The 288,358-nt window shown below is 44.8% G+C and overlaps 1 protein-coding gene across 1 annotated transcript; it reads right to left on the bottom strand.

Moving 5' to 3' along the window:
- Positions 1-56,444: 56,444 nt before the first annotated feature.
- LOC138580592 (protein-glutamine gamma-glutamyltransferase 6-like) lies at positions 56,445-286,509 on the bottom strand. The gene is made up of 12 exons (XM_069651255.1): positions 286,230-286,509; positions 186,101-186,280; positions 185,018-185,269; positions 152,713-152,831; positions 124,477-124,605; positions 123,759-123,936; positions 122,533-122,668; positions 120,060-120,163; positions 104,826-105,068; positions 66,774-67,097; positions 65,411-65,571; positions 56,445-57,059 (listed from the first exon to the last, which is right to left on the bottom strand). The coding sequence occupies exons 1-12, from the start codon at positions 286,234-286,236 to the stop codon at positions 57,036-57,038; spliced, it is 1,857 nt and encodes a 618-aa protein (XP_069507356.1). The 5' UTR covers positions 286,237-286,509; the 3' UTR covers positions 56,445-57,035.
- Positions 286,510-288,358: the final 1,849 nt, after the last annotated feature.

The following is a 288,358-nucleotide window of genomic DNA, read 5'->3' as shown; positions in this document are numbered from 1 at the left end:
GCACCCCAGCTGGTGGAGGATGTGCAGGCAGCAGGAGCCAGGGCACGGGCAGAGGCACAGCAGCAGCAGCAACGAGGTGGGAGCCATGATGGCTCGGGGCCTTCGACATCGGAGGGGCAGGCATTGGCCAGAGGGCAGGAGGACCCAGGACGGGAAGTGTCTTCCGTGTGGCAGCGGTTGGGCCACGCCATAGATGCGGAGCGGCAGCAGGCGGAAGAGGCACGGCTCACAATGGTCAGGGCGGAGAACTCCATGCGGAGGGCCCTGAGGCGGGCCGAGTGCCGCGAGGCAATCTGCAGGAAGTTGGAGGGGAACATGTCGACGGCCCTGCGGACCCTCGGGGCCATGGAGGAGGACCGCCTCCGGGACATTGAGCAGGAGTTCGATGATGCCCTGGCCCGGAACATCCCGAAGTGAGCCGTCAGAATGGCCCACTGCCCTTGTAAATAGTTCTGTAGTTAGTGTTAGGTTTCCTTTGATTTTGCATTTTTTTTGGACCTTTTGGACAATGGGCCACATTTTTGTATATAGTTTTTTTTTTATTAGGTAGTGTTATTAGATAGGTTTCATTTCTTCTGTTGGGATCATGGACCCTGGATTGTTTATCTGTATATAGTTGACTGTTGGATTTCTATTTTTTTTTTTTATGATTTACCCATGGAGCAATGGTTTTCGATTTTAATTTTCCATTGGATTTACTTTTGTGAACTGTGACTTTGGACACCTTTCCTTTGGATTATGATTTGTGGTTTTACATTATTTTACGGACATGCTGCTTTCTTTTTTTGAATTCCCATTTTCGTTTGTTTATTTTTGATTCAATTTATGTTGCTTTTAATAAATATTTTTTCTTCTAACTTCAATGTTTAGTATCATCTCATTGGTTTCATGCATATCATGATATGGGTTTTGACATTCACTGACACCCATTGTGTGTATGTGAGGGACATGTGTTCATTTACAAACGTGCCATTGGGGTTGTATCATGCAATTGCCATTTCTAAGTGGGTGGATGCAATACTCGGGTGGGTGTTTGGCATTTGGAGGCTGCCCATAAGGCCCAGGGATCTAGATTGTGATGACATGTTGGCTGGGGGACATGTGTGGGGGCCTGCTGGCAAGTGCCCCTGACTGGTGGGGGGTGGGGGTGCAGGGGGACATGAGTGGGGGCCTGGTGGAGGGTGGCCCACAGTGCTGGGGGGTGGGGGTGTTGGGAGACATGAGTGGGGGCCTGGTGGAGGGTGGCCCACAGTGCTGGGGGGTGGGGGTGCTGGGAGACATGAGTGGGGGCCTGGTGGAGGGTGCCCCACAGTGCTGGGGGGTGGGGGTGCTGGGAGACATGAGTTGAACATGAGTGGGGGCCTGGTGGAGGGTGCCCCACAGTGCTGGGAGACATGAGTGGGGGCCTGGTGGAGGGTGGCCCACAGTGCTGGGGGGTGGGGGTGCTGGGAGACATGAGTTGGACATGAGTGGGGGCCTGGTGGAGGGTGCCCCACAGTGCTGTGGGGTAGGGGTTCAGGGGGACATGAGTTGGACATGAGTGGGGGCCTGGTGGAGGGTGGCCCGCAGTGCGGGGGGGTGGGGGTGCAGTGGGACATGAATTGGACATGAGTGGGGGCCTGGTGGAGGGTGCCCCACAGTGCTGGAGGGTTGGGGTGCTGGGTGACATGAGTGGGGGCCTGGTGGAGGGTGGCCCACAGTGCTGGGGGGTGGGGATGCTGGGAGACATGAGTGGGGGCCTGGTGGAGGGTGGCCCACAGTGCTGGGGGCTGGGGGTGCTGGGAGACATGAGTGGGACATGAGTGGGGGCCTGGTGGAGGGAGCCCCACAGTGCTGGGGGTGGGGGTGCTGGGAGACATGAGTGGGGGCCTGGTGGAGGGTGGCCCACAGTGCTGGGGGGCGGGGGGCTGGGAGACATGAGTGGGGGCCTGGTGGAGGGTGGCCCACAGTCCTGGGGGTGGGGGTGCTGGGAGACATGAGTGGGGGCCTGGTGGAGGGTGGCCCACAGTGCTGGGGGTGTGGGGGCTGGGGGACATGAGTGGGGGCCTGGTGGAGGGTGGCCCACAGTGCTGGGGGGTGGGGGTGCTGGGAGACATGAGTGGGGGCCTGGTGGAGGGTGGCCCACAGTGCTGGGGGTGGGGGTGCTGGGAGACATGAGTTGGACATGAGTGGGGGCCTGGTGGAGGGTGCCCCACAGTGCTGGGGGGGTGAGGGTGCGGGGGGACATGAGTAGGGGCCTGGTGGAGGGTGGCCCACAGTGCTGGGGGGTGGGGTTGCAGGGGGACATGAGTGGGGGCCTGGTGGAGGGTGCCCCACAGTGCTGGGGGGTGAGGGTGCTGGGAGACATGCGTTGTTGATCAGTAGTGCAAGGTGACATGTGGCTTGGCTGGGGGGCATGGCCATGGTGGATGGGCTGCCTGCAGGACATGAGCAGGGGTGCAGGGTAGTCCCCTGTGGTGTGGGCTGGCTGCAGGGGCCATGGAGGGTGTAGAGGGAACACCTGGGAGGACCCACACGGCCAATTCACGTGTAGTGCTCCCCGCGCACCCCTGAAATACACGTGCCCTGATGGAATCACGTGTGATACTTCCCGCGCACCCCTGAAATACACGTACCCTGATGGAATCGCGTGTGATACTTCCCGGGCACCCCTGAAATACACGTACCCTGTTGATTTTGCGTGTGATACTTCCCGCGCACCCCTGGAATACACGTGCCCTGATGGAATCGCGTGTGTTACTTCACGCGCACCCCTGATGTACACGTTGCTAATTCACTTTCATAGAGTAGGTGGAATATGTATTCCACATTTTGTCTAAATCTGGGATCTTGCGAATACATTCGTAATGAGCGGTATTCTGATGCTCCAATCTGAGTGGGTCTATCATCGTATCTTCCACCTTTGCCAGTAGGAATTAGCGGTGGAAAAGCATGTGCTTCTATACTTTTTTCCCATATACTTATTGGTGAACCTTTGGTTTGTCGCATTTGGTAAGTTTCTAGTGCATCATCTATGCTTTCTTTGGAATGCAATGGATGAATTGTGTACTGGTCCAAAAGAGTGGATACTGTAGCAGGATCCAGAAGTTCGAACTGTCCAGTTTCTGATGGCTCTTGAATTATTTCAGTTGTTTCCCTTAAGCTTTCTTCAATATTTATTTGCTTGTAGTACTCGTTATTGTCTTTCAGATATTGCAATGCTTGTCTAACTTTATGTAAATCCACCAGTTGTTGCCAAATGTTTTTGTCTTTTGTTGGTACACCATTTACCAAGACTATTAAAGAATGCTGTATTGAACGTTGCACTCCTAGAGTATGTACATTTTCGGTTAGATCTAATGGCAAATAAACTACTTTGCCACGAATGCCTTTCACCAATTCAGAGGGAGGTAATTTAGCTGTTTTTGGATGAAGGCGTATAATTGCTTGAAATGGGTGAACTGTTTGAATTATGATGTTCACATACAAATTGAGTTGTTCTAGGATTTTTGGTAGTGGGAACAATTTCAAATTATTTGTAATAGCACGCGAAGGAGTGTGGTTGTTGTATAATTTTGTAGTACAGTAACTGCAACATATTAGGTGTTCAGTTAGTTCTTATTTGTTTTCTGCTAAAAGGTAGAGAGCTAATTCAAACCATTTGGAATCTTCATTGTCTTCTATTTTGTATGCTATGCCCACATTTTTTGTGTTCCTTTTGTAAAACGTTCTGTGGCAACACACACACACATGGTTTGGTACTTCAGCCGATACCCTTTTAAATTTTAGTATTTCTTTTCTGTATGTGTGTAATAGAAGGTTGCTATGTGCAGATTTGTTGCTACTATGCTCTAAAACTATTGCATTTTGTAAGTGGCTTTCACTTCCAAAATACTTTCTCTGAATACGGTCCATTTCTTCTTGTAAGTATTTGGGTGTACCATGCAGAAGAGTGTTATTTAAATTGCCTAATTCTGAAGCTGGACTTTTTGCATAGTATATTTTATACACTAGATTTCTTACATTTGAATGATGTACTGATATCCTTTTGATATCATGGAAGGTACTTTTGCAAATAGGCCCAGAAATGCAGGCTAATTAATGTCCTTGTAGTCCTGTGTATTTGCGCACTGGACAAATATCCATATTTTGCAGCACTTTCATTTTACTTTTGTCTTTCCCTTTTAGATACAGATTGAGAACTGAGGTAAAGATTTGAAAGCTTTGTTAGGAATGGCATACATTGATGTGCACGGCCATTTGTATACTGGACGGTGTGGTTCTGTCGAATTGAGATGTACATCTGAGTTTTCAGGGGATACTTTTGTAAGAAGTGTTTCTTGTCCCATGATGGTACTATTGAATTTCTCATACCCTCGTCCACTGCTATGGATGGCAATTGTGTTTGTTTGATTTTGTTTGTATGCTTCCTCATTAAAATATGGTTCTGTGGTTGTCGTGTGACTCCATTCAGCTAAACAAACATTTTTGTTCACATTTCGTTTATTGCTGAGTTTCTTTTGTAGTATGGTACTTAGTTTTGTTAGTGCTTTCATCCTATTTAACACTAATATAAACAACTTCCTTTTGAGAAGGACTGCACTGTCCACGAGAGCTTGTAAGATTAACTTTCTACGGTACGTTTTAAGGGGTGAGGATGATTTCAGACCTCTTCTTAGTAGATTCTTGCGCACTCTGTGACAAAACATTTTTGCTAAAATACTTTTTTTACTATGGGTTCTTGTTACTATATCAGGATTATTAGGAGCATTGTTAGCTGTACTGGTAGCCGATTTTTTGTCACGCTTTTTGTAGTTTGTCACACATTTTGATGGAGGAGGTAAAGTTTCGGTAGTTGAAGCTTCCTTTGTTTTGCTAAACAACTGCATTAGCTGGTTTGTTCTAACATTCTCTACAAGCTCTACTACAGATGGATGCTTACATTGAACACTTATTTTTATTTGCTCTACTTCTGCATTCCCTTCTACGAAGTTGCTTTTTGGTAGGCATTCTTTGGTGTCTGTTAAAAAAAAGAAGGCATGCTTTGGTCTGTTGTTCAATGCATGTGTGTTGTGTGCATGCGTGCATGCGTCTGATGGGGAAGCTCTTTGTCATGGTGTGTGAATGCACTTTGGACACTTACAATGATTTGGTAAGGCTATTTTACTGTTTGTATACTATTACAATGAGCTTCAGATGAGAGTACAAAGTGGCCTTGTGGTGACTAGAAGCATTATTAGTGAACGAAATGCCCTAAACTTTAAACAGCAACTTTTTTCCAAGAACTAACCTTCTAATGATTCTGTATGTTATTTGAGTTTCAAACACACAGCGATTTGTGATCCATTCTGCCTGTTATTCTCTGTTTAATAAATGGGTATGTGTAGGTAGAATGGTTCAGAAATCAATGTTTCCTTTGGTGTACAAATTAAATAAATAACCCACGCAGCCTCTTTGAGGAATAGTTACAATATAAAGTTAGTACTGTGCTTACTTTTTTTTGCGAAATGACCAGGTTTCTTTGGATATGTCGTTTGCAGTGTAGATGCTGTTGATTCTAAGGAGAGTAGTCTTCTCTGCGATTGAAAAAAAAACATTAATTACTTTGTGTGCTTACAGCAGTGATGATACTGCACACATTAATTGTGCATCTTTCGTCAGAGCATTCTCCTTTCATATTTGAACCCAGTGCACGTGTGCACTTCACTTCACTCTGTGCTGCTTTTGTATGCAACTTGCAATATGTCACTTGCAAGTCCTTCTGAATTGAGAACAATTTTAAGGTTATGGTAATGCCTTGTTTTTTAAAAGGTATACTATCTATAGGAGAGAGGTTTGTAAGCAACAGGGCATAATAGTAGATGTGAAAAATGTTTCTACTTACAAATTATAAGCACAATGCCGACACATCGGAAGACCCTCAGAGGGAGATGTCACCACAGCAATCGGGAGCGCTTATTTCTCTCATGCCCTCACATTGCAAGTACCATTACTGTAGGCCGTACACAGTACACAACTCCGACATTTTCTAATACAAAATCGAGTTTCGCCCTAAATAGGCATGCTTGTAACGTATGTATAGGTTATGCGGAAGACAGTAAGAAGTCGTGCGGTTTGTCAATGATAAATTAGACATCTTGCACTTAAAAGGGGGAGCGTTGGTATGTATTGCCTATGCACATTTAGCGGCATTAGATTATTTAAATTACTTCATAAGGGTTGCACATGTTCTCTGATTAAAATATGCATACCTGTACTTTATATTCTTGCACAGTAGTTTGTGAAGTAGGTGCTTTGCAATGATATGCGACTTCCAGTCAGAGTCATCGACAGTACATTTGAAGTGCGCAATGTTGATGACGGAGTTAGATTTAGAGATGTTCAATGTGATTGGTGGATGGTTGTGTGACTGCTTAGTGGTGTCCAATGAGGGACTCGATTTGCTACCGATGTGGAAAGGGTGGAAGGACTGGGTAAGAGCTAGGTGCTGAACGTAGGCAACGCTTGTCTGCGGGTAGGGCATGTCACATATGGGTTTCTACAGCAAATCCTGCATGGAAAGGATACTGTAGGCATCAGCCAATCACATGTTCACATTACTCTTTTGTGTCGAAAGACGGTGCGTATACTGAAGATGGCAGAGGTGGAGAGGGTCAGGGTTTTGGTGCTTGGAGACATTTTTGTCCACGGCTTACAACACTATGCTGAGAGTATGCATGTGGCACACCAATTCGATGTGAGCAGAGTGGAGGTGGTGTGGAGCGCTGACACTGATGCCAATGCTGCAGCAATTCCGCAAGTTTGCAGAGACATGCATATGATGACCACTCCTCAACACTCCTCATGTGGTAATTTTGCACTACGGTGCTTGCCATTTGGGCTATGTGAGTTCATGTACTTTGTTGGCAGATTTGGGACATTTGGTTGAAGCACTCATGAACATCTTCCCAACAACGAAAGTCATTTTTTCTGGTTTACTCCCTAGAGTAAAATGGGACAACAATTCTGTTTTCTGTCCAGATCAAAGTATTGGGAGGTGTATCATCAATCGCAGCATGCGTGCTTTCATGTTACAAGCTGGTATGTTTTTCTGCAGCCATGATAACATTGTTACAAGTAATGCAGATTATTTTGAAGCAGATGGTGTTGTGCAATCTTCTTTGGGAAATGCCATATTCTTTTGGAATGTAAGGCTTGCTACAGAGAAGGTTCAGTAAAGGTTGTAGGAGTACAGTAAGCACAAAAAATACAAAAAAATAAACAATAAAAAAATGGCTCTTTTCAGAGCCCGCCTTAAAGGGGAAAAAGGGGAATAATACTTTAATGTACCATCGTCATGCTTTGATCCCATACATGTCCACAGATATGGCGGTAGTTTGCAGGCTGCACTTATCACCAACGGGGATTCTGGGGTGGAGACGCATGCAAATGAGAATGAGCGGGGCTAGGGATTGGTCATTAAAGTTTAGTAGGTGTGTTCTGAACGGTGAGATTTAGTTAAACCGTCTTCTCCCTGACAGGAGACAACACAGCCATGGATCTGCATGCTGGGAAACAGATTATCTGGATTTTGGGAGACTCATGGATACATTGGTTGAATGTGCATGCAGAAAGCTGCCGTCTATCTGCAGATCTCGGGTTTCCTCATGTGGAAGTGCACTGGCATGGCGTTCGTGGAATGAGGTGGCTGGACTTGATACCTCTCTGTGTTACTTTACTGACAGAGCGTCCTCCAGATATACTTATCATTCATTGCGGAGGCAACAGTTTAGGCCATTCTCTGGAATTTCTTTGCAATTTGCAATGAAGGAAGGACTTGCGAAGGTAATGGCCATGTTTCCAAATTGTCAAATACTTTTTTCCTGTATTGCACATAGACAAATATGGCTGTGTTCTTCTGCATTTGGTCCACAAATGGAGAAAGCGAGACGCAATGTGAATAAGGCTGTTTGTGCCTTTCTAAGAGAAGTTGGCATGTCCTCATTCCACAATGAAAACATTTTGTTTCGCAGCTCTTTCGTTTTCCGCAGAGATGGAGTCCATCTCACATATGCTGGAAATCAGATTTTTCTTCGCAATGTACAAAATGCATTGCAACCTCTTTTGCATTCACAATAACCTATGTGACAATCCGTTTTCTCAAATCCACAGTTTTTGACCCACACAACACACCACAGAAAGGCAATTTTCAGAGCCACCACTTACTCCCAGCGTCCACTTCAATGGGTTTGCTCCGCTTGCACCCTCCTTTTTTGTGTGTCCTATGACTGTCCGCGACCTTATTCATGAATGCGCAGAGACCTACATCAGTCACTTGATAGTTCTATTGTTAAACTGAGAAAGGTGGGTCTGAAAAGAGCTATATTTTTTTAACTTTTGCTGTTTTGTTGTTTAGGAGAGGAGGACAAAGGAGGTTAAGGAAGGGACACCAACCACTGGGATAATAAATTGCAAGTGCACAGAGAAAGATATAGGGTGAGCTTCACTTGGGTAAGGAGCAGATCTTCTGGTGCTCCAAAACCGTAGCCTCAAAAGCACTTCGAAAACTCTCCCCCCTGCAGAGTACTGCATCACAATACATACACACTATTGTCACCTTTGCAAGGTAAGGGTCAACAGCATCGCGAATGGCTTGTGAGGCAGCTGGAGGGAGCCGCTCCCCCACAGGAGTGTTTCTTGTGGTGAGAGGATCGGACACGAAGGAGGCTGTGGAGGAACTCAATCGACTACGCTCTTCACATGGCACCACCTTGCGAATGTCCGCACTGTGGAACGAAGTGAGGTGTCGCTTCATGGTTGTCGTACCAAAGCTGTACGCACCAGGTCTCCCGCGACTCAGCACCACCTGGCACTGGTTACAGCTCACTAGTTTTGCACGTGCTTTTGGTACGTTCCCATAAACGGAAAACAAAACGCCACACCCACAACTCCCGGCGAGTGCTTGTAGTGCGGAGTTCCTCCACCTCATTCTCTTCCTCCTCTTCTTCCTCGATCTCTACATCCTCACCCGTACATCTCTCTGCAGGCCCTTGTGGAGGTGGTGGTGGCGGGTTTGGGGGTGATGCAGAGGCTAATGAAGGAACAGCAGCCACGAATGCCATGCCGATTACTTTCCTTTTGATCACTACAGCAGTAAAGACAGTACACCTCATTCTGCTATAGCTAGAAGGACAATAAAGATGTGCTCGGGGTGTGGCCATTTATAGGGGTGGAGGGGTGGGCCTCGTGATCTTCTTCATCATTGAATAGCGTTCCGAAAATGTTACCCAACATGTCCACAGGTAAGCTATTGTCTGCGATATGTGCAATGATATTTTTAGACTGTACGATAATTTGCTTTGTGTGCATTAGTTCCTTTTGTACTGTTGCGGAAGCAAACAAACTGCGCAAATTAGTCCACATGCTCAGCGTGGGTGCCGTCACATGATGATGTCCTGAACACATCCACAACAGAAATGGGTGTCCGCCCGACAGCAAATGCAGACTAACAAACGTGCGCATACGCGCAAGTGTCCTAAGGACAGTGTTCGGGTTCTCAAACTAATTCAAAGTGCGACACAAGTGAGACGGACAGTTAAGGTCAGGCGCAATGTTCGCTGTACTTATGGTTGTACTGCGCATGTGCGTACATGATATTCTCACTGTATGGACAGGTCCATTGTCCTTAGGACACCTTCATTTTGTTTGACTACAAACTTGCCGGCCACCGCGCCTGTTCTACGGACGCCACCATCTTGCCTGCAGACCATACGGACAGGTATACTGTCATTAAAACACTCCCATTTTGCTCATTCACTTCCGTCCCAGACACCTGGTGTGTTCTATGAACATGTTTTATCTCGTTTGTCAGCGGTACGGGAAGGTATAACATCCTTTGGACGCCCCTTTCTGTTTATGTACACGCAACTTGCACAGATGGTACCGTCAAACATCAACTCCATCGCACTTGACATTAGTAAGGGTAGGTGTACTGCCTTCACAACATTCACATTCCATTCCTTACGGATAGGTCGAACAGGCGTGCTGTTAGCAAACATTTTAAGTCTTTTTAAAAAACAATTTGATTCCTCAACCTCTTTACCCACAACTACTATACAAAAACATTCAAAACACACACACACCTTTCATTCCAAAGAAATACCGGGGGAAGCAGACACTGACACACATATAGGGGAATTAGGATTCAACATGGACTGGTTATGAAGTGGAGATTTGTGAGGGGAAGAAGGGATGGATAATTCGTCGAAACATCTTTTTTCTTCTTGTAGGTTTGGGGATGGTTCACTAGGGAATGGGGAAGGGAGGCAGGTACTTGTGGGACAGTGGTAACGTACTTTCCCTCTCACACAGTCCTCCACAAACTCCCTTAAACTTTTAAAATTCTCATTCAACGTGTCCATTTTCAGCTCAATCCTTTTCATCCTGTCTTCTTCTGTCTCGTTTGTTGGCCTGTTCCTGGTCTGTAAAAAATAAATATATATCTATTAAATGCCCATAAAATACTGCCCATTACTTTGCATACGCAGAGTGCTGTGTACCATTGCTATCACTCTCTTCCGACATTTCCCCATGCAGAATTTCTGTGTCAAAACAACAGAAAGGCATTAAATATCTGCACCACATACCAAAAAAATACACCCACTTACAAAAAAAATGCCCTTCAGTTACTATTTTGATGCTATTTCCCTTCGTCCTACTGCGTCCGTCCACTGTCGGTCCAGGCTGCAGAGTTTCTGTGAAGTAATTACGATGGAGGCATCTTTTTATTTTATGGTACCATCCATTTCATTCTACATGGCTATTAAATGCATCTTTTACATTTCACACATTCAGGTTTCCTTATTTATTTACTTATACTTATAATGTCTTCCAGTCCTTTTTCTAAGTTCAACATTTTTTTGTGTAAGAAAATAGTACATTTTCAGATACTCCCTGCCTGTTTGGGTACTGTTGACCTCGTCCGCCCCGTCCGCAAACAGGCGCTCAGTCCGTCCCTTTCTAATCTCAATAGGGAGGGGGTTCTGTATGTTCTATGATACATGTAGATCAAGTATGTTCATTATACTACATTTCTCCCAAAATCACATAACAGTGTATATTCAGCACACCAACTTCATTATCACAATCTTACCATCATGTTCCCCTTCCAAAAACCTGTAAAATTCACTACAAAAAAAACTTTGTTAAGGGGACGTTATGGTTAAGTTGCCCTGCCAAAAACCTGTATAATTCACTACAAAAAAAACTTTCTTAAGGGGACGTTATGGTTAAGTTGCCCTACCAAAAACCTGTGCACTTCAATACAAAAAAACTTTTCAACCTCCCCATTATGCTTCAAGGTAAAACCGAAAAACCCCAGAAATTCGCCAGTTATGGTAGAGTAAGCCACCGTACCTGCCATCACCACTATGCACTGCTAACACTAACACCCAGAACATGAAAGATGGCATCTCAAATGTCATTGCTGACCTCACTGACGACATCACATGTTTAGGCCCTTTGTTTACATTCACTGCCATTTACATATATGTACATTCAGTAAAATAACTTTGTTAAAGGGATGTTACACATCACAGTGAAACCAAAAAACACTGCACATTCCCTAATTATGGTAAGCTAAGCAACCATAACTCACACCACCTACGTGCATTGCTAACACTAACACCTAGGACATCAAAGATGACATCACAAATGTCATTGATGACATCACTTATGCTTTCGATTTTCAAATCACTGTGAACTCACTGATTGACGATAACTGCATATATTGTGCAATATGCACGAGTTGGATATTTCAATTGGTTAATTGATATGTATACCACCATAGCCAATGTACTTTTACATGCTTGAAAGAAACCTTTCAATGAAAAGAAATGTAGTTGTGTCTCATTAACATTAGGATAATGCATACTATGTATTAAAAATGTCATGACAGCCATTGAAACATCTTTTGTTGCTTTTACGTTAAAGTTGCACTTGCATATCTTTCTGCACTAAAAACAAAACTATCAAATGGGCTGAAAACACTTAAGTTGAAGTGAAGTTAAGGTTGGAGTGACATCAAGGCTGTACTTACAATAATGAGTGCCAATTGTTGAAGTTCATTTAAACCAAACATTAGTTGTATTTGAAAGAACTTCAAACAAAACTACTCATCAACTTCTAAAACCCAGAATTAAGCTGTGAGGTTTGGGGATTTTGAGCCACAGTCACTCCATCTGAGCTGTGCTTGCCATGAGAGATTTGCGACTATGATTGTTTTTCTGGTCCTCTGTTCTTCAACACACCCAATGGCAATATGGTCGCACAGGGTTGTAACAGAACTCAGACCATGTTTTCTTGGTCTGAAAATGTACAGTGTCATGAAACTGAGAAGGATACACATAAGGATGACACATACGTTTAGATTTCAAACATATACATGTATTAGCAATTGTTATAAATGTGGGCTTACTAAATAAAATAGAACTCAGCAATTGGATGTGTTCACATTAGTGTCAAAACAACACAGTCTTTGGGTTTCCTACTTCTGAGCTTAGGGATAGCTTAAATGGAATAAATCCTCACTTAACAGTCACTCACAGATTTGGAGGTGTTCACACACTTGTTTCTTGGATCTTCTTCCAATTGGTTCTTCTTTCTGTAGATTATTGTTCTTTGCTTCTTGTGCTCAACACCTGGAGAAAACATTCACCTGAGTCTCAGAGCCTCATGTTTGCTTGGGTGTTGGTTGTTGGGTAGCATTAGAATTTGAGGCTGATTGATATCAGGACAAGCCCCAATGCTTCCACCAGGTGTCTGGCCAATTTAGCTTCTATATAGGTTGGGACAAGGTTCTTTCTCCAGCTCTCAGAATACTGACTGTAGGCCCAAGCGCTCCAACCCATACTACTTCCTTGATGAGTCACAATGGTCTTATGCCCGAGGGGTCCTCTACGGTACCTCTGATATTCTACTTTCCACTGTCTCTATCCAACATATCCTCAGATTCCCCAATGCCTCACCACAAGCTCCTTCCACCACATTTCCATTCAGGCTTGTGGTGTGTCTCCTCATCTCCACCAACCTCCTCTCCTCTATTTCTCCTCTTTTCCACCCATTATCTCCACTTGTCTTTTCTCCAACCCACTGCTTAGTGTCCTCTTGAAGCATCTTCCGAGTACCCTTCACCTCCTTACTCCTGATATCTCCTCCAGGCCCACCTCTGTACTCTCCACCTCCTCTCCTATGATATCACCTTCAACTAACTTCTCAGTACTTCTTCTGTCTGATGTTATTTTCAACTTCCTCGTGCTTCTCCCTTTTTATCTCATTCCCTCTCACCACCTCCTCCCTGTTCTCCACCTCACTCCTCCTCTACTTCCTTATAGCAACCTCTCTCTCACCACCACCTTAGTGCTCTCCTTGACCTCAAACTCTTTCCACCACAAACTCTTTCCAAAATGCCTTCATCATCTTAAAACACCAACACAACTCTCTGAAAGGTCAAACTTTATGAAGCAGTTTGTCCCACACCACCAGGGACCACCCACTCTTAACTGCACTCAGCTGTGGGTCATAATTAAGCTCTCGATCCGATTGGTTCAAAGGTGATAATTCATAGGTGTTCTACTGCTCTAGTGGCCCTTCCCCTCTGTTCACAGAGATGTTGCTTGAACCTTGATGAAGGCTGGCTGCTGTCTTGGGTTTCCACTTGTCTAGAGCCAAGCTGTGACCAATAGGCTCTGCGATTCATATCCATTTAAGTCATTGGTCTATGGTGACTGTAAGTTATACAAGTCTCTTGAGGCATGATTGTCTGCTGGTAGATAGAGGTGTACACTAATATTAAAAAGAAACATGTATTTTCCCAGTTATGTTGTTCCATTAGTTTCTTTGTGGTGAGAACTTGGCAAATCCTTTATCCCTCGAAGATCTAGTACTGATTGCTTTGTGTTAAGAAATGCCATGTAGGAATAACTTGAAGCATGTGGTGGTCTGGTGACTACTTTATGAGAGGAAGTTTGGGAGAAGTTGTACCTCAGGCGTACTTGTAGGTTGCCTACATTACTGATGCTGAGTTCCTCTTTAAAGGGGACACTATGACAAGCTCCTGCCAGAATATTCAAGGCATAGTGTAGAATTCCAGGGGATCCTACCCACACCACACCCATGCCAAGTATCACATACCAGTCAGCAGCACACAGCCCCTGTGGCCAACCCACCTTGTCCAACAAGAGTTAAGTATGGAGCTTTGTTACAATGTGTGTGATGCAGTATTTTCTATGTAACACATGCTGTAAACATCTGAACTATTTTGAAGCTTCATCATGGCAATGCAATTATCTCCAAAGTGTTTGGAGCAGCAAACATGATATCTAGTGCAGAACGGAGATTACAGAATTGATTTCCGTGCCAGATATACAGACCAGCTTTATTTACATCACATTGATTGTAGCATGTGAAAAGATAACGTCTCCTTCTTTGTGGTATAATTATAATTAGACAGTACTATGCAAAAATATATTATTTATTTTAGGCCGAATAACAACATAAATGAATCATGACATGCAATAGTAAGACACCACACAAGCAACACACTATGTAATATATATACAGTGAGTAGAGTAAGTGCGAGAAAGTTAATAACTCCACCAATACCTGCAAATGAAAAGGATGAATAACTTTAGTAGCTCTGGCAGTCTTCAGATATGGCAATCCTAACTTTATAAATCCAGTCCTAAAATGAATGTAGCCTTTTGCTCAATGATCAATGCATGCGTAAAAGTGCACAGTTGTACATAAAGTTCACAAAGTACTTCTTAGAGAGCAGGAAAAAGTTAGGGCTGGGGGGATTCTGAAGGGATGAAATGGGTTCCAAGAGTCATGAGAGGATCTGCTACAATGAACAAAACTATTCCTGACTTTCAGATGGCTTTAGGAAGTGAATACTACCCAAGCCAACAGGAAGGCTTAAAAGAACCTTCAATGCGTGAATGCGTTTGGGTGAACAAAGGGCCACTGGTAAGGGGCTTCACTACTCACCACCCTTAGCTCAGTTTTGTTCCAGACTTGGCAGGTCTAGAGGTGGTCATCAGAGATATGATTTTCCACCTTTGGTTTGGTTTCCAGGTCCACAGGCGCTGTGACTGTAGACACAGGACCGGTTTGAAACAGAAGATGCTCCTCTTGATTCTGATGGAGAAAGAAGAAAACACTGATGCCAGAGGGTGCAGAGTACTGGAGGGAACACTCACTGGAGGGAACACAGGAACAGTACCTTCAGCGGCCGTCACTGTTGCATAGTGATTCAGGGGAACCCAACTCTTGTGGTATGATGGAGCCTCATAGCTCAAGGCCCAACAATGCTGTGATGATGGCAGATGACCTGAGATTTCCCAGAGTCTTGGGTCAAAACTAAAAATGGTGATGCTCCTGCAGAGCAACCAAGGATTGAGCTGGTCAGCCCACTGGATTTCCCAGTGATATTTCCGAACAAGCTCACTTCCAGGGTTAGCAAGTGTAAAAGAGGCATGGTATCAAACAATGAAGACAGGCACAAGCGATCACAGTTCAAGGGTCTTTATTGAACTTCAAATGGGTTGGTTGAATGCCTATCTAAACCTAAATCTAAGGATTGGAGCCACCTACGACCATTAAATAATAAACAACAGAGTCCTAGTGGAGTATGTCAAAGTAAAAAAAGCCTATACTATTAAACTTATTGCCAGTCCTTACTTCTAAATACAAATGCTGTGAGATAACAATGTATGCAAAGAAAGTTTTCAAGAAAGAATATGTCAGGATGGTTGAGAAGTTGGCTCCCTGCCCCACGTTTTCAGTACGGGCAAGTAGGCATTTGTGAGCTTCGCACACACACTTCTTGGCTGTAAGGTAACAGTTCAAAGCATAGGCATCAGGGCCTACTGGCAACATCTCTCTCCCAAGGACTATCTCTTATTGCAGAGGGCCTGATATAACAAACAAAACACAAAAGTTCCTTTCCTTTGTCAGGAATTGCACATTCATAAGTTCACAACTGGTCCCCCTCGTTCAGGCTCAGACCCCTTTTCCACAATTTGCCCAATTGATCTCCCTTGTTTGGACTCAGACCAAGGATCCCCCTCGTTCGTGCTCAGATCCCTTTTTACACAATGTTCCCAATTGGTCTCCCTCGTTCCTGCTTGGACCATGGATCCCCTCGTTCAGGCTCAGATCTTCTTGATATCAGAATCAAAGACTTTCAAATGTACGACAGGTTTCGCTTCAAAACGTCACAGGACCACTTCAATTCACTTCACACAATTGTTCTCATCAATCGTCTACTTTTGTTTCTTTTGGCGGGATACCTTAAGAGTCTTTCGATTGAGCGCCCACGTGGTGCCGGAATACTCATCAAAGGTATCGTATGAATCCTTCTCAAGTTTAAACATTCATCAATAGTTTAGCTTTACTCGCGTCTTTTATCAAACGCCTTTGGCAATGATTGTTCCAGCACCAGTTATACAATGTTTCCACTTGCAACCTTGGCCTCAACACAGACCAGTCTTGCATCGGTGTCCACAACTCACCAGCTTTGTTGATCTCTTTGTTGCTTCTTTGTTCGTGGCGCCAAGGATGATACCACAGCGTCTGCTGCTCCTCCCAGCATTGGTCAGTTATGCAGGAGGGCCCTCGGTACCTCTAACACACAATGCAGGAAGGCTCTCTCATGCAAATATAATCACATACACAAACATGGGCAGGCATTGAAGGAGGCAGTTTTTGTTTTAATATAAAGCACAATTAACTATTAGCTGGATAGATTTGTAATGTCAAATCCTATGCATTCTAAAATCTTAGTATTGTAGATGCAAACTCCCCATCCCCCCCTTCCTGGGACAATGTGGCTTGTGCTAAAAATGAACTACAGTTTTCTGTGGTGTTCGCTAGCACTGACAGCACACAGTGACTTGCCAGCTGTCTACTGTCCTTCAAGGGCCCATGCAGGCTAAAATGGGATTTACATGCTTGGTGCACAAAATGCAGAAATGGGACATATCATGAGTATTAAGGGTGGGGGGAACCTACAGTGCTCAGATTGCATGAGTAGAATGAGTGGAATATGGATAGAATTGATTAAAATTGGTTATAAATGTTTAGGTTTTCCTGGGGCGAGGCCTCAAGGTTTGTAAAAGGCTGCAGAGCAGCAATGCATTTCTATGTAATGTAGCAAAATGTAGAGCAGCATGTTCTGACAGAAACCACAGACACTGGATAAAGGAAGGCTTTGGAGCATCCCTTATATGGAAGAAGGATGGATTGGGAGGGAGCTATGGCCTGCATCCAGTGACGCCACAACAGCAAGACTGGACTATATAAACTCCTGCCTGGCACCAGTTTGGCAGGGAAGGAACGGTAAAGGGACAGGAAAAGACCGTTCAGGCAGCAGAGTCCTTTGCTACCCTCTGCATTTTTGCAAGATTAAACTTGTTATCCTTACAAGATATACTCTGGGCCTTATTGCCATAAAGGGGTGTATTTATTCTGGTGTGAGCATAATCAGGGCACCCTTTCAAGTTGTGACGTTCCCGACGTAATCTCAGTTTGCCCGCACTCAAAAAACATTTGTTTTCCTGAGCGGTTTTAGTAGGAGCTCTCTGCTCATTGAAGCAGGATGTGGCTCCAGAAAGAAAGACAGGCCAGTAGTGGGACTTCTTAACTGAGGATACTCGAGTGAACACGCACATGTGAGTATATTCTTGTAAGAGATAACAACAAATTGACATTTATGTACGACTATGTTGGTATGAATGGATGAAGTACGAGGTCAATAGATTGAATAAGACTTTTGGTGATGTGTTAAGGAATAGATTGAATAGGATTTCAGGTGATGTGTTAAGGTATAGATTGAATAGGAGGTGGGTTATGCATTGAAATGTTCACATATTTCTGTTTTTCTACTTTTTATAATGGAAAAAGGAGCCTCAATGTATAACAACTGAGAGGAAAGGGAGCTTAAGCGAATAAATACTGAGAGGAAAGGGATCCTCGGTGTATAAAGACAGAGAAGTAAGGGATCCTCCGCCATCATAGTTTGAGAAGGTAGTGGCGCACATTCTTTCATGACGATAAAAGCAATGGGATCCTCAGCATAGAAACAAAAGCTGGGAAGGTGGTACTACAAGGACGAAAGGAAAATAAGTAGTGGCTCGGTATAAGGAATGGGCCTGGATTTTAGTCAATCTTTTTTTATATTTTCTCTTGCTGTCTTTTGTGGTAAAAAAGGAAGGAAGGGATGAGTCACTCTGTGTGTGTGTGTGTGGTGGAGGAAAAGTGGGTTGGTCTGTATTTATGAGTAACAAGCAGCACCGTGTGCAGCAATGCAGTAAGGTGTAAGAGAAGCATTAGGGACGTGAGCAACATATGGGGGAACAAACCCCAATAAAATGCATGCATAGGGTCCTGCAACTTTATTGTGACAGGATAGATAAATATCATACACAATGGGTATTGGAAACAAAGGAAGGGGGGATATCCTACTCCTGGTCAGAGCAGGGCACACATAACAGAAACATGCTAGGAAAAATGTCCATCTTTTTAGCAACAAAATATAAGGGGAAACAATTCCCAAAAAGAAAAGAGATTCTAGATCTTTGGCGATTATTTGAAACCTGCAGTACAGTATACAAATCAGTCTATATTCCTCCATTGGTAGAGAGAGTTTCAACAACAGGATTATCAGGATTAGCACCTAGGGGGGAAATAATCAAAGGTTTTTGCACCTCCACCTCCATATAACCCTTCCACAAGCGCTGACATGCCTATAGCATCAGTGTACTCAGGGGGTACACAGGCAGATACAAATAACGAGTTAGGAGCATTGCAGGAAAGGTTAGTCAGGTTACAAGAACCTGAAGAAGTGCCACCAGAAATAAGGGTACCAGTGCAGAAAATAGGGGATTGCAAGTCAGGAGATTTTTTGGTTAGACTCAACCCTGGGGCAATAAGAAATGTTTGTGTCGACAAAGATGATGGGGAGAGTGTATGGACGGTCCTGGGATGAGAAGTAGAACAAGCAAGGGAAAATGAATGGGAAGATCAAAATGGCAGAAATAATGAAGAGGCAGGGCAAGAAGGGATCAAGGAGGAGAGTCATTGAGAAACCAATCCCTGCAACCAGAGGCAGTGCGAAGGGATAGACCAAGAAATAGACCAGATTTAATAGTGGCAGTACAAGATCAGAAGAATACTAAAAAAGAGGTAGAAAACAAAATAGACATACAGATGCTTCTTATACATAAAGGAGTAGGGATAATGCAGAATGTGCCATGGCCTCAAATGGACAAAAATAATTTGATTAAAGCTCTCCCCCAGCTTAAAAAGCTGGAGCCAGTAAATGGATCTATGAATTTGCAAAACAAACAGCAGGGGTAGCTTTGGCACTAGGAGACCGTAAGAGTTTACTGGTCGCCATAGTTGGAGACCAGGCTGGGGACATAGAGGCAAGGGCTGGGTACCTTGGGGTAAGTCTTGCAGATAGTGAACATTATGGAGCAGCCTTTAATGAAGTAAGGGCAAGGTATGCCCTACGAAAGATGTACCCAGATACCCCTGACTTACATTCTTTAATGCAGTGCATGATGGGTGATGATGAGGTCCCAGTTAGGTTTATTCTTAAGTTATATGAAATCTTTAGAGTTGAGACAGGAGGGCAATGAGACCACTCAGTACCATTTTTCTATTTTATCATAAAGAGGGTATTACCAAAAACAAAAAAGGTCCAGAAGGCACTAGGTAAATGGGCAGAGATGCAAAGTATAATAGTCCACCATTGTAAGAGAATCAAGCGAGCGGGACAGGGAGACAGCCCAGAAGCGAAAAACGGTTGAGGCAAAACTAGTGGAAAAGATATTAAATAAGGTTGGTGTCCAATCACCGGTGACGGCACCGGCTCAGGGGGAAAGGACAGGAGACACTCAACAAATTGTGAATGCCACAATTGCGGCACTATGGGGCGAAGAAGGACATGGACAATGGGGTGGGGGTTGACAGTACCCACCCCACAGTGACAGTATGAAGGAGCACCAAGGGGAAGAGGAGGTTATTGAGGAGCAAGATAGGAGGCGTTTGGGGGATAGGGCCCCGGGGAGGAGGATTGGGAACATCACAGTGCTAGTATTGCGGGAGATGGGGGCATTTCGCAAGGGAATGCAGGAACAGGCCAGGGATGGGATTTAATAACGGGCCATCACCTCCAGGGCAAGGATTCCAAGGGCCTCAAGGAATAAGACACCAGCAATTTGGGCGAGGGGGTCAAAATCAGTTCCCTTATGGAGCTGACAGGCAAGGGCAACGTGGGCAACAACCACAGCAGGGTGAGGGAACACACTTCAATAGGACGGCAGGGGGAACAGGTGCCCCGTTCCAAGGAGTTACAATGGCAGGGGGCAGCATTTTTTCATTCCCCGGGACAAATACATATTATGATTAGGACAGCCCACAGAGAGGACTCACGTGTCCAATCCTATTGACAACCGCACACCCTGAAGAGGAGCCCTTGGTGGAGGCAGAAATACGAAACAAGCAATTTATATGTATGGTAGATTCAGTTATAACTAAATCATGCATTATGGAGGGGAACTTTCCATTATCATCAGGTAAAACTCTTGACACTCAGGGATTCTCTGGGGCTATTTATATGGTTCAATACACTGATGAGCTGGATATAAAAGTAGGAGGGAAGGTAGTATGAGCCCCCTTGTTATATTCAGAGAGTTCCCCTGTTAACTTGTTGGGTAGGAATCTGCTCAGTAAAATAAATGTAACTATACCATTCACAGATCACAGGGTAGTGTATTGCACTCCAGAGATGTGTGTAGCTCGAGAAGCAATGGTAATAATCAATGCAATGGCCAGGGAGTCAGTAGTCTGTGTGGTTCCTGTGTTCCAGACATATTTGCCTATGGTGTCAAGGTAATAGAAAAAGCAGTGCCTGAAATTGCGACAAATTGTTGGCAAGTGCCCACAGATTTTATTTTCTGACCCATGGTGCCACCCAGTTGGTGGCATGGACATTATTGTCATTAGATTTCCAAGGACTAGTAGGGTCAGACAAAATAGTAGTCCTGATTGGAACAGACCAGGATGGGTGCGAGTGGCACACGATACTATGTGTAGACCTGACAGTACAATTGAAGGAAATGGCTGATGAGGAGTTATTTGAGGACAGTGAGCAAAATGAGGAGATTATTTTTTAAATCTGCATCCCCTGTGGTATCATGGTGCAGTATAGGAAGGTACAGTGCCCCCTGACAGAGGTGGTGACCCCATCTTTATTTTTTGAGGATGTGCCAGTACAATTATGGACTGTTAATCAACATGATGTTGGGTTACTGAAAGATGTGACCCCAGGACAGATTACATTGAAGTCAGGACTAGTACTCCCAAGGGTGAGGCAGTACCCGTTGTCAAGGGAAGCAGAAGAAGGGATAAAAGGCACTATTCATGCTCTATTAGAGCAAGGGATCATTGGGCCATCCATGTTCCTGTGTAATACGGCCATATACAAAGTCAAGAAAGCAACAGGGGGTAGTTGGGAGGATGATTCAGGATCTACATCCTCTTAATGACGTGGTGCAGAAGGAGTTCCTGGTAGTTCTACATCCAGCAACAATCCTAGGTAGCATTGCCAAGACAGCGACGTACTTCACAGTGGTGGATTTGAAGAATGCTTTCTTCTCAATCACACCTCACCCTGATTCATGGTATCTCACTGCATTTACGTATGATCAATGGCAATTTGAGCACAGGGGATTGCCTCAAGGGTACTGTGAAAGTCCAAGTATTTTCAATAGAGTACTGCATGCCGACTTGGGAAATATTCAGGGGCCTAGCACATCATCCTGTATGTGGATGATCTGCTGGTATGTAGCGAAAATAAACATCAGTGCAGGAGGGATTCTATTGCAATTGCTGGCTCACAAAGGGTACAAGGCAGATAAAAAGAAGCTACAATACTGCCAACAGGAGGTAATATACTTGGGGCTACTTATTGTAGGGCATGGATATTAGACTACACAGCCTAAACAAGGCCGCTGTTACAAAGTCTCAGAGAAGGACAGAAGACAAAAAATGGTAAATTGGAAAGGACTGAAGAAATTAATAGACAATTTGAGGACTTCAAAGAAGCTATTTACATGGCCCCTGTTTTAACAACTCTGGATTATACATAGAAGTTTATTTTTATTTTTCCACTCTGATGAATGGCTAAAGACAGCTGTATTGACCCAAAACAACACAATGGGCCACATTATAGTGGGGCGCTCGACTCAGTCATGCAGTTTGCATGCAAACAAGCACTCGAAGCGGCTGCTTTTGCAATAGAGAAAAGATCCATGATTGTCATAGGGTGCTTTGTTACCTTGCTTGTAGAACATTCACTATTTGCCATTTTGGAAAGATCTAAATCGACCTTCACAACTTAGAGATCTTCTGGATATGGGATTATAATATCCAAACCTCATATTCATATAGTAAGGTGTAGGATGGTTAATCCCACCACATTTTTGACAGAGGCATCCACTGATGATGACAAGAAAACGCATGACTGTGCTACATACGAGGGTGAAGTGGAGGTTAAATCTAAAGCTAGAGACAGTGCATTGACAGAAGGAGAGATACTATATGTTGATGGGTCATCCTGGAGATGGGAAGGAGGCATACAGGGGCGGCAGTGGTGCACAGTAAAGGGGAGGCATGAAGTTATGATCATGAAACCATTATTTATGCACTATTCAGCTCAGGCAGTGGAAATTGTCACTCTCATCAAGGCATTGAGAGGATGCAAATCTCAATTGATAGATTAAAGACCTAATTGAGGAAGAAGACTTTAGTAAAGGATCCATGCCAGAGTGGTGTGCAGTGGCACACACCTAATTTTCCTTTTTCTTTCTTTTCTTTTTTCATTTTTTCATTTTCTTTTTTTTTATCTTTTTTGAATTTGTTTTGAATTTTCACATTTCGAAGGTCCAGAACCCAGTCGGCCCTGGTGGGAAAAGGGTCTCTCCCTCTCTCCCTCTATCCCCCTCCTTCTCTTTCTCTCCCCCTCTAACTCCCTTTCTCTCCCTCTCTCCCTCTTTCGCTCTCTCGCTTTCTCTCTCTTTTCTCTATCTCTCTTTCTCTCTCTCTTTCTTGGTAACCTTTTTTCTCCTCTCCAGGGATAAGCATGCATGCTTGACCGACGTGTTCAAATCTCTCTCTTATGTAGAGATAATGTCAAATCAGGTCTCATCAAGTCCATAAGGAGACATGAGGAAATCATAAGGGAAACCCACTGGCTCCCACCGCCCAGGCTATCAATCTTAAACTGCCTGGATTGGAATATAATCATACACAAACGCTCCAAGCTTACCTCATACGTTCCACAAATGACATCACCATATACACACAGCATTCACAGGTGAAACCAGAGGAAGGAGGGCTAATCCTAACAGAAGACTACTCCTAACACCTCCTTCCCTTGCAATCACAAACACACACACACACTCTGACCTACAAACAGCATCACACCTATATCAAAGGAAGGCTACACCTAACACCTCTTCCCCTTGCAATCACAAACTCACCCTATGACACACACTTCACATCTAGACAAGACATACAATAAACCTAGCACAACTCCACTGCCACATCACTCTAAGTAGCCAGGAAGACAAACAGCTGGACAAACGGGTGTAACTAACAATCCGGTAATGGCACTCTACCAAAAAAACAGCAAAATGACTGTCCTCCAAAAAATGCATGCATCACATCACCTTCCACCCGCTGCCACCACCAACGGGTAACCAGCCTGCCATGCTGGAGCACAAATCTGCCCCTCTGGGCTACCAACCAGCACTCCATACACAACCTGTGGAAAACAAGACACCTCCCGCCCACCACTGCCACTGGTAGACCTCAGGGCTGCCACACCTGAGCACAAACAGCCACCTATATGGGCTGCACGAAGTACGCTACAAACCTACAACGCACATCTCTAACATACTATTCCAGACCATAATGCCAAAGCAACTGAAGAGACAGGTGCCTACAATCAACCGGAAAACACACTCACCTGACTCATCCTCAAGCACACAACATTCATTGCAACACTCAGAACAAGGCAACCAATGGGGCACCGGTCAAACATACCACCATACTTTCTCAAGATGTTGGCCAGACTCCTGAGCCCTCATAGCTTCTAAACAAAACCAGGAAACCCTACTGCCAAGATGTTCTGTTGCCATGCTCCCAGAACCCTCCAAGAACCTAATCCAGGGCGACCCCAGAAGCAACATTCACGTGAATAAACAGTGATGATTACCACTCACCATAAAGCTCCTCTGAGCCACACAAAATACCATTTTGACTCTGCAGAGCCACACAAATTACTATACTGACTCCTCTGAGCCACCACAAATTACTATACTGACTCAACTGAGCCACAAACACCACTATTAAGACTCCTCAGAGCTGCACAAATTACTATCTTGACTCCTCTGAGCCGCACACATAACTATTAAGGCTCCTGTGAGCCATCAAATCACCACAAAGACTCCTGTGAGTCGCATAGGTTACCATAAAGACTCCTCTGAGCCACACAAATCACTATTACTAGTCACATCCAACATGACTCAGCCTAGTCCCTTAACTAGCGACAACCAAACATCACATACACACGACACAGTGGTTACATGCCCTTCATGCAACCCCACAAACTCTACATCAGAGCCACTCATCATTCACAAGACGTTACCATGGTTACAACATAAACAAACCTTTGCAGGGCCCTACCCACACCTCAAACTAGTGCCTGCTACATCAGAACCAACATTGAGGCATTTCAATATAAGGCAATTCAACACATAACCGATTAGTCCACACCTCAAAGTCCTTGTTGCCATCCGCAATGTGCAACTACACTTCCTGCAATTCCTCAAAGTGGTTAAACTTAAACTTGACAGATAGCATACCAAAAAAATCACACCTTCAAATGCAGTATACATCACGTCACAAATGTAAGCCTCTAAAAGTCCATGTTGCTCTTTATATGACAACGCTACAAACTGCAAATCCTCAAAGTGGTTAAAGCTAACAAGTCATCTCGGTTCTCATCAATTGCTCAATGAAAACGCTCACCAGGTGCACAACTATGGTTCAACTATACCGCTGACAAAAGACAATTTTATAGTGTCATCCTGCAATGCCTCAAAGGTTAAAGCTAGAACTTTAACATACATCTCAAAACACACCAATAAGATGTTGTTCCATCACTGAACTGAACATTGAATTGAGTAAACAGTTAATAACAGACTCTCATCCTGCTGCCAGCATATAGGTAATACATCACCTAAAACTGCACGGTCTTGTGACAGGAACATCAACAGTTTGGGAACAACTTCCTCTAGAAGACTAAATAACTGCCAAGCTATGAAAATATAGGCCTGCCGGTATCAAACCTGAGACAGCGTTCATACACAGGGGATTCCATAAACACTGCTGCTCCTTGTTAATAATCCGGCTAGGCTCCAAAGCTGACAAACATGTATTCTCAATGTCTTCACCAATAAACAGCATAGTGTCCGTAATATGCATTGCTCTTTTAGCTCATAAAACGTCTTACCAAGTGGATGAAGAAACTTCAATACGAGAGACGGTTCGCATCTTGCAATCAAAAACTTGGCAAACATATATCATGCCAAGCATTCGGCATGAAGTGCAACTACGCCACTGACCCTTTCATCCAATCATCTGCGACCACCTCGGCTCTGGCACACTGCGTTACTGAACGCTTGCTGTTCCCCCTCTTCGTGTGCCGACTCCAATAAGAATCCGCTGACGTCAAGGCGCAATAGGGAACGTAATAAGGTGCTTTACTTTAATCTCGCCATCATAACACGTAGAAGACCCTACGCTGGTAAGAGTTAGAACGAAGGCTAATGTTCCAAGTGATCGCCAACACCCTCAGCTAGGATGCTGATGTCACCACTCTCCGTGGAGCACAGAAGTGCTCAGAGCTCTGCTCTCCAACCGTCAGTGGAGCTATTGGTACACAATGTTACACAGTGTCAATTGACTGACTCAAAGATCTGCTCTAACTGTCCCTTCCAACGATTTTTGAGTTACACTTGACACAAATTACGTTCTTTGCAACTCTCGTAATGCATCCCAGACAGTCTCTCTTCAACCCTGCCCACGGGGAACACTTCTCAAGACTTTACACAGAGAGCTCTAATGGCACCTTGTTAACAACTGACGCTACTATAATTACAGGGGGTCCTCAAATACTGCATGGCGCCTTTTTCTTCTGCCAGAGTGTCTACTGGGAAAGGCTGTCTGCTCTGCCTAATGGCACCTTGTGAACAGCTTGCTCTACTATTATTGCAGGGAGTCATCAAGTACTTCTTGGCTCCCTTTTCTTCTCCCAGAGTGTCTGCTGGGAAAGACTACCTGCTCCACCCTGGATGGTGGGACGCTTCTTGGACCATGGGGGGCACTGGGTTCCCTCTCCTTGTACCAGTCTCTCACATAAATTTCCTCCTGCTCTGCCCCTCCCCCCCCCCCGCAGCAGTATCTCCTTTCTCCTTTTCCTGAACCACTCACACACGGGTACCTGTTGCCTTGTTGCCTTCAGGGTCCATCCAACCAGTCCTCTTGAAGACCAGACCTTGTTGCCAATTGTAATGAACCAGTCTGGGGCATAGTGATATAAGAAAGGATACAGTTGCAGGTACACTTCATTAGATGCTTTATTCAGGTTCTTCAGTTACATTTACAATTCAGGCCTCATCAAGTCCATAAGGAGATAGGAGGAAATCATAAGGGAAAACCACTGGCTCCCACCACCCAGGCTATCAATCTTCAACTGCCTGGATTGGAACACAATCATACATAAACACTCCAAGCTTACCTCATACATTCCACAAATGACAACACCACATACATAGAGCATTAACAGGTGAAACCAGAGGAAGAAGGGCTAATCCTAAAGGAAGGCTACTCCTAACATAGAGGCACAATGCCTGGTAAATATTGCACTATGTCAGATAAATGACACATTCCAGGCACACAGCCTGCAGTTGAGGAGCAGTGATCTAGGCCCAGCATTATGCAATGGCATTATGAAATACAGCAAGTGTCTACAAGCACCATATTTTTCTTTGGGATGTCACTCACATGCCAGCGACAAAGGGCAGGGCACCACAGTGAAATGCCGGGCAGATGGACTGATCAAGTACAGCAAAGAAAGAATAGCCCAAGCAGAGACTATGTGTGCGCAAATATGGTCCCAATACATCACAAGGCTGACATGGATTGCAACAATGGAGAAGCCAGTGCGGATACATAGATACATAGACTATGAACTTTGTTTTAGCAATAAAGGAACTGTTCCTGTTGGTGCAAACACACAGTGCAACCACACTCTTGTGATCCCTGATATGACAAAAGGTACGGCAGCGGTGATAGATTGTCACTGGGTTTGTGGCCGACAAGCCTACTTCACCTCCCACCATCCTTGAGGGGCAAGTGTTCACTGGCCACCCTGCACTCAGTACTACTAGTAATCCCAGAAGAACAATTGAAGGGAAAAGAAATGCATGTCAAGGTGCCAACAGCCACTCCAGCACCTAAAGAAGCAGAGGAAAACATGCATATAACGCAAGCATTTGGTATGCTGCCAGAAAAAGAACGATTTCAACAGCTGGGAAGAAAGCAGAGATCAAACTATGTCTTGAAAGACTCTTCTGAACTGCTCAGCGGAAAACCTGATGGGTATCGACTTTTTAGATCAGCAGAGACTTTCTTTTCATCTTTTTTGGTGCCAGGGGTACAAGCAGCTGCTAACACCGAGTGGATTCAGATCATCTGATGGGAGCTATTCCAGCTGGAAAATTACACAGAGAATGGGTTCAACGCCATCAAAGTAGAGCTCCGTGCATTGACACTCATGACGATGCAAAACCGCTACATGCTGGCTTTGCTAACAGCCATAAAAGGAGTAGTGTGTACAAAGTTGGGCACTTTTTTACCCCCGGAGGATGCTGAGAATGGGTCACTATCCCACTTCATCGAGGCAGTGCACAATCTAAGTGTCCAAATGGAGAAAGAAGGTGGAGTTCAGAACACGGATTGGCTATTGCTTGCCTTTGATTGGGTCTTGTCATGGCTAGGGAGAGCAGTAAAAAAACTGGTGCGTGTTATCGTATTCTTCTTGGTCCTATTCTGCACATACCAATTGGGTCTCTGATGTTGTTAATAGTGCAAAGATGATGGCATCAATTTGGGGTCTAAAACACCTTGCCATACAATAAACAGTGAAACGCAAACTGATATTTTTGTGGTTGTAGATATGTCGGGTGGGGATGAGTTTGTTACTGTAGAAGTAATGAAGGAGGGGAATGTTGGGAAGGAACCAGGGTCATCCCACATCCCCCAAGCACTTTAGGGTTAGGCAAGATCTCTTTTAGGTGCTAGCATTGACCAGAGGGGAGGAGGGGCCCTGCAAAGGCTCTCTCATGCAAATATAATCACATACAAAGACATGGGCAGGCACTGAAGAAGGCAGTAATTGTTTAAATATAAAGCACAATTTACTATTAGCTGGATAGATTTGTAATGTCAAATCCTATGCATTCTAAAATCTTAGTACCGTACATGCAAACTCCCCCCTCCCTTGCAGGAAGAATGTGGCTTGTGCTAAAAATGAACTACATGATTCTGCGGTGTTCGCTAGATCTGGCAGCACGCAAAGTGACTCACCAGCTGTCTATTATCTTTCAAGGGCATTGCAGTTTAAAATGGGATTTACATGCTTGGTGCACAAAATGCAGAATTGGACATATTAGGAGTATTAAGGGTGGGGGGAACCTACAGGGCTCAGATAACATGGGTAGAATGAGTGGAATATGGATAGAATGGATGACAATTGTTTATAAATGTTTAGGTTTTCCTGGGGCTAGGCCTCAAGGTTTTTAAAAGTCTGTAGAGCTGCAGTGTGTTTCTATAAAAGGCAGCAAAATGTAGAGCCGCATGTTCTGACAGAAAACACTGACAATGAAGAAAGGAAGGCTTTGGAGCAACCCTTGTATGGAAGGATGGATTGGGATGGAGCCATGGCCCGTATCCAGTAATGCCACTACAGCAAGACTGGACTATATAAACTCCTGCATGGCATACGTTTGGCAGGGAAGGAACAGTAGAAGCAAAGGAGAAGACTGTTCAGGCAGCAGTCCTTTTCTTCCATCCTCATGTTTGTAAGATCAAACTTGTTATCCTTACAAAATAGACTCTTGGCCTTATTTCCCTAGATGGGCGTATTTATTCTGGTGTGAGCGTAATTAGGTCCACCCTTACACTAGCGGGTGAGACACCTTCTGGTTTCTCACAGAGGTGATGTCGAGAGTGATTGCTCCCACCACTCCAAGGGTTCGAAGCACCTTTACAGGTCTTCTGAGATCATGTGCAAATCAGGGCTCGACCGGGACAACATCAGAATTCGGGTTCCAGCTCTCGTCAAAGGGGATCTCAGTAATCGTACTTTGTTCTGCTCGTCTCCTCAGGATACTTGGCACCTTCTTCAGATTGGTTCTGATCTGTTGCTCATCTTCTGAAATGAATGCAGGACCCATCTTTTGTTCAACGGTCAGGTGAGTGCTCGCACCCAGCCCACCAATGGCAAGATTTGCTCCATGCATGCCCACTAGCAATGGTCCAGTCATCGACTACTGGGGTTCTCATGCTGTCATACACACTAGACACCCTGGCACCAGTGGTGTGGATTGGGGCCAGATAGTCCCTGCCTACTTCCTGAGTACCCACACATGGGACCTGGAGAGGCCTGCGAAAGCAGCTTTCGCACTGCATACCCACATAAGGAAATTCCAAGGAAGGAAGGAAGGAAGGAAGGAAGGAAGGAAGGAAGGAAGGAAGGAAGGAAGGAAGGAAGGAAGGAAGGAAGGAAGGAAGGAGCATGCATTGGAGAAGAATAGAGAGTAAGACTAAAGCAGAAGAATGGATGAGAAGGTTTAAGCATGAGAACAGGAGTTGGTAGAAGAGGAAGAACAGGAGGAAGTGAGGGGGCAGGTGCTGGAATGGGAAGACCAGAAAGACTTCCTGGGGCAGAGACAGGGACTAGGAGGGGGGTCAACTCCAGAGGACATCAGCGATTTAGTACCCTGGGGGAATTCCAGGCCAGGACAAAGAACCGATTACAGAAGCAGACAGGGTCTAAACAATGAGTGATAGTGAGGTTTCTTAAGTGAGTAAGGGCCGTTGCGTCCCCTATCAATTATTGAAATGAGTGAGGAGCGCCATATGGCATTTAGATTGCTAAGTAAGTCAGGGGGACTTTATCCCCTTAAGGTTGCCGATCTAGTGGGGTGCTATATCCCCTTTCTTAGAAATACAAATAAGACAGGGGGGTCAGATTAGGGGGTTTAAAGAGCAGACCATCAGCCCTAACCCAATACCCTAGAGTCAGTACTCAGGAGGTAGACTCATATTCAAATCAACCCAAGTAGGGAAGACGCCATCTCAGAGATCTCTAGGGCCTGATGACATGAGGCGCTCATCAACCACTGGGGGCCAGCTTCAATCCCAGGAGGAGTGGACAATGACCTTCAACCAGTTTCTTAGAGGACCAGACCCCACCTTGATAAAAGAATTTCAAAGAAACTTTTAGTGTCTTTATGAAACTTTGCCCTCATGGTGATCCCTCAGGATCCCTGCTAAATAGAATAGGGCTTGGTATTTGTGTACTGCAGATACCAGGTCCTATTAGAATAGGTAAAACACCGTTTCTGATACCTGGTTGATTATAGATAGCTTCCTTATTTTGATCTATTAGAAAAATCTAAGTCTCGCAAGTATTCTCTTCAGTCATATTGAAGATCAATGTTTTGTGGGTCTCTGGGCCCATGGGCTCTCAGCTGACGGGACTTTTGAAGTAAGACTTTGGGCTGTAAGGAGGCCGTATAATTGTGTTTTTACCCTGATGACCAAAAATCTTCATCTGTTATTCCATGAGAGATAGAACCGGAGGGCTCCATCCCTTCTCTAGCCTTGCCCTCTCTATTCCTCAAAATTGGCCAAAACTGTCACCATGGTCCCCAAACAGACATTGTAACATGAAGATAAGAGAAGGAAACATGGGCCTGAGACGTTATGCTTCTGAGCCCCAGTTTTCAGGGTTCCGAAGCTGAAAAGCAAATCAGCTAGAAGACAGATACCATTGAGTAATCATTGAGGGAACATGGTTTGCGAAGTACAACACAAGGCATCACCTAATTGGCAAGGAGAACTAGTGGTTCAAGCAGGAATGTAGCGGAGCACACCAGTGGAGAAGCACAGCTGGCATGTACAACAGCAACACACTTCTGGAATGGGGTGACATGGAGACAGGCCCATCTGACTCCAAGATTGCAGACCCACTTTTATGTATTCAGTGCACTGAGCTGAGGCAGGTGCCACAGAGCACACTAAATCAAATGGATAGCTATTATTTCAAACAGGGGCCCTCCAACCAAAGGGCCCAATCCCAATTAACTCACAGCTACCTTGTATTCATCATTCAGAAGCCCAACTACTGTGGGTGGAGGGACTGTTAGGGAGAATTCTCCAGAATGGCTAATTTCCCTTACATACTGAGTCCCTCAGCTGCTTTGCTGGATTTCTAGGATTTATTTTTTTCACCTGGTAAGAGTGTGAGCCTTTTTTCTCACTCTTACATGTATTTTGCTGTGTGTGTTTAACATTGTTGTGTTCATAGACTGTGGAGCTTCACCTGCTCCATAGGCATCATCTTGTACCATGTGTTACACCACACCTTTAGTGCAGTGACACATGGTTGTCTTTTTTGGACTTCCCACTTTAAACTCCACTTTCTGGAAATGACTAATGTGTCCCAGAACATGTAAAGTTGCCATTGACTTTATTAGTCTTTTTAAATTCACAGACCCAGTACAAACTATCTTACATAGAGTTCTGGAAAGGGTTAATAGTTATCCCTTTTTGTCTGTTTCTCATGGAACGTTATTTTGTTCCTCTTTCTTTAAGATTTGGCTGGTGGCAGTGGTATCTACCTATTTTTCCTACCGCGGTCTATTTAAATAGCCTTGGTACTGTTTTAGGCTAAATTAGTAGCCTTGTACTTAAATCCGCTGTACCCCATTTACTTTTATTTGGTTCTGGCTGGGTTTATTCGCCATTTCTTTTTGTAAAGGTCTTTCTCATGTTTTACTCTGCATGCCAAATCAGTCCTCTGGCTGGCTTCTGCACAGAAACTCTCCTTAGGCACCTGAATGTCTGAGGGGGACAGGATGTGTGTGAGGGGTTTGAGACTCCCTGTACATGGTCTCCTTGGAGACCCATGTCACACTCGGTATGATTGGCTGTGCTGGCTGTCCCGCCAGGACAGCCACCTTGCTGTGTGATTGGAAGCCAGGCTGTGTGAACACAATGGCCCGAGGACAAGAGAATAAATCAAGGATGTGTTAGCGCAAGTTGTGAATCCTCCACAAGAATGTTCTGATTATATTGACTTAGTTGCCCAATTAGACCATAGACTACAGAACAGGAAGGCAGATCGTTCCAGATTTGATACCCGAGTGTTTTCTAAACCACAGACCTCGAATAAGGGAGCTGACACTGTGGAGCCCATGCAAATAGGGGGCATGAAAGGACCTTTAACCCAGAAAGAGCGGGAAAGAAGAAGGCAGCTGCAATTATGCCTCTATTGCGGAAACTCGGGACACTTTCTTCGGGACTGTCCAGTGAAACCAGCTAAGAAGACTGTAGGAAGCCAGGCTGTGTGAATGGAAGCCAGGCTGTGTGAATGTGGGAAAACTGCATAAAGAGCAGTTCTCTGGGAATCGGAAGGCAGAGTCGCCACTGGATCGAGAGAACCAAAGAGAAGCTGACAGAAGAGGACCTCTACCACGACTGAACCTCTCAGTGAAGCCCTGCTGCGGGTCTGAATCTCCAAACTTCGATGACAGCGAAGATCTGCAAGGAATCTTCTCCCCTTGAGCCAGTGGGACCAACCAGTTTGCCAAACTACAAGCCAGGCCTCCTTCCTCTGGTCGAATTTGATGTGCACAGCTACAGTGAACGGGATATCCAGAAGGACCGGACACTGCTTGGGTTTTAAGGAGCACACCATTTATTTGTTGCTTTGCTCTGCTGCTGGTTTCTTCCCTGGGCAGTGCAGGACCCTACAGTCTTCCTACTTCATGTCAGTCTGACAGTCGCTTCAGGAACCGTGAGCCTGCAGGACCTGCCAGGAACTTCTGCCTCAGCTACAACCTTCTTCATTTAAGGTACTGTTCTAACCCAGCTGTTTGTTCCGTCCGACCTTGGTAAAAGTTTTTTAAATCTTTCGCCATCTCGAGGGATTCTCCATCTCTAGTTTTTAAAGTAACTTTTCTTCTGACCAACTTCGTTCTGAACTCTTGGCAAAGACTTAACCATGAACTACTCTCAACTATGTGATCCTCTGCAAAGACTCTGGTCCATTGACTTTGGCCTCTTTTTTGATTCCCTCACCGTAGTAGCCTTTTCTAGATTGCCCTGCACACTTACTTGCTGGTGCTGAATCATTTTTGTCTAACCTTGTCTTTCCCTCCCTTTTAAATTGCTGGAGTGCCATTTTGCTCACACTCCATTTTGAGCTTACCTTGTCCAGAATCTATTGGGTGGTGTGTAGTATATTAAGAGTGTGATGTTTCTACTGCTTTACTTTAATGAATTGTTTTATAACTGAAGTGTAAATAAATGTTTATTCTTTTACCCAGAAACCTTGAGTCATTGTTTGTTTGAACCATAGTAATTGCTGTCCTTTTATGTGACTCCTTGTACTGCTCACTTACTCTTGAGATAAGTCTGGCTGCTCAGCCATCGCTACCACTATAACTGTGTAGTACAGGCTTGTACCAAAGGTGCATTTGTAGTGTCACTTGTAGGCTTAATTGTGTGTGGTGCTCCCGAAGGGTACTGCATATGATTCTGCCTAACAGGGACATTTAAGGAAGCCCATTAAGACCAGCAGTGAGGGAGGGAGGATTGGTGCAGCCAACAGAGAGAGACGAGGGGCAACACAGGAAAGAATAGAGAAGGTTCATAGTCTGGTTCGGGAGACAGATAGAAGTGGAAGAGAACAAACATGTCCGGATCGTGCCGATTGTCAGATGCTTGAGGGGCCCTTGGGGACCATGGAAAGCGGACACCTCTGACACACCGTAAACCCCCTGACTCCTAATAGAACATACAGGCAAACAGGTGATTGACACTGTGCAGGGGTGTCTTAATGGCTGCGCCCCCTTTCCTACTGGCACTTCGGATCCCTGACTCAAGAGCTGCAGGGGTGACAAAGGTGCAGGATTTAGGAACCTGTACTGGGCTTTTACAATAACTTACATATCACACAGCACTGGGAAGTCTTACCATAAGGAGGGAATAACTTATATTTTGCTTTGTCAGGCTCGAACCTTCCAGAGTGCCAGTTCTGTTCTGTTCACAGAAACGAAGAGTAAAGTCAGGTTAATATGTCCTTGGATATCTCACCACAGCATAAAATGGAGTTCAGTATAAACCCCACAATCTCAGGAGAATGAATGACTTGGGAACTCCAAGTCGCTACACCACACGTGTAAAACAAACTGTATCCCGTATACCAGAGGGGACACTTCAACCAAACACAGACTTGGGAGTTCCAAGCTGCTAACAAGGACCGGACCTCTAGTCGGTTCCAAATTACCTAAATACCTAAGAATACCTGTGGACTGGAAGCGCAGACTCGTATGTGACATCAAGCAGTTCTGCAAGTCAATGCGCTCTGCTTTTCCGGCAGCTATATAATGAATGACTTGCGCGCACGTCCCAGCACGATACCCAGATCAGAGTTGGAACATAACTTGAGCTTTGGTACCGGATGCTCGGCGGCCATATTGGGTATCAAGTTATAGTGTTAGGAGCATTTCTACCATGGCGACCATCTTGGTAGGGGAAATCACACAGGTCTGAGTAGAAATTGTCCCTGACCTCAGCCAAGTTTCCCTTCCACCTAACTAAGCAGACACATACTTCAAGGCACTGGGTACCGGCGTGTAAGGGTGCAGTCCGGGGGCGAACCATAACAGAACATCAAGGGCGTGAAGGAGAGGAGGCAGATGTGGAGAAATATTAAGTGAGGAAGGAGAGGAGGCAAAACATCAGTAGTTAGAAAGAGGAGGGAAGGAATGAGGAACATAACAGAAGAGAGGGAAAGGTTGGACTGGAAAGAGGGAAAGTGAGATGAGGAAGAGGAGGAAAGAAACTTGAAGGAGGAAGGAAGTATCCATGATAGGAGAAGAGGTAAGTGAATATCTGGTGAGTGCTGCTTGATCATCGGTCCCAAAAGGTGCTCCAGAACTGGTGGAGCAGGAGGAAATGAAAGGGCCAGAGCAATCAGGCGCAAAGAGACCTGAGGAACCTATCTTGGGACAGCATTTGGAATTAGTGGGTGAGGCAGTTTGGATGGTGAATGCTCTCTAATTGAAGTGAACAGGCAGTTTCCGGCTCCTCTTCCGCCCGTTTTCAATCCGGATCAAGTGCTTTGAAAAATATATCAGTAGGAGGCCAAGGTGATATTAATCATTTCCTGTGGATCCAGTGTAGTCTGATTTTCACTTGTCACCTCCTTAGCCTTGGAACCCTAATTTCACATTCTGCTAGACCTGCTGCTGCTTCTTCGCCCCACTGTGACAAAGGAAACAAAGATCTGCATATGATATGATATGGCATTTATAACGGGCCTATACACAAGTATGGTTATCTCTGGCAGTCTGGACATTGAGCTGCCTCATTCATTAAGGAGGGACAAATCCCAAATGTTAGGAAAGATTTCTTAAATGTGGGTAATTTTCCTTCCATGTGGCAACCCCTAAACGTTTTGCTGTTGTTTTCAGCAGGATCTAGACTTTGCCAGAGAAGTGCAGCCTTCTGCCGCACTCCTCTGGGCTTTCGCTCCATTCTTACGGGGAAACTGACATGCCCTTAAGACAGTCAGTACCGAGAAACGTTGTTTTCCGTAGTTCTTTTATCATGTTGCAGCTTTTGCGCAACATGGCACAAGAGGGCACTGTAATCTAAGTTACTGCTCTCTTGGGTCTCTAGTCTGCTACAGGCCCTAGATACTCCCTTTGGATTGATAATGAACGGTGCAAGTGAATCACGGACGGGACTGGTGGCAGCGATCATTTCTTTGTGTTTTCGAGCTCCTTTTGGCGTTTAAGCGCGTTTCTCGCGCTTAGCCCAAAATCGTGGCCTGGCTCTCAAAATGGCCAGACCACGAGGCTCTTTGTCCTGTCCGCTGACCGTCTTGTCCCCTTCACCTTCCCCAGGTCGAGCTAACCCGGGGCCTTCCTTATTTGGGCATGTACTTTCCCACGAAACACAGATGCTTTCGCAGGCTTCTACATGTCTTGTGTGTGCTCCAGGATGTGGGCTGGGATGTCTGGTCCCAATACACATCCTGGGTGCCAGAGAGTCTAGTGTGTCGTGAATGCCTGGGACCTCCGTGGTCCGTGATAGGTCCACGTATGGTGTGAGTGTTTTGTGAGCAGATCTCCCATTGGGTCCCCTCCGTTTAGGCGCGAAGGGAACCGTGGATAAGAGGGGGCTGGAAACACCACTATCATGTCGATCTCCTGAGTTCTCAAGAGCGAAGGAATACAGGAGCCAAGTATCCTGCAACTACGAAGCTGAACCGAGGAATCGCTGGTGACCCGCTGAAGGACTGCTCCTCTGCACTGTTGTCGCTTTGTGAAACCCTTTCTACCTCTGATCGAATGAGAAGGCCTGTACTGGTACTTCGACCCCTTGGAATTGTGGGAACAACTATTCTCGGCATCTTCACCATCTCCTGAACATATGCCTTCGGAAGTGTCTCTAGGCCATCCAGCAGATTGACCAGCCTACCCAGGAGTCTTGCTCTGTAACCACCGTCAGGTTGTGTTGTATTACGAGTCCTTGTCACTCTCACACGATTTGTACACTTGGCATTCCTAGGTCTGAAGTAAGTAGTGTACATTGGGCTGAAATACACACGGCCGCTCCGTTGCCCTGCTGTGGTAAAAAACTGTGCGGGTTCACTTTTTTTTTTTTTTTTTTTTTTATTTGATTTAGCTGAATTCAATCAACTTTTCAAATTTACATATTTATACAAGGTTAATAAAATAGAATATTACAAATAAATACAAGATTCATTATTTAGTGCAAAATTCACATTGGTACAAAATATAAAAAGGACACACGAGCAGTTTAAAATTGCATATATGCGTTGAGTTTCAAATAATCACATGTTCATATAAAATCTTCTCGATGCGAACCCATAATGATTCATTCTACCATATTATGGCAAAATAGAATTAAATACATTGTGTAAAATTCAGTCATACCAGTTTAGAGATGTATTTCTGTTGGTAAAATAGTTTCTAAGAAGTGTACCATTGATTTCATGATTGAGAATCTAGGACTGTTTACTAGGATACTCCATATCTCCTCTTCATCTCGGTCCAAATGCAAATTTATGAGTTCAGTAAATTGTTTTGATCGTAAAGATTTTAAGTAAGGACATGTCACTATCAGATGTTGCAGTGTTTCTATAATGGTGACAGATTCACAATAACGACAATAATTCTGTTCAACATCTATCATTTTTCGTCTCACCAGAACTTCCCTTGTTGGCCATAAATTCAGTCTTACACGTAAGAACTGGTTCCTAATTTTAGCCGAAGGACACTTCCGAAGATAGCTAGTCATTTGCCCTAGACAGTTAGAGCGAAAGATGTTTGTGTTAAAATCTCTGTACCTTGCACAATTTTCGTAGTTATGAATCCACGCCCATTGGTAGTATCTTGTTTTGGCTCTAGCTGGGTTCTCTATTAGATTCTGTAGAGAGATGTCAGCTTCCAGTAGAGTGTTCAAAACTAAATTACGCCATTTATCGGGAAAGTACTGATTTGAAGAGATTAGATAGCTAGCAACTGTACTTAGTATGTTATTATTAGACACTCCAAGCAGGCATTTGCGAAAAAAAGCACACATGCTCCATTTGACTCTGCTGTTTATTGATTTAATACCCAGTTCGAGTCGAAGGAGCGGCATAGGGACGCAATTTGGCAAATGGAGCACCTTTCTCCAAAAGGTCGCCTCTATTTTATTCCACATCTGATCATTGGTATATAATTTGGATTCAGCACCGTATGTAAGTATAGGACATACTTTTTGCTCATAAAATAACAATAGATGATTTAAAGAAAATTTACCATACTTATAAACTAAAATTTTTGCCTGAGATATAAGAGATATAAGTTTGGTTTGTAGTTTTTTTGAGTAAAATTGATCATTCACACTATTTTGAATGAAAATACCCAGGTACTTATATTCTAAAACTGTGTCCATCGGTTTTTGCTGCAAGTACCATGCAGAGTTTTGTAATTTGCGTTTCCCCAGGGGCCTACAGATCATAATTTGCGATTTCTCAGTATTTATCGATAGATGATTCTCCAGAGCATATTTGGACAGTGCAGATAGCAAATTCTGTAAACCCAAAGGAGTTTGAGAAATTAGCACTAGATCGTCAGCGTAAAGTAACCACGGGATGCGCTGTCCACCTATCTCGGGTGCATCTGAGAGTGTTTGAAGAAAAGAGTTACCCATATCAAGAATAAACAAATTAAATAGAAACGATGCCAAGATGCAACCTTGTTTTAGTCCAAGCGAAGTGGCAAAAGCTGCAGAAAGAAGACCCTCAATAGAGAGTCTTACATGCATGGAGGTGTCAGTATGTAGCTGAATGATTATTGCTAACAAGGAGGCAGGACAGCCAAGAGTCTTTAGCTTATGAAACAGTAATTTACGACTTATAGAATCAAACGCTGATCTAAAATCAATAAAAGCAAAATATAAGGTTTGTTTCCTAATTGCATATTTAGATTTGAGCATGTTTAGCGTTATAATGTTAGGAAGTGTACCTAAACCGCTAACAAAACCAGATTGCAGGGGATCAATTTTGGAATCTCGAAATGCCCACTCCTTCAGCTTCTTCAAAATAATTCGAGAAAAAATCTTCCCAGGCACATCAAGGAGCGAGATAGGGCGGTAGCTTGCTGGTTTAGTCCGCTCGCCCTTTTTATAAATCGGAACAACAATTGACTGTTTCCAGGACAAGGGAATATTCTGTGTTGCATTGATGGTTTCAAATACCAAATACAGAATGTCGGCCCAGATTTCCGGGAAACATTTGAGTTGTTTATTCGAAAGGCCATCTGGGCCAGGAGCTCCCGACTTACTCGCTTGCGATATGCATAGAAGGATGTCATCTCTATCGAACGTAATATGAAAAGGTGAAGACGGACCCGGGCTAACTATGCCCGATTGATCCGGTGGAGCAGCAAAAGCAGTGGAGTAATATTGGATCCACTCATCCTCCATGACATCATTCATTTGAATAGCCACTTGGTGCCCGGATGTAGCTTGGTTTATGATGTTCCAAGTTTGCGCGGAGTTTTTAGTGGCCAAAGCTTTTAACATGCTAAACCCATCACTTTGGTAAAGTTTGGCTCTTATACCTCTTACCCAATTTGTATATTTAGTTTTAATTTTGGTTAGGGCAAGGCTGCGCAATGACGGGGGAAGCTTAGCAATGCTTCTTTTATCAGCTCTGAATTTGGCTTTTCTCGTTCTTATTTCATGATCGTGAATGTGAAGGTGAGGAGTCTGCTTGTGCTTATGTATGGTTGAACCTCGTTGAAAGAGTTGCATTAGATCATAATATATTAAGTCACTATATCCAGAGACTCCATCTCTAACTTTCAATTCGGCTTGATAATAATTTCTAAAGGCTGCCAGGGACGACTCAGACCACGTCAATCTATTCCTTGTGGAATTTATGTTACAGATGCCCGGAATAAATGCCGGCAATGATTGGTTTGTGTCTGAGGTAGAAGACCAAATCATATTTAAGATGTTATGATCACTAGCATCTGTTTGAAGGATTTGGAAGGCTGTGATGTTATTTAGCATACGGGTCGTGGTGTACATAAAATCTATAATCCCCGTGGACCCATTCCGGTGCCAAGTGGGTCTCGGAGGAACATCCTGTGGCAGAGCTCCATTCAGCACAAGCAGACTCCTAGACCTCACAAAAGACGACCACTTATCAAGTCGTTCTCTTTCAGAGGTACGTGGAGGGCCCAAACAATGAAGATTTAGATCGCCAACCACAAGTATTTGTTCTGTAAGACCTTCAAGTAAAACAATGTCAAGTGCCTTAGCCATACAGTCCAGAAAACAGTCGTCCTGGATACCCGCCGGGTTCCAATAAACATTTACAATAGCACATGCAAACATCCCCGCCCCGACTCTTGTCATTTGTAAAAACGGGTTAGGAGAGTACCATGGTTTGATTTTTAGGCCTGACGACTGCTTCACCGCCGTCAGCAAGCCCGATGTAGGCCGACCCCACCGACCTTTTACTGCTGGGGTTAAGAGAATATCAAAATTGTTCCATGAAGGCACCTCTGTGAGCCATGTTTCTTGTAATGTGATGACATCATGATCAACCAAGCATACATTCTTATTGTTTAACAAATGATTATGGCCTCTGGAGTTCCAGCTAATAAACGACACGGTCACTCTTTGCAAATCCTTATTCTAACATTCACTTGCTTTGGTATTGCACTTACATGTTTTTGCAATTGGGGGTTGGTCTTGTTTTAAGGTATGTATTGAATTAGATGTCGGGGTATGACTTGATACGGAATCTGTGGGTTCTATCATTGTCTGGAGCTTAAAACCCAACTCGAGTAATTGAGTTTTTACAGCCCATATGGTGTTCACCACTATTCTCGAGTTGAACCATAAATTAACAGATGTACAGTTTGATTGATTCACAAATTCAACTAGTTCAATATCAATTGTTCCAATATCATCTAACTCTGGAATTTCCCCAAAAATTGCAAGGACAGAGGCTCGATTAAGATTGTATTGCTTTGCTGGTGCGGGTAAACAAGTGAGGGTCAGAGCATGAATCGCTGGGCGTTTGAATCCTACAGTTGTTTTCTTTTTATTACCTATCGATAATAAAGTTTTAGGGTTCGATAATATTTCCAGACTGGCTTTAGGCTGAGAAAGACTATGGTTCTCAAAGAACTTAACCAACGAGGACTGAATCAACATATCCATATTTCCCGCAATGCCAAGTTCATAGGGGGATTTAATTGATGTTTTTGTTGGCGACACTTGAATCGGCACTTGAAATTCAGGGTTTCCAGGTGCGATATTCGAGACCTTCTGTGTAGTTGTTTGGGAACAATATAATTCGGATGTAGCCGATTTTGGTTCCGCTACCTCGTTTGTACTGAATTCCAGCTTTCTGGGGGCTGGTTGAAGTGCCATATATTCATCAATGGCGTGCCTCAATTCTTTAAGTCGTGTGTCTCTATTCACGCATGGTCTTAATGAAACCATATTAGGTGGAGGTGTACTAAGGACCTGTTTTTGTTGGTCATTTTTGGAAACATCAGTGGCAGCACGGATCAAATCATTTAAAGGACTATGATCTGAAGCTGGAGTTATCGATGCTACATGATCGTTTATTTTCCGGTTTCTTGATTGAAAAGAATATTTTTTTGCAATCGCTTTGGCCGCAGTTACAGAGTTAGCAACTGGAATGGAGATGTTTTTAACAAAGGTTTTAATTTGTGAGGAACCTTTGATTGTAGATTTAATATTTTTAGATTTTTTTGCAAGTGGAGGCTTTTTAAGTCCCCGTTTGTTGTTTGAGTCAAACAAGGGATATGTACCTTTTTGAGGATGTTCCACACCAGTATTAATTGGGTCGCACGAGAGGTCAATTATGGGATTCGCAAAACAAGGAATAGTCTAGTAAACATGCGAGTGAACTACAGCTGAAAAGTAGGTCTGGGATGCTATTGACCTTTTGCTGCTTACTGGGCTGTCAGTTTTTGACATGTTTTCTAGTTTACTGGCAAGTGTTAGATGCTCTGCCAGTAATTGGTTCAATTGAGCGGAGTGCAAGTCTGCTTTCGTTATTAAGGCCTCAAACAACTTTGCTAAGGCCATAATGGCCGTATTCATGGACATTAAAGCTACTCCTGTGTTTACGGTGGAGGAATCAGTAAATCCAGCTTCTTTAGTGTTATGGGTCGGCATTCTCCGCGGTGTAGGGGCTATAAAAGACAGATTGGCAACCGACTGGGCTGCACTGACATTTGTGAACAAGATTGGTGATCTAGACAAATTTTCAGAGCGAGTGTATGAAGAGAAGGCCGTTGCATTATAGTCCAAATCAATGATGGGCACAGTTTCAATGTTTGAGAGAGGGTTTGGGCTGGGACCTGTTTTTAACTTGTGAGATTCATCTATGAGCAAAGACTTCGAATCAGACATTTTAATAGGCTGAGCAGTAGTGCCTGTCAGGACATTCTTTAATAAAACGCTATCTGTGAGAGACACGTTTTCTTCAGCAAAGACCACAGAATCAGTTACACCAATGTCAGCAACTGTCACCCTTTGAGTTGTGCCTTCTTTTGCTACTACCTTTGTGCCAGGCACAACTAAGGCGATTTTGTGATCTATAGGAGGTGCTAACACAGGACTGAATAAAGGAGGTCCATTGTTGTATTTAGCATGTAGTGAGGAAGTTGGAATAAACGAGTCACAACAAAATGGACGGATATCCATACTTGCCAGTATGTCCGCTTTTGTTTTGGATTTTCCAGTGACATTGCTCACACGAGGGGTGGAGCTCAGTCGTGGTTTCTTGGATTTTGTAGCTGTCACTTTTTCAGCAGAAATGTCATCATTTGAAAAGTGTGAGGTTAAAACTGGGGGCATGCCTGTTTTTAAGGAAACAATGCTGCGTTTCATGTTGAACAATTCAGTGCAAATAAAAAATATATAGAAAAATAAGAAATGGATAGGTAGATGAATGAGTGTCTTGTCCCAACAAATCACATTAGATATTATCGCTGCACGCTGCAACAAGCGCGGCAAAGCGGGTAAGCGGGACTTGACCGGGACTTTGCTCCGGTGCGCGCGCGCGCGCTCGGCAGGCTTTATAGCACCGCCCACACAAAAGGTAAGCAAAGCCTAAAAAAAGGAAAGGTGCATTAGTTAATGTCCAATATATATGTTGAGAATGGTGGGTGGTAAATTCAACGATTCTTTTCACCTTCTGGGCGTTGTAGTGTAAATCGTCCAAATAATTCCGCGAGGATCCTGAGAGATCGGCAAGAAGCTGCGGGTAAGCGGGACTTGACCGGGACTTTGCTCCGGTGCGCGCGCGCGGTGCGCGCGCTCGGCAGGCTTTATAGCACCGCCCACACAAAAGGTAAGCAAAGCCTAAAAAAAGGAAAGGTGCATTAGTTAATGTCCAATATATATGTTGAGAATGGTGGGTGGTAAATTCAACGATTCTTTTCACCTTCTGGGCGTTGTAGTGTAAATCGTCCAAATAATTCCGCGAGGATCCTGAGAGATCGGCAAGAAGCTGCGGGTAAGCGGGACTTGACCGGGACTTTGCTCCGGTGCGCGCGCGCGGTGCGCGCGCTCGGCAGGCTTTATAGCACCGCCCACACAAAAGGTAAGCAAAGCCTTCTGGGCGTTGTAGTGTAAATCGTCCAAATAATTCCGCGAGGATCCTGAGAGATCGGCAAGAAGCTGCGGGTAAGCGGGACTTGACCGGGACTTTGCTCCGGTGCGCGCGCGCGGTGCGCGCGCTCGGCAGGCTTTATAGCACCGCCCACACAAAAGGTAAGCAAAGCCTTCTGGGCGTTGTAGTGTAAATCGTCCAAATAATTCCGCGAGGATCCTGAGAGATCGGCAAGAAGCTGCGGGTAAGCGGGACTTGACCGGGACTTTGCTCCGGTGCGGGTTCACTGCGTTTGGGACATCCTCAACTCAACTTCTGCTGCTGCGGAATCTACACAACGCCGAGAAGTCCCCTGCTCGTATCTGAACCTGCCAGCACTGAAACTGACGCGGAGAAGCCTGGGTCTGCCTGCGTCGGGGACCGGTGAGTAGCATCGCTAGGAACTGGTCGCCCTCCTGCAGTAGCCCATAGCTTTTCCCCGCTGTATCTAACAGCACGCCTTTCCGTACTCGTGCTCTGCTTCTGCCCCCAGTGGAGGCTGCGCTTGAGTCGCAGAGCTCTGTTAATCTTCATTTGTTCACCAAACTGAACTGCCTGATTCCCTCGAGGAGACTCCCCTTTTGCCTGTTGGCACCAGCGTGTGCAGGTACTTTTGCGCACAAGGCTCCACTCTTCGTAGGGCTTGGACTTGCTTTTAGTTAGGTGCCTCTGAAGGCAGACTGGGTCTAACTATTATTCACACTGCCTGTTTTCCTCCCCATCTAGGTGGTCTACACATTTCGTGCATCTAACTCGTTAGACTCGTTTGTATTTGCATATATATTGTATTGGATTGGTATATGTTGGTATACTAGAGTTTTATTGTGATTTCTCGCTACGGTCAATGTTACAAAGGCCTTGTAATAAATGTGCCTATATTTTTAATATAACAACTGCTTGGAGTAATTTGTAATTGTCCTTGCTTTGTGTGCTCATTGCAGGCTTTCAGTCACCCTCACCCCTCTTGAGACCTAGTCTTCACCGCCACGATCGCTACCCTGATTGGTCTGGCTTGTCCAGAGGTTACCCTGTTCCAAGAAACTAGGATGGCCTTCTGAACCTCTGCCCCTCCAGGACAGAGTTTAGAAATCCATCGTAACAAATTGGTGTACAGTGGTGGGATACGACTGAAGGTATCCAGTGTTGTGCACGAGCGAAGGCATTTCAAGTTATTCCTACCAGGACACGTAGTGAATTGTCGTAGTATAACCTTTAAAAGGCCATAGTCCTATCAAACAGTATGGAAACAAATACCTTGTTAACTTTAAATGCTTCTAAATCCGAAACATTGAAAAAGATGTGTGCGGAGAGAGGTGTCTCCTATCAAGGCACCAAAATGCCACAAAATCGTGGCAAGAAGCGCAGCTTGACGCTATAACTTCTGAGGACAGTGCGGAAGGAGGTGGGGCTGCTCTCACTGGTAGAACCGACGGTTCTGCCGCTGCACTGGTCCACCGCGAGTACGAGGAAAGGGAGGATGAGATGTCTAATGATTCCTCTGCCAGTGTTGATGGGTAGGCCATGCTTGAATTCAAGAAGCAAGAACTGCTGTTTAGGCAGAAGGAGCTTGATTTCAACATGACCAAACTAAAAATCTGAACAGGCCGAAAAACAGAAAGACAGGGATCACCAGTTGGAACTGGCCAAGCTTCAGGTTGCAAATGGATCGAAGGGTCTTGGACATGGGTCTGGGGCCTCCTCTCATCCACGGTTTCCAAAAGATCTGCTCAGTGTGTATGAGGAAAAGAATGACATTATGGACTGGCTGAATACGTTTGAGTATGCATGCGAAGTTCAACAAGTTGACAATGCTGATAAGATTGCCTGGTTACTCAGCAGACTGCCTCAATTCTGGCTGTAGTGCCATTATGGAAATGTCAAAGGCTGAGCGAGCGGATTTCGCATTGTTAAAGCAAACTCTCATTTTAAAGTTTGGAAAGACTCCTGCCCAATATTTAAAACCATTCCGAGAGTATAAGAAAAAAGAAGGTGGTACTTGGGTATCATATGTAACCAAATCCTTAAAAAACTTGACCGGCTGGGTCGAAGGTTATAAGGTTTCTACCTTTGAAGGCATGATAAGTCTTGTCATGCTGGAACATATTTTTGCATCTTCTTCCCCGCAGCTTAAGCAGCATTTGGCGGATTCGAAGGAGATAGATCCTAAAAATCTTGCCATTGCCGCAGATTTAAGGGTGTCACATCGAGTGTCTCATAAGGACAAAACTCATCCTGGTAAGCAGGAGGAAGGGAAAAAGTCCAAAGATAAGGAGGGTGGAGAATCTGATAAATCTTCTTCTCAAAGGGCCACAAAAAGAAAAATAAGGGTAAGACACAAGAGAACTCACAGGGTAGTGGAGGTCAGACTCCAAAACAGAACTCTGGTTACAATAAGCCTCCCTATGTGAACAGACCCAATGGATCTTGTTTTGCTTGTGGAGCAACTGACCACGTGAAGGGGGATCCCGGTGTAAGGTTAAACCTTTGGGGGTCCACTACGCTAATCTGGCCTTCTCGTCCTACGAGGAAGAAGAGATTACAGGAACATCCTTCTCCTCAGACTCCTTCCCCAGTGGGATAGAAGCTGAGGTAGTTTCAGTTTCCCTGGGTTCCTGGGAGCCTAAAGTCGCAGAGGCTTATGCTAGGATTCCAGATAATACCAAGCACTACTTTAAAGACAGTGTGCTGATCAATGGAGTGGATACTCCAGCTCTTAGGGATAGTGGGTGCAGTCGAACTGTAGTGGATTCTACCTTGGTAGACTCAGAGGAAGTTGCCAGAGCTACTCTGATGCCCACTAAGTTGGCTGACGGCCCACCTCGCATGTTTCCAGTAATACCTGTAAATCTTACTTTAAATGGTACAGCAGTCGGGATTCCAGTGAGCATTCAGAGAAACGTCCCAGGAAAGGTCTTGTTAGGCAATGATCTCAGAGCTTTAGGGCTCGTAGGAGACACTGCCGACAGACCCTGCACACGGTCTCAAACATGGGTAGAATTGGCCAAGACCAATACTCCGCCCCAGCCGAAGGGGAAACCCAAGGCGAAAGGAGTAAACAAGTCAAAACGAGGGAAAGAGAACATTCCCCTGAACTCGCCTACCACTGCGGTGGAGGAAGTTGGTCAATCGCCCGGGCCTGACGAGGAGGTGGCGATGCCTGATGTATTTGACCCCAACGACCATCCTGAACTAAAAGACTTGTTAATAGAAGGTGGTCCTGACAGGGAAGAATTCAGTAAAGGCCAACGTGAGTGTCCGTCTCTGGAAGGCCTAAGGAGACAGGCCTGCTCCCAGCTTGAGGGTGAACCTCCTGGGACGCATCGGATTTATTGGGAAGGTGGACTCCTGTAGAGTGAGCCCACAGAGTCTACAGAAGGAGACCATAGGAGGTTGGTGGTTCCCCTTACTGTAAGACCCTTCCTCTTGCAGCTGGTGCATGAAGTGCCCCTTGCTGGTCACCTTGGTATGTATTAAGAGGACCAAGCAAAGGTTATCCATGCACTTCTACTGGCCCAAGATGGGGGTGCAAGTAGAAAGTCACTGCAGAAGTTGTGCCTCCTGCCAGTTATCTGGTAAGAGTGGCTCAACAATCCAAGCTCCATTGGTACCACTCCCAGTTGTGGGAATACCATTCGAAAGGGTAGGGATCGATATCGTTGGTCCCCTTGACCTGCAGACATCCTCAGGCAATAGGTTTATCTTGGTGCTAGTCGACTATGCTACCAGATATCCTGAGGACTCCCCATTGAAAACTGTAACTGCCAAGTCATTTGCAAAAGCGTTACTTGGCATCTTTACTAGGGTTGGCTTCCCTAAAGAAGTTGTGTCTGACAGAGGCAGCAACTTTATGTCAAAGTATATGCAGGCTATGTGGAAAGAATGTGGGGTCACCTACAAGTTCTCTTCTGCATACCACCCCCAGACCAATGGTCTGGTGGAACGTTTCAACAGAACGTTAAAGAGCATGATTGGGGCTCTGGAAGAACCTCAGAGAAGAAAATGGGATCTTCTTATACCATGCTTACTGTTTGCCTACCGAGAGGTACCACAGGAGGGTGTTGCCTTCAGCCCCTTTGAACTTCTGTTCGGTCATCCTGTACAGGGACCCTTAGCCATAGTCAAAGAGGGATGGGAGATGCCCACTCCCCCTGTCACTACCAATGTAGTAGATTATGTGCTGGGGCTCAGAAAACAGATGGTACTTCTGATGGGCTTGGCTAGTGATAAATTGAAGGCAAGACAAGCGCTTGTGAAACATTGGTACGACCAGAAAGCTTCCCTCATCAACTTTACACCTGGTCAGCAAGTCCTGATCATGAATCCCATAAGGCCTCGAGCTTTACAGGACAAATGGTCAGGCCCTTACAGAGTGGTGGAGCCCCTGGGTGAGGTTAACTATTTAGTGGACCTTGGAAGGCCTGGACAGGCTCCAAAAGTGTTCCACGTAAATAGGCTGAAGGCTTTCGTCCCAAGAGTCGAAATCGCAGCACTGCTACTGGCTTCAGATGTTGAGGAAGAGGAGTCTGAACCTCTCCCCGACCTGTTCCAAAGCGGTCCTTCAGATAGCTCCTTTGAGGGTGTCCAAGTGGCCCCTCACCTGACTTCTGATCAACAGGATGAGGTGAAAAGTTTGCTTAGGCAGTTTCCCCCCCTGTTTTCACAGTCACCTGGTTTGACACCTTAGTGCAAAAATAACAGGCACAGGAGACAGTGTAGCTACCAAGAGTAGGGGATACAGGATGTCAGACAATGTACGGTCCTACATTAAGACCAAGGTCAACAAGATGTTAGACCTTGGGGTGATTGATCCCTCTAGTAGTCCTTGGTCCAGCCCTGTGGTTTTGGTTCCAAAGGCAGGCACTTCTGAATTGAGTTTCTGCGTGGGTTACAGGGCTCTGAATGCTGTCACCAAGACAGATGCACACCCCTTGCCTTGCACAGATGAGCTGGTGGATACTTTGGGTGCCTCCAAGTACCTCAGCAAGTTTGACCCCACTGCGGGCTATTGGCAAATAGCTTTAGCAGAACATGCCAAGGAGAAGACAGCGTTTTCTACTCCAGACGGCTTTTACCAATTCAGGGTAATGCGGTTCGGTTTGAGGAATGCACCTGCCACTTTTCAGAGGCTTGTGAATCATGTGTTGAATGGGTTGAACGAATTCTGTCTTGCATATCTGGATGATATAGCAGTTTTCAGTGCCACCTGGGAAGACCATGTGAAACACCTCGGGATTGTGCTCCAGGCTCTTCAAAAAGCACACTTGACCATAAAGGCTAGCAAATGCCAGATTGGACAAGGCTCCATGGTTAACCTTGGACATCAAGTAGGTGGAGGGAGGATACAGCCTCTTCCCAGTAAAGTACAAGCAGTACAAGACTGGCCTACCCCCACTACACAGACCCAAGTGAGAGCCTTCTTAGGACTCACGGGGTATTACCGCAACTTCATGGCAGACTATGGCACCATAGCTGCCCCTCTGACTGCCCTCACTACTCCGAAGAAACCCAAGAAGGTAACTTGGACCGTCGAGTGTGAGAAGGCCTTCAACGTCTTAAAAGACTCCTTGTGCCAGGCCCCGGTCCTCAGGGCCCCTGATTATCAAAGACGTTTTATTGTGCAGACGGACGCCTCTGACACTGGGATAGGAGCTGTACGATCGCAAGTAGATGAGAAGGGTAAGGAACACCCTATTGGTTTTATTAGTCGCAAGCTTAAGGATAGAGAGCTCAGATGGTCCACAGTGGAGAAAGAATGTTTCTCTGTTGTGTGAGCCCTACGGAAGCTGAAGCCCTACCTCTATGGGACCCACTTCACTATGCAAACTGACCATAAGCCCTTAAAGTGGCTAATGAACATGAAGGGAGAGAATCCAAAGTTGCTTAGGTGGTCCATAAGTCTACAATGCTTCGACTTCACTATTGAGCATAGGCCAGGTGTCCAACATAGCAATGCTGATGGGTTGTCCAGAATGTTTAACCAACCTGAACAAGAGACTCATCCAGGGATGGATTAGTTCCCCCTGTTCATAGTCTGGGAGGGGCGAGTGTTAGGAAAGATTTCTCAATTGTGGGTCATTTTCCTTCCATGTGGCAACCCCTAAACGTTTTGCTGTTGTTTTCACCAGGTCTAGACTTTGCCAGAGAAGTGCAGCCTTCTGCAGGACTCCTCTGGGCTTTCGCTCCATTCTTATGGGGAAACTGACATGCCCTTAAGACAGACAGTACCGGGAAATGTTGTTTTCCGTAGTTCTTTTATCATGTTGCAACATGGCACAAGAGGGCACTGTAAGCTAAGTTACTGCTCTCTTGGGTCTCTACTCTGCTACAGGCCCTAGATACTCTCTTTGGATTGATAATGAACGGTGCAAGTGAATCACGGACGGGACTGGTGGCAGCGATTGTTTCTTTGTGTTTTCGAGCTCCTTTTGGCGTTTAAGTGCGTTTCTCGTGCTTAGCCCAAAATGGTGGCCTGGCTCTCAAAATGGCCAGACCACGAAGCTCGTTGTCCTGTCCGCTGACCGTCTTGCCCCCTTCACCTTCCCCAGGTCGAGCCCGACCCAGGGCCTTCCTTATTTGGGCATGTACTTTCCTGCGAAACACAGATGCTTCAGGATGTGGGCTGGGATGTCTGATCCCAATACACATCCTGGGTGCCAGAGAGTCTAGTGTGTCGTGAATGCCTGGGACCTCTGTGGTCCGTGATAGGTCCACGTATGGTGTGTGTGTTTTGTGAGCAGATCTCCCATTGGGTCCCCTCCGTTTTGGTGCGAAGGGAACCATGGATAAGAGGGGGCTGGAAACACCACTACCATGTCGATCTCCTGAGTTCTCACGAACAAAGGAATACAGGAGCCAAGTATCCTGCAACTACGAGGATGAACCGAGGAATCGCTGGTGACCCGCTGAAGGACTGCTCCTCTGCACTGTTGTCGCTTTGTGAAACCCTTTCTACCTCTGATCGAACGAGAAGGCCTGTACTGGTACTTCGACCCCTTGGAATAGTGGGAACAACTATTCTCGGCATCTTCACCATCTCCTGCATGTAAGTCTTCGGAAGTGTCTGTGGACCATCCAGCAGACTGACCAGCCTACCCAGGAGTCTTGCTCTGTAACCGCCGTCAGGTTGTGTTGTATTACGAGTCCTTGTCAATCTCACACGATTCATACACTTGGCATTCCTAGGTCTGAAGTGAGTAGTGTACATTGGGCTGAAATACACACGGCCGCTCAGTTGCCCTGCTGTGGTAACAAACTGTGCGGGTTCACTGCGTTTGGGACATCCTCAACTCATCTTCTGCTGCTGCGGAATCTACATGATGCCGAGACGTCGCCTGCTCGTATCTGAACCTGCCAGCACTGAAACTGATGCGAAGAAGCCTGGGTCTGCCTGCATCGGGGATCGGTGAGTAGCATCGCTCGGAACTGGTCGCCCTCCTGCAGTAGCCCATGGCTTTTCCCCGCTGTATCTAACAGCACGCCTTTCCATACTCGCGCTCTGCTTCTGCCCCCAGTGGAGGCTGCGCTTGAATCGCGGAGCTCTGTTCATCTTCATTTGTTCACCGAACTGAACTGCCTGATTTCCTCGAGGAGACTCCCCTTTTGCCCGTTGGCACCAGCGTGTGCAGGCACTTTTGAGCACAAGGCTCCACTCTTCATAGGGCTTGGACTTCCTTTTAGTTAGGTGCCTCTGAAGGCGGACTGGGTCTAACTATTATTTGCACTGCCTGTTTTCCTCCCCATCTAGGTGGTCTACGCATTTCGTGAGTCTAACTCGTTAGACTCGTTTGTATTTGTATATATATTGTATTGGATTGGTATATGTTGGTTTATTAGAGTTTTATTGTGATTTCTCGCTACGGTCAATGTTACAAAGGCCTTGTAATAAATGTGTCTATATTTTTAATATAACACCTGCTTGGAGTAATTTGTAAGTGTCCTTGCTTTGTGTGCTCATTGCGGGCTTTCAGTCACCCTCACCCCTCTTGAGACCTAGTCTTCACCGCCGCCTTTGCTACCCTGATTGGTCTGGCTTGTCCAGAGGTTACCCTATTCCAAGAAACTAGGTTGGCCTTCTGAACCTCTGCCCCTCCAACTTAACACCAAACTATTGCAGGAGAGATGAAGAGGTTTCACCATGTATCTACTCTCAAACATCATTGGACCTTGTTTGACAAAATGCAGAATACAATGCATTTGGGAATGGTGCTAATATCCCGAGCTTCATTTAGATGGGTTCAAATTGGGTTTTTCACTTGCAGTTCTTCTCGTGCAGCGGGCAGTGATAACGTAATTCATAGACCTGGATACAGGTCTTTCCAACTTCCAGCCCCAGTGAATCCTCACAATCATGTGTTCAAATATCCATGAAGATAATCACGTGTCCCTCTCTCCGATCTCTTGCTGGCGCTCCATCAGATTGGGTGCCACCTGCGGCCATTCAGAAACGGCAGATATGAAGCTCATTTCAGGGGAAATACTCTTGCAGATGAAGGCTGAGTGGCTTGCTACCTGGTGTGCAGGCGCACTCCCAAACGAGCAAGATGTTTACAGTGAATTCACAAGTGCAAGCTTTTCAAATAAAATCGACTTGAAATAATGCTTTGTTTAATAATTTTTTTCTAATTTCTAAATGGCATTAAAAGAGGCATATTGTAATCGTAGTTTGGGAGCAATTCTCAATATTCATGAGAGTTCCGTTACTGAATGCCTCAAAATATGAACATTGACCAGTAAAGACTTCACAGACCTGACATATACATTCAATGTACACGCTGCTAAGGATGAAAACAATGAATTACGTGCACTTCCCTCATTGTACATAGCGAGTTAGCATATGTACACGCTGCTAGGGATGAAAACAATGAATTACGTGCACTTCCCTCATTGTACATAGCGAGTTAGCATATGTACACGCTGCTAGGGATGAAAACAATGAATTACGTGCACTTCCCTCATTGTACACAGCGAGTTAGCATATGTTGCCGAGTAAGAAAGATGAAAAATGGGAACACTGGTAACATATAATTCAAACAGAGCCTCTCATCACTTTCTAGTAACTATATCATATCCTTCCTTCTCAGACTTCCACTTTTCGCTTTTATTTATTTATTGTTTGCTTGTTAGCGTTTATACAGGAAAAACAATTCTGTTTCAAAGCGCCCACACGGCACCAGGGAGGGCACATGGGATAGCAATACAATTAAATACAAAAAATACAGAGGTGGAAGAGACAGCCAAACCTACAATACCCTGTGAGTATTCAGGGCGTGCAAGTGCAGGAAGGAAGAGGGCAGTGGGGAAGGTGCTGTGGTGTCCGTGCTCGAGGGTGAGGCCTCCTCAGTATTGTGGGTGCGTGAGTTATGGTTGCATTGCTTATGATAACTGAAGAATTTCAGTGATTTGTTTTAGAGTTCCTTCAACTAAAGTTTGTCCCTGAATTTTAAATGTTTTCATAACTAAAGATATTTCGTATTGTTAATGCACTAAAAGTCACTTGTTAAAAAGCTATCATTTTGCAAATGTAACAAAATCATAACGTTTACCAGACTAGCAACTACTCGTCAGTTCTCGAATATGTATCTGAAAAGACAAGGGGCCTAATCACAAATTGGGCGATATCCCAGCGGTAAATCCCCTGGATTACAACCCAATGCAATTACTGTTACTGTCACTCCGTGTGGCGTTATTACCGCCGGATTACAAGTGGCACTGGCAGTGTAAGTCCCCATTTCTTTTTAGGCCATAGGACTCAACGCGACATTTTTGGCATAATTACCGTGGCAGTCATTGTGGAAAAAGCGGGCGGAAAGTCAGTACATTCACCTCCGGCCCAGGTGAGAGCTGGAGATGAACCCTTAACTTTCTCCCAAACTCGTGACTGGGCGGTGCTGTAATGCAGCGGTAATGCTATTGCCACCACATTTTTACCACACCGGCCAAAGGGCCTAATTCACAGAATTGCTTTATAATGTCAAAAATCCCATTCGAAAATGCTCTGTGAATAAGGACCTAAAATAATATTTCTAATGCAATATATTTTGTATTTTATGTGTCTATTTTCTTCGACCAAACCTTTAATTTGCCAGCTAAGCTCATGCGTGCCACTTATATACAGTAAAACAGTGTAAAAGAGTTTTTTTAAAACTTACTAAGAACGCACTGTGCTTGTTTTATACGGGATAACAGCATGACAATGGGCCTCATTACGACCCTGGCGGTGACGGTACGAACGGATCTGGTAAGGCACCGGCACCTTTCATACCGTCCCACCGCATTACAAGTTCTTCTTGCGGGTTCCCGACAGCCCGCCAGGTTTTACCTGGCATGCGGTGCGGCACCCGCAAGCAGAACTCGCAATTGCATGCAACCATGCTCCCAATCCCCATTCTGCCCTATGGAGCAGAATGGGGATCGGGAGCCCGGCATTACCGCCAACCGCGAATGGGCAATTACCGGCCCATTCCACTCGTAATGGGCCGGTTATTGCCCAATCGCGAGTGGCGGGGCCTGCCATACAGGCACGGCTAGCGCCATGCTCGAAATGAGGCCCATTGCCTGTTAAATTATTTGAAGCGTACAAACAAAAAGGTTATGAAGAACCTGCAAGTGATCCACATATAAACAGTAAATGATCGTGAAATCTTCACCCTGCAGGGATAGCAATGTGAAACCGAATAAAGCATTTCATTCACATGGTGAAAGTACATGGTTAGTTTAAATCTCCACCACAATCATTTCCTTAGTGCATCTTTTATTTGGATGTATTGAGTGCTTTCACCGAAGCACTGTGCATAGTTAAACAAATGGTGACATGCAGTGATGTGCACAATGAGCAACATGAAGACACACATTTCTTAAAGACTGAGCAGCATACAAACTAGCCTTCCAAATGAAGTGCCTTTAAGAAACTAAAACCTCTGTCTAATGAAATCTCTAAAAGCGAACTTACCTAATTGGATGTTGGTGAATTGTCTTTCAGAATTGTTTGAAAAAGCAGGCGTCTGAAAGCTTGTCTTCATGAGAAAACAAGCATTTTTCTTCTTCAGATTTGCGTCCTCTCCTGCTATGCCCCACAGTTTATGAAATGTTGATCTGCAGTGGCAAGTCTCTAGAAGCATAATGTCACTGATTGCATCATTCTGAGGCATGTCCTCATCCACTATGAATTTAGGACAAGTCTCACAAGGCTCCTTTACGGGGTTATTGAAGCTTTTCTAAGTGAACGAATTATACGTGTCTGTGGAAACTGTGGATAACAATCTTACACGATACACAAACTAAGCTAGGAACTATAGTTCTGCGGTCAAAAATAGCCATTTATTGTGCATGTCCTAGTCTACACAGTTGCAGGACAAGCCAAGAAAGACTCCCATTTGCCCGGCCCATTTTGAAATGTTTTAACATTATGTGTTCAGGTATAGGGTTTGTAGGAACAGCAGGAAGGAGCTGCAGCAGGTCCACGAATACCAGAGGGAGACATTTTGTAACTTCTGCGAAACACATGCTACAATCATGCAGCATACCCTCACGCTCCTATCCTCTAACTCACCCTAAACAACTAATTTATACTCCAATTCTTAACCATCAGTTTGCAGCATGACAATCCTGGACATAATACACAGTGTCTGCAGCCAAAACCTGCCTATCCCATCCCTCTGTGCCATTCTGCTACCCACCCCAAGCTCAAGGCAAGCACACAGGGGCCTACGTGACCCTTTTCAAACAATGAGACAATTCATGGAATGTTTGCCCGGTTCAAAGTGAATTTTCACTGCTGAAAATGGAATTTACACTGCTGACACCAACCCTAATTCATGGAACCGTGCAAAGTGTATTTTTGTAGTGCAAAGGCCGGGCAAAGTCAGCGCATAATCATTTTTGCAGTACAAAATGACTTTGCCCGGTCTTTGAAAAGCATAAATACACTTTGCATGGTTCCATGAATCAGGGTTTGTGTCGGCAGTACAAAGTTACTTTTCAGAAGTGCAAAGTCACTTCGAACCGGTCAAATATTCCATGAATCGGGCCAAATGTCTCCAGTGCTTTTTGGTGATGAGTCCAGTAGGGGGACCATGGATCCCAGATAGTTTGTGCTTTAAATGTTCCAGCCAGAGCTCAGCCATCCGGAATCCGCCTTCATTCCAAGATTGGATGCAGCGGATACCTTTTGATAGCCACACCTATGTTCCCAGCCAATCAAATTGAATAATTTTCTCTTTACCCAATCCAATTGAAGTTTTTAAATAAAAAAAAATGAGGATTGACAAATGTGTCTACAAAAATAAAAATGCTCGAGATTTAGCATTTGGACAGCACTCCACCACAGATAAAAGTCTGGTGAAAATCGATCCAGCTTTTGTTTTCTGTAGGTGAGAGCACACATTCACTTTGTTCATTTGAATGGAAAATGCAACATCTTGTGTGATGGTATTTTCAGTAGGATGGGGACGTGAGTTATGGCTGCATAGCTTATGCGAAATGGGGCATTCCGATGTTTTTTTTTTTTTCATTTTGCAATGCAACCATAGCATTCCTTTCACTTAAGATTGTTCACTTAATTTACATGGCTTTAATCTTTAGCATAATGCTCCTTCAATTAAAGTGTATCCATTCATTTCAAATGTTTTTACATGCAAAGGTATATCCTATTCTTATTGCAGTAAATGTCACTTATTAAAAAGCTCTCATTTAACAAACATAACTTAACCATAACTTTTGTTGTGGTAGCAACTACTGACCTGTTCTCTTGCATGCATCTGAAATGACAAAACCGATATTTGTACGTGAAGATATTTAATTAAAAGTACAGTATTTGTACATATTTTACTAGAGATGTGTGCTCACTAATGGTGTACCTTACAACTGCCTAGCTTATATTTTTTAAACAATAATCTTCAAACCTAAAAGAAATGCTCACATAATTTACAATAGAATACTTGCAGTAGTGTATACATATTTAGCAATGATATGGTGATACCATGTATACAATCTGTGCCCTTATTCTTCATGTTTTTTCCAACAGATGTTCGCTTCTTTCCTCCTAAAAGCCGACCTGTGATTGGTCATCCGTGCTATCGCACAGTGAGCCATTGAAGAATGAGTGCCTGCTCACTGTAAACATGGTCCATGTCCAAAGCCTCCACTCACAGCTCAAGAGGCTGTCAGTAGATTCGGGTGAAAAGGAACTCTGCATGAGGGGAAGATGAAGAGAGAAGCGGCGCCTGCAACCTGGGGTTGATGCTCCCCCTGTAATCGTCCCGAAGGCTGAAGTACATGAACATCTGCTGGAGGGCACCAGTGTGCGCTGCACTCGATGCACAGTGATGCCAATGGGCCGACAGCATCTTCGCAGGATCCTCGTCAAGATTCACTGCTTTCTTCTGGGTACAAGCTGTAAACACAAATACACAATTGCTCGTTTATTTTACGCTGAATCCTACCTCACATTGGAACTTCAACACCATATGGCACTCACGTAGTAGGCTCACTAAGAGAATAATACAAGGGCAAGTCTGTTTTCCTTACACCTTTCCTCAAGTGCCGCTTGTATAGTATTTAAAAAAGGACAGCAGCTATTAAATTCTTTTACATATTCTAATAAAACTTCTCTTTTCATTTATACAAGAAAAGTCTCTTTTTTGTCATAAAAGCAATGCATTTTGTACAGAATTAACAAAAGTAAAACTTTCAAAATACAATTGTTATCAACCATTGTTCATCCTGTGAACAACTTATTTTGAAAATATACAAATAATTAAACAGACCATGCATAGTATACCTAGTTGTTCCAGCAAGGCAATCACATCAACATCAGGAATAGCAAGGCAATCGCATAGAAAATGCCAGTAGCCAACTCTCCAAGACAACCTCACCAACAGCCACTGGGCAGTATGGTTCAGAACCACTGAAGCATGAGAACACAGAACATCAGCAACAACCAGGGGCGTTGCTAGGGGGGGCTAAGGGGGCTATAGCCCCTGATCTTTTGGTTGTAGCCTCGGATAGAATCTCAGGAGCTACAGCCAAAAGACTAGCTAGCCCCCAGTCCCAACAGTTCTGACATCAGCTTAGCCCCGGGTCTTTTCCAGACCTAGCAACTCCCCTGGCAACAGCAATCTTGGGTGTCTAGGTTCCATGAGTTGGCACCCTTTCTCCAGCATGAGGGACACCTAGATAACAGCAGACCGTGCAACATTAATCATTTGGTGACTTTTTGCATTTGCCCTGGTGTATGCAAGCCAGGAAAGCTTTACCACACATGAAGCATAGTGAGATAACATTTGAGATTGCACCATTTAAAACGTGGCCATATTGTGTAATGACGACATTGTATGCAAGGGAGTAAAGCTAAAGGGCTATTTTGAATTCACTTTGCAGTCCTGACACTGCACAAAAGCAAACCTATAAAACACATCATTAGTCTCTTTGTGAGCTAACTACAAAACAGACCCTGCGTTTTAATTGTATGTGTTTCAATGTCTTTCATAACATTAATAATTATTCAAATTTACTGTGGCCCGCTTCTAGACTATGTGTGCCTATTTTTGAGAAAGGTGTGTCTTTCGGGTTCAGTGAATACAGTGTAATTTCTTAAAATGTACTTCTCAGCACAGCTAGACCTATTTTCTTTTAGATAAAGGTGACTGTACCATTGTTCCTGCACCCAATAAAATCCTTCTTTTTTACCTGAGAAGCAATGATCCAGTGGGGCTCATTTTGCTCCACTTTGTGAGGACCTGGTACATTTGCACTCAGTCATAGCCAACACATTTTCTTCATTTGCACCGTACAGTGTAAATCTGCAGGCGTGTACGCTGCCTTTTTGACGTGTACTTTTGCACTCTACTGCTGCTTGGCAAGCTTGCATGTCGGGCAGTGTTTACAATGGATCCCTACGGGGCCCGCCTGCTTTATGATTGGGCATAAATCCCATGGATGCCATAGGGCTCTCCAGCATTTACGGCGGCATGAAAATCCATGCCCGTGCAAATGCTCGACAATTTATATTGCGGAGGGGAAGGAATGCGGCAGAAACGCAAGTTGCGTTCCACCCCTCCTCTCCGCGATGATTGAAAATGTTGCTTGCCGTGAATGAAAGGCTTAAAAGGCTTACACAAGGCTTTCACGCTTTTCATTCATGTTAGGCCACTATTGAACATGAGCTCCAGTGTGTGTTTCATCCTTTTTAGTCATTTCACTCTGACCACCATTTGATAAACAAGTCTGTGTGTGTTTGAAAGCTAATCAGTTGTACCATCTTTGTGGAATGTTTCCCATTAATCCAAACAATGGTGTCAAAACCTGCATTCCATTTGTCTTCGTGCATGAAACAAACCTTTAGTGTGCTGTATAAGGTCATAAGTACACATATATACTGTAAAACAATGGAGTAAAGTATATAAAAAAATAGGAAAAACATGTGCTGCCACATTATAACAATATGACGTCCTCTGTGTAATTAGTTGACCCATACAAAAAAAGGACATGAAGAACCTGTTCACACGATTCATTTATAAACAGTAAACTATTGTGAACTTATTTAAACTACTGTGGCAGCAACGCGAAACCTAATACAGTATTTCTTTTGCATGGTAACAAAAAAACATGGTCAGTTTAAATCTTTCCCACAATCATTTGTTTATTTATTTATTTTGGGTGTATTGAGTGCTTTTACCAAGGCACTCTGCATAGTTAAATGAATGTTGACAAAAAATAACAGACTGAACACATGAAACTAACCTTCCAAATTATGTTCCTTTACCAAACTAAAACCCCAGCCAAATCAAATCTCTAAAATCAAAACTTACTTGATTGAACGTAGGTAATTGTATTTCAAAATCGTTTGAAAAAGAAGCAGTGAAAGCTTTTTTCTGAGAAAACAAACCCCTTTTCCTCTTCAGATATGGGTACTCTGCTCATATGCTGCACATCTTATGAAATGTTGATCTGCAGTGTCAAGTGCCCACAGGAAGACTTTCATTGGTTGCTGGCAGCCTCAATGGTTGAAAATATCCAATAGGGTAAAGGTGCATTGTGTGTAATGAATTAGCTCCGCAGGTATCTGCCACAGTCTGCATCATTGGCAGATCCAGTAACTGCGGTTTCAGCCAAAATCAGATCATTCTGACGCATCTCCTTCCCCACCACAGTCTAAGAGGAAGACTTAGAAGGCACTCTTGGTATGGGGTCTGCAGGAACGGTGGTTACCAATCTTACCCTAAACAACCAATGTATACCTCAAATCTTTTCTTCACTTGTGATAGCCTCAAATTCAGTCAGAATCTATTGTTCTGGCCTAAAAAGCCCACATCCATTTCTCTGAATAATGTCCTCATCTATCGTACGGTTGGACAAGCCGAAGGAGATTCCTATTTGGCCTTTTTAACAGGCATGTGTTCACTCTCTGCATAGGGTTTACAGTACTGCGGGTAGGAAGCTGGGGGTCTCTGGCAAGTCCGTGTATATCTCATGGAGATTTTTTTGAAAAACGAATTCCACAATAATATATCATACCTTCACTCCCCTGGCCTCTAACATACCCTAAACAACCTATTTATACCCCCAACTCACAACTTTTTTTATCCTTTCTAGCATCCAGAAATCCTGTCATAATCCACAATTTTGGCTACCAAAAATTGTTGGGTTTTTTGCAAAAATAATGGCTACATCACATCCTGCTGGGCCATCCTCTCACCCACCCTGAGGTGAGGGTAAGTGTGAGGAAGGCATGGCATCAACAGTAAGACAGACACAAGTGACCACAGTTCAAGGGTGTTTATTGAACTTTAAAAAGGGTTTGAAAAACGCCTATCTAATCCTAAATCTAAAGATGGGAGCAAGCTACGACCATCAAATAATAATAAAACATTCATAGTGGTGTGTTGTCAATATAAAAGGGCTGATACTAATTAACCTATTGCCAATCCTTACCCCTAAATACAAATAGTGTGGGAAACAGTGTTACGAAAAAGAAAGTGTTCAAAAAATGATATGTCAGGCCCCCTTTCCCCATGTTTTCAGCACGTCACAAGGCAGTACACTCGAGCTTAACACAGTCTCTGACTTCTCTCGCACTAGGACACAGTTCGTTCATTAGCATCAGGGCCGTCCGTGCCCAAGTCTGTTTGCCTTTCAAAGTCTCTTAATTCAGAGGGCCTGATGTGACAAACAAACATTAAGTTATTTTACTCTTAGGATTTCACAAGTACTCAATCTCTCAGGCGATTCACTATCCACCTCAGATCCCCTTCAGCCAGGCTCAGATCCTCTTAACACAATGTTCGTAGGATACTCATGCATCCATTTTCTCGTGTGATTTACGGTTCACCCCGGATCACCCTCAGCTGGGCTCAGAGCCTCCTAACACAATATTCAATTAGTCTCCCTCCACCGGGCTCGGACCAATTTCAATCAAACTTTTAAACTCAAACTTGCTTTGACCTAAAACTCTAAGCTCATTTCCCTCCACCGGGCTTGGACCAACTACATCTGCTTTGTCATCAACTTTATTTACGCTGTTAACATTGAAGACTTTCGATTGTGCACAGGATTTTGCTTGACCTGTTGCAGAACCACTTCAATTCACACATTTTTGTCAGTCTTTCGCTTTTGTTACCTTTCAGTTGGACACCTTACAGAGATGTTTGAATGAGTACACCCGTGGTGCCGGACCACTCTGTCTAAGGTATAGTATCTTGGCACAGTTCAATCAATCATCAGTTGTTCAATTTTACTCACATTGATTATCAAATATGCTTCATACACTGTTTGCTGCAGCGTTCACTATATACAATGTTGCTGCTTGCAACCTTGGCTTGAACACAGTCCGGTCTGGTATCAGTCTCCCCAACTCAATGGCTGTGCTGACTTCACTGGTGCTGCTTTGTTGTAGGAGCCAAGGACAGTACCACGGCAGCAAGCGATTCTCACCCCCTTGACTATCGGTGCTGGAGAGTCCCGGGTACATCCGAAACACAGAGTGTGCTCTCGTGCTCCGCCTTTTAACCGTGTGGGGAAGTATAATGGAAGTCAGGTGTGTGTAATGGTCAGTAATTGCCTGACCCTGCCCGACCATTGTATTGGGACATGTCAGGAATATGGCTCGGGTGTTAGTCTGTTTTCTCCGATAGCGAGCAGTCCGTGAGAAAGTGTTCGTGTTGGGAAAGGAGAGGGGGCTGAGTTCCTAAGTATCCTACTTGGTAGGATGGGGTAAAGGTGTTACAGGGAAGGGGATACCGCGTCTTGCCCTCTGGTGTCCCACTCCCCAAAGACCCCTCAGCCAGGTGATCCTCCCTCACTTGTCCATCCCCAGAAACTGGAGCCAAAAGTGATGGTTGTGTCCTGGCCATCTAGATGAAAGATCCCCGGGGACTAGTGGGCGAGACACCTGCAGGTTTCTCACATAAACTACAGGGAGTTGCTATGTGGCCCTTGTCAAAACAATTCTACAGCACTTTTTGCTGGTGGTTTGCAAGTCCAGTATAGGGACTGCAGACCCAAGGGAGTCCTTGCTTCAAAATTTCCAGTTACAATCCACCTTCTTTCTTAGAATGGATGCAGGGGGTATCTTTGGATAGCCACAGTGCTGCACCATCCAATCACATGCAATTGTTTCTCTTTGACAAGTCCAATTGAAGTTTTTATATTCAAAATTAGGGATTGACAGTCAGAGATTTCCAATAATGATGAGGAATATGATCTTAGTAAACAACCAGGTTCTGCAGTCTAACTCATCTTATAATTAATTCTGGACTTTATTTATATTTCGCTTTCTGTTGTCAGCTCAGATAAAAAAAAACATTTAAAAATGCCTCTGAATATACCAGGCCACAGCACCTCACTAAATGTGGATAGTCATTGTACTTTGCTTTGGATAAGAAGGTTAAAGACACCACATTAATGTGAAATGTATTGTTACAATGAGTTCAGAATTAAGCAATAAACCCCTGAGCTGGGGGGCGGGGGCATGACTTTGTTAGGTTATGCCCTGTGGCCCCTGTTCCAGTAACAAAGGCACTGGATTATTACCAGATGTTGTATTGCCGCCCCAGCGTATTGCTATTAGTACCCCAGTACATTGTAGCTGGGTACTAATAGTTTCTTTTTTTCCAGTTAAGAAACAGCATGTAAACAATTTCTCAACTCGAGGAAAAAAATGCAAAATGCAATAAAGATGGCCTCCATGGATCAGGTAGAAGGGACTACACATAGTCCCTTCTCCCTTTCCATGGCAGCCATTCGCGCAGCAGAGATGCGCCGGGAACACTAGTGTGAACAGTCCAGCCGAAGGACAGAGCAGTGCAGGTAAGAGGGGTTGGGCAGCAGATGAGATGTGGAAAATGGGGGCGGGAAAGGGGAAACAGGGAGAGCATGCACTTACCTGATTCCCAGCGAGGGAAGATGGCAGCCCCCACTCTGAGGAGAATCAGGCTGGGCTCTATACTGTGTGGTAAAGACCCCGCTCTGAGCCTCCTCATTGGCTGGGAGGCCACCACAGCTCTCACTCGCCAGGCACTAATGGACTAAATCCCGAATGGCTATACTTCACGAAATCCCATCTCAGTCACACAAATCCCATAGACAGTTTCCTTAATCTAGCTTAAACACTAGATAACGCTAACACACTGCTACTAGGTAAAATAGATGAACATAGGATGTAGGCTCTGGTGACAAACACATCGCTATTCAATCACAGCTCCATACCAGGCATTGGCTTTTAATAGTCAATATAGAGAACACCACACATATAGGGCACTGATTGCAAAACTCTGAACGATTACAATTCTGCTTACACTCGAGCTAAGCAGTACCAGCCAGGTTTTGGGACCATGATCCGCCAGGGGCATGGTGAACACAGAACATTTTTGTTTTGTAAATTGATATACATGCAAGAAAAGCTCTAATAAAAATATTGCTGAAAATTAGTAAAATGTACACTATTTAAACAACTTAAAAATGTTTTAAAACCTTAAGTAATCCTGCCCAAAGGAAAACTACATTAGCATTGAGGCAGAAAAACCTTAGTCATTTCAAAGAGGTGATGCCTTAATACTCCAATATTGTTTAACATTTTTATTATCTATAGGTGTACATTTTAAATATCATAATTTTGTGTGTGAGCAATTAGGAGTTAAACAAAGGTTAATGATTTGTTTTGAAAAATAAGGTTGGTAACAGGAATTAGAAAAATGTCAGCAGCAACACCTATTTTTACATTATGGCTGAAACCATTTCATCATGCACCATATACATTTCTAAAATCTCCATTTGTATGAACGAACTGTGTGCTATTAAGCATGTTATTGTATTAAGTGACTATTTGTCTGCAAAATAATCTTATTGTGACTGTGGGGTTCACTTTGAGTGAGCCAGCAGAAAGCACGGAGGGAACCACCTACAGTTACACTTATGTGCAAGGTGTCCCTTGCATGAAACTTTGATTTGTTATGTTACCGGACTCGGAAGTCCCAATGGGGCCAGATTTCTACCATCTGGGTTCTATAGGCATCCACAGCATCCCTGATGCATCCCAATCGCATGGACGTGGAGATGCTGATGGATTTGTTAGGCAAAGCTAAGTAGGGTGGGCAGAATTGGTTATTACTATCCGTGCCCTGCTTAACCTTACAATCAAGGGAAATCTTATGGTGAGTAAAAGAAATATACATGAAATGTTCTCCAGGCATTTTATACATACTGTGCAATGAAAACACCTGAAACGCATGAGCCAGCGAGTCTTTCAGATTACATCGTTTTCCTACACACCCATGTAATGCATTTGATTTCGCTTTTCCCCTTTGAACCTGCTTTGTCCGTGTTAAATATAGAAAGAGGACTCTGGAGCAAGCCACGCAATTACCAGTAATCAAACAAACAGGACACCAAATGCCATTTCCTGAATCCTTCTTTTGTTTTTGTAATAATTTAACATTGTATGGTGCCCGGCCTCTCTTAGGCGGGTGGCAAGATGGGCACTTCTTACTGAAGCTGAAGAGCTGCTCACAGTCCGCCGGTGAGATCCTCCTATCTCCGGATCCACTGTTTTGGAGATCACTGCACTAATTACATGGACGGGGATGGGGTGGGGTGGGGTTTCATAATTACCAAACGTATATGAAAATGATGGCCAGTGACACCCACTGCATGTACATCATTTTCCATATTGTTTGTGCCATATCTAAAACCTTGATTGGATTTTAGTATTCTGTGGGGGGCGGGTTAACATTCTGTGGGGGGCGGGTTAACATCGATGAGCCCTGATATATTCAATCCTACCCAATCCTCTGAGGCTGGTGTCTTGGCATCCCCTACGTTTTGTAAATGGCCCGATCTGAGCAGTGTGCGCTAAGTGAATATGTGCCCGAATCACAGAGCGTTTTCCAATGGGATTGTGCCACCATAAAACGCTTCTGCCTGGAGTGCTCCTTTTGCCAACAATTGTTCACCGTTGCATTCTGGCACCTGGCAGAGCAATGCAATGCATGTATCCTTTGGCGGAAAGGCACACATATTCACATCCGGACCTGATGATCTTTACACCTCATTCGTTGTCATGGTTACAACCTTGTGCATCGGCCATCCCTCATTCGTGGGCTGTAGGGAGTCTCGTTCTCATTCACCCCCTCCAGTTGGTAGTACCTTTGCCCTCAGAGCTGCTGTGTGGTACTTAACAGGCAATTCTACACAGTGCATGCAGTTCTGGTGGACACCCCTTGGAGGTAAGTACAGTGAATATGACTTTACCTTGCTGCAGGTTGATGCTGTTCCCAAGGTGATGAGCTTCTCGGCCACTACTCTCTCGTCAGTCTTCGGCACTTCACAAACAGCAACTACTTTCAGAATTCTATCGTCACTCAGAAATGCGGTATATTGAGTACGTGTTATAATGACTGAAAGAGGTTTGTCTGAAAATAGGAATACAGAGCAAAATGATTGGAGCATCCCAACTCCAGTTGCAAGAAAACATTGTTATATATTTTTGTTAAATCGAACGTCTGCAGTAAGTTAGACTGTGGTTATGTGGAGTAAATCTCCAAACGAACAATTGTTATGCACTAAAACGCCCCACTTCTTTATCTCCTGCAGCTGGAAACTAATTCAAGTCACAGAATCGAAGCCCACGCCTGGCTTGAATAAATTCTTGCACTGTGCGCTATTAATGATCCACCCTCGCAGAATCTGCAGCAGTGCGCAGTGGTGACTTCACCAAGGTGCTCTGCCTGCCATGTTTCTCATTTGACTGTGACTTCTTCTTCTGTATCCTCAGCATGGCTCTCTGTTACAGTTGTCTAATCACCTTTTGCTTTGTGTGTCTGTGCACTCCAGCTAATGCACCATTGTCACTGCCCCACTCTCTGAAGGACAATCAGCTGGAAGAAGCTGACTGTGAATATCTTCTGTGTGTCATGTGTATCATAATTCTGGTGTATTCTCTGCACTACCCACATTGACTGTGACTGTGCCGATTGTTCACTGTGACTGTATATTTCCAAACCTCTCTATGCCTTGACATGCCTGCTGCTGACTCTACCTATGTCCTTGTTGTTGGCTGTTGAACTTTACCTCCCATTTGTTACAGTGAGATTTAGCTATGCTGCAGTGTCCTAAATCTAACACAGTGGGCCTCATTACGACCCAGGCACTAATGGGTTAACGGCGCCGTAAAAGGCTGCGGCGCCGTTAACCTATTAGCGCCTAATTACGAGGTCCCTTTGCGGGACCCGACCTTAACAGCTGGTGTAGACCAGCCGTTAAAGTAGGGACCCGCAAAGGGACTGTGGTGCTAATTACGGTGCCGCAATTTGCGGCACAGTACTTAGCACTTTCCCCATTCCCATTGTGCCCTATGGGGCAAAGATGGGAATGGGGAAGGGCCATGGAGGAAGGGGGAATTACCGCCCCGCCAACCTTGTAATGGGGTGGTAATTCCCCCTTTCTCCATGGCGGGGTCGGTAACTTACCGGCATGGACCATGGTGCTAATAACACCATGGTCTTCCGCCAGGGTCGTAATGAGGCCCAGTGTCTGAGAATAAGGAATTTTGACAGTGCCCTTCTTTTGTTGACAGCTGTGGTTAGTGAGCTTGAGCTTTTTGAGATGCATTTACCTTCTTTAGGGGCGAAGTGGACTTCTTTTAAATCCTGCCAGATAACATGCTTCTCGGAGCGAGTGTACAGAATTGAAGATGAAGATATGTGCACTTTTACCAGCATGTCCTCTGTCGTGTGATTTGAAAGACTCAAGGTGAGCTTGATGTCTTCCCCATGCTTGGGAAACCCAAGCAACTGGAATTCAGCAGTAAGCTGTGGATCTCTGGAGGGCTGCTCAGCAGCTCTGGTCATTGCAAGAGTTCTGATGCGCTCGGCCATGGGTCCACCTTCAAACAGTTTGCTAGTGGCTTTCTTGAACACCTCCCTCTCTTTCATTGAACCTAATGGAGAACATAGAGATAAAGACAAGAACACATTTCCTTAAAGCCATGGTGAAAAGAAAACACATGATGCAGTTCAAAGGATGGCACATTGTGTGGCCGAGAATCTGTAATCTCCCACCTGCAATGTCCCTTCATTTGGTAATCTCAGATTGGCCCCACCATTGATTATCCTCCAGGAATAGAGTGTTGTGTTAGCGGTGCCACATGAGATCACTATTTCATTCAGCTTTTAAGCAAGCCACACTTATCAATATTCTTTAAAACCATCAATTGGTCCTTCTCTTCCATCCAGCTACTGACCTCTCTCTCTTATTCCCTACCTAGTCAAGCTTTTGGAGCACATAGCTTACCAGCAAATCTCTCTTCATATTACTTCAAACTCCCTTCTTCCTCACTTTCAATATGACTTTGGTTCTTGTCATTCTACTGAGACTGCACTACTTTTTTAATTGTTCTTTTACATCTCGCTTAATACCAACAAGTGTTTTCTAAGCGCGGCATTGGGATTTGTACCTGTGTTGCGCTGCATAGTCTTGCTTCCAAGACAAACGTGTTGCCCCCAACCTATCCTTCCTTTCTGTGTGTGACTCGCTACTTTCTGCTCGCTACAGTAAACACTCTTAATTATCTTGGATTTGTTGGTGGCTTTTAACACTGTCAACCACTTTCTTCTCTTTCATCACTTGGGTTCACCGGTCTGATTCTTCAATGGTTTCACTCCTATCTTTCTAATCGTCCCTTTTCAGTCTGTTGGGCTGGTCACATCTCTTTCACTTTCTCCTTCAACACGAGGTCCCTCAGAAGTCAGTTCTTGGTTCTCTCCTCTTCTCTCTGTACACTACACCTCTTACATTCATTATCACTTCTTTTGCTGAATATACTCCACGTTTGCTATTTTTTTCTTCCTTTTCCTTTTCTATTCACGCTTCTCTCACCTCATGTTTCTTGGCCACACAATCCAGGATGGCTGCCCACCTTGTCCATCTATATTCCTCTAAAACTGAGGCCCTCTTCCTCCTTGCAGCCACTGTTCCTCCTCTTCCTCCTATTGCTGCTAATGCCTTCCCTCCTTCTTCTCTCCCTATCTCACAGTCTGCATGCAACCTTGAAGACTACATTGATTCTTCTCTCTATTTCACGTCTCACATTTCCTTTCTTTCACGCTCTTGCAGATTTCACCTTTTCAATATTCGGAAGCCGAGGCCCTGTTTTTTGTTTTACCCTTCTAAACCTCTGGTATCCTCCTTGATTGTCACACGTCTATTCTATTCTAGCCTTCTCTTTGGTCTTCCTGCTACTCGTCTAAGTCCTCGGAGATCTATCTACAATTTGTCTATCCATCTTCTTTTTTTCTCTATCTCCTCTCCTGCTTTATTATCTGTTTGCTGGCTTCCTTTTCACTCATGCTTCCTCTTCAACTTTCTCTGCCTGGTGTTGATGTCTCTGTACAACTTGTCACCTTCTTATGTCTCTCCTTCTAATCTCCTAACAGCTTGTTATGCTCCGAATCCCTGTTTCTTCTCACTGCTCCTCGCCCTCCCTCCAAGTTCAGTCTCATTTTCATGTGTTTTCCCTTTTGGTTCCCTCTAATTGGAACACACTTCCACATTCTCTTCATTCTCTTTCTTCTTTTAATCTCTCTTTCGTACTTGTCTTAAAGACAATCTTGTTTCTTCTGAATTGGTCTAAATTGTCATTTTCCTTTTGAGTTGCACCATTCTGTATTATTTTCAGTGCTTGTCGTACAGCACTTTCTGAATCTAAATAAAATACAAAATACACTGAGCGGTGTGCATGTTCATTATGATAGACCAGGTCATAGCCCGGTGTCCTTATCACCCAGCATAGATTGGATTTCAAAAATCTCGGATAGCTCGTGCATCAAAAGAAAAGTATATGGGAGTATACTTTCAGAAAAATTGACAATCCGAGCTTCAATTGATTTTTATATAAACCAGGCAAGGTTGATTCTTTGAGACATACTCAACTTTAAACAGTGTATTCATTTGCTTGACTTTTGTATAATTCTTTCTCTATGCCTAGGTGTCAAGGTATTTATGATGCACATGAAACTTGTCGAATAGGGTTGTCTTAAACCTCCCAAGTTAAGATACATGAAATCAGCTAGACCAGCATATGTTTGAATATAATACTATTTCAATATAAGTGTGTTTTTTGGTTAGGACCAACGGGTACGGATGCCGGTTATTGGTTAAATTCACAAGTTAATGGACACGAGTGATTAATTAGTGCAGTGGTCTGCAAACCATGGCCCTACAGATGTTTTGACTACAACTTAATCAGCCCTATTAAGATTACCGAACAGTATCGAACATGGGAGTTGCATTACAAAAACACCTGGAGAGCTGAACGTTGCTGCCATCTAAGTTAGTAAATGCATGAGATGGAGCGTAGGAGAGTGACAATCCAAAAGCAAAATTGTTAATTCAGACAGTAGAACACCATTTTATGCCGTGAAGTTGTGGATACCACTAGAGATCCCACCTAAGATTCCAATTCATATTTTAACTGTGACTGTATGAAAACCCCTTGACTTTTGTGAAAGTGTGGTTGGGAAGGAGCAGCACATGACATTGTATGCAGGATACATGCTATATCACTCAATCTCATTCATCATGAGAAAAGCACAATATGGTACTTTGCATCCGCCTTGAAGGGTAGCATAATGAAGGGGCTTGGTGTAAATTAGGCATGCTTGCTACTCAACCCAACTGCTGGAAACAGATGCAAATAAAGTCAATCCAGGCATACTATGAAAACTGAAAAGAGGACCTAAGAGGGCAAGAACAATTGGACTGGTAACACAGTAGGCAGCCCCAAGGGATCGGCAAGCAACAAAATATGAAGTCTCAGGACATCATATTTAAGGTAATTAGAGAGCATGATCAGGGATTAACAACAAGCCCTTCAGAAATAGAAACAAGAGGGAAGGCATTTGGGAGAAGTTGCATAACATATGATCCCCTAATCAAGGTGTACCTGTACATAGAGCGACTAGCGCTGCCAAGATTGTAGGGATGAGACTGTATCGGAAAGAAAACCAATGTGTTCTACTGCATGTTTAATGTGATGGGATATAGGTAATTCATTTGATTTGATGTACTTAAGACTGATGGCATTAAAGTGAGGACTACAGAAAAAGGCATTCCCTACAGCTACATAGAAATAGTCTGGTCCTTTCCAAACACTACAGGGTTGCAGCATCATTCTGAACCTGTGTTGCCTCAACATCTCATGAGTTCTGGCAAGTTGGGGGGGTGGGAGGGGATTTCACTGTGGCAAGTGTTTGTCAGCTTTCTGTGAGAGGAGTTTCAATCTTGCAGAACACATCAGTGAACATCTCTGATAGAAAAAAAAAAACATGGATTCTGATCCTGCCCCGACAAATGCCTGACAAATGCCTTGTGCTGCCCCCAACAGATATAGCAAGCAGGCCACAGAGCGTGACACCAAAACATGGTAGAGTGAGGCTTGCAGCATCTCTCTGCCTGCCAACCACCATACTAAAGAAGGCAACATGTATGCCGGTGGTACTGACAATTTCAAACAGCCCTTTCCCTGATCCAAAAGTTCTTCCCTGCCTAAGACTGCTTAGCTAGGCACGTCATTTGAATACCGTGTTTTTCGGCTTCCCTAATGCTTTCATTTTACTTCACTGTGCTTCTACACATCTTTTGGGTTTTAACTGAATGTTTCGTTTTAAATGAAATAGTTCCTTCATTTTACCTGATACTACTTATTCTTTTTTTTTGTTTTTAACTTTATTATTTTCGGCATTATACAGTCAACTAAAAACAGTAAGCCCCCCCCTTCTCAACACCCCACCCATACCAAACACGGCAGTACATACTCATCTGAAGATGATATAAATGCACAAGTGTCTCCCAAACAAATCTACCAAACCCCCCCCTTTGACCTAATATCCTCACGCCTCCCTCTCCGGTTGCAAGTCAGTGCCCCATTTTCCGCTTAGCCCCGCCCCCCCTCGCCAACCACAATTACACAGTTGTCCTCAATGGAACCACCCTGCTGTTAGGGCATGCCCCTTAACAGCCAGTCGAAAGGTTTCCTCAAAGCTTCCAGCATCCTGATTCATATAGGACCGGAGCGGGCCCCAATAGTTCAGAGGCCTGCTCCTCTCCTGTAGGGTCGCTGTGTATTGTGTTGTTCTCCTCTCACATAGATTCAGAAGGTTCAATCATGCCTGAAAGCCAGGTGCCTTCCGTTTCCCCCATGTTTAGTGATCAAAGAACGGGCCACTATCGATGCCATCTGCAATAGTCTTTTCTCAGCCCGAGATCCCCCCCTCCACCAGCAGCAGCCACAATTCTGCAGAGTATGGTATGCATGTGTGAACCATATGAGGCATAGCCTCGTCCATTTTATCCCATAGTGGACGAATATGATGGCACTCCCAAACCACATGAATAAAATATACGGGTTCATAGGGACATCTAAGACACTTAGAGGATCTGTCTGAGTAGTACTTGGCCAGTCGAGCCAGAGAGAAATAAGCTTGGTGAAGGAACTTGAAATGGGTGATCCAGAAGCGGTTATTTATCGACAAGACACGAGATTGCAAGAATACCAATTTCCATTGTGCCTCCGAAAGCTCTTTTCCTACCAGGGCCTTCCATCTTGCCACAATATCACCCCACTCGTCCAATTTCTGTGATTTAATAATCTTATAGAGGGTAGATACAAGCCTAGTATGGCACGTTGGACCTATAATGTACTGTGCTATTGGGAGATAGTTGGAGCATCTGGGAAGCTTGACCGGTATGCTTTTAGTATGCTTTTAGAACCTCCCGCAGTCTGAAAAATAACAACATAGTCAACACTGTCCAGTCCCCCCTGCCTTAAGGATCTCCCACGCAACAAGTTTCCCATCTTGTATCAGGTCCTTGAGAGTATGAACCCCCAGATTTTCAAAATGGATCTGAATGGAATAGGGACACCTCGTACCTTATAAATAGAGAAGGCCGGTGAGTACAGCATCCCCTCCCCAGCTACTCACTTCAGGCGGTTCCAGGCCCTACATGTGGTCTACAACTACTGAATTTCCGACTTTACTACGGGCTCAATTCTCCCCCACAGCAAGCCACTTAAGTCATTCAGGTGCGCCTACGCGTTCTCTAGTCGAACATGTGAAAGTTCCAGGAAGTGCGACCACCACCACATGGCGTACTGCATTTGTGCAGCAAGGTAGTACACATACATGTCCGGGTATTCCATGCCTCCCTTCTCGTATGGCTGAGTCAAGACATCATAAGAGAACATAGACTGTTTACCTGCCCAGACCAATCATATCATTATCTTCTTCAGCCTAGTCCAAAAATTGGCAGGGGCGTGATAGGACTATTATTGAAAATATAAACGTGTATCACCAATTTGGGTAACAATATCCGGGCGGCCTGGGACAAGGGTGTTAGGCGGAAACCTGTGCAGTTCCCTCTGGGACCACTGCAAAAGATTTAGGACTACAGGTGTTTGGCAGTAAACCCACTTGGTAGCAGTCTGTACCACACAGATTCACTTGGTAGCTGTGGCTGAGCAGTCAGACTTCCCTCAAGAAGAGTTAAGCAGTATGTGGAGTATACAATATAGGGAAATTCTTCACAGTAAGACAAGAAAACACGCAACCAGGCTTCAGTGTAAAGATATAAAGGTATTTATTTATAACGGAACATCTATAGACAACGCTCTGGCACTATCACGGCAAACAATTCAATTACAATTACTCTACGAAGAAAACAGTTCAATCCCCCTAACAATAGTTCGACAAGTCTAGGTTCTACCAGCATCACTTATTTGCAGACAGAGGTGTATGCTTCAACCTAGATGGCACTCTAGTATTCGTTAGGACGGGAGAGAAAAATAAGTAGGTTACGAAATCAACACAGTTCAATACTTCACGGGAAAAATGCAAGGCAAGAAAACAAGAACCACAATAGATCATAAAGTTCAGAGGCCAGGCCCACTCGGAGAGAGGCAAGGCGATATGTCCCAAAAAGTCTCTTTGTGGAAATGCGTTCGAGTCTGTGTAGCAAATTGTTGTTGGAAGATTGGAACAGTTCAGAACAATACGCTAGAGAAAGCTTGGAGGCGACCCTATGGAGAGGCGAGGATTAAGACACCTCACTCTATCCGGCAACAAGGGAAGCCAGGCGGACACAGTATCTTGATTGTGGAGAGACAGCTCCGGCGGGGGCAGTTGTTCCTGGTTGTGGATGCACGTCGGGTCTTTGCCAAGAGTAGAGATTATCTCGTCGTCGAAGAAAAGTGAAGTCCGGTGCACCACCAGGGAAGAGACCAGCCACAGAGTGCTCCGTCACAAGGCACCACCTTTTGGTCGCGGTACAGGGGTAGTGGCTATCTGGTTGCCGAGGTGCTCTGCACGGGCAATTCGACCACTGCGTCCCGAGGCCAAGAAAAAGCAAAAGGGACTGGTTGTTCCCACCAGTCAGGGGAAGAGCCTCTCCGGCAGGGAGATCTCCTCTGTCGTCGGGAAGTGGTGTGTCGGTTCAGCAGGGCTCCACCGGAGGTGTCGTCGTTGCAGGTCGGCTCAGCTTTACCCTCGTCGGATTCTTAGGTCCTGTGGCGACTTCTGAAGATCCAGTCCCAAAAGCCCTGCTTTTATGCAGAAAACCCCCATTCATCCAGCCTAGCTGTCACTCAAAACACTCTAAGTGGTGAGCGGGGAGGCTCACCACTTGGGCCAATCACACCAGAGTGCGACCGGAGTTGGCAAGGCAACTCGGTCTAGGGTGCCTAAACCCCCTCCCACACCCCTGTGGTAACCCAGACAGAATGGCACCACTTTGGAGGGTCTCTGTACAGAAGCCCGCCAAAAGTGGAACAAAGGGCTCGACCTTTGGTTTAGGAGTCACAGAGACAAACACAGACGCCATTTTAAAAACCAAGTTCTGGCAGAAAATACCATCCGATAGTCTTATTTAAGATAAGTAGACCGGTGGTATGTTAGAGACTAACGAGAAAAAGTATCAATCTCCAACAATGGGAAGAATCCCATAGGGTTATATTCGGGGTCAAACATAACAAGTAGTTTCCACTGCCACCAGCCAAAACTCGACGAGGGGGGACGGGACAGTGCCCCCTCGAATAACAGACCCAGGAGTAATTGAATTACTAGTACGTCCACAAAAGGATGGTTTGTACTAGTTCTGTTAGTAAATTTAGGTCTAGTAAAGCCAATGGTGACTTTACATGCCTGGGGAGACAGTAGTCAGTCCCCGGGTATGGAGTCTATGATGGAGATCCGCTAGGACGCCCCTGTGTTACGGCACGGAGGGTGCGGTGTAACACACATAGCAAAACATATGAGACCCTATGGAGTAAAAGACCCCATAGCCCATAGAACACATTAACATTCAAAGGAATTACACACATTCATGTCCAGGAGTGGGAGAAAAAGAGTCTCACTCTTGGCAGGATGGAGAAAAACAAACTCCAGAAATCCAGCAAAGCTGCTGGGGGACTCACTAGGTTAGGAAATTCAGCCTAAACAGAGAATTCTCCCTAACAAAGGGCAGCAGTATCCACATCTCCACCCAGCTCTCCAGGTCAGAGCCACCTATATCCCCACATAACTAATACCCTGAGGGCACCACAGAAGGGCATCCCCCACATGAGTGAAAGGCGTTCCCCACATGAGACGGCTGAACACCAGGTGTGAGCGGGAGTATTTCTGACTTGGATCAGTTTATTTTCAGTCCTGAAAGATCACTGAAGCGACTAATCTCTTGGACCAATGGTGGCAGATTTCGTCTCAGGTTTTTGATGTATAATAGCATGTCTTCAGCAGTGAAATGATGGAATTATGGGGGTGAATCTTAGTCCCCCTGTGGGCATGGTATTCTCTAAGGCAGCAGGCAAATGGCTTGATCGCAAATGCAAAATGAATAGGTGACAGGGGACAACCCTACCTTGACAAGAGGGGCTAATACAGCCTCATCCACTCCCACAACTTCAAGGAAGCGATCTTACAAGCCAAAAAGGAAACCTACAACCACTGTATTGCCCAAGCGGAATCCAACACGAAGGAGTTATTTAAAATTCTTAAAGAATTAGAATCCCCTTCCCCTGCACCCGATACCTGCAGTAAAGACAGTACGTGGTGCAACAACATCCAAAACGCATTCCTCAACAAAATAACCACCCTGCAATCGAAAAGGAATGCCAAACAAACCACCCTATTCACCTCCCCCTTAACTAAACCCTTCACGACCATCCCGGCGTCCTTCTCTCACACCCCTTTCAGCTTCACTCCACTTACCATCTCCGAGGTTGAAAACATTATTCGCAACTTAAAACCATCTAACTGCCAAGGTGATTCCTGTCCGGCACCTATCATCAAGGAATCGGCACATGACCTTGCCCCTTTTATAACCACCTCCATCAATTCCTCATTCCTAATCGGTATGGTACCCAACAACTTGAAGGACGCATGGGTCATCCCTCTTCTAAAATAAACAACTTTAGACCCTGAGACACCAACTAACTACAGACCTATCACCACCGTCCCTTTCCTCCTAAAAATATTAGACAGAGGAGCATATCTACAGATACAGAACTATCTGGAAACAAATAACCTTCTCGGCACAAGACAATCAGGTTTTAGACCCAAGCACGGGACAGAAACCGCTCTTTTAGACCTCAAAACTCAAATCGAGGACCTAAAAGACAACAGCAAATTGGCCCTTCTACTCCTACTGGACTTATCTGCTGCCTTCGATTTGGTCAATCACCAAATTCTTTGTCAGCACCTGAAATCTGCTGCCCACTTCTCCGACAATGCAACTAACTGGATTAGATCATTCCTTGACAACAGGCACATGAGAGTATTCTCACCTACCTCTTCTGCAGATCCTATACCAGTCCCCTGCTGAGTCCCACAGGGTCCTGTGTTTCCCCTACACTCTACAATTTATTCACCAAACCACTGTTTGATGCGCTCGACTATCTGGGTGTCACCTACACTAATTATGCGGATGACACCCAGATACTCATCCCCATCACTGGTGACTACATTGTCGACTCCAAAGCCCTTAAGGACATTTACCAAGTCATCCAAGCATAGATGGCCCAACACGAGTTGTGCCTTAACGATGACAAGACAGAGCTTCTCATCTTGGGTACGCAACAGAGACTTAGCAAACTGAACCCATCGTTCAGTTCCTTCAATATTGACGGCAACTCCATTAAAGTATCTTAAGATACCAAAACCCTAGGAATTTACCTAGACTCCACACCCACCCTCACTCGACAAACCAATGCAGTGGTTGCCGCCTCGGCTTACACCTGCAAGCTGATCACAGCTTGCCGCCCATTCCTCACCACCCAGAACTGCATCACCCTGGCTAGGACCCTGGTTATGTCCAACGTGGTCTATTGTAATGCAATGCATCAAGGCACTAACCAGTGTAACCTCAACAAACTTCAGATTACCCAAAACAATGCCATTAGAGCTGCCCTTAAAATCCCCAGATCAGCTCACATCTCTGAAACCAGGAAGAACCTTCACTGGCTCTCAGTCGCCCAAAGGATCTCTTTGAAAGCATTGGCCCTCACTTACAAATGCGTAAACAATCAGGCCCCCATATATCTAGCCTCTCGCTTCACTTATCACATCCCATCGCGGGCACTCAGATCCGCACAAACTCAAGGACTCGTGATCCCCAGATACAAACTCCAAACAGCTGGGGGCGTTAGTTTCCCAGTCCTTGCTGCCAAGCTCTGGAACACCCTACCACTCACCATTAGAAATCTACCTTCATTCAACCTATTCAAACACAAAGCTAAGCTCTGGCTAGCTACCTCACAATAACAACCATCTTCTGGATTATGTATAACTTGACTCCTTACGTGTATTGCTCCTGCACATTACGCTCTCGTTGATGCATATGATATCTGTAACGCTAATTGTAACTCTGCCACAACTGTTACTACCACTGTGATTATATGTCATTGCTGTAATGTACTGTTAAGATATGCGCCCGGTTGCCCTCGGACCTGGCTGCACTATATAAATAAAACAAATACAATACAATAATACATTCAGATCTGACTGATTAGTGTAAACAGCAGCCCTAGGGGTCAAATAGAGCAGGCACACCCACCGGGGAAATGTCAACCCAATCCCAGAGCGCCACAGAACTCCAAAAAGGAAGGGCCATTCTACAGAGCCAAAGGCATTTTCGGCATACAGGGCTACGACAGCTAGTGGGATCTAGGGAATACATGTTATGCATAAGGGAGAATAGGTGCCTCAGATTATTCTGGGTGGAATGTCCTGGGATGAAACCTGCCTGGTCTGGCATGACCAGAACCAGCATATGCGGCAGGAGTCTATCTGACAAAAGATTGGCCAGGATTTTATTGTCCGTATTTATTAAAGACAACAGCCGGTATGATATGCAATGTGCAGGGTCCTTATCTGGCTTTAGAATGATATATGTATGATATGTCATTTATAACATGCATGTACAGAGGTGTTTCTAGGCATGAAAGCACAGTCATGGCATATAGCTCATCATAGCATATTTGGGTTCAAAGGATCGAATCTAAAGGGTCGACAGGTCAAAGGATCGACACCAAAGGGTCGACAGGTCAAAGGATCGAATAAAAAAATGTCACTTCTTTTTTTTTGGGGCGGTCCTCTTAACCCCCTTTTTTTGCTAAAAAACACTTTTTTCCCTAAACGAAAACCTAAAAAAATATATACAATTAAAAAAAATTTGATCCTTTGACCTGTCGACCCTTTGGTGTCGATCCTTTGACCTGTCGACCCTTTAGATTCGATCCTTTGACTAGACACCACATATTTGCATTACACAGAACCTTGAAACATAACATTCTCACCTTGGAGCCTAAAGCTATCAGCAGGGTGAGCAGCGAGGTGAGCCGCCAGGGTCCAGGAGTCGTAAGGCAAAACGTTCTGTGGACTCCGGGGACGTGAAGAACACAGTCTTGCCCTTATAAACGACCTGGAGCTTGGCTGGGAACAGCATTGATTACCAGCTTTCTTTTCTCCTGAGGATATTCTTCATGGCATGAAAGGTCTTTCTCTGTTCCTGCACTTGCGAACGGAAATCAGGGAATAGATGGATTGTCACAGAGCCCCCGCGTAGTTTGCCCTTGTCCCTGGAGGCCCGCAGGAGTATATCCCTGTCCCTGTGATTAAACATTCTTGCAATGATTGGATGTTCAGGGGCCCCAGCAGGAGGTCTGGTCACCAGGGAGCTGTGTGCTTGCTCTACCAGAAACATGCCAGATTACTGCAGGCCTTCAAAGACTTCCAGTAATATTTTCTCCACAAACTGCAAATTTGCACTGCAGAGACATCAACCTTACATGTGAGGGCGTCAATTTTTACACCAAGATTGTCTGTGCTGTTCGTGAGTACCGGAAGAGTTTGATTAAGGGTGAAGACATCCAGCTGGGCGGCTGGGCGGCAGGAATGGGGGCGAGGGATTCTATTCCACCCTAGCAAATTGATCCAATTAGCCTGTTTTTTTAGTATTGACCATTATGCTATGGAAGGCGAAGTTATAACACAGTTGCTCCACTTTGACCACCTCTAAATGGTCTGGTCCTGGTGTGCCCCAGAAGTATCCTGCCTCTAGTACGGGGCCCCAGCAGAAGTCCCAGGGGACAAGCCTTAGGATCATAGCGGGATTTGACAGAGCTTCCTGATATCCCTCTGTTCCAATCATGTACACCCAAGAAATGGCCTTAGCAGTGACTCTCAGTGTTTGCCCATCACAGATCTTGCTGGCCATAAGGCCGAACTTGTCGCTGCCCCACAGCACACAAGGCCACAGCGCCCCTACCCAGGCTGCCCCGTCAGTAGCTCACTCTGCTTCCCCAATTCTCCTGTCCACTCCAGGATATACTGCCCAACAAATTCACAGCAAGGAGACTGGATCTGCGTTTGGTCAATGTCTCTGTGCCCCAGGGGCCATGGACCCAGCCAGTCAGCGACCAGACAAGTACTCCATTCAAGGCAAACTCACAGTAGATTTCCCTGTGGGTAGAACTCATGGGACAATCAGCCACCGGTCCGTGCCTTTAAAAGTGGTATAACGCAGGATATTGTCAGGATTTATACAAGCCTTCACTTGAGTGCTCTCTGGCTGCAGCGATACTGCAGAGGTGCTACAGCACCCGTCCTGATACTACTTAATCTTGTCAGTTGCTTTTATAGTTTGCTTCCACTTGTGTACCTTCACTGCTGTGTGCTCAGATTGGAAAGTAACTCTTCTCTTTCTTTCTGCCCCTGGCCTAAAGCCATATGACATGGATCATATATGTGCCAGAGACTGCTAAGGCTGCATAGTTAGGCACGCCATTTGAAAACCGTGTTTTTCGGCTTCACTAGTACTTTCATTTGACTTAATTACACTTTTACACATCTGTGGGTTTTAAGTGAATGTTTCTTTTTAAAAGAATTAGTACCTTAATTTGACCTGATACTACTTATTCTTGTCAGCTGCTTTTACAGTTTACTTCCACTTGCATGCTTTCACCGCAGTGTGGGCAGACTGGAAAGTAACTCTTCGCTTTCATTCTGCCACGTGACGTGGAGCATATGTGTGCCTGCAACATGGGTCTTGCTGCTGGTGCGATAAAGGAAAGCCTGTCTGGGCCACAGAAGGGCCATGAGCCGCAACCCTCTGCAGAAATGACCTACTTACTTACTTACCCTAGCACCCAGGACAATCTGATTACCGACCATTTCCCAGCTCACTCGCTACAGCAGTCTCTCGCTCACGCCTAAACAAGATAAGCCTGATAAAACTGTCGGTACATTCTCAACCGCGCTGACAGACTTTCAGATTAACTCCTGCTCAGTGGTGGTGCATCGCAACTATATCTACGTAAGATATCTACGCAATTCTGTCCGATTTTACAACCTGACATTCTTTGCCTCATTGAGACATGTTTCAATGACTCTTGCAGCCCAGACAGACATCTCCCAGCTACTCCCCACAAGTCACATGATACAGAATATAAACAGACCTGGCCCTTCTGCAGGAGGTGGTTTAGTACTTATACACTTCATGAGTTTGGAACGTACGATTATTCCTCTCACTCATACTCTGTCTTGTGAATTAATGCTAAAGCATATCCAGCTCTCCAAAAATTACTCTATCCACCTGCTGCTTGTTTACTGCCCTCCATCATATCTATCATGGAGCCTTTCAAGTAACTTTATACAGGTTATAGCTGACCTTACCTTAATGGTGGATTTCAACATACAAGTAAATGACATAAATGATGCTCAAGCCTCTAAACTTATTTCTGGTCTCACCGACTTGAAATTAGTTGCAAAAAACTACCTGCCCACGCACAAAGGAAGAAATACCTTATACCTCCTTTTTCTGCTGATGAACTACTGGCCTCCTTTAAACAAATTCAAGTCACCTGGCCAGATCACTTTCTCTTCTCCTTTCTTATCCTCCCTTTCAGATCTCAATTTCTAAACCTTTGATGCACACTCACTGAAGAGTCTGGACCAATATGACCCAAGAGCAGGTGGCAGGATGTCTGAAAAATAACATATTGAAATTTAGCACCTCCTCAGAAAGCCCCCTTCACCCTTGCACAGCCCTGCTCACGGCAATTGCTGTCACAGCCGACAATTTGGCCCCGAAAAAACGTGTCACCCGTCAAACTAAACCATCCGCCCCATGGTTCTCCCCCAACTTGAGGCTCCTAAAGCAAGCATATCTATGTGTGGAACATAGATGGCATTGGCACTTACTCCAGAATTTAAGGTTCTCTTTCAGCAAGCTCTTCTTGCCTGCCAGAATGCCATCAAAGTCGCTAAAACACATCACTATCCTAATTGCATTCTCTCTGCTGCCTGTCCTCAGAGAACTTCTTAAACTAGTCAAAGAGCTCTCCACACCGCCTCCATCACCAACTGGTTGCTTTCATTCTCAGCAAATATGGGATCAGATTAGGCAAAATTGCCAGGATTAGGAGCTCAATTGCATCAGTTGTGCCAGGCGTTTCATCTGTAATGTCTGTTTCGGAATTTCATTCTACATGTGCATCCTCAGCTTTCCAAATTGATCTTGTCACTGATGAAATTATGGCCAAAGCCATTCACAAACTGAAATCGGCTTTTGCCCTCTGACCTCATTCCACTACACATGATCTACACCCTCCCTTTGGATTGTATGGCTTTCTTCATTCCGCTCTTGAGTTCTCTCTCAACAACCTGCTCCTCTTAAGCATGCCGTTGTCACTCCTCTTTAAAAAAAAAAACGTAACCCAGGAAGTCCTGAGAGCTATCGCCCTATCTCACTTCTCCACAATTCTCATGAAACTCATTGAATCCATCCTCACTCCACAACTCTCCAAAATCCAAGAAACAGTTGGTGATCTCCACCCTTATCAAGCTGGTTTCAGGCCTAGAATGGAAACTGAACCAGTCATGGTCTCAGTCATTGACGACCTGGCACTGCTGCAGAATCACATAGAGGTCAGAGTCCTGATTCTCTTTGATCTCTCTGTGGCATTTGATACCATTGATCATGCAATCCTTCTTCAATTATTGAAACAGATATAGATATCGGGGGACCCCCATGTCCTGGTTTACCTTCTTCATCTCTGAGCGCCAACAGACTGTTTTACTGTTCCCTTCTCCTTGTCCTCTTCCACTGTCTTCTGCAGTGATCCCCAGGGGTCCTCCCCGTCACGCCTCCTCTTTAATCTATACCATCTTCCCTTTGCTGACCACGTCTCATCCTGCAGCATTCGCTTCCACACAAATGCCGATGATACTCAGCTAGTTTTCTGCCTTGGGTCGGCAGTCTCGGACCCGCCTTTTAGACTTAAGGAGTGCCTAACCAAACAGACTACTCGATGGTGGGGATCTGGCTGAAATTAAACAGAGAGAAGACTGATGTGCTGGTGGTTGGTCTGCGCCCCCCTCTCATTTTGGACTTCAGATTTTTGGCCAGATTCTCTGGGCCTATGTCCAGCCCCCAGTGCTTGTGTTAAAAGCTTGGGGATTAAGTTGCTCCTGAATGGATCACGGGAGGCACAGGTTGCCTCCGTCTGCAATGCTTGTTTCCTTAAATTGAAACTGCCTTTCCTCACACCTCAATATCGGTCTGCTATAGTCATGGCTTCGATCATGGGCTCTCTGGACTACTGTCATGGTATCTACTTTGGGCAACCTGAATCAGTGGTCCAGATGCTCAAGACTCTCCAGAACTCTGTGGCACGGCTGGCCTTGGCTGCTCCTGGGCTCTCCCACATTGCATTGGTTTCCAGTTAAAATCAGGATCAAGTTTAAAACCGTCTGCATTGCACACCTTTATATCCACTCAGTCGGCCCAATCTTTCTGCCCTAAAAAAACCTGCTATGTCCCAGAGGGAGAACTCAGTTCCTGCTCTCATAGTATCCTGGAAGTACTGCGTTTTCACAGGTTAAGGTCCAGAGGACATTCCTATTCTGTCCTCGCAGCCCAGGGACTGAGAGACAATTGAGATCATCTAAAGTGTTGTAAAGCCCATAAAAACGATCTATCTATCCTATCTATTCTAAGGCCACTGCTTCTGCTGCTTACCAGTCCTCCATCAGTGTCCAGATGCCTCCGGGACTTGGTTCTTTCGCACTTCTGCACCACTTTACTCATTTTGAAATGTTCTGATCCTTGGTTTGTTGCACATGGCATACAATGTGTCTCTTTGAGGGAGGGAGAAAGGAGAGTGAGAGGGACACACAGCGAATGAGAGGGATTGACAGTGCAATGTGAGATAGTTGCAAGGAGCCAGTGGTAGGAGTGACAATTTTTGCAGGTTGCTTTGCATTGTAAGGCCTACTCCCCCCTTTCCTGACCAACCGTCTCTCCTCTAAGATCTCCTACTACCTTACACTACACACTGATCCCCCACAGATTGTTGCAACAGACCAATTAGCACATCACCACTAACTGAAACGGGACGAAGTTTCCCTCTTAAATCATATCACTCTCTCCGACACCAGTGGCTAGCTAGATCCAGAGTGCTATAGTCTGTCAGATTCTGGGCCCTTTACTATGGATACCAAACTACCAAGTCTACCTGCAAAATCAATATATAGCATGCTGGCGTACAGGAACAGGGTATGTCCAACCTGCACCTATTAACCCCACAGGTTTCAGATTTATCTCTCTCACTGTCCAAAATATCACCCTCACTCTCCTTACATTACCATGTGCATTAAGTAAAGACAACTTACACTTGTGCAAGGATTACTTGTAATTGGCATGCCTTCAAGCCCACCGCCTCATTTGAATGTGCACTTTGAGAATGAATATTTGTGCAACGCAAAAGGAAGAGGGTAGAGTTATTAAAGGGTATTAAAACCAGTGCCATAAACACTTTAATGTTTATAGCCTGCACTCAAGGATACCGATTGACACCACGCTCCTAATTCCCCAAATACTTTGCAAGTCTGGTTGCAATGCGGGTGCATTGCTGGCCTAGCCAGGAAATTGAGGATGGAGACATCTGACAATGTTTTAGGGTTGGACATATGCCTTGAATTTAAAGGGGTTTAGTATATTTTTAGAAAATGCCTGCAAAGATGGAAGGAGTAGTGGTAGGGGTTGTGATGGCTATCTTACATGGCGTCTAACTAATATAGCATATATAATAAATGAATTTGACAACCCATGTGCAGATGTATTTGATATCCGAATCCATTAAGAAAACACCTGCAGAATGATAAAAATTAACATGTACATTTAGCTTCTAATAGAAGTGCGCTGTCTGATATGATTGCAAACCTCACAATGCCTTGACCACCTCATTTATAGAGGATCGTTTATTAAAAACTCTGCATTCTTGATTGGTGGAGATAGACATATGCATATGGGACCAAGAAATGGAAAATGACAACTATGTCATGGAGCAAGAAACCTGGAGAATTCCAGGGTGAAATTCGTCTACGTATCTAAAGCAGCACATTCTGCTATGAAAGAGTAGTTAGAAAAACAGTAGTGCACATTTATCAAGGATGCGCCATGGAATTTCAATTGCAGATGCCTTACAGAAAAATAAATCAAACATATTTGCTTAGCTTGAATATTTTTCAAAACATAAATAAGTAATATAAAACATTAAAAAATGAACTAGGAGCAAGATAATAGAATGACATTAAAAGTAAACATTCCATAAAAACATACATGGGATAGGTTATTTCAGAAAAATGATGAGAAGCTATAGGATGTGGCAGGCAAATTAGCACATGGAAATGAGAAGCCCTCCCAGTCCTACTACACTCTCTTGTGCCCTCCACCTGACAACATATATTTGCAATGCCTCTATGCCTTACAGATGCAAGTAGAAATAGTGGTGACCGCCAATTAGTTTGCAGTGGAATCGACCCCTACAACATCTTCATAAAGTGAAAGGTACTGATCTTGAGCAAGGGGAGGGAGCATATGCCCCTACCGAAGTGACGAGTGGCCACATAGAATAAGGAAGCAGGTCACAGATTAGTGGGGCAGGCTGGATGAGCAAAGACATGTGCGAGCATCGAGCCAGGGATATTTCACACTGGTTATAATGAAGGGGAGTATATCAAGGAAATGTCTGACATATATGAACGTATTTTACAAAAGTCACACTTATTCCAGGCATCCTTTCTTTTCCATAAACCTCTTTAGATCATCGTGCTTTGTTACCCTGGGGTTGGACAGTGTTGATCCAAGATTAGCTGCTGTAGTTGCCACTAAATAAAATGTCTTAATGAGTGTTGCATCCATAGGTGAAATAGATGCAAGAAGCTCCTATAGGTTAGTTAGAACCTACACCCGTAACAGGCATCTGATACACCTGCACCAAGCAAAGACAAAGATGCAGTTCCACTAAGGGCTATGACGTCCTGCAAATGAGTCAGGCAAACTGAGTTCCAATCAGCAGCATACATCTGGCCTATCAAAGACTGACCATATCATATTCAAGCCCTCTGCGCTACGATTATGGAGGAGCACGGATGGAGACTTAACACAATAAATGATCAGCTGTTTGCAGGATATCCGACATAGCAGCCGCAGCTCCCTGGCATAAGGACAGCTGCAACTGCTATGATTTGGGCAGAATTTGACTGAATCACAGAGTCCCACCCTCCGACCCATTTCACAGGTAGCGCTTGATTAGCTAACTAGGGCTTCCAGGATCCTGAAGGGAGAAATGATGTACTCCCCAATAGTCCTAACAGCCTACACCACCAGTGGTAGAGCCTCCACATGCCCAAAACAACTATCCTATGTCTGGGGTGTCATTTTGTTCCCATAACCATCACCTTGGTCTTAGGTGTGTTGTTTGTATGGTCCTTAAATCAATAATACTGTTGAACCCTAGTCAAGACCACTTTCACTTTGTGACTGTAGCACAGATTCTTCTGCAAATAAAAGGATAGGGGCCGTATTGACCCTCATTCTTGGAGAATCAGCACGTGTGCCCTAAAGCCCTGAAGCAATGTGTTTAGATAATTCATTCACAGGTTGACAAGCTGGGCCAAGGCAAACACCTTTTGTATTGCCTTATCAATAGAGAATCCCTCTGCAACCTCTTCCCAGAGTATACTAGTACAGAGCTAGGCAGTCCTCTTTTTCCAGGGGCTATTAACACGCAAGTAGCAGCTTTGCGTTTTCCTACTTTCCGGAAGGCATAGAAGGCAGACCTCGATGTCCTTCCTGGGGCATATTGTTGCCAGATATCTAACAGCTGGAAAAAGGCATTCGCAATTACACTTGAGCCTGTGTCCTTGCGTGCACACTATCAGCACGCCGCCACTTGTAAAGACATCTTTAAATACGCGGTTCCTTACCATGGGGTGTACATAATACAAACGCTGCGGTATCCAAGGAAGAACAAAATGTAGAGGGCATAAACTGAAGTGATTAAGTTGGTACAAAGTGCCACCAGGATTATTTATTGGTAGTATCGTCCCTAAAGATGACTCTTCACATGCTTTAAAAGAAATTAAATGTTTGTGATATCTGAAGATCTCTAGACAATGCATTGTCTCTGACCAACCTGTGCTATTACACAGTGTCCTGAGGATGGGCTCATCAGATCATGTGAAGGGGATTGAATCAATTACGTGTTTGTAAGATTCGAGAACCAGAAAAACAGTTTAGTGCCGACGAATCCGAGGGAGAATAACAAAGAGGGCTGATAGACGTTTGTTAACATATCCCCCACTCTCCTACTAACCTCACTTCTGTGACGATAACACTTACCTCGGACATCTACTTGTGTTCATTGCCCTAGCTATTCAGGGTTTTTTTGATTGTCAGATCATGCATTGCTGTTTTAAATTCTTTTTATGCTCATTATTTTTTATATGTTGTAGATATTGATTAAAATATGCTAAATGTGTGCATTTCTGTCTGAATAAAACATGACAGCTCTCTAAGTGGTGTTAAGTGTGGATTATCATACCTTGAGTGTGTGACGGTGGGTAGCTGTTTTGTGGCACCTCTTCCCAGAGTCCGCACTTGATCAAGCCTTAGGACCTGAATAACTGAAACTAGGCTACAATCTGTTCCCTCTCTTAATTAGGCATCTTGAAAGAGATCCTGGTGTATAGAGTTGAAGACGGCCCAAAGATCTAAAATGCCCAAATAAGCCTATTTACTTGTCCCTGAGGAGCAAACGTCTTAGGTGCTTCTCCACCATATCAGCTCCCTTATGGGGCATGTGTTGCAGCAAGAAATGAATAGATGCACCTTCCATCCCTCTCAGATTACTTTCCATAATAGACTATGTGCCTCATTACGACCCTGGCGCTAAGAGGTTAACGGCGCAGTAAAAGGCTGCAGCGCCGTTAACCCCTTAGCGCCTAATTACGAGGAGCCTTTGCGGCTCCCGACCTTAACGGCTGGTCTGGACCAGCCGTTAAAGTAGGGACCCGCAAAGGGACCTTGAAGGTAATTACGGTACCGCAATTTGCGGTACCGTAATTACCTTCTTCACCATTCCCATTGAGCCCTATGGGGCAAAAATGGGATTGGGGAAGGGCCAATGGTGCATGGGGAATTACCGCCCCGCCAACCTTGGAATGGGGTGGTAATTCCCCATTGCACCATGGCGGCCTTGTTACAATACCGGCAGCAACCATGGTGCTAATAGCGCCATTGGTTACCGCCAGTGTTGTAATGAGGGCCTATATTTGTATCACTCCAGATGGATGGCTCCTACTATTGAATCAACTGACATCCTTTCTTTGTGAAAGAGACCACAATCCAATGGTATTAAACCACCTGCTCAGTCTTAGACTAAGCAGACCACCCAAATACATGGATGTCCAACATGCATCGGAATGGCATTATTCATCTAGGTGGAGCTTCTAGCTTGAGAACAGTGGAAAACGCAACCGTTGGTTCCGTTGAATCCTATCCTGAGCCCCTAGAATATGTGCAAAAGGGTTCACATGTTTAATTGCATCCATTCAATGGGGGTCATTACAAGTTAGGAGGTAGCCATGCCGCTTTTAGCGGCATGGCTACCCCCTTACTGGGTCCGGGTTCCTTAAATGAGGAATTACCGGGCCATTCCAACCTTGGAGGTCCTTGTAATTCCTCATTCAAGGAACACGGTCAAAAGGAAGAAGGCATCAGGTACAAAAAGGCTCAGTATCCTTTATTGAAGCCTCATTAAAGTAGTTTTCTTTGTGTCCATCACCTCTAAGAAAGCTGCCTAATTATCATGCAGCAGCAATCCTCATTGGACGTACCTAGTAAAATTGTGATGGCACTTTCTGGGTTAAGTGTTTAAACAAATAATACACCATTTTAAACCTTTAACACCCTTTCCAATTGATGCACTCAAGTTCCCTAAAATGAGGAGAACGGGGGAATTTGAATTTCATGTTCTAATTGCTTTATCCCTTTCCCAGATGCCTTGAAAGTATATTTGCTAAACGTAGTAGTGAGCATTTGAACCCCAGCTCCAGCAACCCCGTACAATAACAAAAGTGTATTTCTCTGCGATCAGGGTTGATTGAACTGCCGTTGCATCACCACTTTATGTGGGCTGTTAGATTGTTCTAGTAACAGTTGTCGCTTCTCTTCCCCAAACAGTCCATGTTCTTTTTAAATAACTGCTGAGAGTTAATAACAGTAAGTCTGTACCTTCCATTTCTGAATTCATGGGCAAGTGAAAAGACTGTTCCTCTAGGCATTCTTTGTTTAGTACAAATTCATAAGGATATCAAGGGCAGTAACATGTGCAATTGGGCATGTGCAATCAGGGTATGCTCATGTCATGTGGCAATGGCATGAGCATCAATGCAAATACAGTGTTTTTGCAGTGGTGCTAATGCTGTTTGAGCATATGAAAACTGTACAATTCTTGTTAATACCACCCGATTTGATTTAATGTAATCATGTGCATTTATATGAAGACGTGCTATAACATCTAAATAAATAATTTAATTTGAAATGTTAATGGGTCACACTCAATCCTGTTGTATTGAATATACAAATAGACCATAGAAGAATAATTCTGCCTGCATTCATTTAGATTTCATATTGTTAATGTGTAAATTAACTTCCTTTTTATTTTCAGTTTGAATCAATTTAGGTAGGTATTGTAATGCATGAACCTTTAAAGGGCATGTCCTGGGATTGCACTCAATGTGCAAGGCAAGATGCATATCAGGTGATTACATGATGGCTTGAATTGGACACAGTGGCACCTGACAGGGTCTGTGAAGAAGTCACCTGCCTCACCCCAGTCTACACAATCAATCCACACATTGAGGGCAGAAAACAATTACATTGACAAACTTCCATAGCAACACAGGCAGTCCGACTACTCCAAGACCCCTTACTGAAGCCCTACTCTCCCTGCACTGTGTCTCTGCAGATCAGTTTGCAAAGTCTGGGAACCAGAAGCATTGCCGCCAGATAAGGGTATTTTCACAGGCAGCTCTCCCAGCACCTACATCTACAAATATAAAGTCCCAGATGGCACCTAAGAATAATATAAATTTAGGTCCGCCTCCTCAGCCTCAAATGACACAGGTGAGGCTAGAAGCAACATTGAATCCCAGTGATCCAACATTTGGGAATCACATATGCAGTACCTTATCCCCGAGTCCCACCCAGAAGTCAAGAATCCCAGTCAGACAGTGTGGGTTGCAGGATCAGGAGTCTTGTACTTGGAGATGGTTGAAGGTTGGACTGTTCTGGAAAGAAAAGGGGCTTGAGAGACGCAGAGAGATGGAGAAGTGGTGGTAAGAGAGGTGTCAGGGGTGATGAGAATTCAAGAGGCAGTGGTGACAGTTACAATGGAGGTAGTGTAGGTGCTTGGATATTAAGGAGGAGCTGATAAAAGGTATGGCGGAGGGGGTGGGAGAGCCAACAGTTACGGAGGAGGTGGTGACAATTCTGCCACAAACACATTAAAAACTATTTGTCCATTCATAAGAACATACCATGCTATTAAAACCAATCAAAAAATGTAGTGGAGAGGTAGCCTCCATACAACATTATAGAAGATGGTAGAATTAAAAGCAGCAGGCATGGTCACAGCAGAGGAGGAAGATGTGGCAGTGGCACAGGCTACAGAGGTGGTACCGACTAAGCAGGAGGTGGTAATAACAGAGGCTTGTACCAAGTTAAGTGTCCGTGTTAGTTACACATTTAGTAACAGTTGAGAAAGAGTCTGTAGTAGCCAATGTGTCACGAGGTTGTACCAACTGTGTAAGAGGCAGGTGTACAAAAGTGGTAACATGTGAGTAAAAGGTGGTAGGCACCAGGTTAGTGACACCTAGGGAAGAGGCGGGACTAGCCAAAGCATTGTAAGTCAGACCAACTGAAGAGGAGTTGGTATTACAGAGCAAGTGATGGCTGAGGAGCATGTGGTAATAACAGAATCCCCAGAGGCATAACAGCCGAGGACAGAAGAGGAGAGGACAATTACAGAGGAAGAGATAACAACAAGAGTGGGGTGAATCATATTAGAGTGAAGAGGAAGAGAGGGATCCTTATGCTGATTAAAGGTAGAGGATGAAAAGGAAGAGCCCTAGAATTAAGAGACTGAGCTTTCATAGAACAGTTGCTGGGCAAGGGAAAGGGATGAAAGAAGACTGGGTATCCAGAACAGGAATTTACCAGAGGGTTTGGTCAGGCCATAGGCAGGCCCAGATTGTGGGAGGAGGTTGCAGTTAGCACCAGTGAGCCAATTGACTGTTCAGAGAGTCTGTGGGAAGGACATATGGACACCCAGGAAAGAGCAGTACGGATTGATCCTCCTTGCTTGCTCTCGGTCAACATTCTGGGATGAACTGAGGAACCTTTTCAAGGACCTGAAATACTTATCTAGATATGGGGTTTGGGACCCTGGAAGGCCTGCACCTAGAGTTAATTGAAATGGAAAAGGGTGTGTGACCCCTGCAATACCTGGAACATATAAGAGGAGTGAAGCAACCCTCAGAGTCCTCTGAACATTGACTGTAAATAAAGAATCAGCAGGACCTGAATCTCTGTACTGTTAGGAAGGGGCAATACAACTGAAAACCTAGCCTATCTACCTGTCATTATTTTTGCTTCCTTTGTCTATTGGCCCAGGTTTTGAGTTGCCCACCTTATGTGATTATCACTTAATAAACAAAGAAGTGTGAACCAGTATGCAATCTTGGCTAATCTGTTGATATTGTCAGCAATGTGACAGCATTGAATTTATGTTTTGAATACAACAAAGATTGTTTGTCTTAGATGTCTAGTGAGGGAAAAAGGCAGCTAATATTGACTAACATATACATAACAGACCATGGTCAAAGTCTCATCCTTTGTAGGTTGTCGCTTCACCCTCCCAGATAAAATATTTGACAGCAGTAAGGTAATTTGGCCTGGAATTACTTCATATATGCATGGAAAAGGTCAGATTATAAGGATCTGTATGGTAATGCAGAGTGAGAGGGCGTACTACAGTCAATGAGAACCCACTGGAATTTTCTCCCCATTGTGACACCTACACTAGTGCCTCCTCCAAGGAAACTCTCACTGACATCCTCTTTTTTGTGCCTTCACCTGACCTATGGACCCTTCATATGGTCTCTGTGCTCTCTCCTTTCTCCTCTTCTCCCATTAATGGTGGCACCCGTTGGGATGTCGTCTTGGCCTCCTTCCACTCCTCTAAGGCCATCATTAATGTCTACGCTAATGGGACCGTCTTGGTCCAAGGCCCGCAGGCCAACCTTCACCTCTTCGATAGACGCTTCCCACGCCTCATCAACTTCCTTTCCTCTCCTGCTGTGCCCCCTCCTCTGTCCTCGACTACCTTGCCTCTACCCTCCCTCCAGATCCCCTCTCGTGCTCCTTCTTCACCTCCGCAGGGTGTACCTCTGATCTGTACCCCTCCCCGGAAGTCCTTCAAAGATGGCAACCTTCTCCACATTGCCGCTCTCAATTCTCACTCTGCCGTCAAACATTCCTCTGATATCTGCCGCCTTCTTGAGGAACTTGACCTTGACGTACTCGGTCTCACTGAGACATGGTTCACGGCCAGCTCTGTCACCAGCTTTGACACACTCCTACCCGACGGTTACAAGATCCTCTCCGTGCCCATGCCCAACCGTGCTGGGGGGGTGTGGCCCTTATCTTCCCTGAGTAGATTCCTGCCACTGTTACTCCCACACAGACCTACTCCTCTTTAAAATGTCTTGTCTGCCGACTCTCTCTCTCCTAGCCATTCCCTTACCTTGGCTACTATCTATCGGCCACCTGGTCAAATTTCCTCCTTCCTCTCCGAGTGGGCGGACCACTCCTTCTCACTCCTGTCCTCAACCACTCAACTCCTCTTTCTTGGAGACTTCAACATCCACCTGGATGCCTCCTGTCCCCCCTATGGACTCTTTCGCAATCTCTGCGACTCTCTCTCACTCTCTATTCTCCCGTCTGGGCCGACTCATTCTGCAGGGCACACTCTTGATGCCCTGATCTCCTCTGACCTTCCCCTCTCTGTCCCACTCTCAACTCCTCTCTCCTGGAGTGATCACTTTCTCCTCTCCTCCCACCTCACCCTCCCTACCCCACAGGCAAAGCCACCCCCATCACTGCCACCTTCCTTCTCGGTCATCCGACCCATGAAGCGCGTGTCAGTTGAGGCTTTCGCTGCCACGTTCTCACCCCTCCTCCCCCTTCGGCTGACTCCCACCCTGACACAGCCCTCTCCACTCTCCACTCTGCTATATCTGATACCCTTGATATCCTTTCCCCTGTCATGAGAATCCACCTGAAGCCCAAAGCCAAAAGTAACTCCTGGTATGACTCGGATCTTGTCACCCTTAAACGCAAGTGCAGGGTGGCAGAGAGGAAATGGCGTGCTTCATGTTCATCCTCTGACAAACTGGCCTGTCGCCTGCTTCAAAGGCAATACCGGCTCTCCGTTCTCACCAAGAAGAGAGTCCTTATCCAAGCCTGCATCTCTGCGGCATCTAACAATTCGGCTGAACTCCTTCTCTGCCTTTCCCCTTTTTTCTGCTGACAAGGTTTAAAGACAAGTCCGATCTATGAAAGTCTCGTCAAAACAGGTCCACCCCTGTTCCTCCAAAACTATCAAGGACCACATCGACTCCTTGGCTCCTGCCCTTGCTGACTTCTGCAATCACTCCTTCGCCTCTGGAGTCTTCCCATCCCCTCTCAAGCACTCCCTTGTGCACCCCCTTCTTAAGAAACCCTCTTCTGACCCTTCCTTCCCAGCTAACTGTCGCCTAATCTCTATCACTCCCTTCCTGGGCAAGCTCCTGGAGAAACTGGCCATCTCCCAGCTTAATCTCCATGCTGAATCTGTTGGTAGTCTTCATGATCATCAGTCTGGCTTCAGAGCTGCCAGAAGCATGGAAACTGCTCTCCTGAACATCCGTGAGGACCTGCTCTCGAACCTTGACTCTAACATTCCATGTGTTCTCATTTTGCTTGATCTCTCTTCTGCCTTTGATACTGTCAACCATACCATCCTTCTCAACCGTCTCCATAATAACCTGGGTATCACTGGTCAGGCTCTGGCGTGGCTGACCTCTTTCCTCTCAAATCGACCCTCCCAGGTCAAACTGGGGTCTTTCCTCTCTGGACATCTTTTTCTCTACCTGTGGTGTCCACCAGGGATCTAACCTCTCTCCCTGGCTGTTGAACCAGTATCTGGCACTTCTCGCCCACCGCATCGCCATTCTCTGCCCCTACTTTCAGTGCTATGCGATGACACCCAGCGCATTTTCATGCTACCCTCAGCCTCCTCTTCTCCTTCCCTCATCTCTGACTGTCTTTCTGCTATTCAGGAATGGTGTGCCGCCAACGACCTCTGCCTTAATGCCAGTAAGACTGAGATTCTACTCATTGGCACTCCCAATCCCTCCTTCCCTGCTGCTCTCTGGCCGGCCTCTCTGGGCCCTCTTCCTGCTCCTACCTGCAAGGCAAAAAACCTCTGGGTCATCTTCGACTCCACACTCTCCTTCTCTCCTCACATATCAGACGTCTCTAAGAAGTCACACTACCAGCTACACCTCCTCAGAGGTATCCTTCCTTTCCTCTCCTTCCCCCAGAAGCTCACTGTCTCTAGAGCCCTGGTTCTCTCGAAGCTGGACTACTGTAACAGCCTCTATCTAAATCTGCCCGCCTCTACTCTCCGCCCTTTGCAACTAATCCAGAACAGGACTGCAAGACTTGTCCTTGGCCTCAAGCCCAGGGACCGTATCTCTCCAGGACTGAAATCACTACACTGGCTCCCAGTGACTGCGAGGATCAAGTTCAAAACCCTCTGCATTGTCCACAAGGCCGTCAGGGGCCTTGGGCCAAAATACCTTCACCTCTCTCTTCCAAAATATCTTCCTTCTCGAGCTCTTCGCTCATCCCCCTCCAACTCCCTCAGGGTCAGCCGCTTCTCCAAACAACGAGTTGGGGGCAGATCTCTCTCCGCTGCAGGGGCCTCCCTCTGGAACAGCCTTCCTGCCTCCCTGAAACTTGAGGAGAACCATCTCCGGTTCCGGAAGCACCTCAAAACCTTCCTCTTTGCCTCTGCCTTCTCTCCCCCTCTCCCCTGCTAATACTACTGAAACTGCACTGAATCCGCAACTGGGCCACTCAGCGTTCTTGGTCCTTGGCCCAGCCACTCTCACCTGCACTGCCTCCCCGGCAACCCCTGCACTGCGGGACTGTGTCTGTATCCCTACAGCCCCCCTTCCCAGCACTTGTCTGCACTTACCTCGCACTTGCCACCAGCTGGCCCTTGTTATTTATCCTGTATGCTGTATGCTAATAACCCTGTACTGCACTTTCCCCTCTCCCTTTCCCCCATGCATTTTTCCCTTCCCCTCTACCCTTGAACTTGCGCGATCTGAATGACACCTAGCCTAGTAGGATCGTTGTCTGTCTCCCCATGTTCCCCCCCCTGCCTCGTCGTGCCTTGAAACACTTGTGTATAGGCCCGTTAGGAATGCCATATCATATCATATCATTGTGAACATTGTCCAAGTAAGATACTGTTGGCTGAGGGGTGTAGGTTTGAGAACATGAACTATTATCTGCCATCAGTGGAGTGGTGACATATGGCTGTGAGAATGTTCGGACAGACTTGATCCTGAATGATGAACAACTGAATGTTGGAGGGCAAGAGCTCCCTTCAATCCCTGTGTGGAAATCAGGCATATCATTTTGCCTGTGTCACATGCAAAACAACGTCTTCAAGCTACATATAATTTAACCACAGTCTAGTGACAGCAGATGGGATGCAACTGACCATGATTAATGCCACGTAGGTGAAATAGGGGGAGTCGCAATCAGCCATTCAAAAATGGTGTTCCCTACAAAGGAAATGTAAAGTATACAAATATCAAAGTGATGATTGGTAAGGACTAAAAAGAAAAAAAACAAGGTAGCACAGGTGTGAACAGAAGAAAAGAAAACTTGGACCCGAGAAAAAAAGAGAAAAATAAAGAAAAGGCATTGGAAAATCAAGACAAATAAGCAGGCAGATAAAGTGGGAAAAGAAAGAACAAAGGAGGGAGAAGCAGTCGGACCTGATTCCTTGGATATCTACAATTTAAGGCATGTTGACTATTTATCCTTGTTAGTCTGTGGAAGCACCGTCCCTTTATCCTTTCTTAAGAGGAGATGAAGAGCAACCTGTTCAAATTCTGATGTGGCCACTTCCCTCACAATTATGGAAGAAAGAAACCAATGATCTTCAACTGTGAACCAGACCAGGGGGACGGAGGTGTTCACTCCAATTGGAAGGCCTCTGGAATGCCTTTCCTGTGGAGATGAGGTTCGCCCTAAACCATCAAGAGTACAGAAAATGACGTAGAACCACCTTGTCATGTAACATTTCACTAAAACCTTATAGCACATTTCATGCATATTCATCATGCATCGAATGCATTAAACAACAGCACGCCACATCTGGTGGCAACGGCCTGCACTCTAGAAGAACCCTTTACATAACAAAAATGACTGCAAGCATAAATGCTCCCATGGTCAAGGTCAGTCAAAAGTATAACTTTGTTATAGATGGAAAAGGAACACTTTTTCAAAACGATTCAGTGGAGTGGAGCTGCAGAGTGGTGTTGCAGTCTGAGTTACTGAGCCTTTTTTCTGACTGTGCGTCTGTTTACTGTGTCTGCTCTTGTGAAGGAGGAGCTGCACCACACTTCAAAAGGGACACTAAGGCTGCGGAGTGGAGCTGCAGAGTGGAGCTGTAGAGGGGAGCTGCAGAGGGGAGCTGCAGAGGGGAGCTGCATTTGAGCAGTCCGAGCGGTTCGGCGAGGACAGCGTGAATAAAAGGGTTTCATTTCTAAAAAAACCCTGAAGGTAAACCTAATTAATAGTGCCTCTAGCCTACAGTCTCCAACCATTGTTTTTTTAACTGTCTTTAGCGATTTAAAAACGCTAACATTCCTCGTTGTAACTGTGATAGGTATCTCTTTGAAGGAGAGATCGTCTTTGCACTCTTAAGATCGGTGTGAGCACGAAGAAGCGGCGTAATGCCAATACGGCGGAGTGAGGACTGCAGGCTTGCGCCTTTGACTCACTCGCTGTATCCGGCTCGGTAAAGTTACTATTTAAGAAACAGTAACAGCGACTCTGATTCTCCTTTGGAAAAGGCAAAAGCTGCACTGATTATCCCGCCTTTTCTGTCAATAATGACTAAGTCATATCATTTGAGAAGTAGAGCTTCTGGTGAAGCCTCCAGTTCCAAGTGCCCTAAAATATTAACACCCCCAATGGTAAGCGACGCAAAAACAGTGGGTTCTATCTTCAGATCATATAAGACTGGGGCGTGAGGGGTTTCTGTCCCCCACAGAGTGTTTTCCCAAGAGAGTTGCAAAAAACTACAAGCTCGGGGCTGAGTGAAAAGTCAGGGGCTCTATTAAGGAATAACTGAATCTACCCCAGCAACTCTGTTATTAAAAGATGTACTGTCTTCTAATTCAAACTATACTCTGACTGCCACAACGAAGAAGACGACAATTGGCGACCATTTTCCACTTGGCCCAAGAGGTAATCCTCCCGGTATTTCCTTGGTACAGTCAGATGGCGAAAAAGGAAACTTTCATACGTCAGAGTGTATTCCCGATCAAGCAACTAACGACATTGATTTGCTGATTGAAGGGTTCGGGAAGGGGACCATCCCTGCACCCATGGACTCCTCATATGAAATTAATGCTATATCAGCTTTATGGGAAGACATGGAAGGAGCGAAAGAATGAGTTCCCCAATCTCCGCTCTCTTTCAAGGTTGTGCCAACAAGGGAGGAAGCTTCAGGCATGACGAAAGTTCAAGAGTTGGCTTCCCCCTCAATAGTGCCCCTACATTTTGTGCTCAGCTCTTTGGTCAAAGTATTCGAAAACTTGAAGTCAGAAGTCCAGCAGCACTCAGAATTTTCCTTGTTATCACGAAAAGATCTGGAATTAAATGAGACATCTATGGTTGCGCTAAAATCAGCAATAAATGACTTTAAGGGAGAAGCAGCAGCGGCACTGAGTGCTTTGTCAAAGACACAAATGGAGAAAAATGACTTATTAACTAACCAGTGGGGCGGATTAAAAGACGAACCGGCAACCTTGAATCTGAACCTATAACAGGGCTCCATGACACTGACCAGAACAATTGCTTTAAATGTAAGCAGCAATCCATGGCAAATACTCCAGGATAGATATGAATGATACGTCACTTTCTCAGTCAGTAAAGGAAGAATTCATATGATTGGCCCAAATAGCTGAGCAGGAAGAGACTCCTATACTTATAGATGAAAGTGTGAATGTAGAAGAAATTTTAGACACAAACGAAGCTGAATGGAAGCGACGTCAGAAAATAAATAGAAATACAAGGAAACAAAGAAAAAGATTGAACAGAGATCAAAAGGATCAAAAGGAATCTGACACTCACTAAGGAAGCCCTGGAACAAATTAAATGACTAAACAAAAATCAAAGTATTAATAATAATTGTTTTATAAAAAAATGTGAAAGGGGTGAATACAGAGAAAGATAAGAAAGAAAAGACCAAAGACAAAAGAAGATAGTCGAAGGAAAAGGCGCGACCAACGGCTCCCGCGGGAGCCCAACAGCAGACCTAAAGGTCACAGTTGGTAGCCAAACTGAATTGTCCCAACCACTGAGGAAGATCGCTCTGATTTTCCTGAACTTCCTAAACTTGAAAAAGCAACTGAAAATTAAGCCCTCAGATATAAAAATCACCCCCATTTTTATGAAAGCTTCTCAAGCTGGGAAGATTCAGAGGGCTACTGCCCGGGAAAATCTGCAAAAGGAGATAATACCTCAATCTATCTTGGAGAATCAAGTGGTAGAGTCACATTTGACTTCCTTAGGAAAAGAAAATATGTTGATAGACAAAGTTAATCAGAGGGAAGATGAGACACAAAAAAGTGAACAGGGTGTAAGATCATCTGCAATCAGTAATAACCAAAGCTCAGTGTGCCTAAATAAGAACTCCCAGGAGTCAGCACTAGGGCTGAAAGTATTCTTCTCAAAAAAGACTATGGATAAGACCTATCAATTACCCTTAAATCGATCACGGTACTAAAAGAAATTAGTTTCATCTCTGTCTTAAATTTCCTCTACACTTCTGATATAGAGAGATTGAGATTCCCTCTTTGCCCAGATGCAAATACTGCAGAGCTTGTTATGAAGTCAAAATTGGCATTTGGAACAATTATGGGGGCCAAAGAACAAGGGCCTAAAAGTGGCTTTCATATAGTTCGAGAGATTGCCCACAATCAGAGAAATCCGTTGGAAATCAGTTGAACAAAGCTTCTCTTCGACCTCAGCAGAACCTCGAGAAATTACCTTTGTCATCTCCAAATATCTGGGATTTGGTTCCAGAAATGATATCCAAGGTCTTTCTTAAACCGGGTATACCAGAGCAAAAGCTTTAGTTAATCACAAGATAAGATGTTTATCATGGAACACGAGAGGATACAGCTCTTTTTGTGAGGGCCCTAAAAAATGTCAGCTGTCAAAATTTTGACCTGATACTGTTCCAGAAAACTCTGAACTCTGATGCCCTCGACCTAGATGGCTTTTCCCTGCATCAGCAGATGGTAACTAGAGGTGGAAGGGGTCAACCAAGTGGAGGACTAATCACTCTATGTAGTAATGTGATCTTTCCATCAAATATGCTGTCAAATGATGTTAAGGGCATTTTGGTGGTTAGACTGCAAAGGAGAGGAGATATGATCAGGACAAACTGGATTGTGGTCAATTTATATTGGAACCCTCTTTCACACTCGTTGATAGATTTTTTCCAAAGTCTTTCTGAAATCCTGGTCGTGTTCTCAGCACAAATTCCATCTGATAAATTAATTATAATGGGGGACTTCAATGCCCAATGCATTGCAACGACATTGAACACTTCCTTACATAAACATAAAAATAGGATAGCTTTTGCTTGGTGTAACTTTATGTCCGAGAGGGAGATGAGGATGCTCAATGGTAATATTCAGGGTGATATCCCGAGTTACCATACTTGGCAACAAGGTTTGGCACTCTTGACGACCCATTACATTTTTGCCTCAAAAACTATTTTTGATAATTGTAGTAAATTTGTTGTGACTGAGGGAAATGTAGATGATCATTGCATGTTGCAAGCAACTATTAGCTTTGGACAGAGTAATCAGATACCTGTCTATACCCAAGAACTCTCTGTAAACAGCGCTGGCAATTGTTTAGTGAGGTTTGAAAGGGGTGGGCGTACTCTCACAATAAATGAGAAATTGTTGCAAAAGATCTATCAGCGGAACATTTATTAAAATATTGTGAACCCAGCAGGTTTAGTGACTTTCTTTGGGATCTAAATTCCACGGCTTCTGGTCCCATTAAACAAACCAAGAACTACAAGCATTTCTTTGACACAAAAATTCATGAAAGGAAAAGGTATAAAAGGTGTCAGAGGTTTCTATTAAAGAAAACCATAATAGGCCCTATAAAGCTTGATAAAGAAATCAGAGTCTTAAATAATAGTTATAGAAACTGGATGAGGTCCCATGGATTCATGATAAAGCAGACAGAGGGGAAAGAGATGTTAAAGGTCATCTTTCTCAGAAACTCGAGAAACTTCTGGTCCATTGTAGGTTCCATGAAGATTACTAATATTCATTCCCAAGATACTATTATTCAGGAGCAGACATGCATAGACCACTTTTCTATGGTATATGGATCTGCAGATACTCAGGAAAACAAATTAGAATTGAACTGAAAGTGACTACTGAACTATACACATGAGGATATCGAATCCCTAATAAGAAAATCGTCCGTATCCAGGGCAGCGGGTCCTAATGGACTTAGTAATTCAACACTGAAATTGAACCCAGATCTTTGGGTGAGGGTTCTAAAGTATTTGCTTTATAACATAGGTACTAGCAAAACAATTCCACAGTCATGGAGAAATTCCATTAGAATTCCAATTTATAAAAAAGGGGATCGATTAGCCACTTGAAACTACCGGCCCATATCACTTTTAGATGCTAATGGTAAAATCTTCTCAGGACTAATTTTGGGTGAGCTAGAGAAATGGGCAGAAAATAAAGGTATAATTCCCAAACACCAGACAGAATTTAGGAGGAGATTATCTACCTCCTTGAACACGCTGATCTTGGCTGTTTTAGTACAGATTCTCTTATGAAGGGAGGTACTCCTTTATTCGGAGCCTGGGTTGATCTCTCCCAGGTTTTCGATACCATAAACAGAAATAGGTTATGGATCAAATTGATAAAATGGGGCCTGCCTGAAAATCTTTTGGCTATCTTGATAAAACTCCACAAAAGGTCCTCCCTAAGAGTGAGACTGTCCAAATGAGGGATTTTATCCAAGCCCATTGACATAAAAAGAGGAGTACGACAAGGATGTTTGATTGCACCTTTTCTTTTTATCCTGTATTTATCAGATTTATTACATTGGTTGAAGAAGATCGGCTTGGCTGGACCTAAATTGGGAAATATATGAATAAACTGGTTAGCCTATGCTGACGATATTGTAGTCTTACACTATACTCAAGTCAGACTGCAATGTCTATTAACCGCTTTATCTGATTATGCGCGAGAGAAAACTATTTGATAATAAATCCCAGCAAATCAAAAAAATTGGGCAAGTCATGGATTCCAATTTCTAAAGAGATTACTTATCTGGGGTCCCATATTACAGACTTTCCTACTGAAGCCCATCTTCTTTTGACCTTAGATCTGAAAGTAATTAATCTAGCTGCATAAAAGAAGATCCACGTGCAATACTGTAAATTCTCTATTATCCCGGTCTTAAAATGTTATAGCGACAAGGTGGTGCCGGTTATTACTTTTAGAATGGATTGCAATTATTAAGCTTTTGATATTAATTGGGGAAAGATCGAAGGTAACATTTGGAAAAGAACTCTGGCGCTCCCGATTGTGTACCGATTTCTTGTTTAAGATATGAGTTGGGCCTTATTTCATTGGGTGCCTGGATGGAGTGGAAATGGGTCTCTGCATACAGGCTTATTTTGGATCCCCTGAAATCATCTTTATATGAGGAAGTGGCAGCATCAATGCATTATTCGAACTGTCTATTCCAGAACAAACTAAGATCTAAATGCAGTGAGATACTATCCCAATCAGACAGCAATGTTGAAAACCCTGATTCAATACCCATTCAAAACTAAGGAAGCAATGAAGCACATGGATTGGATCAGGACCACTGAGAAAATGAGATCATCAAAGTTATTACCATATTTAACACTAACTGATAAACCCAGGTCCTTTTTACCACTGTACCTTAAGAAATCTCCTGACTCAAGAATGCGGCTGGATTTTCTAAGATTAAGATTACATTTGTTATTGACTTAATCTTGCATATTAGACATACGCTCAAACATTTAACAGATTTTTGTGGTAAATCTGATGCAAGGGCAACACAGTCAGCTCGTCATCTTCTGTTTGAGTGTACGGGAACTTGGACTCAGAGAATGCAAAGATTTCAAAGATTTTTATATGATGTTCGACTTCTTGATTTTGCTCTATTTTGGGAAAGACTAACCTCAGGAAATTAAGTTTTCCTTACGATGGAGGTGGTCATTTTTTCTTAAAGAACTTAATTTTGTTGGAAAAAAAAGTGGAATGCATTCATGAGCCACTAGGCACATCTCCAGAGGATGTTCTTTCTTGAGTTGGTATGCTATAGGCCGCCTTTGGTTTTTGCCCTCTTTTTCTTTATTTTTTTTCTTCTTTTCTTCGTTTCTCTTTGAATTTCCTTTTTACCCAATGGTATCATTGACTTATGTGAAAAATTATTAACATTTTTCTCTTTTTCTCTTAATATATTTATGATTCGACATTGTTCTTTTTTTGTATGTGTATGAATTTGAAATGTTTTTGTGTGTAAAAAGTCATATTCTTTTGGCTAATACACAATAAATAAAAATAAAATAAAAAAGAAACAATTCAAAGTAATATTATTAACAAGGGGAACTACTATTACCATACATTTAGGTGAACGTTTTAAATAATGTCCAATTAAAAAATAAGTCACGTATTTACAAAGGAATGTCGAAATTGCATGGCAGGATTTATGTGGTATGTCCCATTTTGCCAGGGCTTGATGTTGGACAGGATTCGATTTCAATAACGTCATCATTGTTCTGTATTGAGTGACTTGATTCATGTTTAGCTGATGTGCCAATGAAGGCTCCTCCCCAGTGTCCCACAAAGTTTCTAGACAGACAGTCTTAGGCTGATAAGTTACAATTCCATAAGAGGTGCTGTCCATAAAAATAAATGGTATCCAGTCAGTGCATCGACAACCAAACCATCTAACACCTAACCATCAAATTCTTTCCATCGAAATACCATTCCAAAAAATGGCCATTTCGTTGAATAAAATTCGATGAATCCATCAAGATGTGATGTTAAGATTAGGGGTTAGATTAGGGTTAGGGTTGGGTTAGGGTTGGAGCTAGGGTTAGATTAAGGGTTACATTAGGGTTAGGGTTGGGGCTAGGGTTAGCGTAAGGCTTGCATTAGGGTTAGGGTTGGGGCTAGGGCTAGATTAAGGGTTACATTAGGGTTAGGGTTGGGCAAGGGCTAGATTAAGGGTTACATTAGTGTTAGGGTTATATTAGGGTTGGGGGTTAGGGTTGGGCTAGGGTTAGATTAAGGGTTATGTTAGGATTAGGGTTGGGGCTAGAGTTAGATTAAGGGTTATGTTAGGGTTATATTAGGGTTAGGGTTACATTAAGGTTGGGGTTAGGGTTGGGGCTAGGGTTAGGTTAAGGGTTACATTAGGGTTAGGGTTGGGGCTAGGGTTAGATTAAGGGTTACATTAGGGTTAGGATTAGGGTTGGGGGGTGGGCGTGGATGTTGGGGGGCTGGGGGGAAACCCCAAATATACAAAAAAAAATTAAAACATTACAAGGAGCTGGCCAGTGCCGAAATTTCAGCACTGGACAGCTCCATGAAACGTTTTAACATTACAAAAAAATGCATTGAAATGCTATCTTTTAGATGTAAAAGTGCATTTCCATTGAAACCAGTCCATTTATATTTTCGATGGACTGGTTTAGCTGGAAAGGCACTTTTCCATGTTAAAGGTAGACTGTCTATGCTTTCGCATTAGATGCTTTCTTTTCGATGCTTTGGTGTGTCGACCCTTTCTTTTCGATGAAATCACTATAAACCAAATAAATTGTTCCTTGCCATTGAGCAATTACTTTATGTTGAAAGACATTAAGACAGGCTTCATACTGCAAAGGCATGACCTCTGCTGACAACATGGGATAAAGTACCTGCTATGCCGATATTCCAATGACCACCTTCCCCCATCTAAAATGCAGAGTTCAGGTGTCAATTAAGAGGCTGGCCTCCATGTACCAAACAACTGGGTCCATTGTAAAATACACAAGCACAGCTATATTCAGAATTGCATTTTAATACACCATGGGAAAAGACTGATCTAACTCTTTTCAAGGTTGGCCTGCTAGACTTAAAATGTGAATACAATACACTATATATTTGAGACTATGGCAGAGGTTTAAAAGCCCCAAGAAACTCCTGAGATTGTATAACGTGACATTCTTGTACCTTGTCAGCATCAGCCAACATTTCTTGACAACTCCAAAAACATACACTCATCTGGCCTTAAATGAGGACTGGATAATCTTTGAAATCCTGGCCATAAAACACATACATTAAAACCAGCTGAGGACTCCCCTGTGGGATCTCTTTTTGCACCGTCAGTACACATTTATCATGCTTTAAATAAGACATATTGAACCAGCTAGTGGTATACAAGCCAATATTAGGCGATCGACTTGGAAATGTACTATTTTAAATCTTCACCCAGTGTCTTTCTTATCAATTTCATTTCTATTTCGCAAGGCTTTACAGCTATGTCTCATGGTATGGTGTGTGTCTTTCTCCTTTAATTTTAAATCCATTTTGCTTAATTGAGTGTGTGAAGTAAGTTAAACTAGCACAAAATCACATGTTTGAAGATTTAAATACGCTGATACAGCCAGTAGAGTGGACTGCCACATGGCCTTTTATTCCTTGTGGTCTACTCTGCCAGATTTTGCAACTGTTCTGGCATAGCTGTAAAATGCATGGCAATCTGGGTGGTTCCTGGGTTCTCATGCCTTTTACTGTAGAGCCCACACAATGCTCATGGATGCAGTGCAGTGATCAGTAATTACGGCTGCTATTGAATTCATATAACATTTCAATATTTGTCATATGTCTGATACAGAAATGTATCTGTGTGTATGTGTACATTTTATCAGAATATAAACAAGCTGGAAGTCTTCAACCTTTGACCTTCTGCACTATCATGCCAGAGCCTTGACTCCATATCTAGAAATGTCTTAAAACCATTATAGCAGTGTAGCTATTAGACAACCACAGTGACTTCAAAATGTTGCTGATTGGGTCTCACGTGTACAGCAGAACCTAGTCATCCGATACTGTTGCCTAAATAAATAGCCTAAAATTAAGGGACGTTTGTTAATATCACTGAGTTCTCTGACTCCTCCCTAAGTTTAATTATAAACTGTTGCAGATTTCTTTTCAATCACAATGACTAAAGATCAAGTTCAACTATTATTGCAACCTATTGAATTAGTTACATTTTACATTTATGAAAGGTGTTACCCGCCAATCAAAAGCCTGTTTATAAAAGAGTGGGAAGATGTGCTTACCTTCCCGATATTTATAGGTGTCTGTGATGTCATCTGCAGCGGTTCCATTAATTGCCTTGGTGACAATACACTTTCCAACTCTTCTTGTGTTATTGTTGACTTTCTTCCTAGTTCCATCACTGAAGGCAATCCACATAGCAACATCAGCATTGACTGAAGCAAACATGAAGCGTGTGTCATAATCCTTGTCCACATCACCTTCTTTGATGGCTTTGATCGAGGCTGGGCCACAGCGGTACATCCCTGCATCAGTAAGACAAAACTTCAGTTGGCAAAGAATGCATGAAATAACACAAATGTTTTTCCTTACTTGATCCTTGAATCCCCTAGAAAAGGACATTTGGTATCAAGGCCTAGGGCAAAGTGGTACCACCAGATCAAAAGAAAGAGTTGCTTATCAATTATTTGGCATGCTGCTATAGTGTCTTGTCTTGCAATCGTCACCTGAAAGCTTCTGGAAGTATCCGTCATCTGTCCTGTCAGCAGAACTGTACTAATTAGTCACCCAACAGTAGAATAAAACATACAAATTAGGTGTGTACATTGTTTTAGTTGTGTAACCTAATTATTATATTATTATTATTATTATTATTATTATTATTATTATTCAGGTATTTATTGAGCATTGACCTAGATTCAGGAAGTAACAGAGTGCTTTACAATCATAGGGGGAAGAATAAGTTTAGTGAGCAGAGAGACAAGGGAGTGGGGATCTAAAAACAGGTGAGGGAGGGCAATAGTCAGCAATTGATCTACAGGTGCCCAGGGGAGGACATAGTGGGAATCACCCAGTCTCAGGTAATGAGGAGATTGGATGGTGTATGGACCCAAATAGCTAACATATTTCCTGTGCTGCAGTGGAGCAAGAACATATCAGAAGCAGCTTATTTCACACTGATCACAATGAAGCAATTGTGGAACAGTGTCACCAAAAACCCACAATGGTTGTGGGAATGCAGGGAAGATGGCAATCGGCAAGAAGGCTGGGTCGTTAGTGTGTTTGTCTCTTTGCTATGCTGGCCCCTTCACCCCCTACCCACCCTCTCCTGAACTCTTACAAGCTGGCAGATTCCCCCTAGTGATGCAGTGGGGGGTGTGGTATGTGAGGGCGTAGGGAACATGGCATTCAGTAGGTTAGGATACTTGGTACCTTCATTTGTGTAAGAGGCTGGAGGCTATGCTGGGGCGAGGTTATCAAGGTTACGATGATGCGTGGTGGTGAGCTGTGGTGGAGTGTGTGACTGAGTGCCTCATGTAATGATTTCTGGGTGTGAGAGGTGCAGCTCATCATATTATTCAATATGCTTCTTCTTCCGATTGCTATGCATCGTGATGGGGGGTAGATTTATGTTCACATTTCAATGGATAATGTACACCCTTCTCGAAGTCCGCTATTCTGAGAAACTCAACAAACAGTAGCCACACGATAACGGCACTAAACTTACCCAATGATAATCACACGGTCTCCCTAATTAAAATCTCTAAATAGCCTTTTATAAACAATGTTCAAAATCTTCTTTGCTGCCTTCACTATGATCAACCTCTTTTCAGTTTTGGTACGAGTCTGGGAGGAACAAATAAAAACCTAATTGTTAAAGAGAAAACATTCTTTTGTCAGCACCAAAGATTCTCCACCAGTTGAGGAACCATCTAGAATTCGGAAAGACACTTAGTAGGTGATATTTCACTTGACACTTGATGATCCTGGCAACTATTCTGCTAAACTTTTACCTGAATCTGCGCAACCGCAACAGGGCAAGGCAAATGGTTGGCCCTCCTCACCTACATGGGCCATTTTATCATCCATAGCACAATGACCCCACCACAGTTACTGCAAACCGTCTTTTTATGCAAACTGTACTGTGTATCATAGGCATCTCTACATTTAGCAGAAGATGGTGCACTTCTACATACACTGGTCACATGGCCGAACCTTTGACACTTAAAATTCCTCAACACGGGGGCCCATATTTCACAGCCAAATAGCTTTCATACCCAATACGCAGATGTTCGGCTACCTTCATAGATGCAAAGGTTGTAAACAGGTAGCAGTACACTAGACTACACCATGACCATTCCTTTCCACCAATCCCCTCACTACTGACGTATCTTCGTGCTTATGTTCCACAATGAAGCCCTCCAGATGTGCATGGGCAGGAAAAACATAAAGTACGTCTCCCTCTGCACCACAATACCCCCTAAAAACCTTTCTTTAGGGGTACCAACATTTCACTCATTCAGCACAATCAACATTACAATAGGGCTTACATCACTCCCAGCCTCCTCGCAAACCCCCTGCACTATATCACCATTAGGAGTCACCACCTGCTTATGAACCAATACAGATATCTAGAGGGTAGGGCAATCCCAGAGTTGACCCCACCCCTTTACTTACAGGAGACCTACTCCTATCCTCATTCAGTCTTCAACTCTTCTTTTTTAAAAGAAAAGTTTTCCACTCAGGATCAGGGTCACAGTCACACATTTAAACAGTCCTGCTGCCCTAGTGAGTAACTACTATAAGGGCAGGGCCTACTCCCCCACCATAACTCATTCAACTTGTTTTTTGGACACAAACAAAAAGCCACTTGGAGTGACCACATAGGTCACACTTTCACAGTTCCCCAACCCTTAACTCCAGCGCCCAATCCCAGATGCCCATCACCCATGTGCACACTGGGCTATCCTCTTCCGTCACTGGCTCCCAGCCGCTTTCAGGTTTCAGGATAGAAATGCCACAGTGGCTCGTTCCAATTCTCTCCAACTCCTCCCCCCATCTGTTTCCCCGGATTGAAGATCCCAAAGCACCATGGGTTATGAGGAACCATTCCACAATGTTTCTGTGCCTGTGGCTCCAGCTATCCAGGAAATAGAGAGGTTATTGGAGGGGTACAGAGTAGTTGGCTGATCAAGTAGGGCTATATTTCTTTAATTTTCTTATTTTCCTCTTATTTTGCGTTTTCTAACCTACAGGTATCATCACATGCTCTCCCACTCGTTTACTGGTCTTCATTGCTTCTGGTCACTTTCCTTCTGCTTGAGCATGTACGTTTTTATTCTGCAGGCTTGACACCCCACGAGTTATGGAGTGAATGGTTTGATCTGCTCTCTGCGACTGAATTTGGCTGCAGATACAATGGCAGTAAGGCAGACGCTTCTGTTTGTAGAGCCAATGGGAGATTCAAAGTGAAAAACAGGGAGTCCCAGTTTTCTTTTCAGGAGCAAAAGAAGAAGGCAGATTTTAAGCTAGATGTTATGGCATCCAGAATGATAGTATCATTAGACATGCCTCCACAGCACCGCTGGCATGGCTGGAAGCAATTTGGGAATTATGGTCCATGCTAGGAATGATGGTAGTGTTGGGAAGGTTCATGGGGGCGATTATGCTGCTCATCTCTGGTCTTGTTATTTCATGTTTTACTTTCTGTCTATGGCTGTTTCAAAATAAGTAGCCCGTGGAAGATTGGTTGGTAGGAGTAGAACCTGGAGTGGTGGCTGAATAGGGGGGTGGGGGTCATAGAGAGAGATTATTTTAACTACATGGTAGCCTAAACTATAGGTTGCTTTTTCAGAAGGAACATTTTCTACATTTTTGAATTGGGGCATCTATTTTAGAGTCACAGGGCTTTTTAAAAGTGATTTGTCATGAGGGACATTTGCTTTTGGGAAGTAGTGTACCATTTTAAGCTTTGTTTTCCTCATAGTCCCCCTAATGACTAATTGGTAGATCCTCCAGTGGAACCCCCAGTGTGGGGCTTATTAAATGTATTCTGCAAGTAGTTGGCAGGTTTACACTCGTAGGTAGTGTGAGTAGGGTGTGTTACCACTTTGTTGGTCTGCTGGCATCTCTTATTTCGGACTGCCCTTCTTCATATGGCATTTCATCATGAAGATAATTGGAGCAACCCTTTGAGTGATCTCCTCTGTTGGCATAAGATCCTTGTGGGAAGGGTGAGCAGGGCCTCCTAATCCCCAGACAGAGGTTGAGGGCTGGAGTAATTCTTTACCAGAACAAAGAAGACAAACGTTCTGCACAAAGACATATGCAGATGAGTCAGTTAGCACTAGCCCTGGGCTAGGTCCATAAGTAAGACTTGCAATACGATAATCTGAATAGACAACGTGGAAGCTAAAGTAACAGAATGGTTGGGGAGCAGTTCTAAGGAAAAAGTTTGTAAACACAGCAAACTCAGTAGTAAGGTGGGGAAATCAGTACCTGCTTGCACTTTACAAAGCTTACAGAAGATGAGTTGTGTTTACACCCGGTTAGTTATTGTAAACATTTCAGCCCTGGTTCTATCACATTAGGGATTAGGGGAAGGGCAGGGAGGACATGAATGGAGCTAATGCTCCAGATACCCTAGTCGTCCTGACTGCTGCATTGGTGATTGGTCCCTGTACTCTCCTCAATTCTAATTCATTGGCCAGACTGGACATCCTGAGGTTATGCAGGGACAAACATGCCCAACATGCCTCCGGTCGAAGTCTCGGCTAGTGCCATGAGTTTCATTCTTGGAATATCCAACTGGCCCCCACATACTGTACAAGGCATGCTCATTGTTGAACCAGGTATGAGAAAAGTGATTGGTGAGCTCTACTGCGATGAATGAGAAGGGACAGGATAAAGCTTGATATGGATATGGTCCTCAAGGGTGTTTCAGGGCAGGATTCCATTTAGGGGTCCTGCTATCCCATTTAATTGGTCCCCTACAGCGGTTTCTTTTTCACCTTTGGTTTCTACGATCTATTATTATTTTTTGTGACCGTGTAGACTTAATGAAGTCCCCCTTCCACTGCAACCCTTTCTTAGTATATGGTCCTTATGTAGCCCATATGGCTTGCAACAATTTCGCTGCGATAAGCATTTAATTGTAGCCCTAAGGTGATTTTATCTCCCTGATTTGCTATTAGAGAGTAGTGTAGTGGTGAATATAATTTTGTTCTGGCTTCACTAGAGTTGCAGCTCGATTTGCCGTATTAATTGACAAATGTACCTTTTGCTAGAAACTGTGGTATTGTATTTTTCAAATCCTGGTATGGTTATTTTTCTATAGGATCTTTCCTTTGGGAAAACCACAAGACAAACCAAAAATGGCTGTTGTTCAAACAAAGGCTCAGTCAAGCTCAGCCGTGCACCGTCTACACTGGTTTTGAATAGTAGAAACTAGTCCATAGCCTAGACATGTCAATACACATAATGTGGAGGTGGACCTTCGAGGTTGGCATGTTGTAGGGCATGCTTGACTGGCTGGCCATCAAAAAAATTGTGTGAACACCCCTCTGTGTGATTGGAGGGCTGGTTTATGCCCATCTGTGAGTGTTTGGGTATATCTATGGCAGAGCCCAACCTGCCTCAATTATACTGCATCTCTTATGAGATTTCTGCAGCGTTAATGTTGGAGGATGTTGGCATGAGGCGGCTGCAATTATAGGACCCCGTCTGACCAAACAAGCTGTGTTCTGTGCCCTTTCCTTGTGTTCTGGTTTGTGTTCTGGTTTGCATCTTTGGTTGCTGTACATCCTTCTTATGCTGTCTGCATCTTCTTCCTAGTTATTTTCACTGGCTGGGCTGGGATTTCCATGCTGGGACCACTTCTGGGCCATTTTACCACTGTCTTTCGAAATTACTGCTATGGTCGTGCGCCTATGGTAGGAAGCTAGCCTCACCAAGAAGGGTGCTGCAACAACCCTAGCGACACCATGATGTATTAATAACTACTGCATACGGCACAGAATTATACTTAATAAGGGTATATGCAAATGAAACAAATTCAGTGAATTTTCTTGATGAGCATCCTTCATTGGCGCAATTGTTGTAGTGTCATAACTGAAGTGGCAAACACTGTAGCCGATGTATTTGGGACATTAAGTCCATCGTTAGGGCCAGTTCTGTCCTCCTAATTTAAGTAATGCACCCAGTGGAAATACAAAGCCTGCCGGTGCAGAGAGAAGCACACCATACGTCTTCAGGTTTACTTTTTCCATATGTTGTGAGGTTGCATACAAAAGTGCCTAGATAACTTCACTAGGATTCTGCAGCGATAGAAGACCCTCTAATGTCTGAAAGGCATCAGCTACACTTTCTACCACTTCGGTTATGAAAGCAGAACAATTGCACCAATAAAGCAGGTCATTCAAGAAGATTCCCAGAACGTATTTCATGTTTTTAATATTGACAATAATTGTGTGAATGCAGTAGTTTTTAGTACATCATGGCATCCCCTGTTCTGATGAATTAGATCATCAGAATATTCGCTGTTGCAGTATTTCCTGATAGAAAGCTTCTTCAGGTTTCTGGTGGATTCTTTGAAGTGTATAGACTTATTATCACCATTACTTATGTTGTGTGGTGCCCACGCACACCCTAATCTTCCTGCTGCAACAACACTTCCCAACCTTTGCTATTTAACTCGACTTTCCCGAGTCACCTTCACTGTTTCTTCCTTTGTGGGAAAATGGCTTCCTGGCTAGCTGCCTCTCTTTGCCCATCAACCCAAGCAGCTTAGTCAAGTTTCTCGATCTGCCTGGAGTCATCCTCGACCTTGTTTTCACTACTGGCTGGTGAAGGCAGAGAAGGACTAATGCCCTTCTTAGGGTCACTTCGGTCATCATCGGTTCGGGTCATGTCGCTTGATGAACATAACCTTCAACTCAACCCATAAAGAAATGTTTGCACTCACTGGGTTGGTTATAGCCATTTCTGAACTGTGTTTTCAGGAACTACCACATTGAAAAAATATCTCTGGGCCCTGGGCGGTATTCAAGATACGTACACCCATGTTTCGCCGGGATCATGGGTTTCATCAGGTCCCCTTCAACCCTGTTTTTCCATTGACCGACTTTGGCCTGAATCCTACTGTGATTTGCTTCCTCTTGGCAATGCTGGTTCTCAAACCTGGCACTGAATCACTGTCCGCTGGAGCGCTGGAGTACCGGTCTGCCTTTGCCTCACTTATGGTTTAGAACTCACACTTACCTGACTTTCTATCATAACCTTAACAGTACCTAGAACCTTTGCTCTATTGTGGCCTGTGAAGAACCATTACTAAATACTGGCCTTGTTCCGAGGTCCCCGTAAGGTCCCTGCAGATTCCTATAATAGAATGGAATTTTAGTAAGTGCACCTGATTTAATCTGTATTCAAACATTCTTGACACTGCACTACTTTCTACCAGAAAGGCCTTAAGTTATATTGTATAATTGTTGGTTATTACTGTATCTATTCATACAGCCTCATGGGTCTGGGACTATGAGCCGAATATCAACCTCTGCTTTGGAGGCCCTCTGGAGTTGGCTGTTAAAGTATTAACCCCTTTCTTCTCAGGGTTGGAGCTATACGGGTGTGTAGTGCACACGTGCACCATGTTTCGTGCAATGTGTAGAGGTCTAGGAACTATTGTAACTATTTAGTGTTTAAATGTATTATTTTATTGTGTAGGGTTTCCTGTTCGTCTGTCCCTTGTGAGCTTTGTTATTATGAGTCGGTGGGGTTTTCACTGATCATTAATGTTGATACATGCATCCTGTTGATATATGTTGGATATACGCCGAGTACTCATTTGAACTGATAGAGATTCTGTGGGCGATTTAATAAAAGTGTGCATTGCTCTGCATACCAGTAAAGTGCATTCTGTGGGTGTAACTGTGGGATTAACTGTACTTCTCTATTATCCTTTTTCCCTCCCTTGTGTAAATATTGACCGCTCTGCTACAGCTTTCCGCGTAAGAGAAGCTGGTCTTTCCTTTGGGCTGTTTTACAATAAGGTGAGACAGTTTCACATCCCTAACCAGAGACTGTGTAAACATCCCTTTAATTTGGTGCAATCGTAGTGGTCCAGGAGGTGGGTGCCATCTTTAAATGAACCCCAAGGCTTCATCATAATACTGGGATCATTCTCACGCCCACAGAGGATTAGCAGGAGGATGTGGAAGTGAAGGGTGAAGAAAGTACTTTAGATGCTGAGCAGCATGGTGTTGGAAACACTGCAGAGTGTGGAGGGGGTGGAGGGGAGAGGCTAAGGAAAGTAATGGTAAACAGTGCAAGAATGTTAACAAAATTCCACCCAAGTATTTCTAAACAATTTAAAGTTTCAGATTACCCCACAAAGAATTAAGAGATGCATGATGTAGTGCGATATCACAACATTGGGAGGAGTGTTTCTCTGTGTTAACAGCATTCATTGCAAATTGACAAAGGTGGCTACCCACATAAAACAGGATATACAGCTGGAAATGATAGAAAAGAGACTGAGAAATAATGACCTGTGTTTTTAAGGAATTCTGGAAAGGCTGGAAGAGGATCTCAGTGTGTGAAGGTTTCCATCATTAATATATTAGAGCTCATTTCCAATGAGGCATGGAGTAAAATCAACACGTACAATTCATGTGTAAACATTTCACGTATTGACTTTACTCCATGTCATATTCTCATTCATTTTTATGGTGGTGTGGAGGTGCAGGTCCTCCGTTACGATTCCACAAGTCTCTCCTCTTCACCATGCAAATACTCCAGCATTTGGGCCAGCATGAATTTTACACCAGCAAGATGCAGACCAACTTCAAATGCAGTGGCATAACACAAAATGTGGGGGCCCCCCTGCGAGCCATGCTGAGGCGTCCTCCCCCCCAACTCGGCAACAAATCATGGGCCGCGCCACACTCTGGGCCGGCCTAGATTGTCACGCTTGCGCAATATACACGAACGTGCTGCTGAAGGGGTATGTCGCACACTGCACTAGGAGAAAGATATAAATATGTATTTTAATAAATACACAACACACTTTCTGAGAAAAATTGGCTATAAAGCCACAGTGTTTGCAATTGTTTTGTAGGGTAACACCAATCCAATACATGTAAGTCACCAAAAGTGCACAGGAACATTAATGCTTTGCTATAAAAAATGCCTTGCCACAATAAAAACATGTCCAACTGGCTGCACAATGTAGACCAGTGTAGACACGTAATAGCATTACAGTAAAGCATGCCAGGCCACATTTAGACATACCTAGACTGGTTGCACAAAAATGCCAGTCAAAGCAATAACACTCATCAAGAAGAGAGCACACATTAAAGCCTGCATCTCCGTGGCCTCTACCAACACAGCCAAACTCTTTAAAATCTGCAAGGAACTGGTCAATTCCTGATGAGGTCTCTATCTCTCCTGTTCCCTCCAAGGCTCTCTGTACGGCTCTGGCCTCTCACTTCTCCTATAAATCTCAGGACATCCTGTCCTCTATCTCCTCTTCCTCTCCCTCTTCCTCTCTCGGCCCACTTTGGCCATCGCTACCTCTCCTTTTTCCTCGTTCTCTCTGACAACACCTGACAGGGTTTCTAGACAAGTCTGATCTATGAAAGCGTCATCCAAACAGGTGCTCCCCTGCTCCTCCAGAACCATCAAGGACCATATTGACACCCTTGCTCCAGCCTTGGACGATTTCTGTAATCACTCTAGCCACTGGAACGGCCCCCTCTCCCCTTAAGCACTCCCTTGTGCACCCACTCCTCAAGAATCCATCTGCTGATCCTACCTGCCCGGAAAACTATTGCCCAATCTCCATCACCCATTTCTTGGGCAAATTCTTGGAAAAGCTTGCCATCTCCCAGCTTACTCTCCACACTGAATCTGTTGGTTGTCTCCATGACCATCAGTCTGGCTTCAGAGCTGCCAGAGGCATGGCAACTGCTCTCCTGAACCCCCATGAAGATCTGCTCTCTAACCTTCATTCCAGCATTCCTTCTGTCCTTAGCCTCCTTCTTTCCTCTGCTTACGACACTGTCAACAATGCCATCTTGATCAATCGACTCCGTTAAAACCTGGGCGTCACGGATCAGGCCCTGGAGTGACTGATCTCCTTCCTCTTGGACTCCCCCCCCCTCCCAGGTCCAAACTGGTCCCAATCTCTCTGCCAACTCTCTCTACTTGTGGCGTTCCGCAGGGCTCTATACTCTCAACCTGGTTTTTCAACCTCTACTTGGCACCTTTGGCCCACCTGATTTCTGCCTTCTCCTCTAACTTTCAGTGTTAAGCAGATGACTAAGCTTTACTTCAGGCTCCTTAAAGCCTCCTCTCTCGCTCATTCCTGTCTATCCGCGATTCAGGATTGGTGCACCTCCAACGATCTCTGCCTTAATGCCAGTAAGACGGAGATCCTTCTCATTGGGACCCTGGCACCCACTTTCCCTCTCTCACTCTGGCCCTCCGCCTTGGGCCCTCTTCCTTCACCTTCCTGCGAGGCAAAAAACCTTGGTGTCATCTTCTATGCCACTCTCTCTTTCTCTCCTCACATCTCGGATGTCACCAAGAAGTTCCACTACCAGCTGCTCCTCCTCAAAGGGACTCTTCCCTTTCTCACTTTCCACCAGAAGCTGGACTACTGCAACAACCTCTTTCTCATTCTGCCTTCCTCTACTCTCCGTCATCTGCAACTAACCCAGAACAGGACTGCAAGACATATCCTTGGCCTCAAGTCCAGGGATCATATCTCCCCAGCCCTGAAATCTCTCCACTGGCTCCCGGTGTCTGCAAGGATCAAGTTCAAGACCCTTTGCATTGTCCACAAGGTTTTTGAGGGGCCGGGGCCCGCACTATATCCAACTCTCTCTTCCAAAATACCTTCCTTCTCGAGCCCTTCACTCAGCTACCTCCAACTCTCTAAGGGTTAGACGCTTATCCAGGCAGAGAGTGGGGGGTAGATTTCTCTTCTCTGCTGGTGCCTCCCTCTGGAATGGCCACCCTGCCCCTTCAAACTTGAGCCGGATCATCTGAAGTTTCGGAAGCAGCTCAAAACTTTCCTTTTCTCCTCTGCTTTCTCTCTCTCCCTCCCCTGCTGACCTACCTGCCTGCTGTACCGACCGGTTGCTTGGATACCCTCAGAGTCTCTCTGGGTCCAGGCTCTTTCTTGATCGGTCACCCTTGCACTGTCTCTGTGCCTGCCATGCACTTAGGGGCTGTAACTGTAACCCTGCAGCCCCTTGTTCTCCTTGCACTACCCATAGCCGGCTGCCCTGGCTGCACTTACTCAGAGCATTGCAGCCCTGTTTTCCCCTCCCCTCTCCCTTGCACTTCCCCCTCTCTTTCCTCTTGCACCTCTCATTCTCAGAATGACACAAGACCTAGTGAGATCGTTTGTCTTGTCCTCCCTCTATCTTCCCTCCCTTCTCTTGCCGTGCATAGAAACACTTGTGTACAGATGCGTTATAAATGACTTTTAGCATATCATTTCATCACAGATGCCCAGAAAAATATACAATGCCGCAGTAAGAAATGGACAGACTGGCAGCACCCAAATTCCAATCTAGCCAGGTAATTACATTTAGCAGGACTGCTTTATCAGAAATTCCCAGTTAAAAGAAAGTCATAACAAACTGAGACTGGCTGCACCAAAATGCCTCTCTAACTACTATTAACACATTTCATGCCTGCTTAGCCTGGACATGGACAGCCATTATGATTTATGGCAAAATCCCGCCCCCCCACACATCCCCTCTCCCTCCCACCCCCTACCCCAACTGCCAAAAACAGCTCCTTGGCCAAGAATTACCTCCATGTCGCTCTTCCTTGTTCCAGAGCTTACGTATGAGGCTCCTTGCCTCATAGGTAAGTATTGGGGTGAGGAAGAGTGTGACTAGGAGTATTGAAGATTACAGGTAGCTAAATCAGGCATTACTTCCATGTACCTCTACCTCATCCCAGTACTTGTGTATGAGGCAGAGTACACAAGTACTGCCTCATACATAAGTACGGGGACAAGGAAGAATAGGGCTAGGAGTAATCAAGGCATTAAACACAAGTAGTGACGCAACACCATTGAGTTGTCTGGGCTTCAGCACTCACACCCGCCCCCTGACATTTTGGGCTATGCTGACTCGACCTGGCTGACCTTTTAGAGCAGTTGCCGGACAGAACAGGACACAGATGTTAAACAGCAAATGGGTTTTGCTGTTAATAAGGGCCAAGCAATTACCAACGTAAAGCATTTCACTGCTAGTACCTGCATTCAAATGCCACATTTTTTAGGCAATTGAAATCGCGATGTGGGTCTAGTACTTGCATGCCAGGGGAGTGATTGGAAGGGTAGAGAGGAAATAGCAGACTTCAGGGAGAGAGTTAACTGCTTGTAACATTGAAGCTGCACTAGAATAGTCTCATTAAAACACATAAAGAAGTTAGATACCCCCACACAAATAAGTTTGCCCCTCCCCACCACCCGTGAAGATAGCGCCTCTCCCAACATTTGAAGGGAAACCCCCCCGAAATGTAGGTTTTGTTGTGCCCCTTTACACAAACACACACACCATTCACCATATACACCCCCAGCCAGCCAAACATTTAAGTGTGCACTCTTTCAACATACAGGCACACCGAGGCAGCCATCTATACATTTAAGTGTGCACCCTTTCACCGTACACGCACACATGCACACCCAGCGACCCATACATTTATGTGCACCCTTTCACCATACACACACACACACGTCATGGGGTTGAGGGGAGCCCTATTACTTCAAAAAGAAATTGGGGCTCATTACGGGTCCGGCGGTAACCGTGCCAGTGCTACCGGCGGATTGCCACCAGACCCGTAAAAAATTACTGGCGCCTGACTTCCCGGTGCCACCGGGCTTTTTCAAGTCCGATGGCCGGGAAGTCAGGCGCTGATAATTCCGGTAATCCCCATTCCCGTGGAGTCCCATAGGACTCCATGGGATTGGGGACATGGAAGCAGTGGCACCGTTGTTAACTTTTTGTTGTTAACGGTGCCGGTGCTTCCGTGGCGGGTCTGCCTACCGTGGCCGCTGTGCCCGGCAGGGTCAGACCTGTCGGGCACAACAGCCCACGCAGGTAGACCTGTAATATGCCCGTCCGGAAACAACTGTGCCGCTAAGATTACCAGCACCGTTGTTTCCGGGCTAGCATGGTCAGAATGAGCCCCATGTTTCTTTTTTAAGTCACACTAACTTCATTAGGAAATTATTCAGTTAAGGACTGAACCATAACGGAAATAATTTCTTTGTGAAGGCAGAGTGACTTAAAAAATAAAGTATTTATTTTTGAAGTCATATGGCTCCCCCCCATCCCATGACATGGAGCCCTCCAGCCTAGGGTCTACCATGTCATGGGTTTGGGGGAGCCATCAGCCTTCAAAAAGAAAGTTTCTTTTTGTAGTCACTCTGCCTTCATAAAGAAATTATTTCTGTTACAGTGCTGAGTGAATTCAAAACGAAACTTTTTTTTTGTTGAGCACAAAAAGATGATACATTTTTTTTTTTCAAGTGGGGCCCCCTCCCAGGTCATGTGCTGGCGCGACCCCCCCGCAACGCGCGGGCTGCGGGGGCCTCTGTTACGCCAGTGTTCAAATGAATCCATAGTAAACCCTACCTTCCATACGTACATAGCAGGTGGTGTTTACTATTTTTGCACTGCGGAGTGCAAAATGGCAGCATACAAATGTGTGCAGCACCTTTTTATACTCATGTTTGCACTCCACCATGCAAAAGTGTCAAATTGCACTGAGGGGAGCTATACAAAAGTGTAAACACGTGAATATTGTTCTGAGGCCAGTGAAGCAGGGGGATTTTGGTTTTCCTAGAGCAAGGCAATATCATACTGCTTTCACGCTAGGCAAATTTGCGCCATTGGTTAATGTTGGACCAGAGGGATTCTCCAAATTGGGTTTCTATTGAGAAGGATTCTTCTCCCACCCCACTTGACTGCTTGCTTTATATAGAAAAAAGGTGCCCAAATGACTCAACTGCCCTGTTTATAAAACATTTCATCAAGGTATGGAAGGAGAGTAATTTGAGTGGTGGGGGGAATGTTTCTGCTTAGTGCAGACTCTTGATGTTTTTTTTTGGCAGAGAACAGGCATTTGGAAGTCCATGATGGTCAATCCATGCTCAATTTCGAATTTTTGCGTTTTAAATATTAACTGCAATTGTCCGAGACACGTCGCTGCCTGTTGTTGAAGAATCTTTTGTGGTATTATCTCGACCACTAATGCTAGTCTACATGGCTTAAATCAAGCCAGGTCTACGCCGCTCTCTGCCCCTTTGCTTTATAAGTTACTAACTCCTTGTGAGCTAAATTTGGCCCCTGGACAAGGAAGAAATTGGGGGGATCTTCATTTAGGCTGTAAGCTGATAGATGCTTAGTGGTCTCGTATGTGTGCTGGTCCCAGTAGGTTTAAGATTGGCTTAGGTTTATGTGACACACAGCCAAGGATCATTCATTATATTTATAGGCCCCACATTAATGTGGGCCCGCAAGTTGGATCTTTGTTGGAACTGTAAATGGGAGGTGGGAAGCACTCTACATATGTTCTCGTTGTGTAAAAAGTCGAGCTGTATTGGGAAGATGTTTCCCAGTGTATCGACCTTGTATGGGTTTCCCCCTTTCCTTGCATGCCCTTGGCACGTTTTTTTGGGGTTGCTCCCAGTAGCTTTAAACTTACCAATTTGTAAGGATTTCTGTGTTTATAGAGCTCTTGTGGTGGCTAAAAAGCAAATTCTGAGAAACTGGAAGAGTGACGTTAAATCCACTGTTGATGAATGGCTAGACACCTGTGGAGTAAGGGTGGGCTTTGGGGTCTGATTTAGGGGGGGACTGATGGTTTTGGTGCTGCAATGCACTGGCTGGTCGGACCAAACTAATATGAAAATGGTTATTTCTCCGCTGTGAAAGGTAGACTGCACTAAATCATAGATGATGGTCCTCCTGAGTGCAAAACCGAACATAGAACAGGTTATTGGAGCCATGTTCATTCTCAGAAGTGGGTCTCCTACATTTTTGTATATTTGGATTTTGTGTGGTTTAAAACCTAGTTTAAGATGCTGTCAAACCTTTTCGTTCAACATGGGATCAGAGCAAGAGCTTATGATTCAGAACATTTACATTTAATGTTATACTTCCTATATTTTAAATTCAGCAGCATTGGGAAGAACTAACTGAGGGTTGGCTGATTTGATAAAGGAAGTGCGGGTAAAAGAGAACCAGAAGATAAGAAAGTGGAACAGCAAAGATTCTGAAAATGCACAAAAACATATGTTGAGTGTAAAACGGTCTGATAGCAACATGCACATGGTCAGTCTGGATAACCCATTAAACAACCAGGCATTTCTGAAAGGTTCCTACCACCTTTCTGCACACCACACCAAGAATCCAATTGCAAATTATGGAACGTTTACTGCATGAAAAGTATTAAAATTAGAATGGCGACTTAACAGAGAAGCCCTAAATTACCTTCGCTCTTCTCCAAAGGAGTGGCATCAATTGCCTGCCATCCATCATAGGATGTCCCAAGATCCTTCCGAGCGAACCAAGCCTCGTTCCACACATGGTAGTTCCTGTAAGAAATTAGAAAAAATGGGCCACAGTATACAATATACCGTAGAATAAAGTTGATAACCCTCGTGCAAGAGAAATGTTTCAAAAAGCATTGGGATCTGTAAGGAAGGCCTGGTATCAAACAGTGAAGAAAGACACAAGTGATCACAGTTCAAGGGTGTTTATTGAACTTCAATGGGTTGCTAAAACACCTATCTAATCCTATATCTAAAGATGGGAGCGAGCTTAGACCATCAAATAATATTAACACAGTCCTAGTGGAGTCTGTCAAAATAAAAGGGCCTAGACGAATTGACCTATGCCAATCCTTACTTCTAAATACAAAAAGGTGTGAGATAACAATATACGCAAAAGTAAAGTGTTCATGAAATGATATGTCAGGATAGTTGAGCAGTTAGGTTCCATTCCCCACGTTTTCAGCCCGGAACAAAGCGGCACGTGCGGGCTTCGCACACACTCTAGCTTCTTAGCCATGAGGTAACAGTTCAACACATCGGCATTGGCATCAGGGCCTTCCGCCAAAGTCTCTCTCACAATGAGTCTCTCAATGCAGAGGGCCTGATGCAGCAAACCAAAACACAAAGGTTCCTTTCCTTTGTCAAGGTTTCACTTTCACAAGTTCAAGATTGGTCTCCCTCCTTCAGACTCAGCCCATGGGTCCCCCTCCTCTGGCTTCAGACCCCTTTTCTACAAAGTTCACAATTTGGGCTCCCTCGTTCAGGCTCAGTCCATGAACCCCCTTCGTCTGGGCTCAGATCCCCTTTTCCACAAAATTCACAACTTGTTCTCCCTCATTTGGGCTCGGACCATGAATCCCCCTCGTCTGGGCTCAGATCCCCTTTCAATACCTAATCGAAGACTTTCGAATTTGCAATGGGTTTTGCTTAAACCGTTGCAGGATCACTTCAATTCACTTCACACAATTTACACTTCACATTGCTTTTCTTTTTTTGTTTCCTTTCGTCAAGATACCATACAGAGTAATTTGATTGAGCACATTCACAGTGCTGGAGCACTCTGTCAACGGTTTTGTTTTTTTTCTTCTAATGTTCAAATATTAACCAGCAATTTAGCTTCACTCGCGTCTTTCATCACACGCGTTCTGTTGCTTTCAGCACTCACTTTACAATGTTGCTGCTTGCAACCTTGACAACACAGACCGCTCTCCCCAACTCACTGGTTGTGTTGTTCTCTGTTGCTTCTTTGTTCTTGGAGCCCAGGATGATACCACAGCGTCTGATGCTCCTCCCCACCATGGTCAGATACATGGAAGGACATCGTTGACACACAATTCAGGATTCTTTAGCCTTGTATCTTGGTCTTACATTTTCTGCCTTGAAAGTTTCTTGAAAGTAATGGTTTCCTGTCAACGAGGTCAAGGGTGTTTCCCCTCTTACGAACCTCTTGTGCCTGGCGTTATTTCTCCCCTCATTCAACTGCCAACTTGACAATGCTGTACCATTGTGTTTTGCCACGCTCAGAGTGTGCTCTCGTGCTCTGCCTTTTATCTGTGTGGGGAAGTGTAATGGAAGTCAGATATGAGTGATTATCGATAATTGCCTGACCTTGCCTGACCATAGTATTGGGACAGGCCATGTACGCGGCTCGGGTGTGAGTCTGTTTTCTCCCAGAGCAGGTTTTCCATGAGAAAGTGTTTGTGCAGGCAGGGTGGTGCATTTCAAAATATCCCATCGGGTAACATGGGATAAAGATGTTACAGGGAAGAGGGGGATACCACGTCTCACCATCCGGTGTCCCACTCCCCGAGGACCCCTCACCAAATTGATCCTCCCGCACTGGTCCACCCCCAGGAATTGGATCCAAAACCAAAGGCTGTGTCCTGGCCACCTGGATGACAAGTTCCCGGGGACTAGCGGGTGAGACACCTTCTGGTTTCTCAACAATCTTTTGAACACATACCTTGGTAACCAGTAAACTTAATTAAGAGACCTCATTTTGGGAATAGTGAGAGATAGGGATGCATCTTTGAAAGGCTAACTGAGGGTTCCCCTATTTCTATTAATGTTAAACTATTATCTTCTAAATGTGTGATGGTGTCTGGATGTGAAAAGGCAGCACTGCAATATGGTTTTTGCTGTCAGAACGCAATCAACTGGAATATAACCATGATTACCTTAGTATTGTAGTAATATAAGTGCACAATGAATAGAGTTGCTCTGGTTTTATAGAGCAAATGGCTTTGTGTGATTAGAGGTTTGACTAAAAGACTCAATGGGCATTGCATGGCTTTACATGTATGAGGCAGAAGGCAGTCAAATAACACAGAGCTCAAGTGCTCTTCTGAAGACCCCAGACATCCACTATTCTTCCGTTTCCCCATGTCCCTTCAGAAAACTGTTCTACTTACCAGAGCACATCTTTGCAGGTATCTCCGTCACCTCCGTTACCATCATAACATACATCAATATACAAGTTTCCATCTTTGTCTTGTGCAGAGTTATAGTTGGTAACAGAGCGGCACGGAATTCCTATAGACCTGAGCACTAAGATTAATAAGAAAAACAAGCCTTAGCATGGTTGCAGGTGAATCAGTCTCTTAAAAACCGTAACTACACGAGATCTTTTCATTCCCAACTTTCATATTGTTGCATGGACCATCCGACCAGTGAAGATTTCCTAAAGTGTGATATTGTAAACATTTAGGGGACACTACATTTAAGTTTAAGACTTCCTTCGTGACATTAAGATTTCAGTAGTCCATGCATTTCTCTGGATTAAAACCAAAATAATATTCCTAAGAGTCTTTAAACATTTTGACATGTTCAGACATTCCACTAATTTCTGCATTTATTCTGCACACACAGATGTTTTGGATAGACAGACATTTTGTTTCCAAAAATACTGATTAGTATTTGTAATCTTTTAGCTGGGAAAGGTGCTATTCTATAAACAGACCCTTTTATCATATTAAATTGCAAATATATATATATATATATGTTCGCAGGTATTCCCAGAGCACCTTTGAACAGTGCCAAATCACTGCAAACCAACACCCCACCATGGCACAAGCCCAACGCAAAGCTCTCGCCCATGCTTGACTGCCTGGGAGCTGCAGTTCTTCAGAGTTGGCACCCTCATTCTCATGCACTGTCGGGGTTCCCAGCCCAATGCAGTAAAGGTCAGAACACCTTCTTAGCATCCATCACTTGTAAGGGGAACACAGATAGGAAGAGAACATGCTGTGTTCCTTGCCAGACTACCACAGCAGAAGAACTGGCCTCCAGTTTTTACTGCCATAGAAGCACGAAATTGCATTTTGAAATGCACTTCACTGTTACAAAAACCACATACCACAACATTCATAGTCCAATACGTCAGCATAGGATGATTACTCTAAAGTGACGATATCATGTAGATTTAAACTTGTCCATCACAGCCCTCATGAGAACTAACCATGGCCAGTAGACATACTTCCTTTGAAGAGGCTAATAGGGGTTCTTCAAGTACAGTGGAGGACATACCTCTAATTTCTGAGCTCAGAGAATATCAATCCACCTGTTGAATTCCCGAGAACTACCTTTTGATATAAATTCCCCTGTTGAAACAGAACGTTTTTGGTTGCGAGGAGCCTACCTGTGCACATCACGCCTCCAAAGACAAAGCACTGTCCATATCTGACTGGCTTGTGTCCCCCTGCATGCCACTTTTGAAGAATCTCTACACTTCCCTTCCAGTGGATCGGTGCCACACCATCAGCGTAATCACCACTCCAGTTCTCCATCAGCACTCCTCTATCATCTTGGCTGTTGACCTGTATTGAGGCATTTAATGAGATAACTCTTGCATTGGGAAGAAGTGAACCAGAGTGTAAGGATAGAGTAGGAGTGTATGCAATGTATGTAGGCTACTGCAAACATTTTCTGTACATCACTCATATAGATTTATTGTGTGATAAGTGCCTTTAATAGCTTATACGATAAGTCACTGAGTCAGTATTGTAGCACGTTTTGTGAATTGTAATCAAGGCTGGTGGAGTAGAGCTCGAGTTGTGCTTGCATTGACAGTCTGCATGGTATCTTGAACAAACGGCCCAATCCATAATGCATATTCTATGGCTCTGGGTAAGGTCCAGGCCTGGTCCTATTATAGTGTGATAATGTGCTTACGCTAGACAATGTATTGCATCAAGTTGCAAGGATTTAATGCCTTAAGCTCAGGTTTTACTTGCAATATGTGGAATGAATGTGTAGTGAATTGCCTGTAATGGTGCAATGCTCTCACTATATTTTAAAAATCAACTGACATGTTTTTTTTCTCTAAATTGTTACCAGTTGTATGCCAAAGATCTCACCATTGCTGCGAGCACTCGGCAGATGTAGACCGGGTTGTTCCGGTGCGACACATCCTCAGCGGGATTCCGACGATGGTTGTTGCTTTGGTCTAGGATGCTAAGACAGATTTCAAGAACATCTTTTTCAAACTGTAAGGGGACAGACAAGAATACAACACTTAGGCAAGCCTTTTGTGAGTTTTGAGTGTGTACAATTAGTCACATTGCTCAAATAGTCCCATCAAGGTACTAAATAAATAAAAATCATACATTTGGTTATTACAAAGGTATATTCAAGTTTGTTTGATGAGAACAAAGAAAGTTTTGCTAACAGCTATAACAAATTTGCTTGCAGAGATTTTTCAGGGTCCCCCAATCCTGGTACCCCCACACAGAAAGGTCATCCTAGAACTGGTATGCCTGCCTCCTCCTACTCTCCCTTACTGTGGGTTGGTACACAACCTGTGGGCAGTTCATTACACTATGTGTACCTCTACATTGAAGATGATTCCTATAAACAGTCATTCGAGAACTCCATTCGCTGTACTACTATCCATACATTTGAAGGCTGTAGTCATGCAGGCCCTTAAATGTCAATAAAGACTGTTAAATATCACAACGCAATGTTTGTTAGGAGCTAGGAAGAAGGGTTTGTATTCGAAGCTTGTAGCATGTTCTCACATATGAAGATCAGTGTGCATGCACAGTGTACCATGGTACACGGATATGGCCATGTCATAAAGAAAACACAAGCATGTTTCTTGTACGACCAGCTGTTTGAATATTGTCTAGGTCCAAAATTATCCTCTTCAAAACAAATCTGTCTTCTGGTTATGTTGATTTCTCATTGGTGCAGCTGATGGACACATTTAAGTTTAAATGAGAGCAACACTTATTTGGCATTTTGCTATGCTGCTGTTTTTGACTCTAAATATTGTGAGTGGCTATTTTTGAATCAAATGCATGCATTTGCAAATGCTTTTTTGTGCGTTTGTCCCAGTGGTGAATGGAAATCAGTTCAATTTCTGTGGTGTCTCGGGAAGAGTAAACAGCATTTCATTTACCCCCATTACCATAAATCAAACATCCCACGAAAACTAAAATGGATAGTACCTCACAAAGGCAACACAACATTCAGAGATGGGAGTAGTTCTGCCTTTAAGCCACAGTATTCAGATAACGGCCATTGGTTGAGTTGCTGAGTTCATTTGAGGTTGTTTGTGCAGAGATCAATGAAAGTTGTACCAGCGTGGGGAGGGAATACAATAAATGCTAACATTTTAATGAGGCCTATTGTAACGGACTACAGGATGGTCTACTTGAGACAGGGGTAAACTGAGTGAGTGAGCATTGTTGCAAGAATAGGCAAGTACGAGGCAGGGCGTAGGTCCGGCTTGTCTGCCTCACAAATCCACGCATTAAGATTGTTACAAATAAACGTTTTGAACTCCCAGCTGGACCTCTTAATAGATGGGTTCAGTAACGTACACATGAGAGTCGCTGGATTATTCAACACCCATGTAGTGGACATGGAGCATTGTTTAACAAGCAGCCCACACCAATCACAGAGGAACCCGTTTACAAACACTTACCACAGCATTTGTAAATGAGAATAGCCTACGGACTCCGAAAACACTTCTCCCCTGTCCTGAAGAAGGCCACTCTCACTAAAAGCTTCAAGAAATAGTTACTTTTGGCCGAAACATTATAGTGTCGACCTTCCTGTTATAAAGTCTTGTTATTTATGTCACATTGTGTTTTGTTTGGTACTCCAGAGTTGCATCATGCCCTGGAAAGCACATGCTAGTTTGTAAATATTGTATTGTGTATGATAGAAAATGTGCATTGTTTTGAGTTAAATCCTTTGCATCTAAGAGGATGGTACACAGTGGTACTACCACATTGTCAAAGTGAAAGAGCTGTCCGTTTTTGGGTTTGTCTTATAAAAATGTATAAACACTAAGAAATAGTCCTGCGAAATAAATAACCACGGGTCCAAGTTTTGGTAACCCAAACAGTTCCATTTATCTGCCATTCAATACATGAGTGTGCAATAACGCAACAAAGATGTACCCACCTGGGAATATCAGGGCCTAGCCAGGCACCCTTTTTGTTTTTTCTATTGTAACGGATTACAGGATGGTCTACTTGAGACAGGGGTAAAGAGAGTGAGTGAGTGAGTGAGTGAGTGAGTGAGTGAGTGAGTGAGTGAGTGAGTGACTGAGTCAGTGAGTCAGTGAGTCAGTGAGTGAGTGAGTGAGTCTGGACAGTCATTCAATCAGTTCAAAGTCATTGCGTGCATAGCTATTGCATCATATGTATACAATCCAACAAGACAAATACAAAATAATGAAGTATACAAACAACAATAAAAAGAATAACAAATACATCACTACTCCTAAAGGCAAAATATAATAAACTGAAAAACAGTTCCAAGCTAAAAGATATTGAAAATCATGAGCAGATATAACCCGTACTTGTATCAAGCCTATTGATGTTTACCTTTTACACCATGATCGCCAGAGAAATTTATCAACGCCAGACAATATAACCTCGTCTAAGGATATGGAGTACCAGTATAAGCCTCTTTTCCTCAGTTCAGTGTAGAGTGTGTGTGTGTATGTGGTCTTCAGTGCTACTTTGTCACCACAGCAGCAAGGAAGTGATTGAACAGAATTTGGCCTAATCGAATAGTATGTGAAAGACTTCCACTTTAGACATCCAGATAGATCCTAATGCAAATGCAGTCTGTGCAGGTCTGGGTGAGTTATTAAATCGAAATAAGGTTCCTTTTCCCAACTCGGCTTTGTCTCAAGGTAGAGGGATGAACTCATCCGGATATACAATTTGGCTGCATGTGACTGTTTCCGAAATGCCATTTTCCAAGTTAACGGATCTCTTCTCTACTTTAGGTCTGCAGAATCACACATATATTTGCAAACCAAGGCAGGTTCTGGGTCCATCCTTTGACCTCAGTTCCTGCATGTGCTTGCAGAAAGGTGAGCTGTCAGGGTTGGACCAAATTCGAATCCAGAACAGCAGAGGTTTGAGAGCCCTAATTGCATGTATGCCGAGATTGCAAAGCAGTGTGTGCATGGGGATTCTCTCTTCCACCTCCAACAGCTGTCTCAGGAGTAAGTTTTCTGCCACATGCAACTGGAGGCCTTTTATTTAACCCTATCATTCTGATCTATAGAGTGTGGTAGGAACTGCCTTAACCTTATACACCCCCAACGGACACATTGCCAAGAAACTGATTAAACATTATTATACCACCTGAACATAGTACTAAGAAACTGGTCCTATGAATGGTTTGATGGCAGAAGTTGAGAGAACCTTATTACGAAACAGACAAACAAGTTGACCCCTTCCAAAAAAGTACCACTTAGACTAAACTGGCATTTCATATTCTTTCATGTTGGACTAAGACTATGATTTTCGTTGTTGCTGCTTTGATCACCAACTTGTTTGAATTGCAATATGAGTAGAAGGCACCACAAAGCTTATGCATAGCAATTTCAGTTCTGGCCATCATCGCTATGTTGTCTGCGTATAGTAATGCTGGGAATATACTGCGGTTCTCTGTCATTTCATTGCCTGCAATTTCATCCCCTGTCATTTTAACGTGTACATTCTAACGAAAACGTTAATTGTTTTTTTTTTGTTTTTTTGTGGGGGTTCCCCCTCAGCCTCCCCACCACACTTATTTTTAGCTATTCCCTACCCCCCTGAACCCTTATCTGCCCTTTCCCACCCCCCTAAAAAAATTTGATGAGCATATTCGTTGTAATATACTCGTTAAAATGCCAGGGGATTAAAGTGCAGGCGATTAAAGGACGCTGTTCCCTTGTGGGTGACAAAACTCACTAGGCTTTTCTCTATGGGGATCTGTTGTGATTTTCCGCCATCTGACCCATTCCTAATCCGTGTATAGTTGCGTTCACTCACAAGCTTTAAAGATTCAATACATTTAGGGGCCAAACCCTCCATACCAAGTGAAGACCATAGCACTCCACAACCTACCAAGTCTAAAACTGTCCTGAAATCCAAGAAAGGCAAAAAACAAATAGCCATTTTTAAGTGAGACATTCTTATCAATCACCAGCTGAGGCATAAGACATTGCTCTACATTGAAAACCCCTTTGCTGAATCAGGCCTGGAAAGGACATAAAACCTTATTTTATGTTATTGTTTAAAGCGCAGGGAGCGATGTATGGAGTGTGGGTAGCCATCATTTGGGCTGGCATCATTTAACAGTAGCACAGTACTGTGAGGACTGTGCATTAGTATATGCATCCATTGGAATTAGTGCTAGGTCAGGTGTTGTTGAAAGAGCCATGTTTTCAGAGATTTGCGAAATTGGAGAATTGTGGGGACATTCCGAGCTGACACCAGGATCCCAGAGGGTGGGTGCATGACAAAAGAAGGATTGTTTGTGGGTCCTCGCTTTGCGGATGAGTTGTGATTAAAGCCGGTTGGTCAATTTGCTGCGCAAGGAGCATGTGACACCAGAAGTGTCGAGCTTAGCCGCCGAGTACACTGGTGTGCTACTCGTGACTGCTTTGTAGATTACACATGCAGTCTTGTACAGTATCCTGGCTTGGAGTGGAAGCCAATGTAGTTTGTGTAAAATGGGGGTAATTTGGTCAAATTTCCCTGCTCCCATAATAGGACGTGCTGCATGGTGGTGGACTGCTTTTAGGTGATATAAGTGAGTAACTGGGAGCCCTGTCAGGAGGGCATTTCCCCAATCAATGAGCGAGACCACAAGTTCTGCGGTCCCAAGTCCTGTGGCGATGTCATAACATCTTACCAAAAGGTTTGATTGTTGGAAGGGTAGAGATGCTTAGCCAAGCTATTTGGGCCTTCTTGGCTATGTGTTTCTGGTAAGACAGATTGCTGTCAATGGTGAAGCCTAAAGATTTTGCTGAGTCTGAGAGTTGTAGGTCAAATCCTTCTGGGCGTATATCGTTGAGCCGCCATTGTTGGACATGTTTTTATTAGCAGGTGGAACGATGTGGATGAATTCATTCTTGGATGGGTTTAGTTTGAGGTAGGCAGACGACATCCAGGACTGGGTGATGGCTTGGTTTTTGCAGAGAGGAATGATGTCCTGTGCTCTATTTACTTTCGTGTACAAGAGAGTATTGTCTGTGTATTGGTGGATGGCTATATTGGGATCTTTGAGGAGAGTGCCCAGAGGCTCCCTGTAACGGTTAAAAGGGATTGGTGAGAGGATGGAGCCTTGGGGCACTCCTCAGAAGACCTGGATCAGTTAGAACACACTGAGTTCATCTGGACAGCTTGGTGTCTACCTGAGAGGTAGGAGGTAAATCAATTCAGGACAGTGCCAGAGAATTTCATTGTGTCAGCAAGGAGGGAGAGAAGGCTGCAGTGGACAGTGTCGAATGCAGCTGAGAGGTCAAGGCAGTCGATGAGGCATGAGTCGCCCTTATCCATGATTTGGAGAGTATCATCCACCACATTGATGGTGGGTGTCTCAATGCTACACTTTGGAAGGAACCCTGACTGATAGTCATTTAGGAGGTGGAGTTGTTCGATTCTGGTGAATAGTTGTGTAGCAACTACTTTTTCTAAGATTTTGTCAATAAACAGGAGATTTGTAATGGGCCTGTTTTTTTAAAAGAGGTTGTACAAGACCAGTCTTGAGGGTGTCAGGGAATTATCCTTATGCGAGGGAGGCATTGTTGATGCTGATGAACACATTGAGCACCAGGCATGTCAATTGTTTCATGATAGAGGCTGGAATTATATTGTCAGAGTAAGAAGTAGGTTTATAGGAGACAATCATTTTTAGGAGACCTGGGGCAAAGAGAGGAGACAATTTGATCCAGAGGATCATGTATGTGCCGGGGTGCAGGGGATGCTAATTCTATGAGAGGTTGATTTGATGGTGTTTCGGATTTGTTGCATATTTCCTGAGTTGCTGGTATCTCAGGGTGGGTGAGGGTTTGGTACAATGCTTTACTACTTCAAAGAGGGCTTTGCTCCTGTTCGAAGCTGCTATTATGGTGGTGGAGTAGTAAGCCGCTTTGGCCTCAGTAATCAGAATCCTATGAGTTGCGCACAGAGATTTGATTTTGGTGAGTACTCCAGAGGTATGGTTTTTATGCTACTGTTTCTCAAGGGGTCTGATTGAGGGTTTGTTGGAGGATAGCTCAGGGGTGTACCATGGGGCCTATGGTTTGGTCTTAGCCTGGCTGGATTCAATGGGGGCATGAGTGTACACCAGTTTCATAGCAGAGTTGCTAAATAATTCAGGAGGCACAAGTCATTACCTGTGGTGGGGAAGTCTGCAAAGCTTGCTTCTAGCTTCTAGCTCATTGACCAGGACGGTTTTGAATGAGCAGCATTGAGTGAGGGGCGTTTAGCTGACCTTTGTGAGCCGTAGTTGAGCTGATAATGAGATGGCTGCGTGATCAGATCAGTCAAGTGGGATAGGGTCTATGGGCCTCATTATGAATGTGCCGGTCTGGTAAATATGCCAGAATAAATGCTGATAATACCAAATCCAGCATTTTTAGCAGATCGGCACACTCCCGAGTTTGCAGAGAACTACCGGCAGGCATGACCGGTGATTGGGGAAAAAACATTTTGGGACATTTGGATATCGAGCGCCGGTAACGGTAAGGTGAGTTTGCCGGTAACCACTGGTACTACCGGCAAACTCGTAATGCGGCCCTGTGTCTAGGGTGTTGCCTTTGTTGTGCATGAGGGAGAGCACAATTTGCTTAAGGTCCATAGAAGCGCTCAGTGTGAAAAGCGTGCTACAATTGTGGTTGTCAGCCTGTGACTCAGGGATGTTAAAATCACCAAGAAAGGCATTATTTAAATGTGTTAATTTGGCGAAGGTAACTGGCAGGTGAGTGATTAAAATGAACTTGTTCTGGGAGAGAGGATGGTGAAGCATAGCCAATCACTCCTGTGGATCATTGCCACTGCGGACCCCTGCCCTTCCTGGCCGGTCAGCATGCTGGATGCAGCAGCTTTGAGGTAGGAGGATGTTGCAAACATGTGGGGACGATGGGGTAAACCATGTTTCAGTGATGAACAGGGCATCAATGTTGATGTAAGGGATGAGGTCAGCAATCTCTCCTGAGCGAGCATTGATCAACATGAGACGGCGTGTGTATGTGGTCCATGGGTGTTGGATGGGGAAAAAGGCAATATTGATGAGGTTCGCTAGTGTAGCTTGACAGGGTTGCACAGGGCACTTTGTCATTTCAAACCTAGTGAAAGTGGGAATAGGATGTGTCTTTTGATGAGTAGCTATTAGTTTTTAGGTGAAATGCAGGACAGGGGGTCAGGCCATTGGCTCTATCAGGCCCAAACAGGCCCAAACAGCTGAGGTCCTTGTCTTTGCATGTTCTTTGCTGAGGACGCGGGTGATGAGGCTGCCTTAGTCGGGCTGTTTAAACTGGTGGTTGGCGGAGAAACTGGGTGGTAGGATCTGGTGACTTGGCCATCAGCCTACTCAATGCTGTCTCCCTAAAGCTGGCATACAGTCCTTAAGTAGACACTTGGAAGGCGTGAAAATTGGAGGTGGGCGGAGCAACTGCTTGAATTCCTTCCACCCATTTTAAAAACTGTGACAATTTCAGCTTTTTCCATAAAGGTGGAACTTTAACTAATGCAATGGAGACATAAAAGACTTAAGGTGTACTGATACAAATCTGCTGGAATTAGTTCTGACCCAGTCATTTTCCCTGTTCTCTGGGCACAATTAGCTTCCTCTGGTTCTAGCAGAGATATGTAAAACCGACTACACTCCAGTACGCCTCACTCATGTCCTGTCTAGGTCAGTCTTGACAGTGATATAAATCAATGAAGTCAGAGCCTCATGGCTTGAAGTTTATTAAATAGTCCAGATTAGTTGAATATCATTGGGTGCCCCATGTTACCAATTACCAAAGAATAATCGAAAGTGACTGTGCAAGCAAAGTGGATCCGAATGTATCTATCACAATATCATACACAGACAGTATAGTCTCCAGTATGGAATCCACTATCAAAATTATCTTGGCTGTTAAAACACCCTTGCCAGTTCCCAATGATGTCCTTTCCCATTTGGGGCTATACAAATATTCAACCAGGGTTCAAATTCATAGACCCTCTTGCTGTAACACCTTTCAGGGTAATACAAAGGGTGTTATGATCACCCTTTGCCTAGTATATCAGTTCCAAGTCATTACCCAATAACCACTTGTGTTTCTGAATTAAACAGATAGCCAAAGTTATCTTAGCATGAACAGACAAAAAGGTAGGATGAGCTAGCAAATGTGTACATGTTTTTCCATTAATGGTACACAAGACTTAGTCTTTGCTTAGCTTTCTCCATTGATTGTCTACTTCATCGATCCACAATTCTCTAAAACCGAGAAAGGGGACACCAGGTAACTTCAGATACAGCTTCCTGGTCCTTGAGCCTGCTCTCATTGCTCTCAGAGATGACCAGGCAGCCATGGAAATTCCAGACCATAATTAGGCGTAATCTCTCCTTATACATACTCATGCTCTCAGGGCACAACCTGGCAATTGTCTAACACAGTATATCCTGTCTCCCCAAACGAAAATCAGAAGGTCTGTACTTCCCCATGCCCTTAGTGCATTTGAGGAACCCCTGCTTTAGGTTTTACTGATAACCAGCTGGGAAGATCTCCTTTCCCCCTCTTTCTCTTCCTTTTGGCAGCTGAGACAGGGAAAGATTCAAATCATGCTGAGAGAAATCTGAAGCAAATTGGCACCCCTCACTAAATTACGCCAGCCCTTATCCCTAAGTTAGGCCCTAAATCAGCAATGTTTTATGAAATAATAGACAGAGGCAATAGAGCCTTTTGGTTAAATCCAACCACAAAGGGGTTAGGGCTCAAACCCGTCCCATTGCTGAATTCTGTTTGCAGTCTTTTGCCCGTGATCTAGAGATCGCGAGCATGAAGACTGTAAACGAAAGGCTGGGGAGCTCCAAGGTCGAGCCCCGCCTAGTCCTGCACACGTGCACACACAGGGGCTGACAGGCTCAACATTGGAGCTCCTCAGAAGGAGGAAGACACCAGCACAGAGTGGAAGGTGTTTGTGTGTGCACATGTGTATGTATATATGTGTCTGTAGTGTAAATGTATGTGTGATTTAAGGTGTGGGGCAGTAAAGAGGAGTTCGGGGGGATGAAACCACCCAATTAAAAGTAAACTCTGCAAATGAGCTAGGGGAATGGCAGTGGTTGGGGATGGGGACTAGAGGAGGTAAAACCCCCTGAAATTGATCTCATCCATTTAAGGCCCTACAAAATCAGGCTAATAAACGCAGCCTTTTGTTATGCGGTCTTCAACAGGCAGTGTTTAGACACAGAACCTTGAATTCTAATACCAGGATGGATTTTGTTAGAGAGATTTTAATCCTAGTCTCCCCATTAAAGGTTCAATAAGATTAGCTTCACAAGGAGACACGTTCCCAGATCTTTCAAACCAATGATGAGTCAGTGAGTCAATCAATGAGTAAGATAGTCAGTGAATAAATTGCTAAGTTAACTGTATTGTCTTAAACTGCCCACATTCATGCTAGATGGACAAGATTAGGAGTTCTTGTAGGATCTTGAGCATTTGCTAAAAAGTGTCTTTAGGTGCTTTTCATTTTCATTTGGTGAGGATTCATAATTCCCAGTCCTTGCATGGTGATGTTACTCATCTCTGCTTACACAACCATATTACACTGCCTTGAGAAAGAGGCACTGGCATATTTTGAGTCATAGGGCACTGCTTGTAAGGGGATAGGAGTACCTGTGTCAAAGCACAGCTCATAATAATCAGAGAGATGTTCCAGTTCGCAAGGGCCAGAATTCTGAACGGTGCTCAGGGGATTCCTCATAAATATATAATATTAGCATACATTTAAAATCATTATATGCAAATTTATCTAATGAATATTAATGAGGGACATCCTGAAAATCCAACATGTTTCCAGCCCTCCAGGCATGGAGTTGGACAACCATGTGCTAAGGGCATATGGGAAGCTTTAAGCATGTGACCAGAAATAGTCTTTATGATCTGTCAGGAAAGCCTCTCCTTTGCTTTCTAGTGCTTTAATTGCTAACACATGCTGTGCTCATTGGTAAGTTACTTCCCCTTCCTCACTAGGCCTGGTCATGCTGCAAGATCTGCCTTGTGAAAGGTTGGAAATGACATATACCCGTTCAGTACTTTCTCACTGTCTGTAGTTTAACATTGTGTGAGGCTTGGAATACACTTTGTGCAATAAGGATAATTAATTTCAATGAATGTGAGCTTCATTCAAGTCTTGGATCTTAAACATACCCTGGTTTCTAATTCATGGTCCAAAGCACATGGAACAAAGAAGTGAGGGGCTGTGCCTGCAGTTACGTGAAGAACCTGTTCCGAAGAGTGACAAGTAGTGGGTGAACAATGAACAACCAGTGAATCCCAATCGAAGAAGTACTGCAGCCAGCCTTGTCCAGGTGGCTGATCACTTTGCCAAACTAACTGGGAATTCTGGTGCTTTATGTAGGAGAGAATTGTAGGACTTTTCCTGAAGACATGCTTGTTGCCTTTGTCTTGGCAACTAGAGGAGTTCATGACCATGCCTTAAACTGTGTTGAGAGCTGTTCACTGAACATGTTGACTGGGAGATAAATGCACCTTAGAGACCAGTTGTGTTGAGCAGATGAGGCTACCTATTAATCCATAGTTCGTTGCATGGGCCATAAAACTATACTATGTTTGTTGGTAAAATGTGTGAAACAGGCACAACATAAGTAACATTTTGGTTGGTTGGTTGAGTAACGGGTGCAACAGAAGGCTATGCAAGTTGGACCATCATTCATCGGTCTATATGAAAAGAATAGCTTCACGGACCACTCTCAGTCTGGGAAAATGTGGCGATTCCCCCTGCTTAACTCTGTTGATATATTTCAGCCACTAAGCATACCTTGGCCTTGGTTAAACTATATATATATTTACAAGGTTATTTTGCAAAGGTCTCACTGACCAATCCCTGCCAATTCTTTGCCATGAATTTGCTTTTATTGTATATCAAATAAACATATTTCAGGAATGTTTAAAACAAGCCAAGTGTTCATCTTTAACTGTCCAGTCCAGGGAAAACACATCTCCTAACATCTGAAAGCCTTTTGGTAAAAATGGTCTAGGTGCTTAATGAATTCAAGTCGGAGGATTTGGATAGAGGCAAGCTGGGAAAGGACGGGCCACTATGGATGCTAATGGAGTAAAAGAGAGATCCTCCTTCATTGGGGGATAACAGATGAAAAGCACAAGATTACTTCAGTTGATTGTGATAAGAGGCAATAGAACCTGCAGCTCTTCCTATCCAGTATGGAGTTTCCTTCATCTCTTGAATATGTTAATCATTTGAGCCTTTTTCATGATTGATCATAGTGAGGAATAAGTTTAACTATGAAATCTGAGGAGTCCTTTATTTTAAGTATATTAATTTGATTATACTCAGTGGGGCAATTCCAATGCCACTTTTTAAAAGGGAAGTCGCAATGATCTAGCAAGGTGCAGATCATTTCTCATGACTGATGCCGCATGAAAGGTTTAGGAAATGTTGTGTTATTTATTATTACTGGCATGAAAATGGAGGGAGAGGACAAGTATGAACAATGGGAAAGTCTTTTGACAGTGTCCTTAGGCAGTGAAACAGTGTTAATGCTGTCATTTCTACAAATGAGAGGGGCTTGTGGTTCGTACAGCATACTTCAATTCTGTTAATCAGAGACTTCTCTCTGATTGTTTCTCAATGAGGGTTTAGATAGTGAAGCCATCCATTTACTACAGATCTAGGATTGTTAAGCCTTGATTAGAGTCATCGTTGCTGAAATGGGAGACATCAGAAATATCTTTGATGCAAAAGGAAGGGTAATGTGCTATTGCTCTTCTTTGTGGATGTGGATGACACTACTAGGCTGGCGCCAACTCTAAACATACTGATTGGACTCTGAGATGGGTGTAAAGAATACTGTTCAGCCACATGTTTAATATTAAGTTCTTCAATTATGAATGTGAGCTAGCAAAACCCTAATTCTGGAAGAGTCTGCCTTAGTTTGTGCAACTCTGCATTATTTCACAGGTTTTCCCTTTATTGCATCCACATTTTTAACCTCCCATGTGGCCAAAGCATCCTTTCCAACAAAAGGTTAACGAGGGTTAATATGGGTTAACAAAATATTTGGAGCTTTATTTATATTCTGTACCATTTAGTCTTAACATAAAAACGCTGTAACGGGAACATTACATGGCAGAATATTTGGGGGTTTCTTTACATGGGATTTAGACTTGATAATGCAGTGGGCCTCATTATGATCCTGCCGGTCTGAAAACAAGGGTGCCGGTAAGTTAACCCGCACCGTTGCTTTCAGACTGGCATATTACAGGTCTGCCTGCCGGAGCCGCCATGCTCGACAGGTCTGACCCTGTCGGGCACAGTGGTCACAGTAGGCAGAACGGTCACAGAAGCCCCGGCACTGTTAGCACCAGCACTGTTAGCAACAGTGCCAGTGCTTCTGTGTCCCCACTCCCATAGAGTCCGATTGGACACTACGGGAATGGGGACTTACATTTTACCGGCACCTGACTTTCTGGGCCGCCGGGGTTATAATCTCCCGGTGGCACCGGGAAGATAGGCACCAGTAAATATTTACGGGTCTGGCGGCAATACACCGGTAGCACCGGCAGGGTTACCGCTGGACCCGTAATGAGGACCAGTGTCTGTATTAGGCCTTCCTACTTGCATTTCATCCATTCTAGTCCATGAATTGTTAGGTATTCAATACACTGAAAGGGAAGAGACCTTAAGGACTCTCCTACAGTGGTTTTAGATCGGCCCACTCCTTCACCTTTCACACACAATGTCTATGAACAGAAATTAGCCTCAATAATGCTGCTTCTTTGCCCCGATTTCAACAGATTAAGACCTATGCAGCTGGCTAGAAAATTTATTATTTTACAGCATCTCTTCATTTAGTAAAAAATGTGAAAATATAGGGAAAGTTCACAATGTGATAGCTAATCCACAGTTTCATTAAAATATATGAACACAAGGTTTCTCTAACACATGTCCATGATGTAACCATAATGAAGTAGATTAATAGGTCATTGCAGACCTTCTTGAGTAAGCAGAAACCAACTTACTCTGAAGACGCCCCAGCACCAGCCTGTCTCTGAAATCAACACCCCATGCTCGTTTTGCCCAATTGCTGAAATCATAATAGACACAATTGGACTGGTTCTGTCCAAGTGCTCCTAATAACAGGAAATATATACCCTATGTTGTTCAAAGACATTTGGATCCCACTGTGAGAAGTAATTTCAGACCTTTCACCAACCTAACTTTCTTGGTCAAGGTGTTGGAAAAGATGCATAGATCATTATAAGTGCTTGTCATTTAGTCAATCAGTATTATGTACAAGGTACAGTACTGAGACTGCCCTGATAGGTTTGGGGAGTGATGCTTTAAGAAAGGACGGCAAGAGAGAATGCATTCTCCAGGCAATGCTGAACTGGTAAGTAGCATTTGATATCATCAACTATGAAACCCTCTTACTTTATCTGTGTTCAGCTGCTAATGCATGCCCAGTATCTGTAAAATAGGTCATATTTCTTTGGAAGACAGTTTTGAGCTAGTAATTATTGGGGTATAACCATGCTCCATGGCACCACTATCTTTTGGGTAGTATAAGGGTTTCCTCAGTCACCAGTGTTGTTGTTGTTTGTATTTATATTTTATTTTATTTTGCTTATTAAGTACTTTTGCCAAAGTGCTGTACAAATTAAATTGGTTAATGTGTGTGAGGTTAATGCGGTTCCAGTCTTGGACCGTTTGAGAGTATATGTCAAAGGCATCCAGTCATATGCCTATTACACCTAGATATTCATAAGCATGTCTGGAACAGAGATGGAGAGCAGACAACCTAGGGAATGCCTCCTTAGAGCTCAAGAGTGGATCAGGGAAAACGTCATTGAATTAAAACAAAATCAAGCTGAGGTTCTGCTGTTCAGAACATATAACAGATTAGCCATAAGGGACCTATCTCCTACTTTGCTTATGGGGACAAAGATGAACTCCCATAAAAAAGTTACAAACCTGAAGGTGTTCTTTGATGCCAAAATGATTATATCTTTGCAAGTTAACACAGTTTTTAGTAGCTGTATTTTCCATCTCAGAAACGATTGCAAAATTCCCAAAGCCAATAACGACTCAATTACACTGATGCTCTATATACAGGTCTCCACAAGTCGATTTCTAAACTGTACAGCATGCAGAATGTTACCCTCCACCTGGACAGCGGTTTAAAAAACTGATCAGATATCATACGCTAGTGCCATATTGGAAAAAGCAAATTAACTTTAAAATCACATGCTCGTCATTTCAATGCCAATTCGGGCTGGCTCCTCAGTACCTACAGGAAAAAATACAAAAGCACATTCAATTACAGAATCTACACAGCAGGACAGGAGTCTATTTCATGCACACTGCCTGCCCACAATTTCAACCACTCCTCTAAAGACCATTGTTGTGGCCTCCAAGGACGACAGGACGCCTGGGTGATTATAACTGCCTTTATTGCTTAACAGAACGAGTGGCTGCAATAGTCCATGTGCGGGACAGGGGCGGGTACTCACAGTCTCAGATGGGCCTTCCAGTTAACTGCACTGGAGGCAGGGTGTGCACTTGGACTGCACGCTGTAAACTTCCAGGGCCTAAATGAGGCCTCCTGTAGCATTGGACTTATGCGCTGGAAGTAGGGTGGCACTAGCTTGTGGGACTTCAGTTAAGTTGGCTCCTCATCAGGAGTAGCGCTCTCCAGACAGACTTGTCTGGCGTTCCGCCAGCCTTACACTGGCGCCAAAGTCCCACTCGCGGACCCGCTCTCTTCGAGATCCCATTGTGCCGATATCTCGCGAGACCGCGCTCCCGCGCTCACGTGATATCCCCACACACCTCCTTTGCTGGGAAAAGGATAGAAGGTCATTCCATGACGAAGTCTGCAAACTTGCTGGGTTTCCTTTTCTCTCTCTGTGGTCTGCCTTGATCTAGAAGCAGAGCAGGGTTGCGGGAGTACTCTTGGGGAGGTGTGGGTGATTCCGATCCTCCTTGTTTTGTTTTCAGCTGCAACTCCCTGAGTGGAGCTGGTGAGTTGCTGCTTGAGAACTCACTGCCGTAGGGTGACTCTGAGGCATCTCTTTCTGACTGGCAACGGTTTTCGGATGGCTCTAGTAGGTCTTGATCTTCTCCGGTTTCCCAGTGTGGCTGTTCAATGGATTATTTCATGCGGTACATGGCCACCCTTTCTAGATTCCATTTCCTTCCGTCGCTGGTGCAGATGTGGTTTGATCCCTTGGCAGCGACTTCTATGGGACTGCTGTATCTGGAGCCTGTCACAGTGTCCTTGTGGGGAAGCCGTATCTTGACCAGGTTGCCTCTGTTAACTGATGTGCGGCGAGCAGCCAGCCGCGTGTCTCCTTGAGCCTTCATAGCTTCTTTGCTCCGCTGCATGCGAAAGACTACATCTTCCATGTCCACATCTTCGTCAGCCCTCACTTGCTGGAGCCACGCTGGTACCAGTGTGGATGCTGCCCTTCTCCCCCTTAGCAGATGGAATGGTGACACGCCGGTGACAGCGTTGGGAGTGATGCGGTGGGCTGCGACAGCCTCTTTGACCGTCTTGTATGGGTTTAGGCCCGAGGCATGCGCAAGTTGCAGCGTCCCTTTGATGAAGCGGTTCGCCTGCTCGACCAGGCCATTGGCCTGAGGATGGTAGAGACTTGCTCTTCGCTGTTGAATGTTGTTGAGTTTGAGGAATTTCTCCATTTCTTCAGAGGTCAACTGGACCCCATTGTCCGTCACAATTTCCTCCGGGAGGCCCTCGCGCTGGAATATGGCTGTGAGTGCTTCAATGACTGTTTTTGTGGTGATATCCGAAGTAAAGTCAACTTCGACCCATTTTGAGAAATAGACAACCGTGACTATCCCGTATTTATGTTCTGGGGGCATGCTGTCCAGCGGCCCGATGAAAACCAATCCTAGTTTGCGCCACACCCCTTTGGGGATTTCGGTGGGCAGCATGGGGGCTTGTCTCACGGACAGGCGTGTGTCGCTGTTTGTGCACTCGTGGCACCTTTCAACCATTTGTCGTATGTTCTGATCCATGCCTGGCCACCAGTAGGCGTCGCGTATCCTGCGCCTGGTCATGTTGCACCCCAGATGGCCTGAGTGCGCCCTGCACAGTATTACTTTTCGAATTCCGCTGGGCAGGATCACTTGGTCGTCTCGCAAAATGAGACCAGTCATGGCAGTGATTTCGTCGTTCACCTTCCAGTAAGGACGTAGGCCTTCGGGAATCACCCTTTCATCAGGCCACCCACCGCGGACCCAGCGCGGTAGGGCATCGTCCTGCTCGAATTCCTCCTGCCAGTGACACTCAGTCAGCTACATGTACTCGCCGTTCCTCAAGTCGCCTATGGAGGCTACGACACTTTCGTCTTCTAAGAATGTGGTCCCAGGGGTGTTTTGGTTCAGGAGCCTGGACATGCAGTCCGCTTGTGCGTTTTTCCAGCCAGCAATGTAAGCTATTTCGTATGTGTACTCTTGAAGTTTTGCGGCGATCCTGGCCAGTCTCGGGGTGACAGTCTTGGTGCTGCCTGGGCCCAACATGTGAATGAGGGGTTTGTGGTCAGTGACCAGCCTAAATTTCGTGCCCCAAATGTAAGATCTGAAGTAGTCGACGGCCCAGGCACAAGCCAACATTTCTTTCTCTACGGTGGAGTAATTCTTCTCCGCTGACGATAGTGCTTTAGATGCAAATGCCACAATATTTTCAGTGTCGCCCTTCTTCTGGGTCAGGGTGGCCCCCAGTCCGTACGCGCTGGCATCCGTAGTGATGCAGGTGTCCCATTCGGGGTTGAAGGGTTTTAGGCATGGTGCGTGCAGAATCCTACGTTTGATTTCAGTGAAGGCTCCATCTTGCTCTGGTCCCCAGGAGTAGGTTGCCCCTTTCTTCAGAAGATCCCTCATGGAGGATGTGGTTTCAGGGAACCTTGGGACAAACTTTGCATAGTACTCCGCTAGGCCCAGGAACAAGCGGAGTTCTTCTCTGGACCTCGGGCCGGGGCATCTGCTATGGCCTCCATCAGGTTCTTCTTGGGGCTCACCCCTTTGCTTGAGATGCAGTACCCAAGGTTTTCTACCTTGCTCACTTGGAAAACACATTTCTCATGGAGAAGATGAACGCCTGCCTCTTGAAGGCTGCTCAGGACTGCCCTGAGTGCTTTGTCATGAGTCTCGTTGTCCTTGGCATACATGAGGATGTCATCCTGAATGAATGAGATGTTTGCGAGTCCTTTGAGTAGGGAATTCATCATTCTCTGGAATGCTGACGCTGCCGAGGACAGTCCAAACGGCATGTGGGTGGATTGAAAGGTGCCGAAGGGAGTGATAAATGCCGTAAGGGGGCGCGAAGACTTGTGTAATGGAATCTGGTGACAGGCGTCACTCATGTCGAGCTTCGAGAAGATTGCCACCTCCTTCATCATTAGGACATACTGGGGAGCGGAAAGCTATCTGTAACAACATCTAGATTCAGACTTCTCAGATCGATGCATATTCTGAGGTCGTTGCTGGATTTCTTCTTGACTAGAACCACCGGACTCAGCCACTCTGAGGATTCCACTGTCTCAATGGTCCCTGCTTCGACCATCTTCCGGAGATGGGCCTCTAACGCAGGTCTCGCTGTGGCAGCCACCGGTCTAACTTTGTGTTTCGCAGGCACCGCATTGTGTTTCAAACGAATCTTGTGGACAAGTCTCTCACTTTCCCTGGTTTCTCGGAAAACAGGCTTGGGAACATCTCCTTGAAATTTAGTGCTGCTCCTGAGGAGACCATGAGTACCTGTTCCGGAGAGCTGGGGTCTAGTTTAATGCTGAGTCTGTGTTGATCGTCCCACCCGAGCACGGCCGGACCTTTGGTTGAGAAGTACACTTTGGTGTTGGTAGACCTCCCTTTGAATTCAATTTGGGCGCTGATGTAACCTAGTAGGTCGACGGTTGCACCTCCGAAGACCGTCGGTTTTTGTCTGGTCGATCTGATCTCCACTTTAGCTTGCCCCATCATCTCCTTGAATGTGTCTATGGGAAGGATTGTGAGGTCTGATCCTGAGTCTGCCATGACACGTGTTTCCATACCGTCCACTTTAATGGTGCAGTGGGGCTTTTCTTTCCTGGCGTGGAGAGCATTGACCATGACGACCATGGGTCTGTCCTGTGGCTCGTCCTCGTCACTTGAGGCGCGGTCACCATCGACGCGGGAGACGGTTTTTTCCTGCCATGTGCATGCAGGGGCCACGTGACCAATGCGTCCACACTTGGAGCATTCCTTGTTTCTGGCGAGGCAGTCGCGATCATTCGCCATGTGTTTGGTGCTGGCACATCTGTAGCCTTTCGGAACATCCCTTTGCCTGGGGCCTTTTTCTCTGGGGCTGTCACGGGACTGCTTGTCTCTGCGCCCTCTCCATTGCAGTGCTGTAAGCTCGGGTACGGGTAGCTGACTTCCCACCTCTTTGCGCCTGCTGGAGGTTTCTTCTTCCGCCCTGGCGATTTGAATGGCCTTGTCAAGGGTCACTTCCTTTTCTTGTATGAACTTGTCCTGTACTTTCCTGGAGTTGGTGTGAACGACCAGCATGTCGCAGATGACCTGTTCTGCGTTTTCGCTGAAGGCGCATAAGGATGCCAGCTACCTCATCCTGGTGATGTAGTCGTCCACAGGTTCACTCCCTTCGTGTTTACGGGTGTAGAACCTCAGCCTGTGTAAAACCACATTCTCCTTATTGGTGAACCACTTTACAATGCGATGGATTGCCTCTTTGTAGACATTGTCGTCATCATCATCCACTGGTATGGCTGTCAAACTAGCAAAAATGCACTGTCCTTCAACCCCCATTGCGTTCAGCAGCATCGCCTTCTTCCTGGCGGGGGCATATCCTGTGCCGCCTACGGCCTCCAGGTACGTGGAGAAGAGTGGCTCCCACTGCATCCACGGAATTGTCGGGGTCCCAGGTGAGGGGAGAAACGCAGGGGGCGGTGTGGTGCCTTGCATGGTGGGCCCGTGGGTATTCAGATGTCCTCGGCGCCAGTTATGTTGTGGCCTCTAAGGACGACAGGACGCCTGGGTAATTATAACTGCCTTTATTGCTTAACAGAACAAGTGGCTGCAATAGTCCATGTGCGGGACAGGGGCGGGTACTCACAGCCTCAGCTGGGCCTTCCAGTTAACTTCACTGGAGGCAGGGTATGCACTTGGACTACACGCTGTAAACTTCCAGGGCCCCCATGAGGCTCCTGTGGCATTGGACTTATGCCCTGGAAGTAGGGTGGCACTGGCTTGTGGGGCTTCAGTTACGTTGGCTCCTCATCAGGAGCAGCGCTCTCCAGACAGACTTGTCTGGCGCTCCGCCAGCCTTACACTGGCACCAAAGTCCCGCTCGCGAAGCGCGGGTCTGTGAGATCCCGTTGTGCCGAGATCTCGCGAGACCTCGCTCCCGCGATCACGTGATATCCCCACAACCATCCCATGCTCAACTGGGCCTTTTTCTCTCCTCCATCACACTCTCCACCTTTTGCATCCTTCAGTCCTCTACCCTCTCGCTGTGGCTCTCAATCATCTAACTTGCCCCTCTAGCCCATCTGTTCTCTGCCTTCTATCCTCATTTCCAGTGTTATGCGGACAACACACAGCTCTCCTCCAAGCTTCCTTCCACTGCCTCCTCTTCTTCCTCTCTCATTCCTGACTGTCTGACTGCCATTCAGGCATGGTGTGCTGCTAACAATCTCTGCCTTAATGCCAGTAAGACTGAGATCCTTCTCATTGAGACCCGAGCTCCCTCTTTCCCCCCTACTGTCTGGCCAGCCTCCATGGGTCCCCTCCCCTCACCCTCTTGTAAGGAAAAACAACGTGGTGTCATCTTCGACTCCTCACTCTCCTTCTCTCCTCACATCACAGACCATGCCAAGAAGGCCAACTTTCAGCTGCATCTCCTCTGAGGCATTCTCCCTTTCCTCACCTTGCCCCAGAAACTAAATGTCTCCAGAGCTCTGGTCCTCTCTAGGCTGGACTACTGCAACAGCCTCTTCCTCAATCTGCCTAAATCTTCCCTTTGCCCCATTCAACTAATCCAGAAGAGGACTGCAAGACTTATCATTTGCCTCAAGGCCAGGGACTGCATCTCTCCAGGCCTAATATCTCTCCACTGGCTCTCGGTTGCTGTGAGGATCAAGTTCAAGACCTGCTGCATCATCCACAAGGCTTTCTGGGGCCTGTTACCCCGCTATATTCAACTCTCTCTCCCTAAATACTTCCTGATAGAGCCCTTCAGTCTTCTAGCTCCAACTCTCTGCAGATCAGTTGCTTTTCGAAGCAGAGAGTGGGGGGTAGATCTCTCTCTTCCGCGGGATCTTCCCTCTGCAATGGCCTCCCTGTCTCTTTCTGACTTCAGCTGGATCTCCTTAAGATCCAGAAGCGTTTCAAGACTCTCCTTTTCTCTTCTTCGTTCCCCCTCCCCCTCCCCTATTAATGTCCCCTTCTGCTGCAATGACTGGCTGCCTGGTTTCTTCTGATTCAAACAGGGACCAGGCCCTCCTCACCCAGTCTACCCCAGCACTTCGGTCTCCCCTGCCCCCCCAAACCTCCACTAGCCTGGCTGGGCCTGCACCCCTATTGAGCCTATCCAGCCCGGTCCTCGCACTTAGCATGTGGACGTTCATTCACCTGCACTCTCTGCATTCTCTGCATTCCCCTGGCACTTGTCCACCTGGCCTCCCGTTAGCACTTACCTAGCCCAGGGACATTCAACCAACTTCCCCCGGCCCCCAGCACCTGCACACCCTCCACTCCGACCTGCACTTCCTTGCCCTCCTTCGCATTAGCGCATTCCGCACTGACCGGCACTTCCCCCACTCCCCTGCACGTCTTGTTACTGTACTTGCATGACACAAATGACACAAGACCTAGTAAGACCGTTTTGTTATTCTTCATCCCTGTTCTCACCCCTCCAACCTCCTTTTCTTTTGTTGCACCTTGAAACAGTCTTTACTCTATAGGCACATTATAAATACCCAATAAATAAAAGAATAAGAAACTTGATGGTATTCTGTCCACATGGCCTTTATCTTGAATGTGCTGCCACTCCCTCTTTACAGTATCTCAACCGCTCTTCAGAAAACATTGCAACATGCTTCTTTTTTAGACATTATATGAAAGGTCACCAGTGCTGAGAGGTATGTTGGTTTAGGGATTATTGAATAATCTGCTCATTCAATCACCAGAGGGATTATCCAAACTTGATATTGCTAGGAAATAATCCTGGAATTGGGAGATGAGGAACCTAATTTAGATCAAGAAAGTGTAATTGCCATGAATGTCCACCAGGGGGCATGTGATGGAGGACGCGACTTAGTGCTCCTCTTTGCCTCAGGCCCGCTTTTCAAGCAAATGTGCCCCCATTTGCCCCTCATGCAGAGACCCTGCACTGACGGTTGAATCTCTGACCATTAAGAGCATATGCTGTGTGAAAATCGTGTAGAAAATAACTAAGAAATCTTGGCCAAGTGTGCACAGTGAGAATGCTGCCGGTTAACCGCCCACGTGAGCGAGACGTACTTCTGGTGAGATGGGGACTGACACCCCCGGCAGGGAGATCCCTCTGCGGTGAGGCTGCTAAGAGCCCCAAATATTGGTATCAGGATGCCAACACTGCTCCGATGCCGAAAAGGATCCCCAGCACCTGACCTGTGCACCGCGGCAGCACGTGGCCCTAAGGGCCCTGCGGCGTCGCAGATAACTCCACCCCGCTGGCCCTGGAGCACGGACCAAAGGTAAGCACCAGCCCCAGGAGAGCAGTAAAGACAGCGGGGGAGCCCCGCGGCTCTCCAGAACAGGAAAAGAGCCTTGGGGGCTGCACCCGCGGTATGCATAATACATGGCATAGGTCACAGCAGAGGGAGGCTCCTATCACTCGAAGCACATATTATAGATCCCAGACTGCCTCTTCCCGCTGCTCGAGATAGACGCTGGACCGTGCTGGGTTGGCACAAACCCACCAAGCCATTCATGATCGGAAGCTGCGACTCCCTCCCCACACAAAGGCCCACATTGACCCAAAGCCCTTGGGTGTAAATTGTCCATGCGCACATCCCGCTGGTCCTCGCGGAAACCCCAACCACCGTTGTTCCCCATCGCAGGGCCCTGTAGTGCGACTGTGGTGGGGGAGCCCGCATGAAATACCAGCGGCATCAGAGGCTGCCAGGGAGGTAAGGCGGCCGTGTGCGCGAGCGGCAACTATGCCCTCATCAGTGGCCTGCTGATGTTGTGAAGTGTCAAGGTGACCCGCATCCACACTAACAACCCCCAGTGAAGAACAGTAGCTTGCACCATCCCCCGAAGAGAAAGGCAACACCCACGACCACATAGATTCCACGTGAATCATCGTATCAACATAATAACAGTGCTTAGTGACATTGACAGCCTGAGAAAACGGAACATTGTCGCTGTGGCCCCAACCAGATCTGTAATACGTCAATACAACGCAGGAGGTGAAGGCCCCGTTCTGAGGGATATTTGCTGGCCTTGCAGGTACAAGTGCCCCACTATGTCGGGGAGGAACAGCAGCTTGGTCCCGGATGAGGAAAGATACGAGAGTCGCCCTCCTGAAGCAACTAAGCCGGCTCACTTCAGCAAAGCCTTGGGGATTCCATACATATTGTGCACACACCGCAACGTGAGGAGGGGACCACCTGCACCGAGGCCCAAGAGGTATAGCTGGTCACAAAGTCCAGAGTGACCGGACGGAACATGAACCTGGCCCCCCTGGCCACGTGTTCAGCAAAGCCCTGATAATCCCTGAGTGGTCATATCCCTGAAGAAGAAAAGGGACGTCCATCCGGTCGAGTGGTGTCACAGGGTAACCCCCTCAACGACCACAAGGAGAAAGCCAAGGGTGTGTGGCCCCTGACTTTGGGTGTGTGTCCGTCTGCTACGGAGCACTGAAACTGAATTGAGGTGCTTGAGGGCGACTGCCCCCTGCAACATTGCATCTAGAGAATTACTCCTCAAAGGACGTCCAGCAGAGTACATGGTTGCTCACCCCCGACCACGAGCGCAGCCACCCTCCCGCACACAGAAGATTGTGGGACCATTGAAAAACACCCTGAGTCTCCGAAATACACTCGAGCAAAAAGAACCGTTGCATGGATCCCGGAAAAAGACTGGCAGAGTTTGCATATCCAGCGACGGTTGCGATCCACATAAAGACAAAGCAATGGCAATGGAAAGCCAGGACTCAAAGGCCCTCTAAAGGAGACCTCACCTCACTGTTAGAAGAGATGAGAGGCATGCGGGCCGATATTGGTGGCCAAGTGGACAAGATTAATGTTAGACTGGACAAGAGAGCAGGGGTTGGCATCCTGATACAAAAGGGTTTACGTATGTAGATCACCAAATCTTGGTCGGGCACATAGGGTAGAACGTTATTAATTTCAGGACTCATACAGAATATAAGGGTCTCTTTTTCCACGCTGTATGTGCCCAACCAGTGGCAAAGGAGATTCTTGCGAAGGGCATTGGAAAATATAATGGGGGAAGCACAGGGTCACCTCATATTGGGTGGAGATTTCCACGCATGGAAGGACACTACACTTGACAGACAGGCTTGGGGGGAACGCACCGTGATTTCACGAGTCAGGGAGAAGCTGAGCACTGTGAAGCCTTGGAGCTTCATGGCTTGAGGGACAGTTGAAGACACCTACACCCACAATAAAGAGGCTTTACTTTCTGCTCTACCCCACACATTACTCTCATGAGTATCGACTATATATACGTGTCAAGAGATCTATGGGAGGTAATGGGGAACTCATATATTCCCCCGATTTCATGGTCGGACCTTGACATGCTGTCTTTAGATGTAAAATGGAAGGGTCTATGCCCCGTAGCTCAAAAGGGCGATACAATGACACTTATGGAAAGTTCCGATCTTTAAAGAGAAGGTAGAAAAGTAAATTAAACAATTCTTTGACACTAATGATACAGGTGAGGTGAGAAGGACTATAGCATGGGACACGGCCAAGGCCACATGGAGAGGTATCCTCATTAGGGAGGAAGCCCGCAAAAAAAGAGAACGCACACTAATGGAGAATAGGCTCAGTGGAAAAACAGTGTCTGCAGAGACGCATGCCTAATCCTCCCCCAAGGACAGACAAGAGTGTCTCCTAGAGAATACTAAAGATACTTTAGGAGGGTCGGATCGTCTGGAACTTGCAGATCCTCGAGCAGAAATTCTATGAAAAGGGGGATAAGGCTGACGCCTTCCTGGCAGCACCATTACACAGACAGCGAGCTGAGAGATAGGTGACGCAGGTGGGGGCGGTGGAGGGTACAAACACAAGCACCCCGGGAGGAATTCGGGAATCCTTTGCCTCATTCTATGAAACTCTATATAACAGTGAGAGTACAGCACCCGCAGGCGCCATTGCTCAATACCTAACAGAATCACACCTCCCATCTCTGTCCAAGGCAGAAGCCAGGGCCCTGGAAGCCCGGATCACAGGGGATGAAATAAAAACAGCCATCAGCCGCCTTAAGCTGGGCAAAAGTGCCAGGCGACGGTGGTTTCACCCCAGGGTTTTATAAGACGTTCTCGACAACTGTAACCCCCTTTCTGACGGCACTCTTTAACGACATCATGGAGAATGGAGGAGCACCCAACACCTTCGCCCATGCTCTCCTCATGGTGATACCCAAGGAAGGCAGAGACCCCAAATGCTGTGGGTCTTACCAGCCAATATCACTCCTGAACATCGACGCAAAAATATACGCTAAAGTCATAGTGGCCAGGCTCAAGTACCACTTGCCCAAATGAGTCCACCCTGATCAGGTGGGGTTTGTAATGGAACGCCAGGGGGCAGTCACCATGAGGAAGAGACTCCACCTAATAAATGAGACCCAAGGGTTGCAAGGAGCCCCACCCTCCTCTCCATAGATGCAGAGAAGGCATTCGAAAGGGTGGCATGGGACTTCCTAGATGGGGTGCTTGTGAAGACAGGTCTAGGACCAAGAATCTTGCGGGGTATTAGATCAATGTACTCCTCCCCAAAAACCTCTGTAATAGTTAATGGAGGCCAGTCCAGATGGTTTAATTTAAAGAGAGGGACTAGACAGGGATGCCCCTGTCCGTGTTACTATTCTTTCTATCACTAGAACCACTTGCCCAAAGACTAAGACTAGATCAGCTGGGGGAGGGAATTACGGTCGGGATCGAAATATATCAGCTGGGGCTATACGCAGATGACATGCTGCTCAACGTAATACACCCGCTGACCTCTATTCCAGCTGCAATCGAAGTGATAGAGACATATGGTCAACTAGCAGGGCTCAAGATAAACATTGGAAAGTTGGTCCTCTTTCCCATAGACAAAAACAGAGATATAGACGCTATACGATTAAATCCGCTTGGTATGAAGGTCAGTCTACACACATTACGATATTTAGGCATCAATCTTACCAGAGACCTTACAGGGTTATACAAGGCCAACTCCCGAACCTAATGGTTGACATAGAGAGAGACCTTGAAAGGTGGAACCGGCTCACGATTTCTTGGTTGGGGCAACTTAACGCCATCAAAATGGTAATACTACCCAAAATCCTATACCTCTTCCAAATGCTCCCCATTCAGATAAATGACGACTATTTCAGAAACACCAAAACCTCTCTGACATGTTTCTTATGGCAAGGTAAAAAACCCAGGGTCACAGACAGACTTCTCCATCTACGCAAAGATTATGGAGGGGTGGGTCTACCAGACGTATACTCAAACTATAGAGTTCCGCAACTGAGGGTTCTGATCCCACATCTCAGTTTACGGAAAGACTTACAATGGGAGGGTCTTGATAACTTCCACCTCCTTCCTCAAAAGAATACACGATCACCCTATACTAGGAACCCAATGGAGTATTTAGCAGCAGGGCAGGCGCATGAATGTTGTCACGACTTGGCCCTCATCGCTGGACCATCTGTGGGTACCAGGAATCCAAGACGCCATCCCGGACCCTGCGAGATATCAAGCTTGGTACAAAGCCGTGCTAGAGAGGGCAGATCAGTTATGGAAGGCGGTTCCTTTCTAACCATACAGGAACTTGAGGAAGCGTTGGGGCTTAGACCACTCCCAATATTCCTATACTTTCAATTTAAGGGGGTCATGACCAGAGAAATCTGGAAGGACAAACTGCAAAAAGTGCTCACGCCCTTTGAGAAAGTACTAGACACTGGCAGCGGCAGTAGGGGGTTAATAGGCACACTCTATAGAGCTCTAATAGAAACAAAGCAATCCCCATCTGCTCATTTGAGGGAGACATGGGAGGGAGACTTGGGGAGAGAAATATCTCTGTACACTTGGCTCCACATATGTAGAAGAACTTCACAAACATTGATTGCTTCTCAGTACAAACTTCATGGCATAAACTTTACAGATGGCAATATGACCCGGTTAGGTTGGCTAAAATGTACCAAGGAGCGAGTCCCCTCTGTTGGCACAGTTGTAGGATGAAAGCCCACTACTGGCATATGTGGTGGGGATGTACGGCTGTCCAATCATATGGGGATGAGGTCCTTAGTTGGATTAAAGACCTAGATGGAGTGATGAGGCAAAAAGCACCAATGCTAATATTGTTTGGCTTAGTTGAGCAGGATAACAAACTTTCCAAATTGGCAAAGATGGCATAGGGCTTGCTCCTTGCCACCAGGGCCGGTCTCAACATGTTCTGGAAAAGAACGTTTCTCCAGAAAGCTGAATGGGTAAACATAGCTCGAAACCTATACTGCATGGACCGCCTAACTGCAGACATCCACAGAGACTAAGGCTCCACTGAAACAGAATGGGCTGACTTTTGTGCACGTTATGAACAATGAGATACTACATGTAGTAGCATTTGACTACAACTCACTGTAAACTGCGATTGTCCACCCATGTTGATGCATGCGCTGAAAAAGAAGTGGTTTCTTCTGAATATGGTAAAGGTACCTTGTGTAATGCTAATAAAAATGTTATCGATTGCCTGAGTTTGAGGTGAAATGTGGCAGGGGGGTGATGGAGGGAGGTGGGAGGGATAAAGATATAGGTAGAAATACACTTGAGAAACTGGTTTGGTCACTTTTCTGACATCCTATTGTATGTTCACATGATAAACCATTTGTTCCCTGTGTACTATGTGACTGAAAACTCAATAAAAACCACACAAACAAAAGAAAGTGTAATTGCCTGGCTAATGACACATTTGGAACAAAAAAACAATGTTGGTATGGAGCCATTCCAGCTGTCAATGTCACATGTTGTAAAAATGAAACATATATAAAATGTCCTCTAGGCGTGATCCTCATTGTTGCATCTGATTTCTGGAATGGGTTGGATTTCAATGATTGTGTTTGCGTTGGCGCTTGACTGTGCGTATTACTATAATAGGTCATCTTTGAAAAACATGAATCCATTTTCCGATAGCCTGGCCACCAAATAGACCCCATCGAGGAATGGTTTAAGCAATGCCTGAGAGACTCAGTAATTAAAAGTGAATATGTTGCCATATCATGGGCTAGTGATCTTACTTATCAACAGAGTTGTTCGCTGTTGCTAATGTTATCTGAAGTGCATGGAATCTAAGTAAATAGTTCAGGGGGGATCCCAGGCTGCTCAATGGTAATGAAAGTTAGTGAATGCTTCTGTGAACATAGAAATGAGATGGCAAAATCTCTCTCCCAGTGATTTCATTGTATAATGTTACTGTACAAATTGTTTTCGTAAATTCCAAGAGACATTTGTCAATTGTGTTCAGGTTACAATCATGGAATTGTTGATCATCCATTGTATATGCATTTTGTTATTAGAAGACACTTTCTGCTATGCAAAGAAAGAAACAGCTTGATTGAGAGGACACGCTTCATGTTAAGCATGTAGCTAATACTATGCATGCAGCATGATGTTTTAGTCTCTGTTGGAAATTCAAGAATCTTGTCAATTAAAACCCCTAAAATGACTCCTACAGAGAAAGAGAAAAAGCAACATCGTGATGGACCTGGGGTGTTATAACATCAATTAACTCAAATAACATGGATCAACAAAGTCTCTCCTTGCACCATTGGAGATTAATGGGCACAATGTGTAAATCACTCGCTCACCTGGCAATAGCACCACTCTTGACACACAATTTCATGTTCATTCCCAGAAAACTGGATTCCTTGATCATTAAGAACGTATTCATTCCTTTCAGATTCGCCAGGCATATACACCTCATCACCTAATTAAGGAGAAATTGAGCAGAACATCAACATCCCTAAAACAAATTGAAATGGAATGCTTATCTTTCTCTTTGTTCTGTCTGGATAGAAACCAGCTATAGCCATTTAAAAAGAGTACAGTGTGGAGTTGGATTTTTATTTCAATCATAATATAAATCAATTAAATTGAAATGTATGCATTTGATTGATAGCATTTTGTATATTTAATATGTTGCCACCCAAATAATTCACATGTGTAATAATTGGAACACCCACAAACAGTTTAATGCTGAATTGCCAGGGCTGGTGATGAGATAACACTAAATATCTAAAAAATATAATATATTTCCAACACATAGGCAAGCTTGAATCTGACCTACTGAGTGATGTGGAATACACTCACATTGCCCATTCTCTAGCCTTCCCTGAGCCGAGCTAATTAAAAAAAAAAGGTATGTTAAAAAAAACATGCCTAAATGGCCCCTCCACGTCATTTGTGGTAAAAAGAAAGTAGAGCATTCGGCAAAAAGAAATTTGAGCAAAATTCCATTCAGCAAAAAAATAGCAAACATTCAAAAATCTGTAAAAAGTGGTAATTAAAGCTTAAAAATGTCCAACACACAAGGGCATAAACAAACTTACCCTATTGCCAAACATTACGGTGTCAGTGCTAACGATCTAAGAATGCTTATCATTTTTGGGTCTAAAACACATGAAGGCTCATCTATGAGGTGGAGATCGAATACTTGCTCTCAAATGGATGGAACCCTGGTACATCGTTGATCTCAACACCAATCAACACCATTCATTTTCAACACCAAAGCCCCAAGTGGCCATAATATAGAGGAATAACTGCATGCATAAAAAGGTTGACATCTGATACTAAACATTCATATTAGTATAGTACCTATTTGCTGTAGGTCTAAGCGTATGTTTTAAAAACCTAGAACTGTCATTTCACAATTTAAATAGTGCTACATTTGGATCAGCTACCGATTTAATTAATTTGGCATGTTGTATATCAGCTTTCAAAAAATTGCACATACCGTGTATGTGTAAACATTCTACTTTGATCTGACATTTATCATAAGTTAAAATCAAATGATTTAAATATTGTCCAAAATGAGAATAAGATATGTAGGCAGATGCTGTTTCTGCATGTATGAGGATTATAAGAATATTTTTCCAAATGTAAAATGTTGCCCAATTCATTAAATTACATACTATATTATTTGTTTTTGATCTGTTATTTAGGCAACCAGGTTCCTCCTTTTTTCTTTTTTTTTAATCATGGTATGACATTAATGAGGTTTTCAAATACAGAATTAAATATTATTTTCCATAAAACAAAAATATAAAAATTAGAAAAATGTAGAAGTACTTCGTTGGGCAATGCAATGCTTGTGTTTGGCAACTAAATTTGTAACATTTAAAGAAGTCCTGATCAGAGGATTAGATCTTATAACATAAGCACAAATAAGAATATGCAAAATATGTACAAGCACTCTGTGACGTGCGAAATTCAACATTGTATCATGTTTTTAAGGTATCCATTGATTTTAGCGTGATAACTTTGGTCGAGGTATGTTACAGCAAAACATTTTCAACAACAAAATACCGATTTATTTAAAAAAATTCTATATATGGGAGGGGGTAAGGGATTAAAACGGGTGAGGAGTGGGTTGGAGGGTAAATAGTGGGGAAAGGAGGAGCTTGTGGGGGAAATCATTTCAGTATTTGTTTCAGTCAAAGTGTTTCATTGAAAAATACCTTGACCAAAAATGTTTTGCTAAAATCACATAGAACCACTTTTAATTCTTTCAATGTAATACCATGTTTTACGATTCCTTGGAGTCCTGGAGTACTATCCCAATGGCATGTGAGTGCAGCTTTTCTGAGCAAATATATATATATATTCACTGAAACCCCTTGAAATTCAGCGGATGTGGGAAGTTATGACCAGCTTCACTCAGCGTGCTCCCGTTGATGCCCCTTATAATGCCATGTCCCCCATAATGCCATTTTGTGTGTCATTGTGAATCCCTTCTCTTATAATATTTATGTGCTCATCGACTTTGCAACAGGAACAGGCCATGTTAAGCTAGTAATGACTACCCATATCCAATGAATTTCAAGGGTTTTGTTGCTTTCAATCTGCGCAATTTAAGTGCACCTTATCTAAGGTTTTTTTCATGGAATTTCAAGGGATTTGTTATACCATTGTTTTTTCTACCAGCCTTCGTCGATGGGCTAGGTCCACCAAATATGTTTCTTTTGGACCCACTAGGTGGCCATGTCTTTCGGGCCCACTAGCCAGGGCCGTGCACTACCTTTCTCTCTCGCTGACTAACCATGGACTTCACTCATGACTATTAGCACCGGCCTTTGGCCGTGGAAGCTTTACATGTTGCCCCATAGCTTTCTTCTGATCCCACTAGCCAAGGCCTTCAGCCGTGGCCAATCTACATATTGCTTCAATATGTTTCCTAAATGGGCCTACTAGCTAGTGGGCCCGGCCTTCGCCTGTGACCACACCACTAGGAGGTTTCTTTTGGGCACACTAGCCAAGCATTAGGCCATGGCCCCTTGACATGTTGCCCCGATAGGTTTCGTTGGAGCCCACTATCCATTGCCTTCGGCTGTGTCCACTTTCCATATTGCACCATTTGGTTCACGAAAGTAATCCACTAGCCGTAGCCTTTGGTAACACCCATTATCCCCACGTCACTGTAAAATACCCCTTTTTCTGTCCTTAATCTTTTTTGTAACTCTCTCTTAAAAAAAAAAAGATCAATGTACTACAGATAACCAAGGTTATCCGTAAACACACACAAATAATCATGGTTATCGTAAAAACGCATGCAAATTCCAAAATCGCCTTCCCTCCCAGATACAAGCTCTGAATTTGGTTCCCAGCACCATCAAACTCCCCAATTTCATATAGTGTCTTCTTTCCCCCTCCCCACCTCTAGCTGTCTTCTATTTCATCTTTTTTCTTCCTCCAAATGGCATTTTTTCCACTTTTCAACTACCCCTGGTTATACCCATTATAACCGTGGTTAGCACTTGCATGGAGCACAAATAAAAAGGCTTTTTCATTTCCCCTTTCTCCATCCAATATTGTAATACCTACTGGATGGAATAACCCCAGAACCCACCCGGAAATTGAGACAATGTGCCTCATTCCAGGTTGGGCGGTAAGGGATACCGGGCACCGGTAAGGAGACCAGTGCCGGTAATCCCTTACCACCCAATTCCAAGGTCCCTCGGCGGGGAACATAAAGGACGTGTGGTTGGACCACATGTTCTTTACGGGACCCTTTAAGGGACCTTGGAGCTAAAAACAGGCCCGCAATTAGCGGGCCCGTTATTAGCGCCTTCCCCCTTCCCATTGAGCCCTATGGGGGCTCAAATGGGGATGGGGAATGGCTTTTGGAATGGGGATTTACCGGGTCCGCCTAGGGCGGAATGTCCCGGTAAGGCCCCCCTCCACTAGACCGGACCCGGACAGGATTTTGGAGGCAGCAATGGCGCTAATAGTGCCATGGCTACCTCCAAAGTCGAATGAGGCCCACTGTTTTGTGCCCAAGTTGTTTTGTACCTAGTCAAATTCTGTTCATTGATTTTTGCTGTGTGCTGCACAGACATTTGGATTTTTTCTCTATGGGGAAATTAATAGGACTAGGCGGAAAACAGTGTGGATTTTTCTTTTTTTAACAAATCCTTCCAAAAAAAGTATATGGCTGGCTCTGAATGTTTTCGGCAAGTTGGGTGATGTTTCGTGCAGGGGGGGGCAAAGTTATAGGGGCGGTCCCAATGTTTTCTTTTTTTTTTTTTCAAAGACTGAATGGGGAAAAACTTTGCGCACGGCTAAAGGCCGAATGGCTGGACTGATTTTTTACCAAATTTGTGGCAGAAGCAGGGGCTTGGGCCAGAAAGCGTACTTTTGTGTGTTTTGTGGAAATCTGGCTGGTAATAGTTTTGCAAAACAGTGAAATGTACGTCGCAAAAAATGTGTGATATCTGGGTCTGCTCCACTGACCCTTTTCCCTGTTTGCACTGCAGACCGAAGTGTCATTGGCCTGTGGTACGCTGTGTTGTTCCCAAACAGTGGACGCGGCTGGTGATTGGCTGGAGGGAAGTGTGCTTTGCGTGAAAGGTTTTGGGAAACGCTACCATGGTGTATCGGAGGACACTGTTGCGGTGTGTGTGGCAAGGGTCTACGCTACTGTGTGCATGCCTGGGCCTTTTGTACGTAGCAGTGTGTGTACTAAAATATCTGGCTCGGCTCCGCCGTCCTACTTTCCTGTTCGCAGCGCGGTCAAAACTTTGATTGCACTGCATTGTGTGGTGATGGGATGTATGAAAACTGTTCCATGCTGGCAGTATGTTGTATCAGAGGACAATGCGGCGGCAAAAGGATCTGAAGAACATAGTGTATGGCATCTGATGGTGGTAGGAAGGGATGGAAAGGGTGTGGAAGTGTAAAGAGCATCACATCATATATATCATTACACAAGAAGACGGTGGTCTGACAGCGCTCTCCGTGCATGCTCTGCCAATGCGCGGAAACCTCAACAGCCAACTATCTTGTTATGGCATGCAAGCTACAGTGACAATGTCTTTCTTTCATGAGTGGTGGCAGGCACATTTGCAGAAGGGGAGTGTATTCCACGACACACGAGGATGTAAACATAGGGTGTACTATGGTGTACTGTGTGAGGTAAGTCTGTAGCCCCTTGCATGAAAGCTGCAGCCATAGCACGGTAAATGATGTCCACTGGTTGAAAAGGTATGTTGAAAGTAGCTGCCACATTTCTTCTTATTGTGTGCTATTTGGCTGTAGTGTGCACATTGTTGCTTTTATGTGTGTGGTGATTGGTAGAACAACCAACAGTTGTCGGTGTATGGGTGGAGATGGTGCAGTGACCAGTTGTGCAGTGTGTCCACTGGGGGTATTAACGGAATAGTATACATATGGAAGGGCTCCCGGTGAAAATGGTTCTTGTATGTGCTTGCGTAGTGTCCATTGCACAGATTAGTAAGTGTTGCTGTGCAGTATGCACCATTGTTTCTATGCACGTACTAGAGTGGTGGGAGCAGGCTGAATGGTGTGATGATTGTCTTGTTTGGTTGGCATGCTAATAATGTGTTCTGATTCCAAGTGGGCAGCCGTGCCACACACAGTGGTCACACAGTGGTATGTTTGTGTTTTACAGTAAGTGGAACACGTGTCCTTGCGTCCCTGGTTTATGGTGTGGCGGATGTGTAGAAGTGCTAGTGCATATGTTGCCCTTGTGATTTCTGGCACATGAGTACCTGGTCGCCTGCATGGCTCTGTTATGTTGTGGGGAGTGTGGCGTAGGCCTAGACTACTGGGTACATGGCCATGCACCCAACAGCCTAGGCCTTCATCACAGCCTCCACGATATAATGCAGCAATGTAGTTGTTACTGTGCATGCATTTGGAGTTGGTGAGTAGCACACATTAGTTGCAGAGGATATTGTGCACTTGGTGGAACAGCAGAAGTGAGCTGTTATGCGCACATTACCATATGGTGTAAATCATCATTGCCCCTGTTGCACAATAGGGAGCCACATGTCACCATCTGCGTTTGCTATAGGTAGGCCCTTATAAGACCCTTGCTTGAGGAAGTGTTTTACCACATTGTGCCATGAAAGGAAGTAATCAGAATCAGAAAGTTGCAATATGCACACTGTACACAGCCACTCACATACTGGTAGGCATACACAACGCAATGTAACTGAGCGATGTAGGTACAGATGTGACCTGGGTGAAAATTGGCAGGCGCATTTGCAGATGGGGCCTACATTACACATGACATGAGAAGTAAAACATAGGTTGCACTAGGGTGTGCAGTGTGTGGTGAGTCTCGGTGGTCAGTGATGGTAGAGCAATGGCAGAAGGGGAGAACAATGGAGCACACAGGAAACTTGCAACGTACACTGCAGTACGGTGTGGTGCGTGTGCTAAGCCTGTAGGCCCTTAAATGAATGAGTGGCTACATTGCACTGTCAAAAAAGTGCTGTTGGGTAGAGTAGGTTTTACAATGTTGCCTCACCTGCATAAGTTTGTTATGTTGAGCTGGGTGTGGCCAAGGGCTACACTGTTGGATGTATGGCAAAAAGCTTGTAACCCATAGGCCAGTTACCGAAAAGGCTAGGCCTGATCAATAGCACGCCACCATAACGCAGACATGCACTTTTAAGTATGCATGTCTCCGATGGTGGTGACGTTAAAAAAATGGCTCTGCAGGACCTTGTAGATGTGGTTGAACAGTACAAGTGAGCTGATATGCATCCGGTACCATATGGTACCCATTATGCCAGCACCTTGGACATTAGGCAACCACGTGGCGCTACTTGTGGTTCACATGAATTGCCCTTTGTACCACCCATCATATGTTACGTTTCTGGATTGTGGTATGTGGGAAATGTTCTCTTTCATGAGGCCATTATGTTGTGCTGGGTGTAGGTAAGACCTAGAGTATTGGCTACATGGCCAAGGGTCATAGGCCGTTGGTTATGTACCCAAGAGCCTATCCCTTGATGACAGCCAACATACCATACTGCCGCCACGTACATTTGCCTCTGTTTCTGTCTGAGGATGGTGACCTTTGAATAATGGGTGCAAAGAGCATTTTACACTCGGTGCAACAACCAAAGTGAGGTGCTATGCGTTTGCAAACACATGGCGTAGGTAATTGCACGTGTTGTACACTAGGCTGTAAATTAGGCACAGCCAGAGGTCAGGAGCTGTATTATAAACTGCAGCATGTGTGCCTCTATGTGCAGTGCTGGGATGTTCAGCACTGACTATGACAGCATAAAAGAGCAAGATTTGCAGTGGGTCCAAGGAAATTGAATTTTTTTGTCCTCCATTGGCAATGCTGTTTTGTTTGCCACTCTGCACGCAGCATTGCATACAATCCTGTAGAAGAGCAGTGTTGACGTTAAGTACGTACAAGTGTGAGGAGGAGAAGGGAACAGAAACAAATCGAAAGACATAAAAAACAAAAAATGAAAAAATGTGTACGCAAGCAAGTACATAACCAAAACAGGACAAAAAACCACAACCAAAACCTTTTCTTTTCTGAGACAGTACGACAGACCTAACTCCTTATCCTGTTTTAAATGTATCGCCCTAAACCCACCCCCCATCTCCCCTCCCTCCCTACCACAAAAGGTCAGCGGTTTACGCTGTACATTACGCTTCCACGTGCCACATCCAGCAATTTCTTTGGATGGGAGCCATGGAAAGGAAACTGTGGCGCGAAAGACATTAAAGTTGGTGGGTTAGGTGTGTACTCAAACATTGTACCAGAAGGTTTCTTTATACAAAGAAGTGCAGAAGGCTATGGTGGAAGTGAGCAATGTAAGGAGCAGGCAGCCTGGGTGTATGCATCAATTGAATGTATTTCTTTGGAGTTAGTAACATGGAAGGTGTGCTGCCTGTGCTCAATATTTTGTGAAAAGTGTGCACTAAGTGGGGTAGTGCGTAAAACAAAAAAAAAACTTTGCACTGTAGACGGTAAGTCGCAGGCATCCTACTGTTGTGCATGCATTGTGTGTATGATATCATATGATATGTGATTGTATTCTATGTCATTCGTAATGCGCATACACACACGTCTAGCAAAGTACAACGAGGTAACAGAAAACAAACAGAGGGGAGACAGAGACAATGAACGTACTAGGCCAGGTGTGACTTAGATCGCCCAAGTGCATGGGTGGAGGGACGGGAAGGTACAGTATATGGGAAGAAGAACAATTGACAATAAGTAGCAATATGGGCCAATTGTGCGAAGTGTGCCGATAAGTGCACACACAAGGTGGTGGATGCACCGTTAGGCATACAGGAAACGGTCCTCAAATGCAGGGTTTGCTAGAAAGCCAGTGTTGGGGTTTGCCTGGCTGCGGGAGGTGACATGAGTCTGACATCACAGAGTCGTCAGGTAAGTAGGGCAGATTAAGTGTACGTCATGCAGTTAGCTGGGGAGATGAGCAGAAACAGCAGACACAAAAAGGTGCTTCCGGAACCAGTGATGGTTCCCCTCTAGTGTCAAGGAGGCATGGAGCATGTTGCGGAGAGAGGCCTCAGGTGAAAAAGCACATCTACCAACAACTGTTTTTTTGCAGAAGCGCGTGACCCTGAGGGAGTTGGAGACAGATGAGGGAAGAGCTTGTGTATGCATATATATATAGGGACTTACATTTGAAGGTATTGTGGTCCCAGGGGCCGGAAGGCCTTCTGCATAATGCAGAGTTTACTCCTCGCAGCCAATGGGAGCTGTTGGCGACATTTCAGTGCAGGAGAGATACCATACCAAGTCGCTCACTCGTCTTCTGGATGTGTTGCAGAGGGCGGAGAGTAGAAGGGGCAGATTTAAATAGAGCCTGCTGCAATAGTGCGGTCTACACAAAAGTATAGCTGTGCAGACAATGATCTTTTGGAAGTTGCTTTCCCTTGGTACGATACATTCAATGCTGCTATTCATGCCATTTTTGTACAGTTTATGTAGGAGGTGGGTCAGTGGGGAAAACATTTTGTAGCATAGTCGGAAGCAAAGCAGGGAGATCCTGTGTCGATCTTACACTGTATGATATGGTTGAATGAGAACGTTGCAAGCACATATCACTAATGTGTCATTTCATGGTAGTGGATGGGAAAAACCCATTATGATTTTAAAGACCGTAATGGCCGCTAAGTGGCAGATACTGTGCCCAGAGGCACTTATAGCACAGTAATATGCATACTGCAGAAACATTTCTCGTAGCTTAAATTTGTGGTAGTAAGTGTGCAAGTGGATGAATGTGGATGCACCATTTTGCAATCTATTACTGCAATTTGTACTGGACGTGCTGACAAGTGACAGTAAAGTAGCGGGCTGATTTTCTAACGGTATACCTATGAAGTCTTGTGCAGCACAGACACTGTTAGATGGTAACGTCTTGGATGGCATTGGTCGAATTGTGTGTGCGCATTTACCCGTAGCCAGTGAGGTGGTTCTGGACAAAAGGTAGTGGAAAAGGAAGAAGGACTGCTACTGCTTTCCTGGGGTGCGGCCCTCGCCGTACTTTGGGAACCGCACGTGCCACATTATGTGCTTTTTACGTGGTTGTCCAATGAACATCGGACTTTCGGGATTATCCAATCAGGTACTGTGGGTCTGGTTCACAGGTAGGGGCATTGAAAGTGCTGTACATTATTCTCTGCAAAGTGAGGCTCGCTGACATGGCGAAACCCATTGTGTTGCCTATAGGTGATGCCTTTCTACTAGATCTCCACAAGTATGCCCTGGAAAGAAACTTTGATGTCAAATTCCGGTTGGAAGGAGTGGTTGCATTGTCTACGACCGCATGAAGAAGCCTTTTTAAATCAAGAGTTAAGGTTCATCTAAAAAAAAAAATCAGAGAATAACAAAGTTTAGGTACACACACTCATTGTATACCAGTACGAATTGAAACATAAAACTCCAATGTTAACACTCCACTTCAGTATTAGACAGGATAGATCAATACCATTGTTGAAGTGACTGTTAACGTTGGATTTTTCGTGTTTTGCAGTGAATGTTTATATTTTTGAGTTAGGTGAGTAAATACCCAGTTCCCACTGCCCACAGACTTTGGCCATGGCTTCTGTCTATGTTGCAGCAATAGATTTAACAAAGCATGGGCCAAAGGCCATGGCCAATGCCCTGTCCCCTGCTTTCACTTCCATGGCATTATTCCTGCTGAAACATATTGCAGTCACCTGCATGCTTCCTTGTATTACTGTGGTAATCTTTCCCATGGTAATGCAGAATTTGATAATGGCTAAACACTTGAAATATTAAAATACTTCCCCATCTGTATTGCCAATTTCCATGTACCCACTTCTTTTCTGAACCCCCCACCCCTCGCCACTGTGAGCATCCTCCCTGATCCTCCCCATGTACCCATGTTCTCCCTCCGGGTCCTGTGACACATTCTTTTTCGAAACCCATCGTGTGCATTCACTCAGGAATCCGATGGGATTTCAGTGGTGAGACATGCGCCATCTGTCTCAAAACAGGCTCTGCTGCCCTCCCAGTGTATCCAACTATTCAGGTAGTGCTCTTGCATCCTGTCCATCTCAGCCCTCATGTAAAATCACCCATTTCCCTCCTCCAAATATTGTTCAAACCCTTTTCTTTTCCTGTGTCCCATGGGCTTATTGTATAGGAATAACTCGTATTGAGCAACAAAAAAAGGGGGCACATTTTTGTTTTTAAAAAGCCTCTTTTTGCAAAGCATGTAGCAAAGGAAACCCCTTGTAGAAAACATATGTCTAGCATGTATACAAATCGAAACTTAAATCAAATTGAAAATGAACCAGTTTTTAATAGAACAAATTACTACATGCAATGTAATGAAGAGAAATAAAACATGAATCGTGAGGAGAATAAACCAAGACAGTTATATTGATAGTGGCAACCGGACTACCTTAGTCCACTTAAGTGTACATACGACCACGCATGCAATCAAAAGCCAAGAAATAGCCTTCCCATTTTACATTATTCACTGAAATAACAATAAATGTCCAACTCTTTCAACAGTGGAATAACTAGCACTCACAACAAGAGTTATTCAAAGACCCACAATAAAGGTACAAATACAAATCCTTACAAAAGACCATGAGGCTGGTGCACCCGTAATGAGGGGGGCCAGTACGGGACCGGCACCGTTCATTACGGGATGCCTGATTACGAGGTCCCCTTCCGGGGCCTGGAACAGATGTCTGTTAAAACCAGGCGTCCATTCCGGGTCCCGCGAGGGGACCAAGGAGCTAATAACGGGCCCGTTATTAACGGGCCCGTTATTAGCTCCCTGCCCATTCCCATTGAGCCCTACGGGGGCTCAAATGGAAATGGGGATGAGTTTTTCCTCATTGGAGGAACCCGCTACTGGAACCCGGTATGGAGGCAGCCATGCCCTTGTTAAGGCCATGGCTGCCTCCAAACTCGTAATGAGGCCCCATATATTCGAAATACAAGAGGCAAATGCAAATCGTCGACTCAAGTAACTTGAGTTTAGGCTAATTGGTTTCCAAGACAGTCACTAAATTGTGGCCAGCCCTCCTCAGGACTGAAAAACTGTTTCTGTAGTGTGGTGCAATTTTAGATGGATGTATGTTGCATTCACCATTGTCTTGTCTAAAGTGAAAATATAATCATTGTTTACTGACATGCCAAAAGGTAGTATGTTGATAAAAACAGTCTACGACAAAGTGAAACAAAGAAAATTTGTTGGGTACCTGTGATTATTCAATCCTTCAATTCTGTACATTTTAAAAGCACGTGACCTCGAACGAGGGTCACTTTCAAAGACTCAATCTAGGGATTACATCTTCAGAGAGCAAATAACTGCTGGATTAACAAGCCTGTCAAGCATGCGTGAAACAGGGAAAGGACAAAGGAATTATTGTTTGTAGAATCTGCAGCCGATTTGTACAATTAAATAACTATACCACATGTTTCACGGAGCAGCAGCCTCAGTACAGCCATGAAAGCAAGCACTCACTCGCCTGCGGTGTCTGGTTGTTCCCAATCCCACATATCCTTAAAATCTTGCAACAACCGCGGATTTCTAATAACAGCAAGATAAGATCGTTGACAGCAAAATGCACCTGCATACAAGTTTCGTATATTGCGGTTTTATTTTTAAAGAAAGGCACCGGTCATGCCAAGGCTAGAAATGATACTGGCACTACCTTATGCTGACATGGTTTGCAAGAAGCACACGTGTCCATGCGAAAGACACCAGCACACGTGTGTTCCTCTGCGACCTCATGTAAATGTAGTCACTTATTAGCTCTATTGGTGCTGACCAAACAGTAGTCGGTTCTAGTGTATAATAAGGCCAAGGGCCTCATTCATGGGATATTTTGCACGGTTCAAAGAGGCTTTTCACTGGTGCAAAGAGACTTTGCACTGCCAACCAACACCCCGATTCATGGAACAGTGCAAAGTGTCTTTTTGCCATGCAAATTCACTTTGCACTGCAAAAATACACTTTGCACTGTTCCATGAATCAGGGTGAAGCAGTGCAAAGTGTCTTTTTGCCGTGCAAAGTGACTTTGAACGGCAAAAAAGACACTTTACACGATTCCATGGATCGGGGTGTTTGTTGGCAGCGCAAAGTCACTTTTCAGCAGTGCAAAGTCACTTTGCACCATGCAAAATATTCCATGAATCGGCCTTAAATCTCCATTCACCGGCCATGTTGGACAGATGGAGTCGAGTATCTCCCGTTCAAGTGAAGGCACATGGAGAAGCTGTGCAGGTGTTAAGGCAATACCCAAAGGATGTAAACTATTTGGATAACTAAAGTCAAGAGGACTTTTGTAAAAACCTTAAGAGGGCTGTATTTTTTTAAAGAGAAACACACACCTGTAGAAACGTGCAGAAAGGTAACTGGCAATTGTCAACTAGGTAATAAGACCGTCCAGCCTATCTGTTTGTTGAGCCCTGTGTTGTGTGTGTTCAAAAGCAAGATCCAGTGTTGTTCTAGCTTCAATAATCTGTTGGGTAGAGAGTAGTTGATGGAGTCCGGGATTAAGTTCTCTATGATAAACCACTTCAAGTCATTTTCAGTGTGGCCTAGTGTAGGCTTGATCCTAGAAATTTAACTAGAGGGGCCAGCATGATGCCCTTTTTTGATTTTAGACCAGTGGCATAACACAAAATGTGGGGGCCCTTCTGCGAGCCCTGCTGAGACACCCCCAACCCGGCAACAAATCGCGGGTTGTGCTACATTCTGGGCTGGACTAGATTATCACGCTTGCACAATACGCATGATCGTGCTGCTGAGGTGGTATGCTGCACACTGTACTAGGACAAAGATATAAATATGTGTTTTAATGCAATATACAGAACACTTTGAGAAACATTTGCTAAAAAGCCAGAGTGTTTGCAATTGTTTTGTAGGGTAACACCAATCCAATGCATGCAAGTCACCAACAGTGCACAGGAACATTAATGCTTTGCTATTAAAAATGCCATGCCACAATGAAAACATGTCCAACTGGCTGCACAATATAGACCGGTGTAGACACGTAGTAATATTACAGTAAGGCATGCCAGGCCACTTTTAGACATACCGAGACTGGTTGCACAAAAATGATAGCCTAAGTTATAACACTCATCAAGAAGAGAGCACACATTGAAGGCCGGGTCTCTGTGGCCTCTAACAACACGGCCAAACTCTATCTGCAAAGAACTGGTCAATCCTGTTGAGGTCTCCACCTCTCATGTCTAAGTAGGGCTCTGGCCTCTCACTTCCACGCTAAAACTCAGGACATCCTGTCCACTACCTCCTCTTCCTCTCCCTCTTCCTCTCTTGGCCCCCCTTTGGCCATCTCTACCTCTCCTTCTCCTTTCTCCTCTTTCTCTTTGACAACGCCTGATAAGGTTTCTAGACAAATCTGATCCATGAAAGTGTTGTCCAAACAGGTGCTCCCCTGCTCCTCCAGAACCATCAAGGACCATACTGACACCCTTGCTGCAGCCATGGCCGATTTCTGAAATCACTCTTTCACCACTGGAACGTTTCCCTCTCCCCTTAAGCACTCCCTTGTGCACCCACTCTTCAAGCAGACGTTTGCCGATCTCACCTGTCTGGCAAACCATCACCCCTTTCCTGGGGAAACTCTTGGAAAAACTGGCCATCTCCCAGCTTACTCTCCACATTGAATCTGTTGGTTGTCTCCATGACCATCAGTCTGGCTTCAGAGCTGCCAGAGGCACGGAAACTGCTCTCCTGAACACCCGTGAAGATCTGCTCTCTAACCTTGATTCCAGCATTCCTTCTGTCCTAATCCTCCTTGATCTTTCCTCTACTTTTGACACAATCAACCACGCCATCCTGATCAATCGACTACGTGAGGACCTGGGCATCACGGATCAGGCCCTGCAGTAGCTAACCTCCTTCCTCTTGGACTGCCCCTCCCAGGTCCAACTTGGTCCCTTTCTCTCTGCCACCTCTCTCTCTACCTGTGGCATTCACCAGGGCTCTATCCTCTTGGACTGCCCCTCCCAGGTCCAACTTGGTCCCTTTCTCTCTGCCACCTCTCTCTCTACCTGTGGCATTCACCAGGGCTTCAACCACTACTTGGCCCCTTTGGCCCACCTGATCTCTACTTTGTCCTATAACTTTCCTTGTTGTGCAGATGGCAGTGAGCTTTCCTTCAGGCTCCTCTCATCTCTCGCTCATTCATGACTGTCTATCCATGATTCAGGATTGGTGCGCCTCCAACAATATCTGCCTTAATGCCATTAAGATGGAGATCTTTCTCATTGGGACCCCTGCCCCTGCTTTCTCTCTCTAACTCTGGCTGCCCACCTTGGGCCTTCTCCCTTCGCCTTCCTGCTTCGACTCCACTCGCCCTTTCTCTCCTCGCATCTCGGAGATCGCCAAGAAGTCCCATTACCTACCAGCTGCTCCTCCTCAAAGTGACTCTTCCCTTTCTCACTTTCCCCCAGAAGCTCACTGTCTCCAGAGCTCTGTTTCTCTCTAGGCTGGACTACTGCAACAGCCTATTTCTCAAGCTGCCTTCCTCTGCTCTCCGCACTCTACAACTAATCTAGAACAGGACTGCAAGACTTATCCTTGGTCACAAGTTCAGGGATTGTATCTCTCCAGCCCTGAAATCTCTCCACTGGCTCCCGGCGGTTGCAAGAATCAAGTTCAAGACCCTTTGCATTGTCCACAAGGCTTTCTGGGGTCGGGCCCACACTACGTCCAACGCTCTCTTCCAAAATACCTTCTTTCTCGAGCCCTTCCCCCAGTTACCTCCAACTCTCTAAGGGCTAGATGCTTCTCCAGACAGAGAGTGGGGGTAGATATCTCTCCTCTGCAGATGCCTCTCTCTGGAATGGCCTCCCTGCCTTTCTCAAACTTTAGTGGACCGCCTAATGTTCCGGAAGCAGCTCAAAACGTTCCTCTTCTCCTTTGCTTTCGCTCTCCCCCTCCCGTGCTAACCTACCTGATCTACCTGTCTGCTGTACCAACTGGTTGCTTGGCTACCCTCAAAGTCTCACTGAGTCCAGGCTCTTTCTTGATCAGTCACCCTTGAACTGCCTCTGGCCTACCACGCACTTAGGGACTGTAACTGTAACCCTACAGTCCCTTGTTCTCCTTGCACTACCCAGAGCTGCACTGCCCTGGCTGCATTTACTCAGAGCATTACTGTTCTGTTTTCCCCTCCCTTCTAACTTGCACTTCCCCCTCCCTTTCTCCTTGCATTTCTTATTCTCGCACGTACTGAATGACACAAGGCCTAGTAAGATCATTTGTCTTGTCCTCCCTCTATCTTCCCTCCCTTGCTTGTCACTCCTAGAAACACTTCAGGTGTGTTATAATAGACTTATATCTTATCATTTTATCACAGATGCCCAAAAAAATATACAATGTCGCAGTAAGAAACGGCTAGACTGGCAGCACTCAAATACCAGTCTAGCCAGGTGATTACACTTAGCAGGACTGCTTTATCGGAAATGCGCAGTTAAAAAAAGTCATACCAAACTGAGGAATAACTAGACTGGCTGCACCAAAATGCCTCTCTAGCCACTAATACCGCATATCATGCCTGCTTAGCCTGGACATAGACGACCATTATGATTTATCGCACAATCCCGCCCCCACACATCCCCTCTCCCTCCCATGCCCTACCCCAACCTCCAAAATCTGCTCCTTGGCCCAGAATTACCTTCACATCTCTCTTCCTTGTCCCAGAGCTTACATTTAAGGCTCCCTTCCTCACAGGTAAGTACTGGGATGAGGAAGAGTGGGATTAGGAGTAATTAAGATACAGGTAACTAAGTCAGGCATTACCGCCATGTACCTCTACCTCATCCCAGTATTTGTGTATGAAGCATAGTGCCTCATACACAAGTACTGCCTCATACACAAGTACAGGGACAAGGAAGAATGGGCTAGGAGTAATGACGATTACCAATAAGTAATTAAGGCATTACACAGAAGTAGGGGCTTAATAATGTTGAGTTGACTGGGCTGCAGCACCCAAACCCAGAAATGTTGGTCTATGTTGACTCAACCTGGCTGATCTTTAGAGCAGTTGCCGGACAGAACAGGACACAGATGTTGAATGGCACCTTGGTTTCGCTGTTAACAAGGGCCCAACAATTACTAACGTAAAGCATTTCACTGTTAGTACCTGCATTCAAATGGCAAATTTTTTAGGCAATTTAAATTGTGATGTGGGTTTAGTACTTTCATGCCAAGGAAGTGATTGGAAGGGTAGAAAGAGAACAGGAGACCATTCATTATCACAGCAGTTTATAAGTGGGTGCTTTCACACTTAACTCTGTCCTTTAACTGCTTGTAACATTGAAGCTGCACTAGAATAGTCTCATTAAAATGCATAAAGAAGTTAGATGCCACCGGACAAATAAGGTTGCCCCTCCCCCACCACCTGTGAAGTTAGCGCCTCTCCCAACATTTGAAGGATCAGCACCCGAAATGTAGGTTTTGTTGCACCCATGAACACAATCACACACACCATTCACCATATACATGCATGCACACCCAGCCATCCATACATTTAAGTGTGCACTCTTTCACCATACAGGCACACCCAGGCAGCCATCCATACATTTAAGTGTGCACCTTTTCACCATACAGACACACACACCCAGGTACCCACCCATACATGTAAGTGTGCACCCTTTCACCATACACTCACACAGGCAACCACCTATACATTTAAGCATGCACCCCTTCATCATGCAGGCACACACAGACAGCCACCCATACATTTAAGTGTGCACCCCTTCATCATGCAGGCACACACACCCAGGTACCCACCCATACATGTAAGTGTGCACCCTTTCACCATACACTCACACAGGCAACCACCTATACATTTAAGTGTGCACCCCTTCATCATGCAGGCACACACAGACAGCCACCCATACATTTAAGTGTGCACCCCTTCATCATGCAGGCACACACAGACAGCCACCCATACATTTAAGTGTGCACCCCTTCATCATGCAGGCACACACAGACAGCCACCCATACATTTAAGTGTGCACCCTTTCACCGTAAACGCACACATGCACACCCAGTCACACAAACATTTGTATGCACCCTTTCACCATACACTCACACAGGCAGCCACCTACACATTTAAGTGTACACCCTTTCTCAATACACTCACACGTCATAGGGTTGAGGGTGCCCTATTACTTCAAAAAGAAATTGTTTATTTTTGAAATCACTCTGACTTCATAAAGAAATTATTTCCATTAAGGACTGAACCATAACGGAAATCATTTTGTTGTAATTAGTTGTGTTGTAATTAGTTGTATGGCTCGTGGGATAGAGGCATGGGCTCGTGAGGGGAATCTGATGTAGAACGTGCTGTGCGTGGTTGCGTGTGATGATTCGATCTTTGGCAGTTGGGAATTAATGTTACTGCCGGGTGGGGTGTTAACAGTGTCGTTGCGTACATTCTCTCCTAATGAGAGATGGCAATGTAACAAGGAATACATGTAGCATATATTACTTACCTGCGTGTCCAGTATCTATCACGGTGAGGTTACATCACATTTCTTTATGAAGGCAGAGTGACTTCAAAAATAAACTATTTCTTTTAAAGTCGTAGGGCTCCCCCACCCCGTGACATGGAGGCCTCCATCCTGGGGTCTTCCACGTCATGAGGTGGGGGGTCCCTGGACGTCACTCTGGCTTCATAAAGACATTAATAATGTCTTTATGAAGGCAGAGTGATTTCAAAAAGAAATTGAAAACAAAGGGGGCCCCTGTTACGCCCGTGTTTTAGACCGATGTTCTGCAGGTGTATTGAAGGTGCTTGTGGTCACAATATAGCATCGGTTGCATGGCCAAATTAATGCAGCTATAGTATTTTCGTTTGACAAGTGGTGTAGTTTTTTAAGGTCCAATGAAAATTTTTATGTGTGAATTCTGTTTTCTTAGAAGTGAATGTACACAACGTGCAGTGGCCACAAGGATGGTGTCCTTTGGGAATTGTCGCTTGACACCCAAAGGCTTGTATGATGGTCTGTGGCGTACCTTATGTTTCATGGACTGCTCTCACCAATTTGTCCTTGAGGTTATAACCTCTCTGCAGTGCAAACAGGAGGCAGTCTCTGCTATTGTGGATAGGTTGAGGGTTGTCCTGTATTTATGAACCAACTTTTTTAAGGCTGGGGTGAACCAGGAAAAGGTGGTAACTCATGCACAGACAGTCATTGCCTGGCTGTTTTTTCAAGTTAAAGAAAGAAGCCCTATCAATGTGTCATACCCTTTTCGCCGTTCTCTCCAACAGGCATAAAGGATACCCACTCTTCTGAAATGGTTTTGTAATGTCCTTTGCCTGTTTCTGATAGTTCTCTTTGTAGTACAGTTGCATAAAAGACACAAAAACTGACTGACAGGTAAATTGTCCATTAAATGTCTAGGGTGTTCACTAGAATATTGCAAAAGAGTGTTCCTAACAGTCGACTTTCTAGGCAGACTGGTAGATAGTGCATTACCTGTAGCGTAAATGGGCAAGTTTAAAAACAGAATCTGGTGTGCACTCCTATTCATTGTGAATTTTAGGTTGGGATTAGCCTATTGAGCTTTATGTCGAATTGCTTAAGGGTGTCATTGTCGCCCGCCCAGATGGGCAGAATGTCGTCAATATACCAAAACCAACTTTGGATGTTTTGGCTAAAGTGCTTTTGTTGGAAGATGTGTTTTTCTTCAACTGCTTCCATAAATAAATTGACTTTAGTAGGCGCGCATGACGCACCAATAGCTGTTCCTTTGACCTTCAGGAAATGTTTCTGCCCAAACATAAAGAAGTTTCTACTTAAAGTCAATCTGAGTACTCGTATCAAAAAGTCAGTTGGCACCATGTGTTGTCTTTCTATAGCATTAAGAAATATTTCAGCAATATCAAATGCCTCTTCTTGTGGTATATCTAAAGACTGGACTGGTGCTGTACTTCTGCTCACTATATAGTTGGGGTAGAGGCTCAGATCACCCCAGCCAAGGTTCTCTAATGGTAGTTATGGACGAGCAACCAAGGCTGAGACACAAAGGAGGTGATGCAGGCTGGTCTTAGATACAGTGAATACCCAAGTTCCCCACAATGGAATGTCCACACACTATGTTAGGTGATAACACAGTCCTTTTATTAAAGGATAAAACATCAAGTAGATAAACACACAGAAATAAGACTCAATGTGTACTAGAAATGTAAACAGGTAACTTAAGATATATATACAGTTCTATGTGGTACCACTGTTTCCTTTACATTCAATTGTAATGCACCAACTTCTTACAGTTATTCAAAAAGCATTTAAATTATTAGGCAAAGGTTAACTTCATAAAACATTACTGTAGATAGGCAGGTAATAATTAGACCATAGGCAGGATGCTTTCTATAGAATACAAATGCAATAGTGTGTGAGGATCCTCCCACCTTGGCAACCTGTAAGGAAAGGTTGTCACAGTACCTTGGGTGCCTTGGAATGAGAAGTGATGGATTTTCTCGGTTTCATTCGACAATGCCCCTCAATGATGGACCCCTTCTTCAAAGAAGGAGCCACTGGGATGTCAGAGTCAAGCAGAAGAAGGGAACCAAGCAGTGTTGGAAAGGCAGCAATTCAGATATGTCACTGAGCTCTCTTTTGTCAGTTTGCTACGCCGGCTGTGGATGTCCCATGAAGAGAAACTTGCTGTGGAACTCAACAAGGCTTGGCTGAAGAAGGTAAATCTTCTGGTGGTCATTGAGGACTTTTGGTGGTGACTGGTGCAGTGGAGGAAGTAGGTGTCACATTGCAGGATTTTGTGGTTTCGGTTCTTTGGTACAGCAGCCACAGCACAGACCCCAGGATGGCTTCTGATGACCTGCATATGGCCACTGGACTTGACTGCAGAGAGTCACCATGTTTGGTCACTTGGGACATCTTCTTTGTATTTTGGTGTCTGGAAACCCACCGGTGGACACTCCTCTGCAGGCAACGACCCTGGATCTTCTCTGGTGCAGGCAAGTTTATAGATGTTGTGGCAGAGGTGCACCTTGAAGATATATTTGTATGGTTGGAACTTTGGAAGCTCAGGGTGTTGGCCAGCACTATGCCAGGGTACCCCCCTCTTCTGGATGATACTCAGCAACTTGGCCTCCAGCAGTCACGAATACTCCGTGGATGCTGGGTGACAGAAATTGACTTCTTTGCTTCAGGATGTCCAGGCACTCTTCTTCTGGACCCACAACGATCCATTTTGGATAGCAGGCATAGAGGACTGGCTACCAGGACGCAGCAGTTGCGTGTTGTTTCCTCGTTACTAAAGGAAGAGGCATCTCTCCAGGTCCTCTATGGTTCAGCCCTTGAGTCAGCACAGCAGCCTTTGTATTGCTTGAAGAGTTGCAGCCTCAGACTTCTTCCTCCAGCTGGGCCCAGGATACAGGTTTAAGATGACTTCAGTTTCTGCTTCAGGTTTCTTGTTTAAGCTTCTCACAAGGAAGTGAGTGTGAGGTCCTTTGTTATCCAAAACACTCCCTATTCACTCAGGCTGAGCCAGGTTCAGCCAGCCAATCATACACACGTGCATTCATGCAGGCAGCACCCAATCTGCTCACAGGCATTCAGGCCATTCACCACAACCAGCATTCACAACCCAGGATGTGGATTGAGGGCAACTCCCCAGCCTTTCAGAGCACTACACTGCATTCATTCCAGTTTCAGTCGGGGCTGGCCCAAGAATTGTGTCACACAACCAAAGCCAGACACCCACAACACAGAACGTGATTAGACTCCATACTCCTACATACATGTTCCACCCCAAGTGTGTACCCACAACAAGCAGTGCCTGGGAAGAGTCCAGCCAGTCTGGCAGGAGGCAGCCCCAGAGTCGCATATGGTTCTTCCACCCAAAAGCGATACAGGGGAAGGGAACAGAACCAGGGCTTCTCATGACTTTGAGATACAAGGGGGAAAAGCAAAGGAAAACAAGAGGCCACCAGTGTCCATCTTGCCTTTGTGTGGGTATTTCTTTAGAAAAATGTCAGCTAAATTTGTTTAACGAGTCAAAAATAAATAGCAATAGAATTTTGGGAAAGGCCAATGTAAATTGGGGGGCTCATAGGGATGGGTTGAAATGAGTCTGGCTATGAGCCATTGCCTTAAGCAGGCTTGTGGGGTGAAGTGTCAGTCAGATGCCAGGATTTTGTTCAACCAAAGTAATCTTGCGGGATACCCACAGCATTCCCCTGGGAATATCGCAAGAGGAGAACAGAGAAAAGTGTGCCACAGCATCAGTGGGGGATAGTGGATACCAGGAGAGGGTCAGGAGGGATGGACTCATTAAGTGGCAGGTGGAGAGAACTGAAACAGAGGAGGACTGAACATTCAGAGGGGCAGTTTTATGCAGCAATACATGGGGGTTGGCAATGATCATGGTTAGATTTCTGTGGGAAATTAATGGGGCACACTATCATACAAATGAAAGAAGGAGAACATGGGGGGGAATTGGACAGTTGACTATGGACATTTAGCCTAATTGTGGCAGCCAGCACAGTGGCCAAAGACCAGTTGGCTTATTTTATATTGAGGGGGATATCTCTTATGGCCAGTGAGTCATGGTATTTTATTTTAATTGTAATAGGTAACATCTGCTTTCCTGGCCACCTTTTCTATTGTGGGAGGACCCACTTCCTGTTATCTGCTTCAAAGACTTCCTCGCCCGCAGAGCGGACTGCGGTGTGAATTGCGGTGTAAATTGCAGTCGGTGGCAGTCTGTGGTATCTGCGGTGCTGGTTGCGCTGCTGAGTAGCTGTCTTGGCAATTCATGGCCGCGTCGGCAGCTCGAGGCAGGGGCTCCAGCAACCCGCGGCTCTGCCCCTCCCCTGTAAGCCCGTCTCCTGAAACAGAAGGCCGTCGACTGAGGAGTGCTAAAAAGCAAATGGACAAATTCACATCCCGTGGCCCCGACAGGGAGATAGGGCTCCTGGAAGACAGTGAAGCGGGTTCTACTCAAGCTCGAGTTGAAGTGGCCGACGCAGAGGACGATGTATCCGGCCCCCGTCCCATCTCCTCCTCCTCCGCCCTGCTTGGGAATCCTCTGCAGCAGGTGGCAATCCCGGGAGCGCCTCTTGGAAGAGATGCTCGCCCGGTGGATTCAGGTAAGGAGGCGGGTCTGGGGCGGAGTGGGCAGTGGCGGGGCCAGACCCCGGCTTGGTGTCGCCTCTCTCACACCCTTCCTCGGACGCCTGCTTGGGAGATGCAGTGCCTCCTGTTTTCCTGCCCCCGGACTCCGCTGCTCCCGGGAAAGAACGGATTGCTCCCTCCCAACCAAACGTGTCTTGTCTGCCACCACAAAATCAGACTACTGTTTATATTCTGCAGCACCCCTGCACGTCCTTGGCTGGGGTGGGAGAGCCCTAGGACGGGTCATCACCAACCGCGGCTTTGTTAAGGCCCTCTGACGAGTTGGCAACCCTTGGAGACTCACCCTCTAACTGTTCATTTGATGAGTCTGACCCCCATTGCCAACCGAAAGCCCATTATACCTCCAAGAACCAGAGTTTACAGAAAATAAAGACTGGCCCGGCTCGAAGAAAGCGATGCGCTCATCTTTGCCAAAAAAGTGGGCATGAAGGCACCGCAAAGTGTTCACCTAAACCATTCAAATCCATCCCCTAGCCCCAAGAAGGCCACTATGAAAGGGGTAACAAAAATAGTGCTGCAAGCTCACCTGTAAAAAATGTCTTTGAGAAATTTCGAAAATGGAAAGACATTGGGCCTCATTACAACCCAGGCGGTATGTTCCCTTCTTTACCATGGTGCAAACTCTGTTTACACCATGGTGGATGGCGGATTTACCGCCCCATTCCAAGGTGAGTGGGGCGGTAAATCCCCATTCCCCATTTACCCTTCCCCATTCCCATTTTTGCCCCATAGGGCATAATGGGAGTGGGGAAGGCGCTAATTACGGCACCGTAAATTACGGTGCCGTAATTAGCACCAAGGCGGGTTAGCGCCTTGCATTTTAACGCCTGCTCAAAGCAGGCGTTAAAATGGTAATCAGGCGTTAAGGGTTAACGGCGCCGACGGCGCCGTTAAACCCTTAACGCCTGGGTTGTAATAAGGCCCATTGTGTCTGAAGAACTCTCGGATGCTGTAATTTTGACAGTGGTTACTGACCTGGTACCCCCTCAAAAGTGTCCACTGACCAGCAACATTCAAGGGTGGGCCCAATGACGGGCCCGGTGGGAGGCCATAAGATCTCGTCCCAGTTCTCCCCCTCTGTCAGATGGCACTTTGGGTCCCCACGTCTCCCCGCCCCCCCACGGCCACCCGAGTTCCTACTGCGGAAGGGGGAGGTGGGTGGGCCAAAGGTTCCAGCAGGGCACTTGCTCCGGCCCGTGGAAGTTGATATCGTTGGCTTCCAGTCAGCGCAACCTCTCACATCAGTGTCCCCCGCCTTACCAGAAAACTTGGCTCTTCCACTTTCATCTACCTCTGCCAGCCACAGTTTGAATGCATTGGCCTCCATTCCAAAGAGGGTGGATCCCTCCTCTATGTGTCCAGTGAGTGCGAGGGGAGAAGCCCAGTTCGCTGTGAGCTCGGGAGCTGACCTTCCCCGGGAAGTCTCACTTCTGGTCTCAGCTCCCCGCTCACCACCGCTGGTTGGCGTAAACTGTCCTCTTCAGTTGGAACCTATAGTGGGCCTAAGATCTATTTTGGCCCCGGACCATTTTAGAGGCCCGAACACCCAGCACAGCCCTCTTAGAAACCAACGATTAAGTGAACTACCTGCAAATACTCCTAAAGACTCTCCGGGGAAGAAGCCTGACCTGATGACGATCATGTCAGCAGTCACGATCGCTCTTGCCCCGTTTTAAAAACTGTACGAGTCTATCAATGCTACGCTGAAAGATCACACATCAATCTCTGCCATGATGAACAGTCGTCTGATCTTTCTCGAAGGTTATATCAATGCATTGAACAACCGAGCTGATAAGGGGCTGTGAGGCCTGAGTGATCCAGTAAAAGCCCCCTTCCATCCCGCCCCTGCAGCAGTTGCATCTTCTCTGCCCGCAAGTTCAACAACAACAGCTGACACTAGCTCCCAGACTCCCCTGTCATGGATGAGTGGGAAACTGAAGGTAGTAACTGAAATAGCAAGCAAGACTATAAACAAAAAGAGAAAGCCCTTGGGTCAGAGCTCAAATGGCTCGATTAACAACGAGGTGATTGTGATCCAGCCTGATTTGGACGATCAAAGCAAAATTGTTCAGTCGGCAAAGGCCTCTTCAGACAAAAACCTTTGTCAAATTTCAGGCTGATAGCAAAAAACCTGCAAACAGGCTTGCAGCAACCACCCCGAGCAGCGGCCTCATTAAACAATGAGGGAGAAACTTCTATTTGGCTTCTGAACCAAGCTCTTGCTGGCACTGTGACTATTAAATCAAGCACATTAAAAGACTGGCCAACAAATCGAAAGTTTACAGGAGAAGAAACTACTTCATGCCCTCCATCTTCAAATTCGCCGACGGAGCCCGACATCGACAATGAATTAATGAACCTAAGAGTCTATCCAGTCTCAGAAGTGCAGGATGACTCCCCCTCTTTAAGTACTCCTGAAGGAAATTAATCACAATTTCAGACCCTTGAAAATCGGTACAAGAAGCTCATAGACAAACCCACTTGGGGTCCAGTGGAAGAGAGGAGCTCCCCGCATGAACACACATGCTGCAATACTCAAGCCAGCATAGATGGTACATCGTGACCAGTTGTGATAAGCAATAGAGGAGAGGAAGCAACAATGCGCTCCCCGTCTCCTGCGCCTAAACCCAGTAAGACCAGCTGGGTACTTGCTACCAGAGACCGCCGGCACCAGGAACCGAAGAGGGACACCAAAGACTCTGCAGACTACCACTCAAAAAAAGCTACTCCGCGACGGCGAAGACGCAACTCAAAACCAAGATCTCGGAAATCATCCTTACGAGCAAAGCTGGATCGCACATTCAAGATAGAACAACTTCTGGATAACAAAAAATATATAATTCTCAATTGCGGCTTTGTGCTCAATCTCTTCAAATGCATTCCATCTTTGAGCCGTCTGAGCTCAGACGACATTGCGTTGGTTAAACCGATCCATGAAGGCAAACAAGCTACCGCTTATCTTTACGTCTCTTTCATCTTGGTAAGAAATATGATTGCGGACGCTGCTGTACACCTTTTGAAATTAGGATAGGACCTCTTCGAACTTGCTGCAAAGGGTCTATCTCTGCTTAAAACGAAGTGCACAGATGTTGTCAGGCCTTCTAACGCCAGCAGTGTGGTTCATTACGCGCCTGTTTCCTCAAAAACCTCCTCAAGGACATCCCAGGAGTACCTATCCAAGGATAACAACCTGAAAGAAGCAAGAGCTAACTCTTTTAGTGATCCGAGAACTAGCGACCACCTCAGTTCATGCTCTACAAAATCAACTCATCTTGAGGCATCGGAAAAGTTGGCGAGCAACGCCAATTACAAAGATTCCTTGGATATAGGCCGCTTTCCAAAGGGTTCCCTCTGTTTGATTCAGCAAATGATTTCACAAGTTCCAATTCCCGACAGAACCGCATCTCAAGAAAAAACAAAGCAGGCTCCTCTTGCACAACTCTGGTCTTGGATTCCCAAAGCCTTAATAAACACCAGGAAGCAATAGCAATGCGTCAGGCTCCCCCTAGACGGCCGAACATCCCGATCAACCACAGTGAAAGAGGAGCTGGTTTTGGGGTCCTGGAATACAAGGGGCTTTCTCCACTTGACCAAAGAGGGCGACTTAAATCTAGGATTTTTTTACATTCTCTGTATACAGGAATCCTGGATGATGAATAAACCAACAATGGACGGGTATGTCTTAGCCTTCGCCCGGCTAATAAAGGAGCCCTAACTGCGATTCATTCAGGCAGTGGGTTGCAACTGCAGGAAGCATTGTTGACATCTACCTACCTCCTCGTTACCTTACTACAATGGGATCAACCTACAGACCCACCCACGCCACCCTGGTCATCATTGGTGATTGTCATGAACGCTTATTGGAACCCTCTGATTATGGACGACAAATCTTTCCTCTTGACGGTTGAACAAGCCATCGACGCAGCCCTTGTGAAGTATCCTGCAGCAAGTGTGTTAATATGCAGCGAGTTCAACGCTATTTGCCGTCCACCAGACGACACAGGCTTCCAACTAAAGCCGGTATCCTATAGAGAAGTCAGAGGAAACAAGTTGAATGCTCTAATGTTATCAAGAGGTCTTCTTAATGCAGGCGATCTCTTCCCGAGGGCAATTCAAGCTCCTACCTGGTCGCAAGGGAACTCCTTTGCGGATCTCGACCAGATCTTCGTGAGCAGTTCTCTTTAAGTGGAAATCAACTAAGACTGAAAAGCTCTCCATGGTACATCAAGTGGAGTGTAACCAGCAAAGAAACCACCTTAAACTTTCCGCCAGATCTGTGATGATGATAACATCACAATATCTAAAGAGCTCGGCAGTAAAGCCAGCAAAGGATCCTCCTGGCGCCCCAGACTATCAGCCCCTTTTGGTTCCTTTTACATCTTCAGTAAACAAGACCTGCTCTATGCTCGGACCCCGTAACCATGTATACTGTAAGATTTTAGTGGACAAATGCCGAGAATTAAGGAAATTGAAGCGGTTAGCCTGTACACAGCCCTCACAAGCAAATTTTGACCTCCTCCGCAAAGCACAATCTACCTATAAATCCTGGGCCAAGCAACATCGTTTGACACTGTACCAGCAGGATGCGGAACAAATGCTAAAGCAAGTGTCCAGTCATAATCCCCGTGAATTCTGCACTATTGAGATCAGTTGCTGCACCAACGGAGGAATCCCCGTTAAATAACATCGGCGAGGAGACCTGGATACATTTTTTCAGTCAACTTTTTAAACCTCCCTCAACATCTCTTGTCACCAAGGAAAATATTGACACGGAACCATGGATAGACCTGAGTAACAAAGAGGACATTATTGAGGTTATACGCAGTCTCAAATCTTCCAGAGCTCCCGGCCCGGATGGCATTACAAATATCAACCTCAAAAAACATCCGGAGGAATGGGCGCAGCTGAATAGTGCGATCTTCAAGCGCTGTAAAGACACTAAGTCAATTCCATCTTCCTGGACCTCTTCCATTGTGGTTCCAGTATTTAAGAAGGGTAATAAAGAACAGCCTGGGAATTACTGCCCCATTGCACTCCTCGATGTAATCTGCAAGGTGTTCGGCCAAAAACGCTGACTGTGCGGATCCCTTTCACTCTGGATTCACTAAAAATATTGGGACCACTGCTAACATCATGTTTATGAGTGCACTGAAAAGTAAAATCTTTGATGGGGCGCCTCGAGTATTCGTGGCCTTCATTGACCTGGCTCAAGCATCTGACCAGGTCAATAGAGTGACCTTATGGAGGAAACTTCGAGAGTGGAATTGCCCAGGCAACATTCTACAGCCTATCCGCACCCTTCACAAGAAGACCAGGCTGCGAGTTAGGCTAAACCAAGCCGGTCTGCTTTCCAAGGAAATCCCATCAGGAAGAGGAGTCAAGCATGGATTCTCTCTAGCCCAGCCCTCTTCATAGCGTATATGGGCGACTTTAAGGTTACCGAAGCCACCATCCGATCATTTCTGCCCACAATGGGCTTTGAAAAAACAACACGTCTGCTGTATGCAGACGATATGATTTTGATGGACCTCACTCCCATTGGCCTCCAACGCCAGCTTGACAACCTGGCAATATTTAGACATGGGAACGATCTACAAATTAACATGGCAAAAACTAAGATTTTAGTCCTGGAAAAATACAAAAGAAGAAAAGAACATCTGAGCTGGTTTCTCGAAGGAGTAGCCCTAGAAAAGGTTCAACACTTCAAATATCTCGGAGTGACATTTGACTGCTCCAGAACTAATGTGGCACTCCAGGATTCCCTTTTGGCAAAAGTAAGAAAACTATCCGCCGAAACCTGTGCGCTAGATATGAAATATGGCCCCTTTCCCTGGTCCCGACAATAAGATTCTACCAAGAAAAGGTGGTGCCATCTCTGACATATGCCGCTGAGGCCATGCCACAGACGCCGGCGACGCTCTGAACTCGGCTGGAAGGATACTTTTGGCAATCCATTTTGGGTCTCCCAAAATGTACGTCCATGTTTGTGATCCGAAGAGAACTAGGTCTCCTCTCGCTGGCAGCGACCCCCCAAATCAACAGCATGATGCTATAAAGGAAAATTCTGCTGCCTAATTGTCCAACCATCTTAGGCATAATCAGGAAAGAAACAAGGCACGAGATGCACAATGCTGGAAAACTGGGAAACAGCATGTAGATCAAAGCTGAATGAAATTTCGGTATCAGAAGAGAAGTTAATACAGAACCCGATGAAAATAAAAAAGAAAATCGAGGAGCTCGACTGGATAAAGACCCTGGAGCGTGCCACTGAGTTTAAAACAACCAGCCATCTCCCCCTACAGCTGAACAAACTGAACTCCATTCTGAACTACCTGGTTAAATTCCCAAGTAAACCAATAAGAAATCTTTTCTTGAGGGCGCGATTAAATCTCCTTGAAACCAACGAGATTCTGGTGGTAAGAGGCCAATCCAGCTCCAATAACTGTCGCTTCTGTAACAAAGATGAGGAGATAGAAACAATCCGGCATCTGCTCTTGAACTGCCCGGAAACCAGTCAATTTGCGGAAAATGCCTGCTGCCACATTTGTCGGCATCTTACATCCAAGAGGAAGAGCTGTGGTGGAGCAGATTAAACAGTGGTGAAAGGACCGCCTGGACCATCACTACAGCACAGTCTTTGAAACAGATGCTAGGGTCACTCCTTCCATCACCTTGTCCTTAACTTCAGGGCCGGACTGGCTTCCGTTTTCCGAGTTTTCTGATTCTCTTGAGTTTCCCGAGTTTCTTGGATGTTTTTGATTGATTTTTTCGATTGAACTTTAAGTATCTTTCTTCCTTGTAAAAATCATTAATTTGATTAAAAAAAGTAAATAAAAAAAAATAGGTATCATCTGATTGACCTGGACACCGGCCATGGCTGTAGGTGATGGTCGGGGAAATCACATTATTTACCTGTTAGTGGGATAGAGACAAATAACATAATCCTAATTGGAGCCGAGTGGACAATATCAATCAAATTTATAAACACCTATTAAAGACTACATAAGTCACAATAAAAAGGATCAACCCCTAAAACTATTTAAACTTAAATGGTCAAAAGCAAAGTTGGAATATGGTGCACTTATAAGTGCTGAAGTACTTTCTATGACTGCTGTAATTTTAATTGGATATATTAATGATGGGACATCAACAAAAAAAGGCAGACTATGTTGATTAAACAACCTCCTGCTGTATTGTATAGCTATAGATTTCACTAAATGGTCAGAACTTGCCACCATCTCGATCAACCCCACTTTGAGCCTTATTAAGGTTGCTATGATGGGTTATCAATACATATTAGTTCAATTATCCATATCTTTAAACCTCTCTTCCACCTTCTTACCACTATTTTGTGTGAGAAGTCACATAATTTTTTGTATTTGCGTTGGCAAATTATATTATTATGGTTGTTTTCTCTAGACAAGTAAAGAATGCAGAAGTGGATGTATTTTGATATTATGGTCCTCGGGAAGGCATAGTTGAATATTGCTTTGTTTTGTTTACTTATATTGACATTATATTATGCATTCAAATAAGTAATAGAGCACAATTCATCTTCATAAATACTTACAATAAGAGCAGTGAGGTGACAACTTTTCCAATAACTCTTTATAAAAATAATCCCATAAAAAAACATTAAAACTATTCCTATCAATCAGTACCTTCAGGTTGCTGTTTCTTAAAATGTTGATCACCTCAACCAAGCTCTAAAAAGATACTTAGCTACTCAAGAGCTAAATGTCAAATCATACTGTTTTTTGAGTGCTGGTGGAGAGAGCAACTGCACTTCGCATGCTAATTGTGGACTACATATCCCAGCATGCCTGATGATGGCTGCAGGGCTGGGCCCTTTGAGCCTCCAGGCATAAAACACGGGGGAGCAGCACTAAAGCAACACACACATGCGCGAAGACATGGGCGTTGCGCGCAAAGCCCCTCACAGTCACATTTTCGGGCGGACGGGTGGCCGCATCCAAGTCAGCTGCAGAAGGTTCTGCAACGGACTCCAGCTCAACAAGATGGAGGATGATACCATTTTGAAAGCAGTGGGGCATATTGAGGACCCGCTGCTGTGGTCCTATAAATTGAGGCATCAGTGATCCTGTCCCCAGAAAATAATTAAAGTATCTGCAAAAGTAAGTGGTGGATTGGAATCTTCTAAGATCATTCGTTTTTTCTCAAAAAAAGAAGGGGTTTACAATCTTCAAAGACGTTGTAACTGAATCCGATCTGGCGTCGGAACTATCAGCCTCTCTTGGTTGTTTGGGTTCTAAGCTTATTGAACAAGTCTGCACTTCTCTCAGCCTGGATGGCATGGATGCCAGTGATGCTAATTGTGACTCGAACTCAAAGACAACTGGGATGATGGGCTCCCAGGGAAATTGTCTGGTTGATCAGTCAGTTAATAGGTCAGATGTATCAAGGGGTGGAAACAGTTCAAGAAATGTGGCTAGCATGTTGAATAATAAGATCCGATTAGCCAGACATTGGCAAATCTGAAGTGATTATAATTGACAACATTGATATGCATAACACTGCTGATGCAGTGGGGGAGGGGCTTAGTGATGCACCCCCTGATCCCCCAGCAATGGTTGTGAATTTCTGGATGTGTCGTGCAACGCTGTAGAAATGGCCACACATTTAGATTGTACTCATTTAGTGAAAACCAGAGTTTGCACCATTCCCATAGTGGACGTAGCCTTTCATCTGAGTCTATGTTCTCTACATTGGAAAATTGTTTAAACATTTTGTTAGAGAAATATGACAATATTGAGCGAAAAACCATGATACTAAACAAATGGGGAGAACATAAAGTGCTTAAAGAGGCATATACTGGCACGGATTAAATACATTAAAAATGTTAATGGATTGGAGGTGCTAAAGGGAGTTCTTTTTTCCCTAGGAGAGGTGGTAACAATAAAATGTACACTATGATGTGGGGTCAAAAAGGCATAAAGTGGTAAGAAAGGAAACGTCAGATGAATTGTGAGGGTATTCAATAAGTGAAAATGTACAATAGAAAGTTCAAGAAAGGTAAAAAAAGGAAATAAGAAACGTAACCCTACTATAGAGAAGGGCTGCGTGGCAGATGTGTCTGTTAGTGTAGTGGATCATCCATTGGATGAGTTGTTTAGAAGATCCCAAGTAGGTGGTGGTACATTGCACAGTGATATCAGGTCGTTTCTCGTACAAGACACTTTCAAAAAGGCTGATAAATTGGTGGTGGTAAAAATAACTGAAAGGAAATGGGTAATGTGGTGATGCAGGGCAAAGTTCTATTAGCAGGGCATAAAATAAGCAATTTGATAGCAATTTGTTATGCAATTCTGTAGGTTTGCTAATTAAATTGGCACTTGTGTAGCACAACTAGCTATTTAATACCCCTGTTCGATGGAAGCACAGCTCAACCTAATCCACACTTTACAAAAATAAATAAAGAATGTCCTTTCCTGGCCACATCATCTTAGCTTCAAAAAATATACACCATGATTCATGGAATTATTTGCACATAAAACGCACATTTGCACGCCAATCTTGCGGAAAATCCCCATATCTCAAACAGGGATTTTCGGTCAGAAAGGCGCGCAAATGTGCATTTTACACGCAAATAATTCCATGAATCAGGCTGATAATCTTAGCATACTGAATGACTATGGCTTGTGTTGGTTTACTTAAAAATGTTGCAACCTGCATGGAGGTACTTTTACCTTGACCAGCTCATCTTCTTACCTTTTTTCTTCACGGAAAGATTGTCAGATCCTAGGTTTAAACAGCTGTATGAAGGTAGCTTTCTGTACATCAATTAAACAATGACTTTCCCCCTATGCCTTCGTACAACGATATAGTTGAAGGCAATTCCAAATTGTCTGTTCTCATGTTGGTCCTTTACCTAGGTATTATGAAGTACAATCACAGCAAATTACACTATGGCTACTGTCAATTTTATGAGAGGTCGTGGGTACCTGGAATCCATGGGTTAAAAAGTAGGATGAAAGACCCAAGACTGTGCATGAAGATCTGGTTAGTAGCTCCATCAGTCACTTGAACACTCAGTGTGTATCGTCCGATGACTGCTGATACTGAGCTGGAGACAGTGAGGCTCAAGCCACCACAGTTGTCGTATTTCTGTTTGGCGTACCAAGAGTCATTGCTTAGTTTAGAGCTTGAGATTGGAATGATGGCCCTTGTTTTCTTAGAATCTGAAGGAGATGGACCTAAAAGGTAGAACCAAAAGAAAGTGGAATTGCCATAACCAAAGGGAACTCATGCAAGACACAGCAAGAACAATTTTAGAATCACTGATATTTGTTAAAAAGTTTTTTTTTTCACCTATCTGTTTAGCTAACATCCATGGAATATTAATACCTGTAGAGGTGCATCGACAACTAAGATGACCGGTCATGGAGTGCAGGACAGAAATGTGCATATAATACAGACAGTGCTTTATTTAAACAATGGCTGCAAAATTCATCATGTGTCAGCTTAGCACTGTGTGCCGGGCAGAGTTTTGGTTGTTGCTTCCTCTGTAGTACAAAAATGAGCCCCACAAACAGCTGGCTACACCATAGTAACCCTGTGACACTATTTCCTGTCACCTACCTCTACCAATGACTACTTGCACAACTCAGAAGGAATAGAATGGCTCTGTAGTACCACAAAGGGTTCTAGAGGGAGAGTTTTAGAGGGGGCTAACATGTTTACTTAAGTCTTTGGATTGCCCTTGGCGCAGGATCTGGGTGACTCAAGGAGCACTGCAGGCATTTACTGTGTCAGTAAATGTATGTAGTGCAGTCTTCCTACAGAGACCTACCGCCACCCCACCCCATCATCATGTGAATGTTGCATGGCACCTCGTTCATACACCTAGTGCAACAGTCAGTAAAGAAGCCACCAGTCAACACGCAAGAGAGTTAGTGTAAAAACAATATGCCAAAGATAGCAGGAGCTGTGTAAACTAAAACATATGAGCATGCTACTTGTGCTTTTAAAGTCAAACAGTGGCTGCTCCTTGAACAGAATATTATACAGTAGAGCATGCTGATTACCCGTTTCTGCAATTAGCAAAATGTTCTTGGTGTTCTTGGACCGTGCACCATCACTGAACTTTAGACAAATGCTGAACTCTTGTCCTCTTCTGACTATCAGCTCGCTGCTGTTGTAGGCATCCGTACGGTGGGCTTTCTTGTTTGTAGATAGTTGCAGGTCTGTTCTTTTCACTTGGAAATCTGTGGAAGGGAAATAGAATGAAACTGCGATAAAGATCAACTCTATCACTCGCCCGAGACTGAATTTTCAGTATCACTGCAGCCTTACAAGTATTGGACATTCCTGCCTCTTAAAGGAAAATATCCAGATATGTCCAAGGAGGCCAATGGGAAACAGGGATGTGTGTACTCACTGTACAGCTTCACATAAACACACATGAGGCCTGCTCCTCCAGATCCAAGAAGAGTACATTGTAAACTAGAAAGTGAATCATCGATTGGCATGGTTTTGCCCAATGAAATGATTTGATTATGTTTAATTTAAAATTAAAAAGCACACTCAACTACTCCTTTCTAAGGTGCTATTTTTAGTTACGCAAGTAGTGTTACACCAAAGAAGTTTTCAACATCTAAAGAAAACGTGAAGCAAGCTCTATTTCCTTTTTGTGAAGGCCAGAAAACCCTTGACAGTCAACCCTCAAAAGCTGTCCCAGGCCCGCGTGAAACCAAGAAGAACTTCACCACCACTGTGGAAGTTTCGTTGTAGATGGTACATTAGTTTCTGCCACCCTGATGATGATGATGGCTGGCAAGATTTGGTATGCAGGTAGTTGTTTCATATTGTTACTGAAGTGGGAGAATGGAAGACCAGGCTCCCGCCCTTCCCCCCTCGCGCTTGGCCTAGAGGATCACGGCCTAGACACCCGCCACGAGAGGAGTTTGCCTATCTACCAGACTACCAAATACCCTGGTGTCAAAACTACCCAAATCCTTCCTCCCTTCCTCCTCACCTTTGCCTTCGTGGGCGTCTTCCTGTAGAGTAGCCCTTCTTCTCCTGCGTGTTTCCTTAGGCTCTTTAGTCTTCTTTTTCTCGTGTAAATAAGGTCGGTCTCCACTGGAAGCCACGCTGTTGGGGAGAGAATCCCCCAGAGAGCGAGGCTCCGCAGGGAGACCGTCCTCCAACAGGGAAAAAAGCCTCCCGGCAAAAACCCTGTGCTGAATTGCTGGATTTCTGGATTGCCGGCTTGCTGGTTTGCGGGATTGCTGGATTGCGGGATTTGGAAGGAGACCTACTTCCCTCTTTGTGTAGTGCCTGGGTTCCGGACGAGAAGCCTCGAAGAATCAGACGCACTCCTTTGCCGACAACGAGGTAGCAGCCGGGGGATATAACCAACGGAATAGTCAGGGGAGGCAAGAAGGTAAGAAGCGAGGAAGCTGGAGCTGAAGAGGAAGTTCCGATACACGGGGTGTACGGACGAAGGAGAGCGGAACAGGAGAAAAACAGGTAAGAACAAGGTAGTTGAAAGTAATGAAGACAGAGCAGCAACCGAAGGGACGGTCGCGGGAGAGAAAGTCAGAAGCAAATAACGCGGAGCGTTAGCTCACAGAATGAAAATACACTAGCGTTGGCAGCACGGAGAAAGAACCGAAGGTGCAACGCGAAGAACGCCAGCACCGTCTCCAGTATAAGGAGTGGGCGGCCATCTTGAAAAGCACTAGACCGCGCACTGCGGAACGTTGCAAGAACGTAACGACCCATTCAATGGCGTCTCCATGAATGCCACAATTTCCATTGGGGAAGCATGACAGTATGCCTCCTTCTCACCGGGGGGCCTCCCGGTTTCCCTGGGTGGAGACGATGAAACTTCCGAACTAGCATGGGAGCATGTATATGATGGTGGGGTTCCCAAGTGCGTTCTTCAATAGAGTAACCCTTCCAATGGACCAAGTATTGGAGCTCTCCCTTGAAGTAACGGGAATCCACTAGATAAGAGACCTCATACTCCTCAGGTTCACTGGGCTTGTTATATGTGAGTCGGGTGGTTCTTCTTCGGTAAGGATCTGGACGGTATTCCTTGAGCAATGAGGAATGGAACACCGGATGAACTCGACGTAGTTGAGTGGGAAGTTCTAACTGGAAAGCCACTGGGTTGATCCTTTTCTTGATCTTGTAGGGTCCGATATATTTTGGCGCGAATTTCCCAGAGTGAACCCACCGGGGTAGAAACTTTGTAGCCAACCATACCTTGGACCCTTCTCTCCAGGGTGGATTAGGAAGTCTTTTCTTGTCAGCCCATCTCTTGTACTCCTTGCGGCTAGCCGATAATGTATTACCGGCGAGCTGATGGGTTTCCTTAAGTGATTGAACTAAAAATTCAATAGAGGGCAATCTTGAAGGTTCAGGTAGTCCTACCGACATATGGCGAGGGTGATATCCATATGTACAAAAAAACGGACTCATTCTGATGGCCGTGTGGCGGGTATTATTGTATGCAAATTCTGCAGATGGGAGATAGAGATTCCAATCTTCCTGTCGCTGGCTACAGAAACAACGTAGGTACTGTTCCATAGTTTGATTCAATCGCTCAGTCTGTCCATTGCTCTGGGGGTGAAAGCCGGATGAAAGGGCCCTCTGAATACCCAACTGTTTACATAACGAGGTCCAGAAAAGCGAGGTAAACTGGGAGCCCCTGTCGGACACCACTGTCTGAGGAAGGCCATGAAGTTTTACAATGTCTCTAAAAAAGACTCTGGCTGTTTCCGGAGCCGAAGGTATTCCTTTTAAGGATGTGAAATGAGCCAATTTGCTGAGAGAATCCACCGTAACCATGATGGCAGTCTTCCCTTGGGAGGACGGAAGATCGACCACAAAATCGATCGAAATATGAGTCCACGGTTGAGATGGTATTGGTTCTTGTTGAAGTAGACCAAGCGGGCGAGACGTTTGGTGTTTACTGATGGCGCAAATAGGGCAAGTAGCGACATACGTCTTGACATCGCTATTGCAATTGGGCCACCAGAAATATCGCGAAACCAGATCCTGGGTAGCTTTCTGGCCCTTGTGTCCTGCCAATGGAGTGTCATGACACCAGGACAAAACAAGAGTCTGCAGTTCCTTGTCGGGAAGATATAAGGCTTGTTTTCTGAAGTATAATCCAGATCTTTCTTGTAACTGCGCTCCTAATGCCTGGGAAGGTTTATTGTGGGTGAGACTGTCTCTGGTAGCATTGAGAAAGGTATTGGCAATGATCCGAAAAGAATTGTTCGACAGTATTCTTTCAGATCTCCTCGTTGATTCAACCTCCATACCTTGGCTTCGGGATAAAGCATCAGCCAGAACGTTTTCTTTTCCCGGGATGTAAGAAATAGTGAAATCGAATTGGGAGAAAAAATATGCCCATCTGGCATGCCTAGCATTTCTGCATTCCATTTGTTGGAGTATCTTCAGGTTTCTGTGGTCTGTACGAACAGTAAATTGATGAACAGCTCCTTGTAACAGGTGCCGCCACTCTTCACAGGCTAATTTGATAGCCAACAGTTCCCGTTCTATCACTGAGTAGTTCCGTTCACTGGGGGTAAGAGTGCGTGATAGATAAGCCACTGGATGTTCTTTGTCGTCTGTATGCCTTTGTAGCAGTACTGCACCTATCGCTCCGTCAGAAGCGTCAGCCTCTATTATGAAAGGATGTGCTTGGTTCGGTTGTATTAATATGGGAGCAGACGTAAAGGCTTGCTTCAATGACAAGAATGCCTGATCAGCTCCGGGAGACCAGTTGAATGCCACTCCCTTCTTCAGTAGGGCTGTGATAGGAAGTACCATGTTGGAAAATCTCGAAATGAATTGCCTGTAAAAGTTGGCTAACCCCAAGAACCGCTGAATGTCCTTGACGTTCTTGGGTGTAGGCCATTGTAAGATGGCTTTTATCTTCCCGGGATCCATACGTATTCCTTCCTTAGTCAAGATAAAGCCAAGATAGGACACTGAAGAGGAGTCAAAAATACACTTCTCTGGTTTCACAAATAATTGGTTCTGCAGGAGTCTTTGAAGCACCTCCCTTACATGATGGTGATGTTCTTTGGGCGAGTTCGAATACACCAATATGTCATCCAAGTATACCACTACAGTGGAGAAGAGAAGATCCGAAAATAACTTGTCAATAAAACGCTGAAAAATGGCAGGAGCGTTTACTAACCCAAAAGGCATTACCTTATACTCAAAATGACCTAAGGGTGTCCGAAAAGCGGTCTTCCACTCGTCACCAGCCCGGATCCTGAGTAAATGGTACGCTCCCCTCAGGTCCAGCTTTGTAAAAATGGTGGCTCCTTGTACTGCCTGTAAGACCTCCTTAATAAGAGGCATCGGATACCGGTCTTTGATTGTTACGTGGTTAAGACCACGATAGTCAATGCACGGTCTAAGTTCGGAGGTTCCTTTTTTGGAGATGAAAAACAATGAAGCTCCAGCTGGGGATTTCGATTCCTGAATGAGTCCATTATGAAGGTTACTGTCTAAGTATTCTTTGAGAGCCTGACGTTCCGGCAAAGATAGAGGAAACATCCGCCCAAAAGGGATTTGTGCTCCTGGTACAGTCTCAATGGCACAATCTCCATTTCTGTGAGGAGGAAGGAGATGTGGCTGATGATCTAGAAACACTTCCCTGAACTCCAAGTAATGAGACGGAATCGGGTGAATAGAGGCTGCTGACAAGGACTGTGCAGAATCTAATCGAGGCGGAGAAATAAGTCCTTGAAAACAGCTCTCGGCACAGAAAGAGGACTTGAAATGAATGGTATTGGCTGTCCAGTTGATGGTAGGATTATGGCGGCGTAACCAAGGGATCCCCAGAATGATGGGGAAATGAGCTGCACGAATGAGGTCAAACACCATCATCTCCTGGTGTTGAAATATCTTGATGCTGACTGGCTCTGTTTCAAACTGGATGGGCCCGGAGGATAAGGGAAGGCCATCTACACCTTCCACGGGTACTGGCTGTAATTTTTTGCGAAGGGGTAGCCCGTTCTTCTCTGCCCATTGTATATCAACAAAATTTCCAGCGGCACCGCAATCCAACATTGCAATTACTTCCCATGGTTCTGAATGTCTGCTTGTGAGTTGAACGGGAAAAACCATCAGACGAGTATCGTCATTGGAAGGCGCCGGTAAGTGATTTACGCAGGGAGTCGATCTTCTTTCCCCGGACCTTCCCCTGTTCAGGTTCGGGGGGGAGCGTTTCCCTGTCGTCGAGGAGGTACTTCTGGACAGTTGCGTAAGAGATGTCTTTGAGAACCGCAATACATACAGAGACCTAGGTCTCTTCTCCTCCTTCTTTCATCCGAGGTTAACGGACCTCGTGTGGTCCCTATTTGCATAGGTTCCTCTCCCTGAGGGGAACCTGCATGTCTATCCTGGGAAGGTGGATGGAATATAGGCATCCGTGTTGCTGGATTTCTTCTGCGTTCTTGCCTCCTTTCGCCTATCCGGAATTCGATTTGGAGAGCCAGAGTCACTAGATCCTGAAAAGAAGGTGGTCTTCCGGTTCTGGCTATTTCGTCCTTGATCTCGTCATTTAAACCTCGGCGAAACAAGGTTTGTTTGGCAGAATCAGGCCAATCAGAGTTTACGGCGAGTCTCGTGAAGGACGAGACGTATGTTTGCACATCCAGACTACCCTGTTTGAGATCCATTATTTGTTCATAGGATGAGAACTGAACCTCAGGTCGTTCAAATCGTGTCTTGAACAATTGTGTAAATGCTGCGTAGTCATTAATAGCAGGGTCAGACTGGGTTATAAGAGGGGTTGCCCAAGCTAAGGCATTCCCAGCTAGATTTGAAACAAGAAATCCCACTTTTGCTCTGTCGGAGTCAAAAGCTCTTGGGCGGAAGGCAAAATAGATCATGCAAGAGTCTAGAAATTCCCTTAGGGATCTTGGATTTCCATCGTAATTACCAAAAGGTAGAGGGAGAGGAGGCAGATCTCTCCTATGATCATCACGAGTATTAACTTGCTGACGTAAGATCTGGTTTTCGTTCTTAAGTGTCTGTACTTCTGCAGTCAAACTTTGTATAGCCCCTACTAGCTCTTGATATTGTTCAAGCGAAGCCATTGATACTTCCTGGCGTTGCACGCTGTCAAAACTACCCAAATCCTTCCTCCCTTCCTCCTCACCTTTGCCTTCGTGGGCGTCTTCCTGTAGAGTAGCCCTTCTTCTCCTGCGTGTTTCCTTAGGCTCTTTAGTCTTCTTTTTCTCGTGTAAATAAGGTCGGTCTCCACTGGAAGCCACGCTGTTGGGGAGAGAATCCCCCAGAGAGCGAGGCTCCGCAGGGAGACCGTCCTCCAACAGGGAAAAAAGCCTCCCGGCAAAAACCCTGTGCTGAATTGCTGGATTTCTGGATTGCCGGCTTGCTGGTTTGCGGGATTGCTGGATTGCGGGATTTGGAAGGAGACCTACTTCCCTCTTTGTGTAGTGCCTGGGTTCCGGACGAGAAGCCTCGAGGAATCAGACGCACTCCTTTGCCGACAACGAGGTAGCAGCCGGGGGATATAACCAACGGAATAGTCAGGGGAGGCAAGAAGGTAAGAAGCGAGGAAGCTGGAGCTGAAGAGGAAGTTCCGATACACGGGGTGTACGGACGAAGGAGAGCGGAACAGGAGAAAAACAGGTAAGAACAAGGTATTTGAAAGTAATGAAGACAGAGCAGCAACCGAAGGGACGGTCGCGGGAGAGAAAGTCAGAAGCAAATAACGCGGAGCGTTAGCTCACAGAATGAAAATACACTAGCGTTGGCAGCACGGAGAAAGAACCGAAGGTGCAACGCGAAGAACGCCAGCACCGTCTCCAGTATAAGGAGTGGGCGGCCATCTTGAAAAGCACTAGACCGCGCACTGCGGAACGTTGCAAGAACGTAACGACCCATTCAATGGCGTCTCCATGAATGCCACAATTTCCATTGGGGAAGCATGACACCTGGTACAGGAACATACGGATGTGCCCATCTACCTGCCCAGCAGCCCGCCCTCTCCATGCCGACACCTGCGGCACGGATCAACTCGACTAAACCTACACGTCGTTAGAGATGCCATGACGACCTAGCCAACGGTCAGCACACCTGTGCAAATATACACACCGGACACTCCCACACCAATGCACACGAAGAATATACTCAGTGCTATGACGTAGGCGACAGACATACTCACGGACGTGCATCTTTATTATTTTCCACATAGGCTCTCAAAATGCAGAAACGCAAGACGCATCATGAACTTATCTAAAAAGGCTTGCTCACGCTTCTTCTAAGAGCCATGTACCATAATGAAGAATATAACGGGGACACGATACTGAGGATAAGGCAATATGATACCGTAACCTAAAGCGCTCTGCATCAGACGGTTCCATCTATGCACCAGGCCCAAGTAGGCCGCAAACAAAAGCTTCCATGAACATTGAATGAGCAAGAACTGGGTTGCTGACCCTGCAAAATGAGCCCGGCGAAAGCACACCGCCAAGGGCACGATGTTGCAATCTCGCACGCTGCAAGCCAACGCCAAGGTCGCACCTGCAAGATAAACCAGGCACACAGTAGGAAGAACAATATTAATTATGTTGAATTTTGCTTCAAACACGGTCCCACCTCACGTGACAAAGCCAAACCTGACAAGATGCCAAGCCAAGGAGGAAGGAGACGCCTGAATCCCACGTTTGAAGACACAGGCAGATACAATTAAAAGACTCATTGGACATCTGCAGCAGTGGGAGTAGTCGACCTCCCAACATATGAATAAATCCTCACATTGTTTACACCTACCCATATTAAAACATTGTTGCAAATTACAGGTGCACCGCGAGCTGGGAACAGCGATAGTCCCAGACTGGGAGGCTCGCGAGCGGACCAATCAGAACATGGGGCTCTTATCACTGATGCCATTAACATTGACCAATCCTCAGAGGTCTTCATGTAACAATTTTCATGTATCAAATTGAAGGGACAGCCCAGGAATACCACCTGACTAACCCTCAGCCACTAACACCGTTCTCTATATGTGCGCTATACTAACCCTACCACTCGAGTAACCAATCCAGAGTGGAAATAGGTTTTTTACTAAACTTTGTAAGATGACGCAAGTAGCGCGTCATACTAAGGTAAAAAGGGCCTGCGAGCCCCACGATTGTGTGTGTGTCAGGACGGAAGCGTACGCTCCTTGACCCATCCCTGCCGTTTTGTCTAATAAACAGCAGAGTCACCTTGCTTCTTGCGTGTGTCTCATACCCTATCTCTTTTGGGATATACGGGAGGAGTTGGGGCCTCCCTGCCCGGAGGTCTGCGGACGGCCCGGCCGACCCCGGCAGAATTTCCCCCCCGACAAGTTGGAGGCACTGCTGAGATCTGTTTAAGATCTGCTTTTTTATTTTTACTTTTTTCCAGGTACTACTGTTGCGAGGAGGCCCGGCGGCGCGGCCCCCTCTGCCGTTGCCCCCTTCTGAGGACTACAGGACCATCGCGGAACTGCGAGAAGACCGGACAGCGCAATCCGGATATTGGCCTTCGGGAGCCGGTTGAGAAGTATCCCGCCCGCGGTTGGCGAGTGTCCAGACGTGGTCCAGACGAGGGGAGGTGGCGAGCCGCTTGGAGGGGTGCACGGAGTCGAGCGGCCCCGCATCAAGAGAACTTGGTGAGCATGCCACGCACAACAAGCAATGTGAAATTGTGAGGGAGGGGGGAGGAATTAAAATACGGGAGGTGGGAGGTGTTGCACAGGTGCGCGACGAAGGTTTTGACAATTTAGTGTTGGCAATGACATGAATGGTAGCCGAACGAGTGCGAGAGCAGTCGGCTACGTTACGCGAGAGAGGGGGGCGGAGCACGAAAACATCACGTGCGGCCACTCGTAGACACTGATTGGCCTAGGTCGCGACTACGTGTAAGGGTGCGTGTGTGTGTGGTTTCCTAAGATTTGGCATTTATTGATCAATGAGTAGATGAGGATCCCTATTGTTCGAGCAAGAAACTCGATAGGTAGATGACGTTTCCCTGTAGGCGGTAGCTAGTCAGTTGCCCAATACGGAAGATAATTGGCTGGTTAAGCCCTCCTGTCGAGGGGCGTATCACACGCGAGGCGACGCAGCGTGCGCAGTCCGATTATATTATTGATTACCTTGTTCCAGGAGTGACAGGAAGACAGCTGTGAGTTTAACGGGGGTAGATTGCAAGTGTATTTTGAACTTAAAGAATATATGAAAAACTTACCAGTAGCTCGAAGAGATCGGTGACGTCACCAATAGGGCTTTCATAGGATATCCCGAGCACAAGGCATCTTTCCTTCTGAGAGTGGTGGGGAAGAGAACTGTGGTAAGGGAGTGGGAATGGAGATAAACGGTCATGAATTGATCAAGGAAAGGCGAAACGGGGGATGTGGCGGCGCACTGAGAATGCCGGCCACGGCAAGTGTAGAAGAAGGAGGAGGAGCAAGTGAAAATAGGATGACTGTATAAGAACATCACAAGGGGTACGCAGCCGCAGGGGGCTACGTGTGCCTCGGCCGCAGGGGGCCGTAAGGGCGTTGTGTAAAGGAAGAAAGAAAGAAGAAAATATATAAATGTAAATACTATATTTTAATAATTTTTCTTAGCGGACTATCGCAAGTCCCCAAACTTATGGGGCCAGGTAACGATATAAGGCTGTATATTGTAAACTGCTAGTGAGATAACCGCTACCAAATAGGGGAAGGGTAACAAGTGGAGCGCTACTATGTCATACGGGACCGGATCGGGAGGGTGGGGGATGTAAGGATATTTGGCGTGTTACAGCACAGAGTACAGCACTACTGCACAGGTAGCAATTTTTGATGCAGCACCAAATGCCTATGGTGCATTGCTATATGTGTTACCAGATTAACAAGAAAAGACAGGCTATTCAGTCAAAAACGATTTTAACATATAAGATGCAAATCTATTTTTACAGTTAAAAGCACACGTGCACATTCAAAAATGCACACTATTTTTCACCTGAAATGCCTATGGTGCGAGAGACACATTTGAAAATAATAACTAACATTACTTATAACTAACCTGACTAATGAAACATAATCCACTAATAAAAATGTGTCTCCACTGCAGAATTAGGCCTATTCTGAAAGTGAACTTTTAAACGCACATCCATTTTTTTTTTCTTCTCTGCTGCCCTGTCCACATAATTACAGGAAGCAAAAGAGCTCGAAAGAACAGGAAATCAGTTGGTTACAAAGTATTACTATAAAAAAGAGCCATTGTGTAGAGAAGGAGGAGATAGCATGATTGATACTGATTGGAGCAGCGTCATAGCAAGTATCATGCTAGAGGGAGTGATCAGAGTTTTGCTGGGGGGAGTTGGAGGAGAGAGAAGGACAGTCAAGATTTGGCAGAGCTGGGAGAAAGACCTTTTGATGGTTGGAGCATTCCTATCTGCAAAAGCTGAGAATTCCAGACAATGACCCCGGTTTGAGAAGGCAGGCGTTCCTTTTTACTGGGGTTAATCTTCAAGGGAGCCACATTCAGAAAGAGAACAGCCAAAGAAAACTCTGAACAGATAAGGTAATTACATAAGTGTGGGAGCTGAGTGTGTACGAGACGATAATGTTCAGTCAGAGTAGGAAAGGAGATTCCGGTGCCTTAATCACACGTTAATGTTGCAAATGGTGTTCTGTTCTCCGCCAAGTTTTTTTTTCAGAGTATTACAGACAATGCTGTTAATGTGCTGTTTTATTTCTTTCTTTCTGTAAAGAGTGAGATCGTGTTTAAATGCAACTTTTATAATACAGAAAAATACTTGAAAGCAGACAGGTGGTGTGTCTTCTATTTACCAATACAGTGCTGATGATGAGGGGAGATTTTTAAACAATACAATTGTCATTTTAAGAGAGATGTGTGCATGACATATTCAGTATGGAGAGTTGAGAGTGATTGTTTGTAGCATAGCTCGTTGGAGGTACATGAGCCAATGGGAAGAGAGACTCTCTGAACATAGTTCCCTACCGTATATAAGGTAGTGGAAATTACCACAAAATTACCACATATAGCTCTCTGTCGTAAATAAGTCAGTGAGATCACCCATGGTGGCACACTAACACTAACACTGAAAATGTGGTATTCCTAAAATGTAGGTCTGAGGTCTCTCTAGTGATTACACGAAAAATCTAAGCAAAGACCTGGTTGGAGTTTGAAAAAGAAATTAGGCGTCATTTTTCTCCTTTTCAGTCATTGCAGGAGGCAAAGAAAGTCGCGTACACAATTACTGCTGGACCTAATATATCCCCTCGCCAATTTTTACAAGACTTAAAAAGAGCATTTTCTCGCTTTGATGTATCTTTTGACTCAAATTCCAATGAGTTTAAAACTGCATACTTCTGTGGGCTACAGAAAGACATCATATCCCAATTGGTCCGTGAATTTGACCGTGACAAGTCCCTTGAATGGATTGTACATCAAAGCACAAAACTATATGAGGTACTCTATTGTCAGGGTAGAGAAAGTGATAAAATGAAAGATACTAGACCTAAATCTAAAGAACCCTCAGCCACAGTAATGGAAATCAGGTCAGCCAAAATGTCCATTGAGTCTGCTCAAAGCCAAGGTAAAAATAATGTGACACCTGAACAAAGGGGTAATCAACAAAGATCGCCATTTCCTGTACCAATGTTCCAATCACATGATCCTAGTAATAGAGAGAGCTACATCAGCCCTAGGTATTTAGGGGACAGACCCCGGGTAGGATACCGGTCTGATATGGCAGGTATGAACAATAACCAGAGACAAAATCAAGATCAAAGAAATGATGGTCCCTACCAGTCATTTCGGACACAGAGCAGATTTGATCCCAGCACCATGATATATGGTAATCAGGATAGGCCCCGATATGTGGATCAATTTACTGATAATGGAAATCAACATAGGGGCCAGTACCCACAATCTGAGAGACAGGACATGAGGCAAAACGTGAACTACAATCCACGCCAGTACAATGATTCCCCACCAGGGGACTATAATCAAAGGATGGGTGCAACCCGCTCCCCTCCACAAATGAATCAAGAGTTCAGAAACCATTTCAACCGACATCAATCACCTGAGAGGTATCAGAATAGATCCAATCAGGGGGAAAACAACCAATATCGACATAGGCCACAGAAAGAGGATCCTAGAGAGATGGAAAGGTTCCAGTGCCTTGAGGCCCAAGTGAAAATGTTAGCTGAGCAAATAGGAAAGCTCTATACAGCGCAAAAACAACCTTCCAAAGAGGGGGCTGATGGCCATAGCAATGACCGGGGGGCTTCCGAAAAGTGACTAAGTACTCATGATAACTGCAGTACCAAAATGACAGATTGCTCTAATATAATTTTGCATAACGACTCTGAGATGCCTAATGGATTAAAAATGAAAGTACCAGTAAATGAAATTGTGACAGAAAGTGCAAATACTTCTAAAAAAGAGGTACGGTTTAACTTAGAGCTAAATAAAACAGTAAAGATTTGCACAAATGAAAAAGAAACATTAGGAATTCCAAAAGAACAAAGGGACAGATTTAAGAAAAATGACTCATGCATGGGGAATACCAGTGAACAGGGAGTAAGTGGGGATGCCATAGCTCCTTCCCTGGGCAGGCAAAACAATGACCAAACACAGACAGAAAAAGGAAATACTCACAAGGAGGGTACAAGTCAATCACCTGAAGAATTCTTTGAGCCACATATTTTTGAAGAGGCTGAAAGGGCTGGTATCACACTAAATGATCACAAATGCACAGAATTAAAAAATGACAAATTGCTGAATGATGTTGTTACACATGTTCAGTTGGAGGATTGTAATGTGGTCTCTGATGTTACCCAGATGGATGGGCGAACAGTGGCCACACTCCAAAAAACCTCTGAACATGGAGAAATGAATAAAATCTCTCGCACAGAAATGGGTAAAGAGGAGGGAAAAATGTCTTTTCATTTACCAATGTGCTTAGCCAAAAGTGAAAAAGACCTGAGAAAGGTGAGCCCTGAAATCAGTAAGAATTCACATTTCTTATGTGTATTAGAGGAAGTTGAGGACAGATATTATGCACCCATCACTGTAGAAGAAAAATGCCACACCTTTGCTATGATTGACACTGGCGCACAGGCCACAATTATGTCCAAGGAGCTCGTAAAGAGTATCAATGAAGGGAGGCCTCCACAGAGTCAGATCACAGTGAAGGAAAATCAAGGCCCAGTGCATAACTTTAATGGGGAGGAGGTGCCCATCATAGGTGTAACTGAGGTTGACATAAAAATAGGAAAGCACAGAATGAAACAAGAGGTATTGATCACATCTATTTGTGAAATTCCATTTCTGATGGGGACAGATTGCCTGAAAAGATTGTCTCCTCTCATAGATGTGGTGAATGGAGTGCTGTGGTCCTTAACCAAAAAACCATGAGGCCTAAGAAACTAAAATCACATAACAGCAATATAAATGAATGTCACACCGTTGCCAAAACAAATGATGCTGTGGAGGTATATCTCCAGAATAGCTGCATACCTAGTGTCACTGTCATATTAATGTGTCAAGACAAAATGCAGAGCGACAATGAAAAACTACCTGTACAAATATACTTGGACCCAAGGAAAGATTGGCAGACTGCCATAGATGAGCACACATTACGTTTCTACTTAAAAGAGAAAACATGCAAACAGAATATTGCTCCTAAAACAGATTCAGAAAAACACATTACCACTCCGGCAGAAATACACATGGAAGATGAGCAACCATGGGTTCATGTTGGTATAAATGACTATTTTAAAACAATAAAAGCCACTTTAGCGCTTGGACATGAAAGGAGCTTCATTAATGAGAAATTGTTGCAAAAAATTATGGAGAGGGAAGAAATCCCGAAATTTAGGATTAAAAACCAATATGTTTCTGGGTTGGACAGTCCAGACTTTGAAAACCGAATTGCAGGCAGATGCATGCTTAAAATTAGCATTGGGCAGAAAACAATTTACCATAATGTATGGATAGTGAGTGGAGCACAAAATGAATTTTACATGGGCAATGACATCATGCACAGAATGTGTATGGTGTTAGATTTCCTTAATCAAAAAATATGGTCACGCCTAGGTGGTCCGGCACCTGAATTTGAAGACAAAAGAAGGGCTTATCATTGTGCACAACTGGTTCCTTATGCAATCGAATTACAAATGAGGAAAGATACTATTATTCCTGCATTTACAAAACAGTTTGCAATAACACTGAAATGCAAAAATGGGCAGCAGATGAAAGGCTCTGATGCATTTGTATGCCTGAATGAGTCCATAAAACAGCAAGGCCTGTATTATGAATACATTCCATTGGTAGACATTGGTGAAGGATCTGTAAAAATCATGGTAAATAATAAAGGTTGTCAGGATATTCATTTAGAGGAAAACTCGCCATTAGGAATGGCCATACAAAAATCACATTATACGGCAGATTTAAATAACATGGTGATTGGGAATATTCCTGAAAAATATGTAGATGCCAAGGGCGAGTTGCCAGAACACCTGGACTCTCAGCCCAAAGGAATATTTAAAATTCATTCTGTGTATCCTTATGATTCAAATGAGACGGTGTGCTGCCATCAAGAGGATTGCATAATATTTAATTTAAATGAAAATGAAACAGAAAATCAGCCCATTGAAGTGGAAGCTGATATGCCAAAATATTTAAAAGTGGCAGCTTTACAAAAAGACACAGCCACACAGTTAGAAGAAAGCGCCGAGATTCCCTTACCAGAAGATTTTCCAGAATTTTCCAAAATGGTAGAAGAGCAGATCTCCTTAGCGGATGCATGTGAAAGCAATGAAGAGAGGGACAATCTGAGGGAGATATTTATGGAGTTTAAGGAAGTATTTGCAAAAGATGCTTATGATTGTGGTTTAACTGATTTACATGTGGCCACACTACCAGAAGGTTGTAGCAGAAACCCAGTGTTTGTACGCCAGTATAGACTACCGCTGGCATGTTTAGAATCATTGGCAGAGATTATTAAAAATTTGGAATCACGGGGAATCATCAGGCCCATTCATAGCACATCCAATACACCTATTTTAGGTGTATTGAAGCCAAATGGTCAATGGCGGCTATGTGCAGACTTGAGAGAGTTAAATAAAAGAGTACCAATATCTAGATGGCCACTGCCATTCATTGATCAGGGCCTAGCTCAGATACATGGTTCAAATGTATTTACCACATTAGATCTCACCTCTGGATATTGGTGCGTGCCATTGGCAGAAGAGATACATTTATTTTCCTTTACATTCGACAGGACTCAATATGCCTGGCTTAGAGCTCCGTTCGGGTACATCAATAGTGGGAGTGAATTTGGCATATTTTTGAGAAAGGCCATGCCGGATGCAGCGGAAAGAGGAACAATAGTTTATGTGGACGATGTCCTGATAAAAAATGAAAGTTTGAAAAGCCATTTTGATGAAATAAGACATGTACTTGGCCAATTGCAGAAAGCAGGCGCCAAAGTATCTTTGCAAAAAGCACAATGGTGCAAGAAAATAGTGAACTTTCTAGGGCATGAAGTGACTGAACATGGGCTAAATCCACAAAAGAAGAAAATAGAGGCCATACAAAGATTAAAAGATCCTAAAAATGTGAAAGGAGTAAAAAGTTTATTAGGGATGACAGGCTATAACAGAAAGTTCATTGAAAATTATGCAGAAATCACTCAACCATTGACTAAACTGCTTAAACTGAATACTCCCTGGAAATGGGAAAAAGGGCAGTCTGATGCAGTGGCTAAATTAAAGGAATGTCTTGTAAAGGCACCATGTTTAGAATACCCCATAAAGGACAGGGATTTCTTTATAGAAATAGGTTTTTCTGAACATTGTATGTCAGCAGTGTTATCACAAAAACACGATTTGAATCACAAAACCATTGCATATGAAAGTAAGGCATTTTCCCAAGTTGAAATGAAATTTAATGAATGTGAAAAGGCCCTATTAACCACTGTGTGGGCGCTACAACATTTCCGCCCCATTGTTCAGGGAGAAAAGGTGATTATTGAAACAAATCATCAACCTTTGCAATTTTTAGAGAGTAAAAGAATTAGATCAGGCAATCTAGCACAATCCAGAATCACTTCATGGACGCTGGCATTACAAGGTTTTCCCGTAGAAGTGAGATATGGACAAAATAAAAAGAGCCCAATTGCTCAAGGGTTAGCTGACTTACATGACTGTGCAGCTGAACAAATAACAAATGAAATGGAAGTGGAAAGTAGTTTGCAAGAATTTGAACAATCACCACACAAAGCTTTTGATGAAAAAACATGCAAGGATTTGCCAACTGTATATGTGGATGGTTGTGCTTTTCACATTGAAAATGACAGTAATAAACAATTAGTGGCAGGAATAGGAAATGTCTGGTTGAAATGTGAAGGCGTTCCCAGTATAGGGATGAGGATTGGAGATAGGAGCAGTCAGGTGGCGGAATTGGCAGCCATTTATAAAGCAATTGCTACTGCAGTTGATAAAAAGTTCAGTGAAATTGTCCTGGTGACTGATTCTGACTATGCACGGAATAGCTTTGTGGAGTATTTGCCTGGTTGGAAAGCAAGAGGCATGGTTACATACAACAAAAAGCCACTTAAACATGGAAAAATGATACAAGCCATAGACAAATTGGTGTCAGAAAATAATTTAACAATATACTGGAGAAAAATTTGTGGGCATTTAAAAACACCAGGAGAGGATAAGGAGGGAAATGATAAGGCAGACCACCTGGCTAAGATTGGGGCTGTGATGGGAGAATTGCTACCTATTGATTATTTAATGGGTGAAATACAAATTGATGCAGTCACACGTTCTAAAGCACCAAAGGAGGTAGATCAACCGGTGGTGCAGTGGAGTCATGACACGCCAGACCAAGATTTGATTGAGGCACAAAAGAATGATCAAATTTTGGGAATCTATTATAATCATTTGATAGACCCCGAACAAAATCCTTTAACAGAAAATGATTGTATGGGAAAAGAAGAGTTGAGGGTGTTATTAAAGAACAAAACACGAATTAGATTACAGGATGGACTCATGATTAGAGAGTCCATAACAGGGCAAATACAGTGGGTAGTACCCCTTTCATTCAGAGGACTAATGCTACACCATGCACATGATGCCATAACTGCAGGCCATAGAGGTTCACAAAAAACATTAGAAATACTAAAAGATTATGCTTACTGGCCACATATGTCCCAAGATGTGGAATTATATACTAGAGGATGTCTAGTATGCGCCCAATTTAAACCTGCTTCACCAATGCATAGAGCACCATTGATGAAAAGAGGCCTAACTCTCCCATGGTCAGATTTGCAAATAGACTATGTAGGTCCTTTAAAAAGGTCGAGCAGGGGACACCGTTATATTTTGAGTGTGGTATGTTTGATGTCGAAGTGGATTGAATGCATTCCTGCACCAGATTGTAGTGCGCAAACAGCAGCCACATTGCTGGTGAACCATGTGTTCTCAAGGTTTGGGTTGCCACAAAGAATTGAGTCAGACAGAGGAAGTCATTTCACAAGTACTCTAATGAGTAAGGTATGGCAAATACTAGGTGTGAAAAGGAAACTACATATCGCATATCGGGCGGCGTCTTCAGGTACAGTTGAAAGAAGCAATAGGTCTGTTGTGGATATTTTAAAGAAATTTGTGGCAGAAACAGGTTCGAGCTGGGATTTACGTTTACCGTTGGTTTTGATGGCAATCAGGTCGACTCCTGCCAAAGCAACAGGTGTTAGCCCCCATGAGGTCTTAACAGGTAGGAAAATGGTGTTACCACAACACCTACTATACAGAACACATGAGCAAACCCTTGTGAGTGCATCCACAGTTCATGAATATATTGATGAACTGAGGAGGCATTTGCAACATGCATTTGCTTTTGTGCAGAGAAATCTGGAAAGAGCTGCTGACAGTGCAAAATCGTATTATGATAAAAAGACATCAATAAAGGAATACAGTGTAGGGGATCAGGTATACAAGTTTCATTTTGGAAAAAGTAAACAGAAAAATTCTAAATTTCTAGCAGCCTGGCAGGGGCCATTTCGAATTATAGATAAGGTCTCTCCTGTAGTGTATAAAATTTTGAAAAATGAAGGTGAAACAGCAATAGAGCAGTTTGTCCATGTAAATCAAATCAAACCATGCCATCCCAGACATGAGATCAGGCAGCTTGAGCATGTAGAAACAGATAAAGTCCCTTGAACACAAAAAGAGAAAATAAATGGGTGTAATCAGGAGGCAGTGACAAAGAAGTTATAAAAGTTGATTGTTATGATGGTACATAAACACTGTAATATATGTAAAAATATATAATATAAGTAAATAAATAAATACATAAATGCACATATAATGGAAGCTCATGGTTGGTGTGCAGAGAGAAAATGTGTTAAATATTGAATGCTGTTTTATATCTGCTTGTTTTCTTTTAACTTGTGTTTAATTTCAGGAATTTTTTTTTTTTAAAAAATGAAATATTTTTACAAAGCATGTTTTATTTTTGGCAAAAGGATGAAGTTAGTATTACGCTATGTACTTAATTTGTTTATTTTCTATTTTGATTTAGACAATTAACATTATTTGGTCGGAGGTTCCGGGATCAGAGCCCACGGGAGAGACGATGGAGTCCTGGAGCCCACGAGGACGGATTCCGGGAAAGCCCCAAAGAGGGGTGAAGACCAAGGCTGCAAAGCGATCAGCATTGAAGATGATACCGATGATATGGTTAATGATGATGATGATATTTGGAGGGATCTTCAAGAATTCAGAAGCACAGGTTGTCATTGAACCTGGACCAGCATCTGGTATCGCGGTGGAAGAGGCACCAGGATTCATCATGAGTGATAGAAGGATGATTTTCCAAAATATATACATACCGTTAAACCCTGAGATTTTGATTGAAAAACACTTGAACAATACCGGAATTAAGATTGAACAGACTAAAGAGTGGCTGGAAATAAGAAAAGAGGACGCTAAGCAGTCAATAAGAGATATATTAATGCAATTGGAAAAAACATTCGTGAATTCAGCAGACATTAAGAAGAAGAGAGGAAAGAGAGGTGCGGTGATGCTCGCGATATCAATGGTAATGTCTATAGTTGGAGCGATAATAGGTACCACAATATCAACAGCCAATTCTATTTCGGTAGGAACACTGAGTACTAAAGCACAACAACTGAGTAATGATCTAGAAATAATACAAAAAACATTAGATGGAATTAGAGGGGGACTGGATGAACAAGTGAGATTCATAAATGAAACTGCAATCATTCTAAATGAACAAGCGGATGTAATGCAACGGGCAACTAAAATAATACTTAAGCATGACAGAACTTTAAATGAAATATTGAACATAATGAGTCCTGTTGATAGACTATTAACGAATTATATGAGAGAAGTTCAAACTGCAGTTTCACAATTGATTCAAGGACATATTCCCTTGTATTTTGTTTCGCAGGATATCATTCGTCAAATGATAGAAAGATTGACCAGGAGGGAAATTGACATAATACAGGTAAAAATTGCATTCGAAATGGGGAATGCAATGCCGTTATATGTGGACTTGGAAAGACTAGAGATCGGATTTTTGCTATGCATCCCATATGTAGCCCCTGAACTTATTTATCAAACGAAGTGGGTACACAACGTGGGATTTTGGCAAGAGGACAAATTCATTAAGATTAAGACTCCAGAAGTGGTGGCATTTCAGTCATGGGAACCTGAAGTTTATTTAATACCAAACCTGGAAACATGTGTAACATTTAAAGAACAAAATTATATGTGTCCAGGTAAACCGTTTGTTCCTGATGCCAAAGATGCTATTTGTGGTTTGAAATCTGACCCAAGTATATCAGAGGGATGTGAAGTGATTATTAGTAATATGGGGAGTGAAGAAATGGCACAGGCTAAGATGGTCAGAGGTAAATGGTTGGTCAGCACCTGTTTAAAGAACATGACGGTAGTACATTCAAACCATGGAACATACGTGGTTAAACAGGTGAAATATAATGTTTTTTATTTACGGGTTCCAAAGGATGCAATTGTGTCAATTGGGGGATTAACATTGTTTCATGTAACAAATGATGTTTGGGAAAGCCAAGTGGAAAATATCGATTTTTTTCAAAGGGATACTTTTCCAATAGATCCGGATGTGGAATATTTATTGAATCACAAAGAAAGACATGTTATAAAAATGAATTTGAGAAAAAACAATATTACAATTAGTAATCTGGGCATAATAGAAGTGGAAAGATTTAATTGGGGAACCTGGGGGGAACGCTCAATAGTGGGTTTGGCTATCCTGGTGCTAATCATGGGCGGATGGTTGATTGTGCTATCAGTAAAAATGAAGATGTTATTGATTTTACTAACTACGTCAGGAAGAGAAAGATATCCCAATACACATGCATTTTAAAAGAAAAAAGAAAGAACAATTTGTTTTTGGGAATTGGCTTGGATCGTAGCCAAATTCTAAAAACAAAAGGAGGGTATGTAAGGATATTTGGCGTGTTACAGCACAGAGTACAGCACTACTGCACAGGTAGCAATTTTTTTTTTGATGCAGCACCAAATGCCTATGGTGCATTGCTATATGTGTTACCAGATTAACAAGAAAAGACAGGCTATTCAGTCAAAAACGATTTTAACATATAAGATGCAAATCTATTTTTACAGTTAAAAGCACACGTGCATATTCAAAAATGCACACTATTTTTCACCTGAAATGCCTATGGTGCGAGAGACACATTTGAAAATAATAACTAACATTACTTATAACTAACCTGACTAATGAAACATAATCCACTAATAAAAATGTGTCTCCACTGCAGAATTAGGCCTATTCTGAAAGTGAACTTTTAAACGCACATCATTTTTTTTTTTTCTTCTCTGCTGCCCTGTCCACATAATTACAGGAAGCAAAAGAGCTCGAAAGAACAGGAAATCAGTTGGTCACAAAGTATTACTATAAAAATGAGCCATTGTGTAGAGAAGGAGGAGATGGCATGATTGATTCTGATTGGAGCAGCGTCATAGCAAGTATCATGCTAGAGGGAGTGATCAGAGTTTTGCTGGGGGGAGTTGGAGGAGAGAGAAGGACAGTCAAGATTTGGCAGAGCTGGGAGAAAGACCTTTTCCTGGTTGGAGCATTCCTATCTGCAAAAGCTGAGAATTCCAGGCAATGACCCCGGTTTGAGAAGGCAGGCGTTCCTTTTTACTGGGGTTAATCTTCAAGGGAGCCACATTCAGAAAGAGAACAGCAAAAGAAAACTCTGAACAGATAAGGTAATTACATAAGTGTGGGAGCTGAGTGTGTACGAGACGATAATGTTCAGTCAGAGTAGGAAAGGCGATTCCGGTGCCTTAATCACACGTTAATGTTGCAAATGGTGTTCTGTTCTCCGCCAAGTTTTTTTTTCAGAGTATTACAGACAATGCTGTTAATGTGCTGTTTTATTTATTTCTGTAAAGAGTGAGATCGTGTTTAAATGCAACTTTTATAATACAGAAAAATACTTGAAAGCAGACAGGTGGTGTGTCTTCTATTTACCAATACAGTGCTGATGATGAGGGGAGATTTTTAAACAATACAATTGTCATTTTAAGACAGATGTGTGCATGACATATTCAGTATGGAGAGTTGAGAGTGATTGTTTGTAGCATAGTTCGTTGGAGGTACATGAGCCAATGGGAAGAGAGACTCTCTGAACATAGTTCCCTACCGTATATAAGGTAGTAGAAATTACCACAAAATTACCACATATAGCTCTCTGTCGTAAATAAGTCAGTGAGATCGCCCATGGTGGCACACTAACACTAACACTGAAAATGTGGTATTCCTAAAATGTAGGTCTGAGGTCTCTCTAGTGATTACACGAAAAACCTAAGCAAAGATAAGGGATTCTGGACATTGGGGCCACAAATAAAACAAGGGAATTATGCTCACCAAAATACCACCAACCACGTATACCAAATATGCATGTCTGGGTGCTGAAATAATGCATGTCCACTGTATTATTGTTGCACATAGCCAAATCTGAATACAAAGAGTGATAATTGCTAAGTTACTTTTCGGCGATAATAAAATACCGTCAGGCCCCAAATCTCCACAAAATACCCTACAGGGAACACCCTCACTACCCCACTACAACACATATGTACCACACTGTCACCCCATAGGGAGAAACTGATTAAGTATAGCATAGAATGGACCCAGGGGACGGACAACAAAATGATAACACCGTGGCCGCCTAATGGTAGCTTCGACCCATATGCCCAACATTCACTACTAAACCATCTGCATAATACATACAAAGGGAAGAAGTTGGCAAACCACGTGGAGGTGTTTAATTTATGGAGGATGTTCCAAGGGTCCCGACCAGGACCAAATGGAATGTTCACTGTGGGGGAAATACCGAAAGAAAAAGAGACTAAGGAGGAAGGAGAGGATGGGAAAAAGGGGGGTGAAGATCCAAAGAACACGGGGAACGGACAAGAGGGAGGAGAAAAGGATAATAAATCAAATGAAATAAAAAAGGAACAGAGCACCGATATACCCCTAGCAAAGGGAGTGAAAGCAGAGGGAGGGGGATTGTACCCTTTAAGGGAGTTAGGAGAAATAGAAAGAGGTCAGTTAAGGGCGGCTGAGGGGTATTCGAACCCGGCATACAGCCCTCCACCATATGTGGCTCATAGGAAGATGCCAGCAGGGGAGGGGAGGACTGGAGAAGAACAAACTGTGGAAATAGGAAATGATGAGTGGGTAGCTGCACAGATACTATTAAAATTACGAGGTTCATTAACAGGAGAAGAGAAGGAGGTAGTAAGGAAAACAGATGAGGATAATACCAGGGAGAGTGGAATGAGAGGGGAAGAGCTGTTACGGCAAAAGGAAGAGATTTTGGAGGAACGACTAGCAGAGTTAAGGGACGAGCAGAACGAACTGATCAAACAGCTCGAGAGGGAGGAAAGAGAGAGAGCGAGGAAAAGGAAAGAAGGTAAGAACGAATTGGAAAAAATAAGGGAACGAACTGAGGAGCAAAAGAGAGAAGCTGAATGGGTGAAGGCAGCAGCAGAAAGGGTATCAAGAGCAGTACTGCGAGAAAGGAAAAGGGAAGAAGAAGAGAAAGAAAAAGAAATGGCAATGTGGAAGAGGAGATTACTATCAGAAACGACTAAAAAATACGAAGAAGGGAGGGTGATAGAGAGTATATTAGAAAGGGAAAGGGTGAAATGGGAAAGGAAGAAAGAGGATGAAAGAATATTGGAACAGGTGAGTAGTGAAGTAATGGAGGAATTAAAAAGGAAAAGGGAGGAAAATGGTAGGGAGATGGAGGAGAGAAATGAAGGAGAAAGAGAAGATAGGAGAAGGGATAGTGAACTGTGGGGGGATGTATATAGAGACACAGAGGTAGCAACAACATCAGCGCAAGGGGGAGCGGTTGATAAAGGAGGAAAAGGAGGACTGGACCTAATAGACTTAAAAACAGTAACAATCAAGGGGAAAAAGACCGAGTGGGGGTTACCGTTTATGACTGACTTTTGTAGTGAAGAAGAGGAAGGAGTGGGGAAGGAAGGAAGAAACAGTGAAAGGGAAAGCCTAGATAAACTATACATCACCCGGACCAACACAGACTCACCATGGATCCGTAGGAGAAAGGATGAACTGGAGAGAAGTGAGGAGGAAGAGCAAGGAATAGTGGAAAGACAGACACATGAGGCCACACCGTCCCCATCACGCCCTCTCCCGTCCCACCCTACATGCTCAACCACCTCACGCTCGTCACGTACAATAAAACTTGCGCCCTTTACAGATGAACTGACACCCTATGCATGTCGGCTTAGAAACCTTCCTAGACGCAGGCAGGAAGGACGAATACACATGCCCATATTAAATACAGGAAGTGATGGAAGAAGGGGAAAAGATGGAGAAGAAAGAGTTACGAGCAGGGGAAATACAGACGAAATTGACGATGTAGAAGAGAGGGAAGAAGAGGAAGGGTGTGAGGACTTGATTTTATGGAACACAAAGGGTAAAACGAGACATAACTTAATGCCACTTCTGGAGAGGGGAGGGGTTAGACCACAGTACGTCCCTTGGAAGCATACAGACAAAGAAAATATAAAGTGCAGGCTCCCATCATTAAGTGGAGGTGCGGGTAAATGGATATATGAAATGGAAAAACACACCGCAGGACAGAAACTGGCAGTGGGAGATGTAAAGGGCCTTCTAATATCAATATTAGGGGATGCAGCGGATGACATTTGGAAGAGAGCGGGATTCCCTGGGGTAACAATAGCAAACACATCGCATGATGGGGCACCATTCGCAAACTGCAGACATGCACTATGGCAGGCACTGAGGGTACAGTACCCAGACACATCAGACATAGGAGCAATTACCTCACGCAAGATGCGTGAGAACGAAGATCCTGTTGATTATATCCAGGAAATCCAAGAGAAGTGGCGCATGGAAACTAGAGAACAATGGGATAAAACACCAGCAATATTTTATCATATGCTAGTACAAGGGCTCCCAGAAGGAGTTCAGAAACAACTGAAGAAAGTAGTGGGAATGGAAGCAAAAGCATGGCCAGAAATACAAATGACTATAGTGCATCATTGCAGGACATGGCAAGGAAAAATGAAACAAAAGGAAGAGGACAGGAAAACGGAAGAGGCTAAACTAGTACAGAAAAAGCTTACTAAATACACAATGGAAGGGGCACTAATAACTACGCCTACAACAATGACCCAAAGCCCCACACAAGTAGTGGCTGCACAAGATCCCTCCCAAATACCACCTTCACAGACTATAACACAACAGGTGCCGCCACTCCAACCATACACGACCAACATGGGAGGAGGATATTCAATGCCAGGAGCTGGGTATTATAATTACAATAGGGGGAGAGGAGGAATTATGAGAGGGAGAGGATACGGATATAATACCCAACAGCAGGTGGGAGGACTTAGAAATTCCTACCCCACAGGGCAACCAGCATACCAGGACAACACAGGGAGCTTTCCATGGCAGAGTAGGGAACCACCGGTGTGTTGGAGTTGTGGATTATTAGGGCACATGTCACGCACGTGTAGAGTAAGACCAGGAACACCATCATGGAGTGAACAGGGACAACCAAGGCCCACACAGGAACAGCAGGGCATACAGCAACAGCAAACGTTGCAACAGGGAAATGAACAGCAACAACTAATAACACAACAACAGCCACAGACACATTCACTGCCACAACAACAGGTAGCAATAACACAACAACCCCAAGTACAACAAACACAACTGGGTAGGGTGACGGTCCTGGGACACAACCCTTACACAGGAAATGGTCAATCATTGTACCCCCAATAGGACAGCCCACAGACGGCCTTGGTGTGTCCCATCCTGTCAGTAACACCTAATAGTGCGGAGGAACCACGCATAGAGGTAACGATAGGTGACAAAAAGTTATCATTCCTTGTTGACACCGGGGCGACCCGGTCTTGCATAAGGGAAGGTAAATTTAAGATGTCAGGCGAAGCCATGAATACCCAAGGATTCTCTGGGGCTAGAGGGTTGGTTCCTTTTACTGATAACATTCCCTTATCTATAGGAGATTATGACCTGTCAGTTCCACTTCTATATTATAGTGCCTCACCAGTAAATATACTGGGGAGAGACATAATGAACAGGTTGAATATGACGATCTCCTTTACTGAGGACGGCATAATTTGCTCTACCCCAGGGATTAACATGCTCACAGCACGACAGATTATGCAAGCATACTGCGGACAGACAGCGATTAGGGCGGAGCCAGTAGATGGTGAACTCTTCCAGTACGGGACAGACATGGCATTTGCATGGATGCCAGGGATAGAGGGAAAAATATGGAGGAGGCCAGCAGCCTATCTGTTCAGACCAGAAACACCAGTCAATGAACCAGAAGGGAAGGTGGTTCCAGTGGACATTGAGAGCATTATAGCAACAGCTGATTACATTGCTGTACATGCCCAAGACAGAGAAGGAAGGGCATGGAGGGCAGTGATAGCACTAGCAGAAGGATGTAGACTCACCCAGGTGTCAGATGAGGAGGAGAAAAGGAGGAAGGTGAAATGGTGTTTATGATGAGTGTGGAAGTATGGCTAAGAGTGGCGTACACACAAGTAGCACAGAAAATTGCAATGGCACTTGAGGCACCCGCATGCACCCCAGTCCCCTTCTTTAAGGAGGATATGACAAAGGTACCCACATCATTGTGGACTACTAGCCCCTATGACGTAGGGTGCATAAAAAGTATAGGGGGAGTAAGGATAAAATTGAAAAAAGGTGCAATACTCCCCAGAGTGAAACAGTACCCACTATTAAAAGAGGCAGATGAGGGCATATATGAAACCATAATGGCCCTTATAAATAATGGCATATTGGTCCCCTCAGAATCACCATGTAACACGGCTGTATACCCAGTGCGCAAGGCTAAAGGGGGTTCTTGGCGATCTCAGGCCCTTGAACAACATAGTAGAAGCAGAATACCCCATAGCAGCAAACCCGGCCACAGTATTGTGTGGCATTCCAGCAGAAGCATCACGATTTACAGTGATCGACCTTAAAAATGCATTCTTCTCAATACCATTGCACCCAGACTCACAAGATCTGACAAGCTTCACTTACAGAAACACAAAGTGGAAACACACCAGATTGCCACAAGGGTATTGCGAATCACCCTCAATTTTCAACAGAGTAATACAGATGGATTTGGGTAACATTGAAGTGGAAAGCACAGTGTTGCAGTATGTCGATGACATAATAATTTGCAGTGCAAACGAAAGAACATGCAGAGAGGACTCATTAAAGATGTTGACCATATTGGCTGAGAAAGGTTACAAGGTAGACATGGAAAAGTTACAGTACTGTCAAGAACAGGTACTTTACATTGGTCAGCTCATATCCCAACATGGAAGAAAGATTGCACCACAAAGAGCACAGGCCATTTCAAACACACCAGTGCCACAAACAGTGAGGGAACTGCAGCAGTTCCTGGGTCTGTGCAACTACTGTAGAGCATGGGTATTTGATTACAGTTCATACATAGGACCCCTGCTTGAGGCGTTAAAGGAAGCTAATAAAGGGGAGAAAAGGCTAGGGTGGACAATGGAAATGAAAGAGGCTTTTGATGAATTGAAAGATGCGATATCAACTGCTCCGGTACTGGCATCCCCAGACTATGAGCGACAATTTTTTATATTCTCACATTGCGACTCAGCAGTAATGAAAGCAGTGTTGGCCCAAAAAACAAGCATGGGCTACAAACCAGTAGCCTTTTACAGCGGCCACTTAGATCCTGTGATGCTAGGTCATTTCCCTTGCGAACAAGGTCTCGCCGCAGCTGCTTTTGCGGTAGAGAAAGCATCAGCAATCACCATGGGGTGTGCAACTACACTGTTTGTGGAACATGCACTATTTGCCATATTGAATAAACCTAAGTCCACCCTAACCACGCAAAGGGCATCAGGTTATGAGATCATCTTATCCAGAGCTGAACTATCAATTGTTAGATGTAGTACGGTCAATCCTGCAAGGTTCCTAGCAGAAGTAATTGAGGAGGGAGATTATGCCCACGACTGTACGCAAATAACGGACATGTACTCATGTACTAGAAAGGTTGAAGAAAACGCACTAGAGGGAGGTGAGCTCTTGTTCATTGATGGGTCATCAACTATCGACCAAAGGGATGGTCTAAGGAGGACTGGGGCAGCAGTGGTAAAAATGATGGAGGTACCGGTGTGTGTGGCCATGAAATGTGTACAATTACCACAGCATTACTCTGCTCAAGCAGCGGAATTAGTTGCACTGATCTTGGCGTTGAAGGAAAGCTTTGACAAACGAGTGACCATATATTCCGACAGCGCATATGTTACATCCACTGTCCGCTCAGGGCTGTCGAAATGGAGAAGAAGAGGGTTTAGGAGAGCTGATGGCACTCCAGTGCAACATGCCCTCCTATTGGCTGAACTAATTGAAGCAATAAATGATCCCCAAGAATTAGCTTTGGTGAAATGCACCGCACACACCAATGGTGAAGACCACATCTCAAAAGGGAATGCAGCAGCAGACGCACATGCAAAGTATGCTGCATACTTTGGTGAGATATGAACCCCCCAGAGTCACAGAGAGGGAGAGGGAGGGGAATGGCTAAGGAGATGTTGATAAGAGAAGGGTACACCCATCTCCCAGCTACACAGATTATGGAGCTACAAGCTGCTGCACCAATGGCCGAAAAAGAAATATGGCTAAAAAGAGGATGCGCAATGTCACCAACCGACGCACTATGGCGCCAGGGTGACACTGGAAAGATTGTGATACCACTGGCACTATTGAACACCGCCCTGAGCCAACTACATTACCCAGCCCACACAGGCAAGGAAGTAATTGCAGCACGAATTAGGGAAGACTGGTTCTGCCCCGAGTTAAATTCTCATGTGTCAAATTTTATCAGCAACTGTCTCACATGTCAACAGTTTACGGCCGGTCATACTCTGAAGGTGATAAGAGGTACTATACCCCGGCCAGAGGGACCTTTCCGGCATATGATTGTAGTAGTATGCCCATTCTCGAGGTGGATTGAAGCAGGGCCCTGTTCACACCCAGATGCATTTAGAGCAGCTAAATTCCTAGTGAGGGAGGTCTTCCCCAGGTGGGGAGTGTGTGAGGTACTGAGGTCAGACAATGGCCCACATTTCGCAAACGAAATGTTCCAGCACATCACATCCTTGCTGAACATCAAGCATAAGTTTGCATGTGCATACCACCCACAGGCCAACTGTATATGTGAACGCCTGAATGGCCTATTAAAGGAGGCAATTGCAAAGATACAGCAAACAACAAAGAAGAGTTGGTTATATTGCCTTCCATTAGCCCTATTTGAGCTAAGGAATAGACCAGGGTCCGACCACCACCTCACCCCTCACGAGGTGGTTACCGGACGTCAAATGCGCCTTCCCCTAACGCCAACATCAAGAGCATTTACTCACCACGAGAGTACTGCGAGTGTTCTTGGTGATGAAATGTACCAATATGTGTCTTCTTTGATTACTAGTGTAGTGTTTGTGTCTCAACAGCTCGAGCGCACACGGGGCGGTTCTAACAGCGATCAACAAGAAGACGTGGATAAAGAATTGGAAAAGGAAGGACTGTGCAAAGTTGCTAAAGGTGACCACGTACTACTTCGCAATTTCAACAGAAAGTGGAACAGCCCACGATTCACTGGCCCCCATCTGGTAGAGGAGGTATCAACGAGAGCAGTAAAGCTACAGGACAAACGTGCTTGGAACCACCTACACGACGTAAAGATCTACAAACTCCAGACCCGCCCCAGCGCCACCGACAGGGCCACTGGAAGAACAACAACAGCGTCACCAACGGAGGAAGAGACTTCTACCACGACTAACAGCCTAAGTGTCCCCATACCCTGCCACCCCTCAGATCCCCCAGAGACAACTATTAGAAAAGAAAGGGGTGATCCCCATACCACCCACCCCATGGTTACACGATCAAAGGGTAAAGAGACTTCCGCCAGTTGAGCCCCAAACCCTCTGCCCATTGACCCCTTGCCCACTGTAGTAACAATTGAACTGAAGGACATCGTTTTGCACCTATACACATGTAAACACCTGAATGTTCTCTTTCTTTTCTCTCGCACATGCAGGTACAGCGTATTATTGTACTGTTAAGAAAGTAGATAACTAACCAATTCACTGCCCAGGAGTAGATGGTACCCTCAGACGATAATTACCTGGAAGAATTGTCACACCAATTTGTATATGAAGTAAGAAGGCCAACGTACCTGAAAAGAAGGAGGGTACGTGTCTACTACACAGCATTCCTCTTGGCCATAGAACATTCAATGCCCCACCTCCAACCATACTTGCCTGCCCTGAGAGATAGATCGCTTAGGTTGGCGTGGGAACAGCTCTTCGCCTGGGCACTGAATGACTACTTGATAGGGAGAGCTTAATAACAATAACTAACCTTAATAACGAGCATATTAAGAATATTCAGGCGGGCAACTGTAACGTCGCGAGAATAAGCTTCCGGACTGCAGCAAGGAAAGAGCAAAATGCCGGTGAAATTAGCATTTTTAATAAAATTGATAGGTATTTTAATGATCACCGGGTTCTTGGCTGCCTCTGTATGGCAGTACAGCTATGCTATCAATATTATTTCTGTTCCCAAACCTAATACACCCCCACCCCCAGCTGCAACAGATGTTATGTCAGGTGGTACTATTAAAATCCCACACAAGGAAAATAGAGTTAAACGCAGCACATACTCAGATAATAAAGGCATTGACAGCTACGTACAAGATTCAGCACACATCTCAAACAACATATGGTATCAACACATGACCCACATTGGTAAGCAGACAACAGAAGACAGCTGCTACGTTTGCTCATTGATCCCATACGCCATGAGCGCTTCTCGAACATTTGTTGCAACGGAGATAGATGGAAAAATAGCACGATGTATAATATACCTGGCACTGTTCCAGACGAAAGGAAGATTTCAAGGGACAGTGGTGCATCTGGTGTGGAAAACACGAGATACATATCCATATGAAAACAACTTCCTCAAGACTTATTTGAGTTACCACAAGAGCAGTTTGCATGCTGAAGGATTCAAATATATAACAAGTGGTCCTGAAAAAGGAGAAACAAAGAAGGTAACACTGCAGTACCTGCCATGTGATTGGTACGCCACTGAAGTCCCTGGTAAAAACGGATGTTGGGAAAGACCACTGATTATAATAACAGGGAAGGTGTACATGGACAACAAATGGGACATAGGAGTGGTTGGCAGTAACATGGTAACAAGAGAAAACATTTCAACTATTGATGGACATAACCATAGATGTTGGATGACTTGGATCAAGTACGTACCCATGCTCACATGGATGGAGAAGGATGAAGACCCAATAACAATATTGCTGCTAACTGCGCCTAAGGTATGCTACCAACATAAGGGAGAGGTGGATGTAGGATACAATACCAACTGTGAAAGCGTGATGGAGCTACCTGAGGGGGGAGCAGGAACAGCAGTAGTAATGGACCATTACTGGACCTGTGGAGACAAGGCGTACCACAAACTGCCCCCTTTGTGGAATGGTGTATGCACTATAGTACACGTTAATGTACCATCACTGGTGGTACCCCAGAAGCATGTAAATATGGCGAATTTCCCAAAGATGGATGAAGGGAACAAAATGAAGAAGAGATCTGCACAGCCTTGGAAAGGGCCAGAGAACAGACGCAACGGCAACAACACTGTCCTCAACAGAAGGAAAAGACAAGGAGAACCTCTGACAGGAAATTACCTGTGGGGAAGGTCGGAAACAGCACTGACCTCAATTCCGCCAGAACAAAGACTATTCAGCAGAGCAGCTATGTTCTTCTCCTCAATAATACATCCTGGACTGCAGGCCTACGCAAACGCGAAGTGGCTCCAGATAACTAGGTGGGAACTAATGATGACAATTAACTCTACCGTAAATGGATTCAACGCAATAAAAGAGGAATTGCGAGCAGTAAGAATGGTTGCACTACAGAACAGATATGTACTGGACCTCCTCACAGCAATGGAAGGAGGAATTTGCGCAAAGATAGGACAATCATGCGGCACATTCATTCCTGCTAACGATGCTGACAATGGTACACTCCTGGAAGCTGTATCACAATTGGCCCAGATGCACTCAAAAATGATGGATGAAAGTAAAGGTGTGAAAAAGGATGAGAGTTGGTTTTCAATATTATGGTCATGGATGCCATCTTGGCTGTCAGATGGACTGAAGATTATAGTTGGATGTACTATTTTGGCTGGAGCTACACTGATCATAATAAGATTTTGGAAAGCCCGGAAGGCACGCACCACAGACGAGATGATCGAAATGGTTGGTATACATCTCTTGATGCCAACAGATGACGGACAACACACAGGCACAATCATAAAAGAGAGAGAGAGGTTGCGCCACCAGATCATCACCAACCACCTGGACCCACCATCTGTCAAGCTCGAAAACCCAAGAAACCCAAGGAGCTACATAGGGAAATGGGTATACTGCACTCCTGGAGGAACCTGTGAATATATGTATTGGTCATTTGAAGACCATGTTAACCACTATGGACATTTGGGAGGAATAACTAAAATATGGAGAGTAAGAGGAGATAAAGAAAAGGATATGTTTGTGGTCGACAAGTCGACCAGAGGGGGGACTGAAGTGGGAGAATGGAAGACCAGGCTCCCGCCCTTCCCCCCTCGCACTTGGCCTAGAGGATCACGGCCCAGACACCCGCCACGAGAGGAGTTTGCCTATCTACCAGACGACCAAATACCCTGGTACAGGAACATACGGATGTGCCCATCTACCTGCCCAGCAGCCCGCCCTGTCCATGCCGACACCTGCGGCACGGATCAACTCGACTAAACCTACACGTCGTTAGAGATGCCATGACGACCTAGCCAACGGTCAGCACACCTGTGCAAATATACACACCGGACACTCCCACACCAATCCACACGAAGAATATACTCAGTGCTATGACGTAGGCGACAGACATACTCACCGACGTGCATCTTTATTATTTTCCACATAGGCTCTCAAAATGCAGAAACGCAAGACGCATCATGAACTTATCTAAAAAGGCTTGCTCACGCTTCTTCTAAGAGCCATGTACCATAATGAAGAATATAACGGGGACACGATACTGAGGATAAAGCAATATGATACCGTAACCTAAAGCGCTCTGCATCAATCGGTTCCACCTATGCACCAGGCCCAAGTAGGCCACAAACAAAAGCTTCCATGAACATTGAATGAGCAAGAACTGGGTTGCTGACCCTGCAAAATGAGCCGGCAAAAGCACACCGCCAAGGGCACGATGTTGCAATCTCGCACGCTGCAAGCCAACGCCATGGTCGCACCTGCAAGATAAACCAGGCACACAGTAGGAAGAACAATATTAATTATGTTGAATTTTGCTTCAAACACGGTCCCACCTCACGTGACAAAGCCAAACCTGACAAGATGCCAAGCCAAGGAAGAAGGAGACGCCTGAATCCCACGTTTGAAGACACAGGCAGATACAATTAAAAGACTCATTGGACATCTGCAGCAGTGGGAGTAGTCGACCTCCCAACATATGAATAAATCCTCACATTGTTTACACCTACCCATATTAAAACATTGTTGCAAATTACAGGTGCACCGCAAGCTGGGAACAGCGATAGTCCCAGACTGGGAGGCTCGCGAGCGGACCAATCAGAACATGGGGCTCTTATCACTGACGCCATTAACATTGACCAATCCTGAGGTCTTCATGTAACAATTTTCATGTATTAAATTGAAGGGACAGCCCAGGAATACCACCCGACTAACCCTCAGCCACTAACACCGTTCTCTATATGTGCGCTATACTAACCCTACCACTCGAGTAACCAATCCAGAGTGGAAATAGGTTTTTTACTAAACTTTGTAAGATGACGCAAGTAGCGCGTCATACTAAGGTAAAAAGGGCCTGCGAGCCCCACGATTGTGTGTGTGTCAGGACGGACGCGTACGCTCCTTGACCCATCCCTGCCGTTTTGTCTAATAAACAGCAGAGTCACCTTGCTTCTTGCGTGTGTCTCATACTCTATCTCTTTTGGGATATACGGGAGGAGTTGGGGCCTCCCTGCCCGGAGGTCTGCGGACGGCCCAGCCGACCCCGGCAGAATTTCTCCCCTGACATGTTCCCATTAGCTTACTCTTCTACATTCTCTGCACAGGCTGCCAACTATATCACGCACTCCCTTAAATATCCATGCAAGTCTTTGAAGGCATTTGAGAAAATTACCCAACACTTGACTGCATGGGACTGGCACATATGCAACAAATAGTTGAAGTCATTTCTTGAGAAAGTTGCAGTTGAGGGCGAGAGTGGGGGTCGGGGGTGCTAGGTACATAATCATCTGAAAGAAGGTTTAGTCAGAGCACATGAGGTGGGGAGATACTTGACGGGGCTCTCACAGTGGCAGGGATTGTGGCTGTTTCAAAAGAGTGCTGCGGGCTGCGGCAGTCTAAGGCTGCGGACTGAGCAGTGGCACTGGGTTCCCAGCGCTGATAGAGTGTTCTTTGCCATTTGGCGAGCACTGAGTGAAATGACAATGGGCCTCATTGGGAGTATGGCGGTGCAATAAAAAAAAAGAGTGGAAAAATGGTAGTAATCTTTTTACCGCCACTTTACTGCCGCATTAACATACTGCAGTACTATGAGGCTTGGAGGTAAAGTGGAGGATTGAGCTCACGCAAATTTTGCTGGAGGTACATCCTCCTGTTTACCCTAAAAATAATAGTAATTACTGCAGAGGAATACTGACTCGCTGTGATTTCCCAAAATTCCCCATGGAGTCGTATGGGCTCGAGAAATAGCTAATTATACTGCTGTGCCACCACTCATAAACCTGTGGTAATTCCATGGGACTGAGTGGCAGTTACGGTAATGAGGTTTGGCAGTTATTCTGTTGATTTTTCACCAAATTACGGTCAAACTCTTAGTGACGTCCAATGTTTCCATGAAATTGAAGGGTCTGTACAGGGTGTACTAATGACAGGCTGCTGGGGGGGGGACAGCTATACAATATTTGCAACAGGAATTCCTGCCTCGAGTTTGGTATTCCGTGGAGTCCTATTTGGCTCGTGTATCACGTGTGTCCCGAGAGCAAAAATAAACATTTCTTTGTGCCTTTGAGATTTGTTGGTCACGAGTTAGGTTGTTTCATACATCGATGTTCCGAAATCCCTTTGCAACCCTTTATTGGAGGAGACTGTGCGCCGGCTTTCTGGCTAGAAAAGCAGAAGTGTTGTGCGTGTGTTTTACAAATTGTGTAACTGCCGTGGGCAGTTGACATTGGATTTTGTAATTATATTTGAATTCCCGGAGTAGATGCGGTTTGGCAAGACTCCACTTAAAATCTTCTGAATGCATTCTTAGTTTTAGTTTGTGCTGCGCCAATGGTGATTGCGGCTTTGTCTAATAAATCACCAAGTTGTGATTCTGTGCAATTTCCCATGTCTTTTATTGGTTGGCTGTGTATGTATGTATCTATCCCTGTGATTTATGATGCAGATACCCTAGCTAGAACACAACAGAACGTTGTACGTAGGAGTCGCACCAAAGAGGCTACATATTATTTGTTAGGATGCGTAAGGTCGGCAGGTAGGAGGGAAGGAGGGGTACTGAATTTCACTGTCTATTAAGTGCCCTAATGCTACTACAACTTTTATTCTCGATTCACATGCCTTACTTAGTTGAGTTTCAAAGGGCTACAGCACTTCCTTTCTTTACCTCTGGAGCGGTGTGCACAGATAGGACTTTCATGTCAGTCTAGCGTTCCTTTTCTTAATCAAAGTTCTCGTGACTTTTCTGAAGTCAAGCATTTAACACTGACTCCTCGAATAAAAGTAAGTGCCAGAAGCCACCGGCCCAGTCACGTCTACACACCATCTACTTGTACATATCCACGCCTCTTCCCTTCACAAGGCCTTCAAACAAGTCTTTGTGCTCCTTCAGAAATGCAGCTACTAACGAGGTCCCATCCCACAGACATGGCTTTCCCCTAGCCCAGTCAAGTCGCTAAATATCACTACAGAGGAATCATAGAACATCACATATCTTAGTACCAGGGATGACATTTCTCCAAAATGGCAAGGGTAGCAGAAGTGACATCACATGACCCTGGACCTCTAATTACATCACAGGAAGTGATGTCATTTGACTCCACCCCAAGTGACATCACAGGAAGTGTTGGCACACGACATTCAGATGCATCTAACATTGTATTTTCAGAAGCTCGTTTTTCAGAAAGATATAAGGACCAAGGCAAAGTTGATGCATGATTTGTCCACAATCACACATTTGGTGAATGTCATTTTCTAGATTCGGCTTGGGACCTATATGTAAAACATACAAGATGTGGTATTGTAAAAGGGGTAACCGAAATCTGTAATGCAGGCTACAGCTATTGTATGAAACATCTATAGATCAATGGACACAGAAGTACTTGTTATCTGTGGCATTGATGTGTTAAACAAGCCAAACAAGCACTGACCTTGGGAGGGGTGCACTGTCTGTTTACCCACAAGCAAAATGCTGCACGAGCAAGGCCTGAAAATTAAATCATTTAGTATCAACAAAATTCCCTGGTTATAAATGTATCTGTATCTTTATCTATATCTATAAATGTATCTATGAGCCAGCTACTACTACCATTGTGCGGGTGTAAGCTGAGGCCATCTGTCTATGGGTGCATTTATCTTTAAGTTATGTGACCACATGTTGTTCCCCAAAAACCCAGAGCTGCACATAACACCTTAATGTCCTAGGATATGATAAATGACTCTTCAATATTTTTTAACGGGGTGAGGTGTGGGGAGAGGGGTTTGCACTTTCCTCCAGAGTGGGGCTCAATGCATCTATGATATTCACAGCTCTACGTGCAAGAGCTCTATGTGCAAGGTGCCTTATTTAATGACCCCCTCCCCCCCAGGAACGGCCCGTGAATGAACCTCCCACAAAGCCCTTTCCAAGAAGGAGATTGAGTGGGGGGGACTGGGTCACTAGATGGCTCTCTCACTTCTGAGACTCTGTGTCCAGTGCTTTTTATTTCTCAAACAGTGTTACCACCAAAGCTGCGTCCTGGTCGAGTTTGTGGCCGCTATCAATCATTCATATCACACTTGAATGCGTTCAAGGTGAGCAGAGCCCAATCAGTGGCATAGCACAACATTTGTTCCTTAACAAAGCACAGGACACGCCACACCCTGGGCTGGACCGGAACACCACATGTGTGTAATGTCCATGAAGGGGGCATGCACTAAGTGAAAGAAGTAAATATGTTTTTTAATCAAAGTTTAAATGTTTCACCTAGCGTGGAAAGAAGGGGCGGTGACTGGTCCTCAAATATACCAGGTACCATTGGTGAGTTTTTTTATTGAAGGGTGTAAATATTTGCCACAAGTATGTGATTCCGTCCGGGCATAACGGGTTGAAATGGTGCTTTACACAGCACACTTTCTGTGAAAATGTGTGTAAAAGGCCAGACAGTTTGCAATCGTTTTGTAGGGTGTAGGGTAACTCATGAAAAAAGTACAGTGGTTGCAAGTCACCAAAAGTGCACAAGTACATTTCCCAATGCATTGTCACACCGGTCCCTTCAATATATGCCAGTATAAACACATTTTCATGCTGGCTGTGCCCATACATTTCCATGCTCGCTCCACCAACATATATGGCAGTATGGAAATGTAAGAAAATACTCCTGTTGGTTTGGCCATGAAAAGTGACATGTCCAAACTGGTTCCAATGTAAGCCAGTCTAGACCCATAAGAACACCCATCATCCTTGTTTCATCATAGATGCTCAGTTAACAAAAAGTCATGCTACAGTAAGAAATACACAGGCCGCTACACCAAAACGTCACATTATCAAGATAATACTACTTATCATGCTTGCTTTAACAAAGATGCAGAGTAATACATGTCATGCCTCAGTAAGCAATAGCTAGACTGCCTGTACCAAAATGCCAGTCTTGCCAGGTAATGACACACATGAACTTGGCTTTGCCCTGAAAATACCAGCAAAGTCAATAGGCAACCTGGTCAGGTAACTTCCTTCCTCTTCGAGGGGGCGGACCTCTCCTCCTCCCTCCCAGCCTCGACCACGCAATTCCTCCTCTTTGGAGACCTCAACATCCACCTGGATGCTTCCTGTCCCTCCTCTGGAATCTTTTGCGACCTCTGCGACTCTCTCTCTCTATTCTTCCCTCGGGCCTAACTCACTTTGCAGGGCACACTATGGATGTTGTAATCTCCGCAGACCTCCCCCTCTCTATCCCTCTCAACACTCCTCTCTCATGGATTGACCACTTTCTCCTCTCCTCTGACCTCTCCCTTTCTACCCCCCTCAGGCCGAGCCCACCCCCACACTACCACCCACCTTATTGGTCATCCGAGCCATGAAGCGTGTGTCAGTTGAGGCTTTTGCTGCCACTTTCTCTAGTCCTCCTGCACCTCTGGCTGACTCACATCCTAACACAGCCCTATCCACCCTCCACTCTTCTATATCTGACACTCTTGACGTACTTGCCCCTGTCATGAGGATCCGCTTGAAGCCCAAAGCCAAGTGGAACTCTTGGTACGACTCAGACATCATCACCCTTAAATGCAAGTGTAGGGTGACTGAGAGGAAATGGGTGGCATATTGGACATCCTCTGACAAACTAGCCTACTGCCTGCTCCAAAGGCAATACCGACTCTCTGTTCTCACTAAGAAGAGAGCTTACATTTCAAGCCAGCGTCCCTGCAGCTTCTAACAACTCAGCCGAACTCTTTAAAATCTGCAAGGAGCTGGCCAATCCTGCTGCAGTCTCTACCTCCCATGCCCTGTGCACGGCCTTGGCTTCACATTTCAACTCTAAAACCCAGGACATCCTGTCAAGCCTCTCGTCCTCTCCTCCTTCTCCCACTACTTTCCCCTCAACCTCTGGCATCTCTGCGGCCACCTCTCCTCTCTCCTTCTCTGCATTTCCTCTGTTCAGCCCATAAAAGGTTTCTAGACAGGTCTGATCTATGAAAGTCTCATCAAAACAGGTTCTTTCCTGTTCATCCAAAACCATCAAGAACCACATTGACACCCTTGCTCCAGCCTTGGCCAACTTTTGCAATCATTAATTTGCCACTCGAACCTTCCCTTATCCCCTGAAGCACTCTCTTGTGCACCCTCTTAAGAAACCCTCAGCCGACTCCTCCTTTCTGGCTAACCATCGCCTGATCTCCTTTACTCCTTTCCTGGGCAAACTCTTGGAAAAGCTGGCCCTCTCCTAGCATAATCTTCACACTGAATCTGTTCATGGTCTCCTCCATGACCATCAGTCTGGCTTCAGAGTAGCCAGAAGTAAAGAAACTGATCTCCTGAACATTCGTGAAGACCTGCTCACTAACCTCGATGCCAATCAACCCTCTGTCGCCATCTTACTCTATCTTTCCTCTGCTTTCGAAGCGGTCAACCATGCCATCTGCTCAACCGCCTCCGTGATATCATGGGTTCCACTGATCAGGCCCCGGCCTGGCTGACCTCTTTCCTCTCTGACCGACCCTCCCAACTCCAACTTGGGTCCTCCCTCTCTTCTATCTCACTCTCTACCTGTGGTGTTCCCCAGGGGCCTAACCTTTTTCCCTGGTTGTTCAACCAAGGGTGACAGCTCGCTTTCAGGCTCCCCTCAGCTGCCTCCTCTCCCCCTCTCCTCCCAAATTGTCTGTCCACAAACCAGGAGTGGTGTGCCGCTAAAGATCTCTGCCTTAATGCCAGTAAGGCTGAGATCCTCCTCATCGGCACACCTGTACCTTCCTTTCCTGTTACTCTCTTGCCACCCACTCTGGGCCCTCTTCTTGCTCCCACCTATGAGGCTAAGAACCTCTCTGTCATCTTCGACTCCACACTCTGCTTCTCTCCTCACATCTCTGATGTCTCTAAGAAGTCAAACTACCAGCTACACATCCTCAGAGGTATTCTTCCTTTCCTCTACTTACCCCAGAAACTCACTGTCTCCAGAGCTCTGGTTTTCTCTAGGCTGGACTACTGAAACAGCCTCTTTCTAAACCTGCCTGCCTCTAATCTCTGTCCTCTACAACTCCTCCATAAAAATGTAATACAGGGGTAGCAAGGGAAACTGCAGGGGTAGCAAGGGAGACCCCAAGGGTCACGGCTGCGTCCCCTGGTGACACCCAAATGATATCCCTGCTTAGTACAATCTGGTTCCAACTTACACTTAGTAATATCAAAGGAAAATTATACAACGAGGGTCAACGTTTATGGGCAACAAATAAATATTGTCTAGCTCTAAATAATAAAAAGAATTAATAAAGAGAATTAAGTTAATTTAATTTGCAGATGAAGTTCTTTATAATATGATAGGTTATTTATAATGCGCTTAATACCCAGAGGTTTCTAAGCGCGAACCCGGGGATCGAACATGTGCTGCTCTGCGTCGTCTTGCTTCCAAGGCAAGCATGTTGCTGCTGATGGCAGCACCAAAAAATAACCCCATCATTAGGAATTTGCTTTATATGCAAAGTGTGTTTCCCAGTGTCAACAATAAAGCCCAAGCTATTGGCTTTGACAATGTTTGTCCTTGCAGAATGAACTGGTATTTGAACACCAACTAGGCATGTTTCTTTAAAGTAAAGAAAGCAACTTGCCCCATGAAACAAACTTTTACATTAAAAAAACGCCCTGAAACCGTTCCTTCACCAGACCTAAACTGAAGCAATTAACCCCAAACTATTGACTTTGACAATGCTTGCATTTGCAGGGGAGGGCTGGAGAAGGGTGCATTTCAGGGGAGTGTGAAACTATTGTAGTTTGTCCGGGTTGGATGACTGGCATTTCAGTGTTTAAGAGGCACATTTCAAATGCTTTCCACGTTGTTTTCCTGTGGCCCTTCAGCAGACAAATACAAATAGAAATGACGGATCTCAGCTTTTGTTGCAGCGCAAGAAGTGTTTGATTCTGTCACACAGATGTCGGAGGACTGGGTTATGTGTGGAGGGCATGGGGTTTTGCTCTGTCTTATCTAGGGAATTCACATTTAATTTATTTTTAGCTGGTTATTTGCAGCCGTTGACTCAATACAGTGACGCATGAAGTCAGATATTTCATTATCTGTGATGTAATGTGCATTTTGGCTGCATCAGCAATAGGATTCAAAGTTATTTGAATCCAGCACACACCCAAGTCAACGCTCAGCATGTAGTGCACAACTGAAATCCTTATTTATTTTTGTCTAAAAGTTCATTATTCTGAACGATATACCACTCATATCACACCCTTCTCATGGAACCCTCCAGGTCACACTGAACCAGGAATCAGGCATGTTTTCAAAGGTAAATATTTATTTATGTATTTAAAATGTAATCACAAATTGTTTTAATAGATATATAACAATCACCAATGGGGTGACAGAACACTGAATAATATCTTCAGTACACTAGGAATAGGTAATTAGCAAAACAAATGCAGCACAGAAAATAATACTTTTGTGTTGGTTCAGATCAGATAGCACTGTGGTTAGAGGTTCTCCCTGCACATCCCTCAACCCCCAATAGGCAATGTAAAGAGATAGGAGGAGAGAGCACGTATTCAGGAATGGCAGAAATCAAACAGAATATCAATCCCACTTTCCCCCAGAAAACACCAGAGAAAAACGGAATTGACTTTCCAGCTGGATTCTATGGATAGATGTTCGAAACAAGTCGGAGTTGAAATTTAATTTCTATCACAAAAAATGATGGAGTTACAGAGTTTTTAGTAAAGGTTGTTTTTGTAAAATAGATGCAAGAATTGAAAACAGAAATGCACTTTAAAATGACAAATGAGTTTGCTTACACTAGGGGATGACTATGAAGAAGCGAATACCGCAAAGGCATTACAGTCACTGGATCAGGGTTGTAAGTGGATTCAATTCAACACTACAGCTAAGTCAATGCCTAGTCTGGGATACTGAATGGAAACCCTTATTGATATATCTTTATGTCCAGTTCAGTACTCTGGATGACCACCCTTGTATAACACCCCCCTCGTAGAATCCCCCTGACCCCACTGAGCCAAGAAGTAGGTTTGTTTTGCAAATTAAAAGGTTTATTTGAGAATTTAAACAATATGTATATATATATATATATATATATATATATATATATATATATATATATATCACACTTTATAATAAATTAATAATTGATAGTACACTTAGACATATGATGTCGATCAACAATGGGTAATCTGGCACTAGCACACTTCTTTACAATCAATGAGGAGTTAGTATAGGATGGATAAAGTAGCAAAAATACTTTTATGATTTCAAGGGAAAAACAATGAGGAATAAAATGCAGTACAGAAATACTTGATATGATTTTAGCAAAAGATACGATAATCACTTTTTCTCTGGCAATTCACCCCCTCCCCTATGTAATGTAAGAAGATGGAAAGAGGAGCACACAGTTCTCAGGAATGCAATCAAAGACAATACGAAATTCAGTCCCCCCCCCCGGCAAGCTTAGAGGAAACAGGTAGGAGTTTGAAACACAGGCCCAACATGCTTTTAAATGTGATGGCAATGGATGGGAAAATGTGTCAACTGATTTTAATTCCCTCTAGAGATTCAGGGTGAGTGGGAGATGCGTGTTGGTATTAGTTCAGGCTCACTTTAGCAATGCTCTATGATTTATTACCAAGTTTCAAACGGATTTTAACAAAGGAAAGAATGGAGCTGCTATTTTGACAAGTGGAGAAATTGAGCCAAATTCACAAATCGCAAATCGCGGTAAATTTCGCGAGTGCGTGTCTCGCGATTGTGGAAAAAGTATAAGGAGTTGGAAGTCGGTTCTAGGTTCGTTGGAAAGCCTAGATTCTAAGCTTGCAGAGGAAATTAAATTTGGTTCTAACCCAAACGGTTCCAGAGATACGGACGATTAAATAAAGGTAGTTTTTCGGATTTAAAGTAAACTCAAAATGACAGGTGACAGCTTGCAGCTTCAAAATTGACAGGTGAGAGTTGTGCAGCTTTACAAATGACAGATGACACGATTTCTAGGAGGCTGTTCTACTTAGGTTGAAATAGTTTGGATTAGATTATTTTAACTAAGAGTTTGGTTCTGCACAGTTCTGCTAGGTACTCACAATATAAATTTGAAATAGGCCTCGCCACGGATCTGGTCAGGTTTTGGACTGGACTCCGGTTCTGGTCTCGGCACTTCACACTGATCTGGGTCAGCTCTCTGGTTCTGCTCACAGCGATCTGGGTCACTCTGGATCTCTGGTCTGGTCTCTGGCAATTGTTCTTGGCAAAATAATTCAAACAGCTCGCCCGGCTGTGGAATAGTTCGCAAATGATTTTAAGGTTGCTGAGGCCTGCTGAGAAGAGTTCTCAGTTTGTGGGTTTAGGCCCTTGCTTTAAGTTCTGAAGTAAAGTTCTGGTCTTTGGAGATTGATGGATTTGAAGTCTGGATCTCTGGATGTGAAGTCGTCGGTCAGCATGCTCCGCAGCAAATGGAATTGAATGTCTCTACCTGTCCCAGCAGTCTCTTTTTATGTGTTTTGAAAATGGGTGTGTGCCTGGGCCTAGTTAAGCCTGCCCCTCTCTACTTGTCATTGGCCCAATTCTCCCCTTTCCCATGATTGGGGGAAGGAAATGGATTGTCAGCATGATGAAGTCTGTTTATGGGTCAGAGGATCCTACCCTGGTCAGTTTGCCCACAAATCTATATGTGATTCAAATACATCCTTCCCAGATATACAATTTGTTGAAATTACATGTGCACATTATATATTCCTTATGGTCCATGCTTGTCCACCTCTGATCTTCCTGGGGGCTTGCATTCAAAAATGACAACATTTTGCGCTTTTTAACTGGTTTTGCAATATCAGACATTTACCCAAAATGACGCATGTGCGCAAGGAGTATGGACATTAATTGATGAAGTGTCAGAATTTTAACATGCAGACATTTGGAGTGAGACCCTATTTTCCGCTAGCAACCCCCTAGAATACACCGCAGGGTCCTAACGCCTCTCAAAATGATCACAGAAAAATCACAAAAATAATGATGTTACTTATGTAATTCTGACAAGTCCGCACTATGAGTTATCTATCTTTTTAAAATTATGCCCTGGTCAAAAAGGGGTGTGGCTTCCCACATCACAGAGTGGAATAACTGGTTTATCAACTTCCCCCAAGCTCAGCTGCTAGCAGAGGCACTGCCCCTCCCAGTTTCCCCTAAGAGGAAGCCACTTTACGGCCCCCCAATATAACATTTGCCTGAGTCCAGGACAAGCCTTTGTTCAACTCCCTGTAGTCCCCAGCTGCTCCACCCCTAATCTAATCAGAGAGGTGACAACTCCTTTTGGCCAGGGGCAGCAGGATGCAGCTAGGCCTGGGAAAAGTGGCTGAACAGGTTTCTCCTGTCGGGGGAAGTTGTCAGGCAGAATCCAGTTTCACTAAACCAGGTTTCAGCTAAATGTCACTTTTTGTTCCCAGTTTAAATCACTTACAATTTTTACATATACATTAAATAATTACTTCCTTCAAGTTATTTCAGAATATAGTTTTACATTGTATCCACCTCTTAGCAAGTCTTTCCTTGGTCTGGTTTAGTTTCATTTGTTCAGTTTTACACAGTCTGGTGGTTTTAAAACGCTGGCTTTCTGATAGTGGTGAGTACTGGTAATGCAACCATTTTTGGGATTAAGAAAATTAATTCCCCACAGTTCTGGGTGGGTTGCTTTTGGCAATCAGCATTGCCATTCCCAATGGTTTCAGGCTACTGTGTGTGACCCAATGGTGGTTTTTAGGCAGTGCCCTTCTGTGCCCACAACATAGGCAAAAATGAGTGGCAGCCTATTCTTAATGTTTTCCCTGTGCACCCTCTGAGGAGTTCTGGCCATCATGATGTTTTCCATGCCAGTACTGCACAGTTTTATTGTAGGGCTTGGATGCATGGGTGAAAACATCCCACAGGGTGACCACCACCTGATTAGGAAACCCGACTTCTTCAGATGAGAAAATCGGCAGCACAAAGATAGTTCTAACAATACAGGTTCTGAAGGAAAGATAGGATGGGTTGGAGCTAGGGATAAGACAAGGCAAAGAAACTCCTAACAATACTGGTTCCGACTGAAAGATAGGATAGGTTGGAAATAGGGACAAGACTATGCAAATATAGCATGGGATACAGTTCTTCCTATTTATACTCACTGGATAAGTCTTTAAATGGGACCGCCAGTTCTGGTCATGGAGTGGGTCTGGTCTAAGAAAGACAACACTTCAGGCAAGGGACTGGATCATCTGGGCCAGTCGCCGGATTGGCACAGGATCTGCTCTCCTAGTCTGTGGGTATTTGGATCAGCTGGATGGCGAGTTCCTCAGGCAAGCCTAGTGGTGGCAAGCCAGAGAATTTATGGATACTGGTTCAAAATTGCCTTCTCACAGCACACAGTGCTTACTGAGTGGGGAGAATGAATTTGAGGATTTGGGGCCTTGCAGGAAATCAATAGTCTCTATTGCTGGCAATAGATTTGGCATCTGGATCTGGAAGAATATTTAAAGCTGGATGTAGGAAGCTGGATCAGAGTGCTTCGCCGGAATCAGGAAGGTGGCTGGATCTGTCAGTCCCTATGTGCTCTCAGCTGTCTCTATTTATGCCCCAAAAATGACATCACAAAGGGGTGTATGGGCTGGTTTAGCCAAGCCTGCCTCTTTGAAAGGTGATTGGGTCAGAGTCTACTCTCTGCCTTGATAGAGGAGAGAAACAGAGTGTCATCTTTATGGTGTAATTTTATGATGCTGAGAATCCTCCCCTAGCCACTTGGACACAAAGTCTAATTTTGGCAAAATACATATTTACACACGTGCAACCTCTATAAAAAAAATCACATACACCAATTGCACATTTTACATAGCAGCTATTCCTGAAAACCCCATAGCTATGGGATCATATCTCCCCATTCTACAGACTTTTGCCCTTTTCGCCATGAGCACACTTATCAATTTCTATGCAACTTTCCACAAATGTGTGTGTATACCATTTTGCATAAAATCACATATCTTGCCATTGCTGTCCAGAACATGCCACACAGTTCTGGTGCCTCTTCACCCGTGCAGCCGGAAATTAAATGAACAACTCTGTCATTTTTATATTTTTCACCATTTTGACTAGCAAGTTATAAGTCTTTTTTAAAAAGTGTTCTTTGTACATGTTGAGCCACAGATGGTTGATTGGGTCCACCTCTTTTTGTCTCCTGCTATTCCAGTTTTGCAGCTTCAGCCAAACTAATTAACTTTTAAACTTAGCAAAAAAATACATCTGTTGCAGCACATACAAATACATTTCTTTCTTGGCCTTAAAATCTGTGGAATCAAAACACAACTAAAATCGGTATTCCTTTTTGGCAACAATCCTATGTAGGTTTGCTAATTCAGCAGACTTTCAGTTCTAGGTCAAATTGAAACTTCCTCAGTTCTCCTCCGACAGCTGTCATTCAGGCGTCCCCGGGTACTGCACCCAGATTTTGGCATGGCTGTCAGTTTTCAGACAATCCAGTTTTCAGATTAATGTTTTGGTCTTGATATCACGACTTTGATGTTTACAATGCTTCATTAGATACATGACTCTTAGCACCAGGCAAGATTGTGAATGTTGAAAAGTGTTGTGTTATAGGCATTTTGGAGTTTTTAGGAACAAAACAAATGTCATTTGTAGGCACATTTTTGGGTTTCTTTTGCAAAGTGCTGCTTTTCTCTGTGCACTCTGTTTGCTGGTAATGGGACCCACTGGCACATTTCTGCAGGATGTGGTCTATTCCACTGCACATGTACCATGGGTGGCAGGTTGTGCATCCCTCTTTTTGTGTGCTGAAGTACACAGTTTTTGTAGGTTTTTGGCGCGCACAAGGGTTTTGCAGCCATTGTTGCTGTTTCTTTCCCCATTACTGGCAGGGTGATGCTGCATGGCGTAGCGGGGTGGGTCAATACATCGCACAGAGCCCCCCCTCCTGACATGATTTTGACCGCCCATCAAGGGGAAGTCGGGAGATTGGGATGTTCTTCTCTTTGGTGCATGTGGAGAAATTCAGCTGCTTCTCCCATCAGTGATGAAGCGACACACTCTCCTCGCTGGTTCTGTTCAAGAGTATTGCTGGTTCTGGTCAGGAGTATGGAGCGGCACTCCAGGCTCCTTAGGTCTTTCCTCCCGGTCCCCGAGTGGTCCTCCTTGGTAGTCCTTTGGATAATTCTTAGTGCAGATGCTAGAAGATAGAACAGACCATGGTTATTTCCCACTACTGTGTCCACATGTCATTTGGGGATGTCAGCAGTGGTAAAGACACGTGCATGGGTTATAATTGGTACTATGCCCCGTCTATGTTTACTACTGGTCTTAACCCTCTTCTTGGACATACACAGTGACTATTTGGTGATTCTTCTAGGTTTCTGGATTTTCCCCTCTGGGTTTCCGGTTGGCTCCTCTATTTGCCGCAGTGTATGCCTGGGATGGCAACTCTTCAGCTGGTTTATGTGGACCCACTTGCCTTCCCCTTCTGCCAAACTGCCCTGGGGGATGCGGATTCTGTAGGCGGCTGGTGAGCTTCTGTCCACAATTTCAAAAGGACCCTGCCAAGTTGGGAGGAATTTGCACTGTTTGGCTTGGTTCCTTTGGAAATTGTACAAGTAGACCCGGTCTCATACTTAGTATTTCTTTTTAGTTGGCTTAAGATCATAATGGGTCTTCATACTGTCTGCAAATCTTTCTAGATTCCGCTGAGCATAGGCAAAAGCATGTTGAAGGTGTTTTCTCAGATTCTCAACATACTCATGAGTTGTGGAGGCATTTATCAAGGTCTGCTCTTGGGTTCGGTAGAACAGATGCTGGGGTAGCACCATCCTTCATCCAGTCATCAGCTCAAATGGAGACATTTTGGTTGCAGAAGAAGGGGTAGATCTGATGGCCATCAGGACATGGGGTAATCGAATGTCCCAACTTGGCCCAGAATCTGCCACAAACTTTTTTAATATGCTCACAATAGTTTTATTGTACTTCTCAACCCCACCACTAGAGGATTAAGGTAGAGAATGTGTAGTTTCCTTTTGACCCCAAGTATCTCCCACATCTTTGTCATCACTTCGCTGGTGAAGTGGCTACCTCGGTCTGACTGAATCCTTTGGGGTAGTCCAAAATGTGAGAAGATGTGATTGATCATCAGGGCAGCTATTGTTTCTGCCTTGCAATTTGGGGCCCAGAAACATTCCACCTATTTAGTGTACAAGCATGTTACGGTCAACATGTACTTGTTCCCCTAGAGGAGCGAATCACGGGCCGGATAAAATCGACTTGCAAATCTGACCAAGGCAGTGTCATCTCCCTCTTTTGGAGGGGAGCACAGTGTGTGAGTGATGTTGGCTGAAATTGTGCACACACAAGACACCCCTTCAAGTATTGGTCAAGGTCCTGCCCCATTTGTGGCCAGTATGCAACCTCTCCCAAGATTTCTAATGTTGTATGAAACCCCCGATGACGGGCTGTGGCCGCATGACGGGCGTGACATAGCATTAGGCTTCGGAATGAGGTGGGGACCACCAACTGGTCATGGCCAGATATGGATCTCCTCACCAGCAAACCGTCTTGGATTCAGAACATTTTTGGACATTTTATCAACACTCTGAGGTCCTCTTTCCCAATATAATCGGTATCCGTCAGGGGAAAGTTCTCAGGGTCCTCAATGTGTTGACAAAACGTACCAATTATTGGATCCCCTTTTTGAGCCGTAATCAAATCAGCATCTGGGGTATCCTTACTCCATTGTGCAGTTGAGAGTTCATTATGAGCATATGTCTGGGACCAAGTGATAGCAGTGACCTGGATTTCTCCAACAGCGACTGGATCTCAAGTAGATCCCTTTGGATGTCTCTGGTTTTGGCCAGCTGATCAACTAGGTCATTTCCAGTTTTGTCTGGTCCCTCTACTTTAGAATGACCCTTGATCTTTTTCCAGTAGATGGTCATCCCATTCGAGGTTTGTTTGTTTGTTTATTCATTTGTTAAGCGCACCAGACTCGTAAGTAAAAGGGCGCATCGGTAAGGAAGTGCAAGGCTTACATAGTTACGTATACACAGGTTACAAAATTTACATATAGCAAGATAAGCAATTTTTACATGACTATAGGATATATACAATATGCAAAATAGGGCTGAAGCAAAGGGGTGACCAGGTACTTGAGATATAAAACGTATATAGTTACATATACACAGGTTTCAATATTTACATATAGCAAAATATACTATTTTTACATGACTATAGGATATTGTCCTCAGAGGAGATAGAGATGGGAGACTAAGGATTCGGAGCAGTGATGTGTTTTATTAAATTTTTCCTGAAGAGTGGAAAGGGTTGGTCTACTCTCAACTCCTGAGGCAGTGAATTCCAGCTTTTGGCTGCCTTAACAATGAAACCATTACCCCCAATGGTAGTAAGCTTGTATTTGGGGATAGTCAGGCAGTTGGTGTTCCCACTTCTGATGGGTCTGAGAGAAATTCTTCTCTGAAGTTTGTCTATAAGGTAGCTAGGGGCAGCATTGTTAAGGGCTTTGTGTGTCAAAGAGAGTGTTTTTATTGGCCTGCGAACCCAAAATTATTAGTTCAGTCTTATCATTGTTCAAGCATAGGCCATGAGTGGCCATCCATGCTTGGATGATAAGGTAAACTTTGTTCACTAGGCCCATGTCCGTACCGTAATCCCCAGAAAGTGGTAGGAGAATCTGAGTATCATCTGCATAGTTAGTGTAGGTGATACCCAGCTGGTCCAGATTGTCGAACAGTGGCTTAGTGAAGATGTTGTAGAGGGTAGGCGAGACGCAGGACCCTTGGGGAACACTGCATAGGATGGGTGTAGGATCGGCAGATGCTGAGGGGGAAAATACTCTCATGGTCCTCTCACTCAGGAAGGACTCAATCCATTTGATGGCGTCTGTGGAGAAGTGAGCTGCAGAGTCGAGGTACCGGCATAAGACCTTGTGGTTGACCAAGTTGAATGCGGCAGAGAGGTCAAGTAGGAGCAAGAGTACTGTCCTTCCTTTGTCTCTCAACTCGTCTATTTGGGACTTTAGGTCGATTAGGGCAGTCTCTGTTCAGTCCAGTGGACGGAAGCCAGATTGTCTATTGCCCAGGAGTTTGTGCAATTCTAAATGCTTCTGAATTTGAGTGTAGGCGGCCTTATCCAATATTTTTAGTAAAAATGGGACTGTGGTAATGGGCCGGTAATTGGTGGGAATAAGGGGATCAAGTGTCTGTTTCTTGAGGAGTGGTAGCACCCAGGATTGTTTGAGGTTGGCTGGTATAGTGTGGCAAATGAGTCATTTATTAGTTTGGTTATGAATGGGGAGAGTTCTCTGCCAGCATCTTTTATTAGCTGTGCAGGGCAGATATCACCTTTACAGTTTGAGGGCTTCAAATATAGGATCATTTTTTCTACCTCTAGGATGGACATTTTGGAGAAGTGGAAGGTGGTATTATGTGCCGATGGTGTCTCGTTGGGCAGGAGAGTGTTAGGCGAATACTGTAGGTTTAGAGCCTTTTTTTGTTGGATTTTTTTCTGAAGTGTGTCAATTTTATGCGCTAAGGCCTGTTGGATGTCTGTGCACCAGGATTTGTCCTTGGTGCAGACGTCAGGGATAGCAATAGGGGACTCTAGTTCTTTGAGCATGCAGAAGAGTTCTTTCATACTTGAGTTTGAGTTAGCAATACGTTCATCATAGGAGTTACGTTTTGCTTGGCAGATTTCCTTTTTATAGTGTGAGGAAAGTGCAGTTAATTTAGCCTTGTTCTCACTAGAGGGGCAGAGCCTCCAGTTAGTTTCACTTTTGTTCTTTAAGGTGCGGAGGTCTTTGAGTTGTGGGGTGAACCATTTGTTTAGGTGGGATGTAGGTTTGCTCGGTCTGAGTTTGATAGGAGCAATTTTATCCAATGTTGTGAGCATAATGTTGTTAAATTCCTGAACTAGGCTGCTAGGGTCAAGATTTTCAGGCAGTGCCTTGAGAGTAGGCAGTATGGCAGGGGTGATTTTCTCTACCGTTATACTTTTTTTACTTCTGGTTGGACATGGTGGCGCTAGTGGTTGTGCCAATGGAGTGGGTCTGATAGTCGATAAGTGAAAGGAGATCAGAGAGTGGTCTGTCCATGCTAAAGGCAGGATAGATGTGATAGTGGCAGAGCAGTTAAGGTCCGCTATCCAGTCCAGTATTCTCCCTTTAAGGTGAGTGGGTTTATTTATTTTTTGTTGCATTTCTGTCCATTTGGTCGTTAAATCCTAGGTTGAAGTCGCCTAATATGAGTAGTTGCGTGGTAGGTTTAAGGTTGTTCATAATTATATTATGCAAGTCTTCCTCAAAGGTACCAAGAGGGCCAGGTGGTCTATATATAAGGTGTATAGTGAGGGATTGCGAATAATTATTTATCTGAATTTTGGCAGTGAGAATTTCACATGATTGTAGAGGCTGGGTAGGGACTAGTCTAAGACAAAGAGCCATTTTAGAGATAATAGCAATACCACCGCCTCGTGCATTATCACGGTCTTGTCTGATTATGGTGTAGCCATCGGGGACAGCTAGCATGAGGGCAGGTCCTGCTGCATTATGGAGCCAAGTTTCCGTAATTGCGAGGCAATCCAGGTTCCCTTCAGTAATTAAGTCGGCAATGTCCGTGGCGTGTGCGACTAGTGATCTAGCATTAAGGAGCGCTCCTTTGAGAGGGGGGCCTCAGGGGTTTTGTTGGCTTGGATGGGTTTGTCAGCAATAGGCCAAGCTTTAGGTTGGAGGTTATTAAGCTGAAGGGTATTCACATTCAAGGTGGATGTTGGAGATGGCCATTTGGACTGGCTGGGCAGTCGTGGGTTAGGTTTGTAGTTAGTTTTGAGGTTGGAGGCCGGAAGGGCTCTTCTCAGTGGTTCGTATAGTTTGGCTAGTCTTGTACAAAGTCTGTTATTTCTATTGGACGTGGCGCAAGGTAGGGAAGCGTAAGATATTGTTTCTTGGGCCTTGCAGAATATGGAAAGATTTGGTTGCATAGTGTTAATGGTAAGTAGGCTGAGGTTTGCGGTAGGTATTGGTGACTGATCAATGTGATCTTGACTGCTAGGGACAACCTGTATGGCTATAGCCATGATACAGAGGACTAATGCTAGGTATAGCATCCTTCCAATTCCAGTAACAAGATAGTGTAGTATCAGTATCAGAGGTGGGGCTACCGTTCCCGCTAATAAAGCAGATGAAAAGGTAGGACTAGGGATTGTCTAACATAATGTGAATAGCAGCACTAGGTAAGACATAGCAAGAGGCACATTAATGTTGACTAGCGATCAAAAGGTATACAACATGGGTCAAATGTGGTCTACTAGCGATCATAGGGCACAATAAGGGCACAGCATCGGTCAAGTGTGGTCTATTGGCGACCATAGGGCACAACAAAGGGCGCAACATAGGTCAATTGTGGTCTAATGGCGACCATAGGGCATAGCATAGGTCAAGTGTGGTCTATTGGCAACCATAGGGCACAGCAAAGGGCACAACATAGGTTGGGTGTGGTCTAGTGGCGACCTTAAGGCACAACATAGGTCAAGTGTGGTCTAATAGCGACCATAGGGCACAACACAGGGCACAACATGGGTCAAATGTGGTCTAATGGCGACCATGGGGCACAACATAGGGCACAACATGGGTCAAGTGTGGTCTACTAGCGACCATAGGGCACAACAAAGGGCGCAACATAGGTCAATTGTGGTCTACTAGCGACCATAGGGCACAACAAAGGGCGCAACATAGGTCAAGTGTGGCCTATTGGCGACCATAAGGCACAACATAGGTCGTGTGGTCAAATAGCGACCATAGGGCACAACACAGGGCACAACATGGGTCAAATGTGGTCTAATGGCGACCATGGGGCACAACACAGGGCACAACATGGGTCAAATATGGTCTAATGGTGACCATAGGGCACAACAAAGGGCACAACATGGGTCAAATGTGGTCTGTCAATGACCATGGGGCACAGCACATAATACATTGGAAGAGCAGCTCAGTTGAGAGTGTCACATTAGCAGAAATGCAGTTCACCTGCCCGCGAGTGAAAGTGTGCTAGAGACACTGTTTGATAAATCTCGAACAGGGGTATTTGGACAAGCAGGCAGCTCATGCAGAGACACCGTAGAAGCTCGGATAAATATTAGGCTTTTGCATATAAAGTTTACCTTTGTGACGTGAACGCTGTTTGCAGACGCCAGTTCCATTAGTACATATTGGCCAGTTTAGGGCAGAGTAACTGGCTGACGGCGTATACGGCTGTGGACAGGCTCGGGACAGGTGGAAGCCTTGTTTCCAGGGGCCTTCGTTCCGGGGGGCCGGCTTACGGCTGTCAGCTGTGATAGGTGCTTCAGGTGCACCTTCCAGCCAATCCGGGCTCGGATGGGGCAGAGCAACCCAGATGGGGTGCGTGCAAATATCGGGGCGGCCATCTTGGAGTGAACACCAGCTTTGTGGTGCTCAATGGAGGTTGCTGTGGGGGGGCAGGTCTCACCACCTGCACAGGCGACGTAGGAAAGCGAAAGGTAAAGCGGATGGCTTTCATCGGGTGCGCATAGAGAAAATGCTGTTTTCAGGAAGCAAGCGCAATTTGAAGCGCGCTGTCTAAATATGATGGCCTGACACCATATGAGTATGGGAGCTCAGGGCAGCTCGTTTTCTTGGATGGGGACCGCTGCTCCAGCAATGGTCCTGATGCTCAAGCTCCTCCGATGGAGCCGCGTAGGCGATGTGATATGAACTTACTGAAAATGAAATGAAGGTTATCCAGTCAGGAAGGAAGACCGCGCCTCACTGTGGTGAACAGGAGGCAAACAGGGCCTTTTCACTGGCCTTCTCCCGCTGCCGGCTTCCGTCTGCCAATGCAGCGGATTGGACAAAATGCAAGCTGGTTGCTTAGCAGCTGAAAGCAGCCTCGCTTTCGTGCCACGATGCGCCCGCCATTTTGGGACAGGCGGCGCTCGTTGGGATGGATGCTCAGGACGAATGCAGCCGAAGTCAGCTGCTGGAGTCGACGAGGGAGACGGGCTCCTGCCCTCTCGCTGGTCCGGGGGAGGTGACCAGATAATCAATATTTAGTATTCATTTTCCATGTTTTAAAGGTTTATTATTAGCACATAGCATGCCTCTGGTTTTCCAGTTAACTAGGTGCACCATAAACCCGTTCCGTACATAATCTGAATCAGTGATTATGACCAGTTCGTGGAGTTGGTGTTGGACAGCAGTGAAGATGGCTTGATGCACAGCCATCAGCTCTGCCACTTGACTACTTCGGGGACTGATTTTGTCCCCAGCGGAGGGTTCTGGGGCATCATTCACCCATGCAGTCCCTACGCCTGCCACAAGTTCCTTTTCCCCATTATTGTCAACATAACATGGTAGGAACACCCATCCACATAGACAGTGGGCATTCCCTCACACTGGTCTTCTTCATAGACTTTCTGTGGGGAATTAAGGTAGGCCTCCATGTTGTCCTTGATTTTAAGACTTTTGTCCTCGAGACAGTTTTCTCTGGCACAATCATGCAAGTCAGCCAGACCCTGCGCGAGGGGCCTCTTCTTGTTTTGTCCATATCTGACCTCCAAAGGAAAGCCTTGAATTGACAGAATCCAGGAAGTAATTCGGGAATTACTCACATTTCCAGCCCGGATTCTGTCACTTTGAAGATATTGCAAAGGTTGGTGTGGAGTCTCCACTATGATGCATTCCCCCTGGATAAACGGGCAGTAATTCTTCAATGCCCACACCGTTGCCAGAGTGCCTTCTCACATTCGTTGAATTTTTCCTCCACAGAGGATAAAGTCTTTCTCGCATAGGAGATTACTTTATTGACCTTGTCATGCTTTTGATATAATACTGCAGTCAAGCATGTATTTGAGAACCCTGTCTCCAAGAAGAACTCCTTGTTTTTGACAGGGTAAGCTAGGCAAGGCGCTTGTGAGAGACTTCTTTGGAGTGGTCTTACAGCCTCGGCTTGTTCTGGACCCCACTCCCACTTGACCCCCCTTTTAAAAGATTGATCAGGTGTACTTTGATCTCTGCGTAGTCCTCAATGAACTTTCTGCTGTAATTAGTTAGTCCAAGGAGGCTCCTTAGTTCCCACAGAGTTGTGGGGTCTTTTATTTTCTGGACAGAGACCCTCAGGGGTTATCTCATGCCCCGAGAAATATGCATGGGTTCAAAACCACTGTGCCTTATGGAAAGAGAATTTTGCTTCGGCATCCCCCAACTGTGTCAGAACATAATGGATCTCCGCTATGTTTTCCTCCACAGTTGAACTTTTGACAAGAACATCATCTACATAGGCCAGTGTATCCCTCTCACCCAAGTCGGGCATGGCCTTATGCAGAAAGATGTTAAATTCATTGCCGAAGTTGATGTATCTGAAGGGAGTCCGAGCCCAAGTGTACTGCTGCCCTCCAAAGGTAAATGCAAGCTTGTGTTGGTCCTCGCTACTGACCGGTACAGTCCAGTACCCATTAGTCAGGTCAATTGCAGTGAATACCTTTGACCCTTGGATCTGGGCCAGCCCTTGGTCAATGTAGGGAAGAGGTCATCGGGAAGTATGGAACCGTTTGTTGAGCTCCCTTAGGCCAGAACAGAGTCTCCACTGGCTGTTTGGTTTCAAAATCGCCTGCACCCGATTATTGATGGTGCTGTGGACTGGACGAGTTATCCCACTGGACTCAAGGTTCTTTATTACGTCAGTAAGGGACTCCATTGATGTGAGAGGCAAGCGATATTGCTTCACAAAGACTGGAGTCATGCCAGGGTCCGTGGGAATTGTTGTTGTGTGGATGTCGGTGCGACCACAGTCATATGAGTCCACCGCAAAGAGATCTTGAAAATCTAAGAAAACTTGTTTCCATTTTTGCTTTTGCTCCAGAGTCTCACAGGCATCAGTGAGGTTGACTCTCTCTTCAACCATCTGCCTGCAAAGACTTCTGGTTTAGCTATCTCAGCGGCCTCCTCCAGCTGGGTGGAGAAGTCATTGGTCAAAGTACAGACTTGGAATGATGGCTTCAGGTGGGGAAGGCAGTCCTTGTGGACTTGAAAGATCACCTCATCCCTCCTGAAGTCGGAGGTCACATCTTCGTTACCATAAGGGCAGGAAGAGTACACCAGGAAATTCCCCCCATGCCGGGTGAAGATCCTGTCTGGTGTTGTGTCATTGTTGCCGTCACTGTCAAAACAGTCCTTGGGGATTGGTCCTAACAGTTTGTTACCTAAATCTATGCAAAGATGTTGGTCATCAACAGCCATTCCAATAATGATGCCTGCGCCCAGAGTCTTTTTCGGTCACTGTTATCCACCTCTATTGGAATGGTGTTGTGATGTATGTTGACTAGTGGTGTTGGGTTTACCCCCAACCCTTGCTGTTGGAAATGAGCAACAAGATGAACATAGGCATCAGGATTTTTCAGTTTCTGTCCTCTTTTGATTTTTACTTCAAGGGAGAATTGTCAGGTCCATATTTGGATGGTGACTTCCTCTCCAATCTGAATTTCAACTGCATATGGCAGCAGTTGAGCTGACCGAAATGCTTTCTCTGGGTCATCAAAGTCCATGGGATTACCCGATAATCGGGACCAGGCTATGAAGTTTATTAGGTCCATACTAATGGCAAAGCGATTGAGAATGTCACTGCCTAAATAAAATGCAACAGGGACATCTCGCACGACCCAACAATTATGGACTATGCTCTTGTTACCTATGAACATTTTCAGCATGCACCTGCTAGGCAAGAGATGTTTGGAATTGGGTGTTTCCAGGTCCATTTCCCATTTGTCTAGCAGTTTAAATGTGGGACGGTTGGATCTTTTGGGAGTTTGCGGAACATGGGCTCGCTGATGAAGATCTTACTGTTGTTCACACATACTCGAGCGAGAACAGAGTCCTTCACTTCATTTAACTGAATAGGGATGAACAACTGCTCTCCAATTTTCTGAATATCAGCCAAGCTTTGAGCTGATTTATCATCATTTTGGATTATAGGAGTGGGATTTTCTGATTGTGAATGTATATTCAATTTTAGAGTGTTTCCTTCCATTGTGGAATGCCACCTTAGACTGGAAGGAAGGTTGATTTTCAGAAATAGAGAGGACTCCTCATCACCAGTTTTTTGTCCTACTGCAATTACTGTCACATCTGGGATTTGGTTATACTGGAAGTGGAATTCAATTTGGTCAGGTTTTTGTTCAACCATGTGGCATGTGCCATTTAAACTAACATGGTTGACACTCTGTTTCAATTTTATTGGTCGGTTAGTCTGGGTCCAGAGGACCTTGTTTACACAATCTATGGGGGGAGATAATCTACGCAGGATGTCATTCCCTAGTAAACATGGTGTGCCTTCTGGAGTCACAACTATGACCGGGTGCTTTACCTTGTGTCGCCCAATTTTAATGTCTAAATCTGCAGTCCCCTCGACAGGAATTTCATTCCTGATGAAGTTCTGAAGTTGTCCAGGAAGAGTGGTGAGAGGGATTTGGTATTTCTCCCCCCTTCCCGAATTCAGTTGATCAAAGGCCCTTTTTGACAGAATGGTGGCTTGGGATCCAGTGTCCACCAGTGGCAAAATTGTACATTGCCCGTTTTTGGACTGGCACATAGAATCCTCCCCCCTTTTCCTCGAAGGGGCAAAGATGATGCATATTTTTGGCCAATTGGTGGGTGATTTGAGCAGGATTTTGTTTGGGATCTTGGGAACCTGTAAGAATAAGAAAAAGGTGGCAATAGGATATGGGGGAGGTTTTGGGCTCCCCTCGTTCTGGGCTGCCCCTCCCCCCCCTCTTTCGAGGCTGTCACCAGAATTGTTTTGGACAAGGTGATTTTCTTGCTGGTCATTCTGGGGTTTGATGATGGGCGGTTTTAACTCGGTCCCCGCATCTACCCAGTCTTCATTATGATCCTGGGACCCATTTTTCTTTGGGAGGAGTTCCCCCATCCCTGAAGGAGAAGATCCTTTTCCCAAAATCCTCTGAGGACCCCTCTCCTTCAAATTGGAAGATTTGCACCTCCTCCACAAAATGGGCCTTTTTAGGCTCTTTATTTCTCCTACCCGCCCTCTGTTCCTGGGGTTGCAGAATTCGGGGGCAGGAGATTCTGGTTCAGGTTCCTGGGTTTCCAGGGGCTTTTCACAAGTGGGGAAGGAAACTTAGCTTTACACCCCCCCTTACCCCTGTGCCTCCGCCCTGGGAACCGGTGGGCTGTCGGGGTTCTTCCCGCGCCATTGTTCTGGAGCACCAGACCCTTGATTTGAGGAGTTCTGAGTGGCCATGCTCATCTGAGGGTTCTGTTGAGCCCTCAGCATGCGACCCAGATCCTGTGTCATGTTCTGGACCTGGCGCTCCAATTGGGACACCCGCTCTGGCTGGTACGGGGTTAGCAGTTGTCTGGTTGTATCCCCTCCCCCCCCTTAGGCTGGGGGAGTCCACACATAGCCCAGGATGGGTCTGTTGCCCTTGTAGCGTGGGTTGATGTCGTCAGGGGAGTTAGGGGTTTCATTTGTGGGGTTACCTCCCTGACTCCCTGTTTGGGATTGGCCCGAGGGCCTTCTGGGTCTGGGCTTGGTAGAATTCTGCACGGGAAGGTTTTTAGACCCCCCCCCATCTCCAGATCTAAAATGGGGGCAACCTTCAACTCACCTCCGCCACCTTAGCAGCAGCAGGGGTGTTGGTTGGTTTTGGGCTTTTGCTGGTATTTTTATTCTCTAGTGGCTTCTGCACTTTGTAGATGCAAGTTGTTTGTTTAATGACCCAGTCTAGTGATCTTTTCTCATGAAAGTCCCTCACTAGCTGGGTCATAATGTATTTAGGGAGGGCATGAAAGAAGGTATTAAAAAAAATCCCTACTGTCAGTGTGCACCCTTCTGGTGGTCTGCGCAAAGACATGTTTCAATTCTTGGACAAATTCTTGTGGGGACTGGTCTTACCCACATTGCATGTTGTAGGCTGCCTTGCAGGCCTCTTGAGGGTTTCTATGAATAGAAAAATGTTTTAGGATGGCCGCCCGATAGGTGTACCATCTTGAATGGTTCTTATCCTCCAGCCTCACAAAGAGGCTGGAGTACTCAGGTGAAAATATCCACTTTACATACTGAATACAGCTTTGGCTGTCCTTCAGGTGAAAAATCTCCATCGTTTGCTCAAACAATTCAAGGTGCTCCCAAACTGAATATTTGGCATTTTTGTGGTAGGGCATTATGACGCTCCTAATAGCTTTGATTTGCTTCAGGGGATCTTTCAGCAGAGCCCTCTGAACTTTGTTGGACTTTTTAGTTCTGGTTACCCTGGTCCACTCATCCTCCGACTCAGAGGCACTGCTACCAGAGGTGGCTGTCTGATCTTCTAGGCTCTCCCTGATTCTGCAAGCTTGCGAATGGCTGGCGGAATGTGGGATCCTAGTCTCTTGAGACCGGTGACATTCAGAAGAGTCTTCTGACTCTCCCTTGCTCCCCGGATTGGTTGAGTACACCCTCCCCCCCACTGTCCTAGCTGGGAAGAGATTTTTAGTATGCTCTTACTGGGCCTAGCCTCATGGAATTCCCCACCAGAATGTACTGACTGATCTCTAGGTGATATTTCTGAGGATCCAGTTCTCTGATTCTCCCCTTCTGGAGTCTCCCTGATCAGAAAAGATGGCCCTAGCATTTGGGAGCCTGTACAGAGATGCCTGCCCATCCATTTCTGGGAGGCGCTGACCTGTCAGTCCCATATTTCCCATTGTATTGAAGTCTACCATCCCCGTCGCCCTTGGTTCATATGAGCCAGTGGACATGGGGTTGGCAGAGTCCATGGAATTGAAGGGATTGAAGTCCCTGATGCCAGGGTTCCTGAGGTTATGCTCAGGGTTTCCCTCTCCCATCTTACCTCATCTTTTTCAGCCCCTACTCCCTCATGACATGCCAGAATCTGACCTTTTTGCTCTGCTATTAAGGCCTTACTGGGCTCTATGAGTTGTTCTTGCATGGGTATCTCTCTATGGAGCCTGTCATTCTTTTCACAGAGAGCCTCATTGTCTCTCTGTGCTTCCTGTCTGAGTTGGGAGTATTGGGACAATTTTTGCTGCAGTAGACTCTCCTCCTGAGTTTGGTCCTTACTGGCTTGATTATTCTTTGCCAGAGCCTCCTACAACCGCCTGTGTGCTCTAAAAGCTTTTCATAATCCCTTTTGATTTCACCAAGTTCCTGAAGGGCCAGGGGATTTTCTTCTAACTTTGTTTTTAAATGAGTGACTTCCTGGCCTAAGGCATCCCTTTCCTGAGTTAGAGTGCCCCTCTGCGCAGCCAGGTCGTCCCTCTGTTTAAGGCACCAGCTTTCTGCCGCTCCTCAAACTCTGTTTGGGATTCTAGGTCTTTGATAATCAATTTGTTATTTTCCTCTTTTAATTGGTCTATCTGGTCTTATAAGATGTGGAGCTGTTCTGCACAGACTCTGTTAAAAGTTAATTGTTGCGCCAGTTTTTCTGGGCTCTGTTTTAAAGAGTCCAACCTTTCTTGACACTCTTTTTGCAGTTTCAGTACCTGAGCATTGCTCTGCATTCTTTTGCAGTAAGAGTGTCAATTCGTCTTGCAGTTTGGTGGCATACCGCCTAGCCTCTGTTTCCGCTTCTTGGCTACTCTGGAGCCTTTGCTCTGCAGAGTCCAGATTAGTCTGGATTTTCTGCATTGCTTCCCCTTGCCTCTTTGTGACGTGTACATTGTCTGCATATTTTTCCTGTATAACTCCTATGTGGAGGTACAGGTAGGCCGCTATTTTTAGGGTCATGTACAGCTCACTGGGTGCTTGATATAATAGACCCTTGTCCTGTCAGATATTAATGTTGGTTTCAGTGACTCTTGTTTTATTCCCTGCAGCCATACCTGTTCGTCCTGTTCTACCCATTCACCCCTGACAAACAATTTGTGCAGTGGGTGTTCACTTGCAATATTGTTTTCCACTGGCGTCACCATTCTGGAAATTTTAATTTCGTTCTGACTTATCTCAGGGTTACTTTACTTTTGCAAACAGGCCCAACTCCTTTGAGTATTTCTTTTGAAGAGTGTTTTTATAGTGTAGCACAGAATGGCTACCCAAAAAGATGTATGTATCCCGTCAGCTAGCACGCTGTGTTAGACTGTCACAAGCGGTATGTCTAATTCAGGATCTTGTGACGAGCCCCCAAGCTGTAAGTGATTTCAATCCAGCACACACCCAAGTCAACGCTCAGCATGTAGTGCACAACTGAAATCCTTATTTATTTTTGTCTAAAAGTTCATTATTCTGAACGATATACCACTCATATCACACCCTTCTCCTGGAACCCTCCCGGTCACACTGAACCAGGAATCAGGCTGGTTTACAAAGGTAAACATTTATTTATGTATTTAAAATGTAATCACAATATATTTTAATAGATATACAACAATCACCAATGGGGTGACAGAACACTGAATAATATCTTTAGTACACTAGGAATAGGTAATTAGCAAAACAAATGCAGCACAGAAAATAATACTTTTGTGTTGGTTCAGATCAGATAGAACTGTGGTTAGAAGTTCCGGCTGCAGAGCCCTCAACCCCAATAGGCAATGTAAAGAGATAGGAGGAGAGCAGGTATTCAGGAATGGCAGAAATCAAACACAATATCAATCCCACTTTCCCCCAACAAACACCAGAGAAAAACGGAATTGACTGTCCAGCTGTCAGAATGGCTTTTAAAATCTTTAGAATGGACTGGGCAAAACACCAAATGTGGTCAAAACACTTAACCTTCTCTAAATTCTTATGGGACCACTCTGCACAGTTGCACACAAGCATAAGCAATGATTTAGTCAGCAGAAAACAATTCAGATTTTAAGGTCCAAGTCGGAAGCAGTTAAAAGCTATTTTACATGTGTAAAAATGTCTCAAAATGAAAATTTCTAGTAAACTGTCCTGTGCACAATATTCGCAATAACGGGAAAATCACACTGAGTTGCAGTGCGGTTTTGGATTCTATGGATAGATAGATGTTGGCCACACATAGGAGTTGAAATTCCATTTCTATCACAAAAACTGAGGGAGTTACAAGGTGTTTAGTAAAGGGTGTTTTTGTAAAATAGGCGCGAGAATTGAAAACAGAAATGCACTTTTAAAATGACTAATGAGATTGCTTACGCTAGGGGATGACTATGAAGAAGCGAAAACCACACAGGGATTACAGTCACTGGATCAGGGTGACCACCTGATAAGGAAACCCGACTTCTTCGGTTGTGTAAATCAGCAGCGCAAAGATAGTGCTAACAATACAGGTTCTGAAGGAAAGATAGGATGGGTTTGGGATAGGACAAGGCAAAGATACTCCTAACAATACTGGTTCTGACTGAAAGATAGGATAGGTTGGAAATAGGGACAAGACTATGCAAATATACCATGGGACACAGTTCTTCCTATTTATACTCACTGGATAAGTTTTTAAATGGGAGCGTCAGTTCTGGTCATGGAGTGGGTCTGGTCTAAGAAAGACAGCACTTCAGGCACGGGAATGGATCATCTGGGCCGGTCGCTGGATTGGCACAGGATCTGCTCTCCTAGTCTGCGGGTATTTGGATCAGCTGGATTGCGAGTTCCTCAGGCAAGCCTAGTGGTGGCAAGCCAGAGAATTTCTGGATACTGGTTTAAAAGGGCCTTCTCACACCACATAGCGCTTACTGAGTGGGGAGAATGAATTTGAGGATGTGGGGCCTTGCTGGAAATCAATAGTCTCTATTGCTGGCAATAGATTCAGCACCTGGATCTGTTAGAATATTTAAAGCTGGATGTAGGAAGCTGGCTCAGAGTGCTTCGCCAGAATCAGTAAGGTGGCTGGATCTGTCAGCCCCTATGTGCTCTCAGGTGTCTCTATTTATGCTCCAAATATGACATCACAAAGGGGTGTATGGGCTGGGTTAGCTAAGCCTGCCCCTTAGAAAGGTGATTGGGTCAGAGTTTACTCTCTGCCTTGATAGGAGGAGAGAAACAGAGTGTCATCTTTATGGTGTAATTGTATGATGCTGAGAATCCAACCCTAGCCACTGGAACACAAAGTCTAATTTTGGCAAAATACATATTTATGTGCAACCTCTATAAAAATCACATACACTGATAGCATATTTTACATAGCAGCTATTCCTCAAAGCCCCATAGCTATGGGATCATGTCTGCCCATTCTACAGACATTTGCCCTTTCCGCAATGAACACACTTTTCAATTTGTATGCAACTTTCCAAAAATCTGTGTGTTTAACATTGGAATGAGTGTATAAAGTTTCACAATTCGAGCGGAAATACATTTTACGTAAAATCACATATCTTGCCATTGCTGTCCACAACATGTCACACAGTTCTGGCGCCTCTTCACCCATGCAGCCAGAAATTAAATGAACAACTCTGTCATTTTTATATTTTTCACCATTTTGACTAGCAAGTTATAAGTCTTTTTGAAAAGTGTTCTTGGTACATGTTGAGCCACAGATGGTTGCTTGGGTCCGCCTCTTTTTGTCTCCCTGCAGTCCAGGAGCATGCTCCTCCTTGTTTGTTCCTTGCAGAGGCCATTTACGACCCTCTTCACACTTCGAGTTTCCTGAGCTGCAGCTTGTCATTGTTCCTTTTCCCTCTGTAGACCAGATTCTGTCCTACTGTCACGTTCCATACCCCCAAACATCAGGTGCAGACCAACATGTCCAGGGCTTTGGGTTCCATGGGGGCCTTAAAGGCCCCAAAAGGTCTCACAGGCTCATACTGGCATCACCAACATGACAAGTTTCAAACCCAGTGAAGCACGTGTAAACCAATCTGAAGCGGGCTGAAGGGACTACTTGCCTAAGGAACTATTTGCTTTGGTGTGGTTGCCCGAACTACTTTACCCTATGGACTACTTTCTGAGGACTAAATAAGCCACGCCCTTTGTACAGAACATGCTTCGTGTTATTCTGCACTCCTGCAGGGTAACGCTCACTGTGTCTGCAAACTCCAGGCCAGTCTTCAGCTACGCCCGTCCAGTTGTCTCGAGCTACGTGCAAGGAAGAAAGAGAGAAAAAGAGCAGAACAAGACACTTACCTGATTTTCCATCTCAGTATTCCTGGACTCTCTGTTACTGCCGAGCTGCAAGGGAGAGGACACCAGGTTAGCTGCGCAGACCACGCAAGCTACATCGCTATTCAGCGAAGCGCCAATACTTACCAGAAGCCTGCTCAGTCCAGCGGTCCATCGGAGCACCATCACGCGATCGCCACCCATCATCCGTTCGTCGCTCCGGAGCTGCCACATATGTATAAACATAAAAGACGACATCAGGTCCGCCGCGCAGTGGGGAAAACTTCATTTAGACTGTAAATCCCGCGCAACACCGCTACTCACCCGGAGACAGCAATTCTTCGCGGACCCGCAATACATCTTCACGCAAACTCTGTTCTGGAGATTCCACACCTGCAGAAGGCAAAGAACAGCAGGTTAGTTGTGCAGAGAACAAAACCGTGGGGAAAGACTTTCATATAGCGCTGGCGCAAAACTTACCTTTGGAAGCCAGCTACCATTCCTGAAAAGGACCTCGCTCCATATTAAGCACGAGGGGGAAATCTGTAAGAAGGGCACAGGAGTGGACTTTACAACTTGAACTCTTAAGCAATCCATACCATTGGAAAAAGGCTTACCTATTGAGTCACAATTGTTTGGAACTCTGCAGGATCAGTGAAGTAACTAGATCCTAGAACTACTACGCACCCCAGCATAGAGACGCAGGACACAATACAAAGGTGAGACATAGCAGAGAGGTGCAAGAGGAGGTCAGGAAGCAGGAGTTGCCCTCGTCCTTATGGTTGGGTAACATTTGATTTAACATTTTTAGGCAAACCTGCTTTTGTGACGAAGTCAGAGGGGGCACAAGGAACCACTCATCACCAGAACGTCCAGTTCCGTTCGGCGCCCCCGTGGAGATCAGGTGAGCGTAACACCTACCCTGTAATTAACGCCTCCCCTTGAGTTCCTGCTGAGGGAAGGCCTTACTTCTGTGAGAAAAAAACCTGCTATTCCAGTTTTGCAGCTTCAGCCAAACTAATTAACTTTTAAACTTAGCAAAAAAAACACATCTGTTGCATCACATACAAATACATTTCTTACTTGGCCTTAAAATCTGTGGAATCAAAACAACTAAAATCTGTATTCATTTTTGGCAACAATCCTATGTAGGTTTGCTAACTCAGCAGACTTTCAGTGTTAGGTCTAACTGAAGCTTCCTCAGTTCTCCTCTGACAGCTGTCATTCAGGCGGCCCCGGGTACTGCACCCAGATTTTGGCATGGCTGTCAGTTTTCAGACAATCCAGTTTTCTGATGAATGTTTTGCTCTTCATATCAGGACTTTGTATGTTTACAATGCTTGATTAGATACATGAGTCTTAGCACCAGTCAAGATTGTGAATGTTGAAAAGTGTTGTGTTATAGGCATTTTGGAGTTTTTAGGAACAAAACAAATGTCATTTGTAGGCACATTTTTGGGTTTCATTTGAAAAGGGCTGCTTTTCTCTGTGCACTCGGTTTGCTGGTCATGGGACCCACTGGCACATTTCTGTAGGATGTGCTCTATTCCACTGCACATGCACCATGGGTGGCAGGTTGTGCATCCCTCTTTTTGTGTGCTGAAGTACACAGTTTTTCTAAGTTTATGGCACGCACAAGGGTTTTGCCACCATTGTTGCTGTTTCTTTCCCCATTACTGGCAAGGTGATGCCGCATAGCATATCGGAGTGGGTCAATACATCCCACAGGATGCCTGGAGTTGGCTAATAAGAAGGGCTTTATTTTACTGAGTTAGATCTGCATACCATGACTTTGACTTCCGCGATGTGCAGCTCCAACTGTATAAACACCTGGGCCCAGTAAACACAGGAACTGCTTTTCTGTCTTCAGGGGTGACCAGGCAATTTATATCTTCTGATACTATGACTCAGGATGCCAGCTATCTTTAGTAATCTCTGTTGCCACTTGTGCATTTTTTGCCTTATCATGAGGAATTAAACAAGATGCAAGATACGTGTGTTGTGTGACAATTGTAATGGGATGCCAGCTTATAGCCCTGAAAAAGCAGTGCGGCTGCCGGTGACCCATGTGGATTTTTACCTGGAGTTGTGTGCTTCATTGCTGACAAAACTCTGTTTGAAGTCTCCTGCTGTGCGACTAATTGACAGATTGAAGTTGATTGATTGGAGCTGCTGGCCTGTGAGGGAAAAACCATACAGAGCTAATTGGATCTGTCATAGCTCATGGCCACCGGGTAGAGGACTGCTCCCTGTGGAGCCTTGCTGAGCTCTGATTATGGGGTAGCGCTGGGTACTAATAGGATTATCATCTGAATTCAAGAACATTAAAGGTGAGCAGATTTGTATTTTCAAAGTAAACATGCATATCATTTGGGGGTATTTCAAGAGCTGTGTTTCATTGTATTGGGGATGGTATTTTTAAAAATGTACAGTTTTGGGGGTTTAGGAGGGGGCTGTATCTGGGGTACAACTTTTGAAGTGCCATGGGGCTGTTGGTCTTTAACGATTAAATCTGGGGATTGAAGTAAATGTGGGACTTTTGTTTAAAATGTGTTTTGACTTGTGAAATATTTAGAATGCATTTGTTGTAAAGAGCAAAGACACGTGTCAGACAGACATTTTTCCATACCCTTTTTAAAGCAGTCTAGTTAAATATGTTTATAGTGTTTAGAAGTCTGTCATATGTGCCACTCTGTGTGCAAGCGGTGGATTTTCATGTCGGCTAGGATACCCCATAGTTGATGAACAGGCACAGACAAAAATAAGATGGCCAATCACTGTAGAATTTAAAACAATTAAAATCACATATATGCAATTCTAAAATAACAAGAAAGGCCAAGTAAATAGCAAAAAAACAGCCCCACCAATTCAACATGAGTTCCATGTGCATTCTAAATTATATAATTGAATTAAGAGGAAGGTGTTCGACAAATGGACAAGCCTCTACACACATGCTTTCTAAATGTAAACCGAGCAAGCCCTCAATCTAAATCCAGAACTTCAGTATTAAGGCTTGTCAAGTATGAGGGCAAATTTACAGAGTGGGTTAAAATCCCGGCTTGACTGTTTACTCTTACTTTGTGATCCTGTGAACTTATTTAATCCTACGCTGCATGAAGTGTAAAAAAACGAGCTTCATATTGCAAATAGTGTGAACCTTTTTTTAAAAAAAATCATGCCTTCCAAGCCTATACCTTTGCACCCCTGCAGGGATTACATTTTACAGCAAAATGTTATCTCTGCAAGGATGCAAAACCTCACCAAATCAAGGAGCAAGATCCTGCATCACACAAGCGTAGACACACACACACACAAACACTCAAGAACACACATGCATGCACACACACACAAACACACAAGTGCAAACACACAAGCACACACACATACATGCACACATGTCACACAGACACACACACAAACGCATGCACAAACACACACACACACACATAAAACCACAAACACACCCAAGTACACACAAATACAGAACATACTCTTGCATATATGCTTCTTCTAGCTCTCGTGGTGCTTAAGTGTGCACATTTTTATTGTGGCAGCTGCATTTGGGCAGCCACATTTAGGAAGAAACTCTGAAAGATAAATGTAACATGTGGTAGGTTTATCATCACAAAAAAACTTTGTGAATCAGACCCAACGCATTATCACAGGGCCAAGTGCTGGGGAATTGCATTGGATTTAAGATGCAGAAGATTACTTTGCAATGTTGTGAATTGCTGCAGATGGAAAAGTGTCTTTGAACATTTCAAAGAGTTGATTGGCCCTGTGTAAAAGCCGTCTTCTTTCATGCTCTGACTACTGTGCCAATTCATGTTTTAGCTAGTTTCTAATGGGGTGTATTGGACTCATTTTGTATTTTCAAGTATGCATTAAAATTGACATTATTTGTTCAGTGTGAGCAAAGAGTTAAACGCTTAGGCTGCTTTTGGGCCTATGTTTTGTCTGTAAAGAAAGATCAAAGTGTTAGGACTCATCTTTTACATGTGGAAGAAGGTGCTTGGTGCTAATGCACACTGCGCTTTATCTGTTAACTGTCCGCTAGAACTAAGATACTGGGCCTCATTACACGGACGGCGGTAAGGATTAACGGTCACTGTTAATGGTACCGGTGACCGTTAACCCTTACCGCCTTACTACGAGGCCCCTTTGCGGGTTGGAGACTTTAACGCCTGCTTTTTGCAGGCGTTAAAAACCAACCCGCAAAGGGACCAGGGTGCTAATTACGGTACCGCAATGTGCGGCACCGTAATTAGCGCCTTCCCCATTCCCATAGAGCCCTATGGGGCAAAAATGGGAATGGGGAAGGGCAATGCGGGAAAGGGGAATTACCGCCCCGCCAACCTTGGAATAGGGTGGTAATTCCTCTTTCCACCAAGGCGGTGCCGGTATTTTACCGGCATGGACCAAGGTGCTAATAGCACCTTGGTCCTCCGCCTACAGTGTAATGAGTCCCACTGTGTGATATTGATATTCATATAAGTTGTGACATTCTTTCACATGTGCCATAGTGGTGGATATCTCAGGGGGTTATTATTATTATTATTATTTCTCACTTTCAATGCATAATAAGGAATGTGGAAGGGAACTGGAGCTTTGTGATGTTTGTCAGTATAAAACGTTCCAGCATACTGAAACACATCAGTACTTCCAAACAGAATCTTGGTATAAAAGTTACCTGTTAATTTATCATATTTAAATTTGATTAAGTTAGCCTAATGCAGAAGGTTATCAAAGATGCTCTATAATCATGCTGTTTTTGCACCATTTGACACCCGGTGTTGCTATGTATGAAAGATGCAAGGTTTTGTGAACTCCCAATTTTGGCAGGCCATGGATGGTGGGATTCGAGTATTTGTCAAAAATCACACATTTTAAGATTAAGCTGTGTAGCCGAGATTCTTTCACACAAACTGATTGGAATGTCGAATTGTTTCATAAACGGCTTTTACTGTGTTAACCAATAGACAATGAGAAATGTAGCACAGTATCCATTAATGTTTGCAAATAAAACTCATTTAAAAATGTATTTGAATATCACAATACAGTGATTGGCACTGCATACAAGATGTCATATTCTGATTAAATATTTTCTCTTTGTATTTTTCAGACACACCATGTACTCTAACAGTGGGATTGCACAACCAGCAGACACACTGGACATGGAATATGCCACCCGGTAGCCGTCGGATACTGGATTTCTGGAATTTGGTGTATCTGATTCAATAAGCCCCAGCAGTTTTGGGGGTATGACGCTGTTTCAGAATGGCTATTGGGTGAATGCAATGGGCACCCCCGACGATGGAGCGTGGCTTCTGTGTTTCTTCTATGGGCATCAGCAACCAGTACCTTGGGAATGCATTGGCAAGCGGGATGGGGCTTCTTGATTCCGTAGCTATCCGCAAGCCCAAGGTATCATGATGGATCTCACTGCTTTGTTATAGCAAAGGGGTATAAATCCGGGGCAGCATTGCTGTCAAAGCATCAATCATGGAACGCTTTAGGTAGTGGTATTGAGCCCCCAGCCAGCCTTACCGTATGTGATGGAAGACACTACAGTTTTTAATTGGGAAGTATTGTTTTGCAAATCTGGGGATGGGGCCGTCATATGCCTGATGATGCATTACAATGCTTACAGACATGTTATGTGCCATACACAGTGGATGGGGGTGTTTCTATACAACCTTTAAAGCCTATGTGAATTGAGCTCCAGACCGAGTAAATTGTGAGCTGTGATGCTGGGGCAGAGCTGCAAGCTGGTTTCAAAAGGAAATCGGTTGATCCGATGTGCACTAATTCAGAAAGACTAGGAGAATTGTTTGCAGGGATAGGCACAGTTCAGCTGAAAGGGCCTCCATTAATTTCACCTTGTATATGCCAACACACTGCTACAAAATACATAAATATGGCACTGTCTTGCAAGATGTCCACCAGTTTCTGACATCTCACAATTAACAGTATTCTCCAGGAGAATTAAACAGCAGAGAGATAACACCAACTCTCATGTCTGCAGTACCTATATAGGTGTGACATGGATCGCTAAGTGTTTCCGTGCCCCACCATCTGCGGTCTTTCATATTCAACTCCCTCGGGTGTTAAAAAAACATTGGACTTTTCATTTTGTTGTGCAGCCTCCAACTGCAGACATTGGGAAGCGATATGGCAATTGTTATCTTAGGTTAAGCTTTATACCATTTGCAGAGAACAAAAGAATGTTGAGCGGCGAAAGTGCATCATGCTTAACCTGATTAATTTACATCTGAAAGTGAAATATGTGCTTTTGCAATACTGTGACCAGGAAAATAATGGGTGCACCAAATCTAAATGTTGTCTGGAATGTTGACATTTTTAAAAATATGAAAATTCCACACACCATATTCTCAGGATTTCTTCAGCCCCTAAATCTACCAGCATACAGCTTTCCTTGTTGTTTGATGCTTGTCAGGGTCAGGGTGGTACGGTCTTGAAATGCTGTAGACACAACAATTGGTCTTCCTAAAACGTTTCCAAAGAAAAGATAGTGGCTAGAGAGGGCACAGGTAAAGAGTGTGTCAGTGACTAGTTGTTTCTTCTTACAAAATTGCGATGATGGCCGCATTTCAGTGTTGAGCAAAGATCAAGTGACCATCTGGGTGCATTTGTTAAATAGGCAGGGGAAAGGTCAGCCCTCTCACTGTTCCTCAATTATGGTACCCACTCCAAACCTCATGGCCAGGTAATGCAAATTTGTTTTCTGTGATACATCATCTGCATGTTGCCAACAGTGGCCCTCATTAGGACTCCGGCGGAAAACCATGGTGCTATTAGCACCATGGTCGATGCCGGAGTCCGCCATGGCGGAATGGGGAATTACCACCCCATTCCAAGGTTGGCGGGACGGTAATTCCCCATGCCACCATGGCCCTTCCCTATTCCCATTTTCGCGCCATAGGGCTCTATGTGAACGGGGAAGGCGCCAAGTACGGTACCGCATTTTGCGGTACCGTACTTAGCACCAAGGTCCCTTTGCGGGTCCCTACTTTAACGGCTGGTCTAGACCAGCCGTTAAGGTCGGGTCCCACAAAGGGACCTCGTAGTAAGGTGCTAAGTGTTTAACGGCGCCGCAGCCTATTACGGCGCCGTTAAACACTTAGCGCCAGGGTCATAATGACCCCCAGTGTGTCCTTCATCGTTTGCCATCAATGCACTAAGTTTACCTAAAAGTCTCACTAAACCACCACAGATACACCAACATTACACTCCACATTCCTTAAGCACTGCTCTGAAACACACTAAAGACAACCCCATAAGTAACATTAACTACTACTTTTTATTAAATGTGCACATCACTGTTGTAGTAAAGTAACCTTAATCTGCTCCCCATCTTACTAAATGAGTCCCCTGCCCTACCTCTTGTAGACACTGAAGCTCCTAGAAACTGTGGCAATGGCAGAAGGCATGCCATACAAGATTCAAAAACATAATATAACAAGGCACAGAAAATGGATTTACTTGTTCAGATTTGAGGCCGAGTTCCAGATGTCTGAACCTCTTCAGTGACTGTTAGCAGGGGAGGAAAGTAATATTAGTTATTTTGCTATCCCACCACTCCTTTCTTGCTCAAATTTCTGGTGCACTGAATGGCTGGAGTTGGGGAGACTATCTATTATGATTCACATCAGACAGTGTTTGTTTTTTCACAGGTGGCGCCATATTCATGCTGTCTCCTGTATTCTTTCCTCTTCTCCCAACATGGCGCCCGATGTGCCGAGTGACAGTCTAGTGGTTGATGGGAACGTGTATCGAGTCACTGGCAACTTGCCGGCAACGCCGTATGCGGAATCAGAAAGTCAACATAGCTTGGGTTGTATAGGACAACAGGGCGTCCCTACTCTCCACAGAAGAGGCTCTGTGAGTTTATGCTCTGTGCAAATTGCTTTACTTATACTTCCTTATACTGTCCTCCGACTCTTGTCCATGTTTCATTCTTCTATTTCTGTCTCCCATCTAGACACCAACGCGCTGCTGCTCTCCTTCCCCTCTTCAGCATTCTGCTTCCCTGATAGAGCCTTTCAGTACGACATCTCGCTAATCTATGTCAGCGACCCAAATCCTCTGCAGTGCGCTCCTCCCTGGTTTATCTCTCTACGCTTCCTGAACTACTTCATGAGATACTGGTTTACCCTCAACACTGCAGTTCTTCCATCTAATATTAAGACCCCTCCTTGACAACACTGTTATTTTTACTTACTGGTAGAAAACCTCATCCTACGTCATACAGTGGATAATCTAACTGCTATCCTGAATCATTGTACTACAGGAGTTTCTAACCAAGAAGTTTCCCTGAAGCCTTAGTCTTCCCCGTAGTTACATACATCTCAGGGTGATAAATGTTTTGGGTGATGCTTGCAGCCGCTGTTTCCAATGTTGCTTCTAATCAGGTCAGTCTTTTCAATTATTCTCCCTGAACCAGGGCTGGTCATAACAGATAGCAATGCCCAAAAAGAAATAACACAAGGGTCCTCATTACAAGTTTGCCGGTCTGGAAACAATGGTACCTGTAAACTTGCCGGTACTGTTGTTTCCGGACCAGCAAACTATGAGTTCTGCGAGCGGGAGCCTTTCAGCCTGCCAGGTCTGAGCTGGCAGGCAGAACGGCACCCGCTCGCAGACCTCGGCGGATGTACCCGCACCATTAATGAATGGTGCCGGTGCATCCGTCCTCCCCATTCCCATTGAGTCCAATGGGTATCAAATGGGAATGGGGAGTAATATTTTCCAGTGCCCGGGAATGGGCAATTATCGTGACTGCCAGGGCTGTAATGCCCTGGTAATTGCCCATTACCAGGGCACCGGAAAATTCATGACGCCGGCTGCAGCTGTGCTGGTATTTACCGGCACAGCTACCGCCAACCTCCCAATGACCCAAAATGGACCAAATGCTACAGTTGGTAGCCACTGTGTAGAATTTGACCTGGGAAGTGCAGACTTTAAAACGGGAAAATGTAAGGGTATGTCAGCAAGTAGCTCGCACCACTTCTTCTGGAGATATCCCCCAGAACCTTTACCTGGGAGCATGTACGACTGTGATCCACACATATTGAAATAGTTTTTCGATGCTTGCACAGTCCAGTTCACCTTTAAAGCTGCATACTTTCCCACAGAAAGGTATAAGGTGGGACATATATCACATTTTTCAGGAGCAGGCTTAGCATGGGCTACTCCTTTGATCACAACCAATAATCCTATTCTTGATTCTTACCAGGCATTTATAATAGCCCACAAACAATGTCTGGCAAAAATGAAATCACAGTGTCTGCACTGGAACAACTCTTAGGGCCTCATTACACGGTAGGCAGTAAGAGTTTACCAGTACCGGTATTTTACAGGTACCGGTAAACCCTTACCATTAAAAACCAACCCGCAAGGGACCAGGGAGCTAATTACGGTACCGCAATTTGCAGTGCCGTAATTAGCACCTTCCCCATCCCCATTATGCCCTATGGGGCAAAAATGGGAATGGGGAAGGGCAATGGGGGGAAGGGGGAATTACCGCCCCACCAACCTTGGAATAGGGCGGTAATTCCCCTTTCCACCAAGGCGGTGCCGGTATTTTACCGGCATGGACCAAGGTGCTAATAGCACCTTGGTCCACCGCTGTCCGTGTAATGAGGCCCTTAGACTTTAAACAGGGATCCATGGATCTTTTGACTTACATTACCAGTTCTAACAGATGGTGGCCAATATGGCATGGCCTGATGATGCCCTGATTACTCTAGCAAAGGTCTAAAAGAGGAAATATATAGTGTACCACAGTCAGTCAATTTTGTTGAGATGATCAAGTTAGGCATGCAGTTAAACTATGGTTTACAAGAACATCACTTGGAATGTAGAAAAGGTAGGACAATATGACAAACCCATGAAACCCCTCCTTTTTAAACTAAATGAACAAGAAGAACCTATGCAATTGGGGGCAGCTAGAGGCCCATTAACCATTGATGAAAAAAATCATGGATGCTCTCTTGATGCGTGTTTGTATTGTGCTTACAAAAGTCATTTGGTGCGAGAATGTTCTCTGGTTTCACCTAGACACCTGGTAAATGCCAGTGCCTGATCACAGAGGGAACAGTGATCCGGGAAGGCCTCTTAGGTTCCCCTGAACAAACCACTCTTACGTCTTCAAGACCAAGTTCGGACAAATTCATGGTTGAGATTAGATTCTCTTTATACTTCTCCGACTGTGAAGTAATTCATGTTCCTCGTTTAATCGAATGTGGCTCTATTTGCATATTCCAGTAGGGGAATCCCAAGGGTAACCAAAGAAGTTACTATCCCTGTGGAAGGAGCTGATGGGTCCCCATTGGTATCAGGACCCATAAGTGAACAGACCTCTTTCTTGGTCATGAGCATTGCACCCTATAAGGAACAATTAACATTTGACATTATTAAGGCTGCCCATTAGCTCATCATTTTAGGTTTGCCTTGGTTACAACATTAAAGCCCCTTCATCAATTGGACAGGCAGTTGTTTGTTTCTAGGTTCTGAATACTACGTGCCTAATTGTTTGTCGGAGGGCTCTGTTGGGATCCATTATTCCCATGCATAAACAACCGGTTTGATGTCCTCCACCCCTATTGATAACATTCAAAGAATTCCAGATCAATATAAAGAATTCTGAATGTCAACTTAAATAGTTACCTCCGCATCTTAGGGATGCATATGTTCTCAATCTTATACCTGATAAACCAGTGCCCTTTGGCAGGATGTACATCCTTTCTGAGAAAGAAAAGTAAGTACTGAAGGAATACTTACAGACTAATCTCAAGAACGATTTAAAGGATAGTTCCGGGACTTTTTTTTTATTGTTCCTATGGTTCGGCCATGTGTTTTTAAGCATAAATCGGTAGATCGTAGAAAACTTTCCTATGGACCTTACCCGACTTTTCGTCCATTAACGCACTCGAAAACATCCGCCATTTTATGATAATCCTCTCACTTGCCGCATCGCCATGGCTCACCTGCTTTTGCGGCACTAAATCAAATCCCCCGCCCCTGAGCCTGACATCAGCAGACGCGTACCGCCCATTTCCCGTTTCGTGTCAACAATCGCTGCGCCTCAGCTAATGAAGTGTCGCCATGGAAATGGCAGGACGCCTCTTTCCTCAATAAGTATAAACAGACCGTTTCACAACACACAGCAGCAGATTTTCGAATCCATTCCTCTCTCTGTGTTAATTTGAGTATTCTGTGACTCGTTTCTGTGCTCTGGTCAGCTACCTTCGTTGATTGTAGCCCGTGTGAACAGATACCAGTACCACCGCTATAAATTATTTTACTTTCTTTACCACATAATGGCTACAATAATGCCGTATATGTACGAGCCCGAGTACACCGAGGAAGAACTACTGGAAAGGCAAGCACGCGAAAACAATGGGGATTCGGACGGCAGTTGGGAGGACCAGTCAACGGATGAAGAGCCTGGACCATGTCGCATGGACGGCGTCTCCACCTGGTGCACGTGCAATCGGTGCGAGCTAATGTCAACTGAGGAGGAGAACTGCTGCTGCCGAGAAAACTCGGGATGCCTGGCCTACATTTCGGAAGGAGAGCCAAGTCCGCAATGCATCACTGAGCTGCCAGAGTTCAGGGAAGCCTGCCTCTCACGGACCGTGTTGAGGATGATGATGGTGCTTATGCACGAACTTCGCGGCACTGTTCGTCCGCGTAATCCGAGTAACGAGTAAGTATACTCTGTTTGTGATGCCAGTGATGCCACTACTATGTCATGGTCGTCTCACACATATAAAATTACATCTACATATCATTCGAATGCATGTAAATTGGTTCCATATTGAGCATTTTCTAGATAGAATTTTTTTTAAAGCAGAATGACATTTTTTGCCTGAATCGACAGTGATAAAAAAGTTTTGTCATTTTAATACAGTTTGCATCTTTCATTTTCACAGGTGGTACAGGGTGGTGGCCTATCGTTGCTTCACTTGGTGGCTTCACGGGAGGCTCGGACACCGCGTTCGGAGAGTAATACCTGCCTGTGCGGTACTTGCCATTAGACAACATTTCCCCAGCGACAGTGGACAATATCGCGGATTTTCCCTGGATGTGCTGCAACCGCAAATTTACAATGTGTAATGTTTATTATTTATGTTCAATTGAAATTAAGATCCAAAATAAAACCCAATATATATTTTAACAATGGTTGTTTTGATTTGTTCAAGCGTTGGCAATAAAAGGAAGGCCGTTGTATTTTATTGATACAAAACATGGTTATAGGTAAATATGGTTGATCATAATAAATCATCCTTTTGGGCACCGGTACAGAGATGACCACCTCTGGCCCGTGCCGCCTTGCCACCACAGGCCAGCCTGCTGCTGACTAACTGCCTAGGCATCCAGGGTCTCCAGGGTGAACTGCACCCATATATTCTCCTGGGAGGGTGAGGTATTTATAAACTCACCCCCCTGCCTTCCATGTACTAGATCCTGCAGCCAGCCTCTTACATGCAGTTAGATGGCCTCTCCTTGGTGAGGCCCTGCGGCAAACGATTCTTGTCTGCACGACCACCGCCCCAATCCACCCCCCCGCCCTATCAAAGGCAGTTCGCACCGGGGTACTTGTGCTGGCAACTGGAGCAGTCAGGGAGCGATAAGGGCCAAGAGGTGCCAAAGACCATGTACACTTCAAAGTGGTCTACAGAGCATGGGTTGTTGTTCCCATGTCTACCTCCAGACCCCGTGTCTCCTGCCAAGCATCCCCCCTCACGCTGGACGGCCCCCTGCAATCCACATAATGCCACGACATATACACGTCATTCATTCACAAACACACCCCTGTTTCGAATTCTTTATAACCCACTTCATATTTCTAATGAGCACTTCTTTGCGCTTTGCTAGTCAACCGGTGAAGGTGCTGGTTATCTGCTCTTCGTCTCTGTGAACTTCCGTGACCACTTCGAGGAAACTCGTCAGTTTGCAACCTGTGAACTGCTCCCTGTTCTACGACAAGAAACTACTCTGATCCCTGCATCTAACTGTTTGTTCGTCAAGGTAAGGCCATGTACGATAATCATTTTGCGTCCAATTTCTTTTCGTTCAAGACAGTACATGCAAGGAACTAGTCACATGTTCTGAGTTTACATTGGTATTCATAGAGAATTGTTGATCTTTACTTTTCAGAACTTTCCACAATGCCTGCCTGTTCCATTGGCGGTTGCCCTTCGAAGACCCATAATAAATCTGAAGGTACTATAATGCATGTTTTCCCTAAGACAATAGATCAGATAAGAGAATGGGTCCGATATTGCGGATATCCACCGTCTGAGCTTGAAAGTAGCGTCCTAGAGGTCTTTGCTTTTAAACCACTGTTTCATATTCCGAATTGTGGCGCTGTATTGTGAGATGATCTAAGACCCTGTGTACAGCAAAGGAACATCGTGTGCCTCGAAACAAACTTTTTGGAACGTGAGCAACTAAAAATGCAAATCGCTGAATATTCTCAAAACATTTGATGTCAGATAAATGTACTTTGCCAAATGTACAATCTTGCCGTTTGCTTTTAAACCACTGTTTCATATTCCGAATTGTGGCGCTGTATTGTGAGATGATCTAAGACCCTGTGTACAGCAAAGGAACATCGTGTGCCTCGAAACGAACTTTTTGGAAAGTGAGCAAATAAAAATGCTAATCGCTGAATATTCTCAAAACATTTGATGTCAAATAAATGTACTTTGCCAAATGTAAAATCTTGCCGTTTGCTTTTAAACCATTGTTTCATATTCCGAATTGTGGCGCTGTATTGTGAGATGATCTAAGACCCTGTGTACAGCAAAGGAACATCGTGTGCCTCGAAACTAACTTTTTGGAACGTGAGCAAATAAAAATGCTAATCGCTGAATATTCTCAAAACATTTGATGTCAAATAAATGTACTTTACCAAATTTACAATCTTGCGGTTTAATTTAAAAGTACAGTTTCAGATTCCCAATTGTGGCGCGATGTGTTGTTTGAGCTCATCTGTGTTGATTTCCTGGTTCTGTGTGGAGTCGCGTAGAAGACGCCTGGGCGCGTTTGCCTACGCAGCTCAGTCACGTCACGGATAGAGGCGGGGAATATGAATGTTTTGATCAAGTCTGTTTCAGGGGCGGGGGATTTGATTTAGTGCCGCAAAAGCAGGTGAGCCAGGGCGATGCGGCAAGTGAGAGGATTATCATAAAATGGCGGATGTTTTCGAGTGCGTTAATGGACGAAAAGTCGGGTAAGGTCCATAGGAAAGTTTTCTACGATCTACCGATTTATGCTTAAAAACACATGGCCGAACCATAGGAACAATAAAAAAAAAGTCCCGGAACTATCCTTTAATAACCAAATCGTAATCACCAGCTGGAGCAATATTATTTTTCACCCCCAAAAAGAACACAGTGGAACACAGCAGAACGACATCCATGCATAGACCTTTATGGTTTTAACAAGATCACAGTTCCTGACAGTTATCCTATGCCTCTTATCCCAGACATTTTGGAAGCAGTCAAAGCGGCCTCCATTTACACCAAGCTCTACCTTAGGGGTGCTTACCATCTCATCAGACTCCATGCAGGTGAACAATGGAAGATGGCATTCCACACCCCATTTAGACATTTCAAATATCAGGTAATACCATTTGATCTTTCTAATTCAGCTGCTACATTCCAGAGATTCATGGACCATGTGTTTGCTGATCATCTTCTTCATTCAGTTATTGTCTACCTGGATGATATCCTGGTTTTATTCTGGCAAACTCATCCAACCATGTTGTACATGTTCAGACAGTATTGCGTTGTCTTAGAGACAGCCATCTTTTCTGCAAAATAGAGAAGTGTGTATTCCATCAACCCGAAGTCACATATCTAGGGTATGTAGTGTCATCCAAAGGTATGGCTATGGGTCCTAAAAAAGTGTTGGTTGCCCTGAAATGGCCTCCTCCAGGTTCAATGAAAAAACTCCAACGGTTTCTCGGCTTAACCAATTTTTATAGAAAATTCATTGGTATTTTTTCTTGTACAATTTTACTCTTAACTGCACTGCTAAAAAAAGGAGTGAAATATGAATGGACATGTAAAGTCCATAAGGCCTTTTGTGCTCTTTAAGCTGCCTTCACCTTGGCCCCGATTCCCAAGACTCCAGATCAGAATCACTGGCTCATAGTCGAATCTGATGCATCCTCCCATGCGTTGGGTGGAGTACTTAAGCAACTGGATTCTAGTGGAATGGAATTCCCAGTAGCATACCTGTCAAAAACATGACTTCCTTCTGAAATACTAGGTCCCAGACAGTAGTGTTAGGAGACTTCAATTTAGGTTATAATGATTCTAAGGACACCCACTCCACCGCCATTGCTATGACTCTGAAAGAGCTTGGGTTCTCCCAGAAAGTTAGCTCACCTATGCATAATAAAGGTGAAATCCTTGACTGGATAGCAGAATATAATTGTGAGGTAAACATTACGTCCATTGTTCCTCAGATTTTGACAGACCATCTTCTATTATTCACATTGGCAACCACCCTGCCACGGCCAAATCATCGCCTGCCCCACCTTCACTCACAAGGAACAAAAAACTCATAACAGCTGAAAAATTGTTGCCCCAAATACTACCTAAACTGAACTCTGTACCGGACAATATGGACCCAAACTCTCTAGTTGAACAGTACAATGAAGCCATGAACTCAGCCCTCAACAAGATCGCACCGCTCAATCTAAGAAATAGCAAACCCAAAAAACACCTTAACTCTTGGTTCACCCCTCACCTAAAAAACCTCAGACTAATTAAAAGAAACTGTTCTGAGACTATCCCCATGTGCAGAAAACAAACTAAACCTTACTAAAGTCTCAACCCAATATAAGAAAGACATTCTCCTAGCCAAACAGGAGACTTATAATAATAGAATATCTCAATCCAAGTCCAGTGTCAAAGAATTGTTCAGCATCTTGAAAGAACTGGAAACACCCATAGTACCACAAGAAAACTGCACCAAAGATAAAAAGTGGTGCTCCAGCATCCAACATGCCTTAACTAACAAAGTCGCCAACCTACAAACTAAAATTGCCCACAAGAAAGCCTCTCTAACACCTCAAACTCAGAGTACAGCCCCCCCCACCACCCTACAATCAAGAAGTACACTTTAGCTTCTCCAAAGTATCGATCATTGAGGTAGAGAAGGTCATTCTGGGTCTTAAACCATCCAATTGCAAAGGAGACCAATGCCCGGCACAATTTATCAAGGATCCTGCGAGAGAACTCTCGCCTTTTATAACTAAACTTATTAACTCCTCATTCACTAGAGGTAATGTCCCAAACAACATGAAAGAATCCTGGGTACTGCCATTACTGAAGAAACACACTATCGACCCTGCCATACCCACCAACATTAGGCCCATCACGACTGTGCCATTTCTTCTAAAGATTTTAGACAAAGTGGCCTATATTCAAATACAGAATTTCTTGGAATCTAACCACCTACTAGGATCTCGGCAATCCGCCCCCAACATGGCACAGAGACGGCCTTAACTGATCTTAAATCCTAAATAGATGAGTTTAGAGATAAAGGCCAAGCAGGCGTACTCCTCCTTCTAGACCTCTCGGCTGCATTTGACTTGGTTGACCATTCAGGCTTATGTAGCCACCTAGACTCTGCAGCTCACTTTTCTAAGGAGGCTATAACTTGGATCGAGCCTTTTCTGAGCAACCGGACCATGAGAGTCTTCTCTCCATCAGCCTCAGCAGACCCAATCCCTATAATTTACAACATATTCACAAAGCCCCTCTTCAACGAAATGGACCATTTGGGTATCGCCTACACAAACTATGCAGACGATACCCAAATCCTCCTTCAGCTTTCAGGAGATTACGTCGTGGATCTGGATTTGGTGAATAGAATTTACAGCATCGTTCAGGCATGGATGGCCACCCATGGACTATGCCTGAACGATGACAAAACTGAGCTTAAGGAAGAAAGTGAAGCCCCTAGGCTTTTACCTAGATGCCACACTGAATTTCTCCAAACAAGTCAACTACATAGCCTCTGCTACTGCATTCAACTACATAGCCTCTGCTACTGCATACACTTGCAAACTTATCAGAGCCAGTAAACAATTCCTCTCTACCGACAGTTGCCTCACGCTCGCCAGAGCCCTTATAGTGTCCAAATTGGATTACTGCAACGCGCTCTACATTGGAGCGAATAAACAGACTATCCATAAAATGCACGTTCTCCAGAACAATGCTCTGAGAGCGGCTCTTAAGATCAATAGAAATGAGCATATTTCCTCTGTGAGAAGAGAACACAAATGGCTATCTACCTTTGATAAAATCCAACTCAAGATTGCCTCCCTTACTCACAAGTTCCTTAATAATAATGCACCGCCATACCTCTCAAACAGAATCTGCAAAAAAACTTTGACTAGACCGACAAGAATAGCTAACTCTAACTGCCTCCAAGTTCCACGATTCAGACTCTCCTCCATAGGAGGACATAGCTTCCCAGTTAAGGCTGCGCAATTATGGAACTCCCTACCTCCTGGCATTAGAGAATCCCAGCCCTTCTACAAATTTAGACAGAATTTGACCAACTAGGTAAAAGAAAATGATAAATAACTCCCAGACCCACATGCTCTTGATACCCACCCCTCTGCCTTATGATTCACTTATTATGGGTTAATACACCTGGTACTAATGTACTAATGGTCCCGATGTTTTGCGCTCACCCCAATCGTAATCGTAGTCACACTGTACATACTTCTATAATGTATGACCTATGATTTTTTTTTGTATATCTCTGTGTAGTTTAATTGTACTGCACATACTTGTATGCTATCTGATGTATGATGCTCCTTTGTATATTCCTGTACAGTTCATTTCTTTGTATTTCTTGCACCCATGCACCTTGTAACTAAGTTGAACATATCCTTATCCTTTGCGCCCTGATGCCCCTGGATCTGGCGCGCACTATAAATAAATAAACAAACAAACAAACTACACTGTGCTAGAAATGAAGCTACTAGCAATCAAAAGTGTGTTCCAGGAATGGAGACACCTACTATTGGGTTCAATATTTTCAGTTGAGGTCAGGCTGATCATCGGAATTTGTATAGTCTACAATATGCAGAAACACAAAACAGTTTCCACCAACCTTATGGCTGATGCCCCATTCAGAAAAATTGGCTCTCCCTTGCCTCGATTTCAACCTGAATAGATCTTTCCCAATGCTACGTTTATAGGTTTAGTCACAGATTTCCTACAAGAACTCAGGCGAGAAACTCAGACTCATGAGCAGCAATGATCAGCCCTGGCTTTAAGATTTCCCCTTTCAAACAAGGGTGATTTTTACTTCCACAGTCATCAGGTCTTAATCCCTACTTCAGAGTTGCAGAAAACAAGTCCTCAGTATTTGTCATGATTAAGTAATGGAAGGACATTGTGGGGTAGCCAATAAATATTGTAGAACTCATTAAGAGACATTTTTGGTGGCCTACTGAAGCAAAAGATGTTCATGATTATCTGGCTTCTTGTATGATCTGTTTACAGACAAGGGCATTATTACGACCCTGTCGGTCTGGTAACAACGGTGCCGGTAGGCTCACCATCACCATTGTTACCAGACTGGCAGAGTACAAGTCTGTGAGCCAGATGCCTTTCCACCCGCAAGGTGTGACCTGGCGGGCTGAACGTCACCCGCTCGCAGACTTTGACAGAAGCATCGGCACTGTTGCACACAGTGCCGGTACTTCCGTCCTCCCCATTCCCATTGAGTCCTATGGGACTTGAATGCGAATGTGGAGTTACTTTTTCCTGCGCATGGCTTCCTGGACCGCCGGGGCTGTAATGCCCTGGTAATTCCACAAAGCCAGGTAGTGGAAAAAAACACAACTCCGGCGGCAGCCATGCGGTTTTTACCAGCACGTCTACCATCGGGGTCATAACAAGGCCCAGAGACTCCTAGAAAACATCCCTTGGTTGATCTTGTGACACCTACCTTACCCTCTCGACCTTGGCAGACAATGTCCATTGATTTCATAGTGAAATGACATCTCTCTAGTGGATGTACTACTATCATGGTGACTATTGATTATTTTTCTAAGTTGCCACATTTTGTAGCATTACTTGGGGCTCCCATAGCTTCTCGGACGGCTCAAATCTTTTTAGAAACCATCTTTTTCACAACATGGTCTTCCTGATATGATTATCTCAGATTGTGGATTTCAGTACATTTCCAGATACTGGTGTTTGTTAGGCTCGACATTCAATATCAAGAGCCCTTAGTTCGGGGTTTCATCCTCAGGCGAATGGACAAATGGACAAATGGAACGATTGATCAGACTTTGGAAGGATACTTATGGTGTTGTGTAACTGTGCCTCAAGATAATTGGTGATTGCCTACCTCTTTCAGAGTTTGCTTACAATAGATCCTGTCATTCTGCTTTGGGGTCTGGGGGTCCCCAGACCTCACAGTCCTCATTATTGTGCCTATGGTTTTCACCCTTCTTCGTTTCAGAATGTTACTCCTATTTCTACACAATCTCCTGCTATTGATGGTTTGATTGCAGATATTCAACAGGGGCATAAGTCCACCCTAGCTGCTCTGACAGATGCCCAGGTACACAGTAAGTGATTCGCTGATCTCTGTCATTCACCTGTTCCGTTACTGAACCCTGATGATCTAGTGTTGCGTGCTTCTCGTTTTCTTCTTCATCACCTGGAGCCATCCAAGCTCTCACCGAAATACTTTGGTCCTTTGGTAATTCTGGCTGCTGGAGGTCCTTCTGCCTTTGTGTTACATCTACCTCCTTCCTGGTCTCGGAGTCAACCTGATGTGCCGGATGGTTTTCACAGGAATGCTGTTTCTCGACCTCCTGTCAGTACAGGCACTGGGCCTGAATTAACGGTTGTGGGCATTTATGATTCTAATTATTGCAGGGGACATCTCCGATATCTGGTAAATTGGAAGGACTGTTCTCCTGTTGATCATTCTTGGGTGCCTGCCTCTTCTGTTAATGCTCCTAGACTGGTTTGTCTTTTCCACTGGCTTCACATGAGCAAGCTTGGCTCTTCTCCTCTGGGGAGCAAGTATACTGTCATGACTCGCATCAGACAGTGTACTTTTTTGCAAAGATGGCGCTGCATTCATGGTGCTTTCTATATTCTTTCCTCTTCTCCCAACATGGTGCCTTATGTGCCGAGTAACAGTCTAGTGATGGATGGCAATGTATGTCTAGTCACTGGCAACTTGCCTCTGATGCCGTATGCCGAATCAGGAAGCCTACAGAGCTTGGGTTGCCTTGGACAACAGCACGTCACTACGCGCCACAGAAGAAATTCAGAGAGCTTTAATTCTTTACGATGTGTGCGATTGCTTTCCTTATTCTGTCCTCCAACTCTGGTCCATGTTTGAACAATCTAATCTGTGCTTTTTAAACTCACAATTCTTCATTAAAATGGTCATACCACCTTTACTCAAGGATTTCAAAATGCCCATCAATCTCACATCATGCTCCATTTGATCTTTCCCTCAAACTCATGCTGCATTTGATCTTTCCCCCAAACAAACATGTCATGCTGGTAGCATCTCACACCCCCATACCACCAATCAATGCATTAATGACCCACTGGAATGCACTTGAGGCAGATATGAGTCCAATTGGCATTCTCCAGCCCCTTTATGACCCAAAAGAGGTTATAGAGGTAGTGGGATGCATAGAGCTCAGATGCAAGCGAATCTGATGATATGCTGCTTTTAAATCTATAGTAAAGATATTAGAGAATATCTTTACTCCCAAAACCTTGGCAAATAATTTGTGAATCTGTCACAGCAGAAACCTGTTGGCGATCACATGTTTGTTAAGTGCCCTTAGGTCTATGCATAGTCTAACTCTCTTCTGCACCACCATAATCGGGCACATCCACTCAGCTGCTTTGGCCACTTCGATAATTAGTTCCTTTGTCAGTCTTTTCAGTTCATTTTTGATCTCAGACCTCAGAGCAAGAGGTATCATGCAAGCTTTGTCTCTCACTGGCAACACCCTGGCCTTCAGTTTGATTTAATGCACAAATCCTTAAGCCTCCCTGTTTTCTCCTTCAATACACTTTGATACCATTCTTCTATGTTTTGTGGCGCACCTTCATTTACCTGTTCCACTTCCACCACAAAAACGTGAGCTTGGTGATCATGATCAAGTTTTATCCCTATATCTACTTGTGCGTCCCACAATAGCTAGTCTCTGCCCTTTCTTTTCAAGTCCTGCCACTTGGCGATTCTTAAAGTTAAGTAGTGCCTCAAACTCACCCACAATCTCAATGGTCACCTCCCCATCTCCATGTACAGCAACTGAGGTTCCTGCAGAGTGCAGTGTTTTAGCTTTCTCCTACATTTTTCCACATTCATCAATGTATTGTCAGCTCCACTGTCTATTGGTATCCTCACGTCTGCTCCATTCACGCCAATCACAGAATGCTGTTTGGATCTCCTTGTTTGTGCATTCACTGCGTTTAACACACACACACGCTCCTCCTCTTCTGCTCGTGATGTGCTCATTCAACTCAATGATGATGTGACTTCTTCAACTGCCCTTCTACTCCCAAAATTCAACAACTGCTTACAGGACCTGGCCAGGTGTCCTTTTCTGATGCATTCTCAACATAATATGTGAACTGCGAAGCAGCCCTTTTCATTGGATAAATTCTCTGTGCTGCCACATCAATATCATCTTTCATACAGTTATCCAATAGGTCCCCCCCAAGACCTTGTGTTTACCCTTTTATTTATAATCAGCATCTGATTATCTTTCACAAACGTCATCCTCTCGGACCACTCAACTAAATTCAGATTATCCACACACACAATACCAGGCTAGTTTTCCAGCTCCTTGATGAACACCTCGTGTGTTCTAAAATCTTTCCAAATGTAATAGCTCTCTCCAGTGATATGTCACCTTCCTTCTAGAGCACCTCCCAGATTGTATGATTGCTGCACTTGATCATTAGTTTGTCTCAAATATATTCCTCTCTACAATCCTCAAACTCACATTATAGGCCACACCTTTCACAGCTGTGACAAACTCATGTATGGATTCATTCCTCCTATGTTCCCTGGTGGCAAAGTGATATCTGGCCAAAATCATATTTTTTTTTACAGCACATTGTTTGTCTAATTTGAAAAGACTCACTTCAAATGAGCACAGACCATCATTTTTCACCTCTGTAGGTTCAGGTAACCTTCTATAGATGAGTTGAACCTCATGTCTCAAACAAGGAATCCTTCCTGTCTGCAGCAAAATATGCCCCATGTACTCATCGCATATAAATTAAGAAGCTTTCATTCCAATGTGTGTGATTGGAGCCTCCCATTGGGAAATATAATAGAGTGGGGTTCCCAGTATACTGGCCATTAAATCCACATTTATAGAATCCTCCTTGTTTACATCAGGTTATTCCCTTGTCTTGTTAGAGCTCTCCAAATTAAATTCTGCGTTTGTCTTCCTTTAAATATCGTTGTGACACTGGTGTATTTGCTTCAACACTCCCCTGCTCAGCTTCACCCTTACACTATGTGCTCCCTCGTCGCTGGAGTGCCTCACTGGGCCTAATTGTTCTCATTGCTAAGCAATGAGACCCTGCACAGTCGCACAACATCTGTCTGCTGGTCTCCGTCCTAATGTCACATGCCTTGGCCGAGCATATGGCGGTTCTGCGCCTGTCCAGACGAACCATGCGCTTTGGAGCGCACTGCCGCTCCTTACAAGGCGACATCCAGGATTGTACAGCAGCAAGATGAGCAGAAACTGAGAAATAGAGGGAGTCAGACAAGGATGTGAAAGAAAGAAAATCTGGATGTTGTCAGCATAGAAGTGAGATGATAGATTAAAACATTTGATGAGCAAGAAAAGAGGAATAATATAGATGGAGAAGTGCAATAGACAAAGTACAGAGCTTTTGGGAACACTTTAGCAAAGAGAGAAAGGAATGTTTGACATGCCCAGGAGACTGACTACATGCGGTCAGAAAGATATGAGTGAAACCAGCGAGTGAGAGAGTCATAGAATACAAGAACAGTGAGAGCAGACAGGAGAGTAGGGTTATCACCAGTGTCAAATGCTACAGAAAGATCCAAGAGAATGAGTATGGAGGAAGATGTGTTGAGCTGGGAGGAAAGAAAGCAGTTAGTTGCATGAAGGAGAGCTGTTTCCATGGAGTCACAAGGGTGACAACCAGATTGAGTGAAGGGCAGTAAATTGTTATGGCTCAGATATTTAGAGAATAGACAGCTCTTTCTAAAAGCTTAGAAAGAAAAGGAAGGAGGGAAACATGATAGAAATTTGAGAGCAATGAGTAAATGAGAGAAGGTTGTATGATATTGGAATGATAGTGCTCTGGTTAAAGGATGAGGGGAAAGTTGAGATAGACTGAAAGAGATTGAAATGCACAGTTAAGTAGGGAATCGAGGAGGGATGGATTGAGGGAATAAGAAGTGAGGGGAGTGGATCAATGGGAGAAGCAGTGGGGTGGTGGCGAGCAAGGATAGAAGCAGTATCAGAGTCAGACGGAGTAAAGAATACAGAAAAAGATGCAGATTCAAAATATGTAGGGGAGAAAGTGATGGAGGGGAGGTTGGGTGAGGGACAAAGGAGAATGTTCAGCATAAAAAACAAAGCTTAGCAGTAAGAAACCAATGAAGTCTGTATAAAAGAGCTTAGAGACAATAGAAGGGTTCAGGGGGAAGGAGAGGGAGCACAGTTGATGACTTGAAAGAGACGATGAGGATGGTGGGAAAGAGAGGGTGTGGGTGAAGAGAAATAGCATTTTTTTGCAGAAAGTAGATACGAATCATAAGGTTTGTGCAGTGTTGATAGAGCCACGAGATCAGAAGGCTCATGAATTGTCTTCCAGTGGCATTCTGATCAGGGCAAGGAGGTTTACTCCGAGTGGGGGTTGGGAGACAGCCAGGGTTGCATTGGTTTAGGAGAAGGGAGCAAGAGATAGAAGGGTGCGAAGAATCGAGAGTTGCAGTAAGAGAATTGTGGAGACAGGTACAGGCTTGATCAGAAGAGAGAGTGAAGAAAATTGTGAGAGAAGAAAGATTTGCAGCAAGAGAAGAAGGAAAGATACTGAGTATAAGGAGTATAAATCTCATTTTAACAAAGGAGAGGAGAAGGGGAAGAATTAGGAGCAGTGGTACGGAAAAGGGAAAAAGAAAGAAGAGAGAAATCAGAACAGTAAATAGGATGAGAGGAAACAGGGGAGTCAGGAAGAAATTAAGAGAACATTAAATATAGAGAGAAGCTGGAGACGTGAGACAGAGGGGTGTACAGTATGGTAAGAGGGAAAGAGTTAAGAGGGGTCGTGAGAGGTGAAGATGAGTGGGTGGTGGAAAGGTCAAGATTAAAGTCGTCCAGCAAAATAAAAGTTTGCGGACGAAGGTAAAAGTAATAGAAAGAAGAGGGTCAATATCATCATAAAAAGAAGTGAAAGAGTCTGAAGGGCCATAAATAATAAACAAGGTCATTGAAACCTAAGCTGTAATATGATATTCAAATGAGGAATGAGGGAAAGACTGGAATATTTGTGGGAGTAGGGGATGCAAGCCAAAAGGAGTGAAAGAGTATATCAGTGCCACTACCTCGGCCAGTGGATTGAGGGGTTTTAGTGAATTTGGTATCAGAGGAAGAGACCGTGGCAGGGACAGATGAGTTTTGGGGAGTAAACTAAGTTTCAGTTATACATAAAAAGGTTGAGAGAGAAAACAAGTCATGAATAGACAGGAATTTGTTACGTATGTAGTGGCATTCCAGAGCGCTATAGAAATAACGGAGGAGAAGAAGAGGGAAAATTAGTATATGTAAGATTTGAGGGGGTGCAAGAGTAGGGTGAAGGGGAGAGAAGAGGACGAGATGAACGATGGATAGGGATATAAAAAGATTTGGTGGATAAAATGAGAATAGGGATAGTGGTAAGCATCAGTAAAGAATACGTGGTAGATTTGAGGGTGATAATATCAGATAGGCAAAACAGAGAGAACTATAGATAAGAAGCGGGTATGAATGGCGATGGGCGCACAGAGCGCAAACAGGAGTAAACAGGAATTGATTGTGACCTTTAGATATCAGCCTTTAATTTGACACATAGGGTATATTTAAGGAGGAGAATGAGAGGATGGGTCATGTAAAGAATCACGTGCCGAATCGCATTGGAAAGTGGCAGCATCCCCTTCGTGCAGGTAGCTCATGGCTGGAAACGGAGGTACGGGGCCGGGGTGGTCCAAGTGCAGACAAGCTGCACAGATGGAAAGGTACCTCTGGCGGCAGCCCGGCCATGCAGGAGTGAGGAGGCAGTGTCCAGCATGCAGTACATGGCTAGAGATGGAGGTACGGGTGCAGTGGGAGGGCAGGTTTGGGAGAGCCACACAGACAGATAGGCTCCTTGGGTGGAAGTCAGACCATGCAGGAGTGAGGTGGCATGGTACTGTTAGACACCCTTACTTCACTTAGGCCTTTAATTTGCCTTTGGCCCTTATTGCCCAGTGAAGCCCACCTCTGTGTCCGGGATTATTGATTAATTAAGCAAAGAACAGCTTGTAACTCTATTCAAACAGGAAAATTATCACAAACAACAATAAGAAAAGCAATGCAAATAAACAAAAACATAACCTTACATGGGTACATAGTGAATACGACAGAATACATCAGCAAGACTGCTTAAGTATGACTGGGAACTGGATTATATTTAATAATGCCCAATCATACCTAGTATTTACCTTTGGAGAGGAATGAGTGATACCTAATCAAGGTTTCCTGTGAGGAATTCGACCATCCGCACAGGGAAAGTGTGCTCGCCTTGGCTTTATGATTTTTGTTTATTTAAAAAGAATGAATGATGGGAGATCATCCTCTGGAAAATATGTGGGCCCATTCCCGCACATATTTTCCACGCTCACCGCACCGCAGAAAGATAGTCATATTTTCTGGGAGGACACAGCTTGCCAGCGCTGCCCTCCCATGACATGTGTAGCTAACACCTGACAGCTGTGGGTACATCAAAATCCTGTGGCTATGGGCAGACTGATTAACATTTCAAGGCCCCATGGATTTGCATCTCCATTGTTACACCTTGCTGGTGGCAGTGAGTACTGAAGAATGTTAATTAGCAGGCCTCAGGGAAGGCCTGGGTGCAGGAAGTGACAATGGAGACCAAAGACCAACACCTCTTTGTAATACAATGTGTCAACTTGGTACTAACACCCCTCCTTGGTATGAAAGGGCAGTGAATATCCTGTCCAGAACCACTCCTTTCACAGCAGGGAAGTTTGTGAAATTGTGGGAGACGAAAGTCTGCCTGCAACCCCCTACTTCCAAGGAGGCCCATGTTGTGACCAAGCACTGCATAGGCCTCAGTTAATTAGGGAGGGGTTGAGCCCCTCACTGATCAGATCATCTGAAGACTTTGCAAGGAATAAGAAAAATGACTCATTTGGACCCGAGCTAAAGGTACAGTCTACCTTACATCTTCCACCAGTGAAGGAAGGCCAGGAGTTCCAAAAAGGAAGCAAGATCCTTTGCCTAAACATCTCCCAGGGAACAGAGGGAGATACTAGACTCAGAGGAACCATCCAGCAGCTCCAGAACCCAGCAAGCACATAGTGTAGCCTGCTAGGTTCTGACAGCAAACTTCCTAGGTGGAAATTGCCAGAGAGTCTCTGCACAAAGGACAAAGTCGTTGCCTGCAAACACCCTCCTGAGTGTTGAGATCATCCAGCGTCCATCTTTTTAAGGGCAATTTTGAGACAGTTAAGTCCTCGAACCGCATCCAGCTGCACCGCTGACTGTTGTCACGCCGCTGTCAACCAAGCCATCCGAGACACCTCGACCAGCATTCCAGAACTGCCAACCAACACTGAGACAATGATTCTTGGCCCTGAGCCGCCACACTGGACAGCCTGCAGATGTCTGTCCAGCCTCGCTTGCCGAACTGCCAGCCGCTGGTACCCTCAGCTGTCTCCCACCACTAACTCTGTCTCACGGGCTTCGAATCGCACTGGAACTGCCTCGGCAGAACTGTGGTTTGAATGTTGGTGAGTGACAAAGGCAGCCTAGGAGGGTCCTGTTTACTCAAATTATGTTGAACATATTCAAATCATGGCTTGAAGCAGTTCAATGACAAACATGCAGGAATTCTGGTCCACTCCCGGGTCTCAGAGCAGAGAGGAGTATTTTTCCTCAGGATCCGAAACACAGGCAAGGTTGGTACACACATTCAGTTGTCCTGGGGATGGTTAGGGGACAGACCTTATCTCTGCCTTGGACTACCTATCTTCAACTCACTACTGGAGGACTTTGGAAAGGACTGCTACCCCAACAGGGTCCAAGCGCTTCTTGAAGGCTTGATGTCCAGAGATGATTATACAAAGGAGTGAAAGCCCCCTACTTTTAAAGGCAAATGTCTACAGGTGATTAGACAAAAGCAAGCCTGCTCAAAGTGTGCAATCCCTGTCCCTGGAATAGGTGGACAGTGCTTTCAGACTACGCTTTCAGACGTCACGCCCAAAGTACACCTAATCCTTCCATAGCTGAGCTGGGCTCGCCGTGCTGACAAATGTGATACCAATTGGATGTGGCTGTAATAACTATGAGAAATACCATACCATAACTATGGTATGGCATTTCTTTAAAATGTAACATCCCACCAGGACAGTAATACTCATAATGATTGGTATTTGGGTGTGCCACTGGAGACCAGGTGCTGCATATCAGCGTACTGATACAGGAGGGTACAGACATACCCTATGCTTTTGTCATTGTGCTTATGAGAAGCAGATTTCTCTTTCTGAGAATGAATTACCCATATCTGTTTTAAAATGTAATACATTATTTTTTTTAAAAAAACAGTGCTTCTACACCCTCGCCAGATGGCAATCCTTGACAGCCACAAATAGTTCCAACATTACCAAAAGAGAAGTGGGACAGGAGATTGACCCATATAGTTGAGGGTGCTAAATCAGTCTGATGGGTTAACCGAATGCGAGATTGACACGTATCCACAAGACTCTTGTTGCAAAGGCCTGTAGTTGCAAAGTGACACTCTTCAAAAATATCATAGATGACCAATATAGTCCAACAGCTGTTCAAGAACAGAAGATCTTTAAAAAGCATATTCAGTAAAGGTATATGACTAGATTGGTTTAAGGCTGTTGGAAATACCCTTGGTGACAATTGACAGATTCACAAAGTCAATTACCACAGGGGAAAACAAAAAAATAGCATGTTCCTTGTCATGTGTGCAATGTTTTAAAAATAGGTCTTTGGTTCCAAAAGTTGAGTTTTGGTCAAGCAATTTAAAGCATACGGGTGTTTGAACTATATGTAATGAAAAAATTCAGAACAATCTAGTTGTAGATTAACTGCCCTCTGTATGCAGGTCATGCAGAGAAGAAACTGATTTGAAACACCTCTCTGGGTTTGCTCAAGGGAGGCATGTAATTTTAGTGAAAGGAACTCCTTTTTGCCAGGAAAATCTATTTTTGTAATCTTGGAGATCTCTCTGGCGACTTGTAACAGCTTCTATCTAAATCTGCCTGCCTCTACTCTCCGCCCTCTGCAACTTATCCAGAACAGGACTGCAAGACTTGTCCTTGGCCTCAAGCCCAGGGATCATATCTCTCCAGGACTGAAATCTCTGCACTGGCTCCCAGTGGCTGCGAGGATTAATTTAAAAACCCTCTGCATTGTCCACAAGGCCTTCTGGGACTTGGGGCCGCAATATCTTCAACTCTCTCTTCCTAAATAACTTCCCTCTCAAGCTCTTCGCTATCTGCCTCCAACTCCCTCAGGGTTAGTCGCTTCTCCAAGCAACGAGTTGGTGGTAGATCTCTCTCTTCGGCAGGGGCCTCCCTCTTGAACAGCATTCCTGCCTCCCTGAAACTTGAGGAGAACCATCTCCGGTCCCGGAAGCACCTCAAAACCTTCCTCTTTGCTTCTGCTTTCTCTCCCCTGCTACCCTGCTGAATTCTTGACAGAAACTGCACTGGTTACCTGGCCACCCTTCTTATCCCGGGCCCAGGCCCCGCCAGTTGCCCACCTGAACTGCCTCCCTGGCAACCCTTGCACTTGGGGACTGTTTTCTGTATCCCCGCTGTCCCCCTACCAACACCTATGTCTGCACTTAACTTGCACTTGCCACCTGCTGGCCGTTTTATTATTATTCTACGATCCCATGTACTGCACTTCCCCTCTCCCTTCCCCCTCGCACTTTTCCCTTTCCCCCTTCCCATGCACTTGAGCGATCTGAATGACACCTGGCCTAGTAGGATCGCTGTCTGTTTTCCCTTGTTCCCCCTCCCTTCCCATGTCGCGCCTTGAAACACTTGTATATAGGCGCGTTATAAATGCCATATCATGTAATATCATATCATATGCCAGATTTGCCATGTGAGCTGTGCCAGCTTTTTTCTTTTCCTGTTGGCGGCGGTTTATTCTAAATGTTGGCAACATAAAGAGCTTATTGATGTCTTGGTTGTAGCAGTTTGGATAGAAGCAACCAGAGGCGTTGCTAGGTTCTCCGGTTCCTCCGGAGTGCCTGTGAGCCCCCTCCCGTCTACAAAGTTACACGCAAACTTGTACTCGGTTCGGAAACCCTGGTCATTCTCCGGTGGCCGGGAACGCCCACTTTATTTATATGGCACACGGCAGAGTGCAATGTCACTGTGCCGTGTGCATGTGCCCATAAAGGGGCAGAACCACACTCCTCTTTTTTCATAACAAACAAATAGAAGAGGTTAACTACACACATGATATAAAATATAAGAACACACTGCACACAAAGAAACAGACCCCTTTAATCACAACCACCCTAGACCTATGAGTCACTTCAAGTCCACGGGGTGGTCCCACCAGTGCAGGGGTCCAGAACATAGTCACTCAGGTGTGCAGGCCTTCCCCTCCCAACCCTCTTGGGGTACTTCCTGCCTGACTCCCGGATTGGGTCCTGCTCACCTGAGCTCCCCTGAGCTGGGGAGCTTGGCGAATGGGCCAGGCCACCGCCCTCATCCAGTACATCATTCATCTCCCTTCTCTGCAACACCTCCGACCTGGCTTCTCCAAATTTCTCGAAGAAACTGGCGCTGCGGGTGACAGTGGCAGTTCCATCCGACGCCGTTACCATGGAACTGTGCACCGCCACCACGTCCAGTGGACCAGGCTCATATGTCAAAGATAGCTTTCCCTGAGGATGTCGATTCTTGACTAGTATCGCCGGGGACAAACTGCTGGGACTGGAGTCCTCGTCTGATATTCTCCTGCTCAGTCCTGATTCACCTCTCCCTTTCCACCTGCTCATTGTTGATTATCGCCAGATCTCTTCCTCCTACTTCCGTGATGAGGCCCCTCGGACATTGCCTCAGCCAGAGTCACACCCGTGGATGTGTGTGGAGTGGCCCGATACTTACATGAGAACTGGTATAAAGCCCTCTGCAGACTGTGCCTGCTCTGGCCATGAGCAATCTGGAAAACCTTGGTTAGTGTTATTATAAAACACTCCGCCAGAGGTGTGATTTTGTGATGATGGACCCCATACTCCTCCATCAACTGGGCAAAGCTACCCCCTTGGAAAGGCAGACCATTTTCCGAGCACCGCACCTGGGCCAGGCTGTGAGTGACAAAGATTTTCTCCATCGCGATGGCAATGTTCGCGAAGGACACCGACTCGATGAACTCCACCTCCGGATACCTGGACCATTCATCCACGACTACAAGGAAGTGTGTGTCCTGGACAATCTCCCAGGGCTTGGTACCTCACAACATGGTCTCAATGATAGGTTCCCTCTGAGCCGGGGGCGACGCCTGTCAGCACAGGCCACCACAAACTCTTTGACCTGCCTTTCCATATTCGGAAACCACACCTTCTGTCGCAGGCGGGCCTTGGTTTTGGCGGCACCTTGATGCCCTTGGTGCACCAGTTCAATCGCCTGTGTGACCTTGACCTGTGGGATCACAATTAGGTCATCTCTGAGCAACAGTCCTCACTCAGAGAACGCCAGCTCATCCTTAACCCTCCATAACTGTTCAAGCGCCGTCTTCACTTCTTGGGTCCTCCGAGCCAATGTCTCCACTACAGACTTCCACGATCCCTGTTGGAGAGCCACTTCAGGATGAAAAAGCACTCATCCTCCGCTGCCGCCTATTCCAGCTCATGGATAGGTACCGAGTTAGGAGTTGCCGCCTCCACCACTGGCCTGACAAGCTCATCGGACTCCTCCGCACTGATGTTCTTCGGCCCTTTCCGGCTCCCCTCGTGGGTGTCTGGACAGATAATCAACTGCATTGTTGTTGCCTGTCCGATATATCAGGGATACACCATGCTCCAGCAGGGCCAGCATCCATCTCTCAATGCTCGCCGGCGGCTTAGAGGACGATCCCGCCAGTATGGGCAGGAGGGGCTTGTGATCCAGGACCACAATCACCGATCTTCCCAGGGCATAAAGACGGAAGTGATGACATCCCCACAGGACCGCCAAGGCATCCCTCTCAATTTGAGAGTACCTTTGCTCTGTCTCTGACAACACCATGCTGGCATAAGTGACTGGCTGGACCTCCGAGTTGGCATTGGCATGCGTGAGCACTGCACCCAGGCCAAACAGGCTGGCATCAACCACGATTTCCGATTGAGGGGACGGGTCAAAGAAGGCCATGGTGTCTTCCGCTGTCAAAGCCCCCTTGACGTCTTCAAAAGCGGCTTGCTCCAGGGGCCCCCACTGCTAGTCGACATCTTTTTTAGTCAGAACCCACAGCAGCTCCGACCGGGATGAGAGGTTCTTGATGAACCGGCCGCAATATGTGACCATTCCTAAAAAGCTCCGGACTTCTGACACATTCTCGGGGGGTCATGCCTCCACAATGTCCTTTACTTTCCGAGGATCCGGAGACACATACCTTTCCTTGAACACAAAGTCAAAGAAATCGATCTTAGTCTTTAGGAATTCATACTTGTCTCTGTGCAGTGTCAGCCCCATAGATTGAAGTCGCTTGAGTGTCTTAGCCAGCCTGCCCAGGTGCTCCACCTCAGACCGCGCAAATACCAAGATGTCATCACTTATGTTTAACACTCCTTCCAAGTCAGCAAGGGCACTGCAGATAATGTTCTGGAAAACCTCAGCCGCAGACAACACTACAGCGCTCAGGTGCTTGTAGCGGAAGAGGCTGCAGTGATTGGTAAATGTTGTTATGTACCACAACTAGGGGTACAGCACCACCTGATGGTATCCGGCCCTTAAATCCAGTTCAGAGAAGAACCGGGCTCCTTGTAGCTCAGCAATGATATTGTCTATGGTGGGGGTAATATGGTGCTCCTTTTTGATGGTTTTTTTTTTGGGAGCCACATGTCCACACATATGTGCACAGAGTCTGGCAGCTTGGGTTTCCTGGCAATGATGATCGGAGACACACATGGTGTCAGGCCTTCCACCTTTTCAATGATGTTCAACTCAACCAAGCTGTCCAGTTCTTTATCAACCAAATCCCGCAGATGGAACGGGACCCGGCAATGCTTCAACGCGATTGGTTGTATGGACTCGTCAATGAGGAGCCTCACCGGATCACCTGCCATGTGGCCAATGCCGTCTAACAGCAGACTGTACTTAGCAAGGAGCTCCTCCACGTAGACATAGTAGGCAAAACTCACAATGCTGAGTGCCTCTGCAGCCGCACAGCTCAGCAAGCTGTTGCTGCTGACCGTCATGACATAGAAGCGGGCCCTGAACGATGACCCTCCATTAGCCACAAACTCCCCGTCCAGAGGGATAGGTCGTTCACATCCAAACGTAAAGACACGTGCTTTGGGTGTCTGTAGTTTTGGCGGATGTTCCATGGCATCATAGTGTCCCGCACCATTTCATTAACAGATGCCCCTGTGTCGACCGGGACCGAGGACTCGTTCACCTGTACTAGACAAAGTGGCTGACTCTTTTTCTTGGGCTGCAGATCGCTAACACTCGAAATGAAGAAGACAGTCTCCTCCTCTTCCTCATCATTGTCCTCCTGAGGGGCACCCTCATCCCCTTAATCGACCTGCTTGACCTTAGGCGGGCGTGGTTGTCTGAAAACCCCCAAACTAACAGGTTCTTCAGGACTACCACCAGCATTGGAGCTCTGCACATCCGGGCATAGTGATCTAATGCCCCACAGCGGCCACATGATTTCCCTTGTGTTGGCCATTCTGCGGGGTGAGAGAGAGCTCATACCCACACTTCATGCAGGAGTCCATCGCTCTTGTGCCGCGATCACGTTGGTTGCCACTTGAACGTCTTGCGCCTCTACCACTTTGCCCATGGCCTACCACGCACACCTCATCTGTCTTCCCCGGGTGCATCGCCACCTCCATTCTGGTTGCTCTCACCTTGGAAACCTCCTGGCAGTGCCCAAGTTCCAAGATGCAAGGCAGCATGATCCCCGGTTCATGCAGCAACTGTCTGCGCAGCTTGCCAGACAAGCACACTTGAATCAATTGGTTGCAAATCATCGTGTCTGCATTGTCCCATGCACATGGCAGAGACAATCAGCGCAACCTGCCATAAAGGTTGTCCAATGACTGGTCATCCTTCTGGTGGGCAGAGCACATCTCGAAACGTTCATAGTCAGCATTCGCAAGAGGCATTAGCGTGGTCTTGGATGTATCATAGGTGGCATTGGCAGGCTGCAGAGACAGAAATACCTCATGGACTGCAGGCCCTGCAGAATACAAAAATGTTGCCGGCTTGCTGTCGTCATTGGTTTCTCCTGTGGCTCTGAAGTACATGTCAAACCTGACTATCCACATCCTCCATCTCGGTCCCAGCCTGGACAGGGCACCCGAGATATCACATTCAGGCATTGACATGAGTGCCCCTTGCTGTCTCATCACGAGCGGTGCTTGGGGAACAGGAGGTGCTCCCGCACCCTGGTCTCTGTCCTGCATGGCAGTGAGCGCACCGGCACCCCGCCCCAAACCAAGTGGGGCCCAACTCACTGACCTACACTCAGATAATGAGTGTGATGATGTTGATCAGGCACTGTTACAGCTGCACTCAGAGAATGAGTGTGATGATTTTGTTCACGCACTGCTCCTTGAATCTTCTGAGGACTCCTCCACCACCATACAACAGCCCCAAATGCCCTCACAGGCATCTCTTGGAAATATCCAAAACGTGAAGAAATAGGGCACCAGGCATGCACGCAGGACACCTCAGTCCAACAGTGTTCAGATCAGGTATAAATTGCAGACAAAGGGACTTCCTTGCCATTCCAGAGGCTCCAGAAATTTAACAGGGTGGGCCAAGGGGATCAGACAAAGGAATTGTAGGCATCTCCCATCTCTTCACCTCTGGCTCAACGTAAAAGTGTTGAAAACACTTCAAAATGCACAGAATACACAGCATCGGCTGTTCTCCTGCTAGGGAATCTGAAGATTCTGCTCGGATGGCGCACAGGGTAGAGCTGTGAACTTCCCGAACATATGGGCAAAATGGCAGACAAACCGCGTGGACATCACCCTCTCCGCAGCATCCAGGAACAGAGAAATTGTAAAAAGAAAAAAAAAAAAAAATCACTGCCCCTCACCGATGCCCGAGTTACGATGTCCCACCTCGTCGCCACTGTGGTTACACGCACAATTGTACTCGGTTCTGGCTCTCCGGTCGGTCTACGGCGGACGGGAATGCCCACTTTATTTATACGGCACATGGCAGAGTGCAACGTCACTCTGCCGCGTGCATGTGCCTTTAAAGGGACAGCACAACAGGGGCAACTGAGAGGGCTATAGCCCTGTCTTTATGTTGTAGCCCCGGATAGAAGCTCAGGTGCTACAACCAAAATGCTAGCTAGCCCCAAGTCCCACCAGTCCCGACATTAGCTTAGCCCCTGATCTTTTCCAGACCTAGCAACACCCCTGGAAGCAACACTATTCCATGTTTCCCTTAGCGCCACCTTGCATGAAGTAAAAAAGGGCAATAACTTTAAGAGTGCTAAAACATGCGATTGTGTTACACTTCTCCTTGTTCCTTGCATTGGCTCCCTTTTGGTTGTGTCACATCTAAAGCAGTACATCAGCAATATTCTCCACATGGGACCAACCAATTACACATTACTGGGAGTTGTTGGACAGATCACAACATGCCGAATTTGCTGCTATAAATGCCACGCGTCTTACAAGCCAAACACAAGGGTGGCCATTTTCCTGCTTGATTTCCCCCCATAGAAGCGTTTTCTTTTATCTTTACCTTGAGCTCCATCGCGCCTCATAATTAGGTGTCCACAACAGATGTGTTTTTATTACTTAGATAAATACGTTTTCTTTCTTTTCTCATGCTGTGCCTTTAAATGGTTTGTGTATTATTTTACTGTTTAAATATGTCCACATTGTGGATACTTTTACTATTGTACCTTAGCCCTGTGTTCAGATTGTGCTACCGGGCACTACTTGTTTTAAATGAAATTTAACAAGATGCATGTCTTTTAAGTGGTCTTAATAAAGCAAAGTACAACAAATAAATAAAGAACTCCCAGCGATTTTAATAGATCCCAGCTCTTTCTTAAACCTTTAAAACATCCGTTTCTTTTTGTAGCTGACAGATTCACCTCCCCTGGAAGAGTAAACATGACCTCGAGTTCAGACCATGCAACAGGACTCATATCCCTGGGCTGGCACATTCATTTCCTATCCAGAACAAGGTCCAGGGAGTGAAATGTGTGTGTGATGGAGTAAACACAAGCAAGAGCTGAAGATATCTTGACATTTACCTAAAAGCATATTCTCTGCAAGGAAATCGCCAGGAAAGTTAACACAGTAATTGTACACTGCAACAGATGTGTTGATTCCCCTAGTCCAGGGGTCTTCAATCCCAGGGTGTTTTGAACTAAGACTCCCATGATGGCTTGCTGTTGACTGTGATACTCTCGAAGGCTCATGGAAGTTGTAGTCCAAAACAATTGGAGCCAAAGGCTGAAGAACCCTCCCTGCCTGGTGTGTCCTGTAAAGTTGTGATTCGAAATTTTGTATTGCTAATGAATATCACTCGGCCGTTGTGCATTTTTATGTTTCATTTTGTGAACATTCCCTTGGGAGGAAAATCAACTCCCCCAAATGCTTATACATATCTGGCTTTTTGATCTTTCAAAGTGGGCCACTCTGGTGACAATTTAGAATCCTAGCTCGGCCGAATAAACCTTACATTTTACCAATAATATGTAAAGTGTTTTTATATATAGAGTGAGGTCGTAACATTTCAAATATATGATTTAATATGTCTATGCACATCCAACCTCAGTTTCTCACCCTACACCCGGTGAGAGGCCCTGGGTCCGAAAAAAATAAGTTTGGCTGTGAAACATCTATAGAGCTCAACGGTTGTCCGTACAACGTTATTATGCTTACCTGCCATAGTTCCTCTCTTCTATGACACTCCAGTTAATGCAGTGCATTCAGGGCACGCGATCACAACTCCGACAAGCTGAATCCGGCCCAGGCAGTATTTATATCAACATGGCAGAGCAGCCTGTCCTCCTACTCGGGGATTGAAAATTAAAATGGGCGTAGGCAGGCAAGACGCATGACGCATGTGCTGAAATTGACTTCGCTCGTTCACACCCACAACTGCGTGCTCTGTGCTTGTGTCTGAGGGCAGGCTGGCCACGCTAGGAGACGCCAGTTTCCAAACCTAGAATGCATGCGGCGAATCATATAGCGCTGGAAGACGATAGGAGCTAGCGCGAAACATTCTGAACATCGTTATACCCTTTGTACGTCAAGCAGGCTCTTTTTGTTCACGTTATCATCGCGGCCAGTGATCATGGGAAGACACTCTACACACAAGTACATTGGGAGAACAGGCACCAGCCACACATAAACGTTTAGCCTCAGCTTTAGCAAACATAAATGCATTCGTTTTTTGCTGGTTTTACTTGGATGCAATTTAGCCCATGTTTGTTTTGATTAGTCAAAAATGAAAGTTGATGTAAAAATTGCATTTAAATACGTATTTAAAAGAATTCCCACATAGTGATGCAAGAGTTTTATTGCATGCTGTAAACTATGTACACACGAAATGAAGAAGGATAATGACTATTGGAAATAGCTGCAAATTCTGCAAGAAAACTTTTTGCACATTGTTCCTACATCATTCTTCCTTAAATACTATTGGTGGTAGCAAGTGACTCTCCTTTTCTACCCTTCCCATATCACTTTGAAAAGTTGCCATGCAATTACCTTTAGCGATGTATTGTCTTGGCTGAATATGTGGGAGTACCCAAGTGTAGCGAGGGAGCCGGAGCCAAGCATGGTGGGTAAAGTTTTTAAATGATGGGTTACAATTGAGGAAAAAGCCACAGTTTATAATTAGTTTTGGATCGTAAGGCATGAACAAATCCATTTGATGTCAAGTCCCCATCAGTGCACAGAATAATATTCATGATGTCTTTGCCCACTACACAACATGTACAGGCTGATGGTGTTCATATATGTCCATGCCAGCTGCTGGCTGCACCAATACTTTGCTCATAATGGCATTAATGATACCGTAAGAAAACATGTTCATGCTGCCTCTGCCAATATATTCCACTATTCTGACAATGGGCCTCATTACAACTCAGGCGGTAAGGGGTTTACGGCGGCGTAAACAGCGCCGACCCTTACCGCCTGAGTACGAGGTCCCTTAGCGCCATGGAGGTTTTAACACCTGCTGTTAAAATCCATGGCGCTAAGGGACCATGGAGTTAATTACGCCACCGTAATTTACGGTGGCGTAATTAACGCCTTCCCCACTCCCATTATGCCCTATGGGGCAAAATGGGAATGGGGAAGGGAAAATGGGGATTTACCGCCCCGCCAAGGTTGGAATGGGGCGGTAAATCCGCCAACCACCATGGCGTAAACGTAGTTTACGCCATGGTGGTAAAGTCACGGCCCAGGCGGTAACTTACCGCCTGGGTCGTAATGAGGCCCAATAAGATCACACACCTTTTGGCTTTGACATTAATGCCAGTGAAGACCTCATGCCAAATTAAAGTACTTGATGGCTCCACAAATGCCTCCCTTCACCTTGTAAGAACACTCATCATGTTGGATTTCTCTTTATGGCCAGTACAAAAAATGCAATGACACAGTAACAAAACATGCACTTTCTAGCTACAGAAATGCAAGAGCTCACATGTTGGCTTTGCCCTGAACACCAGTAAAAAATGTCATGCCAACGTAAGAAAACATCATCTCCTTGCCGGCTGCACAAATGCCTTCCCCACTTCCATGTTTACTCATGTTGACTTTGTCCAGGGTTTTGCGTGTGTCGGGGCTTGCAGGATCTGGTCCTTGGCAGTCTAAAAAACTACTTTGAGGCGGGGCTCTGGAAGCGCCCCTCGAGACACCACTACCAATGGCTTTAAAAGATAATATTAACAGAAGATATATATTGCCATCTTGTGGGTCAAATTTGAAGCGCGTCTATGTACTCCATCACAGCTCTACAAACCAGCTCGACTGGACAGACCATCTGGCAATCCACTTTGACA

This window comes from Ambystoma mexicanum, chromosome 3p (genome assembly GCF_040938575.1).
Source record: "Ambystoma mexicanum isolate Mex_15411 chromosome 3p, UKY_AmexF1_1, whole genome shotgun sequence".
NCBI lineage: Eukaryota > Metazoa > Chordata > Amphibia > Caudata > Ambystomatidae > Ambystoma > Ambystoma mexicanum.
This window is presented reverse-complemented; position numbering and strand designations above follow the sequence as displayed.

Bases quoted from the DNA above. Each gene is read 5' to 3' on its own strand.
- LOC138580592 (XM_069651255.1), bottom strand. The intron at 122,669-123,758 runs GTAGGCTCCTCG...TATTAATCTTAG, and splicing joins TGGAGGCGTGATGTGCACAG to TGCTCAGGTCTATAGGAATT. The intron at 65,572-66,773 runs GTAAATGCATCT...TCCTATTTTCAG, and splicing joins CCACTTCGCCCCTAAAGAAG to ACAAACCTCTTTCAGTCATT.